Genomic DNA, 243793 nt, shown 5'->3' on the forward strand with positions numbered 1-243793 from the left:
TGGGTTGTTAGAGGTCTGAGTTCCAATGCATTGTTGCATAGTCCTTGTTGTTTTTCTGTAGGCGTTTCGAATGTGATTAGCCTCTTAGTTTGGACCTCTGTATTTGTAGCAAACCTTGGTGTTCTGCTACTTATCGGGAGTCCACTTGGCCTACTGTTTGTTATCGGCCACATGATAGTGGTTTTACCAAGTCGATGGATACAACTCGGTTCTCCTTTTTACCAGCAAGCGGCGGTAGTACAACTGATCTTGTCCCGTTGATAGACAAGACAGGAACTGCTTTTCTGTAAGAAGGCCCAAATTCCTTCTTTACCGTGATCTTTTCTCTGACTAGATCCCCGACTTTTGGAATCCAGACAGGTCTTGCTGGGACAGGTGGTGGTTCTTCAGTGGTTGTTGGCTGCTGTTTCAACTTTATGTTGCTCAGTTCTTTTCTTGTTTCGTTTAAGTCCTGCAAAATAGCCAAACGGTCTTTGATATCAAAGCTTTTTTCCTTCACCACTGAAGTCTGACTGTCGAGATCTAAGACTAACATCCTAGTTCCAAACAATAATTCGTACGGACTGAATCCCCTCAGAGAATTTCTTGGCAGGTTATTTAGACTACGTTGGACACTTATTAGATGTTTGACCCACCCAGCTCCCGAACCTAATATCCTTTCCGTTATAGATAGCTCTATGCCTTGGTTTTTTCTTTACACCATCCCGTATCCCTCAGGAAGGAAGTGAGAAGAATCCCGCTGTGCTATGCTCATTTGGCCATGTTTCCCCACAGGCTTGAGGGCCAAAGTGAAAACATTGGTCAAACGTAGCATGCTCCTAGCGTATATGCCATTTAGACTCGCAAATCTTTGTATAACAGTCCAGACGTCAGCCGAGTGCCGGGGATCTACATTATAAGTGGAAACTAGCCTGTATATGTTAATCGGACGCTTTGCTTTTTACTGTTGATCCTTTCTGGAGTGAAACGCCACGGTAGTATACCGTTTCTCTCGCAACTGCGATCTCTGTTGCAGTCCGGGTATTTTTTTACAAAAATGTCATGCTGCAGGCTCATGCCTGGCCACCAGTACACTGATTGTAATTCTTCCAGAGAATCTTTTAGTTTGAGGTGTCTGAGACCCTCACCCATATGTGCGTCTGCAATTAACAAAGTTCTCCTGTCCATGTTTGGAATTACTCTATCCCCCACTCCAGGGATTCGAGCAAAAGGGACGGAGTTTGCATCGATTATGTATGTATATTTTACTGGAAAGCCTTTCGGGAGTGTTTCTATCGAATCCTTTTGTGTAGCGCTGACAGCCTGTAATATTTCGCTTTCTATTTTTGTTTTTGACCGTGTGATGGCAGCTACGGAAGCAGTTTGCACAGCTGCCTTCGCGGCCTTGTCAGCCAATGAATTCCCTGCAACGTGAACGCCATCACGTTGATGACTCAGTGTATGTATCACGTGAGTCTTTGGTAGTTCTTTTTGTAAAAGAACTACTTGTTCCCAGAGCATTTTATGCTTGATTGTGCCTCCTTTTGCATCCTTAAAACCATTCTGAAGCCAGATCTGCAAGTATTCATTATAAGACTGAACGCAATAATACGAATCGCACACTATGAGTGTGGGGAATTCTCGATCGGTATTTTCAAGCGCCATCTTGAATGCCAGTAGTTCAGCTCGCTGAGCTGTACAATCTCCCAGAGATTGTGTTTTGGTGATAGCTGGTTTAAATTTCCCTTCGTGCCAGCGACCTTTAACAATCGCGCACGCAGCACTGTAAGCTTGTTTACCCCCCACTGCGGGTTGTGCTGATCCGTCTGTATATATTATACAGCCGTAATGATCTAGAGGCAGAATTTCGGTCGGCGGAGGACATTCAAATTCGTATTGGAGAAATTCTTGTGTTTTTAAGTTGGGATCAAATTCGTATACCACGTCTGTTGCAGCAAGAGAATTAGCCCACTGTATCCATCTTGGATGTAGTGCTTTAGCATTCGGAATGCTTGCCTTTGTTACCGCCTCTAGGGCTGGTATCGGTGTCACGATTATTATTCGTTTACCTTGTGCCAGGGCTCGTTCTTTTGCTATAGCTGTCTGTGTTGCAGTTAGAATTTTTTCCGTTGGGCTAAATTTCATTTCAGCTTTAGTGTACAAGTGTGATTTGAATGCAATTGGTACCTTTTCTCCCTCGTTAGAGGTCAGGTATGTGAATCCGCATCTTCCTGGGATGACTCGAATCACAAGATTGCGTGTGTTATCACGTGTTTCTAATTTTGTTTTTAATTAACATGTCTGTTTGTAAGGATCTCAGAATTTCTGTGTGTATTTGAGTCCAATTGGTTCTTTTAAAATCTGGTTTTATTAGATCATAAAGGGGTTTGACCCTTTCTGCGTAATTTGCAATGTATGTTCTTCCGAAATTTAGGAAGCCTAGAATTGACTGTAGGTTGTTTAGTGTTCTAGGTGCTTGGAGTACGGCACATTTCTCTAGGAAATTGTCAGCCAGGCTTTTGCCTTCACTTGATAATTCATATCCTAAGAACAGGACTGTTAGATGGGCAATTCTGGATTTTTTGAAGTTGAATTTGTAACCCTCTGCTGCGAACCCAAGTATTATGGTGTTCACTCTCTTCAAGTGAGTATCCAAGTCATCATCTGTTAAGTATATGTCGTCGACATAAGATAATGCCTCTTCGTCATATGTTTGTAATAATTCTGTTACTCTCGCTGAGAATAATCCTGGGCTGTTCTTGAACCCTTGGGGTAACCGACAGAATTGTTTTTGAGCGCCATTTATTGAGAACGCAGACAAGTATCTGCTCTCTGGTGCTATATTTTGACAGAAGAATCCATTAGAGATGTCTAATGTTGTTTTGTATTTTTTGCGCACTATGTTATTCATTAGTGCTGCACTATGCGAATTTTGTACTGCAAAAGTTTTGCAACATGTGTTAAGGTGTCTGTAATCCAAAACTAGACGATATGAATTGTCTGGTTTGGAAACAGGAAACAAAGGGTTGTTCATTTGTGAGGTGCAAGTTTCAATCACCCCCTGGTATTCTAATTGGTCTAGGATTTATTTTACCTGTTTTTTAGCTTCTTGCTTAATTGGGTACTGTCTTTGTGCAGTAGGTTGTGATTTTAACTGGATTTTGTGAGGAGGAGAGTCCTCATCCCATCCTACGTGATTTTTATATAAAGCAGGAGCTTGAGCTACTGCCCACTTTCTTGCAAGTGTATATTTTTTATGAATTGGGATATGATTTGAGAAGGCAGGCATAATTATTTCTTCGCCATGAGGGCACTCCCTGACAATCTCGGGTGGCCAGTCTTTTTCAGCTAGAAGGATGTCATAGCCCTTGGAGAGATTATCCCAAAATAGTCCCCTTATTTTTCTAGTCTTATCCCCCTCTATACGTAATGTTATTTCATATATTTTGTGAGGTTTGCTAACTCTGGTGTCTGCAGTTTCCACTTGAAGGTATTCATTCGTGTCCACTGTCTCCAGATGATTCATAAGGACTTTGCGAGCTATGCTCACTTCTGCTGCGCTGTCTAGCATTGTCTGAGCCCACTCTCCGTTTTTCAGCTGTGTCCTCAGTATTCTCGGCATTGTTGAATACTTTAATACTGGCTACCTTCTTTTTTGGAATTTGTAATTTCTTATTTGGAGGAACAGGTTCCTTGTCTTTGGACTTGACGTGCCCTTCCCTGAGTTCCGATCGTCCTCTCCTTTCCGATTTCTGCGAGGAAGTCTGAAAAGATTGAGAGGGACGTGTATCAAAATCTTGATATCTATCCGGTTTCTTTATATTATCCCTATTTCTAAGGTTGTATTTTTTCCCAGAGGGCTCACTTTGGGGAGACCTGTGTCCTTGGTTTGGAGATTTTTCTCTCCGCCGAGGAGACCTTCCTCTGGACTGGAATCTCTTTTCTTTTGGATTGGATTGTTTGTTTCCATCCCAGTTCTTCTTTTGTGATGTTAAATTATTTTTAATAAATATTTTTTCAGGACTTTCAATCAGTTGGGGTTTTACTGGTATTTCACCTAAACTATCTCTACCTAGTTCCTCATAGGATTTTTCTATGATTCTGGCAATTTCAGCTGGTTGGTCTGCTATATCTGTTTCTTTTAACCTCTGGCGGATCGCCACGTTTGCTGCTTCTCCCTTTATATTGGCTAGTAATATAGCCGAGACCTGCTTGAAGTCTTTCAGTAATTTCATACCAAGAGTTAAAGCGGGTTCTGGACCGTATTCGTCTTGAATTTGTTTTAGCACATCTGGTATTACCGAGATGGATGGAACACCATGCGTTTTTGTGTAGATGGAAGCAAAGACTGTACCCCAAGTGTCACAGTCCTCCACGTGTGGTGCGATTCCCATTGGAAGACAGATAGTCAGAATCCTGTGTTTATCCACAGGAGTGGTGTCTGGAAACACCGCCTCTATTTGGGTGATTTTTTGTGCTAACCAGAATGGTATTTGTTCCCTTTTAGCTGGTACCTTACCTAGGCAGGACTGTATGTTCTGTGGTGTAATTTTATTTGTGTTCCCCTGATGAGGGGTCAGCTGTGGAATTTTAATTGCTGGTTGGATTGTTGAAGTCCGCATTACATATTGGACTAATTGTCTATGTATTTTTATTAATTGTTTTAGTTGTACTAAAAGATCTGCTGCAGACATCCTTTCGATGTCTGGATGTGGTGTGTATCCGGCTAGGACCGGCCACGTTGCTCCTGGTCTACCTAATGGACCGAGCCTGGTGATGTGATTGTTGTGTTGTAGGGCGCCATTAAACAAGAGCAGGTGCTCTTGAATTTAAGTGGTACTTCCACCTCCTCGAAAGGAGTGTAGGTATCCGGAGGTTCCTCTGTTTTATAATGGTGGAAGACCTTTGTTACAGCGTTTGCTGCTGGAAAATGTATCCATGAATAGAACACCTCTGTCTGCCGATATTCGTGTGCCTCTATTACGAATATGACTGTGCCACCTCTAGGTGTCAGTCCATTTTCTATAAGTTTCAAAGTTATAGATTTCCTTATGTTGACCGCGATGAGTATTAAATTCGGGTCTGCTTCTTGCATAGTGTTATCAGCTGTTACGAGTTCAGCTGCTACTCTAGCTATCTCTCTTTCTTCTTCAGTTTCTGACATTCTACTGTCAGGAAGGTTATTTTGTTTGTTTGCAGATCAGGTTTCTTATGGAAACAAAGATTAGATGCACAATATTTTGGAACAGTGTATCCTTCAACGTTGACTATACCAAGAACCATACATAGGAGTTTCCTCCTGCGAGGTTTGGCGGATATGACCTTTCACCCACTCCAGACGTCTTTGGAGTATTATGGGAAAAAAGGGGTCTGAGTGAAAAAGCACGACTGAGTTACTCTAATGTCTTGCGTTAGTTTTATCGCCTTTCCAAACGTTTGGGCGCCATGTAGTGTAGTTCCTATTATCCCAATAGGCTCTGCGCATTGGAATAATACCTTCAATAGTATAGGCCTAGACCAGACGTTAACTAGGTCTTCTATTGTCGATATTAGACTTAAAGTTTTGGGTTTGCCAGCTAGCTCAGAGTTCACTAGAAACTTTCTCGAATAGGCAAGGAGGAGTTGAACCTCCCTGGATAGACAAGAAGGGATTTAGTTTCTGACAACCATAGAACATGACAACTTTGCTCTCCCCTAATCAAGAGTGTATCTCTAGAGTCGTGTGAAAACAAAAGACAACTTATTTTACTCAGTCAGTACGTGCATTCTTAGTCTCACCAGATTGTAGAGAAAAGGAAGAGACGGGCGTGTTCAATAAAAGATGGTATTTATTGATCAGTCTCTTTTTTCATACAAGAGAAATGGATCGATATTATCGCAATACTTATGGTTAAGTAAAGTGCATACAATAAAAGCAGAAGTATAAAATAATACTGTAAAAACATTTATATGGTTTCTAAGCCATAAGGTGGTTTAAGATTGATAAAATAGATATATACATATAAACATTTGACTAATCGTACTCAACTGGTGTTTCTAACTACGCCTACCCCAGTGTACCTGACCTAAGCCTAATACGTGGGCGGGAATAGAAAGTAGCAGTTTAAGTTAAGTTTGTTTTGCCAAGTGACTGACTCAAGAATTCTCTGCGAGGGGTTATTCAGTTCTGTACCTGGAATTTAGGATGAATGAGGGATGGTATCTCTCGTCTCTGGTCTCGATATTCCAGGCTGCCTGCGAGGGCTACCCGGAAGTGCCGGAGCTGGATTTCTCGGCAGGAGAAAGCAGCCTCTTGTTCTCAGCGCGTCAAGAAGGCGGGGCTGCGCCAGCAGGGTCTGCTCTGCTCTGGGCTTCGGCAAGTCTGGCTGCTCCGATCTCGTCACCACCGCGTGTCTTTGCTTAAGGCAATACCGGTAATATTTATACCTGTAAGGTGCCGAGATTGACGTAAGGATGGACATAGATACGTCAATAAGGATGTCATACGACTTGGTCGTTAGCACATTCTTTTGCTGAAGTTCTCGATGAAATCAAAACAATGGCCGCAGGGTTTTTCCCAGGTTGTCATAGGTTTGATTTGTTTTGAGAACTCCGTATGCCTTATCAGGGGCTGGAGGAATATCGCTTGTCTAATTAGATTGCAAGCGTTAGGACTTAATCAGATAACACGTTCCTGTGCCGTGGTGTGGCATCATCAGATAACGGTTTCTGCATCATGGGATGGCTGCTAGTTAACTTGTTAACTAGAACAGGGTCAGGAATAGGGGGATCGATACAGAACCTATAGGAATACATCACAGATGTGGTAGACATGGTGGTGGTGGATGTGGTGATGGTGGTAGTGGTGGTGGACGTGTTGGTGGTGTAGGTGGGTGTGGTGGACATGGTGGTGGTGGACATGGTGGTGGTGGACATGGTGGTGGTGGATGTGGTGGTGGTGGGTGTGGTGGACGTGGTGGTGGTGGACGTGGTGGATGTGGTGGTTGTGGTCATGGTGGTGATGGACCTGGTGGTGGTGGACATTGTTGGTGGTGGACATGGTGGGTGGTGGACATGGTGGGTGGTGGACATGGTGGTGGTGGATGTGGTGGACATGATGGTGGTGGATGTGGTGGTGGATGTGGTGGTGGATGTGGTGGTGGGTGTGGTGGTGGTGGTGGGTGTGGTGGTGGTGGTGGGTGTGGTGGTGGTGGTGGACTTGGTGATGCTGGACGTGGGGTGGTGGACGTAGTAGTAGTGGATGTGGTGGTGGTGGTGGATGTGGTGGTGGTGGATATGGTGGTGGTAGATGTGGATGTGGTGGTGGTGGGTGGTGGACATGGTGGTGGTGGAGGTGGGTGTGGTGGTGATGGACGTGGTGGTGGTGGATGTGGTGGTGGTGGACATAGTGGTGGTGGATGTAGTGGTGGTGGATGTGGTGGATGTGGTGGATGTGGTGGTGGAGGAGGTGATTGTGGACGTGGTGGTGGTGGACGTGGTGGTGGTGGACATGGTGGTGGTGGACATGGTGGTGGTGGACGTAGTGGTGGTGGATGTGGTGGTGGTAGATGTGGTGGTGGACATTGTGGTGGTGGCTGTGGTGGTGGTGGACGTGGTGCTGGTGGACATGGTGGATGTGGTGGTTGTAGACATGGTGGTGATGGACGTGGTGGTGATGGACATTGTTGGTGGTGGTGGACATGGTGGTGGTGGACGTGGTAGTGGATGTGGTAGTGGATGTGGTGGACATGGTGGTGGTGGACGTGGTGGTGGAAGTGGTGGTTGTGGTGGGTGTGGTGGTGGTGGACATGGTGGTGGTGGAGGTGGATGTGGTGGTGGTGGTGGATGTGGTGGTGCTGGACATGGTGGTGGTTGACCTGGTGGTGGTGGTCATGGATGTGGTGGTGGTGGATGTGGAGGTGGTGGATGTGGTGGTGGTGGTGGTGATGGAGGTGGGTGTGGTGTTGGTGGTGGATTTGGTGGTGGTGGACGTAGTGGTGGTGGACATAGTGGTGGTGAATGTGGTGGTGGTGGAGGTGGTGGTGGAGGTGGTGATTGTGGACGTGGTGGTGGTGGACATGGTTGTGGTGGACGTGCTGGTGGATGTGGTGGTGGATGAGGTGGATGTGGTGGACATGATGGTGGTGGGCGTGGTGGTGGTGGATGTTGTGGTGGATGTGGTGGTGGTGCTGGGTATGGTTGTGGGTGTGGTGGTGGTGGACGTCTTGGTGCTGGACATGGTGGTAGTGGACGTAGTGATGGTGGACATGGTGGTGGTGGACGTAGTGGTGGTGGATGTGGTGGTGGTGGTAGATGTGGTGGTGGATGTGGTGGAGGTGGATGTGGTGGTGGTGGATGTCATGGTGGTGGTGGATGTCGTGGTGGTGGATGTCGTGGTGGTGGTGGTGGGTGGTGGACGTGGTGGTAGTGGAGGTGGGTGTGGTGGTGGAGGTGGGTGTGGTGGTGGTGGACGTGGTGGTGGTGGGCGTGGTGGTGGTGGACGTGATGGTGGTGGATGTAGTGGTGGTGGATGTAGTGGTGGTGGATGTGGTGGTGGTGGAGGTTGTGATTGTGGACGTGGTGGTGGTGGATGTGGTGGTGGTGGACATGGTGGTGGTGGACATGGTGGTGGTGGACGTAGTGGTGGTGGATGTGGTGGATGTGGTGGTGGACGTGGTGGTGGTGGTGGTTGACGTGCTGGTGGTGGACGTGGTGGTTGTGGAAATGGTGGTGGTGGATGTGGTAGTGGATGTGGTGGACATGGTGGTGGTGGACCTGGTTATGGTGGATGTGGTGGTGGTGGATGTGGTGGTGTCCGTGGTGTTAATGGACATTGTTGGTGGTGGATATGATAGTGGTGGACATGGTGGTGGTGGACGTGGTAGTGGATGTGGTGGATGTGGTGGTGGTGGATGTGGTAGTGGTGGTAGTGGTGGTGGAGGTGGTGGTGGTGGTAGGTGTGGTGGTGGTGGAAGTGTTGGTGGTGGATGTGGGTGTGGCGGTGGTGGATATGGTGGTGGTGGATGTTGTGGTGGTGGGGGTTGTAGTGGTGGTGGACGTGGTTTTGGAGGACATGGTGGTGGTGGTGGATGTGGTGGTGGTGGACGTGGTGGTGGTGGACATAGTGGTGGTGGACGTAGTGGTGGTGGACGTAGTGGTGGTGGATGTGGTGGATGTGGTGGAGGTGGTGGTGGATGTGGTGATTGTGGACATGGTGGTGGACGTGGTGGTGGTGGATGTAGTGGTGGTGGATGTGGTGGTGGTGGTGGGTGTGTGGTGGACATGGTGGTGGACATGGTGGTGGTGGACGTATTGGTGGTGGATGTGGTGGTGGACATGATGGTAGTGGGTGTGGTGGATGTGGTGGTGGTGGACGTGGTGGACGTGTTGGTTGTGGACATGGTGGTGATGGACGTGGTGGTGGTGGACGTGGAGTGGTGGCCGTGGTGGTGGATGTGGTGGTGGATGTGGTGGACATGATGGTGGTGGACGTTGTGGTGCTGGGTATGGTGGTGGTGGATGTGGTGGTGGTGGAGGTGGGTTTTGTGGTGGTGGACCTGGTGGTGGTGGACATGGTGCTGTTGGACATGGTGGTGGTGGACGTGGTGGTGGTGGACGTGGTGGTGGTGGATGTTATGGTGGTGGGGGTTGTGGTGGTGGTGGATGTGGTGGTGGTGGACATGGTGGTGGTGGATGTGGTGGTGGTGGACATGGTGGTGGTGGATGTGGTGGTGGTGGATGTGGTTGTGGTGGACGTGGTGGTTGTGGTGGTGGTGGACATGGTGGTTGTGGATGTGGTGGTTGACGTGGTGGTGGTGGATGTGGTGGTGGAAGTGGTGGGGGTGGTGGGTGTGGTGGTGGTGGACATGGTGGTGGTGGAGGTGGATGTGGGTGTGGTGGTGGATGTGGTGGTGCTGGACATGGTGGTGGTGGTTGACGTGGTGGTGGTCATGGATGTGGTGGTGGTGGATGTGGAGGTGGTGGATGTGGTTGTGGTGGTGATGGAGGTGGGTGTGGTGTTGGTGGTGGATTTGGTGGTGGACGTAGTGGTGGTGGACATAGAGGTGGTGGATGTGGTGGTGGTGGAGGTGGTGGTGGAGGTGGTGATTGTGGACATGGTGGTGGTGGACGTGGTGGTGGTGGACGTGCTGGTGGATGTGGTGGTGGATGTGGTGGATGTGGTGGACATGATGGTGGTGGGCATGGTGGATGTTGCGGTGGATGTGGTGGTGGTGCTGGGTGTGGTTGAGGGTGTGGTGGACGTCTTGGTGCTGGACATGGTGGTAGTGGACGTAGTGATGGTGGACATGGTGGTGGTGGACGTAGTGGTGGTGGATGTGGTGGTGGTGGTAGATGTGGTGGATGTGGTGGATGTGGTGGTGGTGGATGTCGTGGTGGTGGTGGTGGGTGGTAGACGTGGTGGAGGCGGGTGTGGTGGTGGTGGACGTGGTGGTGGTGGTGGGTGTGGTGGTGGTGGACGTGGTGGTGGTCGTGGTGTTGATGGACATTGTTGGTGGTGGATATGGTAGTGGTGGACATGGTGGTGGTGGACGTGGTAGTGGATGTGGTGGATGTGGTGGTGGTGGATGTGGTAGTGGTGGTAGTGGTGGTGGAGGTGGTGGTGGTGGTAGGTGTGGTGGTGGTGGAAGTGTTGGTGGTGGATGTGGGTGTGGCGGTGGTGGATATGGTGACGGTGGATGTTGTGGTGGTGGGGGTTGTAGTGGTGGTGGACTTGGTTTTGGAGGACATGGTGGTGGTGGTGGCCGTGGTGGTGGACATGGTAGTGGTGGTGGTGGACGTGGTGGTGGTGGAGGTGGGTGTGAAGGTGGACGTGGTGGTGGTGGACATGGTGGTGGTGGACATGGTGGTGGTGGACGTAGTGGTGGTGGATGTGGTGGTTGTGGTGGTGGTGGTTGTGGACGTGGTGGTTGTGGTGGTGGTGGACATGGTGGTGGTGGATGTGGTGGTGGTGGACATGGTGGTGGTGGACATGGTGGTGGTGGATGTGGTGGTGGTGGAGGTGGGTGTGGTGGTGGTGGTGGATGTGGTGATGGTGGATGTGGTGGTGGTGGATGTAGTGGTGGTGGGCGTGGTGGTGGTGGATGTAGTGGTGGTGGACGTGGTGGTTGTGGATGTGGTGGTGGTGGACATGGTGGTGGTGGACATGGTGGTGGTGGACGTGGTGGATGTGGTGGTGGTGGTGGACATGGTGGTGGTGGATGTGGTGGTGGTGGATGTGGTGGTGAATGTGGTGGTGTTGGTAATGGACATGGTGGTGGTGGTCATGGTGGCGGTGGTGGATGTGGTGGTAGTGGACATGGTAGTGGTGGATGTGGTAGACATGGTGGTGGTGGATGTGGTGATGGTGGTAGTGGTGGTGGATGTGTTGGTGGTGTAGGTGGGTGTGGTGGTGGTGCACATGGTGGTGGTGGACATGGTGGTGGTGGACATGGTGGTGGTGGATGTGGTGGTGATGGAGGTGGGTGTGGTGGTGGTGGTGGACATGGTGGTGGTGGATGTAGTGGTGGTGGTGGTGGATGTGGTGGTGGTGGACGTGATGGTTGTGGATGAGGTGGTGGTGGACGTGGTGGTGGTGGACGTGGTGGTGGACGTGGTGGTGGTGGACATGGTGGTGGTGGATGTGGTGGTGGTGGTGGTGAATGTGGTGGTGTTGGTAATGGACATGGTGGGTGTGTTGGTGGTGGTGGTGGTAGATGCGCTGGTGGTGGGCGTGGTGGTGGTGGACATGGTGGTGGACGTGGTGGTGGTGGGCTTGGTGGTGGTGGATGTGGTGGTGGACGTGGTGGTGGACGTGGTGGTGGTAGTGGATGTGGCAGTGGTGGACATAGACGTGGTGGTGGTGGACATGGTAGTGGCCTCGTTGTGGATGTGGTGGTGGCCGTGGTGGTGGACATGGTAGTGGTGGTGGTGGACGTGGTGGTGGTGGAGGTGGGTGTGGAGGTGGACGTGGTGGTGGTGGTGGACATGGTGGTGGTGGACATGGTGGTGGTGATGTAGTGATGGTGGACATGGTGGTGGTGGATGTGGTGGTGATGGAGGTGGGTGTGGTGGTGGTGGTGGACATGGTGGTGGTGGATGTAGTGGTGGTGGTGGTGGATGTGGTGGTGGTGGACGTGATGGTTGTGGATGTGGTGGTGGTGGACGTGGTGGTGGTGGACGTGGTGGTGGACGTGGTGGTGGTGGACATGGTGGTGGTGGATGTGGTGGTGGTGAATGTGGTGGTGTTGGTAATGAACATGGTGGGTGTGTTGGTGGTGGTGGTGGATTTGGTGGTGGTAGATGCGCTGGTGGTGGGCGTGGTGGTGGTGGACATGGTGGTGGACGTGGTGGTGGTGGGCTTGGTGGTGGTGGATGTGGTGGTGGACGTGGTGGTGGACGTGGTGGTGGTAGTGGATGTGGCAGTAGTGGACATAGACGTGGTGGTGGTGGACATGGTAGTGGCCTCGTTGTGGATGTGGTGGTGGCCGTGGTGGTGGACATGGTAGTGGTGGTGGTGGACGTGGTGGTGGTGGAGGTGGGTATGGAGGTGGACGTGTTGGTGGTGGACATGGTGGTGGTGGACATGGTGGTGGTGATGTAGTGATGGTGGATGTGGTGGTTGTGGTGGTGGTGGTTGTGGACGTGGTGGTTGTGGATGTGGTGGATGTGGTGGTGGTGGTGGACATGGTGGTGGTGGACATGGTAGTGGTGGTGGTGGTGGATGTGGTGGTGGTGGTGGTGGAGGACGTGGTGGTGGTGGAGGTGGGTGTGGTGGTGGACGTGGTGGTAGTGGATGTGGTGGTTGTGGTGGTGGTGGTTGTGGACTTGGTGGTTGTGGACGTGGTGGTGGTGGATAAGGTGGTGGATGTGGTGGTGGTGGTGGATGTTGTGGTGGTGGTGGTGGTCATGGTGCTGGTGGTGGTGGATGTGGTAGTGGTGGATGTGATGGTGGTGGACATGGTGGTGGACGTGGTGGTGGTGGTGAATGTGGTGGACGCGGTGGTTGTGGACATGGTGGTGATGGACGTGGTGGTGGTGGAGGACGTGGTGGTTGTGGACAAGGTGGTAGTGGATGTGGTAGACATGGTGGTGGTGGATGTGGTGATGGTGGTAGTGGTGGTGGACATGTTGGTGGTGTAGGTGGGTGTGGTGGACATGGTGGTGGTGGACATGGTGGTGGTGGACATGGTGGTGGTGGATGTGGTGGTGGTGGATGTGGTGGTGGTGGGTGTGGTGGACGTGGTGGTGGTGGACGTGGTGGATGTGGTGGTTGTGGTCATGGTGGTGATGGACCTGGTGGTGGTGGACATTGTTGGTGGTGGACATGGTGGTGGTGGACATGGTGGTGGTGGATGTGGTGGACATGATGGTGGTGGACGTGGTAGTGGATGTGGTGGTGGATGTGGTGGTGGGTGTGGTGGTGGTGGTGGGTGTGGTGGTGGTGGTGGGTGTGGTGGTGGTGGTGGACTTGGTGATGCTGGACGTGGGGTGGTGGACGTAGTAGTAGTGGATGTGGTGGTGGTGGTGGTGGATGTGGTGGTGGTGGATATGGTGGTGGTAGATGTGGATGTGGTGGTGGTGGGTGGTGGACATGGTGGTGGTGGAGGTGGGTGTGGTGGTGATGGACGTGGTGGTGGTGGGTGTGGTGGTGGTGGACATAGTGGTGGTGGATGTAGTGGTGGTGGATGTGGTGGATGTGGTGGTGGTGGAGGAGGTGATTGTGGACGTGGTGGTGGAGGACGTGGTGGTGGTGGACATGGTGGTGGTGGACATGGTGGTGGTTGACATGGTGGTGGTGGACGTAGTGGTGGTGGATGTGGTGGTGGTAGATGTGGTGGTGGACATTGTGGTGGTGGCTGTGGTGGTGGTGGACGTGGTGCTGGTGGACGTGGTGGATGTGGTGGTTGTAGACATGGTGGTGATGGACGTGGTGGTGGTGGTGGATGTGGTGGTGGAGGTGGGTGTGGAGGTGGACGTGGTGGTGGTGGGCATAGTGGTGGTGGACGTAGTGGTGGTGGATGTGGTGGTGGTGGATGTGGTGGTGGTGGAGGTGGTGGTTGTGGAGGTGGTGGTTGTGGATGTGGTGGTGGTGGATGTGGTGGATAAGGTGGTGGATGTGGTGGTGTTGGTGGTGGTCATGGTGCTGGTGGTGGATGTGCTAGTGGTGGACGTGGTGGTGGTGGATGTGGTGGTGGACGTGGTGGTGGTGGTGGACGTGGTGGACGAGGTGGTTGTGGACATGGTGGTGATGGACATGGTGGTGGTGGAGGACGTGGTGGTGGTGGATGTGGTGGTGGTGGACGTGGTAGACATGGTGGTGGTGGATGTGGTGATGGTGGTAGTGGTGGTGGACGTGTTGGTGGTGTAGTTGGGTGTGGTGGTGGTGCACATGGTGGTGGTGGACATGATGGTGGTGGACATGGTGGTGGTGGATGTGGTGGTGGTAGAGGTGGGTGTGGTGGTGGACATGGTGGTGGTGGGTGTGGTGGTAGTGGATGTAGTGGTGGTGGATGTGGTGGTGGTGGATGTGGTGGTGGTGGACGTGGTGGTGGTGAACATGGTGGTGGTGGATGTGGTGGTGGACGTGGTGGTGGTGGTGGACATGGTGGTGGTGGATGTGGTGGTGGTGGATGTGGTGGTGGTGGTGAATGTACTGGTGTTGGTGATGGACATGGTGATGGTGGTCATGGTGGTGGTGGTGGTGGATGTGGTGGTGGTGGACGCGCTGGTGGTGGACGCGCTGGTGGTGGACTTGGTGGTGGTGGACATGGTGGTGGACGTGGTGGTAGACGTTGTGTTGGTAGCGGATGTGGCGGTGGTGGAGATAGACGTGGTGGACATGTTAGTGGCCTCGTGGTGGATGTGGTGGTGGCCGTGGTGGTGGACATGGTAGTGGTGGTGGTGGACGTGGTGGTGGTGGAGGTGGGTGTGGAGGTGGACGTGGTGGTGGTGGACATGGTGGTGGTGGACATGGTGGTGGTGGACGTAGTGGTGGTGGATGTGGTGGTTGTGGTGGTGGTGGTTGTGGACGTGGTGGTTGTGGTGGTGGTGGACATGGTGGTGGTGGATGTGGTGGTGGTGGACATGGTGGTGGTGGACATGGTGGTGGTGGATGTGGGTGTGGTGGTGGTGGTGGATGTGGTGATGGTGGATGTGGTGGTGGTGGATGTAGTGCTGGTGGGCGTGGTGGTGGTGGATGTAGTGGTGGTGGACGTGGTGGTGGTGGACATGGTGGTGGTGGACATGGTGGTGGTGGACGTGGTGGTGGTGGATGTGGTGGTGGTAGAGGTGGGTGTGGTGGTGGACATGGTGGTGGTGGGTGTGGTGGTAGTGGATGTAGTGGTGGTGGATGTGGTGGTGGTGGATGTGGTGGTGGTGGACGTGGTGGTGGTGAACATGGTGGTGGTGGATGTGGTGGTGGACATGGTGGTGGTGGTGGACATGGTGGTGGTGGATGTGGTGGTGGTGGATGTGGTGGTGGTGGTGAATGTACTGGTGTTGGTGATGGACATGGTGATGGTGGTCATGGTGGTGGTGGTGGTGGATGTGGTGGTGGTGGACGCGCTGGTGGTGGACGCGCTGGTGGTGGACTTGGTGGTGGTGGACATGGTGGTGGACGTGGTGGTAGACGTTGTGTTGGTAGTGGATGTGGCGGTGGTGGAGATAGACGTGGTGGACATGTTAGTGGCCTCGTGGTGGATGTGGTGGTGGCCGTGGTGGTGGACATGGTAGTGGTGGTGGTGGACGTGGTGGTGGTGGAGGTGGGTGTGGAGGTGGACGTGGTGGTGGTGGACATGGTGGTGGTGGACATGGTGGTGGTGGACGTAGTGGTGGTGGATGTGGTGGTTGTGGTGGTGGTGGTTGTGGACGTGGTGGTTGTGGTGGTGGTGGACATGGTGGTGGTGGATGTGGTGGTGGTGGACATGGTGGTGGTGGACATGGTGGTGGTGGATGTGGTGGTGGTGGAGGTGGGTGTGGTGGTGGTGGTGGATGTGGTGATGGTGGATGTGGTGGTGGTGGATGTAGTGCTGGTGGGCGTGGTGGTGGTGGATGTAGTGGTGGTGGACGTGGTGGTTGTGGATGTGGTGGTGGTGGACGTGGTGGTGGTGGACATGGTGGTGGTGGACGTGGTGGTGGACGTGGTGGTGGTGGTGGACATGGTGGTGGTGGATGTGGTGGTGGTGGATGTGGTGGTGGTGGTGAATGTGGTGGTGTTGGTAATGGACATGGTGGTGGTGGTCATGGTGGTGGTGGTGGTGGTGGATGTGGTGGTAGTGGACATGGTGGTGGTGGATGTGGTAGACATGGTGGTGGTGGATGTGGTGATGGTGGTAGTGGTGGTGGATGTGTTGGTCGTGTAGGTGGGTGTGGTGGTGGTGCACATGGTGGTGGTGGACATGGTGGTGGTGGACATGGTGGTGGTGGACATGGTGGTGGTGGATGTGGTGGTGATGGAGGTGGGGGTGGTGGTGGTGGTGGACATGGTGGTGGTGGATGTAGTGGTGGTGGTGGTGGATGTGGTGGTGGTGGACGTGATGGTTGTGAATGTGGTGGTGGTGGACATGGTGGTGGTGGACATGGTGGTGGTGGACGTGGTGGTGGACGTGGTGGTGGTGGACATGGTGGTGGTGGATGTGGTGGTGAATGTGGTGGTGTTGGTAATGGACATGGTGGGTGTGTTGGTGGTGGATGTGGTGGTGGTAGATGCGCTGGTGGTGGGCGTGGTGGTGGTGGACATGGTGGTGGACGTGGTGGTGGTGGGCTTGGTGGTGGTGGATATGGTGGTGGACGTGGTGGTGGACGTGGTGGTGGTAGTGGATGTGGCAGTGGTGGACATAGACGTGGTGGTGGTGGACATGGTAGTGGCCTCGTTGTGGATGTGGTGGTGGCCATGGTGGTGGACATGGTAGTGGTGGTGGTGGACATGGTGGTGGTGGAGGTGGGTCCGGAGGTGGACGTGGTGGTGGTGGACATGGTGGTGGTGGACATGGTGGTGGTGATGTAGTGATGGTGGATGTGGTGGTTGTGGTGGTGGTGGTTGTGGATGTGGTGGTTGTGGATGTGGTGGATGTGGTGGTGGTGGTGGACATGGTGGTGGTGGTGGTGGACATGGTAGTGGTGGTGGTGGTGGATGTGGTGGTGGTGGAGGACGTGGTGGTGGTGGAGGTGGGTATGGTGGTGGACGTGGTGGTAGTGGATGTGGTGGTGGTGGTGGTTGTGGACTTGGTGGTTGTGGACGTGGTGGTGGTGGATGTGGTGGATAAGGTGGTGGATGTGGTGGTGGTGGTGGATGTTGTGGTGGTGGTGGTGGTCATGGTGCTGGTGGTGGTGGATGTGGTAGTGGTGGATGTGATGGTGGTGGACATGGTGGTGGACGTGGTGGTGGTGGTGAATGTGGTGGACGCGGTGGTTGTGGACATGGTGGTGATGGACGTGGTGGTGGTGGAGGACGTGGTGGTTGTGGACAAGGTGGTAGTGGATGTGGTAGACATGGTGGTGGTGGATGTGGTGATGGTGGTAGTGGTGGTGGACGTGTTGGTGGTGTAGGTGGGTGTGGTGGACATGGTGGTGGTGGACATGGTGGTGGTGGACATGGTGGTGGTGGATGTGGTGGTGGTGGGTGTGGTGGACGTGGTGGTGGTGGACGTGGTGGATGTGGTGGTTGTGGTCATGGTGGTGATGGACCTGGTGGTGGTGGACATTGTTGGTGGTGGACATGGTGGTGGTGGACATGGTGGTGGTGGATGTGGTGGACATGATGGTGGTGGACGTGGTGGTGGATGTGGTGGTGGATGTGGTGGTGGGTGTGGTGGTGGTGGTGGGGGTGGTGGGTGTGGTGGTGGTGGTGGACTTGGTGATGCTGGACGTGGGGTGGTGGACGTAGTAGTAGTGGGTGTGGTGGTGGTGGTGGTGGATGTGGTGGTGGTGGATATGGTGGTGGTAGATGTGGATGTGGTGGTGGTGGGTGGTGGACATGGTGGTGGTGGAGGTGGGTGTGGTGGTGATGGACGTGGTGGTGGTGGATGTGGTGGTGGTGGACATAGTGGTGGTGGATGTAGTGGTGGTGGATGTGGTGGATGTGGTGGATGTGGTGTAGTGTAGTTCCTATTATCCCAATAGGCTCTGCGCATTGGAATAATACCTTCAATAGTATAGGCCTAGACCAGACGTTAACTAGGTCTTCTATTGTCGATATTAGACTTAAAGTTTTGGGTTTGCCAGCTAGCTCAGAGTTCACTAGAAACTTTCTCGAATAGGCAAGGAGGAGTTGAACCTCCCTGGATAGACAAGAAGGGATTTAGTTTCTGACAACCATAGAACATGACAACTTTGCTCTCCCCTAATCAAGAGTGTATCTCTAGAGTCGTGTGAAAACAAAAGACAACTTATTTTACTCAGTCAGTACGTGCATTCTTAGTCTCACCAGATTGTAGAGAAAAGGAAGAGACGGGCGTGTTCAATAAAAGATGGTATTTATTGATCAGTCTCTTTTCTCATACAAGAGAAATGGATCGATATTATCGCAATACTTATGGTTAAGTAAAGTGCATACAATAAAAGCAGAAGTATAAAATAATACTGTAAAAACATTTATATAGTTTCTAAGCCATAAGGTGGTTTAAGATTGATAAAATAGATATATACATATAAACATTTGACTAATCGTACTCAACTGGTGTTTCTAACTACGCCTACCCCAGTGTACCTGACCTAAGCCTAATACGTGGGCGGGAATAGAAAGTAGCAGTTTAAGTTAAGTTTGTTTTGCCAAGTGACTGACTCAAGAATTCTCTGCGAGGGGTTATTCAGTTCTGTACCTGGAATTTAGGATGAATGAGGGATGGTATCTCTCGTCTCTGGTCTCGATATTCCAGGCTGCCTGCGAGGGCTACCCGGAAGCGCCGGAGCTGGATTTCTCGGCAGGAGAAAGCAGCGTCTCGTTCTCAGCGCGTCAGGAAGGCGGGGCTGCGCCAGCGGGGTCTGCTCTGCTCTGGGCTTCGGCAAGTCTGGCTGCTCCGATCTCGTCACCACTGCGTGTCTTTGCTTAAGGCAATACTGGTAATATTTATACCTGTAAGGTGCCGAGATTGACGTAAGGATGGACATAGATACGTCAATAAGGATGTCATACGACTTGGTCGTTAGCACATTCTTTTGCTGAAGTTCTCGATGAAATCAAAACAATGGCCGCAGGGTTTTTCCCAGGTTGTCATAGGTTTGATTTGTTTTGAGAACTCCGTATGCCTTATCAGGGGCTGGAGGAATATCGCTTGTCTAATTAGATTGCAAGCGTTATGACTTAATCAGATAACACGTTCCTGTGCCGTGGTGTGGCATCATCAGATAACGGTTTCTGCATCATGGGATGGCTGCTAGTTAACTTGTTAACTAGAACAGGGTCAGGAATAGGGGGATCGATACAGAACCTATAGGAATACATCACACCCACTCCACGCTAACTATGGCCATGTTTACGAATCTAGGCATAGTAAAACATACTGTAGAGTATCGTGTGTACCTTACCACCCCAAAATACATATAATGCATTTCGAAATTATCTAATATACGGAAAAAACAGTCACATGTATTATATGCACTCAAGCTGTAGAATAATGCTAAAGTAATCACGCATATGTATACATTATTGCTAATTGGTATATGAGAATTTACACATGAAATGGCTCTTAATACAGAAGAAAAAGGTTCGAGACCATTTCATCACAGAATAAAAATAATTATGAACATACCAGCGGGCAGCTAATGTCTATAAAGTTTCTAAAAATAGAAATTTTAGTTCTCTAAGAATAGTTCCTACTTTAAGCAGAAGATAAGTGTCCTGAAAAATCGAAAAATATTTTGGGGCTGCTGAAAAAATTGCTGTCCGTGAACTGGAGGGGAAATCGTTCATGGTATTCTGTTATTAAAGTTGAAGGCCAAATTCAGGGAACGCCGTGTGCTAGCTTGCTCAAAAGTCTCTATTTCTGCTCTGGAGAAAACATCATATCATTTAGACTGTCGAAAAAGCTGTCAACAGCTTCCTGGGAGAGTTCCACTAACTCGGAAAAGGATGTAACCATGCATTCATGTGCATGATTGTCTCCATTGACGTTTTGATTAGTATTGCTGACAGAAGGTCGTACCTGATCGATGCTGCTTTCATCTTGAACTTCACTACCCCTTAATCGTAGCGGTGAAGTCTCCACGAATGCTGTCATCAGGATTGGCAGCCGTTGAGGGCAGCACAAAGCATGAGCCTTTATTGGGCTCAACAATGTTTCTGCATCCATTGGCGCATCCGATTGTAGCGTCAGACAGGTGTCCAACACGCATTCTTCTCCGCACAGCAAGCACCTTAATACAGGTAAAACACATCGATGCCACATTGGTCGAAATGAAAGAAACCAAGTCATGTTCAGGTCTCTAAGCCGGGTTAGTCCCAGGATTTTTGATATCCGGTCCCGGTATCCAATGGCTCGGATTGTTTCTTCCCTTGTCGCAGGTGTTTTGTCTGTGACACGGTTTGCCATAACGAAATATAAGGACCAAGAATAGGATTCCTGCAATTAGTCCTAAAATGAGGGGAAGTCCGCCAAAAATCGAATGGACGAAATCTGGAAAAATACCCAGTATGGCTTTGAATGGTGTTAATGCCATCGAAAATACTGACTTAAATACTTTTGAGACTCCACTGGTATCAGAAATATTTAAGATTTCATTCAGGATTTCTGCGAAATGTATGGGGGAATTAGTTGATAACAATGAGTGAATCTCTGCAGTCGTCCTTGCGACTAGGAGATCATACGTTTCTTTTGATGACGTGAGTCTGGTTGGCGTCTGAAGAAGCACTGTTTTCATTCTGCTTAAAGTGTCTATTCAAATAGAAGTAATTTTCAAGTTGGGCCATGCCCTTGCCTCCCTGTCTGGAAAGGAGCTGGGGAACAATAAGCGTCCACAGCACTTGACCTTCGCAGTCGTAGTTACGAGATAAGGAGTCCCGGGCATAAGACTACAGCATCTGCGGTCCACAATTAGAATGTAACTCCCATTATAGAGTCTTTGAAAAAATGGTTCTATCTCTGTTGCAGGTGTGCCTAGCTGGTGACATGAAAGGTTATTTGAGTTCCCTTCACAGGCTCCATGCAAACTAATTCCATTACACAGAAGTGTACCGCTTAGTGACATCGCACACTTATTGCCACTAAGAAACACTTTCTGTCCTTTATTACTGACACATGCATGTGAATAGGGCAAGTTCCATGTTGTCTTAATGTACCCTTTTCCCAATTTTTCGTACATGCCAGCCTGTATATATTTTTGGCAGTATTGAAACCTGAAGGTTGATATCGGAATATTAATTATCCCATGTATTATCCATTCACTGACAGGTCGTTCTGACATTGTCACTGGTAATCTCTCGAGTTTCTCAATGCTCAGGATTGTATAATCAGCACCCTTTTGTGCCATACTGATTTGTTTATCAGTAAGGTTAAAGATATTGAATAGTGACGTCGTGTTGATTAAACGCCAAGGCACATAGCCTGAACGCAGATTTTGTAACGTCCAGCCAAGCTGTACAATAGAACGCAATTGAGACTGACCGTGTTGTAACAACAGTAAGTCTTGCGATAATATGTCGATTGCTGAAGACACAATGCTGTCCAATGAAAAAATTCTGGAGGACAGAGTCATTAACCCATTGTCCACTACAGAAAGTGATTTTTCCAAATTAATACGGTCAATTTCCCGTATACTTTCTGCTGTCTCAATTTGAGTTACCTTCCAGGCCTCGTTGTAAGCTGCATATACAGAGGCTGCTATGAAACGTTTCTGACGCTGTTTGCGCGGTCCCATAATGAAATCACACAAGTCAGCACCATCAGTAAGTAAAGTTAGGTGTTGCTTAATTTCTGTCAGTGTGGAAGTTTGCAGCCATTGAAGGCATGATTTGCCCACACTGTAGGTGGTTATTATCCCTGGGTGTTGTCTTTGGGAATATCTAGGGTCTGGCCTGGTCAATGTGAACCCTTGTGTTTTGTTCAGGAATCTATCTTGACAGTTATTAGTATCTGTGGGCCAGATCAACCATTGCTTCCAATCAGGATGTGTTCTGTTTTGGTTTAATACATAGTTTACGTCTATCTCTTCATCTGTAGAGCTATTGCTGTTCATTGTTGGCTTTGGAATAGACGGTTTATTTAAGTCTTTGATTTTGGCTAGGCCAAGACAGGTAGTTTGTTGAACAGTGTCATTCAAAAATATCATTTGTTCTGAGATCATGCAGGCTCTAAACAATGATTCTATACCTTGTACTTGCCATTCTTTTGTACCCCAAACACTTTTTACTTCAACATTTTTGTCCCAATAATCAAAACCAAAAGTATTCATGTGTTCAAAAAATGAGTCTGAATATATCAATTTCGTGTTTGTTAGCATGATCTTTGTCCTTGTCTTATTTGACAATTTGAAATAAAATGTTTCAGCATTACTTGTGTTGAACCCTGAAAAGTATGAATATTTGTCGTAAAAGGTTCTTGAGCTTCCTTTTGGAGGGGTCGCACAATGTTCCCATTGATTATAATTTAAAACATTTCTAGGTTGTGCAGATTTATGTAGAAAATGGTTACCATAGTGGTTGTAACAGTACATACTATCATAATTTGTCGAACCCTGCAAATAATCATGTTTGGTAAATTTAGCAGACATCACTAAGTCAGACATCATATCATTTATGTTTTCAAAGTCCCAATCATCAGCAAATGAGCTTGGTTTTACAAAGTCACTCAACGAGATCTTGATTTGGTGTGGATATTTCAGGATTTCAACCGGACCATAAATTTCATAGTCAGTGTTGTCCCAGGCTACCCCACCAGGTATCGGATTGGCTGTGAAGTTGACTGAAGAAAGTTCTCTTTTCTCGACGTGTGAAGATGTGTGTGGCTTGAGGATCAAGTTGATTTTCTGACTTGTTGTGTCCATTTTAGCATATTTTCCCTCAATGAAGCGTCCCAAAGTTAGTACCATGATGAGCCAAAGTATGAGGATAAATGCACCAAAGCCCACCCAAAATTCAATCCATGGAGAAATTAGATATGTGTCTTTCAGTTGTTTCAAAAGTTCTTTAGCTTTATCTTTAAAGGTTTTTGATGATGGCTGTGTTTTTGATTCACTTAGGTCTTCAGAGGAATCATCGAAGTTTATGAAGTAGCCGGATGCAGTTCTGTCAATTGTTCCAATTGCTTCAGGATTACTGTTTCTTGCATATTCGTTTGTTACTTCATTGTAGGTCGGTGTAACTCTACTAAATGTTTTTATTTGGGTTGTTAGAGGTCTGAGTTCCAATGCATTGTTGCATAGTCCTTGTTGTTTTTCTGTAGGCGTTTCGAATGTGATTAGCCTCTTAGTTTGGACCTCTGTATTTGTAGCAAACCTTGGTGTTCTGCTACTTATTGGGAGTCCACTTGGCCTACTGTTTGTTATCGGCCACATGATAGTGGTTTTACCAAGTCGATGGATACAACTCGGTTCTCCTTTTTACCAGCAAGCGGCGGTAGTACAACTGATCTTGTCCCGTTGATAGACAAGACAGGAACTGCTTTTCTGTAAGAAGGCCCAAATTCCTTCTTTACCGTGATCTTTTCTCTGACTAGATCCCCGACTTTTGGAATCCAGACAGGTCTTGCTGGGACAGGTGGTGGTTCTTCAGTGGTTGTTGGCTGCTGTTTCAACTTTATGTTGCTCATGTCTTTTCTTGTTTCGTTTAAGTCCTGCAAAATAGCCAAACGGTCTTTGATATCAAAGCTTTTTTCCTTCACCACTGAAGTCTGACTGTCGAGATCTAAGACTAACATCCTAGTTCCAAACAATAATTCGTACGGACTGAATCCCCTCAGAGAATTTCTTGGCAGGTTATTTAGACTACGTTGGACACTTATTAGATGTTTGACCCACCCAGCTCCCGAACCTAATATCCTTTCCGTTATAGATAGCTCTATGCCTTGGTTTTTTCTTTACACCATCCCGTATCCCTCAGGAAGGAAGTGAGAAGAATCCTGCTGTGCTATGCTCATTTGGCCATGTTTCCCCACAGGCTTGAGGGCCAAAGTGAAAACATTGGTCAAACGTAGCATGCTCCTAGCGTATATGCCATTTAGACTCGCAAATCTTTGTATAACAGTGCAGACGTCAGCCGAGTGCCGGGGATCTACATTATAAGTGGAAACTAGCCTGTATATGTTAATCGGACGCTTTGCTTTTTACTGTTGATCCTTTCTGGAGTGAAACGCCACGGTAGTATACCGTTTCTCTCGCAACTGCGATCTCTGTTGCAGTCCGGGCATTTTTTTACAAAAATGTCATGCTGCAGGCTCATGCCTGGCCACCAGTACACTGATTGTAATTCTTCCAGAGAATCTTTTAGTTTGAGGTGTCTGAGACCCTCACCCATATGTGCGTCTGCAATTAACAAAGTTCTCCTGTCCATGTTTGGAATTACTCTATCCCCCACTCCAGGGATTCGAGCAAAAGGGACGGAGTTTGCATCGATTATGTATGTATATTTTACTGGAAAGCCTTTCGGGAGTGTTTCTATCGAATCCTTTTCTGTAGCGCTGACAGCCTGTAATATTTCGCTGTCTATTTTTGTTTTTGACCGTGTGATGGCAGCTACGGAAGCAGTTTGCACAGCTGCCTTCGCGGCCTCGTCAGCCAATGAATTCCCTGCAACGTGAACGCCATCACGTTGATGACTCAGTGTATGTATCACGTGAGTCTTTGGTAGTTCTTTTTGTAAAAGAACTACTTGTTCCCAGAGCATTTTATGCTTGATTGTGCCTCCTTTTGCATCCTTAAAACCATTCTGAAGCCAGATCTGCAAGTATTCATTATAAGACTGAACGCAATAATACGAATCGCACACTATGAGTGTGGGGAATTCTCGATCGGTATTTTCTAGCGCCATCTTGAATGCCAGTAGTTCAGCTCGCTGAGCTGTACAATCTCCCAGAGATTGTGTTTTGGTGATAGCTGGTTTAAATTTCCCTTCGTGCCAGCGACCTTTAACAATCGCGCACGCAGCACTGTAAGCTTGTTTACCCCCCACTGCGGGTTGTGCTGATCCGTCTGTATATATTATACAGCCGTAATGATCTAGAGGCAGAATTTCGGTCGGCGGAGGACATTCAAATTCGTATTGGAGAAATTCTTGTGTTTTTAAGTTGGGATCAAATTCGTATACCATGTCTGTTGCAGCAAGAGAATTAGCCCACTGTATCCATCTTGGATGTAGTGCTTTAGCATTCGGAATGCTTGCCTTTGTTACCGCCTCTAGGGCTGGTATCGGTGTCACGATTATTATTCGTTTACCTTGTGCCAGGGCTCGTTCTTTTGCTATAGCTGTCTGTGTTGCAGTTAGAATTTTTTCCGTTGGGCTAAATTTCATTTCAGCTTTAGTGTACAAGTGTGATTTGAATGCAATTGGTACCTTTTCTCCCTCGTTAGAGGTCAGGTATGTGAATCCGCATCTTCCTGGGATGACTCGAATCACAAGATTGCGTGTGTTATCACGTGTTTCTAATTTTGTTTTTAATTAACATGTCTGTTTGTAAGGATCTCAGAATTTCTGTGTGTATTTGAGTCCAATTGGTTCTTTTAAAATCTGGTTTTATTAGATCATAAAGGGGTTTGACCCTTTCTGCGTAATTTGCAATGTATGTTCTTCCGAAATTTAGGAAGCCTAGAATTGACTGTAGGTTGTTTAGTGTTCTAGGTGCTTGGAGTACGGCACATTTCTCTAGGAAATTGTCAGCCAGGCTTTTGCCTTCACTTGATAATTCATATCCTAAGAACAGGACTGTTAGATGGGCAATTCTGGATTTTTTGAAGTTGAATTTGTAACCCTCTGCTGCGAACCCAAGTATTATGGTGTTCACTCTCTTCAAGTGAGTATCCAAGTCATCATCTGTTAGGTATATGTCGTCGACATAAGATAATGCCTCTTCGTCATATGTTTGTAATAATTCTGTTACTCTCGCTGAGAATAATCCTGGGCTGTTCTTGAACCCTTGGGGTAACCGACAGAATTGTTTTTGAGCGCCATTTATTGAGAACGCAGACAAGTATCTGCTCTCTGGTGCTATATTTTGACAGAAGAATCCATTAGAGATGTCTAATGTTGTTTTGTATTTTTTGCGCACTATGTTATTCATTAGTGCTGCACTATGCGAATTTTGTACTGCAAAAGTTTTGCAACATGTGTTAAGGTGTCTGTAATCCAAAACTAGACGATATGAATTGTCTGGTTTGGAAACAGGAAACAAAGGGTTGTTCATTTGTGAGGTGCAAGTTTCAATCATCCCCTGGTATTCTAATTGGTCTAGGATTTCTTTTACCTGTTTTTTAGCTTCTTGCTTAATTGGGTACTGTCTTTGTGCAGTAGGTTGTGATTTTAACTGGATTTTGTGAGGAGGAGAGTCCTCATCCCATCCTACGTGATTTTTATATAAAGCAGGAGCTTGAGCTACTGCCCACTTTCTTGCAAGTGTATATTTTTTATGAATTGGGATATGATTTGAGAAGGCAGGCATAATTATTTCTTCGCCATGAGGGCACTCCCTGACAATCTCGGGTGGCCAGTCTTTTTCAGCTAGAAGGATGTCATAGCCCTTGGAGAGATTATCCCAAAATAGTCCCCTTATTTTTCTAGTCTTATCCCCCTCTATACGTAATGTTATTTCATATATTTTGTGAGGTTTGCTAACTCTGGTGTCTGCAGTTTCCACTTGAAGGTATTCATTCGTGTCCACTGTCTCCAGATGATTCATAAGGACTTTGCGAGCTATGCTCACTTCTGCTGCGCTGTCTAGCATTGTCTGAGCCCACTCTCCGTTTTTCAGCTGTGTCCTCAGTATTCTCGGCATTGTTGAATACTTTAATACTGGCTACCTTCTTTTTTGGAATTTGTAATTTCTTATTTGGAGGAACAGGTTCCTTGTCTTTGGACTTGACGTGCCCTTCCCTGAGTTCCGATCGTCCTCTCCTTTCCGATTTCTGCGAGGAAGTCTGAAAAGATTGAGAGGGACGTGTATCAAAATCTTGATATCTATCCGGTTTCTTTATATTATCCCTATTTCTAAGGTTGTATTTTTTCCCAGAGGGCTCACTTTGGGGAGACCTGTGTCCTTGGTTTGGAGATTTTTCTCTCCGCCGAGGAGACCTTCCTCTGGACTGGAATCTCTTTTCTTTTGGATTGGATTGTTTGTTTCCATCCCAGTTCTTCTTTTGTGATGTTAAATTATTTTTAATAAATATTTTTTCAGGACTTTCAATCAGTTGGGGTTTTACTGGTATTTCACCTAAACTATCTCTACCTAGTTCCTCATAGGATTTTTCTATGATTCTGGCAATTTCAGCTGGTTGGTCTGCTATATCTGTTTCTTTTAACCTCTGGCGGATCGCCACATTTGCTGCTTCTCCCTTTATATTGGCTAGTAATATAGCCGAGACCTGCTTGAAGTCTTTCAGTAATTTCATACCAAGAGTTAAAGCGGGTTCTGGACCGTATTCGTCTTGAATTTGTTTTAGCACATCTGGTATTACCGAGATGGATGGAACACCATGCGTTTTTGTGTAGATGGAAGCAAAGACTGTACCCCAAGTGTCACAGTCCTCCACGTGTGGTGCGATTCCCATTGGAAGACAGATAGTCAGAATCCTGTGTTTATCCACAGGAGTGGTGTCTGGAAACACCGCCTCTATTTGGGTGATTTTTTGTGCTAACCAGAATGGTATTTGTTCCCTTTTAGCTGGTACCTTACCTAGGCAGGACTGTATGTTCTGTGGTGTAATTTTATTTGTGTTCCCCAGATGAGGGGTCAGCTGTGGAATTTTATTTGCTGGTTGGATTGTTGAAGTCCGCATTACATATTGGACTAATTGTCTATGTATTTTTATTAATTGTTTTAGTTGTACTAAAAGATCTGCTGCAGACATCCTTTCGATGTCTGGATGTGGTGTGTATCCGGCTAGGACCGGCCACGTTGCTCCTGGTCTACCTAATGGACCGAGCCTGGTGATGTGATTGTTGTGTTGTAGGGCGCCATTAAACAAGAGCAGGTGCTCTTGAAATTTAAGTGGTACTTCCACCTCCTCGAAAGGAGTGTAGGTATCCGGAGGTTCCTCTATTTTATAATGGTGGAAGACCTTTGTTACAGCGTTTGCTGCTGGAAAATGTATCCATGAATAGAACACCTCTGTCTGCCGATATTCGTGTGCCTCTATTACGAATATGACTGTGCCACCTCTAGGTGTCAGTCCATTTTCTATAAGTTTCAAAGTTATAGATTTCCTTATGTTGACCGCGATGAGTATTAAATTCGGGTCTGCTTCTTGCATAGTGTTATCAGCTGTTACGAGTTCAGCTGCTACTCTAGCTATCTCTCTTTCTTCTTCAGTTTCTGACATTCTACTGTCAGGAAGGTTATTTTGTTTGTTTGCAGATCAGGTTTCTTATGGAAACAAAGATTAGATGCACAATATTTTGGAACAGTGTATCCTTCAACGTTGACTATACCAAGAACCATACATAGGAGTTTCCTCCTGCGAGGTTTGGCGGATATGACCTTTCACCCACTCCAGACGTCTTTGGAGTATTATGGGAAAAAAGGGGTCTGAGTGAAAAAGCACGACTGAGTTACTCTAATGTCTTGCGTTAGTTTTATCGCCTTTCCAAACGTTTGGGCGCCATGTAGTGTAGTTCCTATTATCCCAATAGGCTCTGCGCATTGGAATAATACCTTCAATAGTATAGGCCTAGACCAGACGTTAACTAGGTCTTCTATTGTCGATATTAGACTTAAAGTTTTGGGTTTGCCAGCTAGCTCAGAGTTCACTAGAAACTTTCTCGAATAGGCAAGGAGGAGTTGAACCTCCCTGGATAGACAAGAAGGGATTTAGTTTCTGACAACCATAGAACATGACAACTTTGCTCTCCCCTAATCAAGAGTGTATCTCTAGAGTCGTGTGAAAACAAAAGACAACTTATTTTACTCAGTCAGTACGTGCATTCTTAGTCTCACCAGATTGTAGAGAAAAGGAAGAGACGGGCGTGTTCAATAAAAGATGGTATTTATTGATCAGTCTCTTTTCTCATACAAGAGAAATGGATCGATATTATCGCAATACTTATGGTTAAGTAAAGTGCATACAATAAAAGCAGAAGTATAAAATAATACTGTAAAAACATTTATATGGTTTCTAAGCCATAAGGTGGTTTAAGATTGATAAAATAGATATATACATATAAACATTTGACTAATCGTACTCAACTGGTGTTTCTAACTACGCCTACCCCTGTGTACCTGACCTAAGCCTAATACGTGTGCGGGAATAGAAAGTAGCAGTTTAAGTTAAGTTTGTTTTGCCAAGTGACTGACTCAAGAATTCTCTGCGAGGGGTTATTCAGTTCTGTACCTGGAATTTAGGATGAATGAGGGATGGTATCTCTCGTCTCTGGTCTCGATATTCCAGGCTGCCTGCGAGGGCTACCCGGAAGCGCCGGAGCTGGATTTCTCGGCAGGAGAAAGCAGCGTCTTGTTCTCAGCGCGTCAAGAAGGCGGGGCTGCGCCAGCGGGGTCTGCTCTGCTCTGGGCTTCGGCAAGTCTGGCTGCTCCGATCTCGTCACCACCGCGTGTCTTTGCTTAAGGCAATACCGGTAATATTTATACCTGTAAGGTGCCGAGATTGACGTAAGGATGGACATAGATACGTCAATAAGGATGTCATACGACTTGGTCGTTAGCACATTCTTTTGCTGAAGTTCTCGATGAAATCAAAACAATGGCCGCAGGGTTTTTCCCAGGTTGTCATAGGTTTGATTTGTTTTGAGAACTCCGTATGCCTTATCAGGGGCTGGAGGAATATCGCTTGTCTAATTAGATTGCAAGCGTTATGACTTAATCAGATAACACGTTCCTGTGCCGTGGTGTGGCATCATCAGATAACGGTTTCTGCATCATGGGATGGCTGCTAGTTAACTTGTTAACTAGAACAGGGTCAGGAATAGGGGGATCGATACAGAACCTATAGGAATACATCACAGATGTGGTAGACATGGTGGTGGTGGATGTGGTGATGGTGGTAGTGGTGGTGGACGTGTTGGTGGTGTAGGTGGGTGTGGTGGACATGGTGGTGGTGGACATGGTGGTGGTGGACATGGTGGTGGTGGATGTGGTGGTGGTGGGTGTGGTGGACGTGGTGGTGGTGGATGTGGTGGATGTGGTGGTTGTGGTCATGGTGGTGATGGACCTGGTGGTGGTGGACATTGTTGGTGGTGGACATGGTGGGTGGTGGACATGGTGGTGGTGGATGTGGTGGACATGATGGTGGTGGATGTGGTGGTGGATGTGGTGGTGGATGTGGTGGTGGGTGTGGTGGTGGTGGTGGGTGTGGTGGTGGTGGTGGGTGTGGTGGTGGTGGTGGACTTGGTGATGCTGGACGTGGGGTGGTGGACGTAGTAGTAGTGGATGTGGTGGTGGTGGTGGATGTGGTGGTGGTGGATATGGTGGTGGTAGATGTGGATGTGGTGGTGGTGGGTGGTGGACATGGTGGTGGTGGAGGTGGGTGTGGTGGTGATGGACGTGGTGGTGGTGGATGTGGTGGTGGTGGACATAGTGGTGGTGGATGTAGTGGTGGTGGATGTGGTGGATGTGGTGGATGTGGTGGTGGAGGAGGTGATTGTGGACGTGGTGGTGGTGGACATGGTGGTGGTGGACATGGTGGTGGTGGACGTAGTGGTGGTGGATGTGGTGGTGGTAGATGTGGTGGTGGACATTGTGGTGGTGGCTGTGGTGGTGGTGGACGTGGTGCTGGTGGACATGGTGGATGTGGTGGTTGTAGACATGGTGGTGATGGACATGGTGGTGATGGACATTGTTGGTGGTGGTGGACATGGTGGTGGTGGACGTGGTAGTGGATGTGGTAGTGGATGTGGTGGACATGGTGGTGGTGGACGTGGTGGTGGAAGTGGTGGTTGTGGTGGGTGTGGTGGTGGTGGACATGGTGGTGGTGGAGGTGGATGTGGTGGTGGTGGTGGATGTGGTGGTGCTGGACATGGTGGTGGTTGACCTGGTGGTGGTGGTCATGGATGTGGTGGTGGTGGATGTGGAGGTGGTGGATGTGGTGGTGGTGGTGGTGATGGAGGTGGGTGTGGTGTTGGTGGTGGATTTGGTGGTGGTGGACGTAGTGGTGGTGGACATAGTGGTGGTGAATGTGGTGGTGGTGGAGGTGGTGGTGGAGGTGGTGATTGTGGACGTGGTGGTGGTGGACATGGTTGTGGTGGACGTGCTGGTGGATGTGGTGGTGGATGAGGTGGATGTGGTGGACATGATGGTGGTGGGCGTGGTGGTGGTGGATGTTGTGGTGGATGTGGTGGTGGTGCTGGGTATGGTTGTGGGTGTGGTGGTGGTGGACGTCTTGGTGCTGGACATGGTGGTAGTGGACGTAGTGATGGTGGACATGGTGGTGGTGGACGTAGTGGTGGTGGATGTGGTGGTGGTGGTAGATGTGGTGGTGGATGTGGTGGAGGTAGATGTGGTGGTGGTGGATGTCATGGTGGTGGTGGATGTCGTGGTGGTGGATGTCGTGGTGGTGGTGGTGGGTGGTGGATGTGGTGGTAGTGGAGGTGGGTGTGGTGGTGGAGGTGGGTGTGGTGGTGGTGGACGTGGTGGTGGTGGGCGTGGTGGTGGTGGACGTGATGGTGGTGGATGTAGTGGTGGTGGATGTAGTGGTGGTGGATGTGGTGGTGGTGGAGGTTGTGATTGTGGACGTGGTGGTGGTGGATGTGGTGGTGGTGGACATGGTGGTGGTGGACATGGTGGTGGTGGACGTAGTGGTGGTGGATGTGGTGGATGTGGTGGTGGACGTGGTGGTGGTGGTGGTTGACGTGCTGGTGGTGGACGTGGTGGTTGTGGAAATGGTGGTGGTGGATGTGGTAGTGGATGTGGTGGACATGGTGGTGGTGGACCTGGTTATGGTGGATGTGGTGGTGGTGGATGTGGTGGTGTCCGTGGTGTTGATGGACATTGTTGGTGGTGGATATGGTAGTGGTGGACATGGTGGTGGTGGACGTGGTAGTGGATGTGGTGGATGTGGTGGTGGTGGATGTGGTAGTGGTGGTAGTGGTGGTGGAGGTGGTGGTGGTGGTAGGTGTGGTGGTGGTGGAAGTGTTGGTGGTGGATGTGGGTGTGGCGGTGGTGGATATGGTGGTGGTGGATGTTGTGGTGGTGGGGGTTGTAGTGGTGGTGGACGTGGTTTTGGAGGACATGGTGGTGGTGGTGGATGTGGTGGTGGTGGACGTGGTGGTGGTGGACATAGTGGTGGTGGACGTAGTGGTGGTGGACGTAGTGGTGGTGGATGTGGTGGATGTGGTGGAGGTGGTGGTGGATGTGGTGATTGTGGACATGGTGGTGGACGTGGTGGTGGTGGATGTGGTGGTGGTGGTGGGTGTGTGGTGGACATGGTGGTGGACATGGTGGTGGTGGACGTATTGGTGGTGGATGTGGTGGTGGACATGATGGTAGTGGGTGTGGTGGATGTGGTGGTGGTGGACGTGGTGGACGTGTTGGTTGTGGACATGGTGGTGATGGACGTGGTGGTGGTGGACGTGGAGTGGTGGCCATGGTGGTGGATGTGGTGGTGGATGTGGTGGACATGATGGTGGTGGACGTTGTGGTGCTGGGTATGGTGGTGGTGGATGTGGTGGTGGTGGAGGTGGGTTTTGTGGTGGTGGACCTGGTGGTGGTGGACATGGTGCTGTTGGACATGGTGGTGGTGGACGTGGTGGTGGTGGACGTGGTGGTGGTGGATGTTATGGTGGTGGGGGTTGTGGTGGTGGTGGAAGTGGTGGGGGTGGTGGGTGTGGTGGTGGTGGACATGGTGGTGGTGGAGGTGGATGTGGGTGTGGTGGTGGACGTGGTGGTGCTGGACATGGTGGTGGTGGTTGACGTGGTGGTGGTCATGGATGTGGTGGTGGTGGATGTGGAGGTGGTGGATGTGGTTGTGGTGGTGATGGAGGTGGGTGTGGTGTTGGTGGTGGATTTGGTGGTGGACGTAGTGGTGGTGGACATAGAGGTGGTGGATGTGGTGGTGGTGGAGGTGGTGGTGGAGGTGGTGATTGTGGACATGGTGGTGGTGGACGTGGTGGTGGTGGACGTGCTGGTGGATGTGGTGGTGGATGTGGTGGATGTGGTGGACATGATGGTGGTGGGCATGGTGGATGTTGCGGTGGATGTGGTGGTGGTGCTGGGTGTGGTTGAGGGTGTGGTGGACGTCTTGGTGCTGGACATGGTGGTAGTGGACGTAGTGATGGTGGACATGGTGGTGGTGGACGTAGTGGTGGTGGATGTGGTGGTGGTGGTAGATGTGGTGGATGTGGTGGATGTGGTGGTGGATGTCGTGGTGGTGGTGGTGGGTGGTAGACGTGGTGGTAGTGGAGGTGGGTGTGGTGGTGGAGGCGGGTGTGGTGGTGGTGGACGTGGTGGTGGTGGTGGGCGTGGTGGTGGTGGTCGTGGTGTTGATGGAAATTGTTGGTGGTGGATATGGTAGTGGTGGACATGGTGGTGGTGGACGTGGTAGTGGATGTGGTGGATGTGGTGGTGGTGGATGTGGTAGTGGTGGTAGTGGTGGTGGAGGTGGTGGTGGTGGTAGGTGTGGTGGTGGTGGAAGTGTTGGTGGTGGATGTGGGTGTGGCGGTGGTGGATATGGTGATGGTGGATGTTGTGGTGGTGGGGGTTGTAGTGGTGGTGGACGTGGTTTTGGAGGACATGGTGGTGGTGGTGGCCGTGGTGGTGGACATGGTAGTGGTGGTGGTGGACGTGGTGGTGGTGGAGGTGGGTGTGAAGGTGGACGTGGTGGTGGTGGACATGGTGGTGGTGGACATGGTGGTGGTGGACGTAGTGGTGGTGGATGTGGTGGTTGTGGTGGTGGTGGTTGTGGACGTGGTGGTTGTGGTGGTGGTGGACATGGTGGTGGTGGATGTGGTGGTGGTGGACATGGTGGTGGTGGACATGGTGGTGGTGGATGTGGTGGTGGTGGAGGTGGGTGTGGTGGTGGTGGTGGATGTGGTGATGGTGGATGTGGTGGTGGTGGATGTAGTGGTGGTGGGCGTGGTGGTGATGGATGTAGTGGTGGTGGACGTGGTGGTTGTGGATGTGGTGGTGGTGGACATGGTGGTGGTGGACATGGTGGTGGTGGACGTGGTGGATGTGGTGGTGGTGGTGGACATGGTGGTGGTGGATGTGGTGGTGGTGGATGTGGTGGTGAATGTGGTGGTGTTGGTAAAGGACATGGTGGTGGTGGTCATGGTGGCGGTGGTGGTGGTGGATGTGGTGGTAGTGGACATGGTGGTGGTGGATGTGGTAGACATGGTGGTGGTGGATGTGGTGATGGTGGTAGTGGTGGTGGATGTGTTGGTGGTGTAGGTGGGTGTGGTGGTGGTGCACATGGTGGTGGTGGACATGGTGGTGGTGGACATGGTGGTGGTGGACATGGTGGTGGTGGATGTGGTGGTGATGGAGGTGGGTGTGGTGGTGGTGGTGGACATGGTGGTGGTGGATGTAGTGGTGGTGGTGGTGGATGTGGTGGTGGTGGAAGTGATGGTTGTGGATGAGGTGGTGGTGGACGTGGTGGTGGTGGACGTGGTGGTGGACGTGGTGGTGGTGGACATGGTGGTGGTGGATGTGGTGGTGAATGTGGTGGTGTTGGTAATGGACATGGTGGGTGTGTTGGTGGTGGTGGTGGTAGATGCGCTGGTGGTGGGCGTGGTGGTGGTGGACATGGTGGTGGACGTGGTGGTGGTGGGCTTGGTGGTGGTGGATGTGGTGGTGGATGTGGTGGTGGACGTGGTGGTGGTAGTGGATGTGGCAGTGGTGGACATAGATGTGGTGGTGGTGGACATGGTAGTGGCCTCGTTGTGGATGTGGTGGTGGCCGTGGTGGTGGACATGGTAGTGGTGGTGGTGGACGTGGTGGTGGTGGAGGTGGGTGTGGAGGTGGACGTGGTGGTGGTGGTGGACATGGTGGTGGTGGACATGGTGGTGGTGATGTAGTGATGGTGGACATGGTGGTGGTGGATGTGGTGGTGATGGAGGTGGGTGTGGTGGTGGTGGTGGACATGGTGGTGGTGGATGTAGTGGTGGTGGTGGTGGATGTGGTGGTGGTGGACGTGATGGTTGTGGATGTGGTGGTGGTGGACGTGGTGGTGGTGGACGTGGTGGTAGACGTGGTGGTGGTGGTGGATGTGGTGGTGGTGAATGTGGTGGTGTTGGTAATGAACATGGTGGGTGTGTTGGTGGTGGTGGTGGATGTGGTGGTGGTAGATGCGCTGGTGGTGGGCGTGGTGGTGGTGGACATGGTGGTGGACGTGGTGGTGGTGGGCTTGGTGGTGGTGGATGTGGTGGTGGACGTGGTGGTGGACGTGGTGGTGGTAGTGGATGTGGCAGTAGTGGACATAGACGTGGTGGTGGTGGACATGGTAGTGGCCTCGTTGTGGATGTGGTGGTGGCCGTGGTGGTGGACATGGTAGTGGTGGTGGTGGACGTGGTGGTGGTGGAGGTGGGTATGGAGGTGGACGTGTTGGTGGTAGACATGGTGGTGGTGGACATGGTGGTGGTGATGTAGTGATGGTGGATGTGGTGGTTGTGGTGGTGGTGGTTGTGGACGTGGTGGTTGTGGATGTGGTGGATGTGGTGGTGGTGGTGGACATGGTGGTGGTGGGCATGGTAGTGGTGGTGGTGGTGGATGTGGTGGTGGTGGTGGTGGAGGACGTGGTGGTGGTGGAGGTGGGTGTGGTGATGGACGTGGTGGTAGTGGATGTGGTGGTTGTGGTGGTGGTGGTTGTGGACTTGATGGTTGTGGACGTGGTGGTGGTGGATGTGGTGGATAAGGTGGTGGATGTGGTGGTGGTGGTGGATGTTGTGGTGGTGGTGGTGGTCATGGTGCTGGTGGTGGTGGATGTGGTAGTGGTGGATGTGATGGTGGTGGACATGGTGGTGGACGTGGTGGTGGTGGTGAATGTGGTGGACGCGGTGGTTGTGGACATGGTGGTGATGGACATGGTGGTGGTGGAGGACGTGGTGGTTGTGGACAAGGTGGTAGTGGATGTGGTAGACATGGTGGTGGTGGATGTGGTGATGGTGGTAGTGGTGGTGGACATGTTGGTGGTGTAGGTGGGTGTGGTGGACATGGTGGTGGTGGACATGGTGGTGGTGGACATGGTGGTGGTGGATGTGGTGGTGGTGGATGTGGTGGTGGTGGGTGTGGTGGACGTGGTGGTGGTGGACGTGGTGGATGTGGTGGTTGTGGTCATGGTGGTGATGGACCTGGTGGTGGTGGACATTGTTGGTGGTGGACATGGTGGTGGTGGACATGGTGGTGGTGGATGTGGTGGACATGATGGTGGTGGACGTGGTAGTGGATGTGGTGGTGGATGTGGTGGTGGGTGTGGTGGTGGTGGTGGGTGTGGTGGTGGTGGTGGGTGTGGTGGTGGTGGTGGACTTGGTGATGCTGGACGTGGGGTGGTGGACGTAGTAGTAGTGGATGTGGTGGTGGTGGTGGTGGATGTGGTGGTGGTGGATATGGTGGTGGTAGATGTGGATGTGGTGGTGGTGGGTGGTGGACATGGTGGTGGTGGAGGTGGGTGTGGTGGTGATGGACGTGGTGGTGGTGGGTGTGGTGGTGGTGGACATAGTGGTGGTGGATGTAGTGGTGGTGGATGTGGTGGATGTGGTGGTGGTGGAGGAGGTGATTGTGGACGTGGTGGTGGAGGACGTGGTGGTGGTGGACATGGTGGTGGTGGACATGGTGGTGGTTGACATGGTGGTGGTGGACGTAGTGGTGGTGGATGTGGTGGTGGTAGATGTGGTGGTGGACATTGTGGTGGTGGCTGTGGTGGTGGTGGACGTGGTGCTGGTGGACGTGGTGGATGTGGTGGTTGTAGACATGGTGGTGATGGACGTGGTGGTGGTGGTGGATGTGGTGGTGGAGGTGGGTGTGGAGGTGGACGTGGTGGTGGTGGGCATAGTGGTGGTGGACGTAGTGGTGGTGGATGTGGTGGTGGTGGATGTGGTAGTGGTGGAGGTGGTGGTTGTGGAGGTGGTGGTTGTGGAGGTGGTGGTTGTGGATGTGGTGGTGGTGGATGTGGTGGATAAGGTGGTGGATGTGGTGGTGTTGGTGGTGGTCATGGTGCTGGTGGTGGATGTGCTAGTGGTGGACGTGGTGGTGGTGGATGTGGTGGTGGAGAACGTGGTGGTGGTGGTGGACATGGTGGACGAGGTGGTTGTGGACATGGTGGTGATGGACATGGTGGTGGTGGAGGACGTGGTGGTGGTGGATGTGGTGGTGGTGGACGTGGTAGACATGGTGGTGGTGGATGTGGTGATGGTGGTAGTGGTGGTGGACGTGTTGGTGGTGTAGTTGGGTGTGGTGGTGGTGCACATGGTGGTGGTGGACATGATGGTGGTGGACATGGTGGTGGTGGACATGGTGGTGGTGGACGTGGTGGTGGTGGATGTGGTGGTGGTAGAGGTGAGTGTGGTGGTGGACATGGTGGTGGTGGGTGTGGTGGTAGTGGATGTAGTGGTGGTGGATGTGGTGGTGGTGGATGTGGTGGTGGTGGACGTGGTGGTGGTGAACATGGTGGTGGTGGATGTGGTGGTGGACGTGGTGGTGGTGGTGGACATGGTGGTGGTGGATGTGGTGGTGGTGGATGTGGTGGTGGTGGTGAATGTACTGGTGTTGGTGATGGACATGGTGATGGTGGTCATGGTGGTGGTGGTGGTGGATGTGGTGGTGGTGGACGCGCTGGTGGTGGACGCGCTGGTGGTGGACTTGGTGGTGGTGGACATGGTGGTGGACGTGGTGGTAGACGTTGTGTTGGTAGTGGATGTGGCGGTGGTGGAGATAGACGTGGTGGACATGTTAGTGGCCTCGTGGTGGATGTGGTGGTGGCCGTGGTGGTGGACATGGTAGTGGTGGTGGTGGACGTGGTGGTGGTGGAGGTGGGTGTGGAGGTGGACGTGGTGGTGGTGGACATGGTGGTAGTGGACATGGTGGTGGTGGACGTAGTGGTGGTGGATGTGGTGGTTGTGGTGGTGGTGGTTGTGGACGTGGTGGTTGTGGTGGTGGTGGACATGGTGGTGGTGGATGTGGTGGTGGTGGACATGGTGGTGGTGGACATGGTGGTGGTGGATGTGGTGGTGGTGGAGGTGGGTGTGGTGGTGGTGGTGGATGTGGTGATGGTGGATGTGGTGGTGGTGGATGTAGTGCTGGTGGGCGTGGTGGTGGTGGATGTAGTGGTGGTGGACGTGGTGGTTGTGGATGTGGTGGTGGTGGACGTGGTGGTGGTGGACATGGTGGTGGTGGACGTGGTGGTGGACGTGGTGGTGGTGGTGGACATGGTGGTGGTGGATGTGGTGGTGGTGGATGTGGTGGTGGTGGTGAATGTGGTGGTGTTGGTAATGGACATGGTGGTGGTGGTCATGGTGGTGGTGGTGGTGGTGGATGTGGTGGTAGTGGACATGGTGGTGGTGGATGTGGTAGACATGGTGGTGGTGGATGTGGTGATGGTGGTAGTGGTGGTGGATGTGTTGGTCGTGTAGGTGGGTGTGGTGGTGGTGCACATGGTGGTGGTGGACATGGTGGTGGTGGACATGGTGGTGGTGGATGTGGTGGTGATGGAGGTGGGTGTGGTGGTGGTGGTGGACATGGTGGTGGTGGATGTAGTGGTGGTGGTGGTGGATGTGGTGGTGGTGGACGTGATGGTTGTGAATGTGGTGGTGGTGGACGTGGTGGTGGTGGACATGGTGGTGGTGGACGTGGTGGTGGACGTGGTGGTGGTGGACATGGTGGTGGTGGATGTGGTGGTGAATGTGGTGGTGTTGGTAATGGACATGGTGGGTGTGTTGGTGGTGGTGGTGGATGTGGTGGTGGTAGATGCGCTGGTGGTGGGCGTGGTGGTGGTGGACATGGTGGTGGACGTGGTGGTGGTGGGCTTGGTGGTGGTGGATATGGTGGTGGACGTGGTGGTGGACGTGGTGGTGGTAGTGGATGTGGCAGTGGTGGACATAGACGTGGTGGTGGTGGACATGGTAGTGGCCTCGTTGTGGATGTGGTGGTGGCCGTGGTGGTGGACATGGTAGTGGTGGTGGTGGACGTGGTGGTGGTGGAGGTGGGTCCGGAGGTGGACGTGGTGGTGGTGGACATGGTGGTGGTGGACATGGTGGTGGTGATGTAGTGATGGTGGATGTGGTGGTTGTGGTGGTGGTGGTTGTGGATGTGGTGGTTGTGGATGTGGTGGATGTGGTGGTGGTGGTGGACATGGTGGTGGTGGTGGTGGTGGACATGGTAGTGGTGGTGGTGGTGGATGTGGTGGTGGTGGAGGACGTGGTGGTGGTGGAGGTGGGTATGGTGGTGGACGTGGTGGTAGTGGATGTGGTGGTGGTGGTGGTTGTGGACTTGGTGGTTGTGGACGTGGTGGTGGTGGATGTGGTGGATAAGGTGGTGGATGTGGTGGTGGTGGTGGATGTTGTGGTGGTGGTGGTGGTCATGGTGCTGGTGGTGGTGGATGTGGTAGTGGTGGATGTGATGGTGGTGGACATGGTGGTGGACGTGGTGGTGGTGGTGAATGTGGTGGACGCGGTGGTTGTGGACATGGTGGTGATGGACGTGGTGGTGGTGGAGGACGTGGTGGTTGTGGACAAGGTGGTAGTTGATGTGGTAGACATGGTGGTGGTGGATGTGGTGATGGTGGTAGTGGTGGTGGACGTGTTGGTGGTGTAGGTGGGTGTGGTGGACATGGTGGTGGTGGACATGGTGGTGGTGGACATGGTGGTGGTGGATGTGGTGGTGGTGGGTGTGGTGGACGTGGTGGTGGTGGACGTGGTGGATGTGGTGGTTGTGGTCATGGTGGTGATGGACCTGGTGGTGGTGGACATTGTTGGTGGTGGACATGGTGGTGGTGGACATGGTGGTGGTGGATGTGGTGGACATGATGGTGGTGGACGTGGTGGTGGATGTGGTGGTGGATGTGGTGGTGGGTGTGGTGGTGGGTGTGGTGGTGGTGGTGGGTGTGGTGGTGGTGGTGGACTTGGTGATGCTGGACGTGAGGTGGTGGACGTAGTAGTAGTGGGTGTGGTGGTGGTGGTGGTGGATGTGGTGGTGGTGGATATGGTGGTGGTAGATGTGGATGTGGTGGTGGTGGGTGGTGGACATGGTGGTGGTGGAGGTGGGTGTGGTGGTGATGGACGTGGTGGTGGTGGATGTGGTGGTGGTGGACATAGTGGTGGTGGATGTAGTGGTGGTGGATGTGGTGGATGTGGTGGATGTGGTGTAGTGTAGTTCCTATTATCCCAATAGGCTCTGCGCATTGGAATAATACCTTCAATAGTATAGGCCTAGACCAGACGTTAACTAGGTCTTCTATTGTCGATATTAGACTTAAAGTTTTGGGTTTGCCAGCTAGCTCAGAGTTCACTAGAAACTTTCTCGAATAGGCAAGGAGGAGTTGAACCTCCCTGGATAGACAAGAAGGGATTTAGTTTCTGACAACCATAGAACATGACAACTTTGCTCTCCCCTAATCAAGAGTGTATCTCTAGAGTCGTGTGAAAACAAAAGACAACTTATTTTACTCAGTCAGTACGTGCATTCTTAGTCTCACCAGATTGTAGAGAAAAGGAAGAGACGGGCGTGTTCAATAAAAGATGGTATTTATTGATCAGTCTCTTTTCTCATACAAGAGAAATGGATCGATATTATCGCAATACTTATGGTTAAGTAAAGTGCATACAATAAAAGCAGAAGTATAAAATAATACTGTAAAAACATTTATATAGTTTCTAAGCCATAAGGTGGTTTAAGATTGATAAAATAGATATATACATATAAACATTTGACTAATCGTACTCAACTGGTGTTTCTAACTACGCCTACCCCAGTGTACCTGACCTAAGCCTAATACGTGGGCGGGAATAGAAAGTAGCAGTTTAAGTTAAGTTTGTTTTGCCAAGTGACTGACTCAAGAATTCTCTGCGAGGGGTTATTCAGTTCTGTACCTGGAATTTAGGATGAATGAGGGATGGTATCTCTCGTCTCTGGTCTCGATATTCCAGGCTGCCTGCGAGGGCTACCCGGAAGCGCCGGAGCTGGAATTCTCTGCAGGAGAAAGCAGCGTCTCGTTCTCAGCGCGTCAGGAAGGCGGGGCTGCGCCAGCGGGGTCTGCTCTGCTCTGGGCTTCGGCAAGTCTGGCTGCTCCGATCTCGTCACCACTGCGTGTCTTTGCTTAAGGCAATACTGGTAATATTTATACCTGTAAGGTGCCGAGATTGACATAAGGATGGACATAGATACGTCAATAAGGATGTCATACGACTTGGTCGTTAGCACATTCTTTTGCTGAAGTTCTCGATGAAATCAAAACAATGGCCGCAGGGTTTTTCCCAGGTTGTCATAGGTTTGATTTGTTTTGAGAACTCCGTATGCCTTATCAGGGGCTGGAGGAATATCGCTTGTCTAATTAGATTGCAAGCGTTATGACTTAATCAGATAACACGTTCCTGTGCCGTGGTGTGGCATCATCAGATAACGGTTTCTGCATCATGGGATGGCTGCTAGTTAACTTGTTAACTAGAACAGGGTCAGGAATAGGGGGATCGATACAGAACCTATAGGAATACATCACACCCACTCCACGCTAACTATGGCCATGTTTACGAATCTAGGCATAGTAAAACATACTGTAGAGTATCGTGTATACCTTACCACCCCAAAATACATATAATGCATTTCGAAATTATCTAATATACGGAAAAAACAGTCACATGTATTATATGCACTCAAGCTGTAGAATAATGCTAAAGTAATCACGCATATGTATACATTATTGCTAATTGGTATATGAGAATTTACACATGAAATGGCTCTTAATACAGAAGAAAAAGGTTCGAGACCATTTCATCACAGAATAAAAATAATTATGAACATACCAGCGGGCAGCTAATGTCTATAAAGTTTCTAAAAATAGAAATTTTAGTTCTCTAAGAATAGTTCTTACTTTAAGCAGAAGATAAGTGTCCTGAAAAATCGAAAAATATTTTGGGGCTGCTGAAAAAATTGCTGTCCGTGAACTGGAGGGGAAATCGTTCATGGTATTCTGTTATTAAAGTTGAAGGCCAAATTCAGGGAACGCCGTGTGCTAGCTTGCTCAAAAGTCTCTATTTCTGCTCTGGAGAAAACATCATATCATTTAGACTGTCGAAAAAGCTGTCAACAGCTTCCTGGGAGAGTTCCACTAACTCGGAAAAGGATGTAACCATGCATTCATGTGCATGATTGTCTCCATTGACGTTTTGATTAGTATTGCTGACAGAAGGTCGTACCTGATCGATGCTGCTTTCATCTTGAACTTCACTACCCCTTAATCGTAGCGGTGAAGTCTCCACGAATGCTGTCATCAGGATTGGCAGCCGTTGAGGGCAGCACAAAGCATGAGCCTTTATTGGGCTCAACAATGTTTCTGCATCCATTGGCGCATCCGATTGTAGCGTCAGACAGGTGTCCAACACGCATTCTTCTCCGCACAGCAAGCACCTTAATACAGGTAAAACACATCGATGCCACATTGGTCGAAATGAAAGAAACCAAGTCATGTTCAGGTCTCTAAGCCGGGTTAGTCCCAGGATTTTTGATATCCGGTCCCGGTATCCAATGGCTCGGATTGTTTCTTCCCTTGTCGCAGGTGTTTTGTCTGTGACACGGTTTGCCATAACGAAATATAAGGACCAAGAATAGGATTCCTGCAATTAGTCCTAAAATGAGGGGAAGTCCGCCAAAAATCGAATGGACGAAATCTGGAAAAATACCCAGTATGGCTTTGAATGGTGTTAATGCCATCGAAAATACTGACTTAAATACTTTTGAGACTCCACTGGTATCAGAAATATTTAAGATTTCATTCAGGATTTCTGCGAAATGTATGGGGGAATTAGTTGATAACAATGAGTGAATCTCTGCAGTCGTCCTTGCGACTAGGAGATCATACGTTTCTTTTGATGACGTGAGTCTGGTTGGCGTCTGAAGAAGCACTGTTTTCATTCTGCTTAAAGTGTCTATTCAAATAGAAGTAATTTTCAAGTTGGGCCATGCCCTTGCCTCCCTGTCTGGAAAGGAGCTGGGGAACAATAAGCGTCCACAGCACTTGACCTTCGCAGTCGTAGTTACGAGATAAGGAGTCCCGGGCATAAGACTACAGCATCTGCGGTCCACAATTAGAATGTAACTCCCATTATAGAGTCTTTGAAAAAATGGTTCTATCTCTGTTGCAGGTGTGCCTAGCTGGTGACATGAAAGGTTATTTGAGTTCCCTTCACAGGCTCCATGCAAACTAATTCCATTACACAGAAGTGTACCGCTTAGTGACATCGCACACTTATTGCCACTAAGAAACACTTTCTGTCCTTTATTACTGACACATGCATGTGAATAGGGCAAGTTCCATGTTGTCTTAATGTACCCTTTTCCCAATTTTTCGTACATGCCAGCCTGTATATATTTTTGGCAGTATTGAAACCTGAAGGTTGATATCGGAATATTAATTATCCCATGTATTATCCATTCACTGACAGGTCGTTCTGACATTGTCACTGGTAATCTCTCGAGTTTCTCAATGCTCAGGATTGTATAATCAGCACCCTTTTGTGCCATACTGATTTGTTTATCAGTAAGGTTAAAGATATTGAATAGTGACGTCGTGTTGATTAAACGCCAAGGCACATAGCCTGAACGCAGATTTTGTAACGTCCAGCCAAGCTGTACAATAGAACGCAATTGAGACTGACCGTGTTGTAACAACAGTAAGTCTTGTGATAATATGTCGATTGCTGAAGACACAATGCTGTCCAAAGAAAAAATTCTGGAGGACAGAGTCATTAACCCATTGTCCACTACAGAAAGTGATTTTTCCAAATTAATACGGTCAATTTCCCGTATACTTTCTGCTGTCTCAATTTGAGTTACCTTCCAGGCCTCGTTGTAAGCTGCATATACAGAGGCTGCTATGAAACGTTTCTGACGCTGTTTGCGCGGTCCCATAATGAAATCACACAAGTCAGCACCATCAGTAAGTAAAGTTAGGTGTTGCTTAATTTCTGTCAGTGTGGAAGTTTGCAGCCATTGAAGGCATAATTTGCCCACACTGTAGGTGGTTATTATCCCTGGGTGTTGTCTTTGGGAATATCTAGGGTCTGGCCTGGTCAATGTGAACCCTTGTGTTTTGTTCAGGAATCTATCTTGACAGTTATTAGTATCTGTGGGCCAGATCAACCATTGCTTCCAATCAGGATGTGTTCTGTTTTGGTTTAATACATAGTTTACGTCTATCTCTTCATCTGTAGAGCTATTGCTGTTCATTGTTGGCTTTGGAATAGACGGTTTATTTAAGTCTTTGATTTTGGCTAGGCCAAGACAGGTAGTTTGTTGAACAGTGTCATTCAAAAATATCATTTGTTCTGGGATCATGCAGGCTCTAAACAATGATTCTATACCTTGTACTTGCCATTCTTTTGTACCCCAAACACTTTTTACTTCAACATTTTTGTCCCAATAATCAAAACCAAAAGTATTCATGTGTTCAAAAAATGAGTCTGAATATATCAATTTCGTGTTTGTTAGCATGATCTTTGTCCTTGTCTTATTTGACAATTTGAAATAAAATGTTTCAGCATTACTTGTGTTGAACCCTGAAAAGTATGAATATTTGTCGTAAAAGGTTCTTGAGCTTCCTTTTGGAGGGGTCGCACAATGTTCCCATTGATTATAATTTAAAACATTTCTAGGTTGTGCAGATTTATGTAGAAAATGGTTACCATAGTGGTTGTAACAGTACATACTATCATAATTTGTCGAACCCTGCAAATAATCATGTTTGGTAAATTTAGCAGACATCACTAAGTCAGACATCATATCATTTATGTTTTCAAAGTCCCAATCATCAGCAAATGAGCTTGGTTTTACAAAGTCACTCAACGAGATCTTGATTTGGTGTGGATATTTCAGGATTTCAACCGGACCATAAATTTCATAGTCAGTGTTGTCCCAGGCTACCCCACCAGGTATCGGATTGGCTGTGAAGTTGACTGAAGAAAGTTCTCTTTTCTCGACGTGTGAAGATGTGTGTGGCTTGAGGATCAAGTTGATTTTCTGACTTGCTGTGTCCATTTTAGCATATTTTCCCTCAATGAAGCGTCCCAAAGTTAGTACCATGATGAGCCAAAGTATGAGGATAAATGCACCAAAGCCCACCCAAAATTCAATCCATGGAGAAATTAGATATGTGTCTTTCAGTTGTTTCAAAAGTTCTTTAGCTTTATCTTTAAAGGTTTTTGATGATGGCTGTGTTTTTGATTCACTTAGGTCTTCAGAGGAATCATCGAAGTTTATGAAGTAGCCGGATGCAGTTCTGTCAATTGTTCCAATTGCTTCAGGATTACTGTTTCTTGCATATTCGTTTGTTACTTCATTGTAGGTCGGTGTAACCCTACTAAATGTTTTTATTTGGGTTGTTAGAGGTCTGAGTTCCAATGCATTGTTGCATAGTCCTTGTTGTTTTTCTGTAGGCGTTTCGAATGTGATTAGCCTCTTAGTTTGGACCTCTGTATTTGTAGCAAACCTTGGTGTTCTGCTACTTATCGGGAGTCCACTTGGCCTACTGTTTGTTATCGGCCACATGATAGTGGTTTTACCAAGTCGGTGGATACAACTCGGTTCTCCTTTTTACCAGCAAGCGGCGGTAGTACAACTGATCTTGTCCCGTTGATAGACAAGACAGGAACTGCTTTTCTGTAAGAAGGCCCAAATTCCTTCTTTACCCTGATCTTTTCTCTGACTAGATCCCCGACTTTTGGAATCCAGACAGGTCTTGCTGGGACAGGTGGTGGTTCTTCAGTGGTTGTTGGCTGCTGTTTCAACTTTATGTTGCTCAGGTCTTTTCTTGTTTCGTTTAAGTCCTGCAAAATAGCCAAACGGTCTTTGATATCAAAGCTTTTTTCCTTCACCACTGAAGTCTGACTGTCGAGATCTAAGACTAACATCCTAGTTCCAAACAATAATTCGTACGGACTGAATCCCCTCAGAGAATTTCTTGGCAGGTTATTTAGACTACGTTGGACACTTATTAGATGTTTGACCCACCCAGCTCCCGAACCTAATATCCTTTCCGTTATAGATAGCTCTATGCCTTGGTTTTTTCTTTACACCATCCCGTATCCCTCAGGAAGGAAGTGAGAAGAATCCCGCTGTGCTATGCTCATTTGGCCATGTTTCCCCACAGGCTTGAGGGCCAAAGTGAAAACATTGGTCAAACGTAGCATGCTCCTAGCGTATATGCCATTTAGACTCGCAAATCTTTGTATAACAGTCCAGACGTCAGCCGAGTGCCGGGGATCTACATTATAAGTGGAAACTAGCCTGTATATGTTAATCGGACGCTTTGCTTTTTACTGTTGATCCTTTCTGGAGTGAAACGCCACGGTAGTATACCGTTTCTCTCGCAACTGCGATCTCTGTTGCAGTCCGGGCATTTTTTTACAAAAATGTCATGCTGCAGGCTCATGCCTGGCCACCAGTACACTGATTGTAATTCTTCCAGAGAATATTTTAGTTTGAGGTGTCTGAGACCCTCACCCATATGTGCGTCTGCAATTAACAAAGTTCTCCTGTCCATGTTTGGAATTACTCTATCCCCCACTCCAGGGATTCGAGCAAAAGGGACGGAGTTTGCATCGATTATGTATGTATATTTTACTGGAAAGCCTTTCGGGAGTGTTTCTATCGAATCCTTTTCTGTAGCGCTGACAGCCTGTAATATTTCGCTGTCTATTTTTGTTTTTGACCGTGTGATGGCAGCTACGGAAGCAGTTTGCACAGCTGCCTTCGCGGCCTCGTCAGCCAATGAATTCCCTGCAACGTGAACGCCATCACGTTGATGACTCAGTGTATGTATCACGTGAGTCTTTGGTAGTTCTTTTTGTAAAAGAACTACTTGTTCCCAGAGCATTTTATGCTTGATTGTGCCTCCTTTTGCATCCTTAAAACCATTCTGAAGCCAGATCTGCAAGTATTCATTATAAGACTGAACGCAATAATACGAATCGCACACTATGAGTGTGGGGAATTCTCGATCGGTATTTTCAAGCGCCATCTTGAATGCCAGTAGTTCAGCTCGCTGAGCTGTACAATCTCCCAGAGATTGTGTTTTGGTGATAGCTGGTTTAAATTTCCCTTCGTGCCAGCGACCTTTAACAATCGCGCACGCAGCACTGTAAGCTTGTTTACCCCCCACTGCGGGTTGTGCTGATCCGTCTGTATATATTATACAGCCGTAATGATCTAGAGGCAGAATTTCGGTCGGCGGAGGACATTCAAATTCGTATTGGGTAAATTCTTGTGTTTTTAAGTTGGGATCAAATTCGTATACCACGTCTGTTGCAGCAAGAGAATTAGCCCACTGTATCCATCTTGGATGTAGTGCTTTAGCATTCGGAATGCTTGCCTTTGTTACCGCCTCTAGGGCTGGTATCGGTGTCACGATTATTATTCGTTTACCTTGTGCCAGGGCTCGTTCTTTTGCTATAGCTGTCTGTGTTGCAGTTAGAATTTTTTCCGTTGGGCTAAATTTCATTTCAGCTTTAGTGTACAAGTGTGATTTGAATGCAATTGGTACCTTTTCTCCCTCGTTAGAGGTCAGGTATGTGAATCCGCATCTTCCTGGGATGACTCGAATCACAAGATTGCGTGTGTTATCACGTGTTTCTAATTTTGTTTTAATTAACATGTCTGTTTGTAAGGATCTCAGAATTTCTGTGTGTATTTGAGTCCAATTGGTTCTTTTAAAATCTGGTTTTATTAGATCATAAAGGGGTTTGACCCTTTCTGCGTAATTTGCAATGTATGTTCTTCCGAAATTTAGGAAGCCTAGAATTGACTGTAGGTTGTTTAGTGTTCTAGGTGCTTGGAGTACGGCACATTTCTCTAGGAAATTGTCAGCCAGGCTTTTGCCTTCACTTGATAATTCATATCCTAAGAACAGGACTGTTAGATGGGCAATTCTGGATTTTTTGAAGTTGAATTTGTAACCCTCTGCTGCGAACCCAAGTATTATGGTGTTCACTCTCTTCAAGTGAGTATCCAAGTCATCATCTGTTAGGTATATGTCGTCGACATAAGATAATGCCTCTTCGTCATATGTTTGTAATAATTCTGTTACTCTCGCTGAGAATAATCCTGGGCTGTTCTTGAACCCTTGGGGTAACCGACAGAATTGTTTTTGAGCGCCATTTATTGAGAACGCAGACAAGTATCTGCTCTCTGGTGCTATATTTTGACAGAAGAATCCATTAGAGATGTCTAATGTTGTTTTGTATTTTTTGCGCACTATGTTATTCATTAGTGCTGCACTATGCGAATTTTGTACTGCAAAAGTTTTGCAATATGTGTTAAGGTGTCTGTAATCCAAAACTAGACGATATGAATTGTCTGGTTTGGAAACAGGAAACAAAGGGTTGTTCATTTGTGAGGTGCAAGTTTCAATCACCCCCTGGTATTCTAATTGGTCTAGGATTTCTTTTACCTGTTTTTTAGCTTCTTGCTTAATTGGGTACTGTCTTTGTGCAGTAGGTTGTGATTTTAACTGGATTTTGTGAGGAGGAGAGTCCTCATCCCATCCTACGTGATTTTTATATAAAGCAGGAGCTTGAGCTACTGCCCACTTTCTTGCAAGTGTATATTTTTTATGAATTGGGATATGATTTGAGAAGGCAGGCATAATTATTTCTTCGCCATGAGGGCACTCCCTGACAATCTCGGGTGGCCAGTCTTTTTCAGCTAGAAGGATGTCATAGCCCTTGGAGAGATTATCCCAAAATAGTCCCCTTATTTTTCTAGTCTTATCCCCCTCTATACGTAATGTTATTTCATATATTTTGTGAGGTTTGCTAACTCTGGTGTCTGCAGTTTCCACTTGAAGGTATTCATTCGTGTCCACTGTCTCCAGATGATTCATAAGGACTTTGCGAGCTATGCTCACTTCTGCTGCGCTGTCTAGCATTGTCTGAGCCCACTCTCCGTTTTTCAGCTGTGTCCTCAGTATTCTCGGCATTGTTGAATACTTTAATACTGGCTACCTTCTTTTTTGGAATTTGTAATTTCTTATTTGGAGGAACAGGTTCCTTGTCTTTGGACTTGACGTGCCCTTCCCTGAGTTCCGATCGTCCTCTCCTTTCCGATTTCTGCGAGGAAGTCTGAAAAGATTGAGAGGGACGTGTATCAAAATCTTGATATCTATCCGGTTTCTTTATATTATCCCTATTTCTAAGGTTGTATTTTTTCCCAGAGGGCTCACTTTGGGGAGACCTGTGTCCTTGGTTTGGAGATTTTTCTCTCCGCCGAGGAGACCTTCCTCTGGACTGGAATCTCTTTTCTTTTGGATTGGATTGTTTGTTTCCATCCCAGTTCTTCTTTTGTGATGTTAAATTATTTTTAATAAATATTTTTTCAGGACTTTCAATCAGTTGGGGTTTTACTGGTATTTCACCTAAACTATCTCTACCTAGTTCCTCATAGGATTTTTCTATGATTCTGGCAATTTCAGCTGGTTGGTCTGCTATATCTGTTTCTTTTAACCTCTGGCGGATCGCCACGTTTGCTGCTTCTCCCTTTATATTGGCTAGTAATATAGCCGAGACCTGCTTGAAGTCTTTCAGTAATTTCATACCAAGAGTTAAAGCGGGTTCTGGACCGTATTCGTCTTGAATTTGTTTTAGCACATCTGGTATTACCGAGATGGATGGAACACCATGCGTTTTTGTGTAGATGGAAGCAAAGACTGTACCCCAAGTGTCACAGTCCTCCACGTGTGGTGCGATTCCCATTGGAAGACAGATAGTCAGAATCCTGTGTTTATCCACAGGAGTGGTGTCTGGAAACACCGCCTCTATTTGGGTGATTTTTTGTGCTAACCAGAATGGTATTTGTTCCCTTTTAGCTGGTACCTTACCTAGGCAGGACTGTATGTTCTGTGGTGTAATTTTATTTGTGTTCCCCAGATGAGGGGTCAGCTGTGGAATTTTATTTGCTGGTTGGATTGTTGAAGTCCGCATTACATATTGGACTAATTGTCTATGTATTTTTATTAATTGTTTTAGTTGTACTAAAAGATCTGCTGCAGACATCCTTTCGATGTCTGGATGTGGTGTGTATCCGGCTAGGACCGGCCACGTTGCTCCTGGTCTACCTAATGGACCGAGCCTGGTGATGTGATTGTTGTGTTGTAGGGTGCCATTAAACAAGAGCAGGTGCTCTTGAAATTTAAGTGGTACTTCCACCTCCTCGAAAGGAGTGTAGGTATCCGGAGGTTCCTCTATTTTATAATGGTGGAAGACCTTTGTTACAGCGTTTGCTGCTGGAAAATGTATCCATGAATAGAACACCTCTGTCTGCCGATATTCGTGTGCCTCTATTACGAATATGACTGTGCCACCTCTAGGTGTCAGTCCATTTTCTATAAGTTTCAAAGTTATAGATTTCCTTATGTTGACCGCGATGAGTATTAAATTCGGGTCTGCTTCTTGCATAGTGTTATCAGCTGTTACGAGTTCAGCTGCTACTCTAGCTATCTCTCTTTCTTCTTCAGTTTCTGACATTCTACTGTCAGGAAGGTTATTTTGTTTGTTTGCAGATCAGGTTTCTTATGGAAACAAAGATTAGATGCACAATATTTTGGAACAGTGTATCCTTCAACGTTGACTATACCAAGAACCATACATAGGAGTTTCCTCCTGCGAGGTTTGGCGGATATGACCTTTCACCCACTCCAGACGTCTTTGGAGTATTATGGGAAAAAAGGGGTCTGAGTGAAAAAGCACGACTGAGTTACTCTAATGTCTTGCGTTAGTTTTATCGCCTTTCCAAACGTTTGGGCGCCATGTAGTGTAGTTCCTATTATCCCAATAGGCTCTGCGCATTGGAATAATACCTTCAATAGTATAGGCCTAGACCAGACGTTAACTAGGTCTTCTATTGTCGATATTAGACTTAAAGTTTTGGGTTTGCCAGCTAGCTCAGAGTTCACTAGAAACTTTCTCGAATAGGCAAGGAGGAGTTGAACCTCCCTGGATAGACAAGAAGGGATTTAGTTTCTGACAACCATAGAACATGACAACTTTGCTCTCCCCTAATCAAGAGTGTATCTCTAGAGTCGTGTGAAAACAAAAGACAACTTATTTTACTCAGTCAGTACGTGCATTCTTAGTCTCACCAGATTGTAGAGAAAAGGAAGAGACGGGCGTGTTCAATAAAAGATGGTATTTATTGATCAGTCTCTTTTCTCATACAAGAGAAATGGATCGATATTATCGCAATACTTATGGTTAAGTAAAGTGCATACAATAAAAGCAGAAGTATAAAATAATACTGTAAAAACATTTATATGGTTTCTAAGCCATAAGGTGGTTTAAGATTGATAAAATAGATATATACATATAAACATTTGACTAATCGTACTCAACTGGTGTTTCTAACTACGCCTACCCCAGTGTACCTGACCTAAGCCTAATACGTGGGCGGGAATAGAAAGTAGCAGTTTAAGTTAAGTTTGTTTTGCCAAGTGACTGACTCAAGAATTCTCTGCGAGGGGTTATTCAGTTCTGTACCTGGAATTTAGGATGAATGAGGGATGGTATCTCTCGTCTCTGGTCTCGATATTCCAGGCTGCCTGCGAGGGCTACCCGGAAGCGCCGGAGCTGGATTTCTCGGCAGGAGAAAGCAGCGTCTTGTTCTCAGCGCGTCAAGAAGGCGGGGCTGCGCCAGCGGGGTCTGCTCTGCTCTGGGCTTCGGCAAGTCTGGCTGCTCCGATCTCGTCACCACCGCGTGTCTTTGCTTAAGGCAATACCGGTAATATTTATACCTGTAAGGTGCCGAGATTGACGTAAGGATGGACATAGATACGTCAATAAGGATGTCATACGACTTGGTCGTTAGCACATTCTTTTGCTGAAGTTCTCGATGAAATCAAAACAATGGCCGCAGGGTTTTTCCCAGGTTGTCATAGGTTTGATTTGTTTTGAGAACTCCGTATGCCTTATCAGGGGCTGGAGGAATATCGCTTGTCTAATTAGATTGCAAGCGTTATGACTTAATCAGATAACACGTTCCTGTGCCGTGGTGTGGCATCATCAGATAACGGTTTCTGCATCATGGGATGGCTGCTAGTTAACTTGTTAACTAGAACAGGGTCAGGAATAGGGGGATCGATACAGAACCTATAGGAATACATCACAGATGTGGTAGACATGGTGGTGGTGGATGTGGTGATGGTGGTAGTGGTGGTGGACGTGTTGGTGGTGTAGGTGGGTGTGGTGGACATGGTGGTGGTGGACATGGTGGTGGTGGACATGGTGGTGGTGGATGTGGTGGTGGTGGGTGTGGTGGACGTGGTGGTGGTGGACGTGGTGGATGTGGTGGTTGTGGTCATGGTGGTGATGGACCTGGTGGTGGTGGACATTGTTGGTGGTGGACATGGTGGGTGGTGGACATGGTGGTGGTGGATGTGGTGGACATGATGGTGGTGGATGTGGTGGTGGATGTGGTGGTGGATGTGGTGGTGGGTGTGGTGGTGGTGGTGGGTGTGGTGGTGGTGGTGGACTTGGTGATGCTGGACGTGGGGTGGTGGACGTAGTAGTAGTGGATGTGGTGGTGGTGGTGGATGTGGTGGTGGTGGATATGGTGGTGGTAGATGTGGATGTTGTGGTGGTGGGTGGTGGACATGGTGGTGGTGGAGGTGGGTGTGGTGGTGATGGACGTGGTGGTGGTGGATGTGGTGGTGGTGGACATAGTGGTGGTGGATGTAGTGGTGGTGGATGTGGTGGATGTGGTGGATGTGGTGGTGGAGGAGGTGATTGTGGACGTGGTGGTGGTGGACGTGGTGGTGGTGGACATGGTGGTGGTGGACATGGTGGTGGTGGACGTAGTGGTGGTGGATGTGGTGGTGGTAGATGTGGTGGTGGACATTGTGGTGGTGGCTGTGGTGGTGGTGGACGTGGTGCTGGTGGACATGGTGGATGTGGTGGTTGTAGACATGGTGGTGATGGACGTGGTGGTGATGGACATTGTTGGTGGTGGTGGACATGGTGGTGGTGGACGTGGTAGTGGATGTGGTAGTGGATGTGGTGGACATGGTGGTGGTGGACGTGGTGGTGGAAGTGGTGGTTGTGGTGGGTGTGGTGGTGGTGGACATGGTGGTGGTGGAGGTGGATGTGGTGGTGGTGGTGGATGTGGTGGTGCTGGACATGGTGGTGGTTGACCTGGTGGTGGTGGTCATGGATGTGGTGGTGGTGGATGTGGAGGTGGTGGATGTGGTGGTGGTGGTGGTGATGGAGGTGGGTGTGGTGTTGGTGGTGGATTTGGTGGTGGTGGACGTAGTGGTGGTGGACATAGTGGTGGTGAATGTGGTGGTGGTGGAGGTGGTGGTGGAGGTGGTGATTGTGGACGTGGTGGTGGTGGACATGGTTGTGGTGGACGTGCTGGTGGATGTGGTGGTGGATGAGGTGGATGTGGTGGACATGATGGTGGTGGGCGTGGTGGTGGTGGATGTTGTGGTGGATGTGGTGGTGGTGCTGGGTATGGTTGTGGGTGTGGTGGTGGTGGACGTCTTGGTGCTGGACATGGTGGTAGTGGACGTAGTGATGGTGGACATGGTGGTGGTGGACGTAGTGGTGGTGGATGTGGTGGTGGTGGTAGATGTGGTGGTGGATGTGGTGGAGGTGGATGTGGTGGTGGTGGATGTCATGGTGGTGGTGGATGTCGTGGTGGTGGATGTCGTGGTGGTGGTGGTGGGTGGTGGACGTGGTGGTAGTGGAGGTGGGTGTGGTGGTGGAGGTGGGTGTGGTGGTGGTGGACGTGGTGGTGGTGGGCGTGGTGGTGGTGGACGTGATGGTGGTGGATGTAGTGGTGGTGGATGTAGTGGTGGTGGATGTGGTGGTGGTGGAGGTTGTGATTGTGGACGTGGTGGTGGTGGATGTGGTGGTGGTGGACATGGTGGTGGTGGACATGGTGGTGGTGGACGTAGTGGTGGTGGATGTGGTGGATGTGGTGGTGGACGTGGTGGTGGTGGTGGTTGACGTGCTGATGGTGGACGTGGTGGTTGTGGAAATGGTGGTGGTGGATGTGGTAGTGGATGTGGTGGACATGGTGGTGGTGGACCTGGTTATGGTGGATGTGGTGGTGGTGGATGTGGTGGTGTCCGTGGTGTTGATGGACATTGTTGGTGGTGGATATGGTAGTGGTGGACATGGTGGTGGTGGACGTGGTAGTGGATGTGGTGGATGTGGTGGTGGTGGATGTGGTAGTGGTGGTAGTGGTGGTGGAGGTGGTGGTGGTGGTAGGTGTGGTGGTGGTGGAAGTGTTGGTGGTGGATGTGGGTGTGGCGGTGGTGGATATGGTGGTGGTGGATGTTGTGGTGGTGGGGGTTGTAGTGGTGGTGGACGTGGTATTGGAGGACATGGTGGTGGTGGTGGATGTGGTGGTGGTGGACGTGGTGGTGGTGGACATAGTGGTGGTGGACGTAGTGGTGGTGGACGTAGTGGTGGTGGATGTGGTGGATGTGGTGGAGGTGGTGGTGGATGTGGTGATTGTGGACATGGTGGTGGACGTGGTGGTGGTGGATGTAGTGGTGGTGGATGTGGTGGTGGTGGTGGGTGTGTGGTGGACATGGTGGTGGACATGGTGGTGGTGGACGTATTGGTGGTGGATGTGGTGGTGGACATGATGGTAGTGGGTGTGGTGGATGTGGTGGTGGTGGACGTGGTGGACGTGTTGGTTGTGGACATGGTGGTGATGGACGTGGTGGTGGTGGACGTGGAGTGGTGGCCGTGGTGGTGGATGTGGTGGTGGATGTGGTGGACATGATGGTGGTGGACGTTGTGGTGCTGGGTATGGTGGTGGTGGATGTGGTGGTGGTGGAGGTGGGTTTTGTGGTGGTGGACCTGGTGGTGGTGGACATGGTGCTGTTGGACATGGTGGTGGTGGACGTGGTGGTGGTGGACGTGGTGGTGGTGGATGTTATGGTGGTGGGGGTTGTGGTGGTGGTGGATGTGGCGGTGGTGGACATGGTGGTGGTGGATGTGGTGGTGGTGGACATGGTGGTGGTGGATGTGGTGGTGGTGGATGTGGTGGTGGTGGACGTGGTGGTTGTGGTGGTGGTGGACATGGTGGTTGTGGATGTGGTGGTTGACGTGGTGGTGGTGGATGTGGTGGTGGAAGTGGTGGGGGTGGTGGGTGTGGTGGTGGTGGACATGGTGGTGGTGGAGGTTGATGTGGGTGTGGTGGTGGACGTGGTGGTGCTGGACATGGTGGTGGTGGTTGACGTGGTGGTGGTCATGGATGTGGTGGTGGTGGATGTGGAGGTGGTGGATGTGGTTGTGGTGGTGATGGAGGTGGGTGTGGTGTTGGTGGTGGATTTGGTGGTGGACGTAGTAGTGGTGGACATAGAGGTGGTGGATGTGGTGGTGGTGGAGGTGGTGGTGGAGGTGGTGATTGTGGACATGGTGGTGGTGGACGTGGTGGTGGTGGACGTGCTGGTGGATGTGGTGGTGGATGTGGTGGATGTGGTGGACATGATGGTGGTGGGCATGGTGGATGTTGCGGTGGATGTGGTGGTGGTGCTGGGTGTGGTTGAGGGTGTGGTGGACGTCTTGGTGCTGGACATGGTGGTAGTGGACGTAGTGATGGTGGACATGGTGGTGGTGGACGTAGTGGTGGTGGATGTGGTGGTGGTGGTAGATGTGGTGGATGTGGTGGATGTGGTGGTGGTGGATGTCGTGGTGGTGGTGGTGGGTGGTAGACGTGGTGGTAGTGGAGGTGGGTGTGGTGGTGGAGGCGGGTGTGGTGGTGGTGGACGTGGTGGTGGTGGTGGGCGTGGTGGTGGTGGACGTGGTGGTGGTCGTGGTGTTGATGGACATTGTTGGTGGTGGATATGGTAGTGGTGGACATGGTGGTGGTGGACGTGGTAGTGGATGTGGTGGATGTGGTGGTGGTGGATGTGGTAGTGGTGGTAGTGGTGGTGGAGGTGGTGGTGGTGGTAGGTGTGGTGGTGGTGGAAGTGTTGGTGGTGGATGTGGGTGTGGCGGTGGTGGATATGGTGACGGTGGATGTTGTGGTGGTGGGGGTTGTAGTGGTGGTGGACGTGGTTTTGGAGGACATGGTGGTGGTGGTGGACGTGGTGGTGGTGGACATAGTGGTGGTGGACGTAGTGGTGGTGGACGTAGTGGTGGTGGATGTGGTGGATGTGGTGGAGGTGGTGGTGGATGTGGTGATTGTGGATGTGGTGGTGGATGTGGTGGTGGTGGATGTGGTGGTGGTGGATGTGGTGGTGGTGGTGGGTGGGTGGTGGACATGGTGGTGGACATGGTGGTGGTGGACGTATTGGTGGTGGATGTGGTGGTGGACGTGATGGTAGTGGGTGTGGTGGTGGTGGATGTGGTGGTGGTGGACGTGGTGGACGTGTTGGTTGTGGACATGGTGGTGATGGACGTGGTGGTGGTGGACGTGGAGTGGTGGCCGTGGTGGTGGATGTGGTGGTGGATGTGGTGGACATGATGGTGGTGGACGTTGTGGTGCTGGGTATGGTGGTGGTGGTGGTGGTGGAGGTGGGTTTTGTGGTGGTGGACCTGGTGGTGGTGGACATGGTGCTGTTGGACATGGTGGTGGTGGACGTGGTGGTGGTGGACGACGTAGTGGTGGTGGATGTTATGGTGGTGGGGGTTGTGGTGGTGGTGGATGTGGTGGTGGTGGACATGGTGGTGGTGGATGTGGTGGTGGTGGACATGGTGGTGGTGGTTGACGTGGTGGTGGTCATGGATGTGGTGGTGGTGGATGTGGAGGTGGTGGATGTGGTTGTGGTGGTGATGGAGGTGGGTGTGGTGTTGGTGGTGGATTTGGTGGTGGACGTAGTGGTGGTGGACATAGAGGTGGTGGATGTGGTGGTGGTGGAGGTGGTGGTGGAGGTGGTGATTGTGGACATGGTGGTGGTGGACGTGGTGGTGGTGGACGTGCTGGTGGATGTGGTGGTGGATGTTGTGGATGTGGTGGACATGATGGTGGTGGGCGTGGTGGATGTTGCGGTGGATGTGGTGGTGGTGCTGGGTGTGGTTGTGGGTGTGGTGGACGTCTTGGTGCTGGACATGGTGGTAGTGGACGTAGTGATGGTGGACATGGTGGTGGTGGACGTAGTGGTGGTGGATGTGGTGGTGGTGGTAGATGTGGTGGATGTGGTGGATGTGGTGGTGGTGGATGTCGTGGTGGTGGTGGTGGGTGGTAGACATGGTGGTAGTGGAGGTGGGTGTGGTGGTGGAGGCGGGTGTGGTGGTGGTGGACGTGGTGGTGGTGGTGGGCGTGGTGGTGGTGGACGTGGTGGTGGTGGATGTAGTGGTGGTGGATGTAGTGGTGGTGGATGTGGTGGTGGTGGAGGTAGTGATTGTGGACGTGGTGGTGGTGGATGTGGTGGTGATGGACATAGTGGTGGTGGACATGGTGGTGGACGTAGTGGTGGTGGATGTGGTGGTGGACGTGGTGGTGGTGGTGGGTGTGGTGGTGGTTGACGTGCTGGTGGTGGACGTGGTGGTTGTGGACATGGTGGTGGTGGACGTGGTAGTGGATGTGGTGGACATGGTGGTGGTGGACGTGGTTATGGTGGACGTGGTGGTGGTGGATGTGGTGGTGGTGGTAGTGGTGGTGGACATGGTGGTGGTGGAGGTGGATGTGGTGGTGGTGGTGGATGTGGTGGTGCTGGACATGGTGGTGGTTGACGTGGTGGTGGTGGTCATGGATGTGGTGGTGGTGGATGTGGAGGTGGTGGATGTGGTGGTGATGGAGGTGGGTGTGGTGTTGGTGGTGGATTTGGTGGTGGTGGACGTAGTGGTGGTGGACATAGTGGTGGTGAATGTGGTGGTGGTGGAGGTGGTGGTGGAGGTGGTGATTGTGGACGTGGTGGTGGTGGACATGGTTGTGGTGGACGTGCTGGTGGATGTGGTGGTGGATGAGGTGGATGTGGTGGACATGATGGTGGTGGGCGTGGTGGTGGTGGATGTTGTGGTGGATGTGGTGGTGGTGCTGGGTATGGTTGTGGGTGTGGTGGTGGTGGACGTCTTGGTGCTGGACATGGTGGTAGTGGACGTAGTGATGGTGGACATGGTGGTGGTGGACGTAGTGGTGGTGGATGTGGTGGTGGTGGTAGATGTGGTGGTGGATGTGGTGGAGGTGGATGTGGTGGTGGTGGAGGTGGGTGTGGTGGTGGAGGTGGGTGTGGTGGTGGTGGACGTGGTGGTGGTGGGCGTGGTGGTGGTGGACGTGATGGTGGTGGATGTAGTGGTGGTGGATGTAGTGGTGGTGGATGTGGTGGTGGTGGAGGTTGTGATTGTGGACGTGGTGGTGGTGGATGTGGTGGTGGTGGACATGGTGGTGGTGGACATGGTGGTGGTGGACGTAGTGGTGGTGGATGTGGTGGATGTGGTGGTGGACGTGGTGGTGGTGGTGGTTGACGTGCTGGTGGTGGACGTGGTGGTTGTGGAAATGGTGGTGGTGGATGTGGTAGTGGATGTGGTGGACATGGTGGTGGTGGACCTGGTTATGGTGGATGTGGTGGTGGTGGATGTGGTGGTGGACGTGGTGTTGATGGACATTGTTGGTGGTGGATATGGTAGTGGTGGAGGATATGGTGGTGGTGGACGTGGTAGTGGATGTGGTGGATGTGGTGGTGGTGGATGTGGTAGTGGTGGTAGTGGTGGTGGAGGTGGTGGTGGTGGTAGGTGTGGTGGTGGTGGAAGTGTTGGTGGTGGATGTGGGTGTGGCGGTGGTGGATATGGTGGTGGTGGATGTTGTGGTGGTGGGGGTTGTAGTGGTGGTGGACGTGGTTTTGGAGGACATGGTGGTGGTGGTGGATGTGGTGGTGGTGGACGTGGTGGTGGTGGACATAGTGGTGGTGGATGTAGTGGTGATGGACGTAGTGGTGGTGGATGTGGTGGATGTGGTGGAGGTGGTGGTGGATGTGGTGATTGTGGACGTGGTGGTGGACGTGGTGGTGGTGGATGTGGTGGTGGTGGATGTGGTGGTGGTGGTGGGTGTGTGGTGGACATGGTGGTGGACATGGTGGTGGTGGACGTATTGGTGGTGGATGTGGTGGTGGACGTGATGGTAGTGGGTGTGGTGGATGTGGTGGTGGTGGACGTGGTGGACGTGTTGGTTGTGGACATGGTGGTGATGGACGTGGTGGTGGTGGACGTGGAGTGGTGGCCGTGGTGGTGGATGTGGTGGTGGATGTGGTGGACATGATGGTGGTGGACGTTGTGGTGCTGGGTATGGTGGTGGTGGATGTGGTGGTGGTGGAGGTGGGTTTTGTGGTGGTGGACCTGGTGGTGGTGGACATGGTGCTGTTGGACATGGTGGTGGTGGACGTGGTGGTGGTGGACGTGGTGGTGGTGGATGTTATGGTGGTGGGGGTTGTGGTGGTGGTGGATGTGGTGGTGGTAGACATGGTGGTGGTGGATGTGGTGGTGGTGGACATGGTGGTGGTGGATGTGGTGGTGGTGGATGTGGTGGTTGTGGACGTGGTGGTTGTGGTGGTGGTGGACATGGTGGTTGTGGATGTGGTGGTTGACGTGGTGGTGGTGGATGTGGTGGTGGAAGTGGTGGGGGTGGTGGGTGTGGTGGTGGTGGACATGGTGGTGGTGGAGGTGGATGTGGGTGTGGTGGTGGACGTGGTGGTGCTGGACATGGTGGTGGTGGTTGACGTGGTGGTGGTCATGGATGTGGTGGTGGTGGATGTGGAGGTGGTGGATGTGGTTGTGGTGGTGATGGAGGTGGGTGTGGTGTTGGTGGTGGATTTGGTGGTGGACGTAGTGGTGGTGGACATAGAGGTGGTGGATGTGGTGGTGGTGGAGGTGGTGGTGGAGGTGGTGATTGTGGACATGGTGGTGGTGGACGTGGTGGTGGTGGACGTGCTGGTGGATGTGGTGGTGGATGTGGTGGATGTGGTGGACATGATGGTGGTGGGCGTGGTGGATGTTGCGGTGGATGTGGTGGTGGTGCTGGGTGTGGTTGAGGGTGTGGTGGATGTCTTGGTGCTGGACATGGTGGTAGTGGACGTAGTGATGGTGGACATGGTGGTGGTGGACGTAGTGGTGGTGGATGTGGTGGTGGTGGTAGATGTGGTGGATGTGGTGGATGTGGTGGTGGTGGATGTCGTGGTGGTGGTGGTGGGTGGTAGACGTGGTGGTAGTGGAGGTGGGTGTGGTGGTGGAGGCGGGTGTGGTGGTGGTGGACGTGGTGGTGGTGGTGGTGGGCGTGGTGGTGGTGGACGTGGTGGTGGTCATGGTGTTGATGGACATTGTTGGTGTTGGATATGGTAGTGGTGGACATGGTGGTGGTGGACGTGGTAGTGGATGTGGTGGATGTGGTGGTGGTGGATGTGGTAGTGGTGGTAGTGGTGGTGGAGGTGGTGGTGGTGGTAGGTGTGGTGGTGGTGGAAGTGTTGGTGGTGGATGTGGGTGTGGCGGTGGTGGATATGGTGGTGGTGGATGTTGTGGTGGTGGGGGTTGTAGTGGTGGTGGACGTGGTTTTGGAGGACATGGTGGTGGTGGTGGATGTGGTGGTGGTGGACGTGGTGGTGGTTGACATAGTGGTGGTGGACGTAGTGGTGGTGGACGTAGTGGTGGTGGATGTGGTGGAGGTGGTGGTGGATGTGGATGTGGTGATTGTGGATGTGGTGGTGGACGTGGTGGTGGTGGATGTGGTGGTGGTGGATGTGGTGGTGGTGGTGGGTGTGTGGTGGACATGGTGGTGGACATGGTGGTGGTGGACGTATTGGTGGTGGATGTGGTGGTGGACGTGATGGTAGTGGGTGTGGTGGTGGTGGATGTGGTGGTGGTGGACGTGGTGGACGTGTTGGTTGTGGACATGGTGGTGATGGACGTGGTGGTGGTGGACGTGGAGTGGTGGCCGTTGTGGTGGATGTGGTGGTGGATGTGGTGGACATGATGGTGGTGGACGTTGTGGTGCTGGGTATGGTGGTGGTGGATGTGGTGGTGGTGGAGGTGGGTTTTGTGGTGGTGGACCTGGTGGTGGTGGACATGGTGCTGTTGGACATGGTGGTGGTGGACGTGGTGGTGGTGGACGTGGTGGTGGTGGATGTTACGGTGGTGGGGGTTGTGGTGGTGGTGGATGTGGTGGTGGTGGACATGGTGGTGGTGGATGTGGTGGTGGTGGACATGGTGGTGGTGGATGTGGTGGTGGTGGATGTGGTGGTGGTGGACGTGGTGGTTGTGGTGGACATGGTGGTTGTGGATGTGGAGAATGAGGTGGTAGTGGTGGATGTGGTGGTGGAAGTGGTGGGGGTGGTGGGTGTGGTGGTGGTGGACATGGTGGTGGTGGAGGTGGATGTGGGTGTGGTGGTGGACGTGGTGGTGCTGGACATGGGGGTGGTGGTGGACATGGTGGTGGTGGTTGATGTGGTGGTGGTCATGGATGTGGTGGTGGTGGATGTGGAGGTGGTGGATGTGGTTGTGGTGGTGATGGAGGTGGGTGTGGTGTTGGTGGTGGATTTGGTGGTGGACGTAGTGGTGGTGGACATAGAGGTGGTGGATGTGGTGGTGGTGGAGGTGGTGGTGGAGGTGGTGATTGTGGACATGGTGGTGGTGGACGTGGTGGTGGTGGAGGTGCTGGTGGATGTGGTGGTGGATGTGGTGGATGTGGTGGACATGATGGTGGTGGGCATGGTGGATGTTGCGGTGGATGTGGTGGTGGTGCTGGGTGTGGTGGACGTCTTGGTGCTGGACATGGTGGTAGTGGACGTAGTGATGGTGGACATGGTGGTGGTGGACGTAGTGGTGGTGGATGTGGTGGTGGTGGTAGATGTGGTGGATGTGGTGGTGGTGGATGTCGTGGTGGTGGTGGTGGGTGGTAGACGTGGTGGTAGTGGAGGTGGGTGTGGTGGTGGAGGCGGGTGTGGTGGTGGTGGACGTGGTGGTGGTGGTGGGCGTGGTGGTGGTGGACGTGGTGGTGGTGGATGTAGTGGTGGTGGATGTAGTGGTGGTGGATGTGGTGGTGGTGGAGGTAGTGATTGTGGACGTGGTGGTGGTGGATGTGGTGGTGATGGACATGGTGGTGGTGGACATGGTGGTGGACGTAGTGGTGGTGGATGTGGTGGTGGACGTGGTGGTGGTGGTGGGTGTGGTGGTGGTTGACGTGCTGGTGGTGGACGTGATGTTTGTGGACATGGTGGTGGTGGACGTGGTAGTGGATGTGGTGGACATGGTGGTGGTGGACGTGGTTATGGTGGACGTGGTGGTGGTGGATGTGGTGGTGGTGGTAGTGGTGGTAGATGTGGTGTTGATGGACATTGTTGGTTGTGGATATGGTAGTGGTGGACATGGTGGTGGTGGACGTGGTAGTGGATGTGGTGGATGTGGTGGTGGTGGATGTGGTAGTGGTGGTAGTGGTGGTGGAGGTGGTGGTGGTGGTAGGTGTGGTGGTGGTGGACATGTTGGTGGTGGATGTGGGTGTGGCGGTGGTGGATATGGTGGTGGTGGATGTTGTGGTGGTGTGGGTTGTAGTGGTGGTGGACGTGGTTTTGGAGGACATGGTGGTGGTAGATGTGGTGGTGGTGGATGTGGTGGTGGTGGACATGGTGGTGGTGGACGTAGTGGTGGTGGATGTAGTGGTGGTGGATGTGGTGGATGTGGTGGAGGTGGTGATTGTGGTGGTGGTGGTGGTGATGGAGGTGGGTGTGGTGTTGGTGGTGGATTTGGTGGTGGTGGACGTAGTGGTGGTGGACATAGTGGTGGTGGATGTGGTGGTGGTGGAGGTGGTGATTGTGGACATGGGGTGGATGTGGTGGTGGTGGACGTGCTGGTGGATGTGGTGGTGGATGTGGTGGATGTGGTGGACATGATGGTGGTGGGCGTGGTGGTGGTGGATGTGGTGGTGGTGGACATGGTGGTGGACGTAGTGGTGGTGGATGTGGTGGATGTGGTGGTGGACGTGGTGGTGGTGGTGGGTGTGGTGGTGGTTGACGTGCTGGTGGTGGATGTGGTGGTTGTGGACATGGTGGTGGTGGACGTGGTAGTGGATGTGGTGGACATGGTGGTGGTGGACGTGGTTATGGTGGACGTGGTGGTGGTGGATGTGGTGGTGGTGGTAGTGGTGGTGGATGTGGTGTTGATGGACATTGTTGGTGGTGGATATGGTAGTGGTGGACATGGTGGTGGTGGACGTGGTAGTGAATGTGGTGGATGTGGTAGTGGTGGTAGTGGTGGTGGAGGTGGTGGTGGTGGTAGGTGTGGTGGTGGTGGACATGGTGGTGGATGTGGGTGTGGCGGTGGTGGATATGGTGGTGGTGGATGTTGTAGTGGTGTGGGTTGTAGTGGTGGTGGATGTGGTTTTGGAGGACATGGTGGTGGTGGATGTGGTGGTGGTGGATGTGGAGGTGGTGGATGTGGTGGTGGTGGACGTAGTGGTGGTGGACGTAGTGGTGGTGGACGTAGTGGTGGTGGATGTGGTGGATGTGGTGGAGGTGGTGGTGGAGGTGGTGATTGTGGACGTGGTGGTGGACGTGGTGGTGGTGGATGTGGTGGTGGTGGATGTGGTGGTGGTGGTGGGTGTGTGGTGGACATGGTGGTGGACATGGTGGTGGCGGACGTATTGGTGGTGGATGTGGTCGTGGACGTGATGGTAGTGGGTGTGGTGGTGGTGGACGTGGTGGTGGTGGACGTGGTGGTTGTGGACATGGTGGTGATGGACGTCGTGGTGGACGTGGAGTGGTGGACGTGGTGGTGGATGTGGTGGTGGATGTGATGGATGTGGTGGACATGATGGTGGTGGGCGTGGTGGTGGTGGATGTGGTGGTGGTGGACATGGTGGTGGACGTAGTGGTGGTGGATGTGGTGGATGTGGTGGTGGACGTGGTGGTGGTGGTGGGTGTGGTGGTGGTTGACGTGCTGGTGGTGGATGTGGTGGTTGTGGACATGGTGGTGGTGGACGTGGTAGTGGATGTGGTGGACATGGTGGTGGTGGACGTGGTTATGGTGGACGTGGTGGTGGTGGATGTGGTGGTGGTGGTAGTGGTGGTGGATGTGGTGTTGATGGACATTGTTGGTGGTGGATATGGTAGTGGTGGACATGGTGGTGGTGGACGTGGTAGTGAATGTGGTGGATGTGGTAGTGGTGGTAGTGGTGGTGGAGGTGGTGGTGGTGGTAGGTGTGGTGGTGGTGGACATGGTGGTGGATGTGGGTGTGGTGGTGGTGGATATGGTGGTGGTGGATGTTGTAGTGGTGTGGGTTGTAGTGGTGGTGGATGTGGTTTTGGAGGACATGGTGGTGGTGGATGTGGTGGTGGTGGATGTGGAGGTGGTGGACGTGGTGGTGGTGGACGTAGTGGTGGTGGACGTAGTGGTGGTGGACGTAGTGGTGGTGGATGTGGTGGATGTGGTGGAGGTGGTGGTGGAGGTGGTGATTGTGGACGTGGTGGTGGACGTGGTGGTGGTGGATGTGGTGGTGGTGGATGTGGTGGTGGTGGTGGGTGTGTGGTGGACATGGTGGTGGACATGGTGGTGGCGGACGTATTGGTGGTGGATGTGGTCGTGGACGTGATGGTAGTGGGTGTGGTGGTAGTGGACGTGGTGGTGGTGGACGTGGTGGTTGTGGACATGGTGGTGATGGACGTCGTGGTGGACGTGGAGTGGTGGACGTGGTGGTGGATGTGGTGGTGGATGTGATGGACATGATGGTGGTGGACGTTTTGGTGCTGGGTATGGTGGTGGTGGATGTGGTGGTGGTGGAGGTGGGTTTTGTGGTGGTGGACGTGGTGGTGGTGGACATGGTGCTGTTGGACATGGTGGCGGTGGACGTGGTGGTGGTGGATGTGGTGGTGGTGGATGTTATGGTGGTGGGGGTTGTGGTGGTGGTGGACGTGGTGGTGGTGGAAATGGTGGTGGTAGACGTGGTGGTGGTGGACATGGTGGTGGTGGATGTGGTGGTGGTGGATGTGGTGGTGGTGGACGTGGTGGTTGTGGTGGTGGTGGACATGGTGGTTGTGGATGTGGTGGTGGTGGTTGACGTGGTGGTGGTGGATGTGGTGGTGGAAGTGGTGGTGGTGGTGGGTGTGGTGGTGGTGGACACGGTGGTGGTGGAGGTGGATGTGGGTGTGGTGGTGGTGGTGGACGTGGTGTGCTGGACATGGTGGTGGTGGTTGACGTGGTGGTGGTGGTCATGGATGTGGTGGTGGATGTGGTGGTGGTGGTGGTGATGGAGGTGGGTGTGGTGTTGGTGGTGGATTTGGTGGTGGTGGACGTAGTGGTGGTGGACATAGTGGTGGTGGATGTGGTGGTGGTGGAGGTGGTGATTGTGGACATGGTGGTGGTGGACGTGGTGGTGGTGGTGGTGGACGTGCTGGTGGATGTGGTGGTGGATGTGGTGGATGTGGTGGACATGATGGTGGTGGGCGTGGTGGTGGTGGATGTTGTGGTGGATGTGGTGGTGGTGCTGGGTGTGGTTGTGGGTGTGGTGGTGGTGGAAGTCTTGGTGCTGGACATAATGGTAGTGGACGTAGTGATGGTGGACATGGTGGTGGTGGACGTAGTGGTGGTGGATGTGGTGGTGGTAGTAGATGTGGTGGTGGATGTGGTGGTGGTGGATGTGGTGGTGGTGGATGTCATGGTGGTGGTGGTGGGTGGTAGACGTGGTGGTAGTGGAGGTGGGTATGGTGGTGGAGGTGGGTGTGGTGGTGGTGGACGTGGTGGTGGTGGACATGGTGGTGGTGGAGGTGGATGTGGGTGTGGTGGTGGTGGTGGACGTGGTGGTGCTGGACATGGTGGTGGTGGTTGACGTGGTGGTGGTGGTCTCGGATGTGGTGGTGGTGGATGTGGAGGTGGTGGATGTGGTGGTGGTGGTGGTGATGGAGGTGGTTGTGGTGTTGGTGGTGGATTTGGTGGTGGTGGACGTAGTGGTGGTGGACATAGTGGTGGTGGATGTGGTGGTGGTGGAGGTGGTGGTGGAGGTGGTGATTGTGGACATGGTGGTGGTGGACGTGGTGGTGGTGGACGTGCTGGTGGATGTGGTGGTGGATGTGGTGGATGTGGTGGACATGATGGTGGTGGGCGTGGTGGTGGTGGATGTTGTGGTGGATGTGGTGGTGGTGCTGGGTGTGGTTGTGGGTGCGGTGGTGGTGGACGTCTTGGTGCTGTACATAATGGTAGTGGACGTAGTGATGGTGGACATGGTGGTGGTGGACGTAGTGGTGGTGGATGTGGTGGTGGTGGTAGATGTGGTGGTGGATGTGGTGGTGGTGGATGTGGTGGTGGTGGATGTCGTGGTGGTGGTGGTGGGTGGTAGACGTGGTGGTAGTGGAGGTGGGTGTGGTGGTGGAGGTGGGTGTGGTGGTGGTGGACGTGGTGGTGGTGGTAGGCGTGGTGGTGGTGGACGTAATGGTGGTGGATGTAGTGGTGGTGGATGTAGTGGTGGTTGATGTGGTGGTGGTGGAGGTAGTGATTGTGGACGTGGTGGTGGATGTGGTGGTGGTGGACATGGTGGTGGTGGACATGGTGGTGGTGGACATGGTGGTGGTGGACATAGTGGTGGTGGATGTGGTGGATGTGGTGGTGGACGTAGTGGTGGTGGTGGGTGTGGTGGTGGTTGACGTGCTGGTGGTGGACGTGGTGGTTGTGGACATGGTGGTGGTGGACGTGGTAGTGGATGTGGTGGACATGGCGGTGGTGGACCTGGTTATGGTGGACGTGGTGGTGGTGGATGTGGTGGTAGTGGTGGTGGACGTGGTGTTGATGGACATTGTTGGTGGTGGATATGGTAGTGGTGGACATGGTGGTGGTGGACGTGGTAGTGGATGTGGTGGATGTGGTGGTGGTGGATGTGGTAGTGGTGGTAGTGGTGGTGGAGGTGGTGGTGGTGGTAGGTGTGGTGGTGGTGGACGTGTTGGTGGTGGATGTGGGTGTAGCGGTGGTGGATATGGTGGTGGCTGATGTTGTGGTGGTGGACGTGGTTTTGGAGGACATGTTGGTGGTGGATGTGGTGGTGGTGGATGTGGTGGTGGTGGACATGGTGGTGGTGGTGGTGGACGTGGTGGTGGTGGACATAGTGGTGGTGGATGTGGTGGTGGTGGAGGTGGTGATTGTGGACATGGTGGTGGTGGACGTGGTGGTGGTGGTGGTGGACGTGCTGGTGGATGTGGTGGTGGATGTGGTGGATGTGGTGGACATGATGGTGGTGGGCGTGGTGGTGGTGGATGTTGTGGTGGATGTGGTGGTGGTGCTGGGTGTGGTTGTGGGTGTGGTGGTGGTGGACGTCTTGGTGCTGGACATAATGGTAGTGGACGTAGTGATGGTGGACATGGTGGTGGTGGACGTAGTGGTGGTGGATGTGGTGGTGGTAGTAGATGTGGTGGTGGATGTGGTGGTGGTGGATGTGGTGGTGGTGGATGTCATGGTGGTGGTGGTGGGTGGTAGACGTGGTGGTAGTGGAGGTGGGTATGGTGGTGGAGGTGGGTGTGGTGGTGGTGGACGTGGTGGTGGTGGACATGGTGGTGGTGGAGGTGGATGTGGGTGTGGTGGTGGTGGTGGACGTGGTGGTGCTGGACATGGTGGTGGTGGTTGACGTGGTGGTGGTGGTCTCGGATGTGGTGGTGGTGGATGTGGAGGTGGTGGATGTGGTGGTGGTGGTGGTGATGGAGGTGGTTGTGGTGTTGGTGGTGGATTTGGTGGTGGTGGACGTAGTGGTGGTGGACATAGTGGTGGTGGATGTGGTGGTGGTGGAGGTGGTGGTGGAGGTGGTGATTGTGGACATGGTGGTGGTGGACGTGGTGGTGGTGGACGTGCTGGTGGATGTGGTGGTGGATGTGGTGGATGTGGTGGACATGATGGTGGTGGGCGTGGTGGTGGTGGATGTTGTGGTGGATGTGGTGGTGGTGCTGGGTGTGGTTGTGGGTGCGGTGGTGGTGGACGTCTTGGTGCTGTACATAATGGTAGTGGACGTAGTGATGGTGGACATGGTGGTGGTGGACGTAGTGGTGGTGGATGTGGTGGTGGTGGTAGATGTGGTGGTGGATGTGGTGGTGGTGGATGTGGTGGTGGTGGATGTCGTGGTGGTGGTGGTGGGTGGTAGACGTGGTGGTAGTGGAGGTGGGTGTGGTGGTGGAGGTGGGTGTGGTGGTGGTGGACGTGGTGGTGGTGGTAGGCGTGGTGGTGGTGGACGTAATGGTGGTGGATGTAGTGGTGGTGGATGTAGTGGTGGTTGATGTGGTGGTGGTGGAGGTAGTGATTGTGGACGTGGTGGTGGATGTGGTGGTGGTGGACATGGTGGTGGTGGACATGGTGGTGGTGGACATGGTGGTGGTGGACATAGTGGTGGTGGATGTGGTGGATGTGGTGGTGGACGTAGTGGTGGTGGTGCGTGTGGTGGTGGTTGACGTGCTGGTGGTGGACGTGGTGGTTGTGGACATGGTGGTGGTGGACGTGGTAGTGGATGTGGTGGACATGGTGGTGGTGGACCTGGTTATGGTGGACGTGGTGGTGGTGGATGTGGTGGTAGTGGTGGTGGACGTGGTGTTGATGGACATTGTTGGTGGTGGATATGGTAGTGGTGGACATGGTGGTGGTGGACGTGGTAGTGGATGTGGTGGATGTGGTGGTGGTGGATGTGGTAGTGGTGGTAGTGGTGGTGGAGGTGGTGGTGGTGGTAGGTGTGGTGGTGGTGGACGTGTTGGTGGTGGATGTGGGTGTAGCGGTGGTGGATATGGTGGTGGCTGATGTTGTGGTGGTGGACGTGGTTTTGGAGGACATGTTGGTGGTGGATGTGGTGGTGGTGGATGTGGTGGTGGTGGACATGGTGGTGGTGGTGGTGGACGTGGTGGTGGACGTAGTGGTGGTGGACGTAGTGGTGGTGGATGTGGTGGAGGTGGTGGTGGAGGTGGTGATTGTGGACGTGGTGGTGGACGTGGTGGTGGTGGATGTGGTGGTGGTGGATGTGGTGGTGGTGGTGGGTGTGTGGTGGACATGGTGGTGGTGGACGTATTGGTGGTGGATGTGGTGGTGGACGTGGTGGTAGTGGGTGTGGTGGTGGTGGACGTGGTGGACGTGGTGGTTGTGGACATGGTGGTGGTGGACATGGAGTGGTGGATGTGGTGGTGGATGTGGTGGTGGATGTGGTGGACATGATGGTGGTGGACGTTATGGTAGTGGATGTGGTGGATGTGGTGGTGTTAGTGGTGGTGGAAGTGGTGGTGGTGGTGCTGGGTATGGTGGTGGTGGATGTGGTGGTGGTGGAGGTGGGTTTTGTAATGGTGGATGTGGTGGTATTGGACATGGTGCTGTTGGACATGGTGGTGGTGGACGTGGTGGTGGTGGACGTGGTGGTGGTGGATGTTATGGTGGTGGGGGTTGTGGTGGTGGTGGACGTGGTGGTGGTGGACATGGTGGTGTTGGACATAGTGGTGGTGGACATGGTGGTGGTGGATGTGGTGGTGGTGGATGTGGTGGTGGTGGACGTGGTGGTTGTGGTGGTGGTGGACATGGTGGTTGTGGATGTGGTGGTGGTGGTGGACGTGGTGGTGGTGGATGTTGTGGTGGTGGGGGTTGTGGTGGTGGTGGACGTGGTGGTGGTAGACATGGTGGTGGTGGACGTAGTGGTGGTGGACATGGTGGTGGTGGATGTGGTGGTGGTGGATGTGGTGGTGGTGGATGTGGTGGTTGTGGTGGTGGTGGTGGACATGGTGGTTGTGGACATGGTGGTGATAGACGTGGTGGTGATGGACATTGTTGGTGGTGGACATGGTGGTGGTGGACATGGTGGTGGTGGACGTGGTGGTGGTGGACTTGGTGGTGGTGGTGGATGTGGTGGTTGTGGTGGTGGTGGTGGACATGGTGGTTGTGGACATGGTGGTGATAGACGTGGTGGTGATGGACATTGTTGGTGGTGGACATGGTGGTGGTGGACCTGGTGGTGGTGGACTTGGTGGTGGTGGTGGATGTGGTGGTGGTCAGGGTGGTAGATGTGGTGGTGGTGGTGGGTGTGGTGGTGGTGGACGTGGTGGTGGTGGAGGTGGGTGTGGTGGTGGTGGACATGGTGGTGCTGGACATGGTAGTAGTGGACGTAGTGGTAGTGGACATGGTGGTGGTCAACGTAGTGGGAGTGGATGTGGTGGTGGTGGACATGGATGTGGTGGTTGTGGACGTGGTGGTGGTGGATGTAGTGGTGGTGGATGTGGTTGTGGTGGTAGTGGTGGTGGACGTGGTTGTGGTGGTGGGTGTGGTGTTGGTGGTGGGCATGGTGGTGGTGGATGTGGGTGTGGTGGTGGTAGTGGTGGACATGGTGGTGCTGGACATGCTGGTAGTGGATGTAGTGGTAGTGGACGTAGTGGTGGTGGACATGGTAGTGGTGGACTAAGTGGTGGTGGATGTGGTGGTAGTGGATTTGGATGTGGTGGTCGTGGATGTGGTGGGGTGGATGTGATGGCGGTGGATGTGGTGGTGGTGGGTGGTGGACGTGGTGGTGGCGGAGGTGGGTGTGGTGGTGGTGGTGGACATGGTGGTGGTGGACGTAGTGGTAGTGTACGTAGTGGTGGTGTACGTAGTGGTGGTGGGTGTAGTGGAGGTGGATGTAGTGGTGGTGGATGGGGTGGAGGTGGTGGTGGAGGTGGTGGTGGTGGTGGACATGGTGGTGGTGGACGTGGTGGTGGATGTGGTGGTGGTGGACATGGTGGTGGTGGTAGTGGTGGTGGGTGGTGGACATGGTGGTGGTGGAGGTGGGTGTGGTGGTAATCCTGCAGGAGTCTGGCAGCAGGCTGTGCAAAATTCAGCAGCGCCTCTAGGCGTTTGTTGCAATGCACGGACTTCATACAGAATTTGGCATCACGGTATAGTACACAATAAAACATTTCTTAGCACATAATTAAATAAGAAGCTCAAATGAGCTCTTTCGGCATCTCTGGCAAGTGTGAATGAACAGCACCATAAACCTCTAAGAAACTAGACCAGAACGGGTAAGAATGCGTACAGTGAAGTTACTGTAAGACTTTCCGAAAGTGACCCTAATCAGGACATTACTAAACCTTTCATGTCTATTTTACAACATTTAGATAGCAAAAGACTGGGATCCAATGATGAAAGCGGAGGTAACACCAAAGTAGCTGGAAGCAACAATATAATTTATGGGCGAATTACTTCAGCTGTTTAATCTGGTGTGCTCTTTCAGCGAGCAAAGCCAGAAACGGCAGGGGTGGGGGAACGGATTCCTTTGAAGTCTGATGCCGGCTGCAAGCAAACCAGCATGACTAAGGAGAGAGGCAAATGGTGTGCAATGTGCACGCGCCCGCACACATGCACTGTAGGCAATCCGCCTTTGGGTGCATTTTTGGGAGCCCTTACTTAAGTCTCGCTGAGAACGCATGCGCGTTCGCTCTGTGAGACCTAAAAAGCCACAGAAAGAAAGAGGTCATACCAGTATTTCTCTCAAGATTAACCTTCTTTTATATAATTTACGCAGGCTAGAGGGATGATTGAAAGGGCGCTGTGTAGGGACTGCTGCAGCACGCGGATTCTCAGTTGTTTTAACAGATTGTGCTATTGTTGTGCAGGATCTAAGCAGAGTAGATGCATGCATCAGCCACAATCCTGTGTTGTCTTAGCCAGTCTTGTTTGTCCAAATATGACCAGACCAACAGGGGAATGAGGAAACAGACTGGGTCGAACATTTAGTAGTCCGGTTGCCATTGAACAAACTGTAAAATACTAATGTTACAGACACTCATTCCCATGTTGCTCCATTTCCAGCATATATGAAGGATGTACAATATCATATGGCTGTACTGGAGGTTTGCGAGGTACAAGAAGAAAAAGAAAAGGGGGCCTAGGAGGGCCCACCACCACACTGAGGCCCCACCACCCACCCTGAGGCCCCGCCCCACCACCCACATGGAGGTCCCGCCCCACCACCCACACGGAGGCCCAGTTTCAAATGTAAAACAGCGTATACGCCTGAATACATCTCCTGAACAAGCCATAGTTGCTGCTTATTTATCTTATGCAACTAACAACCATTGACAAAGCTAATAGCCCTGGCTTGTAGGTGTAACGTTACTTGTTGTATCATGTATCTGGATGCAATGACAGAAACAGCAAAATACAAGTCAGGCGGCACACTATGCCAAACACAGATTTTTAGCTTGCGTGTTTTTAAGACACACCCTTAATTACAGTGCCCACGCCCCTTTGAGAGACCCCCTCCCGTTTTTTCATCCCACTTAAAGCCCTGATTACAAGTCAGAGGGCGACTGAGAGAAACCTTTACTGCTGACAACTGTCCCACTGTACTGTCACTGCTTAATTAGAGTAAGTGGTAGCAGGTGCACCCACCGGCATTCATTTTTGGGGACCAGCACACAAATAGGGAAAAAGACAGAAAAAAGTCACCAGGGAAAAAAGTAGGGATCTACTAGAGTAAGATATGGGGCCATGGAGTGTCTGGCAGTGGATGAAGCCACTGCGGCTTCTGAACTGCGCTTTGGGCACCAGCAATCATTATTTAACATATTAAACACTGCCCACAGTAATACGCACCGATGCAATCATGTGTAATTATGTCGTGTGTAGCACCTCAAACAGGTGCTTTTCCAGCTTTTTAGAACTTGAAGCTTTGCCTTTACAATGTGAGGTCTCAAAAATGACATTATTCAAACTGCAGTGTAGGTCCACTCTTGCGAGGGGTAAATGTAAACTACAGGTTTTAGCAAACCACAAAGCTTCGCCAAAAGAGCATTACTGTTAGACCTTGCACTGTTTATCACAGCCATCCTGCAACTGCTTATGAGGAATGAATGCTTTCCGACTTAATAATCGTCCAGCTTATAAGGTTGCTATTTACAAAGTCTCAGCCTTTGACACACACTTGTAACCCTGGGCTTGTGACCGGCTCTGGGGTTAACAGATGGTAGGGCGCGTACTAAGTGCCAGGCCCGGACTGGCCGATGCAGGCACTGGGCAATCCCCCGGTCGGCCGCATGGGTGGGGGCCGGTTTTGGGCCCCAGGGGGCCGTTTTTGTTACAGGGCCGTTTTTTGCAGCCCTGTAACAAAATCGCCCGAAAACCGGCCCTGGCAAAGAGTGCGGTCACACCCCCAGGGTAGAGGGGGGGCCGGCTGAGCACTTTGCCAGGGCCGATTTCGGGTCCCAGTCCGGCCCTGCTAAGTGCTGATGCCTCCGATGCAGATTGTTAACCGCCCATACTCACCCGGTGCACAGACCATCCAATTGAAGCGGAACCTCGGAGTGCCCATGGGCAGTATGTACTTAGGCAGCCATGGCGAGCGACCTCCGCTGCTGTAGATAGACCCAGAAAGTGGAGTCCGGAAGAAGAGAGCAGGACTGGAAGTAATCATGTTCTCTGCATATCGATTGATCGAGTCTGACGCCAATGTAGCATAGCATTCACTGCTTAACGGTAGCTGCATTGTAGGAGGAATCATATCCGGGGCAAAGCAGCAGTAGCAATACAAATATATACACTCTCAAGAGAAGTGATGTACAATAGAATGTAATTCCATACATTGTAATTCAATGCACTGCCAGGCTTTGATAAAGCAAAACGGGTTTGTTTTGTTGTGCATACATGCACACTGTGACTGACTTACATCATACCTACCTCCACGTATGTATACAGAACACTGCACACGGACCAATAAAGTTCCATAACATGGCGTTCCTAATAAGCCCGGAAGTGGTGCACGTAGCCCGCCACGGCGAAAGTGAAAGCGCCGCGTTTGCTCATATGTTTCCAATTTACGCAACCGCGAGACGCGGTGCGATAATTGGAAACATATGGTGCTGGGCGGGTAACCAACACCAATAGGCCATGGGCGGTTACATTTGTTGAGAAAGGTGGGACATGCACCCTCCTTTCACCAATTGCGTGCTGTGTTTGTAAAAAAGACGCACGCGAAAGCCAATAGCATGTAACAATAGCAAAAGCACACGCACGAGCGTGTGGTCAGCTTTCATAAATCCCTTACATAACGTCTCGCAGAGCAGCGCATGCGCGCTGCTCTAGGCTCGACCTAATGAAGCAGACAAATGCACAGAGAAATAAGGCACAGAGCTTAGTCGAGGAAGAACGCCATGAGAGAAAATACATAGAAAGAAACGGGGAAAAAGAAGATTGCCAAAAGATAAATAACAGACAAATACACAGACAAACCAAGGCAAACAAGAAACAGAAAAGTGGAAAAGCTGGACATCCAGAACATATATTTTACAAGTGATTGGCTTTGCTAATCGGCTCTGTGTGGAAAAAAAGGATGGGAGAAGGGAGAGTGAGTACGAGTTAACAGGACGTTTTCAAAACAAGTCCTGGCTTCGGTTCAAAACCCTGTGATTCGGTACAAGTCATGTAATGTAACTAAGCTAGTTTGTGCGAAATAAAAAATAGCAACTTCATGCAAGAGTCTGTTCCCGTATTTAGCATTCTCCTGACAAGTGCGGCAGACGCATTGTGACGTTTGATGTGCAGTGCAGTGTTTCGCGCTGCACTCTCTCCGCTTGCTATGTTACATGAAGAAGTGTGTTGGTTTGCAATAGTAAGTGCTCCCCGTTTCCTTATGGCACAAGCTTCTCAAGAAGCAGCAAGAATTATTTGTCACCTAGTCTCACCTTAAGTGTTAAAGACCTGTACTTCGGGTTCTGCCTTTTTGTTATCCCAGGCTACTGCACGGCTGCAGGAGCCGGTATCTGGCATGTTCGGGAATAGGGACACTCCAATAACACAACTTCCAAAACCCCTAGCTACCCACCCACTAACTACTCCTGCTGGAGTGAGTGTGGCAGCAGATTGGCAATCAACAAGGGCTGCCTTCACGACTGAGATCGATATATTAAGTAAGCATTGTGTTGTATTTTCTCCTTTAAACACAGCATTCTGTGTTAGGAATGCTGGGTTAGTCATGGGGGAATGTTGTGATTCAAGTGGGGCAGTTGGAACTTGGGACTTGCTGGACTGGATGCTGGAATACTTGCCTCCCTGGTGGGATCAACAATAAAGCTTTCTTCAGTGGAAAATTGGGACTTTTGAAAGGTTTCAAACACAAAATAATATTAAAGAACAATGCGAAAGCAGTGGTGCATAAAGTAAGGAAAGTTCCTAATCTCATGTTGCAACCACTTCAGGAAGAAATTGAGAGGTTATTAAAACTAGGGGTGATTGAAGAAATTGAATCTTCAGAATGGCTCGCACCAATTGTTTTGGTGCCCAAGGAGAAGGGAAGCAAAATTAGGATGTATGTGGACCTGAGGATTCTTAATAACTTGATATGGGTTGATAGACAACCCCAGCCCAATATTAATGAGATTTTAATGAAATTGGGTGGTGCAAATATTTTTAGTGTCATGGATTTATCTGCTGCATATCATCAGATATTGCTTCACGAGGACTGTAGGCATCTTACTTCATTTGTTATTCCGATAGGTGCTAACAGATTCATCAGAATGCCCTTTGGTTTAGCAAGTGCTGCTGCTTGTTTCCAGAGAGTTATGAAAAATGTTTATCTGGTATTGATTCCGTCCTCTTTTTTCAGGATGATATTTTAGTATACGGTAAAGATGGGAGCAAGCATGATGAAATTATGTTCAAAGTGTTATCAAAGTTAGATGAGTGTGGTTTGACTGTGAGTCGTGAAAAGTGCAAATTTAGACTTAGCTCTGTGTCGTATCTTGGTCATTCAATTTCGGGTGAGGGTATCAGCCCTAAAGTTGATTTGGCTGAAGTAATTTTGCAAGCCCCGACTCCTTGTAATAAAGACCAGGTGAAATCTTTCAATGGTTTGGCTGAATAATACTCAAAATTTATTTGTAATTTTGCAAGTGTTATGCAACCTAATAGATTTCTTTTGAAGAAGGGTGTCTTCTTTAAATGGGACAGTGAGTGTGACAAGGCGTTTGAGTTTGTCAAATCAGAAATTTCAAAAATGCCAACATAGGGGCATTTTGATTTAAATAAGAAGACAATTTTGACTACAGATGCAAGTTTGCGAGGTTTGGGTGATGTGCTTTCCCAAATTGTTGATGGCAATGAAAAGGTTATAGGTTTTGCTTCTAGGTCACTTAAGGGGGCTGAGGAGCGGTACTCAGTGATAGAGAGAGGCTCTTGCTTGTTTTTGGGCCATTAAGCACTTTAGGTTTTATTTATGGGGCCTACCATTTATTGTGAGGTCTGATCATAAGCCTCTTGTACAATTGTTTTCTTGTCGTAATGTTGAATGCACGACTCCTAGGATCAAGAGGTGGTTTGAGGGTCTTATGGAATACAATTTTTCTGTGGAATTCTTACCGGGTTTTAGGAATATACCTGCTGTTTTTCTTTCAAGGTCACCTTTAGAGAATATTGTGGTGCAGGATTCAGATTTAGTACAACATAGTGTTTCGTGGGTGAAGGAATCAGCGTTGAATGAAGAAGAGTGGAAGAATTGTTTTTCTAGTGACCTAGTTAGAGCGGAAGTCATGGATTTTACCATAAATGGTTGGCCAGTGTTGAAAGATGTTAGTGATGTGGCGAGGGGTCATTGGAATGTCAGGGACGAATTGCACATTACACAAGGAGAGTTGTTTCGTGGGGATAGGTTGGTTCCTCCTTTGTTAATGAGAGAGAAGATAATAAATTTGGCCCACGAGGGGCATCTTGGACGCAGCCTTACCAAAGGTAGAATTAGAGAGTCTTATTGGTGGCCTGAATTAGACCGTGAAGTGGAAACTGTTGTTAAAGATTGTAATATTTGTGCTGGAAATGATAAGTCAAAGAAAGTGAGAATCAGCCCACTTTCTCCTGTGGCAATCCCGGAACGTCCTTGGTCGAAATTAGCTGTGGACATTGTTGGCCCATTTGATAATTTAGCGCCTTCTGAAAGATTTGTTGTGGTTTTAGTGGACTATACGTCCAAATGGTTGTCTGCGTGTTGTATGAGTTCTGTTGTGAGCAAGAATGTTATTGAATTTTTGAAAGATCCCTTTACTTGTGAAGGTGTTCCCGATATCCTTGAGTCTGACAATGGTGTTCAATTTACGTCGCAAGAGATGGTCAATTTTTTGAAAGATTTGTCTATTACTCATCACAGGACTGCTCTTTATGCTCCCCAGGCCGCCAATGGTCTGGTTGAGAGCATGAATAGATTGATTAGAGCTTGTGCCCAGAATGCTTTTGAATTGAAAGTTGCCCTCAAACCTATTCTTAGGGAAAAACTTTGGGCGCATAGGAACACTCCCAACAGTGTTACGGGTTTATCACCTTTTAAAAGTTTAAAAGGGAGGGTGGCTGGTTCAAAATTGAATCCTTTATGGTTGAGTGTGAAAGACAGAGGTTGCGTTGTAAATAACTGGAGAGTTAAAAACTACCAAGACAATTACAAAAGGAGATTTGATTTTAAAAAAGGAGTAAAGAAGGTTTCATGGAAGGTTGGTGATTCTGTTTTTATAAAGAAAGCGGTTTGGTCACCAAAGGGTGAATCAAGATTTTTGGACCAAGAAGGATTGTAGAAGTCATGAGAAATGTTGTTAGGCTTGAGGGGGTGATGTATGGAGCATGTCTTGTTTATCCCATTGTGCGAAGAAGGATGGTAAGGGGGTTTGGTCTGATGATTTTATGAAAAGAAAATGTTTTAACAATTTGCCGCAGAACATTTCTTCCCGCAGCACTAGAATCAGAAGACCTCCTTTGTATTTACAAGATTATCGTGCTAAATGATTTATTGTTTATTGATTATTCTTACCTGTGTTAAATGACTCTTTCGTGCTAAATGATCCTTTGTTTAGCATTCACATCGGTGCCAGTGTTATTTTTTTTTATATTCATATAGTGTTTCTCTTACACTACTTTACAGTTCTTTGTTTGCTATTTTTGTTTTTACCTTTTCTTATTTGCTTCATTTGTGTTTATTATAATAAGGGAGATGTGTTGTATTTTCTCCGTTAAACACAGCATTCTGTGTTAGGAATGCTGGGTTAGTCATGGGGGAATATTGTGATTCGAGTGGGGCAGTTGGAACTTGGGACTTGCTGGACTGGATGCTGGAAGACTTGCCTCCCTGGTGGGATCAACAATAAAGCTTTCTTGTACCATTTACATGGATCAGCGTGTTCACATTACATTGCTACATTGTAGCGCACGCAAAATAACTTGTATAAATAGGTGCCCACATGCTCTGTTCTAATGATAAATTAATCCTTCCAAACAAAAAAGATGCGCTAAAGAGTCTAGACTAGAGTGAAAGCTTTCAATAGTGGTAAAATGTGTTCCCAAAAGAAACGGTGACAAGAAAATAAAGAAAAAGTTAACCTTGATAAAGCACATTGTCACAACTTTTAACAAATTATTTTAAGTAAGCTACAATATAGGAGTGCTTTCTTTTAAAGTTCCCTTTAATCTATCTACCCGTCCATCCTGTACACTTTGCGAATGTAAGTAACAATTGGGCGCATCTTACAATTTTCACATTACAGTGAAATTACGGAAGGAAGGTGCTGACTAACTGACCAGAGCGCGAGCAGAGTTAAATTAAGACAGCAACTCCCAAGGAGCTGCCCAAAAACAACAAATGCGGCCACGTGATGAGCAGAGTTAAATTAAGACAGTGATTCCCAAGGAGCGGCCCAAAAACAACAAGCGCGGCCACGCTGCCGCGAAAGGAATGTGAGGTATGCAGCTGGCACCCGGCCGTGCTGCTGCTCGCTGCCGAGCTCCCTAGGCCAGGGGGGAGAGAAGGCGGGATATGCACCCACCTCTGGCCAATTGCATGCTGTCTTTCTTAGAAAGATGCACGCAAAGGCCAATAGCGTGTCAGCAAAAAAAAAGCACATGCACGAGCGTGTGGTCAGAGTTGAAAGCCCTTACTAGAAGCCTCGCAGGGCAGCGCATACGCTGGCTCAGGCGAGACCTTAAAACAGAGACTGCCTGCCTCGGCGGCGTACGCAGCAGGGTTACGGGCAGCACCTGACATGGGCACAGACCGCTCAGGTCACAGTCTGAGAGGCATCCAGACTCCGCACTTCATCGCCAATTGTTCCATCAGTGGGCTTAGGATGCCCAGTCAGAACATGGAGAAAGTAGCAGCACCCAGAGCAGTAATGATGACACGTACACTAGTATGCTTGTGAGCCACGAGGTCGGGGCCTCAGACCTTTTTATTATCTCAACCCACACATCACAGCCTCTACCAGTAGGGCCACAACTCAAGGGCTTATGGAAGGAAACACCCCTTGTCACATTTGGTTGTCATGATGAATCAACTGCCAACATAAAAAACTCCTCATATCAAGGAGCTACGTGGTAATTTAAAGATACTTTTACGTGGAAGGCGAGCACTCCTCTAAATTTTAAATACAAGTTTGGGAAGTGTTGAATTTTAAAGACAATTGGAGGACCAGTCAAAACTGATAGTGCCTTTACCACCACGTTATGAGGTGTTGGAGGGGTCTCAGACGTACGTTTTTGGAAACAATGGAACCCCTGCAAGTAACATAATAAAACTTTTGTTAGAACTGTAGTGAGAGGTGCTGTGTACTTGGAGAGGTGGACATCTTCCCAGGGAATGAGTTGAAAAGTTGTGGATATGGCAATATGTTTTTAAAGCACATTGACAAGGGGTTTCGCTCCCTTTTCATTGTTTTCTGTTTCAATTTTATCTGGTAGTTCTTGCTGTTAAATCTTGCATGGGGTCACTCTCATTTTAAATGAAGCACTACAACCTTATGAAGTGTTTAGAAGTATTTGGCCACAGCTTTATTAATCATGTGGTTTTAAAGCGTACCCCGCCCCAATTTTACTTGGGGTCATAAATAATTCAGACTGGTGATGTTTCAGAAAACAATAACCGCAAATGTAATTGGGCTCATAAATCACGCCATTAGGCATGTCCTGTCATCATACATCACACCACATATCAAATAGACAGGAATATTGCTGACTTGTCATAAAGTCATCTTTACATCATCTACATTGTTGGCATTGAGTTCATCACCACATGTTGATGACGAGGATGGAATGTAAAGATAACTTTAATAAGAACAGCATGCCAGAGCGTGATCCCTTCTTACCAGTCAGAAACCAACTGTCAAGCATAGAATGTCCACTCCAGAACACATAACATACAGGGTTCCAAATGACTCCTTATAGGCATAACACTTTTTAAATCATCATAACATAAGGTTTATTTTTCGATGTTGGGCTGGGTATGGTTTAAGGGTAGTAATGGATTTTCCTGGGATAGGTAGTCTTAAAGTGTAGTAAGGGTTTATTAGGATTTAGGGATGTGGAGTTGTAAAGGGAGAAGGGGAGTTTTAAGGTTCAGTGAGGCTTTGTGGAGAGGGGTAGTAATTAGGAGTAGTAAGAGATTGTTTGGGTTTAGGGATGGTAAAGTGAGGGATAGTTAGAGGTTTTTAGGGTTCAGCGGGGGTAAGGGAGTGTGTGGGCTGTACGCTAATACACTCAGATGAACACTGCTGCATAATAGGGGAATTGAACCCATGCACTCAGGAGCCCCACTTTTTTTTACTCCTGTAGCACCCAGCTGCATGTGTGCATGATGTGTGTGCCGGGTGGTACACTACTTTCCTCCTGAACGTAACACATTTTAAAGATGTTACAAATTTCATATAACAGTCTCTCGTCTTGGTAAATAGTTATACTGGATTCCCAGCCAAAGTCTTTTATTAGTCGAGGCAGTTGAGAATTTGGCCTGAGATGATATCAGCCAACATCATGACTGTTGGTTTAGTTCACCTGGCTCTAACTGGATCTGGTGGTCGCTAGGTCATGCTTCGCGGCCTTTTTTTGTTTTGGCTACCACCTTCCAATGGGTCATCCTCAAAATCTTGCACATCGTAGCTTGAGGACCTTTCACAATGACGAAGCCGACACCATTTCTTGAGGAAAGAGATGTTACGGGTGATTGCTTCATGTCTTCGTAATCAGGCTGTCACCATCGTTCCTCTTCTCGCATGGAAAGTCTGTAGTTCTAGTATGAAAGGCATGTTGAACTTCCCTCCTCCTTGGTAATTGTTCAGCAGGACCATATCTCTTCCTAGGAGATGGTTTGTTTGGCTCGGCTCACAGCATTATTATTATTATTTTCCAGTTGACTTCTTTGATTCTGCCCCAGGTCTGATGCTTGTGGGGTCCACAAAGGAACATTACGAATGGTGTCTGTAAGTATCTGTTGGAACATAGGCGCTGCTTGGGACCGTATGGTGGTGCAATGAGGCATGTCTGGTACGTACAGAGAAACTGGTAGATCACAGTCTCAATATTTCCATCTTATTCCAGGCAAATGCTGATGCTCGCGTTGAACGTCCGCATCATGAGTCCAACCTTGCTGTTCGCATGAAGCTACCTATGTGTTATATTCTGTTAATAGATTGCTAGTGACTGTATGTTCAAATTCTGCTCCTTGCCAAAGAGGGCCATATTGGTTTTAAACAATGTGTGTAACCGAAAAGTGCTCAGGATTTCGTCCAATTTTGGAAGTACATATTCAAATGCTGTCCTCTCCACTAAGTCAACAACAGGAAATGTTATCCAGGCGTCTATGATTAAAAGAAACTATCGACCACTGGGGAGAGCATCATATGTCCCTGCAATAAGGTGTATAATAGCAACAATGGTTCAAGGCAAACTTACACAAGAAACAGAAATAAAAAGTCCAATACAAGAAGGCAATGCAAAGAAAAAGTATTATAGACAATGATACCCATTAACAAAAAAATATCATTACTTATTTTTACTTGAAGCAAAAAAAATTGAAAAATGATAGTAAAACAATGGACAAACAGGTGCTCATACAGTTACACAACTAACAATTGACAGTGTAAACAATAAGACAATGGCAGAGGAAAAATATATACAAAAAGACAACTGATGCAGATAATTGCAAAAACAGGATTGGCAATAGATGCTTCCTCTTTAGTGTGTGCCAAAGATGAGCACTGATGGCCTTTCAACCAAAACAAGTAATTTGCACCGCTCCATGGATTAATTCTTTTGGATTTCTCACCACATCAAAGGGCGGACCTGGATTCGTTCTTGTGGGTTCGATCACTGAGAAGGTCCCTAAACATTTTTTGACCTCCAAAATTACATACTGGATGCTCTGAATTATGTCTTTTTTGTCCTGATGATGATCACACTAATTGATTTTGGTTGAAACACCGTCAACGCTCATCTTTGGCACACATTAAAGAAGAAGCATCTATTGCCAATTCTGTTTTTGCAATTATCTGCATCAGTTGTCCTGAATTGTTTTATCGCATTTCATTAACCTGGAAAGGCAATGCATGCCAGCAGTCCCTTGATGTGTACATAATACTGGAAGAAATTATATCCGTAATTTTCAGCTTGCTAATGTGTAAAGCTTCAGGTAATGATGAGCTCCCTAGTGAGTTTTATAAAATAAACTCCCACATACTGGCCCCTGGATTATTGCAAATCTATGAGGAGGTGCTAACATTTGGTATCCTCCCTCACTCACTTCGAGAGCCACGCCACTTCTCATAATACTACTGAAACTAGGTAAACCTCCAGCACTATTAGATTCCTGCAGGCTGCTCACCCTCATTATTACTGACACTAAGATTTTCGCTTCTTTCACTGCCAGAATTCGTCCTGCCTGATTAGGCAGGGTTTATTCCAAGTACATTGGCCTCTCATAATCTACAATGTCTGTTTGCTTTAAGGCATCAGTTGGACACCAAATTGGAGGCTGTGGAGGTTTTTCTAGAAACCACTTAAGCTTTTGACTCCCTGGACTGGGAATTTCTATTTGCATGCTGGCTAGAAAGAGATTGCAACACAAAAAGATGATCAATGGAATGCTGAACATCTTCAAACATTCACCCCAGTCACAGATCTGGGTTAAATCTGTTGTGTTTTTCTCACTATGCCACCCCAGTATGGGCCCATCCATATGCAAATCAGTCTTGACCCTGCTCCCCATTGGAACAGTCCAACCCGAACTGCCAGGCCAGGTCCTCCTTGAACCGTAAATAAGCATCCTGGGACCATTTTCAGGGTTTCACCCCTCATCGGTCAGGCTATCTTGAATCCAGTGGCATAGCAAGCATGGGACCCACGTCTGGGGATATCATTGGCACTTAGGGCAGCTACAGCAACTCAAAAAAGATGACTGACTTAATGCTGAACATTGTCAAACATTCATCCCCAGTCACAGATCTGGGTTAAGTCTGGGGTAGCATGGTGAGCAAAACAAAACGTTGGATTTAACACAGATCTGTGACTGGGGGTGAATGTTTGACAATGTTCAGCATTCCGTCCACCATCTTTTTGTTTTGCTAGAAAGGAATTGCCTCTGAGATTCACAAACTGGATAAGATAGCTGTACACTGAGCCCATAATCAGAATCCATCTTAATGGCCTCCTTTTAGGCCCCAATTCTATTAAGAAGGGCACTCGTGAAGGATGTCCCCTGTCCCCCAATTTGTTTGCCATAGCTTTTAAGCCAGAGGCATGTTATAAGACAGTTCCACGCAGACAGAGGACTGAATTTCACTACCCGAAACCTTATCATCTCTTTATGTGCTGGTGACATCACGCTACATTTAAGCAACCCAGCCAAAAACCTCAACCCAGTGATCAGGGAATTCACAGTAATTAGGAGGCTTTCAGGATTAACCATAAAATGGAATAAATCCACAATACTTCCACTGACCTCAGTTACCCAACCTTGCACACTCAGTTTCCCGCTTTCCTGGTACCCGACCTCTGTCAAATGCTTGGCCATCTGAAAAACTCATGACAGAGTTAAAGTCATGTTGGAAAACTATGGAATGGCAATGTCAAATATTGCTGATAATATTGAACGATGGAACAGGCTATTACTGATTCTTTGTCAGCCAACTTGCCCTTAGGAAAATGGTAATCTTGACAAAATTCCTATACGTGTTTTAAAATATCCCAATTCGACTAAACCAACACTTTTTCAGGCATCAGAGGTCCAACAGGATCATGATGGCATGGGCGATCAACCAAGAATCAAATGGGAGATGCTCACACTGCCATACAACCAGGCGTCTCAGTGTCACCTTTTTTTGAGCTGTGATACTACGGTGCACAGGTGCAATTCGCTTTTTACTGGCTTCATCATCTTCCACGCATAACTCACTTGCTGATTGAGCAAGATTTTGCATATCCAACACTCCTAAACACCTTTGTCTGCAGAATCCCCTCTTGCATTTATACAGAGATCAACTCAGTCTCTTGCACACAGACGGCATGGGACACAATTTGTAAAAGGATATCACACTCTGTTCTTTGCGCTGCAGAACAATCACTCGATCAACATCCATTGCACCAGCCTACCAGTGAAAATGCAGTACTCCATACATTGTACAGCTGGGAGTAACAGAGTTGGACGCATTATCCCTGCTAGACACTTTATTGAACACTCACACATTACAAACATGCCTGATCACTTTGATCTATATATGGATATCTGGTTATGCTTCAGGTTCTGGACACTATCTAAGACAAGCTAACCTTCCTTTCCTCACAAACCCTTAACCCGTAAAGCTTTAATATTTCTACCCTCTATTCGAACATGCAGACCGGCGGTGACTGTCTGTTTTAATCCCACAAACATTATTCTTTTACCAGATTTTAAATAAAAGTTGAACAAAAACTTAAGGACTTTGTAATAACCCCAATTCCCCTTTGTACCTCTGGTAGATCATTTTAATTTTGTATTTCTTCCTTTGATTATATTGTACTGGTGCAGTGCATACAGCTTTGACTGTGGTTGCGCTTTTTACCTTACATACTGTTTTATTGTATGCAAAGGTTTTTATGAACTTTGCATAATAATTTACTCACTTACTCTACCCTCTCCTTAATAAACATATTTTTACAAGACTCTACAGTACAATGCAGGCAGGGGCTCCCGTTGTAGCTCTAAAGGCTAGAAGAAGGGGTGAAACTGATCTTCATTATACTATTTTGGACAAAGAGAGGTGGGATTGTAGGGTCTATTCCGCGATTCTAGCTCCTAATGGTAAACTGAGATTGATACACTTCAAATTCCTACATCAAGTCTACAGTACTCCGCGAAAAATGTATGAACTGTGGTTTAGCAGCAAAATCCCACTGTTTGAGGTGTGTGCTTTCCAGGGAGGCTTCCTCAACCTCACGTGGGACTGCCCACTAGTTAATAGTTATTGACACAAAATATTAATTCAGATCTCCTTGATGACTGTACCAGATACTCCACCATCGCCCATGTTGGCTCCTCTAGGGTGCACAATGTCAAAAATCCAAGTCGTGTGAGATGATTCATGTTGATTGCCCTACTGCTGGCTAAGAAGAGAGTGACATGACACCACCCCCCAAAATCAAACCACGGCTGTCAGATGAAGTGTATTGTAATGAACAACCGGAAATCTGCGACTCCACAGTTCTGCTGGCCAACTGGACTAAGGGTGTCTAAGCTCCGTTACACACATACCTAGCAAGCACTACTATGCTAACAAAAAACCCCAGAAACTACGTTCATTGGATGCTGTGTAGGAAAATGGCACTTATAGCACCTGTGACAATGTGTAAGCAAGCCAAATACATGGCGGTGGGCTGTTGAACTTTTGGTTATGAAGAAATGCTGTGGTTTTTTTGTTCCCTCTTCTCCTGATTCCAACTAAGGCACCTTGCTTGTTTACAATATGGTGTCATTATTAAGTAACCTGGAATACAATTTCCCTAAATCTATTGCTCTCTACATAATCGTAAGTGTTTGATTTGATATACAAACTGTACCTGTACCTGTTTGTTAAAAACTTCAATAAATAAAAAAAAATTTAAAAAGAAATCCCACTATTTTAACCACTATTTGTCTGTAATCAAAAATTATTTTAGTCTCCTTACTTTTTCATCCACTTTTAAGACTGTTAACATTTTTTTTTAGTTTAGGATGCTTTATTAAGAATATAAAACAACGTAAAACATTATTACAGAATCTAGAGAAGGAAGGAAACATAAGAACGTGGATCATGAACGAAAAACAGCATAAGTCAATATCATAATGAAACGTAGCAGTACTAAGTGAAAATGCATTTTAGAAAACATTTTGTGAAGAAAGAAAAAGAAGAAAGAAGAAAGAGGGGGAGAAAAGGAGAAGAAAGAGAAAGGAAGAGAAAGGGAAGAAAAGAAAAAGAAAAGAGTCCTGAAGGAGAAAATGGTATAAAGAAATATGCACAGTAAGAGTCAAATTGAAAGTACACTGAGTAATAATACAAAAGATTGTTAACTTTTAATTTTAATTCCTTATTATACCTGGCCAGGTTGTGCAAGTGACTGTCCTTTGTTTTTAAAACAGGATTCAAATGAATCTCAGAAGCTTCAAGTGGCCAAAAATAGGTCAATTTTTTGTAGGGGTAGGTCACTCACCACCAAAACTTTCTTTCAAGTATGTTTCATAATTATAGCATTCTAGCATTCAAAAACCTGATATTTTCTCACACGATTTTTCTGCAATCAAATACGTTCGAAGTTTCATAGATTTTTCTGATTTGAGCTGACTAAGGCTAAGTATACGTGATTCATTAGAGCAAGAACAGAGAGGGAGGGAGCAACCTTTGAAAAGTTCAGAGATTGAAAGTGTATGTAGTATGGCTTGGAATTTTATTTTTCAAGTTGTTAGACCACATGGGAGCTGGTTGACTGACTGGGGAGAACTTCTTGTAGAGGAGTTCATTAAGTTTGATAAAGCTGATGAGGGTGTGGTCTGAATAACGGCCTGGTATAATTTATACTGCCGCTTCCTTCATGGGCGAGATGATTTACCATTTTTGAGAAGCCAAGACTGTCGACGTCTTCAAGCACTCCTTGCTCAGATGAGTTGGCTTGATCACCAGCTCAGAAGCTGAGGTCTCCTAGAAAGGGGCAATGCTTCGACAAAGTTAGTATGCTCTAGGCCAGGTCAAGGAGGTCAGTAACAAAAAATTGTGGCAATTAATTTGGGGCCACAAACAAAGAAAGGAAGGTGCAGCACCACAAATAGATTTCACCAGAAGGTGCTCAAAGTATTTAAATCAGGTCAGATTGCCCCTTGCACTGAAAGAAGTCACAGAACAACATAGGAACGCCCCCACCACATCCCAATGGTCTGCTGTGTAGCCGAGTGTTGTAATGGGCTTGGAGAAAAGCCCTTTAAGGGGTGTCAATTAATTGGTTTGTTAACTAAGTTTCAGTCAAAGCTGATAGATGGGGGCGAGGTCAGTGTCAACAATGTATCACCGAAAGCATGCTTTGGCTGCTGAATGGAGGACAAATCTGCTGATTCAGGTAAATTCAGTTCATCAGTGAGGTTAAGGACAAGAGCTGTACTGTGAGCATTCTTCTGGATTGTGCAGACAGGCAAAGCCTGGCTACGGCACCTCCATCTAACGATGTGGTGTGTAGTAATCAAAGTGGTACAGTGTGCTTTATATCAAGAGGGGATGGCAGTGTACCATGTTTTGTGAATCAGTAATGTGACCAGGCCTTTTTCTATGTGTCAGGGAGAGGTAAGCCTATTGTCTCCCCTCATGTAAAGTTCTGCTGTTATGTGAAACTCATAACCTTGCTTTGACATCTCACAAGCATGTTGAGTCTGTGTATGTACAGTAAGTATGTAGAGTATGTAGAACATGTATGGTAGTCGGTCTTTGAGTGTTGTCCGAGTCTGAATACTGGAGCAGTGGAATTCATTTTAAATGACCCTGGTTTTAGCATGGCAGATGGGTACAGCTTCCACCAGATAGAGGAAATGTCTTGCCTACATTTGTGAAATTGGAGTGTGGAGACTCAGACACTGGCGTGAGGGAGGATGGAGACAAGACTACCCTTAGAAATTCAATTAGGGTCTTCTTAACAACATGCTGCTGATTACGTCTTCATGAGCACTGCTTTTGGCAGATAGAAGATGTGCAGGGTGGGACTGCAGTTTCTGTTGTTCAGGGGGAGGACATTTCTATGTAGGTCCTTCTCTTTTGTCTCTTCTTCATAACTGCTTCAGAAAGGCAGATGATGGCCAAGTGCACAGATCTCACACTTTGTTGTGCCCATGTTTTTGGTACTCGTTTTTGAAGCTGGTCCCATTGCTTCCTGCTATCAGAGCCCTCACCATGCACAAAGGCTGTGTTTGGAGAACAGCTCCAAAATGACATTTCAAGGATAACCAAGTTGACCTGGTTGTCAAACCTTAGATAGTGGATCCACATCCTCTCTCTGGAAAATGTATACAAAAGTTGGATCCAACCCACCCCACTTTGTTACAATTCCATGGTCTTGTTGACCAATAAATCGAGTGTTCCACGGAGTACTTGAAGAGTTGTTGTGTAACTAGGAATGGTGTCAGCCTTACAGCCAATCTCTCAGCGGTGAGTGGGATATCACCTCTGGGAGAGTACTTTCAGCTGGAGGAGCTGAGGGTCTCCCTAAAGTGCCTAGAAGCCCACCTGCTTGCTTAGAAAGGGGAAGGAGTGTGCCTGACTCTGCAGGGAAGAGACTGTCCAGAAGGAAAAGCCCAGCATGTTTCCGGCGTGAGGGGCACCCAGAAAAAGCTCACTTACTCAGATAGCAGAGCCAGGAGTAACATGCCATGGAGGGATCCCCCTGATCGCGTAGCACAATTTCTGTGTGAGCTGATTGAGACGGTACTAGAACAGGTATCCTGTGTTGCCCAGCAGTTTTCCGAAGGCTTAACATACTAGTGGCGCTGCGCTGCTGCTGATACTGTAAGTGAAGCCACATCTTCCAAAAAGGCACCACCACAAGGCAAGGGATTTGGCATTCAGGATACAATTGCCACACCAGAACACCGGGCTTCAACTGACCTGAAGGACTTTCACCACAGAAGACACGTGCTTCTGTGCAACTCTGCTCCATCTATCGCACCTGTTACTTTGTCCCTAGCAAGGCTGACAGTAAACTTCCTTCAGAAGAGGTGCTACTGCCATTAGGGTAGGAGCCTAAAACGTGTCCACTGTAGAGCCTGAACTGCTACAGTAACCAGCATGTAAAATGTGGGGCCTAGCCTGCACCAGGGACAAGAGCCTAAACGTGTGTAGGCAAGTCTACCACACATGCTAACACTTTTTGCCAAAGGAGTAAGAAGAAATTGAACTGAGTTAAACCTTTGACCTGTAAGAGTAAATGAGTTATCTGCATCTACTCCTGCCTAGATCCATAGTGTGTTAGACTAGATACAGGTTGTCGACCATAGCGGAAAGATAGGGGGTGCTGTAACTCTATTGGGAAAAGGAGGTGTAGCACCACACTGTTTAATGCAACTTAATTTGCCACCCTGTAAATCACCTCACTTGAATTATGTAGTATTAATTCTGCTGTGCGATAAATGTGCTTTTATTTTGCTCAAAAGATAAACACTGGGCTGAACATTACTTTATTGTGACTGTTGGTTTACTGTTGAGTTCTGAGGTTGTGCTCCCCACACTACCTCCCTGAGAAGCCTGTGATTGCTTGCCCTTGCTACCCTGAGAGTCAAGCGCAGAAAAGAGTGTACTTGGGCCACTTTGCAGAGCCATAGTTGATGGGCCCCAGGACAATAGTGACAAATTACCTCGTTCACCACAGTTGGAGCCCAGTTGCTTGTCCTGTGTTTTGTTGCACATTATTTCGTATTTTCCCTGTCCGAGGGCTTGATGGAATATAATGCTGAACATCCGTTGACAATGGGTGCAGAATTTCCACATATGCCTTAGAGGCTAGATCTAGAACTTCTAAGGGTGATAAAATACATTATTTGAGAAGCAGAGCATTAGGGGTCTAAAGGGGCAGTGGAACGGGATAGCAGTGTGAATTGTTAGGGTTATTTAAAAGACAATGGGCCATATGAATCATGCATTTTACCCGTCACAAACGGCCTGATTAGCAACAGGTAAAATTCATTTTGGTACATATGAATTGCCATTTGCGATTCGATAACATGTTACTGAATCGCAATTTAGAATTGTGAATACATACGATTCTGTATTTGTAAGGGGCGTGTTTAGGGCATCCCTTCCTAATACCGAATCACAGCGGTATGTAAGAATGTTTAGCAATCGAAATGCGGTCGCAAACCTTTCGCATTTTACCACCTACTCAAGTAGGTGGTAACCCATTCTCAAATGGGAAGTAGTCCCCAATGGACTCCTTCCCCTTTGGGAATGGTAGGGAAAACGTTTTTTTCAGAGCAGGCAGTGGTCACACGTACAGAGCCGGTTCTAGGTGTTTTGCAGCCCGCGGCGAGAATTGAAAAATGCCGCCTCATCCCTTTTGAAAACGCTACTCTAAATAAAGGCAAGAAGAACATTCAAGCAAGCTCTTAGCTCAATAGACAATCTTCTTCACAACAGGCGGTATTTTTTTCCGGTTGAAAAGTGAACGCAAACTTTTCTTTTTTTTTTAACAGTACTCATTTAAGATCAGGCGACGATGACGCTGTTTAAGGTTGCACCATCTCAGCATTTAGGCTTTCGTCTCGAGGTATAAATGTACATATTTTAGGATTGTTGGCACAATTTGTATGAACTTTGGGGCATATTACCAACAAGTAGCGATAATTATAGCTAAATAGGCTTAGCGACAATTTTTTTATCGCTGCCTATCGCAGGATATGTTAGCGGAGAAAACATGCTATTAGCAACGTTTTTCTCCATTGTGCTAAAATATCCAGTGATAGCGGCGAAATGCGTGAATACCGCTGAGAATACAGCGATATTCACGCATTTATTTATTTATTTATTTATTTTATTTATTTCCAGGTTTGTATGGCGCTATGAATCGATTCCCGAAGGAATATCTCCGCGCCTTTGGCACAACCAAAGAACAGAAAAGACTCGTCAACATTTTAATAAACTAGGCAGGAGATCAGTCAGTTAGGGATTTGAAGAGGAATGTTTTCAGCTTTTTCCTAAAAGGGAAATGTTCCCTACATACTCTGATTTCCTTAGGGAGTAGGTTCCACAGCTTTGGACCTGCTACCGATAGGGCTCTTTCCCCCTTTCTTGCCTTCATGGCCCTAGGAACACATAATAGTTCCTGATCTCCCGATCTCAGGAATCTGGACGGCACATAGGGGATAAATTTCTCAGTGAGGTAACCGGGACCAGTTCCAGTTAGGCATTTGTGGATGATGCAGCAGATCTTAAACATCACCCTCTGCCTAACTGGAAGCCAGTGCAGTTTGGCCAACAGTGGTTTTGAGGGAGTGCGGGGCGGGACATTCAGTACCAGTCGTGCAGCCGTATTTTGCACAACCTGCAATCTAGCAAAGATGCCCTCATTGGCAGCTAGCATTAACCCGTTGCAGTAGTCCAGCCTGCTTAAAACTAAGGACTGGACCAACGTTCTCCTGGTGGTATCTGGTAGCAGGGGGAATACTCTCCTGAGAAGCCCTATGACATGGAAGCATGCACCCACCACTTGATTGGTTTGTTGTGTATAGGTGAGCTCATGGTCCAGTTTGACTCCCAGGTCTTTTACCACGGTTTTGGGCACAGGGACCGGGCCAAGGTCTTGAGGCCACCAGTTCGGGGTCCACAACCGTTTTGCCTCTCCGAAAAGCATAACCTCCGTTTTGGAGACGTTACACTGCAAATAGTTGGCTGCCATCCAGCGAGACACCTCCTTCATCCCTTGGGCGAAGGAGGCCCGCACCTCAGGAGTCATAGTTTTAAAAGGGAAGAGGAGTTGGGTATCATCCGCGTATGAAACCGGAATGAACCCGTGGGATCTCATGATGTTCGCTAGGGGGGCCACATAGATGTTAAATAACGTGGGGCTCAAACAAGAGCCCTGTGGCACCCCCTTTGAGATCACCACCTCCTCTGATTGATATGGTCCCAGGATGACTCTCTGGGTGCGTCCGCTGAAAAAAACTCCTGAGCCAGGCCAGGGCCTTGCCTTCCAGACCGATGTCAACTAGTCTGGAGGTCATGATGTCATGTGACACAGTGTCAAACGCCGCTGACAAGTCCAGAAGCACCAGAACAGCGGAATAACCCCTGTCCTGTAGCCTCTGGAGATTGTCAGCGACAGACAGCAAGGCAGTCTCAGTGCTGTGTCTGGGTCTAAAGCCCGACTGGGAAGGGTCCAGTACACCCGCGTGTTCAATGAATTTCGACAAATGCTGATTCACGTGCCTCTCCGCAAGCTTCCCTAAAAAAGGGAGAAGGGAGATCGGTCTCAGATTCGTCAACTCAGACCACGGAATCGCGTTGTTTTTGCGAAGGGGCCTCACAAGTGCCTGTTTCCATTCCAACGGTACTTCCCCAGTAAGCAGAGATATGTTAACTATCTGCCGTATTCCAGCCCCCAAAATCTCCAGCAAAGTTGGCATAATACGTGCTGGGATGATGTCAGACTGGCACCCACTCTTTGTTTGCATGGCAAGGGCAGTCAGCTCTTCCATAGAGATAGGTGGGAAGGCAATAAGCGTCTTAGCCTCATTGTCTGGAGTCATGGTATATGACGGGATTTGACAGTCAGTTGTTGTCACTGGGTCACAAGAGGGGGATTTGGATGTTAATATTTTATTATAAATGGCGTCAATTTTCCTTACGAAAAACTGTGAGATGTTATCACAGATTTCTTGGGATTCGACCCCATCAGTGTCACAGGCAGCGGGCTTGGTAAAGGTCTGCAGAATAGAGTACAGGAGTTTTACATTGGAGCCAGCATCTGATAATTGGGCTGCTATGTGTTGTTTCCTGGCAGCTCGGATCGCCTTATGATATTTTTTGGACGACCTCCTAAAATTCTCCTTATCGTCTGCCTTATGTGTGACTCTCCATTTTTTCTCCAACCCTCTCATGATCTTTTTTTGCTGCCTAAGATCTCCCGTAAACCAGACTTCTTGTTTGGGAGCCGGTCGTGGTTTATAGGTTCTCAGTGGGGCCACATGGTTGATAGTTGTTAATACAGCGTCACTGAAAGCCTTTAGAGCTAAGGTGGCGTCATCACCAAATGCTTCCCACTTAGGTTCCGAGTAGTTCGCCCTAAATTTGTCGGGGGTTAACCTATACCAAGGCCTTCTGACATTGGCCAACTTCTTATAGATAGTTTTGGCTTTGTTGTTGTCACGAGTGTAAAACACAATGACTGAATGATCTGTCCAAACAACTTGGTTGGGGGTAAGACAGTTAATAGCTGTAGAGTTATAGAGCACTAAGTCGAGGGTATGGCCCGCAGAATGAGTCGGACCCTGGTTCTTTTTAGTAAGTCCCAGTGTGGCCAGATCTGCTAACACCGTCTGTGCATCAATGCATGTGGTGATCTCACTGTGGATATTAAAGTCCCCCACCAGAAGAAAATCAGAGTTGGTTTGTATGTGGGGTGCCAAGAGTTCCATTAGTTTAATGGAAAAGGGCCCGCACGAGCCAGGAGGGCGGTACAAAAGTGCACCTTTCCTCACTTCCCTAGCAGTAGGGTTGATCGTAAAGATCATGAGCTCCATATCTGGGGTGCACACAGTTTCTATAACTACAACCTCCATCTCCTGTTTGAATACAATGGCTAGCCCTCCTCCCGTTTTAATCGGGCGGTCCGACCTAGCCATTTTATACCCCGTTGGTACCCCAAGTGTAATAGCTGGGACTGTGTGGGGCTTAAGCCAGGTCTCCGTTAAGAAGCATAGGTCAGGCCTCTCTGTTGTAATGAGGTCCCAAACCTGTGTGGCATGAGCGACTAGAGAGCGGACATTACACAACAGGTTTTTACAGGTTAGGGGCAGGTTATTAGGAGCGTTGGAAGCATGTATAGCGGGGTTGTTGTTGTGTGCTGAGATGGCAAAGTTACCTGGGTTAGGTGTAATTACCCCAGTGTTAGAGAATAGGGTGTGACACCTCAAACACGAAAATGGTCCTCCCACACTGGAGCAGGTCCTATGGGGGCACAAGGTAGTAACAGATTTGCCTATGTCCATGAGACTCCTACGTGAGTATGACAGAGCAGGTCCCTTACCCCTCTCTGTAGGAAGTGTCCTGACCGCCATAGCCCCCTGCCCCTAGTCCCGTCCTGTCGCGGACGGGCGCAGACGGGCTGGTCTTAGGCTCGTCTTCGGCGCAGGAGGAGGCGCCACACTGCGCGTCAACACTGCGCGTTGACGCTGACGAGTTACTTTATAGCCCCTGAGCCTGGAAGAGCTAGAGCGCGAAGCGCTCGCCTCCCCGGATGTTTCTTGCTCTGCCCCGCCTTCCGCGCCCGTGATTGGCTGGAGGGTCGGACTGGGCGGGCAGGCACAGACAAGGCAACACGGAAGCTGGTCCCTCAATGCGTGTGGGTAAGTGATCGTTTTTAGCAGCGTGCAACTAGAAAATCAGTCACAGAGCAATACAATTCACAATTCACCCCCCTTCTAAAATGCTATATCTGTATAGCGAGTGATATTAAAAATAGCTGTTAACACTAATAGCAGGATAAAACAATTGCGAGCAGAAAGCTCAAAGAGTGGCGCCAAGCGGGGTGGGGAGAAGCTGCCACCGTCCCCCTTACCGCACAGACGGTCGCCTCCTCGCTATCTTTATAGCCCCTGAGCCTGGAAGAGCTAGAGCGCGAAGCGCTCGCCTCCCCGGATGTTTCTTGCTCTGCCCCGCCTTCCGCGCCCGTGATTGGCTGGAGGGTCGGACTGGGCGGGCAGGCACAGACAAGGCAACACGGAAGCTGGTCCCTCGATGCGTGTGGGTAAGTGATCGTTTTTAGCAGCGTGCAACTAGAAAATCAGTCACAGAGCAATACAATTCACAATTCACCCCCCTTCTAAAATGCTATATCTGTATAGCGAGTGATATTAAAAATAGCTGTTAACACTAATAGCAGGATAAAACAATTGCGAGCAGAAAGCTCAAAGAGTGGCGCCAAGCGGGGTGGGGAGAAGCTGCCACCGTCCCCCTTACCGCATTAGCGACGAAATGCTCTTAGCCATGTTATCCACCTTCCATTGGATAACATGGCTAAGAACTGGTCTCGGCAGGTGTTAGTATTTGGAGATATTCGCGCTTAGCGCGAATATTTCCATCGCTATGCCTGCCTTGCTAATAGGCGATAGCGACGTTAACGACTGCTTTCAGTCGCTAACTGGTTGGGTACGCCCACTTTGCATGTCATTAGCGATAAACATCGCAGACATGCAAAGCGGGCCCCAAACCACTCGCTATTGCCTAAAAGCTGTCGCTAACATCAGTTAGCGACAGCTTGCTAACAGGGCGATAGAATTATCGCCAAAGCGGCGATAATTGCCTATTGCCCAGCTTGATAATATGCCCCTTTGTTTTACTCTCATGTATATATTCATAAAGGCTCGGATGTCCGTTCCTTAAACTCCATTCAAAATTATTAATATTTGATACAAACATGTTTAATTACTTACGTGGTATAAAAGGTACGCCTGCTATTTTTATTTGCGATTGTTCAATATATATTTGCCGAAATTCTTTTCAGAAAAATGTGCTCTCTGCTTTCCAGCAAACTCACTTTAAATACTTACTTGCAATACTTATTTATAAAAGTTTTAAACCGTTAAATTAGCTTTTTAGGAAACATTTACTCCAGGCTGACACTCCCATTCACATTGTAAACAATTCCTGCAAAAATAGTGTCTAAAGGTGCTGCTGTTGTCACATACTTGACGGTCTCGACATGAAAAGCAGTAATTGTAGTGCATTATGGGGCCATTGTTTACTGCTGTAGCGCTAACCTAGTTTTCTTCCTTTTTAAAAATAATGAATACAACATTAAATAAAATGTCAGCCGTAGGCCACTTTTTAAATATATTAATTTTTATTGTTTAACACATTTTTGATGAAATTCTTGGTACAGAACCTCAGCACTCCACCTAGTGACTATTTGAGTTGCTACACTTGTATATCTATTACTACTGTTTAGAATTTTTTATGACGAGCCCCCTACTTAGTATAACTAAATTTTGACGAGGTCCCCCAAATGCAATTAGCAGCTAAAATGTTTACTAGTGAACACAGAATATTGCTGGCTTAGCATGTAAGAAGTTAGGGGGAATTTGGAGGTAAAATCAAAGCTAGCAGAACAAACATGATATTTAATGGTGCAAGCCCACACCCGCTCTGACCAAATAGTAATGATAAAGAACAGACACCGCACCGCACTGCAAGCTTCCCGCATAACCACAAAGAATAGATAATGTATAGTTGGGTGTGCAGAAACCTCGCTAACACCTATCGTGCAGGGAGAGCACATACAGCAGCAATGCAAGAGTTCCCCCACAGAGCAGGTAACGCATAGGTAGCAGAAGTGCAAGCTTTTGTCGGAATCAAACAGTTTTAAATTGGGCAACAGGGGGATTCCCAAACTCATGTTTTTTTGCCGCCCTCCTCCTTTTGCCACCCTAGGCGGCCGCCTAGTCTTGCCTAATGGTAGAAACGGCCCTGCCGTACGCTGCCGTACGCTGTGGTCCGTGTGTGACACGGACCACAGCGTACTTTTAAAAAATGAAAAGAAAACTTCATTTTTCTTTTTTAAAAGCAAACCCGTTTTCCTTTATGGAAAAGGGGTTGCATTCAAAAAATCATTGCTTTATTTAAAAGCAATCACGGACATGGTGGTCTGCTTACCCCAGCAGGCCACCATCCTCGTGAATTTCGAGATTCCTAATGAATTGCAAATTATGACCTACCGCATTAATATTCATGAGGTATGTCGATTTGTGACCCACTAGTATTTGCTAAATGAAACGCTATGAGTTTCATACATTAGGAATAGCGATTACTAAAGTGCGATTCGGAGAGAATCACAATTAGATAATCGCTATTCCCAATATTGTTACATCTGGCCCAATATGTTGTAAAATAACCAACAGTACTCCTTTACTTCTTAAGATCAGGCGACGATGACGCTGTTTAAGGTTGCACCATCTCAGCATTTAGGCTTTCGTCTCGAGGTATAAATGTTCATATTTTAGGATTGTTGGCACAATTTGTATGAACTTTGGGACATAGTACCAACAAGTAGCGATAATTATCGCTAAATAGGCTTAGCGACGATTTTTTTATCGCTGCCTATCGCTGGATATGTTAGCGGAGAAAACATGCTATTAGCAACGTTTTTCTCCATTGTGCTAAAATATCCAGCGATAGCGGCGAAATGCGTGCATATCGCTGAGAATACAGCGATATTCATGCATTAGCGACGAAATGCTCTTAGCCATGTTATCCACCTCCCATTGGATAACATGGCTAAGAACTGGTATCGGCAGATGTTAGTATTTGGAAATATTCGTGCTTAGCGCGAATATTTCCATTGCTACGCCTGCCTTGCTAATAGGCGATAGTGACGTTAACGACTGCTTTCAGTCGCTAACTGGTTGGGTACGCCCACTTTGCATGTCATTAGCGATAAACATCGCTGACATGCAAAGCGGGCCCCAAACCGCTCGCTATCGCCTAAAAGCTGTCGCTAACATCAGTTAGCGACAGCTTGCTAATAGGGTGATAGAATTATCGCCGCTTAGCGGCCGAAAACGGCCGCTAAAGCGGCGATAATTGCCTATCGCCCTACTTGATAATATGCCCCTTTATTTTACTCTTATGTATGTATTCATAAAGGCTCAGATGTCCGTTCCTTAAACTCCTTTCAAAATTATTAATATTTGATACAAACATGTTTAATTACTTACGTGGTATAAAAGGTACCCCTGCTATTTTTATTTGCGATTGTTCAATATATCTTTGCCGAAATTCTTTTCAGAAAAATGTGCTCTCTGCTTTCCAGCAAACTCACTTTAAATACTTACTTGCAATACTTATTTATAAAAGTTTTAAACCGTTAAGTTAGCTTTTTAGGAAACATTTACTCCAGGCTGACACTCCCGTTCACATTGTAAACAATTTCTGCAAAAATAGTGTCTAAAAGTGCTGCTGTTGTCACATACTTGACGGTCTCGACATGAAAAGCAGTAATTGTAGTGCATTATGGGGCCATTGTTTACTGCTGAAGCGCTAACCTAGTTTTCTTCCTTTTTAAAAATAATGAATATAACATTAAATAAAATGTCAGCCTTAGGCCAATTTTTAAATATATTCATTTTTATTGTTTAACACATTTTTGATGAAATTCTTGGTACAGAACCTCTGCACTCCACCTAGTGACTATTTGAGTTGCTACACTTGTATATCTATTACTACTGTTTAGAATTTTTTATGACGAGCCCCCTACTTAGTATAACTAAATTTTGTCGAGGTGCCCCAAATGCAATTAGCAGCTAAAATGTTTACTAGTGAACACAGAATATTGCTGGCTTAGCCTGTAAGAAGTTAGGGGAAATTTGAAGGTAAAATCAAAGCTAGCAGAACAAACATGATATTTAATGGTGCAAGCCCACACCCGCTCTGACCAAATAGTAATGATAAAGAACAGACACCGCACCGCACTGCAAGCTTCCCGCATAACCACAAAGAATAGATAATGTATAGTTGGGTGTGCGGAAACCTCGCTAACACCTATCGTGCAGGGAGAGCACATACAGCAGCAATGCAAGAGTTCCCCCACAGAGCAGGTAACGCATAGGTAGCAGAAGTGCAAGCTTTTGTCGGAATCAAACAGTTTTAAATTGGGCAACAGGGGGATTCCCAAACTCATGTTTTTTTGCCGCCCTCCTCCTTTTGCCACCCTAGGCGGCCGCCTAGTCTTGCCTAATGGTAGAAACGGCCCTGCACACGGACCACAGCGTACTTTTAAAAAATGAAAAGAAAACGTAATTTTTCTTTTTTAAAAGCAAACCCGTTTTCCTTTATGGAAAAGGGGCTGCATTCAAAAAATCATTGCTTTATTTAAAAGCAATCACGGACATGGTGGTCTGCTTACCCCAGCAGGCGACCATCCTCGTGAATTTCGAGATTCCTAATGAATTGCAAATTACGACCTACCGCATTAATATTCATGAGGTATGTCGATTTGTGACCCACTAGTATTTGCTAAATGAAACGCTGTGAGTTTCATACATTAGGAATAGCGATTACTAAAGTGCGATTCGGAGAGAATCACAATTAGATAATCGCTATTCCCAATATTGTTACATCTGGCCCAATATGTTGTAAAATAACCAACAGTTTTAAGAACTTCAAAACAGAAAGGAGAGAGGGAGCGTGTCTATATTTCTGCTGGTGTGTGCATGTAAAAGTGCTGGATGAATTCCGACAGCCACTGTACCATACCCGACTGAAAGCATCTGTACCCAACTATTTACTAGAGAATGCATTTATTGAGGGGATATAGCATCCCAAACCCCCCTCTGAAGCTACGCCCCTAAGCATACCCATATACGAATGTTTAAGTCCAATGCTCTGTTACGAATTTTATATGGAAGGTTTGGAGGCAGATAGCGAAAAAGCTGTCATTGCAATAATGATGAGAACATTGTTGGGAATGGTCTTCTAAGGAGTACGCTGCATTAAGCACTGATGTTTATTGGGCATAGACCAGTCATTTCAGTATGTTGGTGTTCTATATTTGTATTGATTTATTGATTATTTTCCAAAAATAAATGAAAGAATAACTACATAAATGAATAATTGCATGCGTTTAGTCCAGTATGTTACCTTCCACCAGCCTTAAGCTAGTAATAACAAATCGTCCAAATATAGATACACCATTTACACATCCCGTGGTACCGCCTGTTCTTTCACTTACAGCTAGGCTCTAAATTCATGACATGGAGCTGAGATACATAAATACAGTAAATTGCATGAAATGAGGGAGATAAGATGATGCACATTGGCCCTGGTGGTACATTTTCAGGGAAATGTGCCTGAAATGGGAATTTATTAACCCTACAAACAGCCTTTTCTGACACTTTTTATACTTGCCCCTTGATTTTAGTGAATAACCATCAGAAGCATTGCGTCGCTGGTTACTGTTGCAAAACTACCCTGTTGACAAAAGACTGCAGGAGTCCTTTTAAGAACTAAACCTCACCGTAATTTGCAGAAATGTTTAAAATGATCCAGAGAAGAAAAATGTGCTGGTAATCCTGTTATACGATATATATCCCTTTGTGGGTCATTACTGATAAGTGTAGTATTTGGGGACTTGCCTTTTTCAGGAAAGGTATTAGACTACAAACCCTTCTCTAATATCTTCAACCTCTAATTGGTTTTAGTGTATTTCCCTTGTGCTAAAAGGCATTTACGATTGGTTACTCATCTCTTAGGCAGGTAACATGCCCTTTGCCCAGCAATTATCGAGGCTAGGCCTGCTGTTGCTAGTTGTGTGGTTGTTTGTACAAGGTGTGTTTTGATAGTATGTGCTCTTGAGAGGAACATGAAAGGTGGCTGTAGGGCATACCTACACTTTGTTCGCTGTATGTGGGATCTAAGTCTAAGGTGTATTGGTGTGCCTGTATGTGCTCTCCTATTGGTTTTATTCACACAAACCAAGAAAGAAGGACAACATAATGCTGTGGATGTTTGTACTAGAGAGAGAGCACAGGCCCTTAATCCTGATATTAATATAAGCAGAAAACTATGGTCTCGACCTACACATTGATTACAGCATGATCAGCAAGAACAGTTTGTGGTAAGAGTAGAAAGTACATAGTCTTCTGAAGATGTGGAATTTCTCAGCCTCACTCTGCATGTCAGTGGCCAATTTTAATCAGAGGTTTGTGGCAGAAGACCCTCACGTTCTCTAGCACAATCTCCAGTGAGACGAGCCCTTGTTGGGTAATGCCTAAAATCCTAGCCAGGCTGGTAACCAATGCATTCCAGTGGCAGACAAACATGGTTTGCATTTTGATGCCCTGTCAGCATAGAGTGGCTAAACTTAAATCACCATGTTGCCCTCACTCCTCTATGCAAACTCAAAATCTGTATTTTAGGTCATAGAGATCATTCTAGCACCCGTTTTAGATCTTGCATAAGATAGCGCATGTTCTGTCTGTTTCGAGACATGTTGTTAACTTCAGTGAGCTTATAGCCTGCCCATTGCTTACCATTGATTAGCTTTATTGTCACTCACATGTGCTTGCTTCTTATTCACCATTTCTATTCAAGGGGTTGTCCTGCCCCGGGAGCACGAACACATTACTTGTTTCCTTCACTGATCCTTTTACAAGCACTACATTTTTGTTTTAGTTTAAGCACTCTGCAAGAGTGTGTATTTTCCAGCTGTGTTCCCCATATACATTGTGTTCCTCTTTCTTGCCTGTGTTTCTCCCCTCGCTTTTCCTCCGTCATTTACCTTTCTTGTTTCATCTTCATCTGCCCACCTTCTATTGCCGTTCTTGCTTCCCCATCTCTCTCCATTGTCCAAGTCCTTCTCCATCATCACCTACTCTCTGAAGTCCATTTGGTTCCCCATCACCGTCTGCCCAGCTTTCATTGTCCATGTCCTTCCAGATCATGGCCCTCCATCCCTCAATTGCCAGTTTGCTTACCGCCCCATCTGATGCTTCCCCATGCTCACCCGCCCACCTTCCATTGTCTGTGTGCTTGCCCATTAATGATGCCTAGTCCGTTTGCTTCCCCATACTTGCCTGCCCATCTTCCATTGGCCGTTTGCTGCACCATCTCATCCTGACCTCTGTTCTCCATGTGCTCCTCCATCCACTCACCGAAACTCAACACTATGTATTGTGATGTTGATACGCGAGTATAATGTTACTATGCATTAGTATGAATGTGAAGCGACCACCCTCACCATTTATTTATTTATTTTATTTTATTTAAAGAGTTTTATATAGCGCTGGCTAGACCCAAAGGTATCAGAGCGCTTTACATGAGAATCAACAATGTTACAGAAAAAGATCAACAATTATACAATTGCATCAAAAAATAGGCAATACAATTAGGAGAGGAGAGAAAGGAGAGAGAAAAGTAGTGGAGGGGGCAGGGGAGATGAGAAAGGGAGGGTAAGGGAAGAGACAACAAGGAGAGACTAAAAGGAAGTCTGTCTAAAGACCGACTGGGTAGGTGACGACCAAGGCGGGAATCCATGGTCCATCTCCCCTATAGCTAAACCAGGTAGCTCCATCGGGCATCAGACAAAATAGTTCAGTCTCAATACAATGAGAGAGGAGAGAAGGAGAGACATAAATATAGGGAGGATACGGGAAGAGACGACAGGAGAGACGAAAGGAAGTCTGTCTAAAGACCGACTGGGTAGGTGACGTCCAAGGAGGGAATCCCCGGCCTGTCTCCCCTATAGCTAAACCAGGTAGCTCCATCGGGCATCTGACTAAATAGCTAGATCTCAATTGACGAGGCAAAATTCACAGATAAACAGGGTGGGGACTAAGGGCCAGGAAAGGTAAGGGCAAAGGTCAGTAGCAGGAAAGTGGAGTAGAGCGGAGAGGGGTAGGGGGTAGGGGGAGGAGGGAGATAAGGTCAGGAGATACGCAGGAGGGTTTTTTTTTTGCAGAGTTTTATATAGCGCAAACTTGACCCGAACTGGGTATCAGAGCGCTTTACATAGCACCAGTTACGTTACACAAGGACACACATTCATTTTGTTAGGCACGGGAAGAATAAGTGATTTGCCCGGAATCACAGGAGGTTTAGTGACATTACCGAGGCAGAAAAAATATTTTTAAAATGTCAATGGGTGGGGGAGGTAGGGGAGGGGACCAATACGCATCCTCAACATCCCCACTTTCACTGTTTTTTATATTTTCATAGATTCGAACTAATACAAATCCTTTGGGTCATCTATAGCATATATATCCTAATACTTTCAGGAGGAAGCAAAAATACCTCAACTCAAGAGCTCCTTGCATCCAGGAGTCCATCTGTTGCATCAAAAATGTGGTACAGATGCAGAGCTCCCCGATGATGAAGCATGCCACTTAGGTTAGTGGGTGTGGGTTTGCTTCTATTTTGAGAGAAACTCACACCTTCTAAGAGAGAACATTAAAAAAACTGTAACAGATACAGTATATCTGGATTGTTTATTTTGATTCTGTGGTAAACCCTACAAGGGAAGATGCAATATTTTGACAGTCCACTTCTTGCATTCCTTTTTTTATTTTTTTATTGAATAAACAAAGAAAAACCAATAACAGGTGACTTACATCGCGGAATGAAAGAACGAGCAATATACATACAGGGCATAATGGATGAAGAACTATCAATAAGGCCTGCTCACAAGCTACGTCAGGTATGCGGCCGTACGATATTCAGGATGGTCAGACAAATGCCAACCACCAACCCCGCCTCCCCGGGAAACAGGATAAACATTAAGTAGCAGTCCAAAGTAGGAGGGAGGGCGCAGCAGTAAAAAGGTACGAGACTACAGCCGCATCCCGAATACAATAACGAATTACGCAACAGTTGGCTAATTTATGCTAGTAATACCTCCACCGGAACCCATCCACCCAAAACACAGATTCGCACCTCAATAAGACCACCTATATCTGGATTCTAAAGGATTTCAAACATAAAAACTACAAACACTAACAAGACGAACACCCCTCCCCCCACCCTGCACCCCTGCATATGGCTTACGCCTGTCCCCAACTAGCAGTGTGCCTGTCGCCCCATCTAACTAAGTACTAAAGGTAGGAAAAGTGGAGGAGGACACCTCAGTACAGGCCCCCGGTCCCCCCTCCCCCCTGCCAGAACCAAGAAACCCCCAGGATAAAACCCACAACTCTATTAAGACACGATATAAAACGAAACAGGGGAAACAGTAAACACCACCGACCTCCCGTAAATTCAATGGTAGCGAATCCCACTTCAGAAAGCCCACGGTGCCAAGCCCCAACAATCAGCCTCATCCTTGACCCTTCCGATTAGTCGTGCAAGCCCCTTCCGGGAGGGCTGTAGCCTCCGCAGGATAGTCAAAATACAGAAACAGTTCAGTAAAGGTCCTTCCGAGGCAAGGCAAAGTTTTAAAGTCACTGGGAACTCCATCGACATCGACGATGTCCCTCACCGACCTGAGCTCCCGACGTCGTTGTTGCTGCAATCGTAGTAAAGGTGTCGCAGAGGGGAAAAACGCTGTTTCGTTCCGTAGATAGTTCCCACCAAGAGTATCCGGAAGGGGAGCACCAATTAATCCACACACAGAAGGCAATGATGGCGGGCTTGGTAATCCGTAGAGAGCGCCAAGTAGACGGTTGTCGACCATCACACTGCCATGAATCTCCGACACCCCTCGTGGCACAGGGCCCACTGCCGTTACAAGGACCTCCGTGGGTGGTATAGGCCGATCAGGATATTGAGACGGATCAGGGTCCGGTCCCTCATGCCCATGTCCGTATGTGACCGCTATCATTTTCTGAACAATGGACTCCACATAGGAATGTAGTGCCCCGATAGCTGCCAGGACAGTCCGCATCGACAGTTCAGACTCAGTCCGTCTCACCAAATTTTGTTCCGAGTCGACCATAGCCGCGTCCCCCAGAGGCACCGGTCTTCCCCGGGGGAACCGGCAAAATTAGGACGGACTGTCACGGAGGGAGACTGAGGGCTTACCAAGGCCAGATTTCACGCTCCGCTACCGCAAGCGAAGACTCCGACCCAGCAAACACCGGCGGCGGCAAACCGGGTCTCCGGGTTAGGGACCTCCGCCCACAACCACAATCGTGCCTCGTCAACCCTCCATCGATTTTAGGCCAGAGCAACAACCGCCGTCAAAATCGGGCTAAGAAAGTTCTCCACATCCAAGGACCGGACCCTGTCGATCACCCACGGCCGATGTTATTCAACTGAGACCCGGCTGGGCCAGTTCTCGAGTCTCCGCCTCACAAGCTGGTGTAGGCCCCAAACTGAAACTCGACATAACTCTGTCCACCAAGCTGGTATCGCTCCAAAGTGCAGCACGGCAGTTCACACGCCCGGAGGCAGGGTGTAAATTCATGATTTGTAGCAGGATTATCCGGCGGGGGGCAGAGGTCGGCGGAACCGGGAGCCTAAGCCGCCATCTTAGTTGCTAGCGTAGCTCCTCCTCCCCTTGCATTCCTTTTTAATAAGAATATGGGCTTGCTTCCACAGAAGGATGGGATGCAATGATCCAAACGTACACCAATTGCTCATCTCTAATTGTGGTCTCCTGCACAGTTGGGCTGGTTCAGGTATTTTTGCCAGGGCTGATTTTGGTTCAAGTGGCGACCTACCAACCAGCTTAGCATGGATTTGGAAGGAGGCTATGGGGCCGATTCACAGAACTAACTTAAGACAAAATCATAATGTGATAAAAATGAGTTCCTGTTGCAGTACCCCCCCACTTTTCGCCTGATACCTGATGCACTTTTCCAAGGTGTGCCCTGGGTCCCTGCCAATCAGGCACCCAGGGCCTGTGTTTCTTCCCTAAAAACTATACTCAAGCCTAAACCCAATTGGCATCTCTGGCCACATATCAGCCCCTAGTAAATGGTACCCTTGGTACCCAGGGCATTGTGACCAGAGAAGACCCCTAAGGGCTGCAGCACTTATTGTGCCACCCTTAGGGGCCCTGTACCTTGACACCCACACACTGCCTTTGCAGGCTGAGTGTCTAGGTGCAGAACTAAACAAAGAGTCGACATTGCACACATCCCTGCGTGCCATGCCCACAACCCTACTGCCCTGGCATACATCAGCCACCCCTCTAGCTGGGTGCCCTATACCAGTGGTGTGGGCACGGGTGCATGAGCCCTGTGCCCCTACAGTACCCAGGGCCATTCCTGGGCACTGTAAGTACAGTGATGCCATTAAGAGTATATGGTGCTGGGAGAATGTCATTACGAACTCCACAGCACCATAATGGCTACACTAAACACTGACAAGTTTGATATCAAACTTCTCAGCACATTAAACCCACACTGATGCCTGCCAGTGTGGGATTTAATGTAAAATGCACTACAGAGTGCATCTTAGAGATGCCCCCTGAAACCTAACCTACAATCCACGTCTGGGCTGAGTGGCTGCAGAGGCTGCCACACAGCAGACATGTTGCTGGCCCCTTGGGTGGAGAGCCCCTCGCTATCCTGGGCCTGCAACAATGCACATCCTGGGGGCAGTGCTATATCTCCTCCGCCAGGATGGACAGGGGGAAGCTTCAAAGGCATGCCGCCTCTGAGAGCTTCTCCAGACCATTTGCTGTACCCAGCAACTGGCCCCCACCCGTTTTACCCCCACTCTGGCGGGAAGACTGGCGGGAAAAACTACGTCAGGAAGGGGGTGTGCCAACCTTTGCCAACTCCACCCCTCAGGTGGAGGAGGCGAGGTGAAGCACGACCCCGGGCTCCGGCCATCTTGTAGATGAGGAGCCCTGCCCAATCCCAGCTAGGCTCCTGTTCCCCTCCCAGAGGAGAGGAGCAGGCTAGGGAGTGTCCTCACCCCGGACAGGGCCCCATTGGTCCCTGCCCTTGCCCTACCTGTAACGCCCCTAAATTTAGTATTTAGGGGCTCCCTGAACCTTCCTTCCTCAGATCCCGATATCAAAAAAAGAAAGAAGATCAAGAAGAAGAAGACCCGCCGCGCAGCTGCTAACAATAGGACAACAACAACTGACTTGACCCCAGCCCTACCGGCCTTTTGATCCTGGAACCTGCTCCTGCCTAATCCCGGCGACCTCCGCGGACAGCAACCTTGGGACACCCAGATGACCTGCCTGCCTTGACCCTCTCGAAGATTGGGACTTGCATCAGCAGAGGCTCTGCTGCAACACCCCACCTAGTGCTCACCAGGAAGCTCCGGACCAGCCCACTCTGCACCAGCCGAGCCCGGGCCAACCCGAACCAAGACCACGAGGACGTCCCCCCGGTGACTGGGACCCAAAGTCCAGTGCCCAAAGACCCTCCTCGATGAACCAGCCGACACCTGCAGACTTAGAACCGGGGGCCACCCCAACCGCGACCAGCCGAGGGTAAGCTTTTCCGACCCCCAAAGACACCCCTGCACCCGGCGCCCCGCGGCCCCCTGTGCCTCCCTTTGGGGTACCTACCTGTGCTCCATCATCCGAACTTACCTCTCGAAGTGATGGTCGACCCTGGAGAGTCACCGTCCCGAGCCTGCAGCCTTTGTTCCTCTTTCAAGATCCTCATTAGATAACATTGAGCGCCCGACGGCTCAAAAGCACCCTGCACCCAGCCGCCCGAGTGCCGCTGGCTGTGACCTCTTTGCCCTATCCTTCTTCCCCCCTTGCCCAGAGCAAGTGACCAGGAGCCCAGCTCCCAGAGCTGCGTGGCCTGCAAGCCAGCAGCCACCAACCGAAGGCCCCCTTTCCCTCATTGGATAACATTGGGCCTACCTACCTCTGCACCCGGCCGCCCCTGTACCGCTGGGACTGAACTAACTGTACTCACCTGACCCTGGGGGACCCCTGAGTCTACGCCCAGAACCCTAACTTCACCAACCAAGTACTCACCTGGAAACCGGTAATTCACTTACCTGCCATTGGATAACATTGACCCATTTTGACTCGAAAATTTTCTGTGTGAAGTTTTGAAAACTGAAAATATTCCTAAAAAATCAGCCAAAGTCCGAATTCGAAAATACTCATCTGTGATCAGGAGAGAAGCCAGTACCGTACCTTTCACCCCAGTACTGAACCATAAAAGTAATCCCTAGCGGGTTTACTAGTAACCTGCATTTTCTCCATAGGAACCCATTGTCTGCTTTTCTATGAAATTTCTTCTAAGTGTCTACTTTTGAAAACTGCAAATATTCTTTAAAAATCGTACGAAATACTGAAACGCAATTACCTACCTGTTTTGAGTTAAGCCCCCAGTGCTGGCCCTAGGAGACTAGTGCTGGGTTACAAAAGTAACGCAATCGTACTTTACCTGTAACCTGAATTTCCTCCCGTTGGATAACATTGTCAGAATCTCCTTGAAAAGATTCTAAGTGTGAACTTTTAAAACAGCTTTATATTCAGGAAAATTCATCACAGTAACTAAAACGTTTTTGCTAATCTGGTTTCAGTTTAGACCCCAGGATTGAATCTAAGATCTAGTCCTGGAACTACCAAAATAATCCATAAAGTAATCAACTGTACTTTCCTATGAAAAACCCATTGAGCTCAATGCTAGAGTGTGTTTCAGAACTGTGTTGCTTATTAGCTATCCTGTAATTATTGTGTGTACAAACTTATTGCTCCTCTGTAAAGTATTTAAATGAGAGTACTCGTACCTTGAAAAGTATATTTTTATAACTGTTGGTTCTAAAAATAGAACAACTATATCTGTGGATATAAAAACAATTGGCCTGGAGTTCAGTCCTTGAGTGTGTGAAACCTTTTGCTGACTGAGTGTGTATAACAAATGCTTTACACTGTCCTCTGATACTGCCTTACTGCTCGACCAAGCTACCACTTTGGAGAGTAAGGTCAGTTCTGACTTTTACCTCTGTTATACCTCTGGGTTGGTGGACTCTATACACACTGTACTTCATTCTAGTGCAGTATATATAGAGCCACTTTCTCACACATAAACTTACTACTTTAGGCATTTAGTAGTCTTAAGTTCGGATTTTGTCTTAAGTTCGAATTTTGTCTTAAGTTAGAATTTTGTCTTAAATTACGATTTTGTCTTAAGTTAGGATTTTGTTTTAAGTTAAACTTAAGTTTAAGTTAAGTTTGTCTAAGGTTAATTTAGGACAAAATCCTAACTTAAGACAAAATCCTCATTTAAGACAAAATCCTAATTTAAGACTACTAAATGCCTTCTGTGAATACCAAATGTAGTAAGTTTATGATTTTGTCTTAGGTTAATTCTGTGAATCAGCCTGTATATATATATATATATATATATATATATATATATATATATATATATATGTATATTGGAAAACGTATAACATACGCTCTAAGAGCCTCCTTCCAAATCCATGCAAAATTTCTGATTTCTGATGATCACCACTAATGCTGGCAACTAATGACTTAATATTACAGCAGCCCAGAAATATAACTGCACTGAGAAACCAAGTGGTGGGACTGTTTAGAAGTCCTGCATGGAAATGTTAAAATTAAGTTTCCTGTGACATGCATGAGTAGTTCATAAAGCCAGTTTTGTTTATTTCCATCATGAAACTTCATAGAATAAACTGGACTATAAGTCTCAGAATGTAATGAAAAAACACTTCCCCTGGGTGAGCTACTGTAGAATAGGCTAATGAACTTCAAACTACTGCTTTAGCACACATCGAAACAAGGAAAAATGGAGATATTTGGTAAAAATCAGAGGAATTTATTTTCCACTTTGAACTGCATTTAAGTGGAGGCAATTTTAGCCAGGAGACAGCTAAAACAATACCATGGCCAAGAACGCACGGTACCTACTGCGCCTTCTGTGGGGGGTTTGGCGTTTTGTTCCTGAGCAAGACCTGAAAAGTGTGGTCCAATTTTTAGTTGTCTCCAAACTGGACTACTGCAATTGTCTCGTTGCTGGCCTCCCCAAATCGCACCTTTCCCCGCTAAAATCTATCCTACATTCAGCGGCACGTTTTGTCTAAGGGGCCAAAAAAAACAATCATATTACGCCCATGCTGATTTCTCTTTGCTGGCTTTTTATGAAAGCTAGGTCAATGTACAAGACTGCCTGAATCACCTATAAAGACTTATACACCTCCACCTCTTGCTATCTAGCCAACAAACTCAAAATATCTGGCGGCTCCAGACCTTCAAGCAATGCTGAAAATCTTTTCCTCAAACTTCCAACTTTCAAAAGGGAAAGACTCTGTTAAATCTATGGTCAAGGGACAATCGATATTTGCCCGGCGGTATCGCCTCTTTAACCCACGAATTATTAATCAATGAAGAGGCAGGCACTGGAGACGGGAAGGCAGGAAACAAGGTTTATTCTCTCCGGAGGAGAACACATCAGTTCAGACAGCAGGTATCGTCATGAGGTGCTCTACCCGCATCTCTGAGGCCTGGCCTCTTATACACAGGTTTATTGCTTTATTATATACAACACATTCTTGGCAAGGCTTTGATATACGGAAAGACATTCTCGGAACCCCCGCTCCCAGCCCGTTCCCACACACATACACAGCAGAAGTCCCCACCCCGGTCACAACAGGTGATGATTATCGCGCAGCTGGACATTCCGCCGATTCACGGAATGTGGGGGGTTTGATCGGATCTCATAGGGAGGGGGCTTTGATCAACTCGAGGGTCCTTCAATGAGGGAAGCTTCCTACTGTACGGGGGGGGCAATAAACAGTATCCGCAGAGCTTAGGTGGTGGCCTGGGAACGAGGAAGACAAACGGGCACACAGGAAAAGGGGGCTTGCATCAAAGGACCTGGGACCAGGAAAGGAATGAAGGGAAGTGTCGCGCTGGGAACAGGATGGGGTTCTGAGGCAAGGCTGCGCTGAAGAGGGGTTTATGACCCAAGGCATGTGCGAGCGGGGGTTGTCAGAGTGTGGGCTTTGTGAGGGAGGAGGGCTATGCTGGGGGCCAGTGGCATGCAAAAGGGTTTGTTCTGATCGAGGCACCTAAAATGGCGGGTGCGCACGACAAAAAGTGTGGCATCAGGGGAAAAGGGCAAGATGGCGCAGATAATGTTTACCAGACCGTACTAATTTTCCACAGTCCTCCCTTTAACATATCCAAGACATCTTGCTGGCCTATTTCCAATTCATGTCGACTGTGGTGGTCATAGGAAAAGAAGTAGGTACCCAGGTGAAGGAGTTATAAACATTACATTTTAAAATCTTTCATCTTAGGAGGCGGGTCTATCGATAAAAACTCGTTTGCAGGAAAGCCATAGTAATGCAATAACAGACAAAGATGATTCTGTAGTGAGAGCATTGGGTACATTTCATAGCTGCTTATAGTCGTTCGGAATGTAAATTGATAGGTCATTACATATGTGAGTTCTGTTCATGTTTGGTTGGAGCATAATTAATACAATGGTGGCTGGGAGAGAAATGAGACGTAGTAGAAACGATAATTGAGGGCGTCAATGTTCGAGGTTAATGAGTTCTCAGCATTCTTTGTCGTCTTTTGTTGGCGCTGTGGAGCACCGGCGGTGGAGCTACGGGTCCAGCTCTATTCTAGGTCCCGCATTGCAGGGCACGACCTTTTCCTCGCGTTTCTGGTCAAAGAGGTCCTTTTCGCCCTGTGTCCTTTGAGTTGATTGTCAAAAAGGTTCAGATGGAAGAAGAGTGTGTAGTCCATAGGGTAGGTCGGAGAAAAAGGGGGGGGGATGGAGCTGGGCCAAATCGGGAACAGATCAGGGGGGCGGAAATTTCAGGTAGGCGGGCTCATGACCGAATTCAGAGAGCGGGGACTTTTCGGCACACGTTGAACATTGAGCAGGGGCATCAGGTCAGCCCTTTCCTCTCACTTTGACGGAAACAGTGCCTCGTCCTGCAACTCCTTTCTGTCGCGGTCTCGCCTTGGCCAATGTCGCAGATGTTCCACGATCTGTAGTCAGGCCACGTGCTCCCACATCCGGTCCTTCTTTCCTCCGACAGCCGTACCCTTAAATGAGTTTGAAAAGACAGTCTTTAGAGAATTGGCAGAGGAAGGTAATCACATAAGTCTATTTCTCTCCCAGCTCCAGGCAAAAATGGAAACGTCCGTTATATTAGGGTTCGCAACTAACATATAAATGATTGATGATGGGCCTGCTGGATTTACTATAACTTTCCTTCACTGCTATTTCTTTGGTGTTTGTTGGTCGTGGGACGAGATCTGGCACCTTTTATTTCATTACAGTTACGTCAGTTCTTTTGACGGAGACCCACCTTCTTAATACGAGCCTTACGGAGCTATACCGTTCTCCAGGGCTTTATATTTAAAAAGGGTGCTGTGGGCTATCACCATGGTCTGACAGGTATCTTGCTGAGGGACGAACATAGGCTAAACATTTTTCATTCTATCAATGCATCCTGCCTAAACATTTTCGCTTTCAACAGGGTTCATTGCAATGATTTCTTCGCTTCGGTCTAATTTTTAACTCTTGTAAAACATCATTCTGGTTCCTACGTAGCCTCTTACGGCCTGACTACTTAATTAGAAACGACAGGGGTCTTATGGGAAACAACTAGGGACATAGAAAACTGTGGTAAGGGCGTAAGTAGACCCATCTCTTATGACCGGGGGTGAGGGACAGTTTTATAACCCTCATCTGGGGCAGCTGATACGAAACAGGGGGCGTTCCGGGAACATGAGGATGTTTCGATCACCTTTACTGTTTGGGTATTGCGACAATTCGGGACGGGGAAGGTCGCGTTATCTGAGGCATCTTTTTATAACACAGGAGCCGCTGACATGTAGTTCCCTTATTTCGGGTCAGATTAGGGAACCTCAGTCGTCTTACCTGTCCTTTCCCTAATGGCCAAATCTCGGTTTCATCAATTTTTAGCAGAAAGGAGAGGTAGTGACACGGCGTCAGGGTGATTTTTTTATTTAGGATAAATTTTGAGCAAATACTTGTGGTATTTGGAGCCAATTGGGTGGTGCACTAGGGGTGGCGGTTTGCCAATTTAGGTGCTAGTCGTTCGGAAGAGCGAGAGAGAGAGAGAGAGAGAGAGAGAGAGAGAGAGAGAGAGAGAGAGAGAGAGAGAGAGATGTGCGACAACAGGCTAAATAGTACACGTGCAACATGGGGAGTGACCGTGCATTAAGATAGGCTATTCAGCGCGTTATATAACATAAGACATTACGGGTCTGTGTTAGAATTTTGAAAGCATGCAGTTTGGGATGGACGAGCATTAGGCCGGGTACAGGGGACATACATCGAGTAAAAAGGGCACCATTGTGTCGCATTTCTTGCATTCTCGGTCTTTTAACCAGTTAAGTCAACGCGTCAGTCATACACAAACATCATCTCATAGTTTCGGACATACGTGACAGGCGTCCATTCACGCAACACGGATTAAGGGTGATCGCTTTCATCATGTCATACAATTTATTGGCTCTTTTGGTACAAGAGCAGTTTGTGTGTGTGTTTAGGTGCCACCAGGCAGTGTTAGTCCGCTTCGTGTATCAGACATGGCGAGGCTTCAGATCTTCACCATACCTTGGTCGTGATTCCGATGTGGCCTGCAGGGGGGGGAAAAAGAGGGGAGGGGGACAACATTCGAGCATATCAAAAGCACGGGTACGAAGGTCTTTTACTTACCTCATACTCGTCTTATCTCCTCGGGATAGAATCCCTGGGGTTGTGGTTTCTGGAGCCAAGGGGGGGGGGCAGTGTGTCCTTATAGGCTGTGAGTAGGAAAACGTTAGAGAATCAGAAGCACTTAGCGCGAGGTTTCTAGTTGGTAGGTGGACTTAGCTATCGGGGTCCTTAAATCTCTTCCAACGCTGTGATGTTCTAAGGTTTATCAGCTCTTCGGTCAACTCTGTTCCCTAGTACCTTTGAGTGTCGTATCTTTATAATATTCTATCATTTACATCGTTTCACTTTACCCATCCTTTATATTCCATTTTTTTTTTTACACCGTTTCGCCTTACCCAACCCCAGAAATCGAGGTCTTTCTCCATGCGCGAGTCCCTGAGTCAGTCGCATATTTGACGGCAGAGTGTCGTGTCTTAGATTCGATCCTCCATCCGGGGCTGGGCGACCATCTTCTATTAACCTTAAAGAGAGAGCAGAGTAGGGTGCACAGAAAAGAAAAACTCTCCCGCCGATCCCACATTTTAAATAAAGCATGCAATACCCGTTCATAGTTTCGAAAACCTTTATTTGCACAATCGTTCAGCATGTTGATAGGACAGTGTGATCGGGGTTGGCCGGATACGGCAATGGCTAAAGTGCGTACAGTAGAGGGGGGGGGGGGCTATCTTGTAGGATTAAAAACATGTTTAAAAAAGGTTCATTCATTCATTCGCAGTGAACTAAAAACGTCTATCGAATAGTTGAGGGACCAAGGGGCATTCATTTCATAATTGGAAACACAGTTGGACTAGTTGTAATCAAATTCCTATAGGTATACTATGGGAGTGTGTCATAAGCGAGGTTACATGTCAGATATGATAATATCATAATGAATCGTACATTGAAAAACATTTTTCACGAGGTCCTTTTACATGTTCGTCGAGTGAATCCTTCCTCTTTTCCGTCAAGTGTACAAAGGATCATAACATATCTCGGAACATCGAGTCTTTTTTTAGCGAAAGAAAACACCACGAGGCGTTCGTAAGTTCCTATTGTTACCGGCGCCATTTTGGGCGGGGCCGGGTTAGTCCGGAAGTAGTATCAAGGAAAAAATGTTTCCTACAACCGGCAGTTGGACCAGAGTCCTTTTCGGCAGTTCGAGAATTCATGCTAACAGAAGGAGTGACTATGTCATGCTTATTTCGTTAGCGATCAAGGCAGTTGTTCCTCACCGGAAGCCTGCAGGGGCCGAGGGCTCCTGGGACCTTTGTAGAATCTTCAAGGCTGTGGGGGTGCTGTCGGAGGTGGGGGCTCGTGCCCCGGTGGGCAAGCGCCCGAGTTACGTTGCTGTTCACAGTTACTCTAGCGGCCGAGACCCGCCTTCCAGGGGGCCCAGACGCCATTTTGAGGCCTGCAGCAGCCGCCCTTCGTCGAGTCTGCAAGAGTGGAGGAGACCTTTTGGAGTGAACCCATGTCCAGTGCTGCGGAAGTATGGCCACCTGCGGTGCATGTTCGGTGCTGTGCGGGTATTGGCGCAGCCGTTGCATGTTCGGTGCTGCGCAAGTATCGGCACCGTTGCATGTTCGGTGCTGCGCAAGTATCGGCACCGTTGCATGTTCGGTGCTGCGCAAGTACTGGCACCACCGTTGCATGTTCGGTGCTGCGCAGGTATTGGCACCACCGCCTGGCTGGAGGAGTTCGGCGCTGGGCCGGGGGCTGGGAAACCTCCTATCCGTGGAGGTGGGAGAGGCTCGTCCGCGTCGCCTCTCCCTCCCAGCCCGACCTGGACTAATTTTCGCGGAGGTATGTACAAGACATCCCTCCCCCCAGAGTTGTCGCAGCCATTATTCAAGTGGCGCCGGGCGTGCTGCTGCGGCCATTACGGAGGAGAAAAGAAAGAAGTGTCCCGTCCTTCTCTGGGCCGGGCTTCCGGTGGATGTCGGCCGGACGCCCCTTGCTCTGGCCCCATGAACGGGTTCCTTGGCTCATCGGCTGCAGCCGGATCCAGTTGGCCCCAGTCCCCGGCCATTGGTGGCCGGACCGGGGGAGCATGTGGCGGGACTATCTGCAACTCTCACGTGCCACCGTGGCCGGACTGGGGGAGAGAGAGAGAGGGGGGTCGAGGACATAGACATTCCCCCCCCTACAACTCTCCGGTGTGGTCAAGGTGATCCCCTGGCTGGGTCCCGCTGGCCCTTGTCTCTCCTCCGGCTCCACCCTATGTTACGATTTCCTGGCCGACTGTTGGCAGCAGGACCCGCCTTATATGGGTTGCTGCCGGCTGGGCGTAGCCGTAACCCTGCCCTACTTTGGAAGGTTCCAGAATGGGGGGGGCGAATGTTCTGCTGACTTTCATTTTCTAGTTTACCATTCTTGTTCCAAACGTTTTCTGTTGTTAGGGCATTGATAGGTGTTATTATTACGTACTGTTATTTGTTTCTTGTTCGTCATGTTAAATAAAAGTTCAAGTTCATCAGTGGCCTACGGATTTCGTTTTTCCATTCCTTTCTTTCCAGGTTGTTTCATGCCAAAGCTTCTGTAAACAGAAGTTTAAGTAACACGGTAACACAGGCAGAGGGATGACGCAGATTCATGCATCACGTACACACAAACTCAGACGGGGAGACAGTACAAATATTATATAAAAAGACACAAGACAAACATAAAACAGTTATTGGCTATAATTATCTTATTTCTATATGCTGCGCATACTTTTTGTTAGAGCAATGGGGCAGGCTTTAGTTATATGCCTATAAGGATGCGGAAGAAAAGAGGTAGTAGGTTTTCAGACATTGGCAATATCCCTAGTCCTCTCGGCGAAGGATACTTGTGTAACCCTTACCTCGAAATACCCTAAACTTTTCCCTACTTGGCTAAACGTAAGGTTGCTTGATCATGTGTGTACATTATTCTTTCGGGTTTCTTCGGGGTTTGTCGTCTGTCAATTTAGAGCTAGACTGGGTTTTCCCGTCTTATCGTTGTTTTGATCTATGAGGACTCGAACATGTCGCTGAAATCGGCCTGGCGAAATCTGTGCCAGCGGGCATAATCGAACGTGGTGGTTCTATCTGGCCTGTCCATGTCAGTCTGATTCATCTTTGTCTCGCGCCTTTTCCCTTTCTGCCGGCCTGTTATTCCTGTCGGTCCTCTGCTCCTACTCACGTTCAGTAGAGTCGGGCATTGGGCTTTCCAGTGCCCGGCATATCTACAAAAAGCACATTGGTTTTGCCCTAAGTCTGGCCGTCCTGTGCGTAGTGTCGGGGGATTACTTTCGGGACGTTGTGTCCTGGGGTCGTCCTGTCGATAAGTTCCTTTACCTGCTCTGCCCTCGTCTTTTTTCTTTCGTTGCATTGCTTCTTTGCGCCACATACCGAGGCAGTCGAGCATAATAGGCGTTGTCTTATTATCACGAAGGGCTATTTCTAACGTTTCTATTTTATCAAGATCGAAGGATCCTATCAGTGGCCACTGTTTCTCTTGATTTTCTTTGGTATACCTGTGCCACAGTTTACTATAGGCTATGGTAACTAATCCATAGTTTATGAACATGTCTTTATTAGGGGTGCCTTCCAGCGGAGCTAGATGATCCACCTCTAATAAACGGTCCGGGCTGAACCAGCTATCGACCAGTGGGGAGAAGACAGACATGACAGCTCACAACGAGGGACAAAAAGTCAGCACTGCCTATCTTATCACTGTGTGCAAAGACTAGACAGAATATTTCTATTCTACGTTGTTTGCAGGCAGTGAATACCTCATGAACCAATATCAAAACAATAAATAAACGACCAGTGGGGAGAATAAGTAGATCCGCAAAGGTCTGCGTCCTCTACCCTTTCACTATCTGCAAAGGGGAACCTGTTCTTTCCTGTTTGTAGACAGAGAATCTCCAGAAAACAATCCGCGAACAGTAGTTCGAGGCCAAAAAACCGTTAATCAGTGTGGGAGGGGGAAATCTCCCGAAAATAATTCGTGAACAAATGAACAATCAGTGGGGGAGAAAGATAGGCACGCTGGCTGCGTTACTTATCCTTCACTGTTTGCAAAGAGAAAGAGCCTACTGTTTCTTCGTGTGCAGACAGTGAATCTCCAAATAGGTCAACAAAGAGTAATACTAGTATTTTCTGAACAATTAAACAATTATTTCGTGTTTCGTCGTGTCTACACGACCTTACCCGGACCGTATGGACAGTTTCTTGTCTTTCGAATCCAGCGCCCGATCGTCCTCTTTTCTTTGTGTTCCTCGCAGCACTCCTGATGGTTCCCAGTCAGGACCGTAGATCACTCGGGAGAGGTCTGTTCGGAACCAGTGAAGTTCGGATGATCGGCTGCCAGACGAGGGTCTATTGGGCAAGAGCTCTCCCGATCGTTGCAGTCGTTCACTCTGTCGTCAGGACCTCTCCCACTGGATCCACGAGTCGCTGATGGGCCCCACGCTTGGGACGCCAATTGTTAAATCTATGGTCAAGGGACAATCGATATTTGCCCGGCGGTATCGCCTCTTTAACCCACGAATTATTAATCAATGAAGAGGCAGGCACTGGAGACGGGAAGGCAGGAAACAAGGTTTATTCTCTCCGGAGGAGAACACATCAGTTCAGACAGCAGGTATCGTCATGAGGTGCTCTACCCGCATCTCTGAGGCCTGGCCTCTTATACACAGGTTTATTGCTTTATTATATACAACACATTCTTGGCAAGGCTTTGATATACGGAAAGACATTCTCGGAACCCCCGCTCCCAGCCCGTTCCCACACACATACACAGCAGAAGTCCCCACCCCGGTCACAACAGGTGATGATTATCGCGCAGCTGGACATTCCGCCGATTCACGGAATGTGGGGGGTTTGATCGGATCTCATAGGGAGGGGGCTTTGATCAACTCGAGGGTCCTTCAATGAGGGAAGCTTCCTACTGTACGGGGGGGGCAATAAACAGTATCCGCAGAGCTTAGGTGGTGGCCTGGGAACGAGGAAGACAAACGGGCACACAGGAAAAGGGGGCTTGCATCAAAGGACCTGGGACCAGGAAAGGAATGAAGGGAAGTGTCGCGCTAGGAACAGGATGGGGTTCTGAGGCAGGGCTGCGCTGAAGAGGGGTTTATGACCCAAGGCATGTGCGAGCGGGGGTTGTCAGAGTGTGGGCTTTGTGAGGGAGGAGGGCTATGCTGGGGGCCAGTGGCATGCAAAAGGGTTTGTTCTGATCGAGGCACCTAAAATGGCGGGTGCGCACGACAAAAAGTGTGGCATCAGGGGAAAAGGGCAAGATGGCGCAGATAATGTTTACCAGACCGTACTAATTTTCCACAACTCATGGTGCAATCCTTCTCAGGTAACACGACTGGAATTTGGGACTCACTTTCTCCAAGCCTTCGGACCACCACCTCCTTCCGGACTTTCAAAACAGATCTTAAAACTCTTGTCTTCCAAAGACACTTCTGTGAATAATTTACCTCATTCCAGGTCGTGACTGTGACTGCCATCCGACACTCTACTTTTCGTAAATATGTATTCTGTACTTGTATTACCCTATTCGCGCCACCGTTTCGTATTGTATCATCTTGAATGTACTGTAACTTGTTAATATGTAACTTTAGCCACGAGTACTTATAGATAGTTGTAACTACTTCCATGCTACTCTCATTTCTTATGTAATTTACTTCGTTCTATTGTAAAGCGCTGACACCTCTGGGTAAAGTTCGCGCTATATAAAAATACATTTGAACCAATTAGTAGACAGACTCACGCCTGAAACTGTTGCTTTGCACGTATTATTTAACATCTCCTCAATTCCCACTAGCCCTTCCCATTTACGTTTTCCACTTTCGAGGTGTTTGAGTAAAGTGATACAGCAGGTGTCCACCATCTCTTCCTGCTGGCTGCCGCCCTTAGAGGCAACCTGGCGTCGGACAACAACACTTCCCAGCATGCTGTGCGGGAGCAGAGGGCAGCTGTTACATCGCAGGGCTAAGGCCGCCTGACGTGGAGGATGGGCGGGGAATGCTGCTGATACTTTCGTTTTCCTGCCTCTTGCTCACTTCCTGCTCTGACTGCACAGACGCCTCGAGAGCTGCTGCAGGCTTGCACAGGCTTCCTAGAAGGTGGGTGCTGGAAATTGTTTAGGGTTTTGGGATGAGTCAGTGGTGTCATCGGGGGTGCACAAGGCATTCTGTGAAGAATCGGGACCCGTGCAAAGTGCATTGGTAGAGAGTGTTGCGAACTTCTTATAATGGCATCTATGCGCTAGAGGTGGTCGTGACGTGAACGTTGTTTGTGTTGATATGAAATGTCAGATCCGCTCTCTCGTGACACCTGAAGTTTTTAAACCCACCTCACTAAAAGTGCGTACGAGCGCAGACTACATTACATTTCGGGCGGGGTTTGTGTGTGTATGGGGGTGGGGGAGTGGGGGCGTCACAGACGAATAGCCCGGTCGAGAACCGAGAGAGTGTCTGATTTGGCTCCAAGAGACAAAGCACGAGCCAAGCCATCGAAAGATGTTAAATACTTTTCTGTTAAGTACATTCGAATATATCACTGAATTGAGTTACATTTATTGAAAGTTAGGTATCTTTTTTAATTGAACAGTCAAGAATATGCCCCAACGAGTTACCCCAAATATGTCAGTTTGTCATGTTCTCTTTCTATATAGCCTACCTTGTTATTTGATGTGAAGCAAGATTATTTTCTGTTAACTATATATAAGTGAGGTTTATGCAGGTTACAGGTCCTGTATTGAATTAATTCATGTGGATGGTTGAGGGAAACAAGACATGGTGGGGTAAAGTGATGGGCTGTAGATCAGAGTTTGGTCTAGTGGGAAGTAGGGATTTGACTCCACAGTTACATACGTAAAGTTACAAAACTATAGGGTTGCATCCCTTTCCCTTCTGTTTACTTTCAAAGGCAGTGCTTTGTGTTCAGTTATTAATGTTTTTTATTTATTGTTAACATAGGTGGTTCAATAAACTGAACACACCTTCAATGTACACACATGAATGCATGTGCATAGTCATAAGATTCAAAGGTGAGCATTTCTGTTTGGAATGTTTCCACAGACACTAAAGATAAAACACAGGCCTGCCTGTGTGAAAGCATGCAGCAAGAGCAAACTCCGCGGTGCCCTGGTACCGCTTTGTTTTTTTGATAATTAGCTCGAAGCCTGCCTCTGGTTGCTAAAATACTTCATGTGGGCATTTCGAAAGCTTCCCTGGGAATGCAGTCTACCCATTGCTTACCATTGGCTTTGTGACTCTCATGTTCTGACTTTCTATTTGCTGGCTTGATTTGTTGTAGGTTGTCCAGTATGTCTTCGTCACTCTGTGGAGCAAATCTTATATTCTTCCACAAGTCCTAGCTTCTGTACACAGGATTTTTAAACTTTGTTATTATCATTCTATCGTGTCCCAAGGAGTGCCCTGTGGAAGATAATAAAAAGTGGAAATCCCGCTGAGTCTCCTTGGTGCCAGCAGACAACTACATATTGATACGTGGATTTGTTTTAAGCTAGTCCATGGAACTCGTGTGTCTAGAAAAATAAACAGTTCACTGGAGGTCAATCAGGGATGCGTGCTTGCCCTAATACTTTTCAACTTGTATATCTCTGACCTGTCTAGCGTCCTCAACAACACTAATAACCCCCACCGCCCAAGATCAAGGGCAAACATATTAACAACTTGCTTAATGCAGATGACCTAGTACTGTTTAGCCACACAAGAGTCAGTCTGCAGCAGCTATTAGACGCTTTCCATTTCTACACTGATGCAAATTGGCTGGAAGTTAACCTAAAGAACACAAAGGTTCTCATCTTGGGCAGAAAAATCAATAGGCTGGGAAGTTGACATATTAACGGCTATAGGGTTTCCAAGAAACAGACATATAATTATCTCACTGTCACAATTGACGCAAGGGGTTCCTTTGTCCACCAGAGTAAGGTTATAGAAGTAAAAGCCCTGGCCCTGTTGTCTTCTTTCTTGAAACTGTCCAGTTTGCTGTGGGGGATGAGCCTCGATCTACTCCTGAAGGTAATGAGGGCTACATTTATTCCAACTTTGGTTTATGGAAACGAGATCATGTTGGAGAGGAATGGGAAGCTCCTCAAAAACCTAGTCACTAGGATCTATAAGGCCACTCTTTGCCTGCTGAGACCATCTCAGCTGCACAGATCTGACAGGAACTTTGCCTCCTTGATCAACGGGTGGCACAGGCAGGTGTCTTTTTAAATATCTGCCATAGACTCTGGTCGGCACTGAGGAAGCTTGGATGTTTTAAACTCTGTGGATAAAGAGTGCTCCTTTTCTTCAAAAAAATTCTGCAACTTTTCCTCAAGTTCAGATCCAAGCAACTTTATTCTTTCAAAAGTCAGTCATAGTGTTGCTGATTTCTGACCTGAATCTGTATGCTACTCCTACAAAAACAAGTTCCTTCTTGCAGTAATAGTGGCACCTTCTGTTACAGCTGATGGTTGAACCACATCAGACGATATATTGGGGACCAGCTCCATCTGTTTTGCCATATATTCCAATAAAAAGGAGCATTCAGATCCCTCCTGCACCGATTTGGAGTCAGAAATTGAAACTGACTGGTATATGCACCATGTATCCCATTCCTCAGATAACTGCGCACCACCATAACCTTCCCTTAATGCTGAGTCCCTCTTTAGGTTTCGCCCTGGGCGTTGCAACTGCGTAGCAGTTGCTCCGCCCATGGCGAAACCTCATGATCCTACATATTGACTTTCAGCCTCTGTCTCCCATTGGCTAGCTCCATAAATGGAGGCTAGCCATTGGGAGACAGAGGCTGTCAATCACGCTTTCTCGAGAAAACGCGATTCGGGGGCGTTTCTCGGTGTTTTTTAAGTCCCGCCCCTTTGTCCTGGGCCGCGCTGTGATTGGCTGCCGGCCCGGGACACCCCCGTGACGTCATTCCCGGGCCGCGCTGTGATTGGCTGCCGGCCCGGGACCTGACTTGTTTTATCTGGCACCTCTTGTGACTTTTATATACTTTTTAAAACAAGCATTTACAATGCAACGGTTTCGCCTTTGGAAAAGTTAGAGCTATTGGCATTGTAAATGACAAAAATTGTATTTATGTGTGGGTTTTGAAAACGGGTAAATAAATGGCATTGTCATTTACATTGCCAATAGCTTAATCTCTCGCAAATGTGAGACCTATTGTACCCTACGGACAAGCTCAGCAGACAGCAATTACTACCACACACACACCCAGAGCCACACACACACACACACACACCCAGAGCCACACACACACACACACACACACACCTGCGCTGCCTAATTTTTTGCGACAAGGCGGGATTATGAACACTAAAGTTGTATTTCAGAAATTAGCACAGATGTCTTCTGCTTATGTCAATACACAGTATTTTGCAGAAGGCCTCTAAGTTTACACAAGCCCGCGGGCTGCTGCTGTAATAAGCTGTATCGGTCCACCTAATAATGACTTCATGTAAGCAGTGAGCCCAGGTGGGTTGTTGGTTCCTGACCTCTTGCCTTCATCTCCTATTTTTTAAAGTAAAAGTGGCAATGAACTTTCTGACGCGGGTCAGCAGGCTTTCAAACGAGGAGCTTTATTTGAACTCCCTGACAGTGACAGATGACTGCAATAATCCGATTTCACCATATGCCATAACAAGGTGTATAGTTAACTCACCACTTAACACCTGAAAATTGATACTTCTGAAAAAGAATAAAGTGCGGCTCTGTTAAGTTCCTTCCCATGGCTATCTGTCGTCTCCCACCGTTCCCCCATCCCCTCGCAATTTCCTCTTCGTCTTCACAAACAGATCAGCCGATTGAGATAGACTTTGCGACTTTACTCTGTGGACACGAACGCAAACAGATTCCTAAGTGTTTTGGGGATTTTTGTGTCTGGGCTGGTGAAGTGCCCAGGGCCGCTCAGTGAAATGAGCTTTCACCCCGGGAAGGTAGTCAGCGTGCCCGGTCATGCCGTTTCTCTGCAGTTTTTTGGGAACCCGATTGTCTTTTGCAACCTGCGTGACCTGCCCTTTTGACTGGCTGGCACCTCGCCTGTGTGGGGTTGAGCTCACAAGGCCTTCTCTTTGAGGGGCTTTGGTAAACCTTCCTGTCAGGCCGTCGTATAGGCCTCATCACCAGAGAGGGGAGCGGAGTGGAGGGTGGGCAATATTCTTTTCAACTCCTCTCACAAGCGGAAACACAGAGGAGGCCTTTGTCTGCCGGAGCATATTTCATTAAATAAAATGCGGGCTACGGAGCAGCCTGTCAAGCAAATTTATAAATGTGACTGAATTCAACTTGACGTGTTTACGTCACCTTTTCAAAATGGAGGCTCCAGAAGTGGTAGTTTAGCAGTTGTATTTACTTCATTCAATATGTGACCAGCTGTATTAAAATGCTCATTTCGAGCTAGACACTTCTGCAGATGATATCACCTTCAAAATCAGCAATTCTGTAAAGACAACAATGTGCTCTGGGCATTGAGCGCTCGGTTTAGATGCCACATTTCTCTTCATGGTTGGTCATATGTGTAAATTGGCACGTTCATGCCCGGCGAACTGCTGCACGCGGGGCGGATGTCAAATATGTGCAAAGAAGCTGCACTTACCATACACAAACCGCAAAAGCGAATCAGAGTCGCAGAAATAAAGATGAAAGAGGTTCTAGAATGAGCAAGTTATTAGTTTATGTTTTTTTGCCTGGAGGGACAGGGTGAAATTGTAGCCACGGATTCTAGTGTCTAAAACACCTGGATTTATTGCTCGCCAAACGATTGAAATGATATGTATCTCTGTCCGTCTCCATTGTTTTCATGCTGCTGCTGGCATGCTGTGATTGAATGCTTCGCGTTTGTGCAGACTAGAAGCCTCTTCCACTCAATGTGCCTCATTGTCGAGTTTTTTTGTTATTTCCCAACTTAGTTCTGCGCACCTAGCAAGGTTCACGTTAGGTGATAATTATTCTCCTCTTTATTACGGCTGTTCGATCTGTGAATGTCAAGCACATGAATAAGAAAGACTTTGCATGTTTTTAGACAGGTTTTCACGCGTGTTATCAGAGCCGGGTATTGACTGTAAGTGTATTCCGTGCCCATGAAAGGAGTCGCATTAAAAGCACAAGAAGGGAAGGCCTTCTCTCTTTGGCTGAAGAACTGGCAGGGGGAGAGCGTGATGGGAGCCATAGCACAGTGCTCTGTTTGTGCACCTCCAGGCCTGATTAGCGGCAAGCTACTTCATGGGCGAGGTTTAGTGCAGACTTTGTGCCATTCCGCTCTCTGCCAACCTCCAGGGACTGCCCGCAACAATGGGCTGCCAATTAGTGCGTATTGTGAAGGCGGGACACAGCGGGAGGGGGGGGTGGGAACGGACAGGAGGGGGGGGCAGGAAGGCAAGAATATTAAACAAAGCACTCACCTGGACTTCTCCCGGCGGCGGTAATATAGTCACTGATAATTAAAGCAGATACAGTTCTAGGCGAGAGATAGATATAAGGAAGCCTTTTTGGGCTTCAAATTCGGGAGTCTACCGCCTCCCGAAAACGAGTTGTCGACTGAAAGCACAGCGCGCCCTGTAGGGATTCGGGGGCGTGTTTTTCGTGGTCTCCCCTTCCCATTGGCTGGAAGGTAAAATTCCAGCCAATGGGAAGAGGAGAGGGCGGGACTTAAAAGAAGACACGGAAACGCCCCCGAATCGCATTCCGACGGGGAAATAGTGACCGACAGCCAATCTCTTCCAATGGCTAGCCTCCATTTATGGAGCTAGCCAATGGAAGACAGAGGCGGGACGAAGCCCCATACTGTAGGACATAAGATTTCGCCCTGGGCGGAGCACTGCTTTGCAGTGCTACGGCCAGGCCAAAACCTAAAAATGGAAACCGCGAGAAGAGGCAGCAGCCGTGCAACCACGGCCCCAGGGGGAGGAGGGAGGACAACACACACACGGAGAGCAAATACAACACCAGCAGCAACATGCAGCTGGCACTGAACCTATCGCTGGCAGGCAGGCCTGTTCGTAATGCCGCCTCCCCTGCTCTATTTTGCCTTCACCAGTCATTTACGGAGGATGCCACCAGATTCTGACAATTTGCAATTTTGCTCGTGAATATTCAGTTCTGTTAAAAGCTTCTGAACGAGCAGCCGTAACATGCCCTCATCCAGAGTACAAGCACGCGCCTCTGGGTCTAATTTTCGGGGACATGCGCATCCTGTTTTTTTGCAGGAAACGGCGAAGCAGTCTAAATGCTCCCTGCATCCCTACTTTTTAGAAAGTTAGCCTCTACAGCTGCCGCGTACACTATATAAAATAAATTACAAATCAGTTTTAAAAAATGTTCACTGCTTTAATAGAAAAATATGCACATGTCTACTTAATACGCAGGATGTTAATGATACTGTGGCTTATTATACAAACCCCAGCATATCCTGCGAGTATTGCAGTGGGTACAAAATGTACACCTTAGGCAAGTTTTACACAAGTAATACGCTGTGTTAGAATGCAGAGATACAGGTTTATTCGGCTCAACAGGCGTAGTTGTTATTAGTTTTGGAAAGATGAAAGGCTAAGTTAGAATAAACCAGTGATCTGTGGGTTGCAGATTTTTTTTTTGCAGCAGCAGACAGATTGCCCTACAGAAGTCTTTCGATGGAGAGGGCGGGGTTGACACCTCTATGCTCTGTGTTGGATGTTCAAAGCAAATTATAATCCATGATGCATGGTTCGGGGGGGTGGAGGTGGTTTGGGAGAGAGCTCATACTTCCCGGTGCTGCTATAGTTTCACCCCCAAATATTTTGTGGCAGAGCCATTAATCACCTATTTAAGCTTTTGAATGCGACCCTTCAATGCACACTGCGATAAAGGAGACTTCTGGCCTAAGAGATGTGGTCTGGTTTCTTTAGGCCCATAACCAATTGACCCAGCGGATTCTGGGCTGCTTGGAACTTTCCAATCAGTTCCTTTTTAATACTCAAGAAGCGAATGTTGCTAGTGCCTGGTCTGGAGTCGACTAGTACCGGCAGCAGCCTCGCTAAGACATATGGGGTATAGATACAAGGTTCACTTCAGCTTCTTCTTAGCTTTCGCCTTAAAATTGTGGACTTTAGCTGCTTCCTAATTTGGCAAGAGGTGAGTTTTGGATTTACCACAAAGCACGCAGGAGAAGCCCTGTGACATGTAGCCACATGTCAAACGAACTGGGAGATATTTACTTTCTTTGACCCTCCACTTTCAAAACTATTACATTTTCCCATGAACATGTACCAACGTATCTTGTATGTGGACTGCAAAGAGATACAGGGGGCACCAAATTAAATACTTATATGTAAATATGTCCACAGTCCACACAGGTGTGCCAGCTAGCAGCTTCTCAAACAATCCTCTACACAGGAATCAGTCAGAGTTGATGATCGAGGGCCTCGAGGATCAGAGCAAGTAACACACATCTATCCACTTTACTAGAGCACATCATACAGATAAAATGCTTCCATATACAATTGGTTGTGGGTTCCTGAACTCTCAGGCGAGTAGTACAACATGCCTACTTGGCTTTGCATCACAACCCTAGCAGAATAATGTTAATTCTCCGCACCTAGCAGTCACATAGCAATACATACGAGTGATACTTTTTTTCTTTCTTGGCCGCAAATTTCTTGATTGCTATCTTTCCGCCCTGTTCTCTTATAATTATGCGGTAGGGTTGAGTAATTGTGCCAAGAAAAGGAAATTATGCAGCAAAAGGCTGCATGTTTTGTATTGGGATTGCTTCATTATTTTGACATTTTTCAACTATTTAACACTGTATGGGTATTGGTTACACATCATCAGTAACTGTTTAACACCCAAATATACCAATAAGCAACGGAGAGGTCATCAGTCCAGCTTTGCAAAGGGCCTTCCATCGCACTGCAACACGTGTCACTGCATTTATAGTAACTTTTGAAACGTTGGAGCTAGAAACAAAAACATTTTGGCTAAAATCTGAAGATTATGCAACCGAAGATGGATTATGTGGCAAATCTATAAATTATGCGAAAATCGCTGAGGCAGCACAATCGCATAATTCCGGTGGCCCTGGATGAAACACGCACAAAATACAGAGCACTGCGAATTAGAATTTGGATTTGCAGGGTTCTTGCGCGGACTTTGTCATGTGGAGGGACATGTTGAATGACAGGGCTAAACACTCGCACACGGTGAATGGCCATGTGCATAAAATAGGGCATGATTATCACCACAACACTATAAATTACATTTTTGCTCTGCAACAAAGACGGCAGCATTCTGCATTCACAGCACAAGGAATACAAGCCAGGATTGACTCTGCATCATGAATCTTAATGGCGTACTATCGACTACTGGTTCCCGTCAATACGGCTCAGCCAATCGCATATTTCGACCCCCCTAGCTTTCTGGAAAGGTGCCCCCTTTTCTTGATGAAAAAAATGGAGCTGCTCAAAAGTTACACGAATATGATTAAATAAAATAAATCTGTAGAGCAAACACCACAAACTGAATTCCTTTACAGATACTTTGTTATCATTAGCTAACTTATCATACAAGTTATCCACCGCTGAAGGATGAATGCCTGAATCAACTACCTCGGGGCTCCAACGTGCGATCTGCAAGGTACCACGCAGATCTTTGCAGCAGGAGCATTAACTTGCAGATTAAACATGCAATTTGCAGGCAAACCTGAGTTTCCACCTGGATTGTTACTGGGATTTGAACCTGCATAGTTTACAGACAGAACACATATTTTCGCGATAAACAAAGAGCTAACGAGGTAGAAGGGATCGCCAGCCAGCAACATCACTCTATAAACGTAAGATGTGCACTTGGGATTTTATGCACTATGCAAATAAGCACACGCGTAAATAAACGAGCAGCAGGCGCTTAACACGCCAAACTATTCCTGCATTTTAGAAGCTGTCTCGGACCTTAAAGGACCCTCGCAAAGAAGTGGAAAAGTAAAGGTCCCCTTAATCAAATTCAAGCACTATAGAACAATGTGTATTTATGTCCATCTTCCATCCACCACACCCGCCAGCCAGTACAACCGAGCAATGGCATTGTCTAAATACATCTTGCATTTTTACGACGGTTTCGACTGGGGAGACTGGCTAAAAATATGTGGGTAGACTCAGAATGTCTATCTGTTACACCAAACGTGCATAGACTGTTTTCACAGATGAAAACAAAATGGTGATCTCAAAGTCGAGGGGAGATATTGGAATGCTGGTCAAATCAAGGCAGCTCCAAATTAAGTTTTGCACATGAATACAGGAGGGGTTTTATAGTGCACTCACGGAGGAGTTGTTCTTCTCTTCCAATCCTTGACTTTGTCAGCAGCAGCTAGCTCCTAAACCCCACCCACGTAGAAAGCAAAAGGTCAATGTCAAACTTCTGTCATGAGTCATGACCCTATACAGCACTACGAGGGGCGGCCGCCACCAGGGATCCACACAGCCAAGCAGATTTATTGTTTGTTATTTTCTATTTTTGCCCTAAATTTTCTTCAAACGCAGTAGGTATCGGAAACAGAGGATTGTTGCTATAATTAGATCACGTCTCATATTTTCTGATTCATCCATGAATTCCTAAAGGAATCTTTAGCTGGCTCCGTCACCGTGTGTGTGTCCACGGGGCACACTGCAGCAGGGTAAAGAGCCACGGTGAAAACACACCGGCTGCCAGGTTAGCAGACTATAGGGCCTGACAGTACTAGGGGTTTCGCACCTCCCCCCTTCCCTCCGTACCCCGGGGCTTGGACTGCTCCTCTTCCGGCTACCTGGTCTCAATCACCCCCTTCATGTATGCGCCGGCCAGGAAGCCTGGACCAGCCTTTGTGCGGGTGGTGCCAGCAGGCACTGCAGAAGATTCCAGCCTTCTCTTCTGCCAGCTTTCCCTATGTGCAATCTGCTGTCAAAGACCACGAGCGCTCCGGTGCACTCAAGAATGTCATTTTCAGAGGGTCCCGGGATGTGGCGCGCTCCTTCGCAGCAAACTGCTCCTTCAAGTGGCTTCAGAACTGTAGGACTAACATCATGGGAACCATACATGAGAACATGGATATTTAATGCACGCACATTCTTTTCTCAATGGAACGCACAGCGTTGCAAATGCCCAAACACCGATATATTAGGCATCTTAGTCACTATTTTTTTAGAGCATTATCCGTATTATTATTATTGCTGCGGATTGTTTGCGTGTTGCCATTTCACTCGCTCCGGGTGCGTGGAAGGACAGCTCGAGGCGTGGATAATAAATAAATAACAAGCGAAAGCACAGCACGCCCTGTAGGGATTCGGGGGTGTTTTTTTCGTGGTCTCCCCTTCCCATTGGCTGGAAGGTAAAATTCCAGCCAATGGGAAGAGGAGAGGGCGGAACTTAAAGACACGGAAACGCCCCCGAATCGCGTTCCGACGGGAAATAGTGACTGACAGCCAATGTCTTCCAATGGCTAGCCTCCATTTATGGAGCTAGCCAATGGAAGAAGGGGCGGTTTCAAGTCGCCACTACTGAGATTACATTAGATTTCGCCTTGGGCGGAGCAACTGCTACGCAGTTGCAACGCCAGGACGAAACCTAAAAAAATATTATGCATTTTGGCGTAACAACTATGAGGATAAAGATTGTAGGGGGCCGACAGGTAAATTCGGCTCTGGGGTGTTTAGCTCTAGTGTTACGTGCTTTTCTCTTTTGTGGCATGGCCGAATTCAACCTTCAGCCGGGAGCGGGGTGGGGTCCCGGGTCACAATCCTTCAATTCCGTTCGTGCCAACCCCTTGCTGACCATGAAAATGATACTGAAAGAGGGGCGTGGCTTGGTGGCCGATGGAGGAAGACGTGTGAGCGCTGAGCTCCACAGCGGCCTTCCCCCATTAATCCTGCCGTAGCTGATCCTGGTGGCCCTGGCGCCCTGAGACTGCCCGTGTCTCCTCCTGCACTCCTGGGGGCCTGCCCGGAGGCGGCGGAGGCGAGCCCCCGGCTGCGTGGAGCCCGCGCCGCACCGACGGATTGGTGGGCGGCGCCGGCCATATTGCGGCCTTGAAGATCAGCCGCATCCCCGGCCTCAAGTACTCCGGCGGCCGACCTGCGGCGATACCTGGCCGGCCACTGACTGCCGAGTGGCCTGGAGCCCTGGGTGTGGAGTTCACCGCAGCAGCGGAATTTGACCCGCTTCCTTGTGGGGTGCCTGCGGAGACCCGTCGGGGGTGCCTGCACGCGAGAGGACCTGGTGAGGCGCCCGGCCCGGGGGGGGCCCTGCTGCTGCCCGACCGAGAGGCTCGCGCTTGGAGTCGGACCTCTTCCTGCGCGGCCCGCCAGGGACACGGCGACCGGCGCTGCCCCCTCCCAGCTTGATTTGGGGCCCCCGCTGTGCACCGCCTGTGGTGCCCAGGCTTGGAGTGCGGACCGGCACAGTGCAAACCGGAGGAGTGGGGTGCTGCGGGCCGAGGGCCCCGGGATTGGGGCGCATCCGGACTTTGAGGCTGCCGACCTGGGGGGGACGCCCCTGCGCGACCCCTGGCCATCCTCCATTGAGGGACCCTACCACCACCGGCTGACGAACTGGTGACCGGCACCTGAGGACGCCCGGGGGCTCCTCTCTTGAGGCCCGGGCACGCTGATCCTTGACCCTCGTGCACTTGGGTCCCTGCGCGGCCGCCCTGCCGCCATTTTGGACTGACGGAACTGCACGTCGCAGTTGGATTTGAGGGAGTGCTGCGGCTAGGGGGGCCCTTGGTGGCCGGCGGACTGCATTATATCGAGGGGGTCCCAGGCATCGTCGGAGAGTGGCTGGTTTTGGGGACCGGCGAACCCAGAGGGAGTGCCGCACGACAAGGGGCCCCGAGGATTGCGGTCTGGCGAGCTGTACGCGGGGTAAGACGTTGACCCTGTTGCTGCGGGGGAGAGACGCGGCTGCCCCCATGGGGAAACGCCCCTTGAAACCCCCCCCTGAGGCTGCTGGGGGGCCTGTGGTTGATGGGGGCCCCATTCCGGATGCTGTCCCGGCGGCGGGTCTGCCGCAAAGTCAGCTGGAGCAGATCCTGAAGGCCATCGCTGATACCAGGGAGGCCCTGCATCGTGATATCGGGCAGGTGTCCACGAGCCTGGGCCTACTACGTGCAGACCACGGCAAATTGGCAGATCGGGTCAAAGAGACCGAAACCCGAATTGAAGCGCTGGAACCTTCGTCGAAAGCGGCTGGCGCCTTGCTGGGGGAGCTGCAGCAGAGGGTGCACCTGCTGGAACAGAGGGCGGAGGACGCAGAAGGGCGAAACCGCCGCAACAACATTCGCGTGGTGGGCCTGCCGGAGAAAATTGAGGGGGCCGACATGCTGGGCTATCTGGAGGTCTGGCTACGGGACGTGGTTGTCCCGGAGGGGCTGTCGCCGTTCTACACTCTAGAGCGTGCCCACCGCGTGCCGGCTCGCCCTCCGGCCGAGGGCCGGCCTCCCCGCCCGGTGGTGGCGCGGTTGCTGCACTACAGAGATCGGGACCTCATTCTGCAAAGGGCGCGAGCTTTGGGGCCTTATAAAGTGGACAACGCCCAGGTCTCCATATATCCTGACTACTCCTGGGAGGTCCAGCGGCAGCGATCTACTTTTTTGGCGGTCAAGAAGGCGCTTCGGGAGGAGAGCGTCCGCTACCCTCTCCTGTTCCCAGCCCGCCTACGGATCATGCTCGATGGCAAATCTTCCTTCTACGACAACCCCGATGATGTCTGGGACTGGCTGGAGCTCTACAGGACCGGTGCGGATGCACATCACGCGCCTGGGGAACAGCGGCGGGCGCCACCGAGGCCTAAACGGGGCAGGCGACGCAAGAAACGTCCGCCGAAGGTTCGGACACCCACGGTCTCACAGACTGAGCAGGAGCGCAGGGATGCCCTCCAGCCGGTCTCCGACATCTCCCAGGCGTTGGACTCCGCGACGGCTGTGGAGTCGGGGTCTCGAGGTGGCACTGACGGGGGGACCTCGGAGGAATCGGTGACTGGGGACCCCGCGCCTCCGCATGTCACGCCTGGGACTGCAGATGGTCTGATGGACGAGTGAAGCTACTGCTCTCCTGAACTGGTATCGTATGACCTGCTGTGTTCGTGCCCTGGGATGGCGACATTGGCCTGCTGGGCCTGGGACTGGAGTTGGGCGGCCACCGCCTGTAGTGCTGATAGCTTTACTTGTGGAGGGGATGCGGGGGGCGTGGGGCGCGTAGGGGAGGCCTCACTGACTCGGGGGAGTGAGCTGCTGGCGGTCTGGTGAGAGAGGCAACAGGCCACCCCCTCATTTTTTCCCACACCTACTGTGGGACTCTGGTAGTTACCAGGGATTGTTGCTGTTGGGTGCTACTTATTTGGATGGGTTTCTGCTGTTGGGGACCTATTCAGGGGAGGGGTGGGGCATGGGGCTGTTGGGGTGTGTCGGGGTTCATTTCATGGGGAGTAGCCAGTGTGCGTGCGGAAGTTGCCTTCGTTGGGGATGTGCTTGTTCTGAGGTATGGGGACCCTCCTTGACCTGAAGTGTGTGACCTGGAATGTGAGGGGTCTGAATTCCATGTTGAAACGCCACAGGGTCCATGCACATCTTGTCCGCAGGGGGGTGCAGATCGCCTTCCTGCAGGAAACTCACATTGATCAAACTGAGGGGCGGGCCCTGCAGCGCAGGTGGCGGGGGCATGTGTTTTGTACCACTTACTCGGCATTTGCACGGGGGGCTTTGATATGGGTCCGGGCGGGGGTTCCCTTTCAGCCTTTGGTGACGATAATTGATCCTGAGGGAAGGTTTGTTGCTGTACAGGGCCGCCTGGATGGGAGGGACGTGACACTCTGCAGTGTCTACGCCCCGAACGTGGACCAGCTTGCCTTCTTTGCGCGACTGTCTGGGAAGCTGGCGACTGTCCTGGCTGGCACGGTCCTGCTTGGGGGGGATTTTAACTCTGTGTTGGACGTGGGACTGGATCGATCTCACCCGCCACTGGCGCAGGCAGCGGCTCACAAGTTGGCGCAGGGTAGGAGGGATTGGCAGGGTAGTTGGGGCCTACTCGATGCATGGCGGACCCACCACCCGTCGGAAAGGGATTACTCCTTTTACTCCCCCCCCGCACGATCTGCATGTTCGCTTAGACAGCATTCTGTGCTCACTGGACATCCAGAGCCTGATCCGCCATAGTGAGTATTTGACTAGAACGGTGTCTGACCACAACCCTTGCCTGGTGTCGGTACAGTGGATGCGACGACGCCAAGCTATTCCAACATGGCGGTTGAACCCACTGACGCTGGAGGACCCGGCATTTAAGGCAAGTGTGCGTAGTGGGGTGGAGGGGTATTTTGCCACCAATGTGGACACAGCCTCCAGCAGAGCTGTGGAGTGGGACGCCTTTAGGGCGGTGGTTAGGGGCGTCTGCATCTCGGCCACCGCGGGTGTCCGCAAGACCCTGCTGCAGGATGTGGAGCGTAGTGAGGACCGATTGCGCGCGGAGGAACGGCGCAACCACACGGACCCCGAGGCTTGTGGCGCGGTTTCGGAGGCGCGAGAGGTGGTGGCGACGGCATTGGAAAAGCTGCGCTGCTTTGATTATAAGGAGTTCCTGGTCCGGGCTCACGCTGAGCGGGACAAAGTGGGTTCGTTGCTGGCGTGGTTGGCCAGTCCTGGGGCCCGTGGCTCCCCTATAGTGGCGCTTGCCACCCCGGAGGGGCGCATGGTCTACACGCAATTAGACATTAACGACCAATTCCTTCAGTATTATGAACACCTTTACGTGAGCAGGATGCAGGGCCTCCCGGCAGGGCTGGAGGAGTTCCTGGTGTCGGCGCAGTTACCCAAGCTCGACCCGGAGCATGTAAAACAGCTGGGCGGAGATATCTCCGAGGGTGAGATCAGGGTGGCCATCAAACACATGGCTCGCCGAAAGACTCCGGGTACGGATGGACTCCCGATAGAATTTTATGCGGCCTACGCGGATGTGCTGGTTCCACGACTGCGGGCGGTTTACCAAGAGGCCTGGGACTTGGGGCGCTTGCCGGCGTCTACTCGCGAGGCCTTGGTGATACCCTTACTGAAGAGAGGGGGTGATGCGAGCTGCCGATCGGCGTACCGCCCGCTCTCCATGCTCACCACGGATTATAAGATCTTCAGCCGGGTTCTCGCGACGCGGCTTTTGACCCACATGCGCTCCCTGGTGCATAGCGACCAAGCGGGCTTTATTCCTCAGCGCACCACTGCCACCTGTGTGCGCCGGCTGCTCAGGATCATGGGGGGTGAGGCCGCCAGCTTTCCGAATGCCGCAATCCTCTCAATTGACATCGAGAAAGCGTTCGACAGCGTCGAATGGCCATACCTGCTCCGTGTCCTGGAGACATTTGGGCTGGGTGAACGCTTTGTGAAGTGGACTGCCTTGCTCTATGCTGCGGCCACAGCCCGGGTCAAGACGGGGTCCACCATTTCTGCCTCGTATGTGGTGGGTAGAGGAACTCGACAGGGGTGCTCTCTGTCACCCCTGTTATTTGCACTGGCCATAGAACCGCTGGCGGCGCATGCCCGGCTGGGACGGGCGTATGCAGGGCTCCCGCTGAGAGGCGACGCTCACTACATCTCTCTCTATGCGGACGATTGCCTGTTGTTCTTGGCAGACGCGGGCGATTCTCTACTCGGGGCCGAACAGCTCCTGTCGGACTTTGGTCACCTCTCGGGGCTGCGAGTCAACTGGGGGAAGTCTTGCCTCTTCCCGTTGACTCCGAGGGCCGATGACACCCAGCTGGAGGGTGCCTTGCAGTGGGAGCACCATTGTCTCCCCTATCTGGGCACGCACGTCTATCATTCGCCTGCGGCCCTCCTAGACGGTAACATCAACAGGGCAATCCGGAACCTACGGGGTTGCATGGGCTTCTGGCAGACGCTGCCGCTCTCGGTCGCGGGTCGAGTCGCGCTGCTGAAGATGGTAGCGCTTCCCCGATTGCTGTATCTGTTCCGCACTCTGCCGATCTGGATACCCGTATCGGTTTTCAGCAGACTCCGTTCCCTGATGACAGGGTTCATCTGGGGCTCGGGCAGGAGACGGGTTGCGCTGACCACGCTGATGCGCCCCAGGGCGGACGGAGGCCTTGCAGCCCCGGACTTCGAGTGGTACTATCTGGCAGCGCAGTTGCAGTGGCTGACCCAGGCAGTGGCTCTGGAGTTCCGTGGCCCGGAGGACGCGCCAGGCAAATTGTTCCCGAGACATATCATCTCTTTTATAGTTTTGGGACAGAAACTGGACCTAGCTCTGCTCACTTTGGAGGAACGGACGATCCGCAGCTGCTGGCTTCGGGCGCACAAGCGCTCCGGTGCTGTTCGCCCTTACGCCCCAGACATCCCGCTCGGGATGTGCACTGCCTTCCCTCATGGTGGCGACTGGTCCTCCCTAGCAGTCTGGGAGGAACTTGGCCTGCATATGGTCGGCGACCTCTACAGGGACGGCTCGCTGCTCCCGTTTCAGGAGCTGCAGGACTCCTACTGTCTGCCGAGGGGTGGGTACCTGCTGCATGCTGCATTGGTGGCAGGTGTTCGTCGATATTGGAGGAGTGGGCTCACTGAACCCCCGACTTCGGAGTGCTGCCAGTATGTGGTGACGGCCGCTGGCACTTATAAGGCCGTCACGTGCCTTTACCGTCGGCTGACGTCTACGGCCTTGCGACCCTTAGACGGGCTACGAGCCAAATGGGAAGGGGACATCGGGCGTCCTATTCCTGACACGGTGTGGCCACAGCTACTGCGCAGAGCATGGAAGGGCACAAGGAACGCCAGGTTCCAAATGGTCCAGTTTTTCACTCTACACCGAGCGTACCTAACACCGACGAAGCTCTCGCAGTATTTCGAGGGGGCTTCCTCGCTTTGCCCCAGGTGCGGAACCGCGGATGCGGACTTCGCCCACATGTTCTGGACTTGCACCAAGCTAGCGGGTTATTGGGAGGCGGTGATGTCTTGCCTGAATGCTGTCACGGACCGGCAGATCGATCTTGACATGGGCACATGCCTTTTGTTGTGGTTCCCTCACACCCCTCGCAACCGAGTTACCAGCAAATTTTGCGACCTGAGTTTAATACTGGCTAAGCGGGAGATCTCCATGCATTGGAAGTCGATTCAAGGCCCCAGCTACCTGCGCTGGAAGACCACACTAGAGCGCTGGGCGAAAGCGGAGAGTACATTGCGGCTGCGACAGGCTAGGAGTCTTGACAATGACAAAGCGCTGGAGGTGGCCAGGGCGTGGGAGGCCTTAGTGGTAGCGCTCCAATTGCCGGATGGCGACCAGAGCGAGGATGAGGGGGGGACCCCGGGGTGAGGGCGCCGAACTTGGGATTCTTCACACTCCCCAGGGTGCACACACTACTTACACTTACTGCTGGCTGATCTGGGGGTCGGGACTCTCCGTTGAGGGGAGCCTCTTATCCTCCATTGTGGTCCTTATTCAGGACGAGTGCTGATAACACATCATCGACTGGAGGGGAAGGGCACGACACACTGGCTACGGGGGGGGGGGTAATATGGGAGGGGGGGGTCAGTTGGGGACTGTTCTTTATAAAAGGTGTCTTGTTGGAGCTGTGCCGCTTTATCGCATCGTTAACTGATGCCTGACTTGTTTTATCCTGTAATGTATCTTTCCACCTGATTGCCAATAAAAACCGTTTTTGCAAATGAAAATGATACTGAAAGGAGATCGCGGTTCACAAAGGGGTCTGTGGGTGCTTGCATAATTGTTCCTGAAGCCACATGAGGTCTCGGAGATAACTGCCCGGGATATGAGTCGTCACAACGAGGCGCGTGCAGGCTTAGAGCAAACAGCCCCAGGCAGCCCTTTCTCGTTTTCCCAAACAATACATCACGCTTGCTAGCTTGTGCCTGTCTCGTGCGTGAAAACGCAAGAACATCTGGGGATGGGCTGTGTTAGCTCATAGGTTTAAGCAAATTTGATTTATTTTATTTCGTAAAAAGAAAAAAATAAGGTTTCGGGCCCAAAATTGTTCTAGAAGCCCGCCTCCCGGACTTACGGACCCCGGAATCACGAATGTCAAAGCTGCCTAGTCCTAATTATACACATTTCTTTCACCCTATTTATTTGCCATTTCATTGTCGTATTCTTTATTGTGAGTTTTCTTATCATCCTTGCCTTCTCTTTTTATCACTGTTTTCCTAGCGATCTCTTGTTCACCTCCCACCCCCCTTTAACTTTTCCCTCAATTGCACTGGGTTTAAACTCAGATAATGAAAAACAAATGTGTAACCACCGAGTGCCAGTGGCTGACATCTGCACCCACCCGTACAAATTAAGCACTGGCTAATGCTGCAGACACGCTCGCTGCCTTCATCGCAGGCGGGCATACTTACTTGGAAGAGGTAATCACTGGAGGACACTCCTAAAAACGATTGCAAAGTGGGTACTTCATTTTTAGGTCTCGCCTGTCGATGCGCATGCGCATCGAGCAAGCGAGACTATGGTGGCTTATCCACTCTTTATCCAACTTGCAAGGAATCGTGGCGATTCCTTGCAGTGCACGAGAAATTTAAGCTCAATGCGCATGCGCATTGAGCTTAAAAGCGCGTGCACATGCCCCCAGCCGCCTGCCTTGCCTACTCTCCCAGCTGGTGCCGCTCCACCCCCTGCGGCATCAAAGGCTTTCACGGCCGGCCGGCCATGCTTTCAGTTTCACGACCGGCCGGCCGTGTGAAGTACATTTTAAAAGCCCGCTCTCCCTGCTCCGCCCCCTGCTCCGGCCGAGACGCATTTCTCCTCCCTCCTCCCCCCTCCTAGGTCAGTTCCAGTCCACCTCAGCCCAGTAGTTGATGTACCGCCATCATGGAATCCCACTGAGTGCTTGTGATAATTCCTTGCTGCTATTTTCTTGCACGGTTTTTGAGTTTGGAAATCGGTTAATGGTGAGATAAAAACAGCAGCAGATTTTTTTAGCATTTTTAACGTACATATGGGGATTAGCTTCGCCCACCCACTCCCCATATCTCTGCCACATTAGTTATAGTCCCATTTTGTGTCACTCAAATTTAGATATGCCCTGACCCCTGCCAGCTGCCAGGCCCCTGCTCCGCCCCCTCCCCTGCCCGCCGTGTCGCTCCAAAGCAGCCTACGGCCAGTATAGATAAATCTGTAGCTCTGAATTCGCAATGTATAAGCACACCGATGATTGGGGAATACTCCACAGTCTGAGCAGAACTTTGAAGTATCTATATTGTTACTTTTCATTGAAAAAAGCGTGAGTTTTGCTTTTTTTCTTCAGAAACATTACAATAATTTGCAGTTCACGGAGTTCACAGCAAAGCGTCCAACCCTAAAAGGGAGTTATTAATGTCACAACTGCACGCAAGTGTGCTTCGGCCGATTACTGTGCATTTTGGGAGTTGCACAGATGACTGCTCAAGAGCGTGAACATTTATTGCTTCATCAACGCTGAAAGCAGTTGCTTTAGGTGCACAATGTTCAAACGCACACATCCCATATACCCCCCCACCCCCCGTCAGCCACCACGTGCTTCCCACATTGAGCAACGCGGTCAGTATGCCGGCTCTCACGTGGGTACCGTTTCCTGTAACTGAAATGCGACCATGCTTGACAAACATCCCGCGCACAGGAAAAAGCCCCACCCGGGCTGCTGCTCTCTCCCTCCGTCCCTCGAGCCACAATAAGCCGCTTCTCACAGGGTGATTCCAACGCCCTCCAGAAATAAGCACCAGGTTCAGACCTCCAGGGGGCATTTCTCCTCCCCCCTCCCCTTATCTGCCGTTCCTTCGTCTGTTCCTTCTCCCTGCTCCGCCCCCTCCCCTGCCCGCCGTGTCGCATTTCTCCTCCCCCCTCCCCTTATCTTCCTTCCCTCCGTCTTGTTTATATCTGTAATCTATTGACTTTCGTAAAAAGCCGTGGGAAACGGTTTATGGGGTGATGGATGTTCGCCTCGACTCTGGGAGTAGGGCATGCTGCTGGACTTTGGGAAACCATGCATTCCTTCCTCGAGGACCAGACGTCTCTGCAGAGGTAAAACATTTTGTATATTAAAAACAAAACTCTGCCTTTCCCGCGACAAGTTCAAAGGTGCAACATTCAGCTTATAGGACGGACACATTCTAAACAAACTGTGCACCTAACCCTGCTCGAGAGAGTCCTCGTGGGCGCAGGCTGCCTCATTTCCTGTTGCACGTGCATACCACAGCCTGTCCTGCTTTGCAGCACCCCGCCCCAAGGGCTTGGCTCCCTTCCAGGAAGCAAGGACCGCGAGAGAGGGGGGGGGGGGAATTGAATTACTATTTGAATCACATTTTAACCTCTCCAATTATATATTTTTTATAAACCGTTGCTTTTTGTTGTGCGTCTAGAAAACCTGGTTTGGATCACGCCTCCAGGATATAAGTTTAAGAGCGTTTTTCACCCACAACAATCCTCGCGGTACAGAGTGGAATGTATATGCACATGGACATCAGCTCATTAATTCGCTGAGGATAGCGAAAGTGACATCACTGATTATTTGACTCCTCGCCAATGACAGCACACATTTGACTGCCAGGCCCACCTTTATCCCCTCAAGAGACTCCTGTTTCATGGTGCTGGGACCAAAGTTAAGAGCAACGAGAGGCATCACTGATTGATTATTTGACTCCTCGCCAATGACAGCACACATTTGACTGCCAGGCCCACCTTTATCCCCTCAAGAGACTCCTGTTTCATGGTGCTGGGACCAAAGTTAAGACACAACCCCTCACCCTCACCCTCACCCTCACTCACCCTCAACCACTCACCCTCACTCACCCTCAACACCTCACCCTCACTCACCCTCACCCTCACCACCCTCAACCCCTCACCCTCACCCTCACTCACCCTCACTCACCCTCAACCCCTCACCCTCACTCACCCTCAACCCCTCACCCTCACTCACCCTCAGCCCCTCCCCCTCAACCCCTCACCCTCACTCACCCTCACTCACCCTCATCCTCACTCACCCTCAACCCCTCACCCTCACTCACCCTCAACCCCTCACCCCCTCACTCACCCTCACTCTCACTCATCCTCACTCACCCTCAACCCCTCACTCTCACTCACCCTCAACCCCTCACCCTCACTCACCCTCACTCACCCTCACTCACCCTCACTCACCCTCACTCACCCTCACTCACCCTCACTCACCCTCACTCACCCTCACCCTCAACCCCTCACCCTCACTCACCCTCAACGCCTCACCCTCAACCCCTCACTCACCCTCACTCTCACTCATCCTCAATATCACTCATCCTCACTCACCCTCACCCTCACTCACCCTCAACCCCTCACCCACCCTCACTCACCCTCACTCACCCTCACCCACCCTCACCCTCACTCACCCTCAACCCCTCACCCTCACACAGTGCAATAGGTCTCAGACCATTTCAGTTAGAGCTTTTAGAAATGTTTATGGCTTTTTTTATTTGTAATTCTTTAGCATTGGCTACAGGAAACAAAAATGTTAAACATTTACAAAAAAAACCCATAAACAATTCTAAAAACACTAACTCTAATGGTGCGAGACCTATTGCATTTCCAATGCTTGTTTAAAACGCGCTAACGAGAAGAATTGCCTTGTGATTGTTGCTCTCTACCACTCGTCGCCCCGTACATATGCAAATATCGCTCATTCCCCGATGCTCGTGGGACGAGCTCGGCCTCTGATCTTCAACCGTTGACCTGTCATTCGCGCCTTAGCAGCAGTTCCTGAGGTGAGAGGCTGTGAAATATCAAAGGAGACACTTCAACGCTGGCCGCAAAAGCTGCAGATGTGTTGAAAGAAAAGGCAAAACAGAAGCAAGGAGGTGGTAAAGGCAGGTTTTTCTAAAGATGAATGGGCATCATATAGGCAGAGGGTACATGTTTAGGCACTTCCGTTTAAAACCGGCTCGTCCCGTGAGCAAATGTCAAGCTCTTTTATAAATGTATGTTTAAATCAAAAGTCACTCCTTTTATCAGGTAAACGCTGGTGTCTGTGGTATACTGTTATGCATTCTCGTGCTGCTAACAGCACGAGAATGCATTCTTCTCTCCTCGTTCTGGCGTTCTGGGCAACGTTTGTCAGTTGCCCGGAGTCCTAGAGCAGAAGAGCTGTCAACCTGTGGGTGTCTCTGATCTATAACTTAAATAAAGAAGATCAATAATTTACCTTCGTGACTCACGCCTACTTACTTCAGTGTCGAAACGGTACAGTGGGCGTACACCAAGGGCCTTATAAGGCTGAGCCGAGCACCTGTTTTGTTTTTGCGTGTGAGGTGTCTAACAGTCGAAACATGAATATGAACTTTAGACATAACCCGTCGGGATAGGAGCGAGGCAAATCTTGTTCTCGGTTTCCAACTTGTTCTGTTTAAAATTCTTGCATTAACTCGGGGAAATTCCGAGCTACTATGGTACAGCTTTAGACACCTGGGATAAAAAAAACAGGTGCTCAGCCCACTCCCAAAAATGTGAGAGCATGTACGCCTGCTTGCATGATGATTCCCCAGGGCTGTAATCTATCAATAGTGCAGCAGGTGCAGTGGCACCGGGACCCAAGGTTGTGAGGTGCCGTTGTCATCAATATTATGGATATTAGTGCCAAACTGCGGCCAAAGGGGCCCGTTTTCTAGGGTGACCACCTTCCTTACTCCAGGTCATTACGGACATTTTCCACTCCTGAAGTTTGTATGATACCCTAATGCATTCAGGGTGATAACGTTGTTTCCTGCATATAACGAATTAAATGGCAAGCCTGAAAGAAAATATTTGTAGGTAAAACGTTCAGTACTAGAGATAGTATCCACAATAACCTAGAGAGAGTGTATCACCTTGCCATCCTACTTGCTTTCATTAGCTCAGTAACAGACATCTCAATTTTCCCATATCCGTGCGTGATTAGCTTATCCCAACCAGGCTGTTGCTTTGCATTCTGGAGTTTGTAGTCCTGATTCCAGAAAGGGCTCAAAAAAATCCTGCAAGTCCCAGAATGCAAAGCAGAAACTCGGACTGGGTGCAATAGTTTCACATGAACCAGGGGAATTTGAGAGCCCTGCATACCGGTACACATCACCCACACCTTTCCAACCAAACCCAATTAAGTTTTGTATACATTTCAGACACTTCTCGTACCTTCTAACGCCATTCCACATTTAGAGGCATCTTCTCATGATGCAGGAGAAGCACTCCTAGTCTGGACATCATATCTGACCCCAAAACAAATCCCATATGGAGCATACCACCATTGCCCTCAAACGAACAGGTTCCATGCTTAAATGTTGCATGCTGCTATTTGTAATCCAGCTCAACTCATGATAAAATCAGCACTACAAATCTCAGAATTCATAGAAAAATTGAGGACTGACTGAGCTAAGCACATTTGGAACTGGGACACTCGAGAGCTGTGCGCACAGCATCTTTGCTACGCCACTGTATCATCACATATTGCAATTCTTAAGACCGCTTCTTGAAAGCACACTGACACTGAACAGTGAGCAGTGCAATGAGTTCATTTGCATTTGCTGAATGGTCTAAAATAAATGTACATATATCGTAAACCATACGGAAGATAAAAAGGGCGGGATGGGGGTGAGGGTGGAGACTGAGATTTCCACATAGCACAATAAAGCGCTAATGTCCGCTTAGGCTGTCTCTGTTTTAAGAGGCTTTTTTAGAAATTACAGTGGGTATTTTCCAGTGTTTTCTTAAAATTGTGAAAATAAGCTCTTGTTGATTTTTATCCAAACAAATAGTACATAGGCCATGTTTTCAAGTGTATACCGAAAAGCTGTATTGGATTGCCATCTTATCATACCACTCTTGGATGTATACAGTCTCGTCAGGGCTCGAGTCGGGGTACCACGCGGGTGGATGGCGTCCCCCGACTTATTTTACCGGGCGTACGCCGTCCCCCCTGCCAAACAGCTCGACTTCACTCTTTGGCCTCTTTGTGAAGAGGAGCTCGCTACCTTTAATGACGTCACTTCCGGTGATGGCGTCCCCCCACTTCTTTTTTTACGACTTGTATTCTGTTTCTACATTCAGTAATTAAAAAGCCTTGCACTCAGAACTTCGAAAAGGGGGCTTTGTGGTGTAGGCAAATTTCTGGTATTGCCTGGTTCACCCTCATCTAGCCGAACATATCGAATAGCATTACACGTGGGGTACTGTCCATGGCAAACTCATGGCTTCTCGAATAAGTAACATGGCGGTGCTGTGTGTGCAGCAGCAGGTGCCCTGTGAGTTCCTAGGGGTCGCATGCAGAAGGCTGTATTTCAACCTCTGCTTTCATGGAGCATACCAGTGCATTCTGGGGGCCCTAATCTTTGTTCTCTCCAGGTATCGCCCATTTGCGAGAGATAAAGCTATTGGCATTCTAAATGACAATGCTATTAATTTATCTGTTTTCAAAACCAACACATAAATAAAAAAAATGTCATTTACAATGCCAATAGCTCTAACTTTTACAAAGGCGAAACCGTTGCATTGTAAATGCTTGTTTTTATGTCTGATCCTTTTTTCTGTCTTAGAAGGCTGTCCCATCAAGCTAGCAACCAAAGAGTGCACAGCCACAGACTTGAGTACACTTATCTATACCTTCTGATGGATGGAATTTGGGTATGAATCTATGGACATTTCTCTTATCAGAGTCCTTGCATTCTCGCATGATCACATATAGTACACCCTGAAGAATGAGTAACCTCCGAGATGGGGCATGTTGAATTTGTCTCAGTAGACTCTAAAGATGTGGAAGGCAACTCCTCCACAGGAAATCCCATATTCTGACATACTCAGGTGAAAACCTCTGCCAATAATTTTGTAGCAGTGTATTTACCCCTGTGATCTTAAAAGGGAATTTCCCTGTCTTTGTACTCCAAAATAGACCTAGAAGAACAGACATCATGATGTGGCATCTGAGGATTCTCAATTGCAGGAGTTGGTATGCTGGCCATGATTGCCAGCATATTTCTCCTGATTCTGGTTTTGAATAATTCACCTGCCCCTTACTGAGATTTCTAGGGGGCGAGGAAGACTTAGAAAGGGAGATCCTCAACATAATGTCTTTTCTTTGTAGTTTTCCCCATATTGGAAGATCGGAGACAGGAAAATCACCAAGAACCAGTACAGCAACCAACAGCAATTCACAACAAATTAGACACTGGCCAAATATCTCTATTAAAATTGTGTGCATAAAACAGAAAGTGCATGTATGTGCAGAAACATCTGTCACAGTGTCTATGCATATACTCGGCAATCTGTATTGAAAGCATACATGTACTTCAGCACAAGTGTTCCAGCGACCATGCTGAAGCACGTAACTCCACTTCAGTAACAGAGACCAAATGCTTCCTTACACATGGTAAAAGGAAGCAACAACTTCTTACCTTTAACAGTGTGCTTTCTACGACATTAACAATTCTTACCGCTTATCATCCTTGTAGGGGAGAGGCTCCACCATCTCCTATTCCTACTCTGACACCAGTTTTCCTGATTTGCCACAGCAGAAGGCCGGGTCCTCCACTGGGACAACAAAAAATCCTAGGAAAAGGGAACATGTTTTTCTCCCATTCTTAAACTGGTACTGCATAGCCTTCTCCCGCTGACCTGGTAGAGAAGGAATCCCAACGTTAATTTTAGATGCTGGTTTGGCAGGGATCCCATCTTACCATTTATTTACCAGCCAAGAGATTTGAGGAAAAAACAGGCAGTAGTATGGGTAACTTATTATTTATGGCACGCCTAGGGTGTGTGGCGTTTGGTTTAACTTACTTTTCTTTCTCATATCGGAGGTGGGGATTACCTTAACAGTAATGACTGGGACACCAGTAGTATCGCTAAAATCGTGAGCAGTCTTTTTCACAGCGAATACTTACCACAATTGAACTATTGTTTGATTGCGGAAACGGTCATGTTATGCCAATCCCTCGCTATATCTTTCTTGACTTCTCCCATGGGACAGTAGTATACTATGCACCCCGATGAATCATCAGCCTTGGGATCTCTCAAGCCCAGAACAATTGTTAATCACCCCTAATACGTGGCTGATACATCCTTCCAGAACCTCTTTAATTGGCTAGATACATTCCCACTTTACATGTGGTGCAGATCTTATGTTTGTGCCACATTAGTCCAATACTGAGGGGTGTATCTTCTACTTACATTAGAGAATGAAATACCACATCAACCCTAATGTTTTTGATAATTCTCTGGTGAATTATATCCCTGAAAGTTTTTAGCATGTCACACCATAGATTGTCTTTCCTCCATGTCTAAAACATTTCTGCACAGGCTTGTTGACCACTGGTCCAGTTACGTTTATTTCCCCCACAACTCTCCTTCCTTTAAGACTCCATAGAGTTGGGATAACCTTGTCTGTTGGGTATGGGAATCTTCAACCATCCACAAGTCCTTGGTCTTTAAACATCACCTTCAATGTCTTCGACCTCTCCTCAAAAGCATGAATGGTCAAAACTAGGTTTAGGTTGCCTCCCAATAGCAGCTCTCTTTACTCTTCTCTGGCTAGCTCAGGAGAAGTTCTTCTGTGCTGTGTTAAATGCTTAATGATTAATGAAGCTGTAAGATGGCCCCTAATGTCAAATGTTTTTTTTAAAAACATTTCTTTATTAGCATTTAAGGAACTTGCATCCAGCAATATAGACACATCTGATATCTGTATGCAATTATTACAATGTCCTCCATCAAATCACAGGCATTTGTTACACAACAGTTAAGTAGACATATTTCCCTTTACACTATGCAACCTTGTATTTTACATCTAGGATAACTATATAAGAACCCAACTACCCAGAACCCACCCAACCACAAGTTGTTAGCAAATTGTCAACGTCATTTTCCTTCTTGTATTGCCCAAAGTTCTTTAGGTCTTGACACTCACTATATGGCTACCGCAGCGTCTAGTGATGTTTAATGCGTCAATGTCCGACTTGTGGGGATTGCGTATAGGGGATTCTAACGTCGGGGCTTGCAGGTCTTTTATATCCGCCAGCATGGTTGCCCATTCCTGGAGGTCATCCTCCAATTTCTCATCCCATCGCACTTTCTTCATTCTGACTGCTTCTGCCACCGCTCCCCTAATGTCTAATTGTAGTAGAAATCAATCATTATTTCTTGTAACTTTGGTGCAGTAGTACCTTAAATCATACTTGCATTAAATAGGAACTCGCCTACTTTTGTTATAGCAGCAGCCTAGTACGGAGGAGGTTATGATGCATTTCTGATTCTGAACTGGCTGACTTGCAACAGGTGTGTTTCCTGGATTCATTTAATGCCAGGATCCTGTGTCTTTAGGTAACCCCAGATTATACTGTGGTAATTTTCGGAATTCAAATCCTTCACATTTAGCTCAAGTAAATGTAAACAGTAGTGTCTCCACCCAGGCCCATTTGGGTGGGTTGCACTGCGACCAGTGGAGTCCATTCTGAATTTCTTATTTAGCATGGCACAAGGAGGAGGACGACTGCTTCCCTAGGTAGTGGAAGTATTTTGACTGCATGCCGTAGGTGGAGACCCAGACACCGAAGAGAAGGAGGGTGAAGACAATACTTCCCTTAGAAATTCAATGAGATGCTTGCTAGCAGAGAGCTGCTGATGATTGATTTTCCTTAGCACAACCATTTGATACATGGGAGGAGTGAGGGGTGCAGCTCTAGTTTCTGTTGGTCAGGTGAGGCACTTTCAAAGCCATTGTGTCTCCCATTTGGAGCCAGCATCACGGGTACCTTCTGTGAGCGTCATCACCTTGCACATCATCATTTTGGACAAAGGTGGCCAGAAAATTGCATTGAAGAGAGAACCACCCCCAGAAGTTCTGAAACCCTAGACAATGGATCCATATCTATTTTCTGAAAAATGATGTGCAAAAGTGGGATCCAAACCACCCCGCTTTTTCCTGTTCCAGGCTCTTCATGCGCAAGGAAGGGAGTTCTCTGCAGAGGAAAAAAGTACTACTGTGTCAGGTCTGGTGTCTGCCTGATAGCAAGTTTCCAAGAGCTGAGGGACATCTAGTGATGTCTTCACGTTCTGTGGGTCGAGCTATGGATCTTGAGAGGTGAAAGTGAATTGAATTGAACATGTTGGGTGTGGTTTTGGGTGAATCCACATTTGCTTAGTCAGTGCCTTGTCCCGAGTTACACCAAAGAGTGTAGATACTGGGGAAATCTATTAGTGAAGGGAGTGTAGTGTGTCGCACTTCACCGAATATGGTGACTTAATACCCTAAATGTTCTGTGAAGTATTATTTGATGCTGTCTGATTAAATGACTTCTTATAACCCAAATGATACGCTATGGGCTGAAAATTTTTTTTGGGTCTGTTGATTGACTGCTGAGTTGTGAGGTCTTACCCTCTAAACTACCTCCTTCGGAAGCGTTTGATTACTGTCCCTCACGTCAAGTGTGGTAAGGGTGTACAGTTTGCAGAGCCATGGTAGGGCAGACTCCAGGACACTGGTGGCAAACGACCTTCACCACCACGGTTGAGGTCCAGTAGCCCCTGTCTGCTCGGTGACCACCCTCCGAATTCGCCAACAATGTTTGAGACTGGTTGTTCAGCTCTAATCAGCCCACTTGGGTAAGGTTCACACTTTATAAAATAGTGCCGAGTAAAATTAATAAAATATGCATGAGGGTATACATTGGGGAAGGAGAAAGGCAGTGGTTAATAGGGGGTTGTGGGGAGGAGTCCAGCGGTGCTAGCAGTGGTTAATAGGGGGTTGTGGGGGGAGTCCAGCGGTGCTAGCAGTGGTTAATAGGGGGTTGTGGGGGGGGAGTCCAGCGGTGCTAGCAGTGGTTAATAGGGGGTTGTGGGGGGGAGTCCAGCGGTGCTAGCAGTGGTTAATAGGGGGTTGTGGGGGGGGGAGTCCAGCGGTGCTAGCAGTGGTTAATAGGGGGTTGTGGGGGGGAGTCCAGCGGTGCTAGCAGTGGTTAATAGGGGGTTGTGGGGGGAGTCCAGCGGTGCTAGCAGTTAAGCATTCTGAAGGTGGCAGGAAATGTCACATGGGGAAGCTAACAAGAGAGAAGGCAAAGTGCAGGGTCCGCAGGACAGCACGGTGGGCCACTGGTCAACTTCCAATAATTATAATTTGCTATGGTGCCACAATGGCATTACAAAAGAAGTGTTTGGGTCAGTCTTGTGTGAGGTGCACTTGTCCACTAGAATGTGAAGCGTCTGTGGCTTGAAAAATCTTGTCCTCTCCAAGGAGATGAGACGTTCTTTCAGTTTGTTTGATTGTTTTGTAGAAAATACACAAGTAAATTCCATTTTAAGGTGCTAAAAAGACTTTCTTTTCAAAGAAATTGGTGGCTTCTCCATATCAACTCAGAGGGCCTGTATAGCCAAACCAATCAGCCCTTGGGTGATACCTGCCTTGGGGTTGGGGGGAGGGGTCCCACACCCGGTCTCTCGCCAGCCTTCCCTCTCCACCCGCATTGCTATTGGATGAAACTGGCTGCAGTGTCAGGTGACGGACAGTCGTGCAGCACTCAATAAATAACGGGTATTATTTATCAATTAGTATTAGTCAGTTTACCGACCTTTGGTGATGACCGAAGGCTGCGTGAACTTTGCCAGACTTGAAACTCGTGACATGTCGATTAACACTTTCCTGAAGGCGTGAACATGCATCTCACTGAGCTACTCTTCTGCTGCGTTGGCCAGTGTTTCACACCTGGGACAGCAGTGAAGCACATCAAGAGCCTGTGTATAAAAGTAATATTACTTTTTAGGTCTCGCCTGTCGATGCGCATGCGCATCGAGCTTGCGAGACTATTGGGGCTTAACCACTCTTTAACTACCTTGCAAGGAATCGTGGCGATTCCTTGCAGTGCCCGTGACTTTTAAGCTCAATGCGCATGCTCATTGAGCTTAAAAGCGCGTGCACATCAGTTCCCTCAGCCGCACTCCAGTCCCCTGCTGCTTTCACACCCTCTCCCCGCTCCGCCCCCTCCCCTGCCCTCCGTGTCGCATTTCTCCTCCCCCCTCCCCTTATCTGCCTTTCCCTCCGTCTTGTTTTTTTTTTTTTACCCGCTCCGCCCCCTCCCCTGCCCGCCGTGTCGCATTTCTTTTCTCCTCTTTGCTCCTCCAGCAGTTCTCTGTCACCTTTCCTTCTCTCCTCCCTTGTTCTACTTGCTATGAACGTGGGTTTGAAGTTTAGGATGGAGATAAACCATGGCGGAAACATAATCTCTGCAAGAGAGACTGTGAACCGGTAATACCGACACTACTTGCATAGGCGTAAGAAAGAGAAGATTGTTCAAAATAGCCGTAAAACAACCTCATTCTTTAATAAAAACTCTACCTGCCAGCGGTCTGTTTATGAACCGTGGCGTGGGATGAGGGAGGGGGACGACTAAATCCTGCCTCCTCCTTCTCCCCATTTCCCGATCCGCGTGATTCACCCGTGCGTCAGCGCTGCTTGGACAGGATGTCGCCCCGTATTGCGTCAGTGCCATGCTATGTTCTTTCCATACAAGGAGACGCGACCAGCTGCTGCCTGTTGTTGGTGGCCGCCATGTTAAATAGAGGCGTACTAGATAGTACTCTATAAGTATTCCCGAACAATCAGTAGTTAAACACAGTGATTTTATCGAAGGTGTAACACATTTCTTCGTAGAAGCAAAAACATTTTTGTGAGGAACCACTTTACTACCGTTAGAATTATTTATACACATGCTAGATATGTATAAGATTCTAGTCAAACACAACTAATGTGCTTGTCGTTTTACGGTGACAAACAATACTCTTTATTTTTTGTTACGTCTTTGGTGTTAGTCAGTTAGTCATGTTTCCGTTAGTTAACACGGCATGACTTCGCTTTAAAATGTCCGTCCCATTAGCAAGTTCTGCTTCGAGGGTACGCCATCCGTTAGCACATGACGGGCCAAACATGGGCATGCTTCCGAGACGGGATTTCGTAAACGGAAAAGGCTTGATGACGTGACAGCGGACACTGTTTGACTTCACAGCTCATTTCTGTTTTGCCATCCATAGGCGATTTTTTTTTCTATTATTTCATTTCCTTCCACTATAAACGTCATCTTTCCACAGAAGTTCTAAAACAGTAATCCTAATGTTTTTTTTGTTTTGTTTTTACAAAGTACTTGTCGAGTAAGTATTGACGCCACCACAGGTTATTTTGCCACAGCGAACCTGCAGCGGCAGGGACCAACTGTCCAGCATTAACTTCGTATACCGATCATCGTTAGTGCCACTATTTTTCGCGTCGCCAACTTATTTATTGACAGTCCTTCCATTCTACAATGCCTCTAATTGAATTTAGTGCTCTGGCGAAATTGCCAACTCGATTGGGATGTACATCAGTGTAATTCTTCGTTTTACTGCTTACTGAGATTAATCTATTTTGCCTTTTCCCTCTGCTAGTTGTAAGGTGGTGAATGTTGTTACTGTTCAAACCCAAGATTGTATTCAATTAGGCCAACCCAGAATTTGTTACAAAGGTATCAGTAAAAAAAAACAGCGGTTTGTGCTCGCACATTCCGCAGTGAGTTTTTATTTTGATACATTTTGGTGTTAGAGCACGTGTGCCTAAATAATAGCAATTTCCTTTTGCTTGCATTTGTGTAGTGCCCTTTCGGTGTTTGATGTACACCTGAAGCACCCAGTTTTCATGTGGTTCTGAAGTTAAAATTACAAACCTGAGTACCCACGCAACGCCACTCACCCACGCAATGCCACTCACCCACGCAATGCCACTCACCCACGCAATGCCACTCACCCACGCAATGCCACTCACCCAGGCAATGCCACTCACCCAGGCAACGCCACTCACCCAGGCAACGCCACTCACCCAGGCAACGCCACTCACCCAGGCAACGCCACTCATCCACGCAACGCCACTCATCCACGCAACGCCACTCATCCACGCAACGCCACTCACACATGCAACGCCACTCAACCACGCAACGCCACTCAACCACGCAACGCCACTCACACATGCAATGCCACTCACACACGCAACGCCACTCACACACGCAACGCCACTCAAACAACAGCGCCACTCACACACGCAACGCCACTCACACACGCAACGCCACTCACACACGCAACGCCACTCATCCACGCAACGCCACTCATGTATTTGCAAAACGAAAAATGTTAAACTCTTCTATTGCGAGACCTATTGCATTTTCAATGCTTGTTTAAATATGACAAGCACTTGAATCAGTGTCTACCCCAGACTGTGTTTTAAACATACAGATTTAAATATACTTGTAGTAAAATAATATCATACTTTAACAACATTCTGGAATTGAGTCACCTGACAAACTGCTACAAAATGTTGCATGGGACTGGGTGGTCCCCTCTGTCGCTTTCAGGAGGCATTCGAGCACCTGTCCGTTTCTAGATCTATGAGATATTTTGTATGGTTTTTAGGATGATCTGTACTTTGTATCAATTTTGGTTCTCGGGCTCTCCCAGTTTGGGATTGGTTACAGTAATTGTTTGCACTCTTGTACTAGTTTGGGGAGCAGGTGCTGCCATCTTTGTTTGTTAAAGTGATGCCACCATTTGTGCTCTGATGCTGCATGGTTGTAATTGAAGTACTTGAATCTTTTGGGCCTGTGTACTGGGATCTCAGGGCCACAGGCTCGTCACTAGTGTTTGGGCTTGGGGCTGATGCGGTTAGGGCTGTAGGAAAGATGCGTTTCTCCCTTGTGAAATTAGAAATGTTTGCAGCCCTTCTGCATTCCTTCTCCTAAATAAGTGCAATTGTATTTAATTTACCAACACGTCATTTGCACTTTGTTCTGCACAACCTGTGTTTCTCGGCCTACATGCAGATGGCGGTGTCATGATGCATTTTGCTGCCCATTCTGACTTCTCTGGAAGACCTTTTCTTTTGTGGTCACGTGACTGCTAATTTGACCTGAGATACCTTGCCTTGCTCTGGTATTGACCTGCTATTTCACATTACTGTGCTTTTTCAGGTGAGGGTGGTGCAATTCTGTCTAGCATGTTGGTACCACCTTCTGGTTAGCCTTTGTTTTTGTCTGTACTGAAAGTACACTGTGGCCAACAGGTTTCGCCCTTGTGAAATGTTTTGAAATGTTGCAGCTCAGTCTTTATTCTGTTTCTTTAAAATGTATAATCTTTTTTCATATACCAAGTTATGATGGGTATTTGTTGTAAACCACATAAAGCATGAGTGGCCGTTTTAGAGAGGTCCATTTAATTGCATCCCCCCACTTCCCTAGCAAGTCTGCCCTCTGTAGTCGGGTGCCTGTCTCTTTGAATTTCGACTCGAAGCACTTGCAGTATAAGCACCTAAATGAAAAGTCGAGAGGTTAAGGGCATCTTTTTTAAGGTGTCTTCTCTGATTAGGCCTGGTGGGGCCTTTGGCCAGAGCAGAGGCGCTATTCTGTCCTTTCTTCATCTTTGTTGAATCGCGCTACTCCTTCTATTGTTCAGTAACCAAAATGCCTTCCTTTCACAGAATCAATGATTTACATAATTTGTTTCCTTAATTTTACCCACTTAGATGGTTTGAGCTATTATAGTTTTTAGGTGGTACCTAGAAACCCATGTATGTGTGATGTTTTGATTTCTTACTTCTCTACAATTCCTGGACGAACTCCCCAGGCCACGTAGTATGGCTGGTTTTATAATGCACAGTATAATAACTTGTTCCACTTCTACCCCTGGATGTAAACCTAAGACTATTACTGAAGCTGGGTGTATAGGGATTATTCCTTTGTCTCTCTTGGATAGACTATGGATGCTTGCACACTACCTATTGCGGTGTTGCTCTCTGCTGCTTCTGGGTGAACTCCTCCGAGCAAGTAACATGGTTAGTATATATATATATATATATATATATATATATATATATATATATATATATATATATATATATATATATATATATATATATATATATATATATATATATATATATATATATATATATATATTCACTGAAAAAACCATAGGTTATAGATCATATATAGTTAGGAATTAGCATTTACAAAACCTTATTTTACTCACACAAAACCATTGAAATTCCATATATAGTTAGTTGCACTAACTATATATCGCGCACCCGCAATCCACTGCTGATGATGTCACATATTACATCATTCATGACATGGTCAGTGACATCACTGATGACATCTCAAATGACATCACTGATGACATCATCCAGTGACTGTGTGTTTCTGTAAAGTTTAAATATGTTTTACATATTGAAGAATGAGTAGATGTAGAAGTGTCTGGATGAAGGATTTAGTAGGTGCGTGACTGACTGTATGAGTGAGTGATTAAATGTGTCTCACTGAGTGCATGGGTTAGTGACTAAACTGTCTTAATTTGTGCATCATTATGTCTGTTGTTCTGTAAACTGCTGCATGTGTTGGTCAGTAGCTATATGAGTAACTATATGGGTTATTGATTGATTGCCCAAGTATTTGTATGGGAGACTGAGTGTGTGTGTGGCTGGCTGGGAGGTGTGTGACTCTGTGCAGGTCAATGTGTACTTGTATCAATGATTGTATAAGAGAGTAAGTATGTGTTAGTATATGTTTCAAAATGTAAGGTGCTCTATGTTTAACTGTATAGATTAGAAAATGGAAGTGTGATTGATTATTTACAGGACTGACTAGGTGTGTGAGTAACTCCATGGATGAGTGACAGAGTGTGAGAGTCTGTATAGGTGTATGAGTGCATATGATAGTGTTGTAAAGATGAGTGATTGTATGTATGAATGATTGTATGGGTAAATGAGTGAATGTGTGTGTAAACATAGGAATCACTGAGTGCGTATGTAGTAACTAGTATTGGTGTGTCAATGGTTTCAAAAATTATACTCTGTATTTAACACTGGGTGTAACAGAGGTTATATTAAAGTGTGAGGAGATGCATTGTATTGTCACATGAATGATATCATCAGTGATGTGGTCATTGATGTCAAATGAGATGTCATCAGTGATGTCATTTGAGATGTCATCAGTGATGTCATTTGAGATGTTATCAGTGATGTCATTTCAGATGTCATCAGTGATGTCATTTGAGATGTCATCAGTGATGTCACTGACCATGTCATGAATGATGTAATATGTGACATCATCAGCAGTGGATTGCGGGTGCGCGATATATAGGTAGTGCAACTAACTATATATGGAATTTCAATGGTTTTGTGTGAGTAAAATAAGGTTTTTTAAATGCTAATTCCTAACTATATATGGTCTATAACCTATGGTTTTTTCAGTGAATTTTCAAGGTTTTGTAAATGCTAATTCCTAACTATATATGATCTATAACCTATGGTTTTTTCAGTGAATTTCAATGGTTTTTTAATAGCAAATATCATAAGCTGTCGAATGTCAAGTACGTGGTAAGTGAAAACATTTTCGTGTTTATGCACACTGATCTGCTTTGAATGGTGCCCCCCCCCTCATTTCTATTAGGAGTACTCTCTCTTTGCACATAGTGAAGGGTAGTTAACGCAGGCCTTTGCCCCCGTTGTAATACGTCGTGCCTGCTTCTCTCTCCATTTGATTGATTGTTATCCAAGTATTTACTGTTTTAGAATTGGTTCTCTTTGGTTCATTCTCTATTTACAAACAAACACAAAGTCGCAATACTCTGTTTAGTCTTTGCAGATAACGAAAAATCGTGTAAAAAAAAAAAGAAAAGGAATCGAGCAAAATCAGTAGGCCACTAACGGGATCTCTTTTTGACCTCGCTAAAATAGAAACATTAGGAACAACCCCTCATGACAAATACAAAACTAGTGAAATGAACTGAACTCCACACAATGATGGCTGCAAAACAGCTCGGCTCCGCCACCCTCCCCGCCCAAAATAACGATAAAGAGCGGCTGCCATGATTGGTTGCGGAATGGCCACGACGGAGCTACGAAATGGTACTGCTCTCATGCTAACCCCAGCTTCAGTCTGAAACATCCAGAAACACTGTAGACTACCAATTTCGATCAGTTCCGGTAGCGCCCCAATGTAACCCGGTAGAGAAGAACTAGCCCTCCCCTCTTTGACTGATGGTTCTTGTTGCCTGTCCCTTCTGTTGTCATTTAACAGAACTATTTAGCCTGCTGAAAGGGGTTGTGTTCCGACCGCTGGTTGGTGGAGACATTTTGACTATATTCTGGACCTGCGTTGTCGCGTAATGCGTCATATGACGCGCCGCGTTAGCGCATCCGGAAGTCATCCGGGGCTCGCAGCGCGTAACGTAAGCATAACAAGTCATGTGACTTGTTAATAAAACTTTTCATTGGTTCATTTTACTTTTCTTATTCTAATGATGAAAGGCTTGGTCATATGACCTAAAAATTACGCTTTTTATTACTTCCGAACATTATTTTTTCTTAAATATATGTTATAATGTTCCAGGCTAATGTACTTTCCCGGAAAATTTACAACTGTCCTGCAAGTAAAATATATTCTTTTTTCGAAAAAAAGAGCGTTTCTTTGTCCCATGACGGAGCCGTTGAGCAAAAGAGGGTCGACCTGCTGTCTTAGTCGCCGATACGCCTGAATATGAGATTCTTATCGATCACTTTATGTTGCAGGAATAGAAAACACAACAGCCCTTGACCATTTATCTTTACTGCGTTCCTTCGTATTATACCTTTTACCCTTCATGTAATTGGTCTGCTTTATTTCACTTGCCTTTTAATGATTCTAAAACAGTGACTATTATTAAAAACTTTACCAATGTATATACTACTACCATGTTTTCTTTTAAAAACCTTTATTGTGAAAATTTCATTATACAAATACGAGCCTATAACCACGTGGGCCTGCCACGGAGCAAACTGTAATCGTATATGATGAGTAGACATTTACACTGTAGAGGAACGTAACGGGCGGGCCATTAGGTTGCAAGAACTAAGGTGTCTAACAGTTACGGAATCGGTGGACGTACATTTTATAATTAAAATACGACAGGGCCAGTTACAATAAAATTATCTAGATATACATTTGCGGGCAAGTACCATGGGTGACGTTAATTCGAACTTTCAATAGTACAGTAATCAATAACACATCAGAACTTAATATCAATAGGGATGTCGAAATATTCAATCAATTCTCGTCCCCGCCCGCCATGTGCTTCAAAACTGCATACGTATCTCGTGATTTCAAGGTTCTGCAACCAGTACACAACAAGGAGTTACGAGTCCCATTTATTCCGGCGCCATTTTGGGCGAGGACGGGCAGGTCCAGGATATAGTCAAAATGTCTCTACCAACCATCGACTATGATGATGTTCATATGCTGTATTTATTAGAGTAACACTCATCTGTCCACATGAAATTAATTTGCCACAATCTAAACATGTCATTTTAATCTTTCCAAAGTTCTTCTAAATATTTGGGACCGTTTCCCTTGCCTCTGATGCTGTCAGTGCCACTTCTTTGATGAATGTACTAGCAGGTCAGGGGTTCTCCTCCAAATCTCTCTTTTATGCAGCACTATAATTAATTGGTGCCACCTCTCCATATGACGATGCATGGTATAGTTACCATAACTATATTTTTTTTCGGTTCCTCTGGAGAGTTCATCGTGGCAGATGAAGCGTGTAACGTACCGGGCATTTACCTTTTTTTGCATGTACAGGAAAGGAAAAAAAAATCGAGCGTCCGAGTTCTAAGGTGTCCCAGGGCCATTTTAGTGGACCAGGCCCAAATCCAAACAGGCCGCCATTTTGAGAGTCCTGTTGCAGCCGCCTGTCGCTGTAGCATCAAGAGCAGCCGAAACTCAGCTGAATGGCAACTGAAACGGTAAAGGGGCGCCCCACTACAGCAGACGAGCCTCCACCTAGGAAGGCCCGTTCACGCCGCCTCCCCCCCCCCCCCCCCCTTCGGGCACCCCACGCCGTTATTCGGAGCAGTATTGTAGGATGGCCACACCAGTGCGGCAACTTGCTAGACATCACCTCGGTGGTAACCGAATCTCAACGCCTTGTGGTGTCTTCTATTCAGAAAACATTGTTATGCTGCCTTCGACCTATTCGCCGCAAGTGCGCACACAACTCAACTGCATAGCTTGCTAGACACCACCTCGATGCCATCCGGATCTTGGAATCTCAGCGCCTTTTGGTGTCTTCTCTTCAGAAAATATTGTTGCGCTGCCTTTGGCCCCATTCGCACATCGGTCCGCTACTGACGCCATCTCACAGGCTAATGGGGCGCCCCACGCCGACTTTCAGCATTGTAGGATGACCACACCAGTACAGCAACTTGCTAGACATCACCTCGGTGCCATCCGGATCTCGGCGCCCCACTGCAGATGAAGTGCCTCTCAACTATGAAACCACCACGGTGACATCCGGATCTTGGCGCGTTGTGCTGCCTTCGGCCTATTCGCACATCGGTCCGCTACGGACGCCATCTCACAGGCTAATGGGGTGCCCCACGCCGAGTTTCAGCATTGTAGGATGACCACACCAGTACAGCAACTTGCTAGACATCACCTCGGTGCCATCCGGATCTCGGCGCCCCACTGCAGATGAAGTGCCTCTCGACTATGAAACCACCACGGTGACATCCGGATCTTGGCGCGTTGTGCTGCCTTCGGCCTATTCGCACATCGGTCCGCTACTGACGCCATCTCACAGACTAATGGGGCGCCCCACGCCAAGTTTCAGCATTGTAGGATGACCACACCAGTGCACCTTACTAGACACCACCTCGGTGCCATCCGGATCTTGGCATCTCAGCGCCTTGTGGTGTCTTCTATTCAGAAAATATTCTTGCGCTACCTTTGCCCCATTCACACATCGGTCCGCTACTGACGCCATCTCACAGGCTAATAGGGCGCCCCACGCCGAGTTTCAGCATTGTAGGATGACCACACCAGTACAGCAACTTGCTAGACATCACCTCGGTGCCATCCGGATCTTGGCATCTCAACGCCTAGTGGTATCTTCCATACAGAAAATATTGTTGCGCTGCCTTTGGCCCCATTCGCACATCGGTCCGCAACTTAGACATCACCTCGGTGCCATCTGGATCTTGGCATCTCAGCGCCTTGTGGTGTCAGTCAGAAAATATTGTTGCGCTGCCTTTGGCCCCATTCGCACATCAGTCCGCTACTGACACCATCTCACAGGCCAACAGGGCGCCCCACGACGACTTTTACCATTGTAGGATGGCCACACCAGTGCCACAACTTGCTAGACACCACCTCGGTGCCATCCGGATCTTGGCATCTCAGCGCCTTGTGGTGTCTTCTATTCCGAAAATATTGTTGCGCTGCCTTTGGCCCCATTCGCACATCGGTCCGCTACTGCCGCCATCTCACAGGCCAACGGGGCGCCCCACGCCGACTTTCAACATTGTAGGATGGCCACACCAGTGCGGCAACTTACTAGACACCACCTCGGTGCCATCCGGATCTTGGCGCGTTGTGCTGCCTTCGGCCTATTCGCACATTGGTCCGCTAATGACGCAAACTCACAGGCCAACGGGGCGCCCCACGCCGACTTTCAGCATTGTAGGATGGCCACACCAGTGCTGCAACTTGCTGGACACCACCTCGGTGCCATCCGGATCTTGGCGCGTTGTATTGCCTTCGGCCTATTCGCATATCGGTCCGCTACTGACGCCGCCTCACGTGCCAACGTATTTTCTCCGCATTTTATACCCTATGCCGCATAACAGGTCATGTGACTTGTTTATAAAACTTTTCATTGGTTCATTTTACTTTTGGTTTCCTAATGATGGAAGGCTTGATCATATGACCTAAAAACAACACTTTTCATTGGATGAAAACTTTTTTTTTTCCCCAAACGATGAAAGCCCCACCTTGTTTCTGGATGTTTCAGACTGAAGCTGGCGTCAGCATGAGAGCACCACCATCTCGTAGCTCCGTCGTGGTCATTCCGCGAGCAATCATGGCAACCGCTCCCCACCAGAAGCCTACAGGAGTCGGGGGCCCCCAAAACTTTTGATGAATCCTCAAGGCGGAGGGGACGCTTTTGAGAATGGGGTCCAAGACCTAGCAGACAAGCGTCCGATTTCCAAGGTGTCCCAGGGCCATTTCAGTGGACCAGGCCCAAAAAGGAAAGAGCCTGCCGCCATTTTGAGAGTCCTGTGACAGCCGCCTATCGCTGCACCGCAAGAGTGGGCGCAACTCAGCTGAATTGCGGCTTTTGACACAGTGGACCAAAAACGGACGAAATGGCAACTGAAACGGTAAAGGGGCGCCCCACTACAACAGATGACACTCCACCTGGAGAGGCCCGTTCACGCCGCCTCCCCCGGGGCGCCCCACGCCGTTATTCGGAGCAGCATTGTAGGATACCAAAACCAGTGCGGCAACTTACTGGACATCACCTTGGTGCCATCGTTCTGCTGCCTTGGAACTATTCGCACAACAGTTTGCTACTGATGACCCACCCCCCGCGACGCCCCACGCCGGAAATCTGGACGTTGTGCTGCGTTGGGACTATTCGCACAGCCGACCGCTACTTCGTTGTTTTTCCCTAAAAATGTTTATATGTTATTACTATTTTTGTTTTCTTGTATATATTTATAAGTTATTAAAGTTTTATAATCTTACTACTTTGTCGGAGTGCTATATATATATTTATTTTTTTTGTTCAAAAACCTTTATTGGAGCAAGCATAGAAAAGTACAAGAATGGGCCTACAACCGCACGGGCTGGCCGCTAATAACAAGGCACAACGCATGAAATAGAAATGTACACCCGTGGTCAGGCACAGCTCGAGCACAAAGCATTACTCTACATATATCACAGAGCAATTTAAATTTTTTATTTTACAAAAAAATAACAAACACTAAAAGGCGAATGCACGATAATTAAGGTCAGCCCAAAGAACGGAGGGGACGGTCCACGATCAGGAGAACACACCCAGAGCCCAGAGGCTCCAATCAAGTCGGGAGGGGGGGAGGGGAGCAGCGGGGAGAACCGGAAATATAGAAAGAAAAACCCGTATGGAAAGGTTCCGGGAACGCTCGTCTAGGGAGATAGGACAATCTCAGCGGTGCCTACAAGGGGAGGGGTGCAAATATCCCCACGATAATCATTCCACTGGCCCCAAACCTTCGTCCACGCCCTGGGTCTGCCCCTGGCCACATAAACCGTCTTCTCACGAAACATGGACCAGTCCATGTTGTCTTCCCACTTCGAGACCTCAGGGGGCCTGGAAGCGCCCCAGAGTTGCGCAACATCCCGCTTCGCAATCATGTAACCCAGGGTAGCCCATCTGGTCTGGGCCACAGAGTAGTCAGTGGGCTCCCACACATTCAACAGACATCGTCGAGGTTCCGGCCGCAGGGCCACACCCGTCACAGCAGTCATCACCTCAAGCACAGCAGTCCAGTAAGCCGCCACAACCGGGCACTCCCACAGGATATGTAAAAAGGTCGCACTCAAACCACAACCACGCTTACATAGCCCATCCGAAGAAAAGCCCATCGTCACCAGACGCGGACCCGTGACATAAACTCGATGAAGAATCTTAAGTTGAACCAAACGGAGACGGGCAGGAATGGCCACCTCCTTGGGAGAAGAGAGTGCCGACTGCCAATCCTCGTCGTCCAGCTCCAACCCATCACCAACCCAAGCCTCCCGAAGTCGGACCAATAAGTCCGCCCGATTATTGATAAATTTCTTGTAAATCAGAGAAATAGTACTATCGGGAAGATGCCCATCAAGGACACGGTCCTCGAGGGGAGAAGATTCAGGCAGGGCCTCATCAGGAACCAAGACTGAAGCGAGGGCGTGCCGGACCTGCAGGTAGCGAAAAAATTCCCTACCACTCAAACCATATTCCGCCTGGAGGGCCTGGAACGACTTCACACAACCGTTCGAGCACACATCACCCTCCTTACAAATCCCAATCACATCCCAGCGGTCGAAACCCTTGGTAGACCAAAGTCCGCCCAAACGTTCCGAGGCATAAAGCGGCGTCGCCAACGTCAAGCGATCCTCCCACCCCAAACTCACATTCGCAGCTCGCCATACAGTTACTGCGATTTTGGATGGGCCCGCAAGATGGCGCCCGGCCGATCGAGAATAAAGCGCTCTAGTAAAGTCCCCACCCGGAAGCTGGAGTCTATCCATCTCGAATGCAGGATTACGACCCGGGGAAAACATCACGTGATTAATGGCAGACAACTGGGAAGCCCAGTAATATCGCTTGATTTCGGGGAGCGCCATGCCCCCGTCATACCAAGGGATGGTGAGCTTTGCGAGTGCGATACGCGGACGCCCATCCCATATCAATTGCCGTTGAAGACTCTCAATCTCTTGGAAATAGGTCTTAGGAATAGCGTCATAGGAGTTTTGGAGCGCGTAAAGGAATCGCGGCAAGGACATCATTTTAAACAGGGCCGCCCTGCCCAGAGGAGACAAAGGAAGCTTACGCCAACGGGCCACATCCAAGCGCAATCTAAGCAACGGTTGTAGGAGATTACGCTCAAAGCGGAGCGTCGGGTCCAACGTAATAAAAATCCCTAAATACTTGAAACCCGATTGGACCACCTGAATAGGAAGTCTGCTCGGCAAGGGGGGCAGAACACCCGAAAGAACATATACACAGGACTTGGTCCAGTTAATAACAAGGCCCGAGTTGGCTCCAAAGGAAGCAAGAACGTCAAACAGAACAGACAGAGATTTACGCGGGGAGGTGAGATATAAAAGGATATCGTCCGCGTAAAGCGAAACGCGGTCCTCAAAGTCCGGAGACCAGCGGATCCCCCTGAGGGAAGGTTCCCACCGAAGCCAAGCAGCCAATGGTTCCAAGGCGAGAGCAAACAGTAACGGAGACAAGGGGCATCCCTGACGGGTACCCCTACCAAGGGTGAAAGGAGCCGAGACCCTACCATTCACCACTACTTGCGCCAGAGGTTCCGCGTACAGTAACTGGACCCAACCAATAAACTCAGGCCCAAAACCAAATTTCTCAAGAGCCGCCCAAAGATAAGGCCACTCCACCGTGTCGAAGGCCATGGAAGCATCCAACGATGCCAAAATGGCCGGCTCCGTCAGAAGCCCCGCCCCCGCGACCGCGCCGTGAAGACGACGTAGGTTCAGAGCCGTGTTGCGATGCGGGATAAATCCAGATTGATCCGGATGGACCAAGTCACTAATGACCGTCAAGAGACGGGATGCCAGGAGTTTCGCCAACACCTTGGGTTCAACGTTTAGCAGGGATATGGGCCTATAGGAGGAACAAAGATCACGTGGTTTACCCTCCTTGGGGATGACAACTATTGTGGCCAGTCTCTGATCATAAGGGAGAATACCCCGTTCCCGGGACTCCAGGAACATGGCGCGAAGATACGGAGCCACCCTGTCGGGACGCAACTTGTACAATTCGATTGGCAACCCGTTCGGGCCCAATGCTTTGCCCGAACGGAGAGAACGGATGGCAGTAGCTATCTCGTCAACCGTAAAGGGGGAGTCCAACGCCACACGGTCTAAATCGGAAACAATGGGCAGGGCTATATCACGCAAGAGAAGGCGAGAATCAACCACATCCCTCACAGACACAGGGGTATACACCACACGGAAGTAATCGGCAAACCGGTCAACTATTCCAATCGGGTCCGTTACACTCACACCACCCGCAGACTGAATCACGGGTACCACACGATTAGCTCTCTCCTTCTTATCCAGCCATGCCAGCAATTTACCCGCTTTGTCACCCACATCATACAAACGTCCCTGTTGCTCCCGAAACATCACTTTGGCGGCATCTGTGACCATGGACTTATAAGCAAATTGTTTCAGACCCAGGGCATGGAGCTTCTCAGGCGTGACACCAGATTCCAAACCCTCCTCCAATGCAGAAATCTCCCCCTCAAGATCAACCACCTCTCTATTCCTCGCTCTCTTAGCCTCAACAATAAGGGAGAGGGCCTGCCCACGAATCACGGTCTTAAAGGCCTCCCATAGGGACACAGCAGAGGAAACCGACCCCTCGTTATCCAGAAAATACGAGTCCAAGGACTTAAGCAAAAGGGTGCGGGTCTCGGGGGAGGTAAGGTACCACGGATTAATGGGGGCCACCCGGCCCACTGCCTCCACCCCAACCTCAAAACGAAGCCAGAGCGGAGAGTGGTCAGAGATACCCCTGGGCAGGTGCACAATCTCACGCACCGCTGGGGACTGAGCCGCAGGCATCAGGAAATAATCCAGCCGAGACAGACTCCCATGGGCCCCAGAGTGAAAGGTGTACTGAAGCTGCGTAGGATGCAAAAGCCTCCAGCAATCCACCAGGCCAAAGGTATCCAAAAATCCACCCAACCACTGCTGAGCCGCCGGGGTATCCCTAGGGGGGTGGCGATCGTGGAGGCCGGAGACTACCGAATTAAAATCACCAGCCAGAAAGAGAGTACTATCAGGGAGGTCCAACAAGACACGGCCCAAATCTGAGAAGGTAGAAGTCTGCAAGCCGGGGGGCACATAAACAGTTAATAAGGAGAGGGCACGGCCTTCATATCGACCCACAAGAACAGCATACCGCCCCCGGTCATCCTGAATAATATCATCAATAGCCAGGGGGAGGGAAGCCCGGATAAGGATACCCACACCCCTGGAACCCGAGGTAAACCCCGAATGTGCTACGAGGCGATAGCCCCACCTATTCATTGCATGACAAACATTGCCTATCAAATGAGTCTCCTGCAGGAAAACAATGTCAGGAGATAAACGTCGTATACATTTCAACACCACACTTCGTTTGATACGATCTCCCAGACCGTTAACGTTCCACGAAACAAATCTCAACCCGCTACCCCCCATCCCACCCGAAAAAGCCCAAACCCCCCACCAATGAGCATGACCATAAAAAGCAGTCCAAATACAGAATAAAGTCGCCTTGAACACAGAACACACAAACAACGAACTTCCCAACCCCCCACCCCCCAAGTAGCAAGAAAACACCCCCCACCCTGCACCCCTGCAAAAAGCTAAAAAGCCACCCCAACCTGCAGTGTGCCTGTCGCCCAAGAACCCCTATTCTACACAAAGACCCCGGAGGAGGAAAGGCTCCGTCCCACCCGCCCCCCGATCAAACCAATGACGAGAAAAAGATCATACATCAAAACACATGTGAGGTAGAGGAACATAGGCTTACATCCCTGGAGAAGTTATACAAAACAAGGCATCAGTCAAAGATGAAATGTTCAGCTCTCTACACCACCTTCAGCACCGCCCGGGTGGGCTTCGGACTCAGTCTCAGGAGGTCGATGAGGCAGGGAGTCTAGCCAGTCATTCACAGCATCTGGCCGATCAAAGAAGAAAGTTCGATCATTCTACTCCACCCGCAGCCTGGTCGGAAAGAGCATTGCGTAACGCATCCCCATGTCCCTAAGACGCTTCTTGGCACCACGAAATCCCATACGCTGCCTCTGGACCTGTTGGGAAAAGTCCGGATAAAAGTTCACCGAGGCATTCTCAAAGGCCACCGGGCCCTTCACCCGCGAGGCCTGCAGGATAGCGTCCCGATCTCTATAGTGGAAAAGCTTTGCAACAATAGGTCTCGGCGGGGCGCCTGGCTTACCCTGGCCCCCCGGAACACGATGTGCGCGCTCCACTGTGAAAAATTTACTAAGGCCAGACGGAGAAAGGTGGTTCTGGATGAGGTCTTCAACCAGGAGATCAACCGAGTGGGGTTCTGGATTCTCCGGCACACCAACCACGCGAACATTACAGCGACGTGCCCTGTTCTCAAAATCCTCCAAGCGCCGGGTCATGAAACCGGGCAGGGCAGCTCCGGGGGACCCCTTAGAGTGGGTATAACGATCCATAACATTAGATTGAACCGGACCCCCGCGCAGAGGTGTCTTCGTCTTGCGCGTCTCTCGGTCCCCTCTGCCCGCCATTTCGAAGATGCGTCACGAGGAAAGCCACCAGGGTCGACGGACCGGGCACCAGAAATGGAGGCCCCGGGACCAAAGGACTACAAGAGGGGTATCACCAGGATAGAGGCAGCCCACTCCAGGAACAGTGCAGCCAAGGGCCAGACAACCAACTCGTGTCCCGGGGGGGGGCGGAGCTAGCAGCCGCGGAAAATGGCCGCATAGTCCCGGGGCTCCGTCGGCACCGTTTCAAAATCCTACTTTATCCTGCATCAATCCACTCTCTGTGACTCCCCCCACCCCCTAAAGTGTTGCGGATCGCGTGGGGACCTGGCTGACCCGATCTGAGATCGATCCCCCCCAGCTCCGACGACGTAGACGGGCCGCCTCGCTGGGACACCTGGAAGGCCCGTGGTCCGCGGTCTCGAGTAGCAACGAGTCCGCGTTGCGTGCGGCGACGTGCGGCTGAGACTGGGCGGCTGCGCCGCAAGTGGTCGGAACCCCCCCGCTGGGGTCGGCGTAGTGTCGGAGAAGTAGCCGCGGGGAGTGCGGCCACCTATACCTGCGCAGCGGACCCGGACCTCGCTCCAACCATTGGTGAGAAGTCGGGAGAGAGCTGGGAGCACGCGCGGCCTTCACCGGGCCCGGGGCGCCGAGGGCACACGAGTCAGCAAACACAGGGTCTGCGTACCGCTGGGCAGTGGAAGGGGGCGCGGAAGAGCTTGTGGGCCCCCCCCTCCTGCCCACCCAGAGAGCCATACGCGGTACACCCGGCCCGAGGTCTGCCCTTCTCCTGGACTGGTACACAGGTACACTAGGGACTGCTCACCGCCCCCGCTCTCCTGCTACTCACTCAACACGTGGCCCAGGCCTCACCGCATTGCCACGGGCGGTTGGGATATCTGGCGGTGACGGACCCGCAGCTCCTCCGGCCAAGCTGTAACGCGACGGTCTCTGTGACCCCTCCCTGGTAGCGGACATTCTTCTTGGAGTGCCAGACGTGCCACTTTAGTGGTCGGACAGCGGCAGTGTATATTTGGTGGCCTGATTCCCCTTCACGCAGAGGCGTGGGCATAGCAGGACCGAAGGAGACATGGGGAAGGGAGACAGGACCCAGAGCAAGCTCCCGTTTTCGCAGCGGCGGGTCCAGGTGCTGAGTCCACAGATACGCCAGGATGAGGTACTGCCAGCAGGGGAACAGCCGGAGGATAATTCGGAGATAAAGTCGATGCTACGGTCCATGGAATTGAATATCCAAACAAACATCACGGCGCTGGGGACCAAGATGGACGCCATGTCCTACAGGATGGACCGCATGGCGGAGCGTCTCGACAAACACTCGGAGAGGCATGACATGGCGGAAAGGCGCATCACGGAGGTGGAGGAGGCTCAATCAGACTTGGATACCGCGAGACGCCGGGCGGAGACACTGATCAAGACTCTGCAAGACAAGACGGAGGATTTAGAAGCACGGTCCCGTCGCTGTAACCTCCGCATACTTGGCCTGCCGGAGACCACTCAGACCGGAAGAATGGAGCAGTTCGTGGAAAACCTGCTCACTAACCTGCTTGGAGAAGGAGTGTTCTCGTCCATGTTCGTGGTCGAACGTGCTCATCGGTCGCTGGGCCCACGACCTAATCCAGGTCTCCCTCCGCGGCCGATAATAGCGAAGCTGCTGAATTACAGGGACAGGGACACGGCACTTCGGTTGGCGCGATCCAAGGGTGATCTGCACTTCGAGGGATCAGTGATTTCCATCTTCCCGGACTTCACGGCCCGGGTACAGGAGGCGCGCAAACACTTTGCGCCGCACAAGAAACGACTCAGGGACATGGGACTTGATTACGCAATGCTGTACCCAGCCAAGCTGCGTGTCAACAGGAAGGGCCACTCGCACATCTTCACGGACCCTGCGGAGTTGCAAAAAGCTATGAAGAAGTGGGCCCGAGACAAGCCGGAAGAGCAGGCAGATAATCAGGAAGAAGCTGGTCAGCAACATATGGACGACCAGGAGTGACTCGGCGATAAATGCTCTGTGGCACAGTGATCGCCAACTGTTCCTTCAGTGGTCGTGTGTGATTCGAGAGGCCTGGATCCGGAGAAGCTCTTCACAGACGCGATGTCACAGATAAGAGGGGATGGGATGCGGGCACAGTTATTGTCCACTTATTGCGTTAGACTGCACCCACAGTGACTGTTGCTTTCTCTGGCCTGTTAATGTTGGGTGGGCTATGGTTGCTGCGTTGGGGGCGGGGGAGGGGGGGGGAGTTATTCCCGGCATAGCTGGGGGAAATGAAGATGTTGTTTCTCAGGATTGATGGGATGATGCATACCTGATGGTGCGCGACGGGGGGTGGGGACACGGGGCACCAGAGTTGTGACTTACTAGGTGAGACTGTAGTGGCTGGCTACCTTTGCCCACGAGCCGCTGGCTATGGGGCGTCTGGACTGGTGGTTGGGGAGGGACGGGTGGGATGGGGACCTGCGTGGCCGAGTTGGGGAGGGTCAGCTGTGGGAGGGGGGTGGAATGTTGGGGTTTGTTTTTGGACTTGGGCTGTTCTTTTTGTTGCTGATTGAAAATGTGCTTTGCCAAACTTTGCGGAGACCTCCCACTGTGTATGCTGCTGTTGCTCCCCCTCCGTTTCACCTACTTGACTGTGTTATTGCAGTGTACATGAATCTATTACACAACTCTTTTACAATCTACCATGGCGGATAGAACTGATACTGCCGAGCTCACGGCATTGAGAGAGCCGGAACCTACACACTTAAGAGTCTTGACTTGGAATGTGCGGGGCTTAAATGACTTCAGGAAGCTACGCAAAGTCCTTAGTTATCTGCGCAGACACCACATAGATCTTGCCCTCTTACAGGAAACACATTTACCTTTGACCAGCAAAATGCTTCTTCACAAGGGTCTGGTGGATTGTAGTGTAGCTTCGGGTTTCACAACACACTCTAGGGGGACTCTCATTTGGGTTAACCCTGGCTCCAAACTCAAATTGACGCTCTTAGAGACCGACACTGAGGGCAGATATGTACTCTGCAGATGTAAGGGCAGGGGTCTGGATTGCATGGTGGTGAATGTGTATGGCCCAAACTTTGACTCCCCGGAGTTCTACGCAACACTGGCTCAGAAATGCATGCTGTATGAATGTTCTGGGATGCTCTGGGGTGGGGATTTCAATCTGGTCCTTGACCCGATGCTGGATAGGTCAGCGGGACCTCATAGGAGCCCGTCGGCAGCTGCTGCGGTGCTACAGACTGCAATGGCGCGCCTGGGTTTGATTGACGTTTGGCGCAGCAGACACCATGCCAGAGGGGGCTACACGCACTATTCCGCCTACCACGAAATACACACAAGAATAGATTACTGGCTTGCGTCGCTGCCTCTGGCTAATAGGGTGAGGGATTGTCGGATTCTGCCCCGCACACTCTCAGATCATTCTCCTCTCCTCCTGCTTCTCGAACTGCCGACGCCTCGGCTCCCCCCATTCACGTGGCGCTTTCCCCCGTATTCCTTACTAGATGAAGTGTTCAGGGGCGAACTCGCAGAGGAGATCCAGAACTTCTTTGACATTAACGTGGGCTCCGTGGATGACTTCCAAACACTGTGGGAGACATTCAAGGTGTATGTACGCGGTGTGGCGATGGCCAAACACTCCAGCGTCCTTAAGTCCATTAGACAGAGGCTTCAGCACCTAGAAACACGCCTGGCGGAACTCGACCAGAGGCTGCAGGCAGGCCCTGACGGGGACACACTAGATATTATTAAGCAGCTGGTATCAGAATACAATGCGGAAGCTGACAGGGAGGTCCAGCACATGGGCAAATACGCTACTGCACGCACTTATGGTGAGGGTGAGAGGCCTGGATCCCTACTGGCCAACATAGTTCGCAGTGAAAGACGACAGCTTGTAGTTGGCGAATTAGTGTCGAGTACGGGAGAGCTCCTGACCGACGAAGAGCGAATTCTGGACGAGTTCCGACAATACTACACCACCCTTTATGAGGCCAAATCTACCGGCATGGAGGGGGCAATAGATGATTATTTAGGTTTTATTAAAATGCCACAACTATCAAACGCACAGAGAGAATTCCTGATGATGCCTATTCAGAGGGAAGAGATAGTGGAAGCGCTGGACAGCATGAGAACGGGCAGTGCCCCAGGGGCCGACGGGCTGACTGTTGGCTTCTACAAGGCCTTCAGGGACCAGTTGGTACCCTACCTGTCGACTCTGTTCGACGACATATGTCTGGAAGGCTGTATGCCCCCAACCATGCGAGAGGCACTCATTATTACTCTCCTTAAGCCGGGGAAACCCCCGACTGAACGGAGCTCGTATCGGCCACTCTCTTTAATAAACGTCGATGCTAAACTATATGCCAAGGTTCTGGCGACACGCCTCGCTCTCTTGGCCCCGGAACTGGTCGCTCCAGAACAAGCCGGCTTCATCCCTACTAGGAACCTTATCTACAACATACGCACGGTGCTGGGGACAATGCAACACGTTAAGCCAGAGTGTAAGGCGCTGGCAGTATTTTTGGACATGGAAAAGGCGTTCGACTCTGTCGAATGGCCCTTCATGACTAGAGTACTACGGAAGCTGGGCTTGGGAGAACCCTTCCTACAAATGATAGGAGCGTTATACTATGAACCATCAGCCAGAATCCGCCTGGGCAACAGAGTAACGGACGCCTTCGCAATACGCAGGGGCACCAGGCAGGGCTGCCCTCTCTCGCCGCTGCTATATGCACTCGTTGCGGAACCCCTGGCGTGCGCCCTGAGAGAATACCATAGTCTCGAGGGAATCAGCTTCCCTACGTACAAGATCTGCATATCCACGTATGCAGACGATACCCTTCTCTACGTTAGAGACCCGGAGCTCAATCTCTCCTCTGTGCTGCGTGAAGTAGTGCAGTTTGGAGCGTTATCAGGACTGAGAGTAAACTGGAATAAATCTGTTGCATTCCCACTGACCCCAGCGACAAGCAAGTTTGAGATGGATTATCCGCTACAGTGGTCGGATGACCCGGTTCGCTACCTGGGTATACAATTGCACCCGGACCCAGATGTTCTGGTGAGGGAAAATTATGGGGTGGCTTATTCCAGACTGACCGATGACGTTGACAGATGGTGCAGGTTGCCGTTATCACTGTCGGGTCGCATCGCCCTGATAAAAATGATTGTCCTCCCACGGTTCCTGTTTTTGTTCAATAACATCCCGGTGACCCTACCGAAGGTCTTCTTCAAGACGCTGACTCAGGCACTCACACGGCTGGCCTGGGGAGGCAAGCAACCGAGGATACAGTGGCAAGTTCTAACGCTCCCATATGAACAAGGAGGATTAGGGGCTCCTGACTTGGAGAGATACTATAGGGTCGCACAAGCAACACATTTGCATACTTGGACTCACGGGGATCGCAATATCCCACACGTGATACTCGAAACCCTTTTCGCTGCCCCTCTCCCTCCGCCGGCTACAGTGTTTGAACCGGCTCCGCGTCGGGTTGGTACGTTGGACTCCATCACTGCGACGAATCATGCGTGGCATTCATTGGCTCGGAGACATGGACATGAATTACTGTATTCCCCGCTCGTCCCTATAGACTGGGCAGTGTGGCTCTCGCCGCTACGAGAGAAGGGGGTCTTGTGTGCGCTTCGACAATTGGGCATACTCAAGCTGGGAGATCTATTCAAGGACGGGACGGCGATCACCTGGACACAGTTGGCCCATACCCGGCCACCAGCCACATTAATGCAGCGCTTCCACTTCCACAGGGTCCGAGCGGCGCTACGGGCCTTGTTGGGTGCGACCATGCAGGAGCCTCCTGAAACGCCGGAACTGACGTACATTATCAAAACTCCGTCCGCAAGCCACCTTATCTCCCGGTTGTATCGGATAGGCCAGCTTTGCGGCCAACAGACTATCTCCAAAGCCCGATCGGCATGGCAACGAGATCTGCAGGCGGAAGTAAGCGATTCCATGTGGGAGTACTGCTGCCGCAATACTAAAAGGGTGTCCATTAACGCTCGACATAGACTCATCCATTTTAAATTCTTGCAAAGAGTGTATTACACTCCTGAACGCCTACATAGGTATGGCCTCCGACAGTCAGCGGAGTGCGACCGCTGCCACTCTCCAGTGGCGGATTTCATGCATCTAGCGTGGTCATGTCCGGGCATCAACAAATTCTGGGCAGACATTTTTGAGGAACTGGGTCGCATACTGGAGACCGAGTTACCGGTTGACCCAGCGTTGGCGCTACTGGGATACTCCAGAGTCCTCCCTCCGGCGATGCGTCGCCTTGCAGATTTAGGACTAATAATGGCCCGACGGTTGGTGGCGCGGTGCTGGATGCGGGGACCTCTCCCGACCAAAGATGGGTGGTCCAGAGATATGTTATATGGGTGCACTCAGTCACAGCTCTATAGCGAGCTTCTACCACCTCTCAGTAGACCGAAAAATTTCTGGGACCAGTACCTGATGTATGCTACCAATAAGAATGACGCGGATTCGGAACAGGAGGAAGAGGAGAAACAGAACAGGGAGGAGGGCACTGAGGTTCGAGGCTCGATTCACTCGGATTAAGTGACTAGTGGAGGCCTGGGTGCATTACTGGGCGAGTCTTCAAGGGTGGTGGGAAGCTAGTGGGCGCGTGCCACTTGAAAACACTTACCAGTGAGCCGCTTGCAGGGCGGGTCGACACAGGGCAAGGGGGTCACTGAGGATTGGAGCGGGTGGAGAGGAGGTTGCGGATTGGGAGAGCGGGGAGGGAGGAGCTATGGTTCTGGGAGTAAGGCAGAGGCGAGCACTGGGGCAGTTGAGGGGGGGGAGGGGCGGGGTTTGGGAGGGGTAGTTGTATGAGAGGTTATAAAACTGGGTTTCTGGGGTCGGACAGGCATACCACACCAACACATCTGATCACATAGTGGTGCTGGGTGTGCACCAACAGAGGGAGGCGAGGTTGGGACAGGGAGGCCATGGTACCTTGGGAATGTATGTTAGGCAGTGGAGAAGAGGTGTGGCGTCTACTGTTCCCTGGGGAGCCGCTGTTCTGTATGATCTGCTGGTCCTACTATGATGGTATTGATGTTCCTTTACATTGCTGCCAGCCTCAGGGTTGTAGGCATAGAGCTGTGTGTATGTACTGTCACTGAATAAAAGTTTATAACCCAAAAAAAAAAAAAAAAAAAAAAAAAAAAAAACTTGTGTCCCGGCCGCAGCTCTGGCCCGACCCTCTCACCAATGTCTCAGTCTGAGGCAGAAACGAAACCGAAACTTAAGAAGGGGACCCACAAGACCAATCCCCCTGCCGTTGTTGTTCAACTCCAAGACGGCCACCGAACCTCACCCAGTCCCGGGCGCACTTCGAGGGCGGAGCCCAAAAGTTCAATTGAACATAAGTCAGGCACCCGATGTCCAAATCAGTTTCTGAAAGGTCCAGGTAGATCAGCCCAACGTCCTCTATATGAATCCTCGCACAAAATCAGGATTAAAGCAGGATATTAAGCCGGGAGCGGCGGGTGTCCGGGGAGCGCTGTGCTCACGCGGCCATCTCGGATGCCCGCCAAGCTCCTCCTCCTGCTATATATTTTTAATGTGACACATAATTGTAAAAACTTTGATGTACAAAGAGTCATCCCTGGAATCTTCCGCTTCAGGCTCGGTCCCCTCCCCAATCACAATACAGGATGGTTTTCAGATAATAGGAACGCGTCTGCTGTGACGGATCTCATCGAGTGTGGGCCTTGATCTACTATAACTCCTTTGAAGAGGGGTGATTCTTTACAGCTGGGGCCATAAACTACATCTGCAGGGCTAGCTGATACCCTAGGACCAGCCTGGACAATCGGACACAGAGGAAAAGGAGTGTCAGAGGGTGCGGTAGTGAATAGGGTGAAAGGGAGGTGTCGGGCGGGCACAGGGTGTGATTCTCAGGGAAGAGCAGCGCAGATGGGGGGAGGTTTATTACCCATGCATAAGACAGAGAGCGGGGGTGACCACTGCCTGGGGGAGATGCTTGCGAGGGTGGGGAGCCATGCTAAGGATCGACAGCGTGCACAGAGTGGGTCTGGTCAAGGCATCTAAAATGGCTGCCGTGCACGACAAAAGTGTGGCATTTGAAAAAAGACAAGATGGCGCAGACAATGTTTTTCAACACTTCCTGATTTCCTTCGAATCGAACGTTAACAGACGTTGGGGCATATTACCAAAGTTAAGCGATATTTATCCCTAACGATGCTTAGCAACGATTTTTTTACCGCTAAGCATCGTCAGAAATTATCGCAGATAAACCTTGCTATTATCAAGGTTTATCGCAAATACGATAATAAACGACCGCAATGCATTAATATCGCTGAAAACTCAGCGATATTCATGCATTACCGAGCTAATGCTCTTAGCCATGTTATCCACCTCCCATTGGATAACATGGCTAAGAACTGCTCAGGGCAGGTGCTAGCTTTTGGAGATATTCGCGCTTATCTCGAATATTTCCAAAAGTTGATAATAGGAGATAGCGATGTTAGCGACTGTTTCCAGTCGCTAACATCTTGGCATGCCCACTTTGCATGTCATTAGTGATAAATATCACTCACATGCAAAGTGGGGCCCAAGATGGTCGCTATCTCCTACTAGCCGTCGCTAACTGGTGTTAGCAACAGCTAGGTAATACAGATATAATTTTATCTCCGCGAAGCGGAGCGCTGTTACAGATATATATCTTGTTTTTGAACGTTAATTTCTCAAAATCCACTGAAGCACATATATTGAGACCTAGCAAAGGCACATCGAGCTACCAGTCCCTACAATTTTGCCAAGTTTCGTGCAAATCCATTCAGCCGTTCGATTATTATTATTTTATTTTTTTTTGCCCCGCGGGGCCCTTTTAAAACCTCCACATCAAACCTAAGAGGTCAAGGAGGATCTACTATGCCCCCTTATGGTCATTTGCCCCTTCGCTTTGGCCTCCTCTTGTCTCTCGATCCTACCGAGAGACAAGATGGCGGCCGCTACGGACTGTTTGCAATGTTTACAGACGCCGGAGAACCAATCAGCTTCGCAAACCTCCGTTACGCGAAGCGGAGCGCTGTTACAGATATATATCTTTTTTTGAACGTTAATTTCTCAAAATCCACTGGAGCACATATATTGAGACCTAGCAAAGGCACATCGGGCTACCAGTCCCTACAATTTTGCCAAGTTTCGTGCAAATCCATTCAGCCGTTCGGGCTAAAAGTGAGGCCAACCGCCCTATGGAAAACTCAATGTTAAAAACACGTTTTGGGACCCCCCTTTTTTCTCAGCCCCCCCTTGACAAACCCCCCCCCCAAATTTTCAAGGGCTGCTCAGAAACAAAATGTGCCATTTTCCTGAAAATTTCAGCCAATTCCGTCCACAAACGCCAAAGTTATTAGACATAGAATTTTCAAAAATCCCATAGAGAAAAAATCCTAACTATATATACCTACTGGCGACCGCCAGTAGGTAATATATGTATGTGTATATATATATATATATGTATGTATATGTGTATATATATATATCATTCTTCTAGGTTGCTCCCTGCTACACCTAGGGGGACTGCTCAGTCATAAATAATCACTATTGCTGTGAGTTGCTTCGTTGCTTTTCCTGGTGAGGTACGTCATTTTTTGTTAAAGTGGTGCCACTTTTTGTGCATGGGCATGTCTGCTTGTGTAGTATCCAATTCAATTGGTTGCTCATTTGCCTCTCTTGTTAGGATACCTGGGCATGCACTGTAAATGATGAAAGTTTACATGATACCCCTGCCTCGCAAGAATAGCATCCTTCACTTCTGGATATTTCATAGCAAGTTCTGTGGGTTTTCAGCTTTTGCCGCAGGACACACAACAATCATGCTCGGTGGGCTGAAATACATAATTTCTAGTTTAAATATTGGACAGAAAGTGCCAGCCAGTGTGTCAAAACTTTTTCTGCCAGTATTCCGGTGCTAGGATCTCAGATCCCCTCCCTTTCACTAGGTTCAGATTCAGGAACCTTAAAATTCTGCATCCAGCCTGCTGAAGAGTTGCCTGAGGCCTTGGTTGAGGGAAGAAGCAGACTGACTGCTGAGGTGGGAGCCCCTTTCACAAAGAAGATACTGCTGTGAAAAGGAGAACAACAGCTAGGGACTGAGGTAGGAGGTGCAGAATGCAGCCTGCTTCGACTTGGAGAAGGATTTGTGCTGCCAATATGGGTGATGAAGGCTTGGGACCCTTGTAGTGTGTACTGAAATTAAAGCCCCTATGGTGGCTTGCTGCTTACAGCGATCACATCCCGCAGTCTTCTAACAACTGTGGTACCCAAATATTTGTGTGCTAATATAGAGTCCTCTGAATGTAGCATGTATATTATTTAATTGTGTGCTGTAAAAGTAATTTGGCCCTCATTATGAGTCACTTCTTAATTCCGATGGGGCTGCTGACAGGAGCAAGTGGCCCGGTCTGAGTTATATGTTTTGTGCTTTAAGATGAAGATTTCAACTTCTAAAACCAGCCAAAATGTCCTTGTGAAAGTTTAGGGGTAAATGAGGAAATACCAGAAAAATCGGACTGAAAATTACCGATTTCCCTCAGTAGTTCTTAATTTCTTATTGGACCATCGGGTCCTCTTCATAAATCCAGCCCATTTTCCGGGCCTCTCTAAATGAAGACCTTTACTGGCTAGACATTAGTTTTATTGCCTTATTACATGTGTTGTTTTTATTTATTTATTTTTAAAAAAATAAGAGTTTCTATTTTGCACTACCTCCCTGAGTACGTTTGGAACTGCTTCTCTCCGCTACCCTGAGAATGAAGTGCTAAAGGAGTGTACTTGGTGCTCGGTTTTATGCTTATTAGTGGGGAAAGCCCCAGGACACCTGTGTTAAAAGGTTCCGATTGTTACAATCGGAGACCAGTAGCCTGTGTGTGACTTGTCACTCCTGAAACAGTTCCCTAAGTAGCTATCCACATGCTTGCACAATTGCATCTTTGTTCACACCTTTCTGTATCCCTTCATATTTGCCACTATGTGCTTCTTGTGGCATAGTTTGAGCAGTCTTTGCCACACACATTTCCCGCACTTCCCACTTAGGTCATTCTGTACTCATAGGAATTCTATCCTTTCGAGTTCTGCATAGAGCCTAATGCAGAAATGTTTTTCTCCTTTTTTGCTTCAAATATATATATATATATATATATATATATATATATATATATATATACAACACATAAGACTGCATCTCTGGTACTCATGCATGACATGAATGCTACCCATAAAAGCCATGTGACGAGGAGACACTTTTCATCCTCAGCACTCACACAGAGCAGTCTGCACTTGGGCATCAAGTCAGATGTAAAGGCTGTATAATGCAATACAACAATGTGGGCTCGAGTAGCAGTGTCTGCAACTGGCCCTTACTCTTGGCTTTGCTTAAGCTTAATAATCACAAAGGGGTAACAGTTCCTAAAAAAAAAAAGATGAGCTGGCCTATTTCGGTCGCTGTGAGAAACTGACTTACAGGGTAGGTTGGAAATGGAGTAGTGTGGAGGTGGGGAAATTCTTTTGTTTTGGGCTTTCGTGCTGCACTGTAAGGCTCACCCATTGGATCTCGAAGCTGGAATGTTTGGATCACTGGCTTTGGTATCCGCTGCTGTTGTGCTGTGCTTTAACGTTGTTGGGCCCGTGTGCCGGTGCAGAGCTGATTTTTATGTTGATGTTGTACCCGGTTAGGGCAGTTTTAGTAAGTGGGTTTGGATGTTGTCTTTTTGAATGTGTGGTAATTAAGTTTATGCTCAGCCAAATTTCATTTTTAGGTCGGAGCCTACCAGACAGTGTAGCTGTCTGGTTTGTTAAAGACTTCTTGGGGGCATTCTGAAAGCTTCCCTGGAAATGCGTTCAGTTTATTGCTTTCCATTAGCTTTGTGTTCTGTACTCACATTTTCTTGCTTTCTATTTGCCAGATTTATTTGTTTTAGAGTGTCGAGTTTGAGTGAGTCCCCCCTGTGGAGCATAGCCTGTTTATCTGGCTCCTTGTTTTCAACAAGGGCTCACTTTCTGTAAACAGGCCTTTACATGTGGTTCTTAGCTTGTCAAATTTGCAGTGCATTCAATGACCGAGGTGAAATGTCATGCTCTGTCTTCCGAGGGAGCTTGGTGTTTACTTCTCTTTATCTGATTTCAAAGTGAGAGGATTTATAGGACAATTTTGCTGGAGTTGTAAATGGAAATGTTTTTTTTCTAGCACACAACAAAATTTAGATGTCGGTAAATGAAATGTGAAATCACAAATGAAGCGCACATGTTTGTAATCCTGAAGTGTGGTGGACACAAATATTTTAGTTCGATCAAAACAAATCCATTCACTAGGTGATGCTATTTTCACACATTATCGTTTGTGCACAGTATAGTTTTGTCACTAGAATGGTGTGTCTGTGCAAATGTAATAGTCATTTCAATTGAAAATGTGTTGTCTGTAATGGCTGTGTGATACCATCACCATGCATACTCCACGCTACACCACTCCACACTACTCCACCCTACAACACTCTACAACATTCTACTTTACATTACTCTATTCCACTCTACACCCCTCTTCTATAAACTATACCTCACTACATTGCTCCACTCTGCTCAACATCACTCCACTCCTCTCTGTCCCTCCACTATGCTGTATGCCACTCCACCCTGCGATGTGCCATTCCAATCCACCCTGCCGATGTGCCACTCCAATTCACTCTGCGATGTGCCACTCCAATCCACCCTGCGATGTGCCACTCCACTCCACCCAGTGAGGTGCCACTCCACCCTGCGAGGTGACACTACAGTCCATCATGCGAGGCGCCACTCCCCCCTGCGAGGCGCCACTCCCCCCCTGCGAGGCGCCACTCCCCCCCTGCGAGGCGCCACTCCCCCCCTGCGAGGCGCCACTCCCCCCCTGCGAGGCGCCACTCCCCCCCTGCGAGGCGCCACTCCCCCCCTGCGAGGCGCCACTCCCCCCCTGCGAGGCGCCACTCCCCCCCTGCGAGGCGCCACTCCCCCCCTGCGAGGCGCCACTCCCCCCCTGCGAGGCGCCACTCCCCCCTGCGAGGCGCCACCGCCCCCCTGCGAGGCGCCACCCCCCCTGCGAGGCGCCACTCCCCCCCCCCCCCCCTGCGAGGCGCCACTCCCCCCCCCCCCCCTGCGAGGCGCCACTCCCCCCCCACCCGAGGCGCCACTCCCCCCCCCTGCGAGGCGCCACTCCCCCCCCCTGCGAGGCGCCAATCCCCCCCCTGCGAGGCGCCACTCCCCCCCTGCGAGGCGCCACTCCCCCCCTGCGAGGCGCCACTCCCCCCCTGCGAGGCGCCACTCCCCCCCTGCGAGGCGCCACTCCCCCCCCTGCGAGGCGCCACACCCCCCCTGCGAGGCGCCACTCCCCCCCCTGCGAGGCGCCACTCCCCCCCTGCGAGGCGCCACTCCCCCCCTTGCGAGTCGCCACTCCCCCCCCAGCGAGGCGCCACTCCCCCCCTGCGAGGCGCCACTCCCCCCCCCTGCGAGGCGCCACTCCCCCCCCTGCGAGGCGCCACTCCCCCCCTGCGAGGCGCCACTCCCCCCCTGCGAGGCGCCACTCCCCCCCTGCGAGGCGCCACTCCCCCCCTGCGAGGCGCCACTCCCCCCCTGCGAGGCGCCACTCCCCCCCTGCGAGGCGCCACTCCCCCCCTGCGAGGCGCCACTCCCCCCCTGCGAGGCGCCACTCCCCCCCTGCGAGGCGCCACTCCCCCCCCCTGCGAGGCGCCACTCCCCCCCCCTGCGAGGCGCCACTCCCCCCCCTGCGAGGCGCCACTCCCCCCCCTGCGAGGCGCCACTCCCCCCCCCTGCGAGGCGCCACTCCCCCCCCTGCGAGGCGCCACTCCCCCCCCTGCGAGGCGCCACTCCCCTCCCCTGCGAGGCGCCACTCCCCCCCCTGCGAGGCGCCACTCCCCCCCCTGCGAGGCGCCACTCCCCCCCCTGCGAGGCGCCACTCCCCCCCCCCCCCTGCGAGGCGCCACTCCCCCCCTGCGAGGCGCCACTCCCCCCCCTGCGAGGCGCCACTCCCCCCCCTGCGAGGCGCCACTCCCCCCCCTGCGAGGCGCCACTCCCCCCCCTGCGAGGCGCCACTCCCCCCCCTGCGAGGCGCCACTCCCCCCCCTGCGAGGCGCCACTCCCCCCCCTGCGAGGCGCCACTCCCCCCCCTGCGAGGCGCCACTCCCCCCCCTGCGAGGCGCCACTCCCCCCCCTGCGAGGCGCCACTCCCCCCCCTGCGAGGCGCCACTCCCCCCCCTGCGAGGCGCCACTCCCCCCCCTGCGAGGCGCCACTCCCCCCCCTGCGAGGTGCCACTCCACCCTGCAAGGCGCCACTCCACTCTGCGAGGCCCCACGTTACTCCACTCTATATACTTCACTCTACACCACTTTACTCCACGACACTCCACAATACACCACTACGCTCTCCTCCACTCAGAGGAGTAATAACTTAGCCATGCTGAATAGCAGGCACGCTGCTGTATAACATAGCTAAAACACATTGACAAACTCAATAGCTCTTGAATAGGTACGACCTATTGCCTTTGCCAATGCTTATTTATTTTGCATTATTTATCAGGTACGGTGCTCTGTAGACCTTCTTTACAGTGCTGTCCAGGCAGTTTCTTTGAGAATTAACTATGTAGTCTTTTGTATTATATTTAGTACTGGTTGTAGCTATCTGAAAACGTCAGCAGCACAAGAACGAATGATGAGAGAGGGAGTTGGGGGGGGCGTGACTTCCGTGTAAACGGTGAAGATGAGCTTTTATCATACCGCCCCCGCTGGTAGACGAGGTGCTTCAGGGAGGCATCCTGCTCCGACAGGGTCTGAGGAAAGAGGTTCAGAGTCAGTAAAGTAATTAAAGGCATAAGGGAAACAGATAGGGGAAATAATAGACCAGCGGGGCATTGGGAGCAGGTCATATGGTCTGTGGAGAGGAGGATAGGGAAGGGAAAAGTGGAACACACACGGTTTCTTACCTGCTTAAGGCTGGTGACATTGCTTCCATCATCATGGGACGGCTCTCTGTGCTCGTTGGATCCCTCTCAAGACCCTCTGTGAAGTGAAGGCAGAGGTTGAACAACAAAAGGTGTACACCCCTTCTATCCCGCCACTACTCTACTCTATCCAAATAACTGACTAACATATCCACCACTCAGATTACTTTCATATTTCACTATACTAATTTTCAACACTAATCGTTTATGGGTTCCGGAGTAGTGTGCTACTCACCAAAAAAGTGCTTTTACGCTCCATCAGGGTTAACAAGCGCTATATAAATGCAAACCTTTTTTCCCTCTTCTATCCCTCCGCTATCCTTCGCCCTCAAAATAACTGACTAATATCCACCACTCAAATTACTTTAATATTTCACTATACTAATTCACTACTGATCCTTTATGGGTTTCCAGAGTAACATGCTACTGCGCCCCCCCCCCCCCCCCCTCCAAAAAGTGCTTCAACACCCCATCAGGAGTAACAAGCGCTATATAAATACAAACCTTTTTTCCCTCTTCTATCCTTCTGCTAGCTTTCTGAATCCAAATAATTGACTAACCTATCCACCACTTACATAACTTTCATACTTCACTATACTAATTCAACACTAATCCTTTTTGGGTTCCGGAGTAGCGTGCTACTCTTCGAAAAAGTGCTTTGACGCCTCGTCAGGGGTAGTAAGCGCTATATAAATACAATTACATGGGTTAACCTGCAGGCACGGTTCATGCTGGTAACTTTCTCTGACTGAGGGTAAATGCTTGGTTGCTCAGCATTGTGCCTCCAGTGTGCCAATCGCCGCACTGCACGAGGAGCCAAGGCAACACCTGACTGGAGCAGTGCTTAATTTGTAAAAAAAGAAGTGCAAGTGCTGAAAATTTTGCCAAGGAGACCACAGCTCACTTTTTAGGGCTCGCTGCGAAAAGCGCACGAAAGCGTGCTCTCGCAGAGAGCACTATAGTCTGCGTGTCAGCCGAAAAACGACGAGGGGGAGACAAGAGCTGGCCGCGCGCCCAGCATTCCCAATGGTGGCGTCGGATTCCGACGCACGCTTTCGGATCGGGTCGCTCGCGTGAGCTTCTACCATAGACAGCTCACGTGACGTCGCGCGGACCAATCCGAAGGCACGCGTCGGAATCCGACTGTGCATGCTCACGGCATGTGACCCAACTGAGAACCACTCTGGAGAAGGACAGCGCAGAGAGAAGTGCTGTCTCAATAGCAAGCGGCCAGGTGAAGTTAACGGCCCGGAGTACGGCCTTGCTGCTCCTATGTGCACGCTCACAGCATGTGACCCAACTGAGTGCCGCTCTGGAGAAGGACAGCGCAGAGAGGAGGAGTGCTGTCTCAATAGCAAGCGGCCGGGTGAAGTTAACGGCCCGGAGTACGGCCTCGCTGCTCCTGTCGGAGGCCACCATATGAGTTGGCTGTGACAGCGATGAACCAGCAGAGGCTTGGGGCTGTGCAGAGGCGGTGAGAAGGTGGGGAAGCTCTTATTGTGAATTGGGCTGACACTGTTTTTTTTATAGCAAACACAATTTTTTAGAAATCCGAACAAATAGAGTAAACGCAACTCTTTATTCGCCAGTCACCAAAAACGTTTAGACTGTGAAGTTAGTCTACCCCATATGGGTTTCGCACCCTCACTGCAGACACAGGTGTAATCTGCGGATGCCAGCAGGTTCAACTCACCCGTTAGGCGCTACAAGAAAAAGGTCAATCATTTTCACCGACAAAAAACGCCCAATGCAACATGGTCTGGGACTACCGGCCACCCCCCTCCTTAACACACTGACGGCATTACTTAATTCAACCATTCAACACATGGGTCTTTGGAAGTCAGGGGGTCAGGGCCCCCCCTGGCCGTATTTATTAAAATATGAAAATAAAATTAAAATTTTAATAAAATAAACATTTAGACAATTATTAAATGCACATTTCAGAACATTAGATTAACATCCATTTTGACATGGTATGATGGGCTAACCTTAACAAATATCTAGTACAGCGTGTTTCCTAACCGAATCTAACATCCTGAAAATTAAAATGCATTCTAATAATTAAGTCGTACGGCAAGGTCGCTAACCGGTGTCAGATCCTTTTACAGCTACGCTCTCACGTTCGAGATGCGCATGCGCAACCCAGGGCACGTTTCACCCACGTGTGCTCCCTGAACTCCATTCAACCATAACAGGAGGGCCCGTACACTCGCGCACCTTGATGACGTCATAGTGTCTGTGAGGGGTGGCTACCAGCCTGAGGAGAGTGTAGACTCCCTCCCCCGCACCCTTCTAAGTAATGGATATCATATCCTGCCCCTGAAGTTCTGGGAGAGACCAATGGCCCCTCCCGACGGGCGGCCCCTTTCGTGAATGGGCCCGCCCCCCCCTAAGGACCTTAAAATGCTGCTCACCGATTATGACCTTACCGCCAGACCCACATAATAAATACGACATTGCTATACTAAGAGGAAAAAAAACAAAAAAGGGCCTAAGGAGAAAATTAGTTAACACACAGCAAAGCACAAAACATATACATATGTACATTTTCCTGTAAACGGGGAAAAAAGGCCTAAGGAGAAAATTAGTTAAAAACCACAGCAAAGCACAAAACATCTCCATATGTACATTCCACCTGTAAACGGGGAAAAAAGGCCTAATGAAGCAAGCATGTTATTCCTATGATCCTGCACATCGCTAGACAGTATACCTACCATTGACTGTACCCAAGTTCCGCTAATCAAGGGGATGGAGGGTGGGGAAAATTACACAGCCCCACGGTGGGGCGAGGAGCGAGCCTGGGAGCGCGGGCACAAAGAGGCCGCTTCCCGCGCTCCCCAGGCTCTTAACCCTTTCGCCGTCGCGGCCCCGCCCCCTCGCCCCGGAAGTGCACAACTACTTCCGGGGCGAGGGCGGGGGGGCAAGCCACCACGAAGGAACCGGGATATGGGAGGGGCCGGGCCCCGCCATGCCTGCGTGGGGGCCGATTGGCCCCCCCTTTTCTCATGGTCTGGGACTACCGGCCACCCCCCTCCTTAACACACTGACGGCATTACTTAATTCAACCATTCAACACATGTGTCTTTGGAAGTCAGGGGAGACCAATGGCCCCTCCCGACGGGCGGCCCCTTTCGTGAATGGGCCCGCCCCCCCCTAAGGACCTTAAAATGCTGCTCACCGATTATGACCTTACCGCCACAGGCCAGCATAGTTGAACGACTATCTGCCCCTCCCCCCAATCGCCTACACTGAAAGGTCATACCTTCCTAATCAAAAACCCTCTACCCCTGCTAGTTTGTTCCCTATCCATAGGGCATTCCCTGACTCTGTCAAATGGACCCCTACCCTGTGCGTAGAGACCACCCCCTCAACAATTGCCAACTCTCCTTTATCAGCCGACTGCTAGTCTACATTGTCCCTCTCAGATGCACCCCTGTGGGATATACTGCAATTGAGGTGTCTGAAATAATTTCTCAATCTAAGTGTTCATCCTCTTTACCGAGTGATTCTTCACCGAGTGACTCTGCGCACTCACCAAGTCCACCCCCCCTTTTCCTGCAGCCTGGGAAACAACTGAGCCCCCCTATGGTGCAGTCTGTGTTTTATATTTTGCTAACTAGCTTGCTAGTGCGATTATCCCTTCCACCAGAACCCCCTTTGCCCAATTAAAACCCCAATCGTTGTTTACCGGCATGTCAGATAATGACTGAGGGTGGGGGGCGTGGCTATCGGGTACCTCTCTTTCCCCGCTCTGGACGGACAGACCCCATCTTTGGTGTCCCTCTAGTGGCTGTGACCGGGGTATCCTTGTACTAGCAGCGTACACCTCCCACCGGCGTATCGCGAAGTCTGCTAATCACTCACACCTGGCCGCTACGCTCTGGGAAATGTTGAGTGTATGTCTACTACCTTACTATGGAAGTCCCCACTTCCCGACCAGGGGTGATGAGGCGTTGCATAGGCCTATTTATTCCTGGGGTTGCCAAGGCTAGCAATGCACACCCTTGTGCACTGCCCGATCCCTATCGTTGGCCCTACCAATTGGAAACCTATAAATATACCATGCTGACACTGGTGGCCCTGCGAGCGCAGGCGCCGTTACTGTAGAAATACAATTTCCTGTTAAGGAAAATACTGCCATTTTATGCGGCCAGCCCAATCTAGGGTTTACACACCAAAAAACAATCAACCCTGTGCTGGCACCTCCTGCGTCTTTGATCGCTCGCCCATCACACTTGCGTTGTTGCTTGCCATCCTCTACCTGACGTAAGCCTCCCTTGGGCTGTCCACCTGTTGCAGCTGTTGTGATGTGGAGCACTCCAGATATCCACCATGGACCCGGCCATACGTAAATGGAAAAGATAAACACAAACCATTAGTGTTTCTGGCGATAACTGCTGTACACGTGCTAGTCTTACATTGCCATCACTTGCTAAGTTTTAGATAAGATTAGCGCCAGATGCATACTCATTAACACTTCTGACTGTAAGTGTTAAGCATAGCCTCAGTTTGTGTCCCATGTAGTGTGATTGGATTAGTGTTACGGAGAGTGCACTGTAGAATGACCTTCATTAGAGAATAATATCCAGTGTGCAGTACAGTGACCCAGTGCATGGGGTCCATCGTGATACAATAGCGCCCTCCTGACTCCTTAAGGACGATACACAGTGTGAAGTGCGGTGCCACGGCACATTCATGGCTAATAAAATTCAGCTGCAGACCAGGACATCACCTCCTATTCCTGGTTTTCTACCCACGTCTTTAGGCCATAGGAAATGCCGTGCAATGCGCTGTAAGGTTAGGTAGAGGTCTCTGGCTTCCTAACGAAAGCTGCCCCACATGCGCCTGCAATCATCATCATCCTCAGGCGCTGCGCCTTCGCTGAGATTAACCCCAGATGCATTTCCCTCATAACTCGCCGCTGCGAGTGGTCAGCATAGCACCAGTTTGTGACATGTAGCGCCTTCCCTCAGTGCGTGCTACCGGGGGGTGCCTCTTAGTATAACCTTGCCTGAGAATAAGCCTGCAGGCCCCAGTGGGTGCCATCGCCCCTCCATGGTTACTTATTGTCAATACCAAAGCACACTACCCGCACATGGAGCCTAGGGCTTTTGACACCGTCCCACCAATGCCTATGTGATGCCGCAACTGGGCACCGGGACAACTTTGAATGTATGACAACAGGGGCCAGGGTGTGTCGAAATATCAGCACCCCAAGAAAACGGTCATTAGCGTGGATAAGTTCCCACGCTTGTTGTAGCTATCAGTTCGGTCGATGCCATTGAGAAGAGTTCTAAACTGAGATGAACGTGTGAGATAAAGGTTTTTCCTTCGCGTGGGGCCCCCTGTGTCACTACTTTGGGTGATTCCTGGTGGCCCCCGCAGTTCTACAGGCTTTAGGCCTTGACTGCATGCCCGTCGTGATTCTTATACCACTTTCTTGAGATATGGTGTGGTACGCCCCTAAGGCTCAGCGTATATTGTGCAAAATTACTTGTGTGGTAAATAAGTTTACTGACTGTAATTTTTTGCCTCTAGCCTTGTAAAGGAACTAGAGAGATGTGTTTATAACAAATACATATCTTTGTTATACACCTGTTGTGGTTCTCCTTTCATTTACTCATTCATGAGGTTTAGACTGATAAAACAAGCTGCTCTACATTCCTTCAAGACTTAGCCTGAAGGCTGCTCCCCACAGTTACCACTAGGATAGCTTTCTAATAAGGTTGTCTTTACCCTACCATCAATAAGGGTCGTTTGGACTGGTGCAATGTGTCCACTAGATTAGTGGACAGCATATGCCAGGCAACCTTCTCAAACTATGCCCACATAATTTCCCCAAAGAACCAAACGATGCCACTTCCACAAGCACCTCAATGGCTCCCCGATCTGGCTAGGTCAATGTTTAAGGCCTTCTGAATCATCTACAGATCATCTCAAGGAAAAAGGAGTAACACTACAAACAAGATGTAAGCAATGCATCAAAACAGGGCTCCTCGCTCAGAGGTAGCACCACAGATTCTCCACTCAGGTTTCAATAAGCAATCCACCTGAGGACTCACTTTTTGGTCCACGCGGCCAAGTCCTGGAAGTCATTGCCACCTAAGATTTGTTGCATTCAGTAATGCATAAAGTTCAGGAGAGAAGAGTTGGATGTTCATGAGATAACAACGTGACACACCCACCATAGGAATGAGCAATACTTCAAATATCAATACAAGAGCCATCCTGAGCTCTGTGCCCGTCCCATCATACTGATGATAAGGGGGGGGGGCGTAAATGACAGTCCCTAACCCATAGATCAACATCATAGTATATATCTGCCCCACCTCCTTACACCCGCATGAGGAAAGGCGGGGAACTTAACATTTCAATGGTCCTCCTTGACTCAATCTATTATAATGTCGGTGATATCACATACCAAATAGCTACAGGATCTCAATAGTTAAAGGGAAAGAATCCTGGCAATGTAAGGTCACTGATAAAAGAAGTGGACATCAAACATCACACTGTGCCTTTCTCATCAGGGCTATAGGCAGTGCTTTTGCATCCCCCTCTATGAGCATTACGTGGATGCAAGATGTTAATCATTGACCTATCGGATGACTTACTCTAAAGGCTACACCTAACCATTGTTTTACTTTATATAACACACCGTGGTAGCCGGTGAAGTTGTGCCGCAGCAGAAGACTACATTATGTGTTCTTTGGATACATTATTGTGCTTGCTTGTCTGATGGGGGCACTACATTGTAATGTTGCACTGACTTGTTTAATTATAAGATCAATGGCCATACTTAAAGTCAAATAATATTCCTAGCTTTCCGAGTCAATACAGAAGGTTGCCAAATGCTTGAGAAACCATGACTCAAGTGTTGTAGAAGCAGCCAGACACCCAAAGCACCCCTGACAATGCATTTCCAGAATATTCATACAGGTACCAATTATCGTAGACAATACACTTACTTGATGTCTGAGGACCTCGAGGTGCTTACCAATATAACCAGATATCTCACACTGTTAGTAAACAACCAAAACTAGGGCCCAGCCTAGTGCACTGCACGCTTTTAGCTTTTCCTGTTATTACCCCAAGGAATAAACTACCTGCATCATACATCTAAGACAGAACTATTGGCATTGCCAATGGCTGTTTGCTGCCTAAGCTTCGTAAGCAGCAACAATGGCTTGTATATAATATTGAAAACGCCTACACTTGACGCCTGGGGGACCCCAAGCCAATATTGCCGGCAGAAGTATCATACCTATAAGTGATGACTACTGGCTTTGTCATTGGCTGTTCGCTGCCTAAGATAAATAAGCAGGGACCATGGCTCGCATATAATATTGAAAACGCTTACACTTGATGCCCTGGGGACACGACATTATTGCTTGTTACCAGCATTATACATATAAGTCAGGACTATTGGGATTATTAGTGGCTGTCTGCTGCCTAAGATAAATAGGCAGCTACCATGGCTTGCAGGCCAAGGTGTCAGAGCGTTTCCCAATAAGTATAGCGTTACTAAAAAGAACATTCAGCTACATTGCTCGTGCCCCCACTTAATTACATGTTTTCGGCCAGCATTATGACCAAATGCCATCCGTGCAAAGAGCTGTAGTAATGTCTTTTTCTTTCGAATGTCTGAGCCTGCAATGTATAACTCGGGCATATGCCCAGGGTACGTGAAGTAAGTGACTCCGAACGGCCCACACAGAACTTCGAGTACAGACACGGGCGCATGAATAGCTGGCTATTTCCAGGCTGTGTTTTCCCAAACAAGAAAACTACCTCTATTAAGTCTAAGGTATGCCCTAGATGGCATCACAGGCGCGCTGTGAACCAGCAGGAATGCAAGGCATGCAGCTTTACGGGCGTCCATAGTGTTTTGAACTATAACAGGGCCACTATATATATTTCTTGTCTGCATTCTGTGTTAACTCACATAGCGAAACATAGCTCCACATCAGTTACCAGGAAAAACTAGAAGACCCTTTTCTGCTGTAAAGTGCATAGCCTCGCGTAATGCTCCACCTAATTTACTGACAAGTAGGCAAAACATGAAACACTGCGTTCTACTATACAGCGCAAGGATGCACGTAGAGCCACGCCAGAGTTACTAAAATTGAAAACTAAAATTAGCCCAAGAGAAACCCTTAGCTCCAGTATTCGGCTAGGTGTAGGGAAAATATTACTGGAATTGATTTGAGCTCCAATTCCCCGAGATAGGCCTGCTGAGCACATGCTTCTAAATCAGGATATGGGTAAATAACGAAAGTGTGACATAGGCACGGCAGGATTTAACAAATTGCTTTAACACAAGCGTTATGAAAAAACATATTTGGATTGCCAAAAACAATAGCTTTGGCTGCTCTCGTGAAACTGCAGTTAGAACTGAACTGGTTTGTCAACAGCGAGTACCCCATCCTGACAAACATATCTAACAAAATATTGGACGAACATTAGTTCTTACAGGCGTCTGATGCCCTCTTTCAAACAAAAAGGCATCTGTTCGTGAGCTCACTACTTGCATACCTATATGAGATGACGAGTGTTCCAACACGCGTTCCTCCGCCTGGCCGGCCCCGCTCCAACGATGAAGCGACTCTGCTCCTGCTGCTCTACCGGTCTTTTTAGCTTTCGAGCGGAGCCACCGCCGCCAGGACAGCCAGGGCCAGACACGCACCGCCGCTGTGATGGATGGCTTCTTTCCCCCGCAGTCCGACAGGCATGTCCCCGTCTTGCCACGTGGATGCCCCAGCCCCCCCGCGAAACCGGCTGGTAGGCACCCGACGAAAAGGAGAAATCAGCTGCTGCTCTCCCGGGCTCCGTATCTCCACTCCCGCCGATTGTGACGCTCTCCATGCGGACCTACAATAAAAAAGAAAGAAAATTACACAGCCCCATGGTGGGGCGAGGAGCGAGCCTGGGAGCGCGGGCACAAAGAGGCCGCTTCCCGCGCTCCCCAGGCTCTTAACCCTTTCGCCGTCGCGGCCCCGCCCCCTCGCCCCGGAAGTGCACAACTACTTCCGGGGCGAGGGCGGGGGGCAAGCCACCACGAAGGAACCGGGATATGGGAGGGGCCGGGCCCAGCCATGCCTGCGTGGGGGCCGATTGGCCCCCCCTTTTCTGGAGTCACAGAGATTACCCGAGGGACATGTCCTACAAGAGGCTTCTGCTGCGAGGCACGCGCACAACACCCGACTTGTAAGTGACCTGGGGCCCCTGCATACTAGTGAGGGAAGGGGGGGGGCTTATCTTCAGCCTGCAGCACCTGGGATGGGGCACCAGAAAACAGTCAGCTGCTGAGGACCTGCACTTGTTTAATTGTCAGCATTAGTTCAATACTTATTATTATTGGAGTTTTATTTAGCGTGAACTTGACCCGAATCGGGTTTCAGAGCGCTTTACATAGCACCAGTTGTGTTACACGAGGACACATTCATTGTTGGTAGGCACAGGGAGATGAAGCTATTTGCCCAGAATCACAGGATGTTGAGTGTCCCTGCCGAGACTCAACCCTGTTCCCCAGCTCCGAGGTCGACCGCCCTAGCCGTTAGGCCACATTCTCTCCCCATGCTTATAATGGAGAGCACCGGTACTTCTCAGAAGCAAACGGGTACTCTGGCATAGAGTACTACAATATTTTCCATTTGAAAGCACTACTTTGCATCACTTTCTTATGCGCAATAACCGGGTCAACCAGCAGGGATTCAGAGTAAAATATCTATTGACTCGAAAGTACACATTATGAAAAGAGAAATCAGAAATGTACAAGCTGGTTTCACTTGTGAGTCCTGGCAAGGTGCTCGCCCGCCAACTAATATTGTGTACTACGAATGTATCGAGGCGCCTCTTATAAAAGTGAAGGAAGGAGGCGCTTTTAGCTTCTTGGTTTCAACCCTTGAATCTGGGAGATACAGCGGCGGCAGGAGTTTTCCCTACTCGCCCGCCCAAAATCAGTGGTGGAAAATACCTGTTTTCATGATCTGTGATTCCTAAGCAGGGTCCATGGCTGTAGAGCGCCTTGAACAAAACATCAAGGGCAACGCAGCACTAGACACACTTCAGTAAGCGCCTGAGAATCAAACTATTCACAATGGTTTTCTACGGATGCCCAAGCACTGAAGAGGTCACGAATGAAGAATGTGGGTCCACCCCACACACTAATGATCTGTGTCACACAGACTGCTTGCTTCACACGGTAGTGCTTCGAAGTACACGCAAGGCAACAAGTAGCACTTTATCAACCCTCTAAATTGATAAATGAAAAGCTACCCATTTGGCCATTTCTGTCTTGTCTCAAAGGACTTCTGGTATGATGGAATTACTGTTTCCATGGCTAGATCACACTAGCGGATAACAGCTGGGCCTATCAGGGAGCTTCTGGGGAGAGGATGTGGCATTACAGCCAGACCTGCCAACTGTGGAACCAGGTTTGAGTCTCGGCGTCGGCTCAACATCCTGTGATTCTGGGCAAATTACTTCATCTCATTGTGGATACCAAAAATAAACGTGTCCTTGGGTAATGTAACTGGTGTTCATATAAAACTCTGTAATTACTTCGGGGTCGGGCTGGCTAAAACTGTAAAACACCTTCTTTGCACACCTCACAAAATTGTACACTAATGTGCGCAAAGAATAAATGCGAATTCACCACTGCCCTCAATCTCTGCATTGGCTCTGAGGTAATTAATTTAATGAAGGGTAGTTGCATAAGTGAGACACAGGTGAAAATAGAGAGTGCACGCAAGTTTAAATCTTCTAAAATCCCATAACTTTTGACCATATAAAGAAAAAATGTGTCACAGACGAAATGCAGCCCAACTATCACACAATATTATTTAATTTACTATCCTGTTACATATTTAAATCGGAAAGCATGATGTAGTAATGATCAACAGTGAACGTTTAGAAGCATCACTGAAATCTCAGAGGAACAAGCATTTGCAATGCAATCTGTCTCGCATTTGTGAAATTTTAAGCTATTGGCATTGTAAATGACAATGCCTTTTATTTTGTTTTCAAAACCAACACATAGATAAAGGTTTGTCATTTACAATGCCAGGAGCTCAAAGTCTCGCAAATGCGAGCCCTATTGCATTGCAGATGCTTGTTCCTCCAGTGAGCCCCACTTTCAACACTCTCACTGCCTCAGTCTCTATCTTCTAACCTTGATCTGTTGCCTGTCCCCTAAGTCTTTGCTCTAAGAGTATATCCTCTCACCTCTCTAATTGTTTTCTATCATCTTTGTCACACCTGGTGTGTTACTTCATTCCCTGCATTTCTGATGTGCCCTCTATTCATTCTACCCCTGCCCTTTTCCCTCTTCACTTTTATACATGCTTTGCTCTCTCTCCCCTCGATCTTGGCTCTTTACTATCACTCTTCTAGCAGTGATTAGCTGTGTCTCCGTTTTATCATTTGTCTGCTTTTTTTCCCTCTGTCCTGTCCTCTACATCCTTCCATTCTATCTTCTCTCTTCTTAATGCTCTCTTCTTCACATCATGGCTGCTTTCTCTTTGTATCTGATTTGCTCTCCTTTACTTCTACTTAGCTCCGTCTTATCTCTCTCCTCTCCTGTTGTTTCTTTCTCCTCTTTACTCCTGCTTTCTCTCTCATCTATAACACTGCTGCTGCCTGTGACCCCTGTCGTCAGCCTGTACATGTCCCTGCTATTTTGAACTCTGCTTTTTCCTGTTGTCTTTCCTAAAAAAGAGGAAGATTACATGTGTTTACTTTCTTACCTACACTGAGTGCAAAAACAAAACGTACACCAAATGAAAATGCTTTTTTGCATATATTAATCAGTGCAGTATAACTGGGTTATTTGCAGAACAGGTAGCGGCTCGAGCACAGCAGGTGATGTCACTACTAGTGCTACCTGTAATTAGTAGGTGCAGGGATGGCGACGGCTTCAGCATCCACTGCTCAGCTTGCTGTGACCCTGCCTGCTACAGCACATGCAATGTCCCCAGCCATAATGCTGCCAATGCCGGTAGGTATGGCTGTGGTGCCTACTGAACTCATGACCGCTCAGCAATTACCATGCTGGGGTGCAGAGCACAGATTCTACAGGTGACGCCATGGCGCACAAAATGTTGTGTTGGGCCACAGCCGCATCGAGCACATTGAGGACAGCAGGAATGCAGGGCTGCAGGATATGCTACTCTGGCTACACAGCAAGGTTAAAGTCCACACTTACTTTAGTTTATTCTTCCTCAAGAGCCCTCACGCCCAAGTCCCAAATACACTCTCGCAGCTTCCTTGCCTCAACCCAGTCATGAGCCAGCCCCCAGCTACAATTATCCAATGGGAGGCTCAGGCAGTGGCAGGGTGCAGCAGACTTGGGGAATAGGATGCAAAACATAGTTTGTCGATGACTTGGATTTGTGATCGGCGTGATGACATCATCACTAACGTGGTGAAACACAATCGTGCCTGCCTGGACAGGCGTATGCTGGCCTGTCTATGAACACTTACCAGCCAGACACCATGCAATGTATGTTATTCTTTTTTTAATTTGGAATTTGAACAATAAAAAATTTAGACCACCACCTGCAGGGTCAGAAATTGTAGCCCCGGCCCTGTGAAAGAAGTGCCGGTGCTGAGCACCTGAACGCACCTGCTCAAATTAAGCACCGGAGGCAATCCAAACCGGTGAAATAATGTGCAAAAACTGCAGAAATTGTTTCACATTTCAATGGGAAAAGGAGGCAAAACCCAGAGAGATGATTATAAAATATCTCTTTATTGTCACTTAGACATGTTTTAAGACTACATCAATCTTTCTTCACTGTATTTTTAACATTTATAAATGTTTAGAAAATACATTCATTTAAATATGTAGTTTCTCTGTTCTCCCTCTGGCTTGATCTTTTGCAGTCTTGTGAGTTCTAGTGTCCTCGTCTCGCGCACATGGACTCCAGCTTCTGTAAGGGATGGACCCCAGTGATATTTTATCTGAGGGCTTCAAGTGGCGTCACATGGTCATGTGAGAGTGCACAAAACATGCACTCTACTCCGGAACCGAGTGGGCCAGTGCAGAGTATGTATTGTCCTCTTATCCCCTGACATGTTCTGCTGTTCCTATTTAGCGAGACCACAAGAGGGGTCGGGGGTTATAGCTTTGCAATGGGCTCGACACCCTGTCGAGGCTTTTTTTTAGGTGGGTATTTCTAGAAGACGGCTGTGAAGCTGGCTTAAGGTGCAAAAGGGTTAGGAGCCTGACCTGTGGCTTGTAGCCTGCACCGCACGGTCTGAAACGAAGGGGTTTGAGAGCCCCCATGGCAAGTTGCCCCCAGGATCGGATTGGTATTGCGGGCACACGGGCAATGCCCAGGGTCCGGTGTCTGAGTTCCAGCTGTGGGCTGCTTTTTTGAGCACCTGGGGGGCCGATTTGTGTGGTTTCTGTGTTGTTCAGATACCGCCAGTGGCCCAGTGGGTGCCTGAGTGGCCTTTCTGGAGGTAGATGGGCGTCCATTACCTCCCTTTTATCAACGGGCTGAGGTATCGCTCCCTTTCTCTCACTGGGCCAGGCCATTAATATATGCATAGTGAGCGGGGGCTGGTGGCCTGAGCAGAAGTGGCCTCACTTGTTTTCAGGTGTTTCACCAGTGTAAACGAATCCGTGCATTTTTTACACTTGAGATGGTGGCAGGACAGAGTGCTGTTCAACGTATCCACCCATACCTTCAAAGAACCATCAATGTCTCAGTCGCTAACCAAGGGTGATGAACTCAGGAGCAGGAAGGTGGTGCCACACAGTCATCATGGATGGGGTGGAGGACTTGCACTGCTCGTCTAGGGATGCCTGATGGCAGGGCCCGCTAGCACCCAAGGGGAAGTCCCCAGACAAGAAACACAGCACAGGCCTGTTGGGTGGATGGCCGTCACCCAGACGCCCAAGGTACCCATCTGAGCAAACAATGGGAAGGTTGGGATCCCAGCAGAATGGACTCCAATACATAGAACATGGTCTGTTGTCGTCCTCGCCAGAACTTACAGCAAAGCTGATAATGCTTGTGCAATATGAATGATTCATGATTATGACGACTTATGATTTATAACAGGCCCCTGTGAGTCTGCATCTTTGCAAATGTGATTGAAACTGCATATTTTAATCCCAGGCATAAATTGTGGGATTGAGAATGATTCAGTGGGGAGTGGCAATAGTCTTTTAGAGGAGTCAAAACTTTTCCCATTAGTACCATAAACTTTTCTCATTAGTACAAGATTCTCGCCTCTGCTCATGAAACGTAAACTCATTCACCCCTTAATCCCTTCACTGAAGAACAGCTGGTTACATCCAGCAATAAAGGCTGAAAGCCGCAAACAGACATTGTTTTATCTTTCGATATAGTTTCTTGCCAAATGGCACCTATGCATGGGTTGCTACATCAGTCAGACCTGGCTTCTCGGACACCAGCATGTTACATAATGGATATTACGTAATTTAACATTGTAAGTAGAGGGTGAAAAATCCCAACATGAAAATGTTGCTAGCTAAAAAAAATACATGTTTTTTAATTCCACCAAGTAGTCTAATCTGTTTGGAATGCGGTTTCTGCTCGGTGTGCATTGGATAACAAAATGCAAACTACTTCAGGTAATGTAATGGAGGAACAATAATTGATTTGCACCTTGCATTCAAGCAAGAATTGCAAACGTCATTGGTTTGCCATTCATAGAGTGAACATGTGTTTACTAACCTTCATTACCAGCCAAGACCAGTGTACCAGGGGCAGCAACAGTGAAAGCATTTGTAACAAAATCAAAAAGCAGGAGCAACAGTGCACGGTTTGTCACACGCAGAGTGCATGATGTCCTCCCCTCCCTCACAGGACAGGAAAAGATCAATCAGAAGCAGTGCAAACTTCCTTTCCACTGAGAACAGGTGCAGCCAGGCAGCAGCACACACTTCCCTCTGTTACTGTAAGAAAGACCCTCTGGCACTACTGCTCTTCCCATGCTGTTTTTATGCGATGCAAACCCCACTGCTGTGTCTGCAGCTGATGCATGACACTCTCATCCTCTTCTGGACCAGTGGTCATCCCTGTTGATCCCACCGAACACGGATCGGTTAGAAGAGGCAAAGACCAAAGCGAGAGAGTGTAGGCATTCTCCATTAGGCCCATGATGGCTTCTCAACTTGAAGGGTATAGGACAGTGGAGAAGTGTGGCTCAATGGTTAGAGCAAAGAAAAACCAAAGGTGGTGATGGACGGAGCGTTGACAATACAAACACTCACCCCCAGTCTACTGATCTGGGTTTAATCCATCGCCGTTCTTTAGCTCACTCCGCCACCCCAGTTCAGACATGGCCATATGCAAATCAGTCTGACCCTGTGCCTCATGGGCACAGTCCAGCCCGTACTGCCAAGCCATGTCTTCCCTGGACCAGAATCTCTGTACTGGGGTGAATGTATGACATTGTTCTGCATTCTGTCCATCAACTGTTGTTTTTGCACTCCATGGTTAGAGCGGCAGACCCTGATGCTGAGGTCTGGCCCGGGACCAGGGTTCAATTCCCGACGCGGCAGGGTCTTGGGCACAATGTCCGCGGACTTGATAATTCTCGCCTCGGTGCCTACTCTAATCATGGGTCCCACTCTGCAACTCTGGGCAATAGCTTGCTTAATCTCCACAATGGCCCAAATAGCGCTGGGATGCCTGGCTTCACCTTGGGGGTGCCCAGTAGGGAGCATCTCACAGGGAAAGCCAGGATGGGTTCCACAGTGGTATACAGCACTAGGATGCCCCGAGATGGGGCGGCAGTGTGCTTTACAAGTATACCTACATTTACAAGTATACCTACATTTACATTTGTTTTCTTGCAGCAGCCATTTTTGGGGCATGTGTCCTATCATTGGGTTAGGGCTGGCAGTGCTCTGCACACACCAGTCAGACCCTCCCCCCTTCTGCTTTTCACGATTTCACGAATCACAATTTTGCCGCATAATCCATGGATCACCGCGATTTTTAGTAAACGTGCCTCCAAAACAAACGGAAACCGGTTTCCTGTGTGGTGTTTAATTGTTTTGCTTCTTTGTATGTCAAAGTGCTGCCAGATCACATGAGAGCAAGAGAGGAATCAAACACCACAGGTTGGCTCGTTGTTTTTGGAGCCTGGAGCATTACACTGGTACTGCTCCATTCCATTTGGCCTCCCACTTCTTTACGTGCACAGAGTAGCACAGCAGATATTGTCACTGAGCTGCCCGGGATGACACAACCAAACATGTACAGTACTGTCATTTACCCCCTGTCCCACTGGCTGCACCTCCGGGCATTAAGAAAATGATGAAAGGGGGAGAATAAGAACTTGACGCTATTCCCTTTAAAAAAAAATCCTATCTTGGTAATTGGCCAGGATAATACTATACAAACACAAAGCAATTGTTTCATACATGTCAACCGCCACAATTTAGCCGGAAGACTCCTGTTTTTCTCTGCCAAAAGTTGCTTTATTCTAGCAGACTCCCTCCTAAATTGCCCTTTCTTCAATGCAAGCCATTCGGGTTGTTTGAAAGATTCCCTCTTTCTAGTGTCAAAATGTTGGCTTGTGAGTTGTTTTTATTTGGTGAAAGGGAGGCCATGTAGTGTAGCAAACAAAGCTGCCATTTGGAACTGGGGACCGGTATCGGCTCAACGTCCTGTGATCCTGAGCAAGTCACTTAATTTCCCTGTCCCTAAAGGGGAAAAAAAAAGAATCTGTTCTTGTGTAATTCAATTTGGTAGTCATGTAAAGTGCTGCAATACCCTCGGGTCCAGTTTACACTATATAAAACTTCAAAAAAGAATGAAAAGAAATCATTTCTGTCCAAAGTAAGTGTTTGTGTGATGTTTTACACTACGAGGACTTCAAAAGCATCAACGCCACGTCCCGTTTCTTGGATCTTTGCTTTTTATAGCAAAGCAAAGCGCCTCATCACCAGAAGGTGGGCATCACACGGACATCCAGCCATTGTGGCCTGGACATAGTTTCTGATTATATGGGCCAGGGCGGAGAGTACCACTCTACACAGGGAAGACAATTTGGGACTTTGTAAATACCAAATAGTGGCCGACTGGGACGCCATCCTGACAGACTTTCAGGCAATCACACAGTCTGCTCCTGGCACACCTATTTGATGGGAGGTGAGGTGGCGGGGGAGAGAGCATAGACGTTTAAGGATCCCACTGACGGAACGTTCTCTGCTGGATTCATGGCCTTCCCCTATGCATGTCATTTCTGTTTATATATTTATTTATTTATTTATGAAGTTTTATATAGCGCGAACTTGACCCAAGAGGGTATCGGAGCGCTTTACATTTAGGAACATTGCGTTAGAAGTTACATCAGTTACAAGAGCACAGTATGGTACAGTACTCATAAACAATGTTGCAAGAATTCGTAGGAGAGAGGGGAGGAAGGAGTAATAACGGGAAGACGAGGAGGAGCTGTGCCCAATGTCCGGCTGGGTAGGTGACCGTCAAAGGGGAAACCAGGGCCAATCTCCACATTAGCTGTCTAGCAGCTCCATCGGACATCAGCCATGTTGCTTATGCCGATTGCTGTGTGTGGGGCGGGAGACGGGCTAAAGTAATTTTTTTGTTGTTGTTGTTTATTCCATTGATCTGTTTTCTTATTAATACAGGAATGTTCGCTTCTGGGTTTTTGTTGTGTTTTTTTAAACAAACTTTTCATTTTCTCCAGTTACAGTACAGAAGAATGAAATGAATGTTCGCCTCTGTTTAACATCCTACTATCGTTGTCAGTCTCCTATTGGCTGTGCATCACGCCTCATTTCTATTAAGTTTATTTATATCCTAGCAACCATTTCCTTGTTATGGTGTAAACCTTTCTGTTAAACATTGCATTTGTTGTTACACGAGCTCACTTCTATTGCCTTACAATTTATCTCATGAACACTGTGGAATTTCCTAAGGCAGTGTGAGATTTGTCCACAGATGCTGCGCTTTGTACTTTTTTTTATTGAAAACCAATAAACATATGAACAAAAAAAATGAGGGCTTCAAAAGCATATCACTACCAAATTCTTAAACCTTCATTTAGAATGGCTCAAAACACTACATATGTGCATTTTTTGAATTGCTGCACATTAGTGTGTTCCAATTAGGGTAAACGTGTTAAGGATTTACTGAAATGTGACAAAACGACATTATATTATGGCAAAAACATGGGGATTGTTATGTGCAAAAGGTTCCTGTAACTACTTTGTGTCTTAATATGTCACTCTATTGTCAAGACATCCCTTCTATTTAGTTGTCAAAAATGGCCTATGCAGCGTCCATTGAATAATACCCCATATTATGCAGATTTCATATATATATATATATATATATATATATATATATATATATATATATATATTCACTGAAAAAACCATAAGTTATAGACCATATATAGGTAGGAATTAGCATTTACAAAACCTTGAAAATTCACTGAAAAAACCATGGGTTATAGACCATATATAGTTAGGAATTAGCATTTACAAAACCTTATTTTACTCACACAAAACCATTGAAATTCCATATATAGTTAGTTGCACTAACTATATATCGCGCACCCGCAATCCACTGCTGATGTCACATATTACATCATTCATGACATGGTCAGTGACATCACTGATGACATCACTGATGACATCTCAAATGACATCACTGATGACATCACTGATGACAACATCCAGTGACTGTATGTTTCTGTAAAGTTAAAATATGTCTTACATATTGAAGAATGAGTGGATGTATAAGTGTCTGGATGAAGGATTTAGTAGGTGCATGACTGACTGTATGAGTGAGTGATTAAATGTGTCTCACTGAGTGCATGGGTTAGTGACTAAACTGTTTTAATTTGTGCATCATTGTGTCTGTTGTTCTGTAATCTGCTGCATGTGTTGATCATTAGCTATATGACTAACTATATGGGTTATTGATTGGTTGCCCAAGTATTTGTATGGGAGACTGAGTGTGTGTGTGGGTGGCTGGGAGGTGTATGACTCTGTGCATAGATGTGTGAGCAGTTGATTCACTAGATGTATGGGTTCAAAAGTGCACGTGGAAACAGCTGTATGGGCGGTTGACTGTGTGCATGAGTGTATTGGTGAGTGAATGGATATCTCAGTGCTACATGTCAAAGTAAGTACATATGTAAAACACAGTACATGTGAGAGTTGACATATATAAATAACTGTGCATAAAAGCCAGTGAATGTGTGAGTGGCTGTATGGATCATTGTGAACTTGTATCAGGGATTGTATAAGAGAGTAAATATGTGTTAGTATATGTTTCAATAAGTAAGGTGTGTATAACTATATAGTTGAGGAAATGGAGGTGTAATTGATTCTTTGCAAGACTGACTAGGTGTGTGAGTAACTCCATGGATGAGTGACAGTCTGTGAGTGTCTGTTTACACTGAGTGTATCTAAGGTTATATTAGAGTCTGAAGAGGTTCATCGTATCATCACATGAATGATGTCATCAGTGATGTGATCAGTGATGTCATTTGAGATGTCATCAGTGATGTCATTTGAGATGTCATCAGTGATGTCATCAGTGATGTCACTGACCATGTCATGAATGATGTAATATGTGACATCATCAGCAGTGGATTGCGGGTGCGCGATATATAGTTAGTGCAACTAACTATATATGGAATTTCAATGGTTTTGTGTGAGTAAAATAAGGTTTTGTAAATGCTAATTCCTAACTATATATGGTCTATAACCCATGGTTTTTTCAGTGAATTTTCAAGGTTTTGTAAATGCTAATTCCTAACTATATATGGTCTATAACCTATGGTTTTTTCAGTGAATTTCAATGTTTTTTTATTAGCAAATATCAAAAGCTTTAAAATGTCAAGTACGTGGTAGGTAAAAACATTTTCGTGTTTATGCACGCTGATGTGCTTTGAACGCTGCTCCCCCCCCCCCTCTTTTCTGTTAGGAGTATTCTCTCTTTGCAGATAGTGAAGGGTAGGTAACGCAGGCCTTTGCCCCCGTTGTAATCCGTCGTGCCTGCTTCCCTCTCCATTTGATTGATTGTTATCCAAGCATTTACTGTTTTGGAATTGCTTCTCTTTGGTTCATTCTCTATTTACAAACAAGCACATAGTCGCAATACTCTGTTTAGTCTTTGCAGATAGTGAAAAATCGTTAGAAAAAACAAAAGGAATCAAGCAAAATCAGTAGGCCACTAATGGGATCTCTTTTTGACCTCGCTAAAATAGAAACATTAGGAAGAACCCCTCATGAGAAATATGAAACTAGTGAGAGGAACCGAGCTCGACGCCATGATGGCTCCAAGACAGCTCGGCTCCGCCGCCCACCCCGCCCAAAATAACGACAAACCCTATGCAAATATTATAAATATATACAACACACCAGCAAAGTAACAGGGTAAAACGTTTTATTAAATAACTATTTACATGGCAGCCTGCTGCAACATCGATCCAAATACATGCTGCCGTTCCCGGGATTTCTCCCCGACTACTCTGCGGCCTACGAGATGGAGAGGCCGTGGCGTTGACTATGCGGGGCCTCCGGCCGCAACCACAGCGCCAACGATTGCTGCTGACGGAGGGGAGCCTTGCCGGTGAGACCACTGATCTGAAGAACCGCTGCCTGCGGTGCCTCCCTGAGCCGCTTGACGGAGGCCCCCGAGGGGCGGTGTGGTGGCGCGGACTCGGAAGGGGCGCTTGGCTCCTGCCCCCTCCCCAAGTCTTGTTGCCCTGCTGTGGCTTGAGATCGCCCCCGACATAGTCGGCCGGCTCCCGGGGTCCGGCGGAACTTTTTGTCTTTTGGTGACTCTTCCATTCTGGACCTTGTCCCACAATCCGTTTGACCTGAAGACACGTCCTGCGGTGCCCTGGTCCGACCATCACATATACCTGCTCCAGGAGACGGCGTGGGGTGCACTGGAAGGAAGAGGCGGCACGAACGAGCCTCCCCCACCTCCCCAGGTGGAGGTTTCTCAGCTGCACCCCAGCGCTTAACTCGGCATCTGAGTTACGCCCACTCTTCCGGCACAGTGCCTACCTGCGCCACGAGACGGCGTGGGGTGCACCGGAAGGGAGAGGCGGCGCGAACGAGCCTCCCCCACCTCCCCAGGTGGAGGTTTCTCAGCTGCACCCCAGCGCTTCACTCGGCAGCTGAGTTACGCCCACTCTTGCGGCACAGTGCCTCTCTCGGCCAGCTGAGTTGCGCCTGCTCTTGCTATTACAGCGTCTCACCCGCCATCCGGCTGAATTGCACCCACTCTTGCGGTACAGCGACAGGCGGCTGCCACGGAGCTCACGAAATGGCGGTCGGCTCCACAGACTTGGGCCTGGCCTGCAAGGATGGCTCTGGGCAACCCTGGAACTCAGACGCTTGACTGCTAGGGCATGGGCCCCATTCCCAAAAGCGTCCCCTCAGCCTTGAAGATTCTACAAGAGTCACCGGGGCCCCCGACTCCCGCAGACTTCCGGTGGGGAGCGACTGCCATGATTGCTCGCGGAACGGTCACGACGTAGCCACGGGGTGCTCTCATGCTGACGCCAGCTTCAGTCTGAAACATCCAGAAACACTGTAGTATCGCGTTGTCGCGTAATGCGTCATATGATGTGCCGCGTTAGCGCACCCGATGCGCGAAGCGCAGCTGCCCGGGGCGCGGCGCGAGCGCGTAACGTAAGCATAACAGGTCATGTGACTTCTTAATAAAAATTTTCATTGGTTCATTTCACTTTTGGTTTCCTAATGATGTAAGGCTAGGTCATGTGACGTAAAAATGACACTTTTCATTGGTTTAGAACTATTTTTTTTGTCCCAAATGATGAAAACCCCTCCTTCTTTCCTCACTCTGACTTTCATCTTTGTGAGAGGAAGATCTACAGTGCCTCGCTCGGCCACCTGAGTTACGCCCGCTCTTGCGGCACAGTGCCTCGCTCGGCCAGCTGAGTTGCGCCCACTGTTGCGGTACAGTGCCTCGCTCGGCCAGCTGAGTTCCGCCCACTGTTGCGGTACAGTGCCTCGCTCGGCCAGCTGAGTTCCACCCACTCTTGCGGTACAGTGCCTCGCTCGGCCAGCTGAGTTCCGCCCGCTCTTGCGGCACAGTGCCTCACTCGGCCAGCTGAGTTCCGCCCACTCTTGCGGCACAGTGCCTCGCTCGGCCAGCTGAGTTCCGCCCGCTCTTGCGGCACAGTGCCTCACTCGGCCGGTTGAGTTTCGCCTACTCTTGCGGCTACAGCGTCTCACCCGCCATCCAGCTGAGTTGCGCCCACTCTTGCGGCCTACGACACGGAGAGGCCGGAGCGTTGACTAGGCGGGGCCTCCGGCCGCAACCACAGCGCCAACGATCGCTGCTGACGGAGGGGAGCCTTGCCGGTGAGAGCCACTGATCTGAAGAACCGCTGTGAACCGCTTGACGGAGGCCCCCGAGGGGCGGTGTGGTGGCGCGGACTGGGAGGGGGCGCTTGGCTCCTGCCCCCTCCCCAAGTCTTGTTGCCCTGGTGTGGCCTGAGATCGGCCCGACATAGGCGGCCGCCTCCCAGGGTCCGGCGGAACTTTTTGCCTTTTGGTGACTCTTCATTCTGGACCTTGTCCCACAATACGTTTGACCTGAAGACACGTCTTGCGGTGCCCTTGCAATGCGGCCTGGTCCCTGAATGTGTGCAGGTGGACAGTATTGATTGGATCAAGATGGCGGCTTCACACAAAGCTGACTCAAGTGTTGCTGCTGATGGTATGCAGACAAAAACTGGTTTTCAGTTTGTACATTCTTCAGGATTTTTCCATCCAAGGCTGGTTGAGAGTTTGTAGAACGATGGCTTCAGATTTTCAACATACTACTCTTCAACATTCTTCATAAATGTAACAATGTGAGACTCACTAGGAGAACGGCCATTTATCTTTCCTTTCAAAATGCTGCCAACAATATTTTCTGAATGGAAGACACCATCTTGTAGCATAAAGGGCTGCGTCAAGGGTGGTATTGCCCAGAATATCTTGTTTTCTAGTGCTCGTAATGACGAAGCCAGAACTGCCGAAAGGGATTCTGGTCCTGCCGCTACTTATTGGAGACATTGAACTATACTCTGGACCTACCTGGCCTCAACCAAAATGGCGCCAGTATGGGAGCGACTTGCAACTCCTTATGACATTCTAGTTACTTATCCTTGACGTTATGGGGGATGTATGCGGTCTTTGTGCACATGGCGGGCGGGGAAGGGTACTGACTAGGAATACGGACAACCCTATTGATGTCAATTTTTCATTATTGATTATTGTATTAATAAAGCTTCGAAGTAATGTTACCCATGATACTCGCCCATGGTGTGCGTATGGACGATTTTATTGTAACTGATCCTGTTATACTTTCAATTAAAAAATCAACCTTCACTGATTCTGCAACCGTTTGTCACGTTTAGTTTTTTCAATTAAATGGCTGGCTTGTTACATACTCCTATACCCCTGGCTTTTGAAAGACACCATCTTGTAGAATAAAGGGCTGCGTCAAGGGTGGTATTGCCCAGAATGTCTTGTTTTTTAGTGCTCGTAATGATGAAGCCAGAACTGCCGAAAGGGATTCTGCTCCTGCCGCTACTTATTGGAGACATTGAACTATACTCTGGACCTGCCTGGCCTCGACCAAAATGGCGCCAGTATGGGAGCGACTTGCAACTCCTTATGACGTTCTAGTTACTTAGCCTTGACGTTATGGGGGATGTATGCGGTCTTTGTGCACATGGCGGGCGGGGAAGGGTACTGACTGGGAATACGGACAACCCTATTGATGTCGATTTTTCATTATTGATTATTGTATTAATAAAGCTAGAGATAAGTCAAGTACGTGGTAGATCAAAACATTTTCGTGTTTATGCACGCTGATGTGCTTTGAACGCTGCCCCCCCCCCCTCATCATTTAGATTACCACCGCCCATTGCACAAAAGCGTACCGGGCGCTCCCCACGCAAAAAAACCTTATGGTCATTTCCCCCTTTGTTTTGGCCTCCTCTTGTCTCTCGATCCTACCGAGAGACAAGATGGCGGCAGCTCCGGACTGTTTAGAATGTTGACAGACACCGGAGAGCCAATCAGCTTCGCTTCGCGAAGTTCCGTTACGCGTCAAGTACGCGAACCGGAGCGCTACCCGGAGCGCTGTTACAGATATATATTTTTTTTGAACGTTAATTTATCAAAATCCACTGGAGCACATATATTGAGACCTAGCAAAGGCACATCGGGCTAACAGTCCCTACAATTTTGCCAAGTTTCATGCAAATCCATTCAGCCGTTCGGGCTAAAAGTGAGGCCAACCGCCCTAGGGAAATTAACATGGGAAAAACGCGTTTTGGGACCCCCCTTTTTTCTCGGCCCCCCCTTGACGACCCCCCCCCAAATTTTCAGGGGCTGCCCAGAAACAAAATGTTCCATTTTCCTGAAAGTCAGCCAATTCCGTCCACAAACGCCAAAGTTATTAGACATAGAATTTTCAAAAATCCCATAGAGAAAAAATCCTAACTATATATACCTACTGGCGACCGCCAGTAGGTAATATATATATATATATATATATATATATATATATATATATATATAATCACTGAAAAAATCATAGGTTTCAGGCCTTATATAGTTAGGAATTTGCATTTAAAAAACCTTGCAAATTCACTGAAAAAACCATAGGTTTCAGGCCTTGTATAGTTAGGAATTAGCATTAGCATTTTAAAAACCTTGCAAATTCACTAAAAAAAACATAGGTTTCAGGCCTTGTATAGTTAAGAATTAGCTTTTAAAAAACCTTTGAAATTCACTCAAACTATAAGTTTTAGGGGTGTTGTAGTTAGCTGGACATTTCACTCCTACAAAACCATTGAAATTGCTCCTATATAGTTAGTTGTACTAAATATATTTCGCGCACCCGCAATCCACTGCTAATGATGTCACATATTACATCATTCAAAACATGGTCAGTGACCTCACTGATGACATCTCAAATGACATCACTGATGACATCATCCACGTGACAATCACATACACCTTTTCATACACTAGTAAAACCTTTCATCACTCTTTGTAAAATACAGAGTATCATATTTGAATCCATTGACACAGCAATACAAGTATCTAAAAACCCACTCATTGATTCCTAGAGGTAAAATCGCGGGGTACGCGCACCGTACGCATACCATACAGAGTACAGTAAGCTTACTGTACTCTGTACGGTACGCGTTCCCCGCGATTTTTGTGGGGTCCTTGTGGGACCCCCTGAGCAGGCCTAGGGGGTCAGGGTACTTCTACCCTGCCCCCTTTTTGAGTTCTACACGTTTGTTTTTCTGCTTTCCTGGGCCTCAGTCTACCGAGGCACAAGATGGCTGCCAACACTTTCTGGTTTGGAGTGTTGACAGACCGTTGACAGCCAATTAGCATTCAGCTCATGCTTGGAAAGGTAAGCTTCTCTTTTGATTTTCTCAGGAACTACTGGAGGGATTTTCACCAAATATAGAAAAGGCACTTCTGCGTACCAGTCCCTACAATTTTGCAAAGTTTGGTGTAATTCCGTTCAGCGGTTCGGGCTGTAGCCTTGTCTATTTGTCCTATGGAAATTAACATGGGGAAAACACGTATTGGGACCCCCCTTTTTTTCTCGGCCACCGCATGACGAATCCCCCCGAAACTTCCAGGGAAGAAGCGGAGCGGAGCTGGCCTAAATTTTGGACAATTACACGCAAATTCCTCAACCGGCGCCAAAGTTATTCCCAATAGAATGTTGCGGATTTCCTATGGTAGCTAGGTCCTAACTATATATACCTACTGGCTATCGCCAGTAGGTAATATATTTTCTTCAACTACAGTAACAGAACTGCTTTCTTGTGGTATTACCCTAAATGTAGTACAACTATCTGATGAGGGCCTTAGAGTAAGCATGCCCCTGAAATAGAAACCTAATGCATGCAGAAAAGTGTGTCATCCAGATGTGCAACATGTCTAGGCCTTTCATCAGCTCTCACATTATTACCAAAACGAACACTGTCAAAGGCAATAGATCTGACTTTTATGGGCTGCAATCTCTGCTACACCACTCCTCCTCCTCTCATACAGACACACCACTCGCCCTTCACGGTGTTCACCCTACACTAACAGGCACTCTGCTTGCCCAGAACTCACAATAATCCACATTTGTAAAGCGCACAATCACCCGTAAGGGTCTCTAGGCGCTGGGGGCCGTCGGGAAGATTAAGCAAGCTATTGCCCAGAGTCACATGGTGCTGGGCTAACCTGCCGCCGGAGCCGGGGATCGAACCGTGGTCCCCAGATTCCAGCGTCAGTCGCCCTGGCCGCGGCGCCACACCTGGTGCACCATTCCGCTTGACTGAAATAGCACACCGTGCACCCTGAACTCACAAGCACTCCTCTCCTCCTGTACTCACACAGGCACCTCCTCACCCTGCACTCGCGCGCTACAGACCTCACTGCACAAAGAGTGCACATGGCTCTGTCTGCACATATACAGGAAAGGCATGAAACCAGGGCACTTTGCTCACACAGGCACGCCCCCACCTGGCACTCATTGAAGTACACTTCTCACCCTGCACTTAAACAAACACAGTTTGCACTCTGGCATATTGCTCACCCTTCAGACATGCATGCACACCACTCATATTGCATTTTCCCACTGGACCACGCTGGCAGTGGCTCCTTGCAATCCTACCCCCACAGCCTCTCCCTGACAGTGCAGATGCGTACACGTATTTTCCATTTATAGGGGAGCAGCTGGGTGGGACAGGGGACACGACACTTGACAGCCTGCTTACCCCTGTGTGTGGCCAACCGTTGCCTTTGGGGAGCCTACGCCTGGTAGCTGGAGGCAGCTTCACACTGGCCGGTCAACAAAGTAGTAGCTTCAGTGAACTAAAGTATTTGCCTCAGATTACACAATCTGATCAAGCAGAAAGACAGAATTAATCTGTTATTTTTTTTGATTCATGTTGTGCAATTCAGCGATTAGTTGGGCATCTCTGACGTTGAAGGTTAATTCTTTATTCTTTAGTCTTGAAGGATGAGATTTAGAAAGTGGGTGACAGGTGATTAGGAGACCAGGACTTTCTCCTACAGATTCCTTTTATTAGGATTTACTATTAACTGTCACTAAAATAAGGTGGTGCAAAAAAACACACGCTGGTGTTGCAAAATGTTTGTTTCTGTGCCGCATACTTTCCCAATCCATGCTGCAATATCCTGGGGGGGGGGGGGGGGGGTCTATATTGTGGAGAGTGGTGGCGCAGCTAAAAACTAAACCTCCAGTCGGCGCTCTTCGTGTGTAGAAAGCCTCTGTGCCATCAGCTGGCCTGCAGGCAAATTCTTCATTTTCCTGTGCGAGAAGATCCAGCATCTCTGCGGCTGGGGAAGCACAAACAGCATCTGTGCCCTCGCACTCCAATTTCTAGGACTAGTTGCAGGACTTTTGTGCATGAAGCGCAAGAATGACCTATCCTACCTAAATTTACTTCCACATAAATATCCCGTCCCCCGTCTCACAGATCTTTCAAACTGCCCATCTCTCTCCATCCTCTGATGCCGTTCACCTTTCATCTCCCTCACCCCTCTCATAGTTTGCTCTCTTCCACATCCTCTTTTCACAACTTCTTTTCTCGCAGCTTCTAATTTTGCCTTCTAACCCATTTCGCTCCTACTCTCTCGGCCTCCTCGCCCTAAACTCCCGTCACAGAAACACTCTTACATAAACCAGTATATCGCAGCCTCCAGGGCTTTAAGTGGAATGAACAAACTGGGGAGGGGGGGAGCTCTCTCTCAACGGGGCGTGGCCAATGTAATTAAGGGCGTGGCTTAAAAACACTAACGCTAAAAATCTGTGCTTAGCATAGTGTGCCGTCCGATTGTATTTTGCTGTTTCTGTTATTGCATCCTAAAATATGATACAAGTAACATCATACCTACAAGTCAGGACTATTGGCTTTGTCAATGGTTGTTTGCTGCATAAGATAAATAAGCAGCAACTGTGGCTTGTATACAATATTGAAAAAGCTTCCACTGAAAGCCCTGGTGACACCACTTTCAAAACGAGAAGGGAAATCCAGAGAGAAAATGACTCTCTTTAAAGGATTTCCCTTCCCCCTACAAAACTCACCTGGCATGACGTCATTCCGTAACTTCTCCACTAGTGAGAAGTGAGTAGTGTGAGCATGCGCCCATCGATGTCCCTGCTGTCACTGCAGTCCAGAAAACTACGGACTACCTGTCCCAGGGCACAAAACAGAGCCCGATAGAGACCCGTTTCGAGGCCCCCATGAAAAAACTGCCGGTGCTCACCACCGGTGAGACCTGGCCCACTTAAAGCCCTGGTATCCTCCTTTCCTTCCAGTACTCTCTCTGCACACTCTTTGCTCCCTCATCCAGCCTTCTCTCACATTCTAAACAAAAAACAGAAACACCCAGCAGCTGACTAAGGTTTCGCACATCCACTTCGTTTGTTTCAAAATTATTAGGCGGTGCGGCTACTCTCACCATCCGCTGCCAAGGATGGATATCAGACCAATGGTTGTGTAAGAGCAGAGAGGCGCACACAGTAAAGTCAATAGTATACGGAAGTCCAAAATGAGTTGTAGATCTTCGGTTCTTATTTGTAAAAGTTTTCTTTATTTTCATGTACAGCGGCACAGCCAACGCGTTTCATTCCCATTCGTGCCTTGGGAATTTCATCAGGGCTGTAAAAATACATTGACATGTATAAGTGTTTATCAAATATTAAAAAGACGTTTGCCCAAAGGGGGCACCAGTCCAAGTCAAATTACATCAACGTGCGCACCCATAGATCCAGATACCTTAGCCGAGTTATACAATTACTAAGTGTCAATCTCAAATTTTAAAAATTACCTCATGACAGCATCTACCCCCTCACCGGTACCATGCAGTCACAACGCAAGTCCAAGCAAAAAGTGCTTGGTCCTGATTAAAAAACACACCATGCCATGCCTATTGGAGAATTAGGCACCGAGATGTGCGAGTGTGCGGGTCGTATAGACCATTGAAGAAGAGAAAAAGAAAGACGGGTTGTGATTCAGATATCCTTGTACCCAGTGTAGAGAAGTAAGTAAGGAACATAGTGAAAGAAAGTAATCCGACATCGTGAAAGAAAGTGATCCGACTACCCTGTGCTCATGCTTGAGCTCCCACAGATTGTGAGATTAAAAACCAAGGAAAAGGAGGAAATTCCCTAGTGAAAAGGACCAAAATCAACAGGTCAAAAAGACCCTGAGATGCATGAGAAGATGATTGAAAGAATATTACCGCTCACCATGTTTTAGACAATCTAGTTTGTGCGGTTATTCCCGATATCGTGTTTCTTCTACAACAGTTTGAAGGGCAGTCACAGTGGATCACAATGTGTGCCTATAATAAAAATATAGTACGAGAGTTCGTAAGCACAATATTGATTACAGATTTGAAGTTACTTATGGGAACGGCGAGTTCCTGTTTATCAAGATAGAAGAAAGGGGAACATCAAGGAAGGAGAACTAAGTTAAGTATGATCTAAGGTAGTCACAACGCAGGATAATATAAAGGGTTGTAGGGGTCTAAGAAGTTGAACTACCTTATATACCATTTTAAAAAAACCTGGTAAACTGTTTCTAAGATATACGTGACCATCTACTCTCCACTGCACTATCTATTGGCGTTACCTCAACACTTTGAAACCTTGTATGGCAGGATATTGCATTATATCTATCTCATCTGGGAACTATTTCTCTCTGTTTACGCTTCAGTCTGGTGATAGTAGGGCTGGATGCGCTTTCTTTACTTTCCATTATTATTTTTTTATATATTTACCACAACCGAAAAAAATATATACCATTATACTTGACTGATTCTCTTAAACATCCAGCCATTAGTCAGCTATTACCTTGGTTGTCATTTATTATAGTGACACCACATACTTTTAACATTGATCTAATTGGTGTACTGGCGATAAAGAGATTGGTTTGAATTACGGATTATTGCGACCTATTTGACCAGGAGACTGGAGCATTATTTTTCAATACAACCATTTTCGCACCCGTCGGCACTATACCATAATCCAAAAATCGCCTTGCGGGCACCACTCTAATATGGCTGCCGAATGAGAACAAATGTTCTGGCATCTATGACAGGGGCCTATCTCGTCTACAAAGGACCATTACACTGTGTTGATGCATCTCGCTTCGTTACAATGGCAACTGAAAAAAATATGCGTTATATGACTGATTCTTTTAAGTGATTGACATTCAGTCGGGTATCCCCGGGTTGTCACTCGTTATTATAACACCGTATATTTCGGACACTAACCCTGTCTCTACTATTTAATATTAGTGGAAAATAGTCAGGGATTTCATATTTATTAGGTCATTATACGGTATCACAATTGAACTCGCCTGACCGGCTTTATATTATAACCTAAATCGTTTCACCGGCCTCACTCTAAGATGGCCGCTACATTAGAATGGACTTTCCATTCTCCGTGATAGGGGCCGATACCGGGGTCACGTGACTTCTGTCTAGTGACGACTCTCTCTGCTTTAAAACATGGCGCGCTACGAAGTCTTGGCGCGTCCAAAATTCCAGGAGGAGGAGCAGCGGAGAACGGGGGCTATACCGAAGGTAAGCGAGACTACCGAGCATCGCTAAACTTAACTTAATGGACGTCTGAGGGCTGGCTCAAAATCGGCTGTAGATTTTGACATTTCTAATTATTTTCAGGCACCGTGGCGTCACTACGCTTCTGCGGACCCCTCTTGAAGCCGGAGACTTCGTTGGGTACTTAGACTCCCCTTCCCCTCTGGAGTTCCCCCGAGGTACACCTTTTTACACTAGGTGTATTTGTAGTTACTAGGGGAAACAGTACATTAGGGCGGGATCGAGGGTCAACCTACCAACATACATATAACCAGCATACGGCAGTCATTAGTAGCATATTGTTGCTTGCAATCTCTAAGAGTATGTCGTTTTAAATTGCCTTATGCTCCTGAAACAGCGTGGGTAGATGTATAATAACAGGAAATTGTCATTTTTGTATGTTGGCGCCAGTGATCCACATGTTGCCCAACAAAGGAGCACAGTCACTATTATGTCTATATACAAACTACCCCGTGATTTTGCCACTTGATACAATTAACAGAAGGGGGCTCACAATTGGTTTGACCTGTTGATTTTGGTCCTTTTCACTAGGGAATTTCCTCCTTTTCCTTGGTTTTTAATCTCACAATCTGTGGGAGCTCAAGCATGAGCACAGGGTAGTCGGATCACTTTCTTTCACGATGTCGGATTACTTTCTTTCACTATGTTCCTTACTTACTTCTCTACACTGGGTACAAGGATATCTGAATCACAACCCGTCTTTCTTTTTCTCTTCTTCAATGGTCTATACGACCCGCACACTCGCACATCTCGGTGCCTAATTCTCCAATAGGCATGGCATGGTGTGTTTTTTAATCAGGACCAAGCACTTTTTGCTTGGACTTGCGTTGTGACTGCATGGTACCGGTGAGGGGGTAGATGCTGTCATGAGGTAATTTTTAAAATTTGAGATTGACACTTAGTAATTGTATAACTCGGCTAAGGTATCTGGATCTATGGGTGCGCACGTTGATGTAATTTGACTTGGACTGGTGCCCCCTTTGGGCAAACGTCTTTTTAATATTTGATAAACACTTATACATGTCAATGTATTTTTACAGCCCTGATGAAATTCCCAAGGCACGAATGGGAATGAAACGCGTTGGCTGTGCCGCTGTACATGAAAATAAAGAAAACTTTTACAAATAAGAACCGAAGATCTACAACTCATTTTGGACTTCCGTATACTATTGACTTTACTGTGTGCGCCTCTCTGCTCTTACACAACCATTTCTCTCACATTCTGTCTCATGCTGGTTCAGTATCTCACATGTGCTTTGACATTCTAGTTCTATCTCACTCACACAAGCACATACACACTTTTACCAACAGTACATGTGTTTCCTACGTTTCTTATTACAAGGGCAAGTAATGAAAGATCATTTAAAAAAATATGAGCTAGTGAAAACAGAGCTGCCGACGTTGGAGCTCGGGAACCAGGTTTGAGTCTCTGCATCAACGCAACGTCATGATCAATGTAATATGTATGACGTGACTAACAGACCAGGTCGGATTTGTAACGCGGGCACTCAGGAAATGGCTGAAGGGCCGGTAGCTGAGTTCTAGCTGTGGGCTGCTTTTTTGGGCAGGCTAGTGGCTGTCTGTGCTGCTAGAATGCCTCCAGCGGCCCAGTGGGAGCCTGAGTGGCCTTTCTAGAGGCAGATGGGCCGAGGCATCACTCCCTTTCTCTCGCTGGGCCGGCCCATTAATGTATGCTGATTGAGCGGGGCAGGGGGCCTGAGCAGAAATGGACTCCCTTGCATTCTTGTGTGGCTCAGCAGTGTGAACTATTTTTTTTTATCTAAGTGAAGTTAATAAAACATGTCCCTCACCCCCGTTCTTTTCATAAAACTTCGCTGAAGTGGTGTTTTTTTCTGAAAGGCAATACGCAAATGTGGGCCTATTTATTTATTTTTTTGTGCCCGGGGCCGAATTTCAATTCCAATCCAACCCTGTTAACAGCTATTTAGTTGTGAAAATTCAAAATAAACGACCTAGATCATTAAGACACTGCTAAGCTGTGTGTTGACGATTCTTTAATTTCACATTGAAAAATGTTATCCTCGAGTCGTGCACACCAACCTTTTGGGAAGAGTCTGGATATGCGTGCTGCGTGAGGTGCGTGCCTTGTTAGGCGCGCGCCACGCCTTCCCCGTCCTGCTGCTGCACTTGTGAACATTCTTAAGAGCTGCTGTGAGCAGCAGGGTCAGAGTCCTTCCTTTGCTGTGGGCCGTGACCTTGTAGATAGGCTTGCAGGCCTGGCTACAAACTGCGTGTGAGTGACAAGGGGGCGGTGCTGCTGTATGTGGAGCTGTTAGTCCCACACCTGTTTGCACTACCGGTTTTAAAGCACCTGTTTAATGTAGATCAGAAGAAAATGGGCACCCCTTGAAGTGTAACATTTGTGGTGGGGGTGTCTGTGTGGTTCTATCATTGGATTATCTGTGTCCAGGGCAAGAGTCGAGGGTACAAGCGGGTAGAAGGTGTCCACCCACTTTTTTCACAGGGTGAACACCATCCTCCCTGCTAAAAATGTGGGGACAAGTCCTAAAAAAGAAGTGGGGGGACTGACCTAGTTTAGCATTATGCAAATGACATCACGGCGCACATCATCACACATGGCATCACAGGAATTGACATCATAGAAAGTGGTATCCCAAGTCCCGACTTTACAGGAAGTGGCATCACAAGAAGTGACATCAGATCTAAAGCCCTCACATATATGTTTAGCAGGTCTATCACGCGTACGTTTGAGCGCATTGCGAGGATAATAGCACAGTGAGCTATGGAAGATGGTATGTGACTTCTGCACCTTGCAACCCCCCGGTTTTATGTAACGCATCCTGTACATTCATTTACAAACGTATGTAATTTATTGTACATGTAACATGCACCTGTTGATGTAAAGCCCTCTGACACCCTGCACTGGAATGAGTAGGGCTATACAAGAAAAAATAGTGGTACTTAAATTATTTAAACGCCACCTCGGGGAAATAAGCTCTACATAAATGCAATTTGATTTGTGTAAATACTTGGAAAGACAAACACATTTGACATTTTTACAGTGCAAGCATATCTCCTAAACAGGGACTGAACAAAAGCTGCCTCTCTTAAGTATGTGTGAAGTGCTAACAAGGTTTGAGTCTTTCTTTCCCCTCCACTTCATTTGAATCAGGTGTGAGGCTCCTGACTACTCCCAGCCAAGAGACTTGAACAAACGGAGGCCTGATGACCCCTCCAATTCAGCCTTTTTTATGGGATCAGCAGGAGTCTTAAATAAGAAAGCCCCCCTCTCCCCCCCCGCACGTTGTTGCAGATGAAAAAAGCAGACAAGGTTCAGGCGCTGCTGATAGTGTTCCGGTGTTTGGAAATTACACCTGGAACCAGTTCAGCACGGTATTCAATGGGGGCCAAATTCTTGGCAGGGTGGACGGCGTTCACCCTGTGAAAAAAGTGGGTGGGCACCGTCCACCTGCGTGTACCCTCGTCTCGTGCTCTGATCCCAAATGTGTACATTCCAAATGAATAATAGCTATTCATGTACTTTCATCAGACCAAACATTTTTACACAGTGATCAGTGTCCGCAGTACAGCTTTATGGCGGCATTTAAAGTAGATGAAACTTTGTGGCACTCGTTTTATTGACCGTGGGAGAGTTGAAGGTTGAGTTAGCCTCATTTAATGAAGCCTAGGACTTCAGGGTGTGCACTGGTTTCTAAAGCAGTGGTGTTAACCCATTCAGCTATCATACCAATGTGCTATGTGAGGGATACAGTAGGATAAAGGCTAGAGACTGCTGGCCTTTCTAGATTAAAAAAAAGAATGTTTACTCTTTTTGATGTTTACTCTTTCTGGTGTAGATCCTCCTAGTCTGGAGACCAGATAGTCTGCATAAAAATATCAGAGGTATTCCCCTTTGGGCATAATCTTTGGAGGGCAGTACAGAAATCCCGCCGGAGGACTATGCGACTGCTCTCTGTAGCAGTGGAGCCTCACCTGTAGCTGTTGGAGGGAGGGGCGGGTGGCACAAGCCTCATGACCAGTCCAGATTCGGTTTGGTCTCGATGTGGAGGAAATCCTCATGGGTGTTTTCTGTCAAAATCTAGTCATTGCTTGATGTCCTTATGGCGTAATACTTCTAGTTGGTGATTGGAGATTTCACTCTTTTCCCATTCAGCGTTGGCCTCTTTGAAACCCTGGGTATAAATGTCCATGACCATTTAACACAGGTAACACTGTAGGTCAATCTATCTGCCCTTTCAGTCTGTGTGTTTTGTGGAATGTTTACACTGGGACTATAGTGCAGATACCACCACCCCTCGTATTTTCTTTAACTTCTTTTAAAGATAATTGGGCTTCCCACTGTTAGTTTGTGCTTCTTGACAATCTGCTGTAGTACCAGTAGGCTTAAATTCTATTTATGTATGATCTGAATTGTATAGTTGATTGTACGGGAAGAAATAACTAGATGCCAATATAAACATCATTGTGGCAAAACATGATTTTGGCATAGGCTTGAATGGCCCTAAGTTGCAAACATGGCATGGATATGGCTAAGATTTTGGATGGGTACATCCCCTTGGGCCATTGCTCGATACTCGCTTGCAAGGGCCTCACCATTGTTCACAGGGGAGGAGCTTTACCCTCTGATAGGGCAAATTGAGCTCAACAGACAAAGTTAGGCGGTTGCCTGAACCAAGTAAATGAATATTTAATAGCACCAGAAGCTCAGGACTTTAGATACCCATCTCGAGAAAACAGTATGGTTAATTTAGGATACTAAAGTATGCAAAAGTGATGGATAGAATGCTTACATTGATCTTTGCCACTGGTAATCATTCGGTGCTGCAACCCAAGCCATTGTTATTTTGCATACCATGCCACCTCAGTTTTGACCCAGCTATATGCAAATCAGTCTTGACCCTGCTCCAGGTTCTCTCTGAACTGGTCCACAAGCAACCCAGGGCCAGTTTCATCCTATCCATCACTTGTTGTATACTTTAGTATGTCACCCTAAGTGGGACGAGTAGGCCCAGAGGTTGGTCCTGTGAACACTGTATCACTGGAACCAAGCTATCTATGCCTGGCTGATGATCCCATAACCAGGGCAAAACCAGTCCTGAGGCAGGGTCAAGACTGAGTTGCATATAGCCAGGTCCAAACTGAGGTGGCATGTTGTGCAAAATAACGATGGACTGGGAGATATATAATAAAAAACAGAACAAAGGTAAGCAATGCATGGAAGCACAAAATAAAATATTTAGAGAACAAAAAACAAAATGTGTGCTTCTAGCTGTGCATGATGCCACCCAGGTGTTGAGACCATTATGTAAGAAGTTGTTGGTACAGTGGTCCTTGTAACCGAAAGGACTGCACACAATGAGAGATTTACAGACGGAGTTAACAAGCATTTGCAATGCGATCGGTCTTGCATTCATGAGAGTTAGTTATTGGCATTGTAAATTACAATGTCTTTACCCATGTATTTTTAGTTTGGAGTGAATGTATGCGGTGGGGAGTGAAATCATATGGGTTGGATTGGATTTGTTAGTTGTGGAACTGTGTGGTGTGGAGTGCATTTTTGTTTGTGTTTGGTTATTATAATGGATGTGAATGGATCACTACAATCCTGCGGGGCAAGGCTGACACTATTCTTCTAAGGCCACTAGGTAAAGGCAGTCTGGGATGAATGAAGTGGGTATGACTGAAACACGTTAATTTCGAGCAGCAATAAGATCAATTACTAACTGCAAAAACATTTTTTCCATAAACTTGACAAAATAGTGCTTAAAAGACTACATCGTGCAAACTTTGTCCCCATGGATCTATCATACTGTGCAAATAACATATTCAAAGTGGTCTTTTAAAATCTATAGTATCTCTACTTTGGAAAAGAATTAATATTTTACAGTTGAACCATGATGACTCTGATGACATGTGCAAGTCTAAAATTCGAATATAAATGTCACTAGGCCAAAAGAAAACATAACAAGGAGTTACATTATTTCATGGAGTGGGAGAAATTAGCTTCAATAACATTGCAACTAATATAACAGAATGTAAAAAAGGCACAGCGGTGTACACTGACCAACATCCTGTTCAAAGTGGTATGCCTTTATCTCGGAATCACAGTTTCAGATTTATAGACACAAACGTTTTTGTGTTTTAATAAGTATCATTTTAGTTAAATGGAATTTTCCTTACACTGGTTAGCCCACAGCTCAAATTTACAGTAAAGCACCATACTCATTCAATGATGTGTGCTATATATTTTTCTGAAACTTGCTGTAAGATAAGCAAGGTTATGTGTTTGATCAACCTGCTGAAAAATCAGAAGTCTGAAGTCCTTTTAAACTGAAAAGGACACGCCTGCTTCCAAAGCTGGCAATGTGAATGACAAGATGCACACAACTATATGCGACAGAGTAGATTCTGTCCAGGTTTTAATCTTGGATGCACTCGGATTAACGTGATGGCTTTTCCCCGTGGGGGGCGGTTTATATGTTGTAGAATCATCTTTCTGACTGATCAGCCATTGATGAAAAGGGAACGTGTGCGACAGCCCTCTTTGCAGCAAATTGAAGAATGTTTCTGTACCGAGGCGACAAACACAGGAATCCTGCCTGGCCGGTTCCTCCTTTGAATTAAATGCACTGCATTGCACCCGAGTTAAAACGGGTAAAAAATAAATATCGGATTCACCGCAGATTCCATAAAACTGCTAATGCATTTACACCATAACACTAAACTGAGGATGACGTGGATTAACCCAAAACGAATGATCAACAGCTAGAAAGTGTTAACCTGAACTTTTTTGCTTCTTTACAAGCACAGACTGCAAAGTAACAAAGATATGCAATCATTTAAAAAAAAGAATGCAAAAACAATATACAGAGTTTGATAGCACAGCCTAACAGGAAATATGTTCCTAGAGATTTCTGCGGCCAACTTTTGGTTCCGTTTCATACCAATTCTGAAATTAAAACTGAAAACGTTCAGATTATTTAAAACACATGGGGGACAGTGCGTGCTTTTATATACTTATCCGGTGATGCGAGTGCCGAATAATAAAGCATAGTCAATTAAAAAAAATACTTGCCTTAGTTATATTTGATTTGAGAGAAAAATTCAATTTTATGTAATTTTTTTAAACTAAACAAAAGTTATGTAGAAATGATGTGATGTCATAATTCATTTGTTGACATATAGAAATGTGGCTGAAGCTATTGTGCTGCAATGGACATCAAACTAGATTTCAGCCCTCATCAGCCAGGATCGCTTGATTCAAGTGGCGTGGAGAGCACGGGACTCGCGTCTGAGCATACCCGTTCCACTCGGGGTGACAAATGCAAAAACAACTGTTGATGGACAGAAAGCAGAACAATGTCATACATTCACCCCACTACAGAGATCTGGGCCTAAATCCATCGTTGTTTTGCTCACCATGCCAATCCAGTTTGAACCCAGCCATATCCAAATCAGCCTTGACCCTGTGCCCCATGGCAACAGTCCAGCCCGAACTGCTAAACCAGGTCCTCCTGGATTGGAAACAAGCATCCTAGGACCGGTTTCGGGCTTTTAGCCCTCATCAGCCAGGATAGCTTGATTCCAGTGGCATGTAGAGCACAGGACTCAAGTCTGATCACACCCGTCACACTCGGGGTGACAAATGCAAAAACAAGGGTCTCCAAGAATCTTAAAATTTTCAGCTGGAAAGTTAGCTGTGTGCCAAATAATATGCATTCTGCCTTGTCCCCAGTGAATGCTCACATATGCAAATGCATCGCAGTGGTGACTTCAATCTGTATGGGATCTTACTTCATTTGTACAATTGTGGATGTCCCTCGTTCTCAAGATTTTAGTAAGGCGGTGTTTAGTATGCAGCTGGTGAAGTAAACGCAGCTTTTTGTTCAGACGCCAAACTACGATATTCTAAGTTCTCACTTTTGCATTTGTTATAATTTTCTTTTCTAAAAATACCAGCCCCGCCTTTAAAGCAAAGCTGACCTCGGCCTCGAGGGTACAGTTGTGCAAAACCTGTTCTGTTCATTGGTTGCGATCATAGTCCACTCTCCTAATCAAGTATCCACATCACGGATGATGGGCTGCTTTTTCATGACTCCATCAAATGACCTCATTCTTTGGCCCACTGCCTTTGGCTCCTCTATATTGCAAACACAGCTTGGAATCCAATCCAAATACAGGTTCTAGCAATAGGCGAGGAACCGCATCGAACTTTGTGTATGTATAGATAATAAACAAACCACCCAGGTTTCAATCTTTACTAAATTTGATACAAAAATGCAGATTGATGTCAGTTTGTTACAGTATTTTTAAAAACAAAAGATTTAATGTAATACATTTTTTTCTGAGTGTCTCCCCAATTCTGTTAATTAGGACAGCTGTGCAAATAGCTGGTCTTGGTGACAGTTCAGGGGTTAGGCGTGGCACATTTTGCTAATGAAGCTAAAATACCATGAAGATTAGAAAAAATAAATCCGATTAAGTCTGGACAGAAATGACTAAAAGTCAGGAGTTGTAATCATGAGAGATTTTGCGGTGTGTAAATTTGGCTGTCGATTGTCTTTACCTCCTTAATCGATCATTCGACAACCCAGCTGATTTCAAAGATGCTTAAGACAGGTAGATTCTGTAGACATGATAAAATAGTAAGGAATTAAATACAATACGTAGCCAATTTCTTTTGTTGGCTGTAATATATGCCAGAGATCAGAAGTGTGTTTCTTTAGATGATTTTGTATGGAACTAGGTTACCGATGTATGCTACTTCGGAAGCTCTGAGGCACTGTCTGGATTCGGACAGTCTCCGTGAAGAGAGTGTGCATCAAAGCGCATAGCACTGCCGTTATCTGAGCAAAAGCATCTTGGGGCAATCGGTAGCGCTGTATATTTACCCTAAAGTCACAAAAAGCAGTCGCAGGGAAAACTAGCATTTGCAGTGCAATAGGTCTCGCATTTGTGAGAGTGTAAGCTATAGGCATTGTAAATGGCTATGCCATTTATTTATCTGTTTCGATAATTAACACACAAATAAAAGCCATTGTCATTTACTATGGCAATAGCTCAAACTTTTGCAAATGCAAGACCTATTTCATTTCTAAGAAGCAGCCGCCATTGTGCCGGGCTGTTTGGAAAGTGAAAGCCTGCATGGCGTGCTGATTGCTGCAAGAAAGCATGCTGTGCCTGCAGTAGGAGAAACTCATGAAAGAAAATCGTGCTTACAGACTAAATAAGACGTACCGTCTAACAACAGAAGTACAATGGCCAGTCCTCATGGAAGGTTATGAATGAAGACAAGGCGGTAGTAAGGAGGGACTAACAAGCCTATTAAACAAATTAAACACAACCAATAAAATAATAATGCCTCGGGATCGATAACCTCACTTAACAGTAAGATGAAGCGATACCTAAATTATCTCTTCCTATAGACATAATTCCCTAGAGAACTCTCTATATATTTTTTAACCATCAATAATCCAAGGCAATTCACTATAGATACATGTGCTCCTCATTAAAGCATGTGGAGAAGTGTGGCTCTGGGGTTAGAGGCAGCAGACCCGGAAGCTGAGATCGGTCCTGGACCAGGGTTAAATTCCCCGCCTCGGCGGGGTCTTGGGCTAAAAATTCCACGGACTCGATAATTCTCGCCCCGGTGCCTCCTCGACTCACGGGTTCACACTCTGCGACTCTGGGCAATAGCTTGCTTAATCTCCACAACGGCCCCTCGCGGCGGGATGCCTGACTTTCACCTTGTGGATGCCCTGCTATCTCACAGGGGAATACCAGGAAGGGTTCCCTAAGCAAGCGCCGGGAAACCCACTGCAGGTAGCTGTGCGCTATATAAGCTCAACTACATTTACATTTACATTTAAAGCATACTTTGCTGTATTTATTCCATCAATTCTGTGAAAATTCAAAAGAAAGTGATCTTTTCTTTTTTTTCAGCTAGAAAGGTAGACAAATAAGAAAAATATATATACCAGTTCCCCATCATTTTCACATGATTAGCTGTCATCCATTTTTAGGTTTCGCCTGGCGATCCGCTGCGCAGCAGCGTTCGCGCAGGTGAATTCTTTTGAGAATAGTATGTGGCTTGTGTCCCGCCTCTGTCTTCCATTGGCTAGCTCCATAAATGGAGGCTAGCCATTGGAAGAGAGAGGCGTCCGTCATTCTGCGAGGTGATTCGTGGGCGTTTCCGTCGAAATTTTCTCTTCCCGCCCCTTTGTGACGTCATTCCGGCGGTGGGCGGATGTTTTTTGTTGTCTCGGCATGTTGGTTTCATTTCCAACGTGTGCTTTGCAGGGGTGGGCTGCGCAATTTCACTTTCCAAGAGCTAGCAGGTAAGCGGCATATTTTTACCCCGTTCCCGCCCCCCCTCCCGCTGTCCGTGAGCCCGTTCCCGCCCCCCTCCCACTGTCCGTGTGCCCGTCCCCCCTCTCACGCCTCCTCCAGTTCAAAACATATTCCTTTTCCCGCCCCTCCATGTCATAACACACATGGTGCCCAGGTCTTCCCACTGCCCTTTTAAAGCGTACACGTGCCCTGTCACCTTTCCTACAATCCCGTCCACGCCTGTTGGTTTGCCCCACCAATTCAAAACGTGAGGTGCCCTGTGGCTTCTTTGTAAAACGGACCTGGGGCATTTCTCTACTAGTTGAAAACGTACTCATCTGGTGCCCCTTAAGACCCAGTTCACACCGTACTGGTGGACTGCCCCCCTGGGGTTGGGAAGGTCGATAAAGTGGGGTCGGGAACTGAAAAATGTTATCTATGTATGTTTTTATGGTTTTAAAGACTTTTTTCTAAATATAAATAAACTTGAACTGGACTGCCCTCATCTCCCAATCATACATTGATTTGGTGCCGTGCCCATCCCCCATTTCCGTTCAAAAACACATCCTGGCCCCGCGGCCCTCCACCCTCCGTTTCCAGCTATACCTGGTTCCAGCCCCCCTGCTATGCATTACAGCTCTCTGCTATAGTATTCAGGCCATACATTGTGCCCTGTCCCCTCTAACCCATACCATGTATGTATTGCCTCCTCTGCCACCCCGTACAGCCCGCACTTTGTGTACCGGCTGTCATGCCCTCTTCTCACTCTGCGCCCACATTTCAACACGTGGACTCCTGTCCATGCCAAACTATGCCTGGTTCCCCGTCCTGTCCAAACCTGGCCCTCTACCATCCCATTCAAATCGCCTGTTGTATGCCAACCCAGCTGCCCACTGGCATGAATTTCCGTCCTAACGTGTCCCCATGCTAGCGCCTACTAGTGGGTGCGCTAGGCTGCCGGCGCTGCCTGCCCCTGTACGGGGTACTTTCTTAAGTGACCGTGTCAAGTGATGAGCGCTGACTGACGCCTGTCGGCGCTCGTGTGAATGCCCACATTGAAGGCTAGCTCCTCTGTGACGTGTAAATTATTGATGGGCGCTGCACAGGGGCCTGGCTCGCCCCAGCGGTGCCGGCCCGTGCAGTGCGCTGAAGGTGAGCGCACGGACGGTGTACGGTTACACTTCCCGTGTAACCGGTTCGTCCTCATTTGTCGAGATGTCTCAGCAGGGTGGAGCAGAGACTGCGCTGCCAGCAGCCGGGAGCTCACTTCAGTGACATGAAAGTGGCTGTAGTGGAGCTCGGCGCACTCGCGAGCTCACACTGTGATCCGGGCAAGGGCAGGGGCAGCCCTGCTGTGCCAGGAACCTTATCTCCCGAGGAGGGCGGGGAGGGGCAGGGGTGCAGCCCGTGATGTCAGCTGGTGTCAGCAGGGGGAGGGCCGAGCAGGGAGGCCGCGGCTGCACCTAGGTGTCTGCTGAACCAGTCCGAGGAGGCACGAGTCGCCGGAAGCGCACGGGGCACGCGCTTCTTTTATTTTACTTCACTTTCTGGACTTATTTGGATGGGTTTAATGGCATGGAAGCGGACGCCTGTTGGACACGTGTGAAGAGGTAAGCGGCAGATGGCAGCGTTGTGGGAGGCAAGAGGGTGGTCGCGCTGTTGTGGCTGTGACAGGCAGGTCTGGAGCGAGCAAAGGGGCTCTAAATCATTTAGGGCACGCCTGTTCTGTACCATGTGAAGGACACAGCAGTTGTGTGAATGTTCTGCGTGCACGAATGAATGTTTGATTTCCCTTTCTGTTTAACACCCGCAGTAGAATACGTCGGTGAAGTGTGCATTAGAACATATCTGCATTCAGGGTAAGATTGCTCCCAAGACCGTAGTCCCTTGTAGGCAGTGTGACTTGCTCAGGAGGCCACCCGGAATAAGTAGGCCTGCGTACTTACACAAATTAGCTTGGTATAAAACATGCCAAATCCTTTTTCGCTGGTTGTGCACTACGGAATGGGAAAAACAGATTGTGCTCGACTCGTGAAAATTTACTTTTTTGTGTCTACTTCTTAAAATGGCAACATCAGAGACAGTGTGGAACCAGTTTGCTCCTTATACTGTTTTCGTGTGGATTTTCTGTATTTCACTAGCCAGTGGACTGGCACTTTTCTTTACCAGTACAACGTTTCTGGGAAGTGACCCCGGTTGATTGTGCTGCAAATCACGTAGCTAAATGTGTAAGACCGAGTTAGAGAGTCCCGACCCCCACTTCAGCCAAAGGTAGCAGTGCAGAGAGACCTAGCCTCCTGCCCATGCACTCACCCCAGTGTTAAGTCAGAAGGCACCTCTGTCAGAGCGCCAGGCTCGTGGTCAGTGATTGCCAGTAGCATTTGTTAAATCACATCGTGTTAGCTGCACCCTTGACGTATCTATCAAAGCGGAGTAATGTTTACGCTTTGCAGTGAGTAGTGGGTCGTAAGGTCCCTCGACAGTAACGAGTAACAACATCCCGGCAGAAGTAAATGGGTCGTCCTGAGAGTGCACATACCTAACCGGCCTCCGGGGGGCAGCAGTGCCCTGGTGTAGAAGAAGTTGCATGCAGATTGACACCAGGAAGGGCTCGTATGCGGCTGTCTGTGTGGCTGCCTTGGATCAGTTTGGCACCCCCAAAGTATGTTTTTTTAATCTAGTGTGTTGTTAGGCGCATCTGTGTAGTGCATTACCATTATTTGTAGATCACAAAGCGCTTTCAGATCCTTTACGATTCTGGGACCCTCGTTGGTCGGAGTCGAGCTGGTCTGTTGACCTTGTATTTGGCTGTGATTTTACTGTTTAAAGATGAGTCGTATCGGATAGCAGCTGGCAAGAATGGGGTAGTCGAAGGGATTGCCTGTGATAGATTATATTGGCTGGCACTCAGCGGGATTCGGCTATGGATCTCTGTGGAGCGCTATATCCAGGTGCACTGTGGTTTATTTCATTCTGGGGCAATGCACGGTTGTCCATTGCTCAGCCTCAGGGGGTTGTTTCCAGTTGTTTTACCCCTATGGTAGATTTGTAGCAAGTATAGCCCTATGTGAGCACAGTAGGTTTTGTTTCTTGATTGGTTGATTGATATGATGAAATAGAACTGGAAAAGAGGGCCAGGGCGGAAAGTTTTTCTTGGGAGCCCAGGGTGTCACATGCCAGGGTCGTCGAATACAGAGGCTACCGAGCTTGAATTCCACCTCATACCTCTTTCTTCCATCATTTCTCCTCTCTATCTCTGTCATTTCCTTTTTAGGTTTCGCCTGGCGATCCGCTGCGCGCCTGGCGATCCGCTGCGCAGCAGCGTTCGCGCAGGCAAAATCTTTTGAGAATAGTATGTGGCTTGTGTCCCGCCTCTGTCTTCCATTGGCTAGCTCCATAAATGGAGGCTAGCCATTGGAAGAGAGAGGCGTCCGTCATTGTGCGAGGCGATTCGTGGGTGTTCCGTCAAATTTTTCTCATCCCGCCCCTTTGTGACGTCATTCCGGCGGTGGGCGGATGTTGTGTTTTTTTTGTTTGTCTCGGCATGTTTGTTTCATTTCCAACGTGTGCTTTGCAGGGGTGGGCTGCGCGATTTCACTTTCCAAGAGCTTGCAGGTAAGCGCCATATTTTTATCCCGTTCCCGCCCCCCCCTCCCGCTGTCCGTGAGCCTGTTCCCGCCCCCCTCTCGCTGTCCGTGTGCCCGTCCCCCCCCTCCAGCTGTCCGTGTCCGCTGTCCGTTTACATAGTCGATATTAGTAAGTTTGGTGACTGTTTAAATAGACACAGGGGAGGCTTCTCTTTTAGTGGCAACGGTTAAGCGTCATTTCTACCTGTTTGGGGTTTGGTGGTCTATATCTAGACATGATGGATATCAAGTGACATATGCTTGTGCTTTGCATGAAATACTTGTCTTTGTTAATTTGTTAAAATTTATTCTGGCAGACAGTCGAAGCAGTCAATGTTCAGCCAAGGAGACTGTGGGTAGGGTGCTCTGGTTATACAGTGGCCCCCGGCCTTAGCTACATTTTAATATCCCTACACCTGTCCTCCTGCATTGACCGCATGCATCAGCAATGAAAGGGGTGCTTATAAAAGTCGGAGGAAGAAAAATACAGTTCACGCTTTCTAGGGGCAATCGCCAACCAAGTTAGAAAGAACGGGAGGCCAAAACTACTAGTCTATGAAACCGTTTTTCCAAAACCTACTAAGTTCTCAAGAAGACCACCGTGTCGAGAACAGAATGCGCCAAAACTTTTTTTTTTCCGACTTCAGAGCAGCGAGCGTCTCCCGCCTGCAGTTCCGGGACACGGTCGTTCTTTTTTTAAGTCCAGGTCGAGGCGTAATTCCGCATCCTCTGTCAGTTTGCAGATGTATTTAAATAGCTCCTGCGCCCGGGTCCATCAGTAATGCAAATCATGGCGCTGCCGGGGGCGCGTGCAAATGACAGTCCTGAACCCGAGCCCGCAGTAAACCTTCGCTTAGGATTTCTCTCACGGACTGCGAATTTTTCGACTCTTCGGCCCTCTCCGGCTCGGCCTGCAGCGGCTGAGAACAGCAGGGCCCTTGCATCATCCACACTATATGTACACTTGGTCAGGCTGTGTAAACTTTGACATGTGGATGTCGATTTTTCTCATATTTGCAGATGGCTTTATCAGAGCGTGATTAGTTTCCAGAACAAATTTGAGTAAAAGAAAACATTACCTACAGTATGTAAGCCAACAGAGCTGCTAGCTTTGGGTGGGTGTGTGTGGCTCTGGGTGGGTGTGTGTGTGGGTGTGTGTGGCTCTGGGTAGGTGTGTGTGTGGCTCTGGGTGGGTGTGTGTGGCTCTGGGTGTGTGTGTGTGTGTGTGTGTGTGTGGCTCTGGGTGTGTGTGTGTGGGTGTGTGTGTGTGTGTGTGGCTCTGTGTGTGTGTGTGGCTCTGTGGGTGTGTGTGGCTCTGGGTGGCTCTGGGTGTCTGGGTATGTGTGTGTGTGGCTCTGGGTGTGTGTGTGTGTGTGTGTGTGGCTCTGGGTGTGTGTGTGTGGCGCTCTGGGTGTGTGTGGCTCTGGGTGGCTCTGGGTGTCTGGGTATGTGTGTGTGTGTGTGTGGCTCTGGGTGTGTGTGTGTGTGTGTGTGTGGCTCTGGGTGTGTGTGTGTGGCGCTCTGGGTGTGTGTGGCTCTGTGTGTGTGTGTGTGGCTCTGGGTGTGTGGGTGTGTGTGGCTCTGGGTGTGTGTGTGGCTCTGGGTGTGTGTGTGGCTCTGGGTGTGTGGGTGGGTGTGTGGCTCTGGGTGTGTGGGTGGGTGTGTGGCTCTGGGTGTGTGTGTGTGTGTGTGGCTCTGGGTGTGTGTGTGTGTGTGTGTGTGGCTCTGGGTGTGTGTGTGTGTGTGTGGCTCTGGGTGTGTGTGTGTGTGTGTGTGTGTGTGTGGCTGGCTCTGGGTGTGTGTGTGTGTGTGTGTGTGGTAGTAATTGCTGTCTGCTGAGCTCGTCCGTAGGGTACAATAGGTCTCACATTTGCGAGAGATTAAGCTAATGGCAATGTAAATGACGATGCCATTTATTTATCTGTTTTCAAAACCAACACATAACTACAAATTTTGTCATTTAAAATGCCAATAGCTCTAACTTTTCCAAAGGCGAAACCATTGCATTGTAAATGCTTGTTTATATCTGTATACCAGGAAACTAAAGACACAGAATCCTCAAATGAGTCTAAATACCTCAGAAAAACGTCTCCTTTAACTCGTCGGTGCTATAAACCACTGCTAGCTCGTATTGTGTAGATAATGTTGACTTACTCTGTCTGGGCGGGATATTCTCAATACCGTGGTCTCTCCCGTTGACCGTAAAGATTTTTGCATCCCATGTGTGCGAGAAAGCGAGCGGGACTTCTCTGTAAATATTTATAAATCCAATGACCAGCTAGCTCTTTGATTATAGCGCATTCTAAAGGGAGTTTCTACCTTATTGCGGGTGTATTCACTTGACAAACAGTCTGTCGCCTTGTTCTAAGTGTGCGTAATGTCAAGTGACACGGAAGGCTGTATACACACACAGGCCAATGAAACTAAAGAGGTGCCTAACTCTATTGATCATGAAACTCGAGAAAAGACTCTCGTTTTATTTGGTAAATGCAGGGGAACTAAATTTTTCAACATCAGAGTGATGCAATAATTGTGGTGACTTCGTACTGTGGCCATAAATGTTATCCAACCAGATAAAATACAAAAAAGAATACAAATAAAAAAATAACAACGAATGTTAAGTTTTACTACAAAAAATTGTCATTATTTATTTATTTATTTATTTATTTATTTATTTATGAGATTTGTAGAGCGCGAACATATGCCCGAGGGCGTCTTGGCGCTAAAGATTCGATTCATGACTCTCCTACATTGGATACCGGCCAAGTTATTGGTTAAACAGCCAGGTCTTTAAGTTCTTCCTGAATGATAACAAAGTGTAACTCATCCGAATTGACAGAGGAAGGGAGTTCCAGAGTCTGGTTGCGGCAACTGTAAACCGTCTGTCTCCCCAAGAGACTGTTCTGGTGCGGGGAACATTTAGATGAAACAAAGTAGCTGATCTCAATTGTCTTAGTGGATGGTATGGAATTATCTGATTCTTAAGAAACTGCGGGCCTGAGTTCTGAAGAGTCTTAAAAACCAGGCACAGTGATTTAAATTTTATTCGGTTTTTGATTGTCAACCAATGAAGATTGCGGATAGTTTGAGCAATAGGTTTGAATTTAGGAGTTCTGGTTAACAATCTTGCTGCTGCATTCTGTACTGATTGCATTTTATTGATGACCCTGGTTTGTGCACTAGTAAATAATCCATTGCAATAATCAAGTGACGATAATACCAGTGCACTCACCAGGGTTTTACCTGCAGCATCCGGTAGAAACGGAGTGATTTTTTTGATGAGTTTCAACTTATGAAAAGCTGTGGCTGCAACTTGATTCACCTGAGGTGAAAAATTAAGATTTTCGTCAAATACCACTCCCAAATTCCTGACCTTTGAGACAGGACTTGGCGGGGTTCCAAAAGTTGAAGGCCACCAAACAGGAGACCAGCAGGGAGAAAGGTTTCCAAAAATTACGACCTCCGTCTATTGGGAGTTCAATTTAAGGGAACTGGCGGACATCCAATCCCCAATCGCCAGCATACCCTCCTGAAAAAATTTCGCCACATTTTCTCCATCATTATTAATGGCGATGACCAGCTGGGTGTCGTCTGCGTAAGAGGTAAGGCCCATCCCGTATTGCTTGATGACTTTAGCTAGGTCCGACACATAGATATTAAAAAGTGTTGGACTCAGGGATGAGCCTTGAGGCACCCCACAGGGTAGAGAAAGCTCACTAGATTTGAAAGGGCCCAAGGTAACTGCCTGGGTCCTATCCGACAAGAAAGAAGTAAGAAGGTTCTTTGCTCGCTGTTGGATTTCCATCTTTCCGACACGGTCGATCAAGATGGAATGATCGACCGTGTCGAAGGCGGCAGGTAAGTCCAGCAGTACAAGTACTGCCGTTACTCCCTGATCTTTGATGGTTCTAATGTCATCAGCGGTTTTAATTAAAGCTGTTTCAATGCCGTGATGTTTGCGGAACCCAAACTGGGTATTATCCAGCAGGGCATGTTCTTCAATATACTCCGATAGTTGGTAATTCATAGCTTTCTCTACCACCTTAGCCAGAAAAGGGAGACTGGCTATAGGTCGATAGTTTTTTAAGTCATCTTTCGCCAGGTGTGGTTTTTTTAGGAGGGGTTTTAAAAGTGTATTTTTTAAGGTGGTGGGAAATATTGCTGATTTAAAGATGACGTTGCATATTTGTGTAACAGGGGTTAATAGGTCCAAGACCGGTGGAAGGATTTTTGGAGGACATGGATCCAAGGCAGATCCTGATTTTATGGTGTTGATGATGTCCAAGATTTGTTGCTCTGTCAGCTCTTTAAAATGAGTAAGAGTACATTCACTGGATATCGTACTGGTTGAATAGGAAGGTTGCTTAGAAGAGAAGGCCGTATAGATGTCATTGACCTTCGCGTAGAAAAAGTTGGCCAGTTCATCACAAAAAGATTGCGAAGGAGGGGGGGGGGGGCAGGTCTGGAGTTTTTCCTACTAATTCCTTCACTACTTCGTAAAGCGGTTTACTGGAGTTTTTGGCCTTTTCTATTTGATTACTAAAAAACTGTTTTTTAGCTATAGTAATCATTTTTTTGTAGATGCCAAGCGTTTCCTTATAACGGAGTTTACTTTCTTGATCATAATTTTTTCGCCAGATTCTTTCGGCATTCCTACAAGTCTGTTTTTGTCTCCTAAGGTCTTCCGAAAACCATGGCGCAGAGGGAACTGTTCTGTTCCTAGATATGGTTTTATGGGGTACTAGAGCATTAACAGCCTCACCCAACCACTCAGCGTATTGGTTCATGGCTGTATTAGGGTCAGATGAAATAGTTGGGCGAGTGCTGTTAAGCAATGCTCTAAAATCTAAAGTATTAAGTTCCTTCCAGGCTTTAAAAGGTGTGCGACAAGTATCAGGTGGTCTGTCTACTAGGGCCTCATTGATGGAGACGGAGCACAAAATGACATGATGATCAGACCAAGAGAGCGGAAGGACATCTTGTACAGATATCCCATTGTAGTTGGAAAAAATGCCGTCTAAAGTATGACCAGCCTCGTGCGTGGGAGAACCGACTAACTGGGAAAGTCCTATTGTTTTCATATCTGACAATAGTACCGAGGTTTCCCTATCGTCATGATTATCTAGGTGAAAATTAAAATCACCTAAAACTGTGTAGGAATCCTCAATTGCTACTGACTCCAGCATAGTATTTAAGTCTGCAAGAAAGCCGGAGCGTGATCCAGGTGGTCTATACAGAAGCACTCCTTTGAAATTATGCGAAGGTGTGAGTAAAATTGTGAACAAAATTAATTCACAAGTAGGTGACAATATGGGAGATTTTGTTACAGTAAAATTATTACGGACAATTATTGCCAAACCACCACCTTTCTTTTTCTGTCTGTCCTGTCTGTAGACCTTGTATCCTATGGGAATTGCAACCACTAAGTCAGGATCTGAGGCACTATCCATCCATGTCTCTGTGACAAACAGAATATCTAGGTTCCTATCCTTAATAAGATCTGCTATTTCCTGTCGATGTTTTACTAAAATCGAGCATTAATGAGTCCTATTAGAATATTAATTTTTCTTTTGACACTCGTTTTGTTGAGCTGAACATGATTTGTAATGAGCGGAAGGGTGGATTTACAGTGGGGACAGATGATATTAAGCAGTGAGGAGATGGTGTCAGGGTCGTGCCGTGAACAACAGCCTTTTATGGGAGGTCTTAGTTTTAATAAATCTGCCCTGGAAAGGGGTTGCCGACCTGAAATCCTCCAGGGGTCATGGCCCTAGGCCCGGTCCCGGCGCGGACGGGCGCAGACGGGCTTGCCTTTGGCGCGCCCGCTGCGCGGACGGAATGGCATGGTTCTTATATCCAACTCTGAGGAGGGTGGGAGGTGTCCAACTACTGGACCGCCACCCTTTCCTCCACTAAAGATGGCGGCTGTTACCCTGTCTCCGGGGGCGTCCACACCTAGTCGTGTGCGCCGAGGATCGGGGTTCGAGCGAGGGCAGGTCACAGAGTGCAGATCTCAAATTAAAAGGTGAATGCACGGCGCAAATTAGAAATAAACAGCTTTAAAACCAGTAAAGCAGGCTAATCCCCCAGCTTCCGCCTCAGGGGAGCAACATGAATTAATCAGCGCGCTGCGCTTCTGGCAGTCTTTTGTAACCTGGGAGGGCGGGAGGCGTCCAACTACTGGACCGCCACCCTTTCCTCCACTAAAGATGGCGGCTGTTACCCTGTCTCCGGGGGCGTCCACACCTAATCGTGTGCGCCGAGGATCGGGGTTCGAGCGAGGGCAGGTCACAGAGTGCAGATCTCAAATTAAAAGGTGAATGCACGGCGCAAATTAGAAATAAACAGTTTTAAAACCAGTAAAGCAGGCTAATCCCCCGGCTTCCGCCTCAGGGGAGCAACATGAATTAATGTATTGATACAGATTACGTCATTGAACTGCATTGGTATATTTTTGTCAAGCTACGAAATAGTTGCGGTATTTATTGCTCCCACACATTTCATAGTTTTTTTCCAACACATAGAGAGGAGTGCAATCAATAGTCTTGTCAAAACCAAGCCCTAGGCATACTTAAATGAACTGTGAATCACATGAGAGCAGCAGGCACCTCCGAACAGGGCGCAGAGCTCTCTAAGATTCTATAACAAAATCCTAAAAGTGGTGATCTACTATTACATCTTGCTAATAAGTGTGACTGACTAAACACCGCTTATTTCCCAAGAATTAATTTGTGCCGCCACTCCTTACAATCTATTTAACTATGTAACACAACTGTCCACAGTTATCAACATCAATATTTACAAAATATCCAGATTCAGTGTCGAACTACAGTTCAACCAGTAATATACACACTTGTCTTTTTAATCCCTTCTCATGGTTACAAACACATGTATTTTATTGTAATAATGCCCAGACTTCATCTTTAGGAGGCATTACCACTCTGGCAAAGCTACAGGTTATTCAAAATACCGCCGCCAGAATGGTCTTAAATCGTCCTCCTGGATCCCCATCCCTCCCCCTGCACAGACAACTGCACTGGCTTCCGGTGGTAAAAAGATCCTTCTTTAAGATCTGTTGTCTCTCCTTTAAAGCACTTAAAGGAGGAGGACCATGCTATCTCCAAAACAAACTCTCTAAACAAATACGTGATTGCAATTTAAGATCTAATGCACTAGCTCTCTTGAAGATTCCACGTATCCGGTTAACTCGCACAGGTGGCAGAGCTTTCTCTTACATTGCCCCTAAATACTGGAACTCGCTACCCGTGGCCCAGCGAAAATCCAGCACCTATATGTCTTTCAGGAAACAATTAAAAACTTTTCTATTTTAGCCTGCCTTTTACAGAACTTTTTGCTCCGTTCCCCTTTCGGAATTCCCTTGGTAAGTGCTGAGGTGAGTCATGCGCTATACAAGAAATCATAACATAACATATCATTGAAGCCCATCGTAGCAGTATGGTATTTTGCAATCAATCTGGCTTCTAGTCTGTTCAGTTTGGTTTGCAGTTCTACTCCACACGCATTTTCAATCACACATATTACTGACCATTATATATCATTCTCTGAGTGATTCAGATCTTGAAAATGTTGTACTAAAGGAGCCCCTTATACATTACATTTTATCCTTGATTTATGTTGCAGAATCCGCTTTTCTATGGGTTGTGTCGTTTTGCCTATGTAGAATTGATTACATGGGCATTTTATACAATATAGCACATTTTTGGGAATTGCAATTTGAGAATCCTTTCTGATAATGTATCTTTCCATCGATGTCTAAATGTTTGGAATCTTCTGTTAGCCTATAGGCCACACAATTTTGACATCGAAAATGTCCTATCACGGGAGGTAAACTCTGTAAGTCTCTAACGTCTTTTTTGGGCAATTCGGTCTCTCTCGCTGCTCTCATCAACTGTTGCCGAATGTTCTTTCCCTTTTTAAAAGCAAACAGAGGTTTGGGGATTCCTAAGGGTTCGATAAGTTTCCAGTTTTTTTGAACAATTTTCCTAACTCGATTTTGCTTTAGGGTCATATGTCAATACACATGTCAATGGAGTATTCTTGTCATATTCTTTACGGCTAAGTAACACTTCTCTAGGTGTGTACCACGCTCTCTTAAGAGCAACTTTCACCAATCTTTTAGGATAGCCACAAGCTATTAGTTTATCCTTAAGATTGTTGGCATTAGTAAAGTAGTCTTCTTTATTGGTACAATTTCTCCTCACACGGAGGAATTTTCCATATGGCAGATTTTCCTTTTGCGTACGTGGATGACTTCTGGTGAAGTGTAATAGTGTATTGCGATCTGTGGGCTTGGTGTACAAACTAACCTTTAAAGACCGCTTGTGTTGAATGTATACATTTAGTAAATTAATCTTTGTGGGATCCTTTGACATAGTAAAGTTAAATTCTACAGTTCTTGAATTTAACCAATTGTGGGAGTCAATAAGCTGTGGTTCTTCTCCGTCCCAAATCGTAAAAATTTCATCTATATAACGACACCAAAACCATACTTGATTTTTGAAGGGGTTGGTGTTGCTATATATCAATTTTTTCTCAAATTTTGCCATCATCTGGTTGGCAATCTCTGGCGAAAAACTACACCCCATTGCTACTCATGATACTTGTAGGTACAGGGTTTCCTTAAACTTAAAGAAATTGTTTTTTAAGCACAGAGTCGCTAAAGATATTATAAACTGTAGTAGGAATTTGATGTGGACGCTCTTGAAGGTCTAGTGTATAGCTCATTACTGCCACCGCCTCATCTTGAGGTATGTTGGTGTACAATGATTCGATATCAAAAGATACCAACAATTGTTTTTCCACATTGTAGGGTAAACCTTCCACTTTCGATATTAAATCCATAGTGTCGCTAACATAGGATCTGGTTTATTTTAACAAGGGCATTAAAAATGTGTCGATGTACTTTGCAAGTGGCTCCAGAATGGAACCACATGCAGACACTATGGGTCTACCCGGTGGATTCATCATACATTTATGCACCTTGGGTAAGACATAAATATTCAGTATTCTATTTTGGTCACTGTAAATAGGCCATTTATTTATCTGTTTTGATAATTAACACACGTATAAAAGCCATTGTCATTTACAATGCCAATAGTTCAAACTTTTGTAAATGCAAGACCTATTTCATTTCTTAGAATCAGCCGTCATTGTGCCGGGCTGTTTGGAAAGTGCATGGTGTGCTGATTGCTGCAAGAAAGCATGTTGTGTCTGCAGTGGGAGAAACTCATGAAAGAAAATAGTGCTTACAGACTAAATAGGACGTACCGTGTAACAACATAAGTACAATGGCCAGTCCTCATGGGAGGTTACGAATGGCCAGTCCTCATGGGAGGTTACGAATGAAGACAAGGCGGTAGTAAGGAGGGACTAACAAGCCTATTAACAAATTAAAGGCAAGCATTTATGAAGGAAATTTACACAAGCCAATGACAAAGATGGGCTAGAGTGGGGGTACTACATGTCCATACTGTAATACAGCACGCCTCGCAGAGCAGCACATGCGCTGCCCAGACTCAACCTAAAAACAGATTGTTAAAAATCGCCACGTACAGTGTTTGTGATTAAATATGTTTTACAGATATTTCGAAGAAGTAAATTGCATAATGTTCTTGAATTTTGTTTTCACTAGGTTCCAAGGAGGTTGTGGCCCAAGGTAGTTGTGGAAGACATCCCCTGCCCCATGAAGGGAAAATGTACCTACTGGTGAAGAATACAATCTGTGTCCTGGGGTCAAGGAATTTACTGATTTTTCTGTAACGTTATAGAGGAAAGATTGTATTCCAAAGCATTGACACTATTGCAGAGACAAGCAAAAGAAGTAGAGCCCCAGACCACAAAAAGGAACGCACTGATAAATGAACTCAGAAGCCTAGACGTCCACGTTCACTCACACAGTAGCTGAAAAGTAATTTTACTTGTCTTAAAATGGAAACTAGCCCAACAGCCACCCAGGAAAAAGGAATAACATGTCCTTCACCAGTGACAACAAAGCTCGACAGTGAACCTACAGATAATCCCAACAAAGAAACAAATGAACTCCAGGTAAGCGAGGATTCCCAGAATTTTGCAGACAGATCTACTGCCAGTCAAGATACAGACACGAAGGTTGACGCTCACTGTGAATCGGAAGGATCACCAGGAAGTGGGAGCGGGTGTTCACCAAGCCAGGAGTCGAGGGATACTTCTACAGTCATTCATAATCCTGACACAGATGTTGACCAGCTGTTGCATAAAAAGGAAAATGCCTCTAAACCTACAGAGGAAATTAATAGTTTACCCACAGCTGAGCATGAAACAAAGGGCTCCCAAGAAGGAGATACTGTCCATGAGCCAGAGCATAAATATGAATCCAACCAAGGTATCAAACCTGCAGGGGAGTTAGAACACATACAATTTGCTTGCAACAAAGTTACAATTACTGCCTCGCAGTTGGACAGCGGAGATGCATCTAACCAGGAAAAAGAAGCAAAGAGATCACAAGGAACAGATATTGCACCGGAGTCTGAAAGAGCTATAGCCAAGCAAGAACAAGATGCCACGGGGGCCTTTAGCCATGAAAGTAAAAACGAGAGCAAGTGTTCACTAAACCAGCAGATGAATGCACCCACAACTGAAAAAGAAACCGAGGCCTCACAAGAAACAGCTACCACTCTAAAGCGGGACCTTTTACCCAACCCACCCGCAGACCAGGAATATAGTGACTTAGCTGTACCAGACATATCAAATAAGAATGCCTTGTTCCCAGAAACTCTTGGATCGCTGACCTCAGAGGAATCGGAAGGATCACCAGGAAGTGGGAGCGGGTGTTCACCAAGCCAGGAGTCGAGGGATACTTCTACAGTCATTCATAATCCTGACACAGATGTTGACCAGCTGCTGCATAAAAAGGAAAATGCCTCTAAACCTACAGAGGAAATTAATAGTTCACCCACAGCTGAGCATGAAACAAAGGGCTCCCAAGAAGGAGATACTGTCCATGAGCCAGAGCATAAATATGATTCCAACCAAGGTATCAAACCTGCAAAGGAGTTAGAACCCATACAATTTGCTTGCAACAAAGATACAATTACTGCCTCACAGTTGGACAGAGGAGATACATCTAACCAGGAAAAAGAAGCAAAGAGATCACAAGGAACAGATATTGCACCGGAGTCTGAAAGAGCTATAGCCAAGCAAGAACAAGATGCCACGGGGGCCTTTAGCCATGAAAGTAAAAACGAGAGCAAGTGTTCACTAAACCAGCAGATGAATGCACCCACAACTGAAAAAGAAACCGAGGCCTCACAAGAAACAGCTACCACTCTAAAGCGGGACCTTTTACCCAACCCACCCGCAGACCAGGAATATAGTGACTTAGCTGTACCAGACATATCAAATAAGAATGCCTTGTTCCCAGAAACTCTTGGATCGCTGACCTCAGAGGAATCGGAAGGATCACCAGGAAGTGGGAGCGGGTGTTCACCAAGCCAGGAGTCGAGGGATACTTCTACAGTCATTCATAATCCTGACACAGATGTTGACCAGCTGCTGCATAAAAAGGAAAATGCCTCTAAACCTACAGAGGAAATTAATAGTTCACCCACAGCTGAGCATGAAACAAAGGGCTCCCAAGAAGGAGATACTGTCCATGAGCCAGAGCATAAATATGATTCCAACCAAGGTATCAAACCTGCAAAGGAGTTAGAACCCATACAATTTGCTTGCAACAAAGATACAATTACTGCCTCACAGTTGGACAGAGGAGATACATCTAACCAGGAAAAAGAAGCAAAGAGATCACAAGGAACAGATATTGCACCGGAGTCTGAAAGAGCTATAGCCAAGCAAGAACAAGATGCCACGGGGGCCTTTAGCCATGAAAGTAAAAACGAGAGCAAGTGTTCACTAAACCAGCAGATGAATGCACCCACAACTAAAAAAGAAACCGAGGCCTCACAAGAAACAGCTACCACTCTGAAAGTGGACCTTTTACCCAACCCACCCGCAGGCCAGGAATATAGTGATGTAGCTGTACCAGACATATCAAATAAGAATGCCTTGTTCCCAAAAACTCTTGGATCGCTGACCTCAGAGGAATCTACGGAGTCAGCAGACCCTGAAATAACAAATGACCAGGAATCTCTGTTACCAGAGGCACATTTTACTCCAGACTCAAGATCAGAAGATAGTGACAGGAAGTTCTGGACATATGGCTCCAGCTCAGATACACAGAGACAAAACATGGAACCTGATGGGCCCCTGGGCAAACAGACTACGCATCCAGAAAGTCACTCAAAGAAGGAAGACTTCCAGGAAGTGCAAGCTACCAACACAGGCTATGGTAAGGAAATAATAGTCCGTACTGTGTCCAGCATGTTAGAACTGATGTTATGTTATGTTATGTTATGTTATAACAAATTTCTTGAGCGCACTGTCACCATAGGTTTCCTGGCGCTAATCGGATTTGGAGAAAAAGAGGAAAAGACAAAAGGAAAAATTAGTGAGGGAGAGGGAAAAGTAGTGTTTTTAGGGATTTCCTAAAAGAGAGAAGGGAGCAGGAAGACTTGAGTGAGAGAGGGAGGGAGTTCCACAGCTTAGGGGCTAGACAAGAGAAGCTGCGGCCGCCCGTTCTAGAGAGTTTGAAGCGAGGGACGACTAGGAGCTGGAGGTGGGTGGACCTCAGAGTACGAGAAGGACAGTAGGAGGTGATTAGGGATTTAAGAAAAGCAGGGGAGGGACCTGTGAGGGCTTTGAAGACCAGGCAGTGAACCTTGAAAGTGATTCTTTCGCTGACTGGTAGCCAGTGGAAGTGGCGTAATAGGGGTTGAGCCGACTGCCATTTAGGGATTTTGAAGACAAGCCGAGCAGCCTGGTTTTGGACGATCTGTAACCTGGACAGCTGAGATTTAGGGAGACCGTAATAGATTGAGTTAGAAAAGTCCAACCGGGACATTACCAGGGCTATTAGGACTTGCAGCAAGGCTTCAGGCGATAGGAGGTGAGCGACTTTCCGTATCCTGTAGAGCTGGAACATGCAGGAAGATGTTACTGCGCTTACTTGTGCCTTGAGAGTGAGCCCGGAATCGATCAAGACCCCGAGGCTCTTTACACATCCAGCAGGAGAGGGAGGTGTTCCGAGCTCAATAGGCCAGTACTGAGGGCCCCAAAAAGGGGCACTTCTCCCAGGGAGAAGGAGCTCAGTCTTGCCCGGATTGAGCTTGAGTTGGTTTTGATTCATCCAGTGCTGGATGTGTGTCAAGGCTGTCTGAAAGTTAGTGACAGCGTCAGGGGAAGTGAGGGGAAAAATAATTTGTAAATCATCCGCGTAATTAAACACGGTGATATCCCACTTACCTAAGGAGTGAAGGAGGGGTTGAAGGTACAAATTAAAAAGGAGGGGAGACAGAGAAGATCCTTGAGGGACCCCACAGGGTGATGAGACGCTGGTGGCGCGAAAAGGGCCCATGCTGACTGCCTGAGATCTCTTCTCTAGGAAGGATTTAATCCAAGACAGAGCAACCCCACAGACTCCGGCGGACTCGACACGGTGGATTAAGATGTTATGGTCCACCGTGTCGAAGGCCGCCGATAGATCGAGAAGAACTAATGCCTGGGGTTGTCCTCTGTCGTCATTGCGTCTGAGGTTGTCCAACACAGCAAGGATCACGGCCTCGGTGGAATGGGCTGGTCTAAACCCGGCCTGGTTGGGCGCCAGGAAGTTGGACTCCTCGATGAAATGCGAGAGGCAGGTCGTAACATGAGCCTCAAGGATTTTGGATAGGAAGGGCAGGAGGGAGATGGGGCGGTAGTTGGCCAGGGCTGCTGGATCGGCACCTGGCTTTTTTAAGAGGGGCACCAGTACGGCCTCTTTGAATGAGCTGGGGACTATGCCCGAATTAAGGGAAGAGTTAAGTAAAGGGAGGATACAGTGGGGAAGGGTGTGACAAATATCGCGAAGCACAAAGGGAGGGCAGCAGTCCTTGGGGGATCCAGATTTCACGCGAGTGGACAGTTTAGCAAGGGATTCCGGGTCAAGCATGGGGAACTGAGAAAGAGTGGAGGTATTAGCAAGAAATGGGACTGCTGTAGCAGGGGGAAGAGAGTGGGGAATGGAATTCTTGATGGTGATGATTTTATCAGTGAAGAAGGAGTTTAGAGCGGTGCATGATTCTAGGGAAGAAGGCGGGTTCGGGAGTGTCCTGGCGTCCGATGTCAGTTCGCCAAGGACTTTGAAGATCTCCTTAGATCTATTAGGGGCTGTTAAAATTATGTTAGAGATGAAAGTGGTCTTGGTAGAGATGATTGCGATTTTGTAGGCTTTGCGCGCGGACACATATGCTTCCCTGTCGGAGCTAAGATAATTGCGCCGCCATCTACGCTCCAGTCGGCGCAGCTCCAGATGTTGTTGTTTTAAGGTGGAATTGTACCATTTGTGGGACTTATTGGGGTGTGTGCGAGAGAAGCGGGACAGAGCGTTGATGTGCAACGATCGAGTTGTTTTAGAGGGCCTAAACGGATGAGCTGTAGGAAAAATGGGAGGGAGTCCAGGGACTTAAATAACAGATATTAGTATTGAACAACAAATGGCAGAAATATGTCTCCGTCCCTTGAGATTGTAGTGTACATGTGAGAAGAGAAGCTATAGAGGAAGGGCAATCCAAATAGGGAGTGATGGACGACTTTGGGTCAATTTCACTTGTGTTCATAAACCGCTTCACAATGCACTTGGGTAGCATTAGAATGAATGAGTGGTATGTGCCTGGCAATAAACATGCTTACTTAATTTGTGCACCCCCCTCTAATGCGTACGATACCCCACTTTTCTGATTTAATTTTATTTTGGTCCTTCTTCCATCAACTTCGCATTTTTTCGCATGACTCCCACATTTTGAGCTGGAACCTAATTTTCCATTTAACTTTTTTTTTATCAGCCCTACAAGTTATCTGATCTTACACGGGTGGACGCACAAGCTGGAAGAAACGCTGGCTACTGCCCCCTGGCCTGTACCCTTTCTCTTTCCTACTCCAACTAACTTTTATTTTCCTTCCTCACTTTTTTCCTTGCAAGTATATCGCTCCAACGCTTAGGCAGCAGTGCGTCTTCTGTTTCTTTATTTCTTGTATTTGCCTTGTGCTTGCAATTAACAATATCACACCAGCTTGACACGAACATGCCGCTTTGCTATCCCTGTTTTTACTTCTGTGCCATTTCCATCCATTGCTTCCTATCCTTCCCACGCCTTTTCTCCTCAAATGTTTCATTCTATGCTTTGCATCTTTAGACGGTTTCTTTTTCTATTACTCCCTTAAAGATAAAAAGATGCAGAAAAGATCACTGATATTCATTGGTAAACTGATATACAACCTTACCAAGGAAACCATATCTGACCTGTTTCTTAGGGGGAATAAATAAGCAAGCTTATTGGTAGGTCATTAGTGGGTTTATTTAACATAAGGCCCCAAAAGTGATATTAACAGTCTGCCATATTCTTTTTGGTCCGTCGCTGTGACGTTGGGCTCGGACGATATCCAGAGAAGCTTGGCAATTATGTCATACTTGATTATTTTGTCCTGTGATTCAGAGCTTGGATACATTGTCTTGTGTCATATATGCCAGAGGTCAATGCTGTTGTAGGGTTTTATTTTATAATCCAAAGAAGTGAAGGCTCGGAGGATTGTTCATATTTGACTGGCTTCTCTAATATACAATTTCTCATCTCTTCCGTTTCTCCCAGGTACCTGGGTCATCCCCATTTTCATAGCTGTCCTGGCATGTGCAACAGCACTCTACATCCGCTACTATCCTGCCCAGCCAATGAATCCTTCCAAAAGCACAGCATTGGATGAATTCCTGGCTGAGTTTCAACGTGTGCGGACCAACTTTCCTGGCCAAAACCAAGGCCTCTGGTTGAGGAGCCAAAAATTGCTCCAGAAACATCTTAACTCCACACAACATTTGGAGCCTGCCATAGTCATGTTCACTGCTGCCCAGGATGGAGAGAAAACCTTAAAATGCCTAAGTGAACGGGTAGCAGACTCCTATGCATCTTCACTGAAGTCTTCTACAGTCTCCGTTGATGGAACCAGGAAAACTACAATGAACAGTGACCACGCCAAGTTGAAGGTGGACGAAGATCTGAGCTCGGGGTTTCAAGCAGGTCGTCGAGCTGCAGTGATCCACCGCTTCGAGCAGTTGCCTGCTGGATCTCTGCTGATCTTCTACAAGTACTGTGACCATGAGAATGCTGCCTTCAAGAATGTGGCATTAGTGCTGACTGTACTACTGGACGACAAGAAGCTGCCTCCAGAGATTGGGCTCCGGGAAGTGGAAGAAAAAGTGAGAGACTTTCTGTGGAGTAAGTTCGCTAGCTCCAGTACCCCCAGTGCCTACAATGACATGGATGTAGACAAGCTAGGTGGACTGTGGAGCCGCATTTCCCACGTGGTGCTCCCGGTGCACCCTGTGGAGAGGATAGAGTTAAGAGGTTGTCCTTGACTTCACGAAACAACTGGACTCAATTTAGGGCAATGAAGGGGGACTGATAGAAAGGCACTTTGCACTTTCAGAAGTTATTTTCAGTTTTAAATAAATATGTTGTACTCTGAAGCCGCCTGGTGATATGAGACATTTTTAACAGAATACTGCAAAGCCAAATACAATCCTATGTGAAAAACAAGAGGGTTTTCTGTTTTTTTCTTTTTTAAGTTTGTCTTTTGGCTTTTGCCATGGTTCGGCGGGACTGTGAAACTCAATATTTCTATCTTAATTGACCACTGACTCCCATTTACTCTTGGATCTTGAGTTGACCATTTGGCTTCTTTGTGCCTTATTTGCTGTAGTTCTGCAACTGATGCCGCTTGTCTGTTGGCTGCGAGCCATTTTACCGTTTTGTGCCTCATACTAACAATATTCCTTTGGTAACACTGTAGGATCTAAATTTTGACACTGTAGGTCAGGATTTACGTGCTGAGCTTAAATGTTCTTACCAAAAAAATTACCAGTGACCCTTTACTTAGAAAACATTACCACAATTGTTTGTGTGTTTTCTCATTGCTTCTGCCCTGACCCGCCGACTTGAATTGACCTTCCCGTACCCTGCTTTCTGCTACCCTACACACGCTGCTTTCCGGTACCCTACACACGCTGCTTTCCTCGTCACACCTCTTTCTCCTCCATCCTAAATACATGATAATGGTGTTCTAGGATATGGGATTGTCTTATTGTTTTTCTTGGTTAAATGTTCATACTAATCACACAGTGTAGTTTATGTCCATGTCTCACTGATGCGTATTGTCTTGAACTAGTCACTTAAACTACAGAACCTCAATGTATCTTTCTGTAATAGTATTTTAATCCAAACACGAGTATTTCTTAGGTTATAAGTATGTGCCTGAGCATCCAGTGCCTTTCAGAACATCAGAGAAGCAGGAAGTCATGGTCGGTCTTCTACTTCTTCCTCATGAACATGTGAAGATGGTAAACTCTACCGGGTTGTTGTTGGGACCGCATCGGAACCAGAAATGTAAGGTCTCTTCCCACATATGCATTCATGAATGTGAATTTTTTTTTAAAACAAATTTTATTTGGTTATTTTGCAATGTAATGGACCTAGGCCCTACAATGACCTGTGTGAGCCTAAGGATAATAATTGCATCGGTCACCTTGTTATGATCATGAACAATTCCTGCCGAACATGCAGGTAAAACAATAATACAACCAGTATGCAGACAGTTGTCAATCTCCGTAATACAGTAGATGATTCATCAATTTCGAAATATACATCATGGCAGAGTAGTAATATGACCAAATGATCTACCATAGGGTGATACACGTCAGGGATCAGAGGGTGTCACTCATTGCATTAATGTGAATTTTGATGTATTTTTTTTAATTCGGATCCTTCTAAGTTATAAAGGAAGGCTAAAGAAAGTATGGACTGTCCAACGTTGCCTTGCAGCACTGTTTTGTAAGGGTGCTTCAAAAGACTAAAATGCACACATCTGCACTCCAAAGTAAAACCCATCGTTTGCAACTGCAAGAAGAATTACGGGTCCAAGGTGCACAATTTATATCGCAAAGTAGTCTGGGTTTTTATGCACTAACTACATTGCAAGCAGACCTTGGTTTATTGCTGCAATTCACGTACTGATCAGTTGCATTGCAAACCCTGCATTTACAGGAAACACAAAAATGTCATCCTTGTTAATATGCAAGACATAGTGGCAGCTGTGTAAAATTCTTGCATGTGCTTTCATTAAATGCCATTATTTTTTAAGTCACCGCTGCACCTTAAAATGCAAAATGTCCCCTTTCTTAAAAAATCTATTTTTTTAAAGCAACCCTGGGCATTAAAAGGACAGGGGCTGCCTTAACAAAAGTTTCAATTCAGTGAATGATATTGGGAAGAGCATTCGGTTGTCTCTTGTATTACTATCTGCACCCCGGTGCCAAAGGTGAAAATTCACAAGGTTGGTGCAGCTTTCACTTTGCCAATGGAATACCACCCCCTTTAGGGGTTCAGTGTCAAATCTATAGTTAAATACTGCATTTCTGGTCACAAACAATGGACACATTTCAATGCAGTTCTGTAGGAGGAGGGGGATTCTACTTTCACTCTCCGCTCCTCATACCGACTTGGACGGAGTCTCAAAGTGCATTTTGTGAGGGGGAAGACATTTTCAACTTGCAGTGTACATTGCAGCATGCCTTTATTGGGGTCAGAAATCATGTGTTGTATTTCTTTTTGTAACGAATCGCAGGCTTTATGTCCTGAAAAGGGTTTGATTGAAGGCCCACCATTATGGCAAATGAGAAAATAAATATGGTGGGTGAAATGATTCTAGCAAATTCTTCAAATTCAGCAGGTTGTGTATGTTCTTATTTCTTTATGGTTTACCTTTCTAATATTTCACAAGCATGGACTAATAATGCTGTTGTAATATAATCGGAAATAAATCTTTTATATCACACGTCCTCTAAGTTCTCTGTGATTGGCCTACTAGCGTTACCTAATTGAAGATGAGGTTATGACCACATTGCCACCACAGGCCAAAGTCTTAAAGATATTTGAATATAGAAAAAAATGTAAACCTTCCCAGTTTCTTGACCAATCTAGCATTCTTTCAAATTTTGAGCGGTACATGGAACCAGTAGCGTTATGCATCAGTGCTTGGCCAAAATAT

At 48.4% G+C, this 243793-nt stretch overlaps 1 protein-coding gene across 1 annotated transcript; it reads left to right on the forward strand.

Moving 5' to 3' along the window:
• The first annotated feature begins 119114 nt into the window (after positions 1 to 119114).
• On the forward strand, positions 119115 to 243580 carry LOC144755109 (uncharacterized). Its single transcript, XM_078643622.1, has 3 exons — positions 119115 to 119223; positions 234261 to 236951; positions 240346 to 243580. Exons 2-3 carry the CDS (start codon positions 234557 to 234559, stop codon positions 241104 to 241106), a joined length of 3156 nt encoding a protein of 1051 aa, XP_078499748.1. The 5' UTR covers positions 119115 to 119223; positions 234261 to 234556; the 3' UTR covers positions 241107 to 243580.
• Positions 243581 to 243793: the final 213 nt, after the last annotated feature.

The sequence above is a fragment of the Lissotriton helveticus genome, chromosome 1_1 (genome assembly GCF_964261635.1).
Source record: "Lissotriton helveticus chromosome 1_1, aLisHel1.1, whole genome shotgun sequence".
Lineage (NCBI taxonomy): Eukaryota > Metazoa > Chordata > Amphibia > Caudata > Salamandridae > Lissotriton > Lissotriton helveticus.

Bases quoted from the DNA above. Each gene is read 5' to 3' on its own strand.
- LOC144755109 (XM_078643622.1), top strand. From the start codon at position 234,557: ATGGAAACTAGCCCAACAGCCACCCAGGAAAAAGGAATAACATGTCCT. The intron at 236,952-240,345 runs GTAAGGAAATAA...CGTTTCTCCCAG, and splicing joins AGCTACCAACACAGGCTATG to GTACCTGGGTCATCCCCATT.